General features: G+C 49.0%; 5 protein-coding genes and 1 non-coding gene across 7 annotated transcripts in view; all 6 read left to right on the forward strand.

The window, feature by feature from the left end:
• The first annotated feature begins 3,906 nt into the window (after nucleotides 1–3,906).
• Nucleotides 3,907–146,950, forward strand: LGR6 (leucine rich repeat containing G protein-coupled receptor 6). The gene is made up of 18 exons (XM_033079937.1): nucleotides 3,907–4,191; nucleotides 56,165–56,236; nucleotides 67,371–67,442; nucleotides 79,012–79,083; nucleotides 98,237–98,452; nucleotides 106,978–107,049; nucleotides 120,612–120,680; nucleotides 122,104–122,175; nucleotides 123,283–123,354; nucleotides 124,365–124,433; nucleotides 125,315–125,386; nucleotides 128,433–128,498; nucleotides 130,477–130,548; nucleotides 132,615–132,686; nucleotides 133,383–133,508; nucleotides 137,162–137,322; nucleotides 142,800–142,880; nucleotides 144,426–146,950. Exons 1-18 carry the CDS (start codon nucleotides 3,995–3,997, stop codon nucleotides 145,661–145,663), a joined length of 2,871 nt encoding a protein of 956 aa, XP_032935828.1. The 5' UTR covers nucleotides 3,907–3,994; the 3' UTR covers nucleotides 145,664–146,950.
• Nucleotides 136,798–136,901, forward strand: LOC117007368. The gene has a single exon (XR_004420117.1). It is a non-coding gene; the product is annotated as a U6 spliceosomal RNA (small nuclear RNA).
• Nucleotides 146,951–172,501: 25,551 nt separating the features above from the next.
• On the forward strand, nucleotides 172,502–196,593 carry KLHL12 (kelch like family member 12). The gene is made up of 12 exons (XM_033080205.1): nucleotides 172,502–172,600; nucleotides 172,836–173,033; nucleotides 179,794–179,947; nucleotides 180,724–180,941; nucleotides 183,937–184,086; nucleotides 185,751–185,865; nucleotides 188,424–188,530; nucleotides 189,403–189,598; nucleotides 190,282–190,440; nucleotides 191,639–191,737; nucleotides 194,552–194,738; nucleotides 195,042–196,593. The coding sequence occupies exons 1-12, from the start codon at nucleotides 172,517–172,519 to the stop codon at nucleotides 195,166–195,168; spliced, it is 1,794 nt and encodes a 597-aa protein (XP_032936096.1). The 5' UTR covers nucleotides 172,502–172,516; the 3' UTR covers nucleotides 195,169–196,593.
• A 3,868-nt stretch (nucleotides 196,594–200,461) lies between these two features.
• Nucleotides 200,462–204,224, forward strand: RABIF (RAB interacting factor). Of its 2 annotated transcripts, XM_033080278.2 has the most exons (3): nucleotides 200,462–200,716; nucleotides 200,784–201,063; nucleotides 201,100–204,224. In XM_033080278.2, the coding sequence occupies exons 1-2, from the start codon at nucleotides 200,477–200,479 to the stop codon at nucleotides 201,024–201,026; spliced, it is 483 nt and encodes a 160-aa protein (XP_032936169.1). In that variant the 5' UTR covers nucleotides 200,462–200,476; the 3' UTR covers nucleotides 201,027–201,063; nucleotides 201,100–204,224. The 2 variants fall into 2 exon arrangements, with proteins under 2 accessions (XP_032936169.1, XP_032936168.1); XM_033080277.2 differs by having other exon boundaries at nucleotides 200,784–204,224.
• Nucleotides 204,225–218,149: 13,925 nt separating this feature from the next.
• Nucleotides 218,150–228,838, forward strand: LOC117007231 (tubulin alpha-8 chain). The gene is made up of 5 exons (XM_033080229.2): nucleotides 218,150–218,242; nucleotides 222,888–223,110; nucleotides 226,060–226,208; nucleotides 227,527–228,207; nucleotides 228,451–228,838. The coding sequence occupies exons 1-5, from the start codon at nucleotides 218,240–218,242 to the stop codon at nucleotides 228,739–228,741; spliced, it is 1,347 nt and encodes a 448-aa protein (XP_032936120.1). The 5' UTR covers nucleotides 218,150–218,239; the 3' UTR covers nucleotides 228,742–228,838.
• Nucleotides 228,839–243,234: 14,396 nt separating this feature from the next.
• The window catches only part of KDM5B (lysine demethylase 5B), a 54,891-nt gene continuing 13,843 nt past the window's right edge, over nucleotides 243,235–284,282 (forward strand). Inside the window, exons 1-18 of the mRNA XM_033080074.2 lie at nucleotides 243,235–243,459; nucleotides 256,017–256,094; nucleotides 257,384–257,506; nucleotides 258,365–258,535; nucleotides 263,808–263,942; nucleotides 267,100–267,193; nucleotides 268,338–268,441; nucleotides 269,854–270,012; nucleotides 270,559–270,678; nucleotides 271,125–271,283; nucleotides 271,723–271,904; nucleotides 274,661–274,823; nucleotides 275,806–275,925; nucleotides 277,558–277,752; nucleotides 278,289–278,470; nucleotides 279,211–279,335; nucleotides 279,658–279,808; nucleotides 283,727–283,841. Coding sequence (XP_032935965.1) covers nucleotides 243,322–243,459; nucleotides 256,017–256,094; nucleotides 257,384–257,506; nucleotides 258,365–258,535; nucleotides 263,808–263,942; nucleotides 267,100–267,193; nucleotides 268,338–268,441; nucleotides 269,854–270,012; nucleotides 270,559–270,678; nucleotides 271,125–271,283; nucleotides 271,723–271,904; nucleotides 274,661–274,823; nucleotides 275,806–275,925; nucleotides 277,558–277,752; nucleotides 278,289–278,470; nucleotides 279,211–279,335; nucleotides 279,658–279,808; nucleotides 283,727–283,841 — 2,514 coding nt within the window. The 5' untranslated portion in view covers nucleotides 243,235–243,321. The remainder of the gene's footprint in view (nucleotides 243,460–256,016; nucleotides 256,095–257,383; nucleotides 257,507–258,364; nucleotides 258,536–263,807; nucleotides 263,943–267,099; nucleotides 267,194–268,337; nucleotides 268,442–269,853; nucleotides 270,013–270,558; nucleotides 270,679–271,124; nucleotides 271,284–271,722; nucleotides 271,905–274,660; nucleotides 274,824–275,805; nucleotides 275,926–277,557; nucleotides 277,753–278,288; nucleotides 278,471–279,210; nucleotides 279,336–279,657; nucleotides 279,809–283,726; nucleotides 283,842–284,282) is intronic.

Here is a 284,282-nt window from a genome sequence, read left to right on the forward strand (position 1 = left end):
CCAGGCACAATCCTCAGGCCAAAGCCTGTTTGGAATCTCATTTCTGGCCCACAGAGAGGACCTGGCCTGGTGCACAAGTCCTGGCTCTCCTCAGGTGCAAGGCTGCAGCCCAGTCAGACCCCCTGGAGCATGTGCTGGTGTGAGGGACACTGCCCACTCCCACCACCCCGGGCTCCCCTGGGCCCCTGGCCAGCTGAGGCCATGGCTGTGCAAGAACTGGACCTTGCTCTCCACTCAGGTTGTATTCTGAATTTCCCCAAGGTTTTTCTTTCAATTCCTGCTTTTAAGCAAACTGTAGGAAGACCTATTAGTGTGGAGACAACAGGAGAAACATCAGCTGGGACGGCATCTGCCACTGAGAGGTGGCAGGTGACCAAAAAAAAACCCCCAAATAAATATTTTGAAACTTTGCATGGATTAATCCATTAACAGATTCACAATAACTACCCAGGAATTCCAGTGATACTATACATACTATACACTGTATAGTGTATAGTGCAGAATTTTAAAATTTATGTTACTTTCTTGTAAGCTAGCAATAAAAATGAGGGTGCCTTAGAACTGTACTGAAGAGTATGCTTTCAATCTTTTCTAAAATCAAATTGCAGTTGAATTATAAGGCCTCAGGATTGTGATTGTTAAAGATGCATTGGTTCTCTGAAGGTATTTTAGCAGTTCCTGCCTGTCTTTGATGAAAGTTTCCCCTCCTCTAATGCTGTCTCAGTGTATTGTAGGCAGACAAATTTTCTCAGGCAAGTAGAAAGAAGACTACATGAAAGCAAAATAGAAACATCTTCTATCTAAATCTTCGAATTATAGGATAATTCGATAGTTAGCGAAATGCTGCTAACTTTGAAAAATTCGGGAAGAAAGCCCCAGCTCCATCCTTTAAGGGGCGGGGGCCGTGCGGGGGTGGCTGCGGAGCAGCGCTCTCCTCTCGCACAGCGCGTTCTGCCGCTAGAGGACAACACACAAACACGGCTGAGCTGCAGGAAAACACGAAAATATCACTGCCCTCCCGCTAGAGGACAACACACAAACACGGCTGAGCTGCAGGAAAACATGAAAATATCACTGCCCTCCCGCTAGAGGACATCACACAAACACGGCTGAGCTGCAGGAAAACATGAAAATATCACTGCCCTCCCGCTAGAGGACAACACACAAACACGGCTGAGCTGCAGGAAAACATCGCTGCCCTCCCAGCGCTGAGCTGAGCGATGGCACAGCCCCCCCTGCTCCCACTGAGCTGCAGGTTCAGCGAGACACGGCTGGAAAGGACACTTCCACCCCGAGGGACTTACTCAGAAATTCCATGCTTACCATGGAAGCATCAAAGCTCTCTGCTCCTCCAAGCAGCTTGGTGTCCAGACTCTTAGTTTTTCCAGGAGTCGGGTGGCACGCTGGAATAAGTGACACTTTGAATGCTGGCAGCTGTTATAAGATCTCAAAGAAATAAGACATGGATACGAACCACCATAGCTGGCCTGGAAAAAAAGGAGAGAAGTCCAAGTGTCATGCACATGGAGAAAAGCTCTCCAATGTCAGGACATGCTGCTCCAAAAAAAAGTGAAAATTTCAGTCAGTACCTTCCTAAGGAAACATCCCTCCTTCAGCTGAATGATGGTTTTCAATAGAAACTCTTCAGTGTGATTTTTTGTATGAATAATGTGATCAGCCAGAGCTCTGGGCTCCTGAGGACAATTCACTGAGAGAGGAATTGTCAGGAGGTGGTAATGTGGTTGGCATTGGCTGGAGGGAGAGGAGCAGGAATCCCAGATAAGAGCTGCTGCTGCTGCAGACAGGAGTGACAGGCCTGACACTGTCTCCAAACTGACTTTGAATTCATGGCTGCTGTCAGAGCATGTCCAGCCATTCCAGGCCCTGCCAATGTCCCATGCCAGAGCTGGAGGGGAAGCATGTGAGGAGCCCCAGGGATTCATCCCTCTGAGGAGGGCTCCCCTCTCCCCACCAAGCTGTGTTTTACATTTGTAGATGTCAAAAGACATTGCAAATGTTGAATTAATGACATCCCCAGCACTGGTCATGATGGAAGCAGCTTAATTCCAATTAAATCAGTTCCTACTCCCAGACCAAAATCCTCTGCACTCAGTGATGGTTTTTCCAATGACTGCAGCAGTTGCAGAGAGTCCTGAAACGGCAGGATCTGAGTGCACTTTGCAATGAAATAGTTTCAGGTCCAGCATCATCCCAGCCAGGAGCCCCCAGCCAGGGTCTGTGCCTCAGCCCCAAACCCTGAACTCCATCTGGAGCACTTTTTTGGGGGGGAAACACCCCCTCTGATTCACAGGTCTCAAGGCACCCCAACCTGGAACTGTTTAAGTCTCCCACTGTGCCGGTTCACCTTCCTGACCCCAGATAACTCTTCCACCTCTTTTATCCTGTGATAATGGGGATATCAATCAGGAAACTCTTATGCCAGAAGGAATGGCCCATTCAGAGGAAGCAGGGCTGTGAAAGCATCTCTCAGTCTGTGCCTTGGCCACATGGCACTTTGTCATAATTGTAGTGGGAGGGATGACTTTTTGGGTGCTCTTTGCCCAATCCTGGGCCCTTCTTTCTCTGCTTCTTCACCTCCATTCATGGGTGTGAGGGAGGAAGAGGGAGGAACAAACCAGGAGTCCAGATCCACCTAAAGCCCCATGGACAGCTGTCTGTCTTCAGTGTGAGCCCCATGTTCAGCTGCTGTCCTCTTACAGATGAGGTGCTTGGCTCTGTACAGACTCTGTGTGGTTCAAGCTGTGGGGCCAGGCTCAGCCCTATCCCTCAAACACTGCCATGGGATGGCAGCAGTCACTGAGGGCATCACAGTGGCACTGAGCAGCCAGTGGCTGTCATGAGAGGAATGGAGCTGTCCTTTGCAGCCCTCTCCTTTTGCAGGTCCAGCACTCTTTGCTAAGCAGGTGTTTCTGCTGCCCCAGACTTCAGCACCTCGTGGATACAGAATCCTGTTCTGATGCACAGCCCACATGTTCCAGGACACCATGGGGCCCTGGCCTAGGCAGTACCCCCTGCTAAGCCAGGCCATGACACAGGTCCAGGTGACAGCTTCAAGCTCCCACTCCGTGGACAATTCCTCTACTTTGGCCACTTTACCCAGGGCTAGAAAGAGCTCTTGAAGCAACCCAGCTCCCTGCTCCTGGAATCAGTGCTGGGCAGCTCCTGCAGAGGCAGCTCCTGCTCCCTTGATCTGGACAAAACTGAGAGGAGCAGCATGTCCCACCATGGAGCTGTGACACTGCTGCTCCATCCCCCTGCACGTCCCCCCAGCCCCTGCCTGCTGCAAGGAGAGAGAAAACAGGGCTGCTGGAGGGTGAGGGCTGGAGCTCAGGACAGACAGACAGACAGAGAGACAGCCTTGGGCATGGTCACTCGCAGCAAAGAGCTTGTCCTGAGCTCCTCAGTCCCTTCTCCCCAGCTGCACCCTGACTCTCCAGTCCCAGCTGAGTTTAGCAGCCAGCACAGACACAGAGTCCTTTATCTGGGGTTGTATTTCAGCGTCCCGAAGTCTGGAGCCCTTGAAGTACCGGTTGGGTACTTCAGCCTCACTACTTACACTCCTCTGCCCTGCTAGAGCCAGCTCTGCCTTCCCCTGCCTTGCTATCTCACAAAAACCCGGTTACAAAACAAGTCTGGGTCCTGGAGCTATGAACAGGTCTTTATTTTTTTTTTTTTTTGAGGTTTCTTTTGGTTGTTTTTTGGTTTTTTTTCTTTTCTTCCCTTTGAATGAAATTCCTGCCAGCTCTAAGAGAGAGAGAGAGAGAGAGAGAGGGAGAGAGAGAGGGAAAGAGTAGAAAGTTTAACTCCTCCCATTGGAGTGTCTCACGCCCCTGCCCAGCCCTTGAAACCCAATAACCAAGATCATTCAGCAATGCCTCCCCTTGCCTGGCTGCATCCTCCCCACACCGGGACCTGCCGGAGATCCCGTGCCCGCTGCGTGCCCGGCGCCGGGAGCCGCAGCCGAGGGGCGAGGATGGGCACGCTGCTCTTCTGGGGCATTGTCCTGGCGTGCTGTGCCCGCTGCCAGGCGGTGCCTGTGGAGCCAGGTGCTGCGCCCTCCTGCCCGCCCCAGTGCCACTGCGAGCAGGATGGCATCATGCTCTCGGTGGATTGCTCCGAGCTGGGGCTTTCGGAGGTCCCAGCGAACCTGAGCCCTCTCACCGCTTACCTGTAAGTACAGCCCTGGCTGCTTCTTTTGCAATGCTTCCCCCGGACCCCTTCGACAGCTGCGGCTTTCCTCCGGCTTGGAAGTTTGTGCCACATATTCCCCAAATTAAATTTCCTGTGGAAATTAGAAACCAAGCAAAATAACAACAAAAAAGAGGCAGCTCTTTGGGCAGGACCTGCCAAGCTCCCCTCCTCCCGCGCCCCTCTGCCAGCGCTGTTTATACTACGATGTTCTGCTCTGCTCCGTGATTGCAGCGGACCAGGGGAACTGACTTGCTGGGTCGATTTTGATTGTCTGAGCACATAATGGAGTATTTTTGCACAGCAATTAGCGCAAACTGCTCTGGAATCCTTCTGTCAAGCATTTCAATAGCTGCAATAACTCAGAGCTTTGCGGGGTTTGGGTTGTGCTGGCCACCAGCAGTGTCCGAGCAGCCTTTTTAGAATGAGTATTAAAGCCTTGTAAGAGGTTTGGGGGGGGGGGGGGGGGGGGGGGGTGGTAAGTGTTGTGATTATTTATGTATTATTTTTATTTTAAAATTCTTGATTATCTGAACATTTCATAGCCCTTCTGATGTTAATACCCCAAGGGGTTAATTGACAGAGACTGCTGCGTTCGTTTCTAGCCCCAGAGGTGGTCTCGGTGCCATCACACTGGTGACGACTGAGGATCCTGATAAACGACTGTGGAAAAATCTCAGGGTTTAATCGGGGGAGGAAACATCCCTCTCAGGGAGACAAGTCATCCCTGAGGAAGATGCTTTCTGGGTTTATAGGCAGCGCTGCAGCCACGAGCCACAGCTGTTTGGCAGGCAGGCTGGGAAGCACCGTGGCATTGGCAGCTCGGAACGCAGCCAGGGCACTGCCGAGGGCAGCCGTGTGTGCCCCAGCCAGGGCTGGGGATGTTCATGCTGTGCTCCTGCCGAGCGGGGACTTGTGGCTGGGGGTGCCATGCAGACCATGGGATTGGTTTTCCCAAGCCCTGGATTTTGCTGGGACACAGGTGCTCAGCTGTCGGAGCAAAGCACCCAAACCCGTCCAGGAAGGGCTTGGCACAGCCAGGTGGAAGCTGCCACAGCTGGATGAGAGCTCCTCTGCTCCTCCCGCTCGCCTGAGGAGCTCAGTCTTGTGCCAGCCACTGGATGTCCAGAGCTGTGTTGGGCTAGCTGGGAGAGAAATAAGACAGGAAAGGACGATGCTCACTGGAGACCATGAAAGATGAGAGAAATGTGTAATGCAGGCTGTATTTCTTCTGGGAGAGGGAACCACTTGTTCCATGAGGTGTGACCGCACAGAACTGTCCCCGGGGCTTGGTTTGGAACCGGCTGTGCAATGTCACAGGACCATGTGGGAGAATGCAGAACTTTGCAGCGCTGATGCTTCTGTTGGGACAGGGGGCAGCCCCATCGGGACCCGCCTCACCCTGGGGTATCACGGCACGGGGCACCCGCTGCTGCCACTCCGCAGAGAAGGTGCTGCAGGTCATCCCCACAGGGCTGTCCCTTGAGCTGGGAGCTGCAGAGCTGCCCGCACGAACCCAGGCACATTTCGGTGTTCCCGGAGCTCAGTGCCGCATTTACCCTGGCCACGGTGGCTGGAGCAGGGACACAGAGCGCTGGGACAGGGATCCCTGTGCACGGACCCCAGCGGGTGCTGCCGGCCCGGGGGGGCTGGCGGGGAGCGATGACTGCCCCGACTACTGGCTGAGCCTTGGATTTCACCGGGACTGGATCCTCGGGACAGCCCTGGAGCACCCAGCACTTCGGGATGGTGCTGGTGAAGTCCCTTGGCAGCGGCTCCGTTCCCCGTGGGTTGTACCGGCCCCGTTCCCCCGTGTCTGCACCGGCCTCATTCCCCCGTGTCTGTACCAGTCCCACTCTCCCGTGTCTGTACCAGTCCCACACTCCCGTGTCTGTACCAGTCCCACTCTCCCGTGTCTGTACCGGCCCCGCTGTCCCGTGTCTGTACCGGCCCCGTTCCCTCGTGTCTGCACCGGTCCCGTTCCCCCGTGTCTGTACCAGTCCCACTCTCCCGTGTCTGCACCGGCCCCGCTGTCCCGTGTCTGCACTGGCCCCGTTCCCTCGTGTCTGCACTGGCCCCGTTCCCCCGTGTCTGTACCAGTCCCGTTCCCCCGCGTCCGTACCAGTCCCACTCTCCCGTGTCTGTACCGGCCTCATTCCCCCGTGTCTGCACCGGCCCCGTTCCCTCGTGTCTGCACCGGTCCCGTTCCCCCGTGTCTGCACCGGCCCCGTTCCCCTGGGCTCACACGGTGGCTCCAGTGACAGCGGTGTCCTTTTGCAGGGGCAGAGTCCCCTCCCCAGCCCCCATCGCAGAGGGGACGCCCGGCTGGTGGGACCCTCGGGGTGCGCTGTGAGCCCGGGGGTCTCGGAGGGAGCCTCAGTTTTCCTCCCTCCCTCCCTCTTTGCGGAAAACCGAGCCGCTCGGTGCTTCTCCATTAAAGCCTGCCGGTGAGAGGACCAGACAGATATGATGGAGGTAGAAAGGACGAACTGGGAATGACTGGAGGAGGACTGGAGAGCTGGGTGTTCTCCCTGCTCCTGTCACTGCTCTTAGCAAGTTATGTGACATGAGATTCCCAGGTACAAGTGTGCAGCCAGGGCTGATTTGTCAAAGCAAATCAGCACAAATTTTGTAGGAAGTATGGATATTGGAGTGAGTTCTTCATGGAAATACAAGCTTAAACTCCACATTCCAATATGTAAAGAAATGCTGGATTGCTTTGGAGAGCTACCAAGGCTGAAGAGAGAGCCCTGCAATGGCAGCAGGAGCACGGAGCCTGCGCGCAGAACTTCCCAATTTCTTTGCTCCGTGCCCTGTCTTCTGGCACTGTGGAGAGCAGGACTTCCTCTGGAGCAAAATAAGGGATCCTCGTAATCACCCCTGATTAGGCACTGCCTCACCACTAATGAGCTGCTGTCCACGCCCCATCCTGACGGTGCTGCGCCCCACTGTGCCTGTTTCTCTGAAGTATCCTCTCCTCGTTCACTCCTGCACCTTTCTGAATTTGACCCCGGTCCCACCCATCCAAAGCCAAGTGTTTTCAGTGGTGACATCGCTGGTGAAATTGCAGCCGTGGTCAAGAAGATGGGAACTATTTCCCTTTCGCTGAGGTGCCAGTGCAGTCCTGTGTCACATCTCTGTCTCTCAGTGTGTGTCACAGAGTTGATCTGGGGCTGCACAGAAGTGGCTGGAGCTGCTGGGGAAGGGACAGCTGGGGGTGCAGGGGAGTGGAGCTGCAAAGGGAAGATTCCTCTGCAGCAGAGAGGTGACTGTGCAAAGGGGCTCAGAGAAGGATGGGAAAGTGGAAAAAGCTTCTTGGTGCTTAAAATATAATTTTAGCTGTGATCCCTGGCACCACTGCACACCCTGCATGGTACCTGGTGGAGCAGTCCCACTCCAGAGTCCCCAGGGTAAATGCTGCATCCCCTGGGCTGGTGCAGTTCAGTCCCCAGCTGTACCCACAGCTGTCACCAGGAAGATGTCCACAGCTGGGTGCAGGTGCTCAGTGCAGCCCCCTGTCCTAGGATGGCATCCTGACCCCCCTCAGCCCATGTATCTGGCTACCAGCTCCTGCAAGGGGGGCAGGTGGCAATGCTGGAGGTGAAGGAATGCTCTCAATTTGCAAAGGCTGCTCCTCTTTCACAAAAAAAAAGAAAAGAAAAAAAGAAAAAAGAAATACACCATGTTGCTTGTGACTGCCAGGTCTCTCCCAGAGATATGCTGGCCTGTCCAACTGGCACTTGCAGGAAAGAAATGGAGAGTCTGTCTTAGCAGAGGACACCTTGGGATGGAAAGGCAACAGCAGCAGTGGCCATGTGTGGACATCAGCTGGCCAGGGAGCACCCACACCCCACACCCCACACCCCACACCCCACACAGGTCTAGAGGGATGTGACACTTCTTGCAGTGTCTTATCCCCAGCCTGGAATGCAGGTACATGCGGAGGGACTGGACAGATATCCTAAGCTGGAAGACACTTCTGAAGATCTTTATCCACATTCAAACAGGTCCATCTTGTGAGGCTGGTCAGGATCTTGTCCTGTAGGTATCTACTGGATAATCTTAGGAGTATCTCTAAGACTCCCTCACCTTTTTGCCTTTCTTTACTATCCCGTTTTTCCTAATATCAAATTGCAAATTCCTATGGTTCATCTTGTGCCTGTTCATCACCTCTCATCCTTCCCCTGCACAGCTCCTAGGAGACATTGGCTCCAGCTTCTCTACACCTTTGTAGTCAATAGTTAAAGACAGCAATAACACTCCTCCATTCCTCCTGTTTTTTGTGATCAAACCTGCTGGTGTGAGCAGTGTGTGGGACACAGGCAGAGCAGGGAGCACTGCCCTGTGCCAGAGGGGGAATGGAGACACTACAGGGAAAGAGATGAAGATGGAGGACACAAACCTGGAGGGTGCCAGACACAAGAAGCAGCTGGAGTAGCCATCCCCCACTTCCCAAGGGCCTCAGGTCTCCCCAGCCTCATGGAGGGGTCAGGCAGTTCTGCTGCTCTGTGCCCATCCCCAGAAACACCAGTGCCTGCTGTGCTCTTGTCCCAGGCCCCTGCACACCTCACCGTGGAACCTGGCACTGCCTGCAGTGCTGTTCTCTGACCTGGGACACCAGCAGAGACCTGGGGCAGGACACAGCTGATGAGGCTGTCAGGCTGCTCCTGTCACAGCAGGGTCTGGGGCAGGGAAAAGCAGCAGGTCCTGGCTGCTCCCAGATGTCACCAAGCATCTCGTGAGGCTTCCAAGACAGGAAGTTTCTCATTCCCCACACTGCCTCCTTTAAGGAGAATGGTACCAGGAGCCTCCAGGGCTGTTCTCACCTTGCAGAGACATTTTGAGAAACTGCCTGGAATTTAGTATCCCACTGGGAATCTGGGGCCCTGCATCACCCACTCCTCTCTGAGCTACTCTGGAATTAAGTGCCACACAGACCCCTGACAGGGATGTGCAGGAGACAGGGATGCTTTGAAGCTGAGCAGACCCTTCACTGTGACACAGTGCTGGATCCAGCATAGGGCAGAGTGAGGGAAAGATGCCTTTTTCTTGATATTTGCATTTTCTTTTGTTTCACAGAACTGCAGGTAGGTGAGGCAGCAGGTTTGGAGGCTCAGTACTGCTGCTGCCTGGAGCAATTTGAGCAGCAGTGCTGAGGGCAGCTCCCCTCAGCCCAAATCTCTCCCCACGTGCAACATCTGCCCCTTGTAGCCCCCACTGTGGTAAGGACAACCACCACAACCCCAATGGGGAGCACCCCAAGAGCAGCCACAGGAGCTGAGATGCCAGTGGGGGCCCAGGAGGGGCAGGCAGGACAGCTCTGGGGAGGGTGTTGGGGCTGAAGGGGTGATTAAAGCTTCCAAGGAGTTGGGTTTTCCTGCAGGTGTGACAAGGACCCCCATGTGCCTTTGGGACAGTCACACACCCTAGGGAGAAGGAGGGAGCAGCAAAAATGCAGAGAGCACAAAGTCCCACTGCAGAGTGTAAATTAAGTCCTTCCTGGGGCCAGTGCTGTCCCCCTGCCCCAGGGGATTTTGCACAGACCATGAGTCACCATCCTGTGCCTGATGCATGCCTGGTGCCAGGGCCCATCCACACCTTCATCCTCATGCCATGGTCACAACAGCAGCCCCAGTGTTGCACCAGGACCCATCCAAACACACCACAAAGGTGCAGACCCTTCCAGACCCTTCCCCTTCTCAGGCCACAGTGGAGCCCAGGACCATCAAAAGCTATCAGCTGGCCAGCACACTAGGGGCTGCTCTCTGCTTGACCTTTCCTGCTGGCAGATTGATTGGAAGTGCCATTCCTGCCCTGTACAGTCTGAAGTCCACAGTCTCATCCTTGGGAATGCCCAGAATGCCTGGGAGAAGGGCAACCAAAGCAGGAGCAATGGGAAATGTTTATGGGCTTGGGGTGGTGGATGAGGGAGATAAAGCTGCTGAGGGGCACTTGAAGAGCTGGGCACACTGCAGTGGATTCACAGGTTTATATTCACCATTTATCAGCTTTGACAAACTGTTTTTTTCCATTCCTGAAATATCAGGGCTAACAAGGGTTTCCCATTTTCAGGGATTTGGGTTCCTTCAAAGGGCCTTTGTAAAGGCCATCTGCTGACTCCACGCAGGGACACAGGTGTGCTCTGCATCCTCACTGCATCTGTGCCAGCAGGATCTCAGAGATTTTAAGGGTAGGGCACCTAGATTCAACTCCAGCTGCCCAGCACCTCAGTTACAACCTCAGGGTCTCCCGTGGGTGACAGTGGCTTTTTTCCTGGCATGTTGCTATGAAGGCCCCAGGGGGGAACATCACCCAGCACTCCTGCATGATGGCATTTTGGGATACCCAAAAAGGCTGCTCCAAAGACCTGTCTGAGCCCCAGATTTCAGGCAGGGCTGTTGGCACTGAATCCAAGGCTCTGGCTGCTGTTTCCCTCTGGAGCAGGCAGGTGAGCACTAACCAGAATCAGTAATTCCTGTCCTGTGCTCCCTGGCCTGCAAGGGGGAGAAAACCAGAGAAAATCTGGGATCAGACACAGCTTGTGAGAGAAACTGAACAGCAACAGGGAAACAGCACAGCTCCTGAGCAAGTGTTTCCAAATGGCCTTTTGTGTCCTCTGGACAAGGTGGAACTCCCAACCCAGCAAGAGCTAAAATTCCCCAGTCCCTTGGCTCCCAGCAGTGCTCAGTGTGCCTTCATCCCTGCATCGAAGATGATGAGAATAATTCTGCAAATGCTTCATGGCTGTGTGTCTGGACTCGAGGCTCAGGGCAGAGCAGTGGAAAGACACCAAACTCCACAGCAGGCAGACAAAATAGAGGTGAGGGAGCTCAGATCAGGGGGATGGACGGAGTGAGGGGTGGGTGGGAGTGCTCAGACCAAAGCCACAAAATGGTTTGGGTTGGAAGGACCTTAAAGATCATTTCATTCCATTTTCCACCATCTCAGGTTGCTCCAAGCCCCATCCAACCTGACCCCAAACACTTCCAGGGATGGGGCAGCCACAGCTCTGGGCAACCTGTGCCAGGGCCTCAGCACCTTCACAGGGAAAAATTTCTTATGAACATATAATCTAAATCTAAATTTCTATATAATCTAAATCTGCCCTCTATCTGTGGGAAGCCATTCTCCCTGTCACTATCTGCCCATGAAAAAAGTTGCTCTCTCTCTTTTCTTTAAGCCCCTTTAGGTATTAGAAGGACTCCAGGGTCTCCTCAGAGTCTTCTCTTCCCCAGGCTGAGTCCCAGAGCTCTCAGCATGCCTTAATAGTGAAGTCAGTCCTAGAGCTGCCTGAAGAGCATGTTTGATGGGAGGATTTTCCAAGCAATATCTCATTTAGCTGAAAAGAAAATGCTTAATGAAAATGGACAGTATACATGGGACAGTAAATGGTAGAAATGTAGTAACAGGTGAAATCAGGAGAGATTATTTTAATGTTTTCATTTCATGGTGAAGTGAAAGTTTCCATTTGCATATTTCACCTGCTGAAGTTACATTTACACATAGGGCATTCAATATTCACATTGCAGGACTTCAAGACTATCAAACCAAAGCCTTTTGCTGTTTTTAAAACAGAGTTTATTTTTTTTTCATTGTTGTTGTTCTCTGTGAAATATTGACATGCTGGCTCCTTGTTCTAGGTTCAAGGGAAAGGAAGTTCAGAAGTCTCTGAACTTCCAATGAGTTTCATGACATCTCTTCCCATTTCCTCCTGCTGCTTCATCTCCCAGGCCCCTTTTCTGCCGTAGGCTCTGCTCCCTTTCTGCTCTTGATGTCAGGAGGTAGAAGTACCTTGAAACCAGCAGTGCTCACTTTACTTGGCTGCTGTTTTCCCAGTGTGGGTACTGTTGGGATTCATGGGATGCTGTGCTCTCTGGAGTAAACTGGTCCCTGAATGATCCCCCAAGTCCTTCCAGCCACGAGAGGCAGCGCTGCAGGTGACAATGCAGAGGGCTGTGCCCTCTGGCCAAGTCAGCTCAAAAGGAAAGAGGCATCTCTTGCAGGGCTGCTGGGAAGTGCTAGCAGGTATCTGGGTGTGAGCAGATGTCTGATTCTTGGTGGGGCACTTTCAGAGTACCACGGAACCATGGAATCTTCTGAGCTGGAAGGGACCCGTGAGAATGGTTGAATCCAACTCCTGCATGAGGGGAGATGCAGGACGGGAGATGCAGGATCTGCCCCATCCCCAAGCCACCAGCTGGTGCCCAGGTCACTCTGCAGCAGAGGCAGCACCCAACCTTTGCTGCACTTGCTGCACTCCTGGCAGGAGCGGAGCAGGTGTGCGGACGGCAGCGCGGAGGGAAGGCAGGAGGGGGTGGTTGGAGCCAAGGTGCACAGAGCTGGGGCTGTGCTGGGCTGGACAGCCGTGTGCGACTGCCAGCACACCTCCTCCCTGCTCCTTCCCTCTGCAAACTGCTCCCAAGGCAGCGGCAGGAGCGGAGGGGAGCGCTCGCACGGTGAGGGATGCTCCAGCCCCGCAGCGGGCAGCGCAGCCGGCCGGGCATGGAGGGAGCTGCTGCTCGCCAAACACATCCCTGGGCTCCACCTCGTCCAGCCCCATCCCGCTTTTCCTCTCCTCCGTTCCCCATTCCCGCGGCCGAGCCCGGCTCTCTGAGCGTCCTTGCCCCGCAGATCCTCGCTCCCCCTCCGCTCCCTGCCCGCCCCCCAGGCTAAGCAATATGCCACAGCCTCCCCTCGCTCCCGCCCCGTCTTGAAGAATAAGCTCATAAATCTGCCCGGGGCAACGAAAACACTGAGCTCATGGCCCTTAGATGTGTGTGGGAGGAGCTCTCGCTGGCGATTAAAGGAGTTTAAGGTTTGCTTTGAAAAGCTCTTTGATTCTGGTAGGGGCTCTGGTGCCAAAAGGCAGCGATGGGGCTGCGAATGCCTCTCCCCCTCTGCACCTGCCTGGGTCAGGGAGCAGCAGCAGGCTGGGGGAGGGAAGGGGAAGCTCAGCGCTTCCCAGCTGGGCAGGGGAAGCTGAGGGACCCCTGTCACCCCTCTCGGGAGCGTGGGGAGCACCCTCTGCACACAGCCGGGCAGTGGCTGCTGCTGCCTGGGGCACCAGACACAGCCGGGATGCCAAAATGCCTCCTGCCCCTGGAACACGCTGCTGCCCAGACCCCTCCTCTGACGGGCTGGGTTGGGTCTCAGGCACGGGCTCCTGCCTGTGGAACAAGGACCAGAGAGGAGCGCAGGTCAGGACAGGGAACACCAAGCAGCGCTCTGATAAGTGGTGGGAAGGGATAGGGCAAGGCTGTCAGGGCTGGGAGGGGTCTGGGGTCTTGGAGAATGATTTGAGTTTAGTAGGAGCACAAAAGAGATCAGAGATGGTCTTTGTGAGGAGCACAGAACCAAGCACACTCATCTTGTTGCAGCCCAGTCGAAAGAGAGCCAGGCTCCAGCCCGTGTGGAGGCAGGAGCTGAGCCAGAATGGAGAGCAGGGGCAGCACTCAGGGAAGCTCAGGTGATGCCTCCAGTCCTGCAGGGATGCATCGAGGACCCAAAAAGGGCTCATGTAAAACCGTACTGAGATGCAGCAGCCCAGGCTTTGCTGGTAGTGATGAAGGAGGGCAGCTCCCAGTGTCCTCCCCTGCATGGATGGACAGGTCTCTCAAGCTACCCACAGCTCTCTGTGTCCCTTTGCCTTGTCTGAAGGCCTTCAATCCCTTTGACAGATTTGCAAGTGAAAAGCAGTCCCCATGGGAGTGGAGTGAGCAGAACACACCTGTAAGGGCAGACATGCTCAAGGGACATGCTGTCTCTTCTTGTGAGCAGCCACAGGTCCTACTACAAAGAGAGCCCAGGAGACAGGATGGTTCCCAGTACTGAACATCCCCGTGGGGCACCAATTAGGAACATTCCCTTTGTTCAAAGGGAAGGTGAAGCCCAAGCACCACGTGTCATCCCATCCCATGTGCCGCGGTGGGAATGGCTGGGGTGGAAGGGGAGCAGAAATGTGGTGTCCTCTGTGGGGAGAGCGGGGCATGCAGGCTTGGGGGCTGCCTTACACACAGGCTAAAAGGCTTTGTAATGTGACACTGAGCCTGAAGGCCACCAGCCCCTGGGACATTCCCCCTGCCCGTGCCACCACCTCCCAGCGCTGGCGATGCCGCGGGCACGGAGCAATGGTGATGCTGGCAGTGTGGTGTGTGGCCAGCATCAGGGATCTCAGGGACCTGCAGGGTCACAAGTCACCTTCCCAAGGATGTTATCTGATGTGGAGGTGGCTCTGGGTATAATTGCATCTTGAAACTTCAAGAGAATTCACAATTGTGGGCATTTCTCAAAGTTCATCTTTGCGTGAAGCCTTCAGGAAAGACATAGATAGAACCTTTAGATAGAAATTCATCTTCTGTCTTTCCCAGAGAAAAAATTCTGCTTTCAGGAAACAAACTCTGTGGTTCTGCTTTATTCCTGGTTTTGCATCCCTAAAAGTATCCCCTCAGTGCCTGGGGTCTCAGAAAGGAAACAGCCATGTGAGCATTTCATCTTAGAATCCCAGAATCCCAGAATGGTTTGGGTTGCAAAGGACCTGAAATCTCATCCTGTTTCACCCCCTGCCATGGCAGGGACACCTTCCACTGTCCCAGGTTGCTCCAAACCCCATCCAGCCTGGCCTTGGACACTTCCAGGGATTCAGGAGCAGCCACAGCTGCTCTGGGCACCCTGTGCCAGGGCCTGCCCACCCTCACAGGGAACAATTCCTTCCTAATATCCCAATACCCCTGGCAGTGCAAAGTCATTTCCCCTTGTCCTGTCACTCCAGGCCATTGTCCTAAAGTCCCTCTCCAGATCTCCTGGAGCCCCTTTGGATACTGAAAGGACTCTGAGCTCTCCCTGGAGCCTTCTCCAGGGCAGCACCCCCAGGTGTCCCAGCCTGGCTGCAGAGCAGAGGGGCTCCAGCCCTGTGCCCAGCTCAGAGGGCTCCTCTGGGCTCGTTCCACCCCTCAGGCAGCACTGAGTCATCCTGGCTAAGGACACAGAGCAGGACTTCTGTGCTGCTGCTCCCAAGGGAAGAATGAGATGCAGATCCATAGAGCTGCACTCTCTGGCTCTTCTTTCCTGGACACAGGAGCATGGGAGTGGTCAGATATTGTCCCAAGTTGTTATCCCAGATGTTGTCCCAAAACTGGAAGGTTGCCTCATATACCAAAGGACAGAGATGTACCTTTAGGGTCAGGTGTGTGGCACTGGCAGAACCAAAGGCACCACAGCCAGGACAGACCTTGATTATAGGTGCAGGTGAGGTTTGTATGCTGCACTAATTTCCTGTGGTAATGAGTTCCATGGACTAATGAGGTCCTGCTGCACAGAGTGGTTTTACATGTGCCCTGGAAACCCCATGTGGGGCTTTCTAGAGCATGGAGCAGCCTTCCTGTACACACTGTCTGTAACTTCTCTCCAGCTCAGGGCCAAGCAGCAGGTTCCTGTGCTGCAGGTTGTGTTTGCAGCTGCGTCCTGTGCAGGGAAGTGCCTGCCAGTTTAGGTATTGTTGTGCTTTCATGTGGTGTAAGACAGCAGAAGATTTATTAGTGACAAAAGCATGAATGCTGGAAGCCTTGATTTATTGAAGAAGGGGGAGAGGAAATGTGTTGCAGCCCATGCTGGTTAGTGTGGTGTGTCTGAGGTGAGCTCACACACGCTGTGAAAACCGCCCTGCTCCTCCACTGAGCGCTCTGGCTCACCTGGTGAGACCCTGGGCTGACCAAGTCCTCTTCCAGGGCTGACCTCACACTGATCATCCCACAGATGCTCTGAAGAAAGTGTTTCTCCTGGGTGAAGGGGCACAAGGACTCCAACTTTTGGGAACAGACAGGTGTCCCACAAGCTTTGGCTCCCTTGTGTGGTGCAGGTGGGACACACAAAGGACAGTGCAGCACAAGGCACTGGTTTCTAGCACTGGAGGACTCCACAGAGGAAGTGAAGCCAGCTTGGCCAAAGATGCTCTAAATCCCAGTTCTGTTTTCTGTAGGACACTCTGTTACTCTTAGCACAATTCTTCCTGAATGGATGGGGGTAAATAACAGCTAGTTCAGCTCTTTGCTAAACTGCTTTCTAGCTCTGTCCCACCCTTATGGTTGACCCCAAGGCACTTTTCTTTTCCTGTGCCTCAGTGTCCCTATCTTTAAAGCACTACTAACAAACCCTTCCCAACGTGCTTTGAGATCAATTGATCAAACCGGTGCTCCGGAAGAGCTGAAGACTCTTTGCACTTCCCAGCCACATGTCTGAACCTCTCAAGCTAAAATACCTTCTGGAAGTTTATTAAAAATTCTTGAGCTTTGCATTTGTTCAGCCACCACATGAAGAAAAGCACCACAGCACTCTGAGATTTAGTGCCTGCCTTTCATGTCCTCTGACCTCATCACTGCTCACTCAGGAGCAGCCACAAGTCAGAGCAGCTACCCAAACACTCCTCACAGGCACAGGCAGCAGCTGCTCAAAGCTCGTGGGCAGCACTGGAGGACTCCACGGAGGAAGTGAACCCAGCTGGGAAATTCAGCTTGGCCAGAGATGCTGTAAACCCCAGTTCTGTTTTCTGTAGGAAGCTCTGTTACCTTCAGCACAATTCTTCCTGAATGGATAACAGCTAGTTCAACTCTGTGCTAAACCTGAAAAGGAGGGAAAAGCCTGGCTTGGGTTAAACAAATAGGGATGTTTTCTTCAGGTTTCCCAGTCAATTAAAATTAAACCAAACCAAAACACAACATGTTTTCTCTGACTATCCCCAAAACATTTTGCATTGACTCAAAACAGAGTACTTTCTTTTTTGAGTCAACTGAAAATCTTTAAAACTTTTTTTTTAAAGAAAAAAGGTCTCACAATGAAAAATTCTACCATTTCCCCCAGCCCTACTGTTTTTTTTAGTGGAACATAATTTTTCTGTGAACTTACTTTTGTACAAAACGCTGTGGGTTCTACCTTGCCTGGAAGTCACTTGTGCTGTCACTTGCTTTTCCTTTCAACACTGTTTCTGTCTTTTCACCTCCCACTGCACAGACACAAAAGTTTCATGGGAGCATCACCCTCATCCCAGGGCTTTGCTGAGTTCCCAGGGAGACTAAAGAGGGGCTGGGAGAGGGAAGGAAAGAATCCATGAAGGCTCTTTTCAGCTTCAGAGAGCTCCTCTGGCTCTTCTGGCTACTGCCAAGGCACCTTTGAAACACCTTTGAAACATCTCCAGCATGTTGGGCACCATGACTGGGCTGGAGGGGAAATCCACATTCCCTTTGAAGTCTGGATACTTGAACAGTCTTAGAATTATAGGGCTGTAATGTACAGGAATGTGTGGGGCTGTAATTGTGACTTAGATCCTTGGATGAAAGGTGCTATGTACATACAAAAGGTATTATCATTATTGCTACTATTATTACTATTATTATTACTATTATTATTGCTATTATTATTATTATAGGCCTGCAATATGTGGATTGGAGATGAAAGTAGCACCAAAAGATCCTGAAATACAAGATGTGTCTTAAGGAAATTTCAGCTTGGAATTGGGTTTTGTCTACACAGGAAAAGCGAAGCCGACTGGCTCTGCTGCACTGACAGCTCTGGGGTTTGATGGAAGAACTCCTGTATGCAGGCATGATTCCCAAATCCAAGTTTCTCTAGCCTTTGGAAGGGTGTCTGCAGTAGGAGCAATTCCAGTGAAAGCAGATATTTTCACCACTCTTTATGAGACACCCTGATTTCTCTGCAGACATAACAAAATAAGTCCCTGGTGTTTGAGAAACTGGTGTCCTTGCAGGGGTCAAGGCTGGAGTGGAACCTGGAGCAAGCTCCTGGTGTCGCTGGGCACAGAGAGAGCTCCTGTGAGCTGCTCCTCCTGCAGTGCAGCAGGGACAGACCCAGACCCAGCATCCCGGGCCAGACCCAGCATCCTGCCCTCTCCAGCCCCCTTCCAGCACCAGCCACCTCTCTCCCAGGGCGGCCTGGATGCAGCACATGGAGAAATCCGGGATCAGCCTCGGTCCTCACACGCGCTGTGGATCTGCACAGCCTTTGCCACCAGCTGTGGATCTGCACAGCCTTTGCCACCAGCTGTGGATCTGCACAGCCTTTGCCATTTGCTGTGGATCTGCACAGCCTTTGCCACCAGCTGTGGATCTGCACAGCCTTTGCCACCAGCTGTGGATCAGCACAGCCTTTGCCATCAGCTGTGGATCTGCACAGCCTTTGCCATTTGCTGTGGATCTGCACAGCCTTTGCCATTTGCTGTGGATCTGCACAGCCTTTGCCACCGGCTGTGGATCTGCACAGCCTTTGCCTTCAGCCTCTCCCGTTGGTCCTGCCCCTGTTCTCCCCCCTGTCTCTTTGACGGGGGGGCCATAAGTGAAGGCAGGCACTGCAGTGGGATTCCCCAGGACAATCCCGTGTGGATTTTCTCCGCTGTCACAGGCTCCGCAGAGCATCAGGTTTCACTTTCCACCTGACCTGGGGATGAGTCAGGTCAGGTCCATCCGCAGCAGTTTTTCCATTGCCGAACTCCCACAGGAGCGATGTGGCTCTCGCAGGAGGGCTCAGCTCCGCAGCCTCCCCAGCTCTTTCCGATGACGAGCGGGGCTTTTCCCCCCACCCGCACCGCGAACCGGAGCAGGAGCTCCGGCGACACGGGACACGCTCGCCAGCAGAGAAAAGGCTGCTCCCGGTGCGTGGGGACCACCCACCGGAGAATAAGACAAAGCAAGAGCTCTGATGCCTTGTGGCTTCCTGGTGACACCGTAGAGTTTGCCAGCGCTAATGGAAGCCGCTCGTTCCTCGGGGTAGCAGACATCAGCGAGAGGAGCCAGCTCTGAGCATCTCTGAAACACAGCCTGTCCCTCCCGAGGAGCTCCCAGCGCTGCCAGCCAATCGCCGGGCTTGGCCGGAGAGCACCTCAGCCCAAATCCCTGCAGACATCTCTTTGTCCTTAGAAGGCAGCGAGCATGGCGAGGAATGCAGCTGGGATTCATCTCCTACCTTGGGCTCCGAGCTCCAGCCAAGCAGCCGAGGATCAAACAGCACGGAGCTGCTCTCCTCTGCTGTCGCAAATGCTCGGAGACTCTGTGTCTATAAATCATGGCCTGTTTTGGGAGGCAGGGCTGCGATGCTGGCTGGCCACAGAGACCCAGACTGTTCTGGTTTAGGTGCTGGCAGGATCAGCAGCTCCCCGGGGAAGTGTTCAGCAATGCCTGGATTGTCAGCACTGGTACCGCAAGGGAAGGCTGCCCGCGTGGGCTGCGTCAGAAGGGAGGAATGACAGGATCCTGTCTGCCATGTGTCCCCATAACCAGGATACATCCTTGGGCTTGGATCCTCAGTTTCTTCTGGCTGAATTTCACAGCTGCTGTTTTTGAAATGTCCTCTTGAGAAGGCCAGAAGTCCAAAAGGCATTTTTCAAAAGCTTTCAGCCATAATGTTTCTTTTTGGGAAGTCTTTGGTCTGAACACAGATAATTATCGGCCAAAAATTACTGAAAACCACCAGCAATTTTCAGTTCTGATAAAAATGCTATTCTCTGTTTTACAGTGTCAACAACTGTTTTTTGCTCCCTGTTCATTACAGTTTCCTTCAAGTGGAGTCAAATATCTCCAGGCAGCTATCCCCTGGCATCCCAGCAGTTTATCCATCTCTGTCACCCAGCACAGCCCCTTCTCCTAGGACTGTTTCTGTTGCCTCCAAAGAGATGCAGAATGCTGCTCTGGCCCAGGGTCTGAGCTGTGTGTGGATAGCAACAATTTTTATGGAACTGGCTGGACTGTGCTTTGCTCCACACTAAGGTTCAGAGAGGAAGGATAAGCTGTAGCTCAGACTGGTGCTGGCCGATAAAGTCACGGCAGCAGAGGGCAAGAGATCAGATGGGAAAATCAAGTAATAAAGCCCATGAGTATGTGTGAAACTGTAGGAGCAGGAGATCTTGCCTGATGAAGCAGATGGGGGAGCAGAGTCTCTCTCTCTGTGTCCTGTGCTTTCCTTTGCAGGCAGCCCAAGATTAGGGACTGGACTGCTGATGGGGCTACCCCAGAAGGAAGGCAGGCTGGGATGGCTGAGTGGCTCCTCAAGGGTCACTGTGCTACAGTCCAAGCAAAAGAAGAGATGGTGTGGGTTGGGGCTTCTCAGAAGAGGTGATCAACAAACAGGACAGCTCTCACTCTGGCTGCAGGGCTGCCATCCAGGAAAAAGCACAAGACACTTGATGAACTGCAGCAAATCCAAGGCTGCACTGGCCCAGAGCGCTTCCCTGCAAGGCAGCTTGAGGCTTGAGAACTGAGAGCTGAGAACTCTCATGAGTCAAGACAAAGAGAGTTTAGGAGGTTTAGGGACAGTTTAGAGCAAAACTGGGTGTGCAAGAACAAAACAAGGGAATCATGCACTGCTTCCCTCCCCAGTCAGGTGTTTCCAGGGAAGCAAGGCTTTGTCACACCTCATGGTTCCTTGGGAAGACAAATGTCACAACCACAAACCTGCCCCCTTGCTGCCCTTTTCCCCAGAGCTTTCAGTGTTGAGCCTGATGTCATAGGATGTGGGATCTGCTTTTGATCAGCTCAGATCACAGCTGTCCAAGCTGTGCTCTGTCCCTACTTCTCACATGTGCTCAGACTGGTGGGGACAGGGGGAGGGAGAGCTGCTGTGCAAGCCCTCTCAGCAGTAGCCAGGACACTGGTGTGTATCAGCACAGACCCAAACTGCAGCACCCCACAGGCTGCTGGAGGAAAATTTTCACCATTCCATCCAGTTCATACCTCCATCGACTTGCCCAGCTGCAGCTGCTTGCACTTCTCCCTAGCAGGTTTTTGCAGGCTGGTGTGGAGATCAAGGCTCTCTTCCCAGATCCTGTTATCACCATGTTAATTCATGGCCACATCAGATTAGAATCATGCTTTAGTGAATCTGGTTGTTGGCCTTGATCTTCCAGAGCATGGTGTAGATGTTTGTTGCTGTTGTAGGCAGGATTCTGCTTGATCTTGATAAATCAATCCAATTCTGATAAATCAATCAATTATATCTGCCTCTTTCTGTAATGATTTTCATCAGTTATGTGACATCCTCCCTGACCATGTTTCTCATGGTTTGGGGGTAGAGAGGTGATATTGATGCCCTCCAGTCTCACAGTTTTTCCCAGAGTCCCATACAACTGGGACTGGCCCTCTGAGACAGAGCCCAGCCACACCATGATTTTTCTAAAGGTCCAAATAAAAATTCAGATTTAGTTATGACATTCTTCTGCTTGGCAGATATGAGGAAGATTTGGATCAGTGAAGTTTTGTGTCTGAGGTGTGACTGGGTGACATCAGAAATTTTCCATGGTCCCTTGGCCTGTCCCTGCTATTCCTGATAGAGATTGAACTTTCACCAGACCCACTAGGTTCAGGATTGGACGTAAAAGGGCTTTTTGTTACCTGAGACATTGAGGTATCTTGGCTGGGGGGTGACCTATCCCACCTGCACAACTGCAGTTCTTAGCTCATGAGGGAGTCCTGGAGTTGTACTGGAGGAGCTTTGTTACCCTTTTGTCACCCATTATTTGTCTCACAATGCTTCTTGTTCTAAAATTCCATCTTGGCTAGCCCAGGTCTTGGATATGTGACAGACCTCCAGGGCTGGGAGTGGTGAGCAGAGCACAAGCAGAGAGGTTGCTGTACACCCAACACTGCACCATCGAGGTGAAGGGTCTAGAGCAGCAGTCTGGTGAGGAGTGCCTGAGGGATCTGGGGGGACTCTGAAGGATCTGGAGAAAAGGAGGTTCAGGGGGGACCTTGTGTCTCTCACAGTTCCCTGACAGGAGGGGTCAGCCAGGGGAATTTGGGCTCTGCTCTCAGGTAACAAAGGACAGGAAAAGAGGAAACAGCCTCGAGTTGTGCCCAGGGTGGTTTTGGCTGAATATTAGGGAAAACCCCTCCCTGAAGGGGTTGTCAAGCCCTAGCACAAGGTGTCCAGGGCAGTGCTGGAGTTTCCATCCCTAGAATCCTTCAGAAGTCGTGTGGATGTGGCACCTGGAGACATGGTTTAGTGGTACCTTGGCAGGGCTGGGTTAATGGACAGATCTTAGAGGCCTTTCCCAGCCTCAATGATTCCATGATTCTGTGACCAAGCAGACATTAGAGGACACCTAGTTTGCCCTGGCACAGCACTGAGATTCCTGTGAGGCACTGGAGGTGCCCAGATCTCAAGCAGACATAGGCTGTACATGTTCACAGCAGCTGGGGGGATGGAGGACCAGACTATGACAGTCACACCTGACAGGTCACCTTGAGAACTACAAGCTGTGCCAGAAGCCCTTCCCCAGAGCTGGCAGAGAAGCTGGAAGCAAACACTGCCTGCTCAGAAAGGAGGGGCCAGGGAAGCCACCTGCCCAGCATCCTCCAATGCAGATCCCAAGCTGTTGGGAAAGGAGCCTCTGTGGAGCCAGGGCTGAGCCACAGAAATCTTTGCCCTGTGGCCAGTGCAGCAGGAGCTCATGGGGACAGGAGGGGACAGGGAGCAGCAGAGTGCCCTCCTTCCCCATCTCAGCCTGTTGGGTGGGATCTGCAGTGCTGGAGGTGCTATGGGGCTCCCAACCCAGCATTCAGCAGGCATGAACAGAGCTGTTTGCCCTGTGGATTTTGGAGTGGTGAGGCTGGAGAATGTAACCTTCATCAGCCAGGAGCCTGCCATGGTTTTTGATGGCTTTCTCTGTGCCAGGAAAGATGTTTCACTGTTCACATTCCTTTAGCAGTGCCCACCAGATGTTCCCTGAAAACACCTGTGGGCTGTTTCCCACAGGTGGATCCTGTCAGCTCCAGGCTCTCAGATATTGTCATTTTAGAATATTGCTGGCTTTTGCTGTTGCTCATGCTGGTGAAACTTGTCTGGACAGGACAGATGATCTTTTGGTGTATGAGCACAGGGAATGCCAATGAATCACCCACAGGGCATCTGATTTCCAGACATGACCCACATGCTTCATTGCCTTTCTCCCAGGAGACCAGGCCACAGGTTCTGGGCTCATTGCACCATCAATCTGTGTCGAAGGGAGGGAGCAGAGCTGGAACTCAGGGCTTTCCACCAGAGCAGCATCCACTGCCAGCAGGCAAAGGTTCCCACATTCTGCAGCTGCCATGGAGCTGGGAGCAAGAGGGACTGCTGGGATGTCCTCTCTCATTCATGAGGAACATCTGGGTCAGCTCCCTACCTGGAGCTGTGGGAGGAATGGACAGCAGGAGCAGCCTGATGCTGCAGTAGGGAGGGTCCTTGGCAGCTCTTTCCACCCTGCAGCTCATCTCTTGTGTCTTAGTTTGGAGGGCAGGTGTCTGCTAAGAAAGGCAGGAGCCTCTCTTTGAAATAGAGAATGTAAACCCCTTCCCTCCAAATTATTATAAATTTGAAATCAAGGGGCTCTCAGGCAAAGATATGGGAATTAGGAATAACAGTTCTTTACTAGGGAAATTAAAATAGAAATACAGCACTACAAAGAAACAAACTCCAAACACTGACAGAGTCAGAGTACAACCTGACACCCGTCAGGCAGGGTGTTGGCAGCAGTCCCATTCCATGGTGGCTGCATCCTCCTGCAGTGACAGATGTGGCTCAGCTGGAGCAGTGCTCCTGTACAAGGTGCAGTTTCCCTCCGGAGCTCCAGTGGTGATGTGGAGAAATCCGGTTTTCCTCTGGAGTCCAGTGGAGAAAGGGGCTCCCTCAGTGTCCCAAAACCTCTGTTTTTATCTTGGTAAGAAATGTTGGGCTCTTCCCCCTGGCTGGAGCAACTCCCAATGGGATGCAGTAATTTTATCAGTGCCACAGTGGGACTCAATGGCCATGAGCAGAAAATGACTGGCTGGAGGAAAGATGGGTTGTGAAAAGATAAAGAACACTGCCCCACCTGGTTTATAAAATATGGCCATTAACAGGAGATATCCCATGGAGATAAAGAACACTGCCCTGCCTGGTTTCAATGGATGCCCATTAGCAGAATATCTCCCACAGAGATCAGGATCACTGCCCCACCCTCAACAGATGGTGATAGAACAGATACCTTTTATCACATCCTGTATTGTAACCCAAGACATCTTGGGGGCTGTGTGTGGTGGCAGTGCCCCTCAGGCACTGTGGGGATGGCCAGGGTTCTGGAGACCCAGAGCAGCTGCTGGTGGCGTTGGGCACATTGGGACACAGCCCCAGCAAGGAGGTGGCATTGTGGAGGAACGAAGGACTTCCAAACAGCAAATCCATGTGATTATGCAGAATCTGATTTATTGTTTACTTTTAACCCTACTTATATATTCTAAAACTACTGTTCGTGCAATCCCTCATTTCTTGATTAGTGCCTCTGTCTTGTCCATGGGCCTTGTACGAGCTTTGCAGGTCAAATGATTGGTTGCAGTCCAGAGCTTCACTGCCCACCTTTATCTTGGCTCTTCTAATCTTGCTATTCTGTTTTTCGCCTTCTTCTCTCCCAATTTAGCACAATTTATGTTTCAGTAACCTTGAGGAATTCCAGAGTGTTTGATAAAACTGCAGAAAACCAGCTAAAAATGGTTCAGCTGGTGCACCTGGTATTAACTATGGCCTAAGCTATTCAAATATATTACTACACCATTCCCCTGTCTGGGTCAGAGCATGGGTTAGGCATGGACTGCCTCACTCCAAGCCCTGCCTCCCATCCCTGCTCTGCCCCCCTTTCTGTCCCACACGGTTTGCCCCAGCTGCTGCCCACACCACCAGCACCAGAAGGAGCTGGGTAAAAGCACTGCTGAGCACTCAGGCATTGGTCCAGCACATGGCAGCCAGAGGTGAGTTTGCACAAATTCTACTCACCATTTCCCAATCCAGGAGAGCACCAGGGACCATTGGGCCTGCCCAAAGATCTTGGCCATTGCCAGGATAACCCCCTGCAGTTTATAAACTCCTTCTAATTAGTGAACGTTCCCATTACAAGTCACAGTGGAACAATTAATTCATTATTAGTGATGTGTGAGGCTCTGCATTCCTCTGGCTCTGCTTCTGCAAGAATGTGGGGACTGATCTAAATACATGAACCCATCTCATCTGCGTTGTCTTTGGTGATTTACTAGTTCTGCTCTCTAAGTCTTTGGCAATCACCTGCTTCTTAATCCTCCCCACCCACCAGCTTCCAGGTAATGCAGCCAAGTGGATTTGCACTGAATCACATCTGTCAAAAAAAAGGAATTAGAAACACTCTGCTTGAGGGTCCCTTCACTGTTGACACCACAGCAGCCAGCAGGGATGTCAAAATATGAGCTTCCAAACTTCCTGCAAGTGTGAGCACTCAAACCGAGTCCTGCTGTCAAAAGTTCCTGTTTCCCCCTAGAATTCTCATTATTTAATGCTGCCTGTGAATTTCCTCTGTTGAAATGAATTGTGTTTTGCACCTGTGAGTGGGTTCCTGCATGGGTGGGATGGAGAGGAGCACTGTCCCAGTGCCAGAGCTGGCAGACAGGGATGGGTGGCTCTGGGTGGGCTGGTGGATGCCCAGCCCTGTGGGGCTGCAGCTTGGTTTTCCAGAGGGAAGGCAGAACAACATCCTCTGGTCATAGCAGGGAGCTGTGTCCCAGGAATAACTTTCTTTTCTCTACGTGAGGGCACCGTGCCTAGCACAGAGCAAGGTGATTTATTCACAGTGTTAAAGGCAGTTCTGTTCTCATGGCATTTGCACTCCTCCCATCAGGGAATTGCCTGTCTGGCTTCTCTGCTGAGGGAGGTGCAAGCACTCCAGCATGGACACTTGGAACCTGTTGGCCACAAGGTCCTTTGGCAGCCTGAGACTGATTGGGTGCATCTACTTTAGCCCTGTGTTCCATCTCATCCAGCATTATCCTGGAGACAGCAGAGTGAGTCACTGCCATGATTTCCTCAGCCAGCTGTGATTGTGTCAGGGTTATTTCTCAGGTGGGTTTCTCTCTGTAGGACAGGTTGGTTATGCTGCACACAGAGCCTGGCTGCCTGAGCAGGTGTCCATCCTGCTTTATTCCATCTGTCAGTGTGCAGGAGCTCATGGCCCTCTCAAGGCAGCCAGTGCCTGCCCTCAGAAAGGCAGAGCCAAGGACTGGCTTTGCTACAGGCTGCTTGTGTAGGCAGCTGGCTCTTCATATTCCTCCTTTCCAAGCATTTTAGGTGTTTCTAGTCTGTTTTCCTGACAGGAATCTAGAAAGGGAAGAAAGCCTTCAAGAACCCATCTGACACATGCTGTGCTGTGGATCTCCACTGGAGCAGCTCCTGAAACCAGAACAAAACAGAAACAGATGTTTTTCCAAACAGAAATAAGGTCTATGGGATAGGAAAAGGCTGGATAGAGCTCAAAGCAGGGTTTTATTATTAAGAGATGCATAGGCAGAGTTTTGAGCAACCATTGATAGCTGAGTGTAGGAAACTTCTGGGATTATTGGCCCATTATTTATCATGTAGGTACAACATTGTTGGGCAGGGGTTTCCCTGGACATGGAGCCCCTGTAGAGACTCATCTACCACGGTGTGTCCTGGACTTCCCAGTGTCTGATGGATGGCAAATTTTCATGAGGTTTTCAGTGGCTTTCCAGGAGTTCTCAAATGTGCATGACTCTCAAAGCAAAGAAATGCTGCCCTGTGAGTTCCCTCATAATCAGTATTTATTTTGGATTTGACACTCTGGAGGGTCATCAATGTAGATGAAAGGAAGGAGAGTGTTTATTTCAAATGTGTCTTCATGAGGATTCATGAAACAGGAAGAGCTCAAAGCAGCAAAGATGTAATTTATTGGGTGGATCTGGGCAGAAATTGTGAAAGGTTCCCCACAAAAACAACAGTTACATTTTCAGATGAGAGTGAAGTTTGTAGGTGTTTTGTCTAGACTGTCTCTTCTTTTGATGAAGTTGGAGACTCCCAACAATGAAAATCTGGCTGGGCTTTAAAGACTTGCTTTGATATTTTCAGAAGGGACTGTAAACCCTTCTGAAGAGAGAAGGGTACAGAAGGCAGTCTGGCCTAGGTGAGAAATCTGGCCTTTTGTAATTTAGTGTGACAGAGAGTGAAGTAATTGATAGACCTCAACCTGTCAGTCCAGACAATTGTACAGATAAATGAAAGGAGGAATGCTATGGGAAGCAGGATAAAATACAACCAGTCAATCAAACAGTACAAGCCAAACCATCATCCCAGAGTTTAGTTTAATTTCTATATTTACCCATTACCTTAACATATAGCAGTGAATTTTATTCCCAATACAGTAAGAAGTTCTTTCCAAAACATGGATTAAATCTGAGGCTTGCAGTGAGAAATCCCAGTAGGCAATAAGTTTACAAGTAAGGAAAAGCTGAGCTGCTCCTTAAGAGTAGAAGGGTAGGTACACAGCAGAAGGTGTATTGTCTTAATTAAGCTGATTAATAAGGACAGAAAAAGCCATTCTGATTCCCTGGAGGTAGGAAGTGTAAGCTTACATCAAAACATGAGCTAAAGAGAGCTGGTGTGATTACAGCTGCAGAGGCATCTCCAGTTCTTCAGCCTTGATCTATTTGCAGGGTTTGGCTGTAAAACACACTCCTGGCTGTCCCCAGGCATGTTGGGCTGGTCAAAAAGAATATGGTGAGAAGCTTCTAATGTCTGAACAATCTCCTGGGTTAGAAATGTGGCTTGCTCATACCTTGAACCAAGCATTCCATTATGGGCTCACAGCTCTCCCAGCCAGGGTGAGCAGACTGATGTGTGCATGCTACAGAATCATGGAATCTCCTGAACTGGGAAAGACCCACAGAGATCATCCAGTCCAACCCCTGCCCTGCAGAGACACCCCCAATTCCCACCCTGTGCATCCCTGGAGCAGTGTCCAAACACCCCTGGAGCTCTGACAGCCTCGGGGCTGTGCCCATTCCCTGGGGAGCCGGGGCAGTGCCCAGCACCCTCTGGGGGAAGAACCTTTCCCTTATCCAGTTTAGACACCCCTGGCACAGCTCCAGCCCTTCCCTGGGGTCCTGGCCCTGCTCACAGCAAGCAGAGATGGGAGCAGCCTCTCACTGCCCCTTGGAAGAAGCTGCAGACCGAGATGAGCTCTCCCTTCAGTCTCCTCTCCTCCAGCTGAACAAGCTGAGTGACCTCAGCTGCTCTCTGTGTGACCCCTTCCAGACCCTTCACCATCCCAGCATCCCTCCTGTAGAAGCTGTTTAACAGATTGAGATTTATTTCATCTTGTGGTGCTCGAAACTGCCCCCAGCACTTGAGGTGAGGCTGCCCCAGAGCAGAACAGAGCAGGACAGAGCAGAGCAGAGCAGAGCAGTGCAGAACAGAGCAGGACAGAGCAGAGCAGAGCAGGACAGAGCAGGACAGAGCAGAGCAGTGCAGAGCAGAGCAGAACAGAGCAGAACAGAATAGAGCAGAACAGAGCAGAACAGAGCAGAGCAGAGCAGAACAGAACAGAGCAGAGCAGAGCAGAGCAGAGCAGAACAGAGCAGAGCAGAACAGAGCAATGCAGAACAGAGCAGTGCAGAACAGAGTAGAACAGAGCAGAACAGGGCAGAACAGAGCAGATCAATGCAGAGCAGAACAGAATAGAGCAGGACAGAGCAGAGCAATGCAGAGCAGAACAGAGCAGGACAGAGCAGAGCAATGCAGAGCAGAGCAGAACAGAGCAGAACAGAGCAAAGCAGAAAAAAACAGAGCAGGACAGAGCAAAGCAGAAAAGAACAGAGCAGGACAGAGCAGAGCAGAGCAGAACAGGACAGAGCAGAGCAGAGCAGAACAGGACAGAGCAGAGCAGAGCAGGACAATGGCAATGTCCCCTCCCTGGCAATGCTGGGCCTTGTGCCCACCATGACCTGGTTGGCCCTTCTGGCTCCAGGGCGCTGCTGGCTCTTTCACCCTGCCATGGAGCAGGACCTCAAAGTCCCTTCCTGTGGGGCTGCTCTCCAGCCTCTCGTTCCCCAGCATACCCACACACCCAAAGTACTCCACCCTAGGTGCACAATCCAGCACTGCCCTGGTTACACTGCATTGTTCAGCCTGGAGAAGGAAGGCCTGGGGGATATCATAATTGGGGTCTTCCAGTACCTTAGGGGAGCCTGCAAGGAAGAGGGAAAGAGGCTGTTTATGAGTGACAGGAGGAGGGGAAACGGATTCCAACTGACAGAGATTAGATTTAGATATTAGGAAGAATTTCTTCCCTGTGAGGGTGGGCAGGGCTGGCACAGGGTGCCCAGAGCAGCTGTGGCTGCCCCTGGATCCCTGGCAGTGTCCAAGGCCAGGCTGGACAGGGCTTGGAGCAGCCTGGGACAGTGGAAGGTGTCCCTGCCCATGGCAGGGGTGGAATGAGATGATCTTTAAGGTCCCTTCCAACCCAAACCATTCTCTGATTCTATGACTGTTCTGCTCTTTCATTTGTTGAGGTCTCTCTGCAGGCCCTCTGTGCTCTCCCAATTTAGTGTCACCAACAAACTTACTTATTATACTTTCAATTGCTGCATCCAAAAGTCCTGTATGAAGACATTGAAGGGTGTCTTGCATGGGTAATTGGCTTTGGTTGAAGACTGAGCCATGAATCAGCAAAATCTTCTTTTGGCTAAATAGTTTACACTGACAAACTTCAGGCAGGTTTAAATCTGACCTCCAGGACTGCAGACCAGAGTTGGTTTTAATCCAAGCTGACTTTCTGCATCTTTCTAATAGGAAAAAGGCAAAATGGTGAAAAGAAAGATGATAATCAGGAGACAGAGTGGGTTAATAGTGGTTGAGATTTTTGATCATGGTGCTTTATCCTCCTCAGTGTTCCCACCCTGGCTGGGCAGGAGTGGCTCTGCTGCAGTAGCTCATCAATTACAGCTAATTCTCTTGAATTCAGCTCCTGCCATCACTAAAAATAGCTCATGCAGGGAGGAAGCTGTGGTTGAAAGGTCTTTACCTGACTACAACTACTCCTCCAGCACAGTGAGAAAGATCTGCTTTCACAATGATCTGATGGGAAGGGTCTGTAGGATTATGAATGGGACAATTATAAAAACCTGTTCAAAATTATCCCATATTTCCTCAGCAACCAGGGCGTGATTTATCTCTGCCTAAAATGCACATCTAAAGCAGGCAGCATGAATCACACAGTAAAAGGACTGGTTTCTCCTCATGCAAAGGAAAGGAAATCCAAAGCCTAGCTCAGATGTAGGCATATACATTGTAGGCTTCTAAACTGAGGTGGTGAGATTCAAACATCCCCCTCTTTAATAAGTCCAGAAATGGGAAGATTATTTGGTGAAGTCTTTAATTAATTGGTGATAAAAGCTAATGAAGCTAAGAAAGCACCGAAACCTAGCAACTGTCTTTGGCGTGGCCACGTCTGTGATTTCTCAGAGTTCATTTCCATTGCCTTTGGGGAGCTGAAGCAGCCCGGGAATTCAATGGAAGACCTTGCAGAATTTTACCTCTCTAATTTGGCATATGAGTTTGTGACAACTCAAACACTCTGGGACTGATTTTACAAGATGCTCAGGTTGGTTCTTGTTCTGTAAAAAGAATAATGCTGTTGTCCAAGAACATTACTATAAAGGAATCTAGTAAATCTCTAAAAAACATAATTAAAAATTTTGCAAGGTAACTGCAGCATTACATAGGCCAAAGGGCATCACCAAATACTCAAGTTTGTTTCTGGTCCAAAAGATAATCTTTGTTTTATCTTCTGAGGATTCTCTTGCCAAACTTCAGATGTCTCTGAGTTGCAGTTTTGTAAAGACATACCCCACAATCTAATTTTCAAGATCAAGAGTAATGCTCTCTTTTCTCATCACTCTTACCTGATTTCCCAAACCTTGATGTACAATGGAAATAAGCCATCCTACTTGCACACAAGGAGAATGTGGCACATGAGGGACCCACAACCCCTCTGGCTTTCAGAGCTGCTCTCCAGGTGCTTTCATGCTGGTCTGACAATGGATGAAGGAAGCCAAATCTGGCTCCCAGGGGCAGTGGGGTCACCTGCCCAGAGGTGGGAGGAGCAGCCCTGTGTCTCCACAGCCAAGTCTTGTGTTGGTATAACCAGGACTTGTCTGACTCACACAGGCTGGGCCAATGCCAGAGCCCTTCCTCCCAAGATCCTGACTGGGATGACATCACTTCTGATGGCAAACTGATGGAGACAAACACCAAACATGAATGTTATCCCCTACTCCAAATGGCTTTAGGAATTCTGGATTGTGCAAAGGGAGTCAGTCCCCTGTGCCCCTTCACATGATGGGGAAATGGGACACATGAACCAGACAACTCTTAATAGCTAATTACTTTTTCTATGTAATTGCAGCCACTAATAATATTTCTGACAGGAGATACAGGCAATCCAACAGGCGAAAAGGTGGCAGGGATGGGAAGAGTTGCTCAAACACATGGCCACCACCATTAAGTTATTTAAATTTTCTTTGTTGTTCCCTGAGAACAGGCTGTGGGTGCTTCCTTCAAAGTCATTCTTAATGTGGACAAATCTGGAAACAAATGGGTAGGATGAATAACAAAAAATATCAGGTGGTATTTGCACAGCTCCTAAAGACATCCAAATTTGAGACTATTGACCTACTAACCATTGTGCTTAGACCACGGATTAAACCAGTTCTGCTGCCTGAAAAATGCAAGGGGACAAATGCAACATCAGCTTTCAAAAAGCCTTCAGGGACAACCCAAGGAATCACAGACCCTTAAGCCCATTAGATCAAGTGAAGGTAGAAGTAAAGAACAGAATTAGTAGACTAAATTATAAAGGCTAAATGTGGTAGGAGATAAAAAGAGGAGGGTCTGAGAAAAGGAAACCATTCATTGAAGGTGCCAAAAGGCATCTGGTCCAACTGAAATTAGTGGTTGAATTTACAGTCTCCAAAATGAGCCCACATCAAACTCTCTTAAAGGGATTCAGTTGGTGTGGGCTGATACCTGGTCAAGAGAAAGGAAATGAAAAAAGAATGAGTGGGGATTTTGAGAGCAGAAGGCAGGAGGAACCAAGAACTGGGAGAGCATCACAGAAATCTGTGCCTCTGCCAGATGCCAGAGCTTTGCCAGGAGAACAGATGAGGGAAAAATCAGTTTTGGGAAACCCAGAGATGAAGTGGCACCTGTGTGCACACAGCAGTGGGCTGCAGAGGTGCTATGACCAGCTGAGAACAGATCGTGGAGGGAGTGGAGGCAGATTGAGAAATGTGTCAGCCTGGTCCTCAGGGTGATCAAAGAGGTGTTGAGGGATGGGAGGAAGCCACACCAGTCCCAGTCTATAGAAGTCTAGTCTATAGTCTATAAAACTATGTGGTAGGTCTGCTGAAGTCAGAAACAATGAACAGTGGTGCCTGCCCTCATTCAATCTGCAATTAAATACATATCTCAGAGGCTCAGGGTCCAGAGCTCACAAAGGGCATGGAAAAAGAAAGAGAGAGAAGATGTGGTTCTGTGTCATCCCCATGAATCAGTTCCTTGCTCTGGTCTCCAATCCCTGCTTCCCTTGCTGACTCCAGCAGGTCCTGCTTTACTGCCCCAGCCAGTTTCACATGCTTTTGACTCAGGAGCTTAGGAAAATGTTCATTTTGCCAGGCTTTTCCTCCCTTGCTGCTCAGAGCAAGTTCCCACGCTGTGAAGCACTTTTGTTGAAAAATTCAACTTCAGAAGTTTTCAAGCCTGTTGTGGGTGCAGAGTTCTCTCACTATGTGTGAACTGACAGTGAAATTATTATAAAAGTGAATATAACAGAAATACAGAATATGTAGAAATGAAATTATAAAAGCATGGGTTACTGATCCCATCATGATAATGATGCAGACTAGTTCTGGTAACTTATACTACCACTTCTCTGAGTCTTCTGCCTTTCCAAAATATTGTTAACTTCACAGGAACCATGTCTTCTGCTTCCTTTCTCCCGTTCCATCCTGGGTCAGATAGACCCAGGTGCCTCTGTCTGGGTTGGGGTACTGGTTTTGCATGGCCTGGTTTTTGGTAGCAGGGGGGTTACAGGGATGCCTTCTGGGAGAAGCTGCTGGAAGTTTTCCCCATGTCTGGCAGAGCCAATCCCTGATAGCTCTGAAGGAGGATATGCTGCTGGCCAAAGCTGGGCCAGGTAGAGACCTTGGTAGCACTTTTGTGACAACAGATTTTAAAAGAAAGATAAACAAAAAGGTTGGTTGCACAGTTTTAATTTCAGCCAGAAAACCAAGTGAGAAGATGTGAGAGGAGCGAGCAACTCTGCAGACACCAGGGTCAGTGGAGGAGGAGGGGCAGGAGGTGCTCCAAGCACCAGAGCCGAGATTCCTCTGCAGGCTGTGCTGATGGCCATGGTGAAGTAGCTGTGCCCCTGCAGCCTGTGGGGATCCATGGGGATGCAGAAATCCACAGGCATGCAGAGATTCACCCACTGCCCACGGGGATCCATGGGGATCCATGGGGATGCAGAGATCTATGGGGATGCAGAGATCCACCCACAGCCCCTGGGGATCCATGAAGGATGCAGAGATCCACAGGGATGCAGAGATCCACCTGCAGCCCGTGAGGGAGGTGCCCACACTGGAGAGGGTGGATGGCTGGAGGAGGCTGTGATCCCCTGGGAGACCTGGTGGAGAGGCCCTGGTTCCAGGCTGGAGCAGCCTGTCCTTGGAGGACTGACCCCATGGAAAGGCAGAGCCATGCTGAAGCATTCTGGGGAGAATAGCTGCCCGTGGGATGGTTATGCTGTAACAGCTCACAGGAAGCTGTTGCTCATGAGATGGACTCACTGCAGTTCATGGAGAACTGTCTCCCTTGGGAGGGACCCCAGGGTGCAGCAGGGGGGTCACTCCTCTCCCTGAGCAGAGGAGAAGCCACAGGGCATGAACTGACCCCATTCCCTGTCTCCCTGCACTGCTGGGGCAGGAGGTAGAGCTGGGAAGGAAGAGGAGTGGGACAAAAGTGTTTTTAAGGGCTTATTTACTTCTCGTTATCCTGCTCTGATTTTGTTTGTAATAAAATAATTTCATATCCCTAATTAGAGCCTATTTTGCCCATGACAGTCTCTGATGCGTGACCTCTCCTGGTCCTTACTTCAATCCATGAACCCATCATTAAATTTTTCCTCCCTGTCCAGCTGCAAAGGGGAGTGACTGAGCAGCTCCAGTGGGTGCCTGGCATCCACCCAGGGTCAACCCACGGCAGCTGGGTTTTAAGTCCTCAGTATATTTGGTGCTGGAGTGCTCAAAAATGGAGTCATTATGTCAACAGATACTGCTGGTGCTACTTCTTTATGAAATCCAGACTGAGTTGCCTTCAGGGAAGCTGAACTCTTCTGAAAATCTGGCTCCAAAACAAGCAGCTCCTGGTGTTTCTCCAGGCAAATTCTGCACAGGAGCTGCTCAATGGGAGAGGGAATTTTCTGGCTGAGTGATTTTTAAGCGGCAAATGCACTTTTGTCCTCAAATTGAATATTTCCTTCAGAACATACTGGTGTTTGCCAGAAAGTCTCAAGTTTCCATTGGGAAAGTTGAATCATGAGAATTGACTGGCATCCTCCAATGCCCAGTCAAAGCACCTGGCTGGGTCAAACAAAACCATGTTTGACTTCACAAAGACACTGAAGTGTATAATGGGAGGCACCTGCTCGGACCTGTAGCTCAGATAATCCTGCTAACATGTTTCCTAATTGGATCCCCAGAGTGTATGTGATGTGATAAAGACATCACTGCTGGAGAACTGTTCTCTATGTAGAAAACATTAAGCAAATATTGTATTTCAAGCTTTGCTGATGTTCTGAAAAATACACTGGGAATATTTCAATCAGCCTTGATCAGATTATCTAGCCTTTTACCGGGTCCTTTCTGATTCCTGGCTGGTGGTCTTTGTAAATGGAGATGGACAAACTGTAGGAAATAGGAAAAAAAATCCTATAACAATATCCTAGAACAATATATTCCAATTGTTCTCACTAGTTGAAAAGCAGGAGCCTTTGTTCTCAGTTGAAGACAGTGTTTTGTCTGAACTGATTTCAAGCAATCCAATCTATTTAACTATGTGAGTTTGCATGAAGAATAATGGATTCCAAGAGTCTTTATAAAAACACAGCATTTTAGTATTTTCAGAATTTTGCAGTCTTTGCCTCAACAAATTTGAAAACCTGATGCTGACTTGCCAAGTCTTCAATTGTCATTCTACAAGCACATTCGGCAAAGAAAATATCAGTCAAAAACCTTTGTCTGTCTCTGTAACCAGTTCATTGCTTTGTTCCATCTTCTACTGAGCTGTGTCCCAGCACAGCTCAGAGGGAGGCAATGACTGCCCAGCACAGCCAACACCCAAATATTCTCTGGTGAATACTGGTGTGGACACATGGAGGTCCTGAACAGGGACTCTTCATCAGGAACTGTAGTAATAGGACAAGGAGAAATGGGTTTGAGCTGAAAATGGGGAAATGTGGGTTAAATACACCAAAGAAATTCTCCCTGTGAGGTGGGGAGGCCCTGGCACAGGGTGCCCAGAGCAGCTGTGGCTGCCCCGGATCCCTGGAAGTGTCCAAGGCCAGGCTGGGCAGAGCTTGGAGCAGCCTGGGACAGTGGAAGGTGTCCCTGCCCGTGGCAGGAGGCTGGAATGGGATGGTATTTACGGTTGCTAGCAGCCCAAGCCATTCTGTGATTCTCATTCTAGAACAGAGCCAGTCTGGGTAAAACTTGACACACCAAAGATACCTGTCCAGATCTTTACACAGATCTCTTCAGCAGCAAGCCAAGGGTGACATTTTCATTTTACTCCTCCTTTGACATTTTTTGTCTATACCTAAAGCTGGCTGTGCAATCCAACATCAGCAGCAGCTGTCTCTGGTGAGCAGTGATGGATATCCAGGAGGGCTCTGGGCTGACAATGGCACATTTGCAGGCCCTGCATGGGTGGGCATGGACAGAGCTGGATGGTCAGCAACAAATGTGGGAAAAGCTGCAGAAATTTTGTTTAGTGAGTGTGGTAGAAAAGACAATGAAGGTTTTGTGTGTGGGGATGCAGTCTGTGAGCTGCCCAGCAGATGTTCCTCTCCAGCCATGGAGAGAAGGGCATCCAGCTGCACAGATGGGGACATGGGGACAGTTTGGAAGAGGGAGATAAGGAGATCTGAGACCCACTGGCTGGCAGCAGAGCAGAAATTGGGAACAGGACAGTGTGGGCTGAGAGCAGAAGCAGCATGGGTGGTGGTGCAGTGCCAGCTGTGGGTGTGTGGCTCTGTCCTGTGGGCTGCTCTGTGCCTCTGCCCCACGGAGCCTCTCTCCTCAGAGCATCCCCAGGGAGCATCGATGGCTCTCATGTGACAGAGCTGGGCTTGGGGATTTCTCCTCCCCTGCTGCCAGGAGGATTTAGCTTGTGCTAGGAAGGCAGCAGCAATATTAGCAGTGGAGCAGAAGCTTTTGAATACAAAAGGATGGTCTGACATGGCTGGGCCTTGCACCCTGCAGGCAAATCCTCAGAGTCTTCCTCCAGCTGAGCTGGGACCCCAGTCTCACCCCCTGCAGCACCAGGGGCTGCTGCTTCCAGGGAGAAGGCAGTTTCTGCTGAAACTCCTGCACTGACTGCCCTGGCTAGAGGCCAGAGAACCTGTGGTCAGAGTGGAGAGTCTTCCCAGGTGATGTAAACGTGCTGGAGGCTCTCACTCATTGTTTTGCTACTTCCAGGGGTTTGCAATCCAGGTTTCAGGTCTTGGCAAGAGATAAAGCTGTTTTTCCTTGTTTATCAGGGATCTTAAGGGCCCAGAGAAGGAAAGGGACTATTTGAGTCCCATGAAGAGACAGTGGCACAGCTGGAATCAGGGAGGTCACCCACTTGCAAACCTCCCTCCCCAGTGCCAGCTCTCCCCAGCACACCTGCCTGTGAAGCACATGTTGTCACATGTTGTCACATGTTGTCACATGTGTCACAGGAGGTGTGGGCACACCCTGCCCATGGCAGGACATGGTCACTGGGCCATGCATCATCCCCAAGAGCTGCCTGACTCCCAGCTGTGCTGCAGGCAAGGCAGAGGCGCTGCTTTAAGGGCCCTTCATCTAACAGGGAAAAGCAGAGCGCAGATCCTGAGCAGCAAGCACAGACTGTTCACATTTCTCTTGGTCCCAGGGAGCTCACTGGCTTTGGGACACACTGCTCAAAGCATGGCTGAGGGAGGGCAGGCTGCAGAAAGAGCAGGTGAGGTGTGCTGCATCTCATACACTGGCCTCTGTTTCTTTGGTCTGGGGGTACCACAGGAACAGCCCTGGGTGTTCATTTCCTATCTCCCACTCTCACCAGGGGTTAGGGACAGTGATTGTCTCCTGGAAGCCAAATATCCACAGCCAGGTCATTTTTTGGAGGATGGGTTGGCAAGGAGCTGGGCAGGTGTTGGTCACACAAGACTGGTGGTGATGTCAAACCTTCACACTTAGAGCTTGCAGCAAACATCATCTCCTAGAGTCATGTGAAATTAGTGTCTTTTTTCTTTGAAAAAGATATTTCCCAGACCTCCAAAGGTTCAAAATTCAAAGAAGGCAATTAATAGAAACCAGGTATTCTTCATTGTTAACCCTTTTCACCAAGCAAGTTGGCAATACCAGAGTCATGAAGGCCTGGTTTGGTTGGGATGAAAATTAAATTATAGGAGTTGGGTGCTTGATGTAATCTATTTATTTAGCAAGAACACATGCTGGGGCCTGTTCCCCTGTTCACTGCAGAACAAACACCAGCACCCTACTCCAAAATCCTACACCTGCCCCTCTGTGCCCAAAAAACCTTGGGCCATGTCCTGTCTTCTGTCACCAGGCAGTGTCTCCCAGCCCAAGCTCCACCTCTTGCAGCCTGACTCCAGGACTTGATTTTTCAAATCCTGCACTCCATAGCTTTCAGTCTGAGGTTCCCCTGTGGGATTGGGCAGCAATTATCAGAATGGTGCTTCTTACAGCTGGTTCTTAAAAGGGGCTTGACGTCTGGAGACTGGATGTGTTTGGAACCATTGCTGGAAGGGAACTGGAGTACACTGAGATGGTTACCTTGAAAATCTGATGTCTTTTTAAGATAATTTAATATATGCATCACTCCACACACATATGGGGCATTTGAAGGCTGGGGATGGACATCTCTGGTGTCAAAACAAGACTGGAATTGCCTGCAGTATTGTGACAGAGATGCACTGATGCAGGTGGATATAGCAAGGAGGTAGGAATACACTATCTGATGGAGCACTGCCTGGAGTCCAAGTATTACTGAGCTATTAAGTTAGCAGACCTATTCCAGACTTTTTCAGAGGCTGAGCAGGCAGATCTGCCCCAGAATACTCATTCCTGTAGTCTCAGGGTGGTTCAGGGCTCCTAACAACTCCTATCTCATGGTTTTCCTTTGCATTTCCAAGCAGAAGTCCACTTAAAAATGGTATTGGGGCACCAGGACCCCTAGCAGCTGTGAGCAAAGGTTGTCACTCCTGGCAGCAGCCTGGCTCCAGAGCCATCTTACAGCCTTGTGTCCCCTCCCAGCCCAAGCTGTGAGCACAGCATGTCACCCTGTGCTTCCTCCCGCCTGCCTTCCATGTGCTGGGCACCATTCCCTGTGCTCCACTTGGAGTTTGGAGATACCTGTAGCAGCCAGTGCAGAGGAACAGTGTTCAAGATGTTCTTCATTCCTTCGTCCATGCTTTACCGTTTCTGTTTGAGATATGAATAATGGCATTAACTTTGTAAAAGTGCTTTGCAGCAACATTCATCCATGGTGGGACCTGCATCTCCCACCAGCCCCTGCAGTGTTTTGTGCCTTTTCCCTGGTGCCCACCTCAGCTCCAGGACCATCAGATGTGTCCCATGGTGACACAGCTCAGTTCCCAGGGGCAGGGCTTGGACTACAAGAGGTGACCAGAGCAAGCTGCAGCTGTCCCAGTTTCTGCTGACAGTGACAGTCCCTGTCTGTGCCATCCTCTGGGCATTCAGTCACTGCTCAGGGGTCCTGGCAGTGTCTGACTGCTGCCAGAACCCACCTCCAGCTCAGACTTCTCATTACAAGCACTGAGAAGTTGCAGAGACACTCCTGGTGCTGTGAGCAGTGCAGCTGGGCTCCCACCTCCTCTGCTAAGCTCAGGAGGGACAGGAACCTGCTGGAGCAAGTCCCAAGGCGGTCACCAAGTGGATTAGGGAGATGGAGCACAGCTCCTACAAGGAAAGGCTGAGGGAATTGGGGTTGTTCAACCTGGAGAAAAGAAGCTCCACGGTGACCCAACTGCAACCTTCCAGTGCCTGAACAGAGCTGACAAGGAGGATGGAGGGAGGCTGTTTAAAAGGGCCTGGAGTGACAGAACAAGAAGAAATGGATTCACACTGACAGAGAGTAGGTTCAGACTGAACATTAAGAAAAAATTCTTCCCTCTGAGGGTGGTGAGTGTGTCCCTCTGGCACAGGTTGCCCAGAGAAGCTCTGCCTGCCCCATCCCTGGAAGTGTTCCAGGCCAGGCTGGATGGAGCTCTGAGCTAGTGGAAAGTGTCCCTGCCCACAGCAGACAGGTGAAACAAGATGAGATTTAAGGTCCTTTCCAAACCAGTCTGGGATTCTGAAATTCTGGGATTCTGCTGGGGCACTGACAGATGGAGAGGCTGTGGCACACTCCCACCCCCATTTCACAAAACATCCATGGAAAGCAGTTTGATCCAGCCCTGCCAACTGCCAGGAACAGTGTGGGGACCACTCCAAGGGCCCTTCAGGACACTGACCTTAGGTTTGTGGCTGTGAGAAACAGCTCAAGATGATGTGTGGGCACAGCTGGCTTACAAGTGGGCACCTGTGCAGCCTGCTAAGGAGATCATCAGCCAGCCATCATCCATCACTCACTAGAGCAGACCGAGTCCAAACATCACTTTGGGGCTGTGATGGTGGTTTCAAATTCCCCCCATAATGTTCAGCAGTTGGGTGGGTCATGGTAGATGTGTCAGCTCTAAGCACAACGTAGAAGATGTTGTCTTTTCTGTGCCTGAGTCTGTTGGGGCAATGAAATGCCTCTGATCCCAAAGCCGAGTCCAAAATATGGGGAAGAAATAACACAATCACTGTTTTCCCCCCAGAAAGATTTTTCACAATTGAACTGGATGAGATAAAAAACAGCAAATTGGAATTGGATGAGAGTGCTGGACCAGCCTAGGGTGATGCTACTAATCTGACTGTCATCCAGAATTGCCTCCTTCCATCCTAAAGAACCTCAGGGACCTGAATCAAGTCAAGCCATGGCTCTAAAGATGGTTTATACATGATCAGTCTGCCAGCAACTGTTTCAACCATGATAAGGTGTCTGCCCATATCCCAGGGTGCGTGGCCACATCCTGAGTGGGAAGGCAGTCAAACCCCAAAGTATCCCCTGGATTACCCACACAAATGCCTCAGTCTCTGTGTCCAAAGTCAACTCCACTCAAATGGGGAAGAGGAGTCATCTGAGTTGAGCATGCAGCCAGAGCCTTGCTGTGCCTCTACACTGCAGGATCCAACTCCTGTCTGCTGCCCCTTTCTCTGCTGCCTACAGAGAACCCCCTCCCAGCCTAGGTTGTACAGAAAGAACCTGCCAGCATCACTGGGTATTATTCTGTTCCTGGAGAAAACAGAGAAAAAAATGTGGCACAATGCTGCACTGGGGCTGCAGAGGACAAGAGGTGCCCACTACAGCCAATGCCTGTCAAAGCACCGAGCAGAGGAGAGTGCAGCAATGCTGGAAGACAAATGAGGAAAGCATCCTGTGCTGTCGTATACCTGCCTCTTCAGTCCTGTGTCCAGCCTCCACCTCCTGCTCACAGTGAGGCACTCCAGGGCACAGCACATGGGATGTGTCCTGTCAAACATGTATGAAGGATGTGCCCTTCATACCCATCCAGGAGCTGCTCCTCTCCTGCACTCAGCCATCAAACCTGGTGCAGATCTGGGGATCAGCAGAACACGTCTGGTGGTGTGGTAGGGGCAGGAAGAGGTGGTGGTCAGGCATCACCCAGATGTCCAGGGATTCAACAAGCCTGATGTCTGCTCCTCACTTGGTTATCCTCAGTCTCTCATGGTCTGCACAACTCTGGACTCACTCTGTTATCTCATCAGAAGTTTGCTTTAAAGGAAATTCTTTGCTTTCATTAGGGCTTCTATCTCCTGTTCTCAGTAATCTTGTCTAGCAAGACTGGGATATGGAGGCTGGCCATAACTTGGCTTGAGAGAGAGGACTGCAGATGGAAGGACTCAAATGTGGAGCAGTCCAGCTCCATCAGCTCACAGGTGCAGCTCTTGGCTCTTCCAGACTACAGAAAATGCCTCAGAACTCAGACACTGCTGCAGCTGCTTCTCATCCCTCCACAGACACAGTGCAGGACACAGCAGGCACATGGTGAAACATGGATTGGACAGATATTTAATTCCCCAAGAACCTTGGTCTTTCCTGGGAAGAGCCATGCCTTGAACTTTCAAAGGAAAGGTGAGGTGCTCATATCTGGCTCCAGCAAGCTTCAAGGCTGGAGAGTGCACCTCCATTGACATCCATTGACCCATAATCAACCAAGGAACATGCAGGACCATCAGGTCTGATGGCCATAACAAAGAGATGTTGCTCTGAGAAAGTCTGGATCTTGTTAGCACAAAATACTTTCTTCTTTCCATTTCTTTTCTGATGCAGATCAGTGCCTGGCAGTGCAGTGGGGCACCACAGAAGGAACAAGATGTCCACCCATGATGATCTACCAGCCCCCAGGGGCTCTTTGCCTCTTAGCTGCCTGAAGACCCGGCAGCTTGGCCTCAGGGGAGACAGCTTTAGGATGCATGGATAGGGTTTGGAAAACACTATGGGCAGCAGTCCCGTTCCAGGCCAGCAGAAACCCTGCTCTGAAACCCCTGAGGGATTCCCAGTCCTCCCCAGCACATCCCTGACCAGCGCCCAGCCTGAATGACACCTGCACCAACAGGCTGGAAGCCTCTGTGAACCAGACACCCCAACATCAGAGCAGCCTCTTGGAGATCTCTTCCCCACCCAGCTTTCCTTGGCCCTTTCCCTGCTTTATTCTTCTGCATTTAAATACGTCGGATGTTACACAAACCCACAGATTGTTCTCCCTTTTGTGCTGGGGCAGACAGACAGGCTCCCCAGACAATAGACAGGCTTCACCGTGACTGGGAAGAAGAGGTGGAAGATTTACTGCCATGAGGTAATTGGCTGGAGAAATTTGAACTTTCTTTGCTTCCGGAACTGCCTCCATTGTCCTGCTCTGTCAGCAAAGCAGAGACTGGAGGGTCCTGAGCACGGGGTGCTTGCAGCAGGCAAGATTTGCCTTTTGAGTACCAGCTCCCTTCACAGATGGCAGCCAGAACCTGAATCCTTGGGCTGGGAAGGTTTTCTCCCTCTGGGTGCAGCTTACCCCACCTGCTTTGACACTTTTTTTGCCAGATTTCTCAACCATGACTGGTTGGTGAGCCCCCTCTCCCTTATTCAGAACATAAAAATGTCCCAACCCTATTTCATTTACCTCATCAGTAAGAATTAAACTTCTCCCTGATGCCTTTGATAGTGCACCAGGACATGACAGGCAGCATCACACGCCAGATCACACAAGTGTGTGGGTGCACGGTGAGAAAGTCAATGCAAGAGGTGAGGTCTTGTGGGCTGTGTGGGGTGAGATCTGTTTCCAGCTAGAAAAAAACACTTTTGCAACTTGCAACTGCCCGCATGGTGCTTTTGAAATCCCTTCCCTTTGTGGTGTGGGTGCAGCAGGCACAAACCAGGAAATGCTACAGCAGCAGCACCAACACTTCACCATCCTCTCAGGTGCAAAAGGCCATTTTGTTGGGATCCAAAACTTCAGGCTGCCACATTGGTTAGATTCTTGACTGCTCCACACAGGTGCTATGACTTTCCTGAATGTCTGCTTTAACCCAGTATGGGTTGCAGCTGCACAGCTTTGTCACAGCCTGTCCTGATGGCAATGGCTCTCTGAGTTTTCCAAGTGCTGGAGGCTGTGGCCCTGGACACAGCTGAGCTGTGAGAATGCTGACAGGAAGATGTGTTAGGGGCCCTTTGGCACAGCTCTGCACAGACATTGCCAACAGGTTATCAGGTGCAGACAGACTGACAGACAGTCTGGGCAAAGGCTGGGAGCATCAGCTGGGGATATGCTGGGGATAACCCCAGCCTTAGACTATGCACCCCAAAAGTTCTGGTGCCTGGATGGTGGGGGAAGGTAAATAGATGAAATCCATGTCCAGACTCATGCCATGGCTTCTGATAGCCCATCCAGATAGCGGTGGGAGATGCCCAGTGATATCTCATCTCTGCATGTAACATCAGTCTTGTGGTTTTCCTCCCCAGTACCAGCAGGAATGCAAGTGCTGCTCATTTTTTGTAAAGCTCTAGATGCAGAACTTCAATAATACTAAAAAAGCTATTTTAAATTTTATTTAAGCTTCTGAATTGTGTTTTCTGGTGTTTTCTTTCCTTTTCCTGACTCCATCCCCGTATGCAAGCTCAGCCTTTGGAATTCAGGCAGGGATTGCCTGTGGATCCCCCAGAGCCTGTTCTTCCCTGAGTTAAGGTGATACTTCCCTTCTCATTCTGTGCAAATTTATTCTCCTACACAAAATAAAGGGAAGGAGAAACATTTGCAGGAGTCTTTTTTTTTTTTTTTGAGTTTTCATTTATTCAGAGTTTCATGATGAAGGCAAACATTTAATGCTAGCCTGGCCACCAGCAGGGGCTTGTCCATCCCCACAGCAAAGCCTTGTCTAATGGAGCCCAAAGCAGGGATCCAGACTCTTCCTGGCCCCCAGGTTCCTGCCAGTCCACCCAGATATTTGGCACAGGATGTTGAAGGGCTCTGACCTCTGATCAATGTGTGATTGCCTCTGACAGCACCCAGCACTGCCCAGCTCCCAGGAAACAGAAGAGGGCAGTTTTTCTGCACTTCTTTCCCAACTGACCTAGTTAATAGTTGGCCATGCCACAAAGTGGAATGGTTTGAGCTACTTTTGGGACAGGTTGAATACAATTGAAAACCAAACTTCTGTTCTGTAAAAGCACCTGCCAAGCCCAACTCTAAATAAATCATCTGCTGTGCCAGACCATCCCAAGGCAGTCCTGTTCCAGAGTGAATTATTGCCTTCTCTTCCTGCTTGAATGCATTAAATGTATTCAGCTCTGTCATGACATGATTGTTCCTTCTCTGCCTTGTTTTGGCACAGAGAACACCACCTCCAAGACAAGCGAGCTGAAAGGCAAGCCCTGGACATTGCCTTGCTGCTCAGCAGCTGTTGGGTCATGACAGGTTTTCTCCTCTCAAGGCAGTCATTCTGCAGATGTGCTGTTGCTGCTCTTTGCAATTTTCGGGGCCTTACCTGAGTGTCTTTGAAAATCCCAGCCTGCACAGGCAGTCATTTGTCTGAACAACTGCTCCTCACAGTCGTGACTAAAGTAGTGGCACAAACCAGACTAAAAATCAAAGTGCAAACCCTGTGAGAGTTCTGCTGCCCCATCATTGCAATGGGCAGGTGCTCTCAGGGCACGGCAGGAGATTAGAGCCATAGGATCATAGAATTACAGACTGATTTGGGTTGGGAGGGACCTTAAATCACATCTGACTCCAGCTCCCCTGATGAGGGAGGGGACAGGGTTAGGGTTCCAGCAGACCCAGCTGCTGAGAGCTGCATCCAGCCTGATCCATCCTGTATCCTTGTGATGCACCTCTCTGCTGGTGGAGAGCATAACCTGAATTCAGGGCACCTGAATCCATGAGCAAATGCACAGGCACAGGGCTCTTATTCCCCCACAAGCTCTTCCCCACCTCTCCTGTGTCTCTCTGCTCAGAGGAGGACCCTGCTGACCTGGCTGCTGTGGTTCAAAGCACACAAAGGACAAGGGACACAAGTGGGAGGTGTCTGTGCCAGCTCTGGGCTGGACACAACCATTGCTCTTTGTTTGCCCAAAGTTTTGGCCAAGTCTTTTGGTACTGGCTGCAGTTTCCCACCCACGGGCTTTACTGCTGTCTGGGATAGCCTGTGGTGTCACAGACATCCCTGTGGACACAGTGCAGGACTGAGCTCCTGTGTCTGAACACAGCTCACAGTCAAGACCGGGGTTCCTCAGGGCCTTTCCTGCAGGGGCAATGCCTGGCACCCACAGGGTCTCAGGATGACACTTGCTTGTGAGCAGCAAAAGGATCCCCCTACAGTGCCCAGGGAGACCAGGCTTTTCTCAGAGTAACTACCTAGAGCAAAAACTGCTCTTCATCAAATGCAGAACTTTCCAGGCAACACAGAGATACGGTAGAATTTTTTGAATGAAAACATATTGGAGGTGTTTGAGCCTGAAGTGAAGGATTCTGTTTCAATTGGGGTTTCATTTTACTTTTGATTTTTCCAAATTCAGCCTCGGGTTAGTTTGTGCAGGTGCTGCCTTGTCGTTAAATATTGCATTGTCATGGCTTGGCTTTTAGTGAATGAAATGTTTTGATGTGAGCATATAGCATTTCAGTCAGCCATTCAGACATTTTCAACTACAAAATTTATCAGATTTGGTCCCCTTTAAGATGTTTCCAAATGTTGCTGCTTCCAAGTAGAGACAGACACAAACTGCACTAAGATTCAGCAGTGCATCTACCCCAATCCTCCAGCTCACCTTTACTACTTTACTTGCCAGTCTCAGGATTTTGGGGTCAGCTTGTCCCCAGGACAGTGGTGGAGATGTGGTACTTTGGCACACGGTTTAGCAGATATGGTGGCATTTGGTCAAAGGTTGGACTCGATGACCTTGGAGGACCTTGATGGTCTATGGTTCTGTACATGATTTGGTGTTACCCCCACAGAAATGTGGCTTCCAAAGGGAGAGGCAGCCTGGCCCAGTGGTTCCCCAGTAGTGCCTTGTCCCAGTTCTTCCCCATCTCAGCAGCTTTTGCCCCCACTCCTGCAGCACTTGCACACAGTGACTATACAGCCTGTCAGAGCTTTCCTGTGATTTCCTGCCAGCCAGAGAATTTCAGGAGCAGTTGTATGCTGCCAGACCCTCTCAGTGTGATAGAACCCAGTGTGCTGACCTGCACTTCTGGCCAATCCAAGGCTATGGAGCTCCTGCCTGCCAGCCACGGGCTTGGCAGTGGCTTTCTGTGCTCTGGAGGTCAGTGGAACAGGGCTGGACACAACGGGATCAGCTGCAGGGATCCCTGCACAGCCCTGGCTGGACAGAGCTGGCACTAGAGGGGGGATGTGTGCAGTGAAAAGAAACTGGACAGAGGTGGCTGCTCTGGGCCAGATGTGCAAGGAGCTCTTGCACAAATTAATGGTGGGCAGCACAGAAAGAGTGTCTGAGGGCTTTCAGCTCTCCAGTGGAGGTGGAACTCCCCCATCCAAATACTGCCTTTCCTTAGACTTTCAACTGATATTTTTCCACAATATATGGGGCCAAGTCTCCTTTGTGCAGACCTCATGCAATCAAAGGAAGGATGTGGGTGACAGTGGCTACAGGAGACCTCAGTCAGCAACTGGAAGCATGTCTATAGCAGGTGTGTGCAACCCACACCATCTTCCCCTCAGCCTGCTCCTGGAAGGAGAGACAGAGCTCTCAGCAGATTCTCTGAGCTGGGCACAGGTACCAAGCTGGTGGTCTGAAAGCCAGTCCCAGCCAAGCACACACTCAGGAAGCACTTGGGTCACACGAGGTATCCAGCACAGCCAGCCTGGCACCCTCAGATGTTTGCTCATGGAAGTTCACCAAGAGCCTCTGGGAGCCACAAGAAGACAACTTTGCATAAGCTCTGCTGCTGTGCTGCCCTCAGCCTGTCTGGACCCACTGGCTGGTCCTGGGAATCAGTGATTTAGGCACCCTTGAGCCAGATATAGCACTGAGCAATCACCCTGAATAGTCACAGAGAGATTTATTCTATGTTAATTTGTCTTGTACCTTAGTCTTGTGTCTGTATAGAGAAACTCTATAAAATTCTTTGCCAGCAATTTGTACATAAAAAGTACATCCTCCTACTGCCTCCAATTAGCATCATGCTCTCTGTCACACCCCTGCTTACTCATCTCCTGTGAGCAGAGGAGTCCTGCTATCTGCATATGTGCATTGACCCAGCCCCTTACACCCTGTTTTGTCTCCTGTGGTCTGTCTGCTTCATCAGTGTCTGCTTTTATGGTCCCCTTCAACAAGCTTTGCTCCCCAGGTGGATCAGTTACTCTCCCAGGAAAATTTCCATAGAAATTCATTGCTGTTCCCACCACATGGACTCCAATATTGGTTTGACCATCATGCAGGTGGCACAGGTGGGCTGTAAATAACTTTTCTCTGCACATTGCACAGAGGACTGGGAGCTGTGGGCAGGACATGGAGCAGCAGGGCAGGCTGTAGTGGATAAGCTGCTTTCTGAGGTGCTGTGGGTACCAAAACAGCTCCAGACTGTTGGTGGAGACTCTGCCAGGGAGTTTCTGGCTGCCTAGAACAGCCCTGGGGCTTACAGCCATCTGTGGCTGATCTTTACGTGCTGTCCTGGTTCCATCCAGAACTGGGTGAATTTTGGCAGTATTTAGGAGGGGGCACATTTCCAATACTCATTTGTTTTCAAGGACACTTGCATGTGTGTACCAGTTGTATTGGTTTTCTGTTTACTGCTCATTATCTTGTTCAAAAGGCTTTGGCTGGGAGGCAAAGAGGGAGATGCTCCTGGTAGCTGTTCCAGGTTAAGAGAATAACTCCTCTCACAGGAGGAATTTTGTCCCCAAAAAGCCTGGTGAGTGGGGGGCTGAAACACTGCAGAGACCTGGAGGAGGACAGGGAACACTCAGACACAAGGGGATGTGAGGTTCTTTTCAGGGATCTAGTGAGACCACTTAGTTGCCAAAAGTCAGGATGTTGCTGGGCTGTGCTGCTCCAAAGGACATGGTGAGAAGAAAGGATGTGTACTTGCAATCTCATTTCTCTTGCTTTAAACACCTTGGAACCAAGGGTTCACCAAGGAGCACCTCGCTCTCATTCATGCCCTAATATTTCTTTTTAGTTTAGAGGCTCTTTTAGATTTGATGTGCTCACACTAACGAAAATGTTGAGGTTGACCCAACTCATCCACTTGCTAACTCTGAATCCTATTAACTTAGGTAACATGCAAAAAGAGTTCTAAAGAGGCCAAGAAATCTTGCTTTGGCATTTTCTGGACAGAAAGTATTTTTCTTTTCAAATGACTTCTGGTTTAGAATGTCCTTTCTGGGGAAAAAAACAACATGGTTTTTATTATTTTGATCAATCCAAACCAATTCCTTCTGGACTTCTCTTTCATGGAATCACCAAAAATATGAACTTGCAGAATGGGAACAGAAAAGAAAAATTCTGATTCTTGCCCAACATCCAACTCAAAGCAGGCTGCTCTATCTGGAAGGTGAAAGAGGGAATGGCAGGAGGATCTGTCAGCCTCCCCCTCAGTTTGGTGGGTGATTCCCCGTCTCCAACTCGGTGTGATGGGCACAGAAACCACCACAGCACTCGTGCACCTGCAGGCCAGAAGATGTCAGTGCCTGTCGTGCTCCTCAGAGCTGTATCCAGCCAGACAAGCCATCTGCTCCCTGCCTCCTCACAGCACCAGTGCTTTCCCCTGGGACTGTCCTGTTCCTTGGGAGCCAGGACAGCTGAAAACAGGAGACAGAACCCAGGGAAAAAGTCTCCATGAGTTCAAGGAGCTTTTGGACACCCGTGTCAGGCACAATGAAATCGCTGGGGCTGTCCTGTGCAGGGCCAGGAGTTGACTCAATCTTTGCCCCTTCCAGCTGAGGATATTTCATGATTCTGTGATTCCATGGCACACTATGCAAAAGCCACAATTTTGCCTGTTTGGAAAGAGTGTCCTTATGTTGTGATCCAAGTCTTTTTCCTGCCCCCTGGCACAGGGGTTGCTGTCCCTCAGCCCTATCTCCTTCCTCTGGCTGCAGCCTGTTCTGCCAAGTGCCCTGATTCTACCTGCCCTGGGCTGGCACCCCACACCTTCCTGCCTCCTCTGCCTTCCCCTGGCAGTCCCTGTGGGCCCTGGGCTGGGATGGGATGTGCTGACAGACCTGACCTGCCAGAGGGTTTCTGGAAGTGATTTCTTCTGGTTCTCACACCAGCCATTCCCAGGGGCAGAAAAGCATCACTGCCCTGCTCAGTCCCTTCCTGCTCCTGCTCTGGAGGACACCTGGCATGGGGCAAAGCCAGGGACAAGATGCAGGAGCAGGAGCCAGAATGTCATCAGAGCTTTACTTGACAAGGGTCACTGCTCTCACTGCACAGACCCAGCTTCTAAAGACCTTCTGGGGAACCAATGGGTTTAATCTCACCCTGGCAAACTGGCCTTGGCTGAGACTTTATTATTGAAATATTGTGGAGATCTGGGATAGGGCCTACACATGGGGGATGATCTAAGATGACTGATCTATTTTCAAACGTGGAGAGGTGGGAGTAGAAACACGTTCTGCTCTTGCCCATTGCAGTGATATGGGATTGAAGCAGTGCTGGTGCCTCCAGATATAGTGTGATGCAAATGAACTCTTACTGCTTTGATCTCTTTATCTTCCCCTTTCTCCCTCCCTTTATGGAGACTACCTTTAGTGTAGTTTTCAACCTGCAGGCTTTTAGAAGAATTTCAGCTGGTTCTATGGCTCCAGGTACCACTCTATCCTCAGCCCCAGCTCTGCCCCAGGCAATTCAGGCATTTTGTGGTGACCTTGGAGATTTCAAGATAAAGAGGAAAAGAGAGAGTGAGAACCTTTATGAATCACTCTAGTATAATCTGAAGTATTTCAGAAACCATCATTTATTGCCTTTGGGCTTCTTTTCTGATGGTGTAACTGTGCATTTTTACTGGATGGTAATGAGAGTGGCCAGGGGAGAGGCACAGACAGTGCTCAGTGCCCAGAGATTTCAGGGTGTTTCAGCATTACAAGAACAGGCCTAGTGAGTGCTGGGCCTTTCCAGGATGAGGATGGGAATTTTGGTCTGGTTTGTTCCGTTCCCCTAGAAATCAGACTGCTAGACTGGGAGGCTTTAATGCTGTAATTGTGCAATGAATTAATCTAAAGGATACCAGATCATTAGTTTCTCCTCACAATCACAGAAATTTCTGCTCACCTGCCTGAGTGTAAGGAAGGAGTTTTTTAAGGTCCAGGAAGCCACATGTTCAGCACCAAAAGTGAGAGAAGCCAGGTTGAACCTGGGTTGGGAAGAGAGCACATAATATCCTGAACATCTTGAAATGTTAATATCCTGAACATCTTGAAAAATATGAACCTATTCATATAGCAGAGCGATTTAGGGGCTGAGAAGAAAGTCACCATCCAGGATTCTTAGCAGCTTCCTGTAAGCACAAACCAGGATCTCAGTCAGATCTGTTCTTTGGGGTGATTTTGCCTCCTTACAAACAGGGAGTAAGAGGTCCATTTCCCAAAATACTGAAAGTCTTGTCCAGTGACCAGGGCCATGTCTGTCATCATTTCCAGCTGTAGCCACATGCATTGGCTTTTGCTGAGGTACCAGGGAACCCAGAAGCCCAATGAGTGCCCCACTGTGGGCTCTGTGAAGGTCCGGCAACAGCAACCTGAGCTGCAGAAACCTTGCAGAACAAAATTCTCAAAGGCAGCTGCAAGAGCAGGAGGACACAGGGCTTCTTGGTCTGCTGAGTGACAGAGGGAGCCATGGAGAGCACCTCTAGGGACTGAAGCTAAGAATTTCTGCCCCTTTGGAGTAGACAGAGGTGGCTGGGGATGTCTTCTCCAAGCCACAGGTAGGAGTTGCTTTTTCTGTAGGACATCTGTCCTGTAAGCCTCCCAGGAGAGCATCTCTCTCAGCTGTGTGCAATTTTCTATGCCCAGATGCACATCTGACTCTGAGGTCTCTCTGCTTGGCCTCAGCCAAGCCCTACCCCTGCTGTTTCCCCTTCAAATCCTCCTGTCTGAGCAGCCCTGGTCCTGTTGTGTTACTCTAGGGGGGCTTCAACCTGTGTTGCTTCTGCCTGCATTAATTTCCTTTGCAGCACATCTCTGGGGAAACACTTTGCTTTGTGCCCAGGACACACATCAGGAGCTCTGGGGCTCATGGGCAGGCTCATCTTCCCCCAGTTTTGTGGGCAGCTTTTAGATGCCCTGAGTTTGTGAGAGAGGCATCAATCCTGCTGTCCACAGAGGAGCATCCTGGGGATGTTGCTTAGCCTTGTCTCAGGCAGGGCTTGCAGGATGTCCTTCGTGCAGCCCCCTTACAGCAGCACAAAGTCCTGCCCTTTTGGCCCAGAGCATGCACATCCACCAAGCCCTGCAGGTGCCTTCTCTGCCTTCTCCCAGTGGGGCTGCACACTGCCCATGGTGACAGCCAGGGTTCAGAGCACAGCACCACAGCCTGCCCCAGCAGTGATGCCAAGGATAAACCCCTTTGATCTTTAAAGATCATATCATCCCTGAGCTAAAACTCTGTGCTCACCATCTCAGAGCACGGTGCAGAGCGGGGCAGGCAGTCCCAGCAGGGAACCCAGAACAGTGTGTGTGTCACCTCATTTTTTGGTAAGGAAGATCAGCTAATCAGTGAATAATCAAAGGTTGTTCATGAAAGAAGGTGACATCAAAGCAAACAATTTAAGGAACCCCTCGAGGGCCAGAGGAGTTGTAAGGTCTGAGGCTGAATCACATGAGCTCAGTTTCCATGAACTGTGTCTCAGTTTTCCTGCAGGTACAAGTTAGAAATGCTTGCGATAAATGTTTAGAATTAGTTGGGGAAGGGGGGAAGTTAAATCACACTAATTATAGCCATGATGGCTTTGGTGCAGTGCCATTTGAAAGCATAGGTATTTTCTACACCTAATACTAGAGGCATTAAAAGGCATTGCTTCTTGGGTAAGCAGGGTGATACGATAGCAGAGTTTCAGTTTTGGGAGTAGTAGAGCAGTTCACTCTACTGGCAGCATTCCAGACCACAGCCATGAAGGATGATTTGACAGCAAAAGAATTCCTGCTTTTATTTGATATTTTGTAGAGAGGACAGTCAGGCCAGGCCCTGGAGAAGGAGGAACAGGGGAGCTTTAGGACAGGAGAGGGATGGCTTGTCCCAGAGCACCACTGCTGAGTGGTATCATGAGCTCCAAGGCACAAATCCAGACAATTCCTCTGCAGGTCCTACACTGCAAGCCTGAGTGAAGCTGCAACACCTCATTTCTTCTCCTAGCTTTCTAATTTCTTTTAGAGTTTAGGGGACTTTGGGATTTGAATCATAATCTTTGTACACTTCTCTACTGCCTGCTCTGGACCGACCTTGCCTTTGGAATGGTTTCTCCAGGGCAAATTACAAGAGCCATGCATAGACATGAGTGACCCAGCACCTGTTTGGCTTCCCTGGATGTTCAGTCAGAAGAGAGCCCTAGCTTGGAAAGTCAAAGTCACTGACACAGCTGAGAAAGGTCAGAGGAGCCCCTAACCCATTTAGTCCATGGATCCCTATTTCTTCTGAATGTTGCAGAAAAAATAATCCAACAAGGTTCAAATACCATGGGTTCCTTTTAAATTAACTACATGTGGCTGACTGAAGTAACCACCCCCAAACACTTGAGGTGATAAACAGCTTCTCTGATTGCTCTGACAGGAAGCATTTCCACCCTTGCATGTGTTGGGGATGTATATAACATAAGAAACCTTACTAAGAGGAAAAGCATGAGCTTGGGAAAACACAGCAACAAGTCAACAACATCTTTAAATGAGTAATAAGTCAAATATTTACTCCCACAACACTTCAGGCAAGAATCCTGTGCCTCAGCTTTCATACAAGCATGGACAGCCTGTGGAGAAACATCTCGTACTTTTGTGGCTAGAAAAATCACTGAGTCCAGGGCTGTGCTTGGGAAGTTTATTTCCAGCCCTTGGAGGAATTTGTTCTTCCTTCACACCATTTGTCCTTGCACATTCCCTGCTGTCCTCACACCACAGCCAGGCCAGGAGTTCCACCAGGCCAAGTCGGGTGTGATGTCCCCTGCTCTGGAGGAGCTGGTGGGGTGCTCCCTGCAGGATGTCACCCTGGAAAGTTCATGGCAAAAATGAGTCCCTGGAACCTTTGCCTTGCTGTTCATTAGCTGGCACACCACTGCTAGGATTTGCACTTCAGGGGTGCCTTTTCAGGGCTGTCAGTGTAGATGTATTACACTTGAGTCCTGCAGGACTGCAAACCAGCAGTGCTCAACAGCCAAAACATCAGCGACTTTAAAATAAAATTACTCAAAATATTTCCTGTGTAACAACCTTGAAAACACAGGTTGTGCTTTTCTTTACTGCGCAAAGAGATGGTGGGAGAGAGCTCCTTGTCTCAGACCTGCCTGTGGCCAGGAGCCCCAGGGCTGCAGGAGGGAGGGGAGGGGGCTTTTGAAGAAAAGCCACATGCCATGGAGCTGTGAGGCTGCCAGAGAGATGGGATAATGGTATCTCTCCTCTGCCTTTTGGAAGATTTTTTTGAAACCAGTGTATTTTGTTCCTTTTAGGTATGGATCAGGGCAGGAGTGTCCAAGGCCAGGCTGGACAGGGCTTGGAGAAACCTGGGACAGTGGAAGGTGTCCCTGCCATGGCAGGGGGGAACGAGATCAGCTTTGAGGTCCTTTCCAACCCACAGCATTCTGTGATTCTGTGATTCTCAAAGACATTTGATCTCCCAAATCCTCAGCCACCTACAGCCCTGCTGCTGTCTGGGACTGATGCTGGGGTCTGCACATCTGCAGCCACCACCCACCCAGGTGTCCAAGTGTCCCCATCAGACCTGGAGAGCACCTGGGCACACAGAAGGCAGTTCCATGGGGCTTGGAAAGTGGCTCCTGCAGCAAGCAAGGAGTATTCTCTACACTGCCAGCAGAAGGCAACTTAAGGAACATGCCTCACAGTTTTAAGGAGATCTTGAATGTTTCAGATCTGTGTTTTCTTTCACAGTCTTTCATTTTACATTATTTTTCGTTATTTTCACATTGTTCCACAACATGTCAAAACATCAGACAGATTCATTACAACACAAACAGGAGACACTTTGATGTAGGAAAAAAAGATGTTTTAATGGGTGCTAAGTAGCAACTGCCCTTGGGGGTTTAAAAATAAAAATAGAAGCAGCACAAAATAATATTTTAACCCTTGTATCCCAGGATCACCAAAATATAGAATGCAGCACTGCACACAGAACAGTGCAGGCAATAATTTTCTTTTTGCACTCATTCTGAAAACAGAGTTTAGAATTTTCACAGATATTTGGCAAGTTTTCTACTACTTCTTTGGAGAACAGAAAGTTATAAAGAAAAAGTAAACTTCTCCAGGAATATTTTCAAAAGGGCTCACAGAAGTGTGTGGTTTTGTCACAGGACACGTCTCCAGAGAATATGCAAAGGCAGCTTCCAACCTTCCTGATGTGTCACCTGCCTCAATCAATGTCAAACAGAGCTGGTTAGAACATGGTAGTTTCGGTTTTTTTGTGGAAATTGTAAAAATGTAGAAGCCTATGCCCCCCATCGTGTTCTGCTCTTCACCAGCAAAACTCAGGCATTCTTTTATTGAGGAATACAAAGCCATCTCAGTGAATTTTTCAATGAACTCATCTTTCAGTGAAGCAATTTCCTATCCAGAGCCCAAATCCAGCTGAGATGCTCCAGATCATTTGAAATGTGTCCTGTGGTATCTCAGGTGCTCTGAGCAGAGAGGTCCCTCTTGTATTGCTGGGTTCTCCTGAGGGTCTTTTCTCCTCCCTGCTTCTGTCCTTGTCCTTGGCACAAGCCTCCTCCCGGTGCCAAGGCATTCCCAGTGGCACTGGGAGGACAGGAAACATCCTTCCTTAGGCTCACAAGTCTGTGAGGTTTACAGAAGGAAAGAGTAAATAAATTGCCTTTATTTTGTTGTTGCTTCTCCTCATTTTCCCATCACACCCATCAGCCTCTGCTGTTTAGTGCAAGCTCCCAGGAGCTGCCCTGTCTGTGCACAGTGACAAAGAGCAGCCCCTTGTGCCTCACATAAGGCTCTCCAGAACCCCAGATGACACTGCCCAGGGTTGCTGTGCTCAGTAGGAGATATGCCCCATTGGTTTTAATCACACCAGCTTTTAATTCAGCCTCATTTTACCTCTTAGTTTTAAAGGCCAATGCTCCCCTGCTCACTGGGACACAGCGTGGTCTAGGTTGGGGTAAGCAGTGTGGGTTTCTTCATATGCAGCTGCTCATGAGGGCAGGGTAGAAGCTATCAGGTGCCCAAGAACAGCCTTGGAGCCCAGAAACACCCTTGTATTTTCCAAATACCAGCTTGTGCATTGGATCTCTCAGGACACTCAGCTACTCTCATGCCCTGAGAGGAGAGCTCTGCACAGGCAGCTCACAGTGACTCTGTAACATGCACAGGGCTTCAGACTCAGCACCACCCTGGACCCTTGGGGTACCAGCACAGCCTCCTCCAGAGGCTCTACTGGAGCCTAAGCAGAGGAGATCAGCCTTTAGCTGGAGATGGCAGAGTGAGACAAGCACAATCAGCCAGTTTCCTTCCACCTCCTAACCTCAGTTTGTCACCCACAGAGCCAATCCCTGTCCCTAAGTCCTGGTGTGCTTCTCTAGTTTGTACAGTGTAGAGAAAGTCAGTCCAGTGGGATGGACCCCTTTTCTCATGTCTCCTCAAAAGCAGATGTCTGTCCACACACTGGAAAAGCTCCCTGTGGGGGCTGGCATGACCACGGTGACAGAGAGATGCTCTTGGGCCCAAGGACATACTGTCCCGTTCCAGTGTCACAGGGCTTCCTGTTCACTCTCCAATCATTGTGAGACAGGAGTACTGCTTGTGCTGTTGGGAAATGTCCTAACTTGCTTCATAACTTTCAGAAGCTCAGGCAGACCACCCTGAAGGAGCCAGCTCTCTCTGGCTACTCCTCTCCACCCCTCTGCAGGCAGAGCCTGGGCTGGGATCAGATGTTCATGCTGAAATGCTGTTTGCAGAGGCTGCTCACCCTCCCACTTAGCAGAGAGGGGACACAGAGCCTGGCACTGAGCTTTATTCTATGCAAACCACTGTGTGACTGATCAGAGACCTCTGTCTTTCCTCCCTTCCAGAGACCTGAGCATGAACAACATCAGCCAGCTGCAGCCCAGCGCACTCCGGCACCTGCGCTTCCTGGAGGAGCTGTGAGTACGGGGCAGCCACACGGGCAGGGGGTGGTTGGGCTGCTGGGGGGACATTCAGAGGGTCCTGTAGCACTGGGCACAGCCTCCAGTGCTGTCACTGCAGCTGCAGGCTGAGATGGAAGCAGACTGCGTGCTGGGACAGGATTTATTTGCTGCTCCAGCTTAGGGGTTTCACTGACGTCGTCACCTTCAGGCTGAGGTGATGCATGTGCCAAAAGCCAAAATAAAAGAGGACCTAATCTCCCATTCAAAAATCAACACTGCCTGGAGCAGAGCCAGCAAACAGAGAGCTTCATTCACCCTTCAGCAGACAGGGTGCCCCTGATAGCCTCCTGCAGCATTAAACCCTGGACCCTTTGCAGGTCAGATGGAGCCCACCCTGGAAAACTGAAGCCCAGAGTTTTTCCCAGAGGCTGAGGTGTCCCACCATGCAGCAGAGTGCACTGAGGTCTGAGCAGACACACTCAGACACAGCAGCAATCTCAGTCCTGGGGATCAGCATGTGGCTGTGTGTCAGTGAAGGAGTGGCCCCACTTCTGAAAGTGTGAAAATTAACCATCAGCACAAGAAACCACTGGAATCCTTTGTGAGCCCCAAAAATGGGAGCCCAGGGGGCAGAATGTTGAGGTTGACCATTTCTGCATGAGTAAATTGCACCTGTATGGTCTTACTCCACTTGACCATGAGAAATACCTCCAGGTGTTATTCTCATGCTGTTGGTACTTTCAACACAACAGCTTCTGTTGGAAAACACAATTTCTTCAAAACACTGTTATTGCATTCATGAAATACTAATATTAATGCTGCATTTGATGTGTGTTGTAAACTTACTGTGTATGTAACAGTTACTGCAACCTAATCTGCCTAAATGAAACACTTTCACTTCTCTGAATCAGATCTTGCCGCCACCACAAGGCACAATGCTGGCACTTCATAAGTGGTATTTTCCAAAATGTCAGAATTACAGACATCCCCATAACAGCCTGTGAGGGTGGGGAGGCCCTGGCGCAGGTTGCTCAGAGAAGTTGTGGCTGCCCCACCCCTGGAAGTGTCCAAGGCCAGGTTGGATGAGGCTTGGAGCAACCTGGGCTAGTGGAAGGCTCATGGCAGGAGGTGGAATGGAATGATCTTTAAGGTCCCTCCAAATCCAAATCATTGCAGGATTCTGTGATTTGATAGCATAGGTTTTTTATTTCAAATGATCTTGTAACTGATCATCATCTCTCTGTATTTTAAATTCATTAGAGTTGTAAGGACCCCAGTTACCCAAGCCCCCCTCCCCAAAAGGCATTTACAGGCTGACAAGGAGGCATTTTTGACCCTGTTTTGGCTTTGGAGCCAGAGCTGCCCACAGAAGGTGGGTTCTTCACTACTTTGCACCCATGTTGCAGCCTTTCTCTTTTCATTTTATCAACATCCATGTTGAAGTGTGGACACCCAGCATCTTCACTGGGGGTACTGAGGCTTTTCATACACACAGCCCAGGCCCTGCTGTGTACAATTAGCAGTGTCTTGCTGCAAGCAGCCGTGTCCTGGTTACGTCATGTACAAACAGAGCAGTCTCGACCAGCAACCAATAAATATTCACAGGTTCCAAAAGAGCCAGCTTCCCACAGCCAAAAATAATTATGAATGAAACAGTAAAAAGGGAAAAATTTAAAGAGGAAAATCTGAAAAAATAATTGGAAGTTGTTAGATAACATTTTACTGTGGTTCAATGTGTCACAAGTCCCCCTTTGGAAAGGCTTTACATCACAGTTAGGGGAAGAAATGCAAACTGCAGCATCATATATCTGTGCATAGCAAAGTGCCTGCTAGAATTTTATAGCAGTAAGATAGTAATCCTATTTATGGAAATCAAGTCATTTATATGAAATCAAGCAATGAAGGATTTTACATATTATGGCAAATTAAAAGTGATTCTTTCAACAACAGCTAGACAGAGACAGTTTGTACAGCATTCATAGGGCTGTCATTGACCAATAATGAAACTTGCCTGGCATTTCCCCTGCTCTTTTCATTTATATCTTCACCAAATTTTCATCCCACAACATTACATCAGGACCATGACATTCAGGCTGGGATCACCCTCTGTGCCAGGACACGCATGAGAATCAAGCAAACAAATCCTGCTTGTTTAGGCATCCTCAAGGGAAGTTTGTTCAGGTTTCACAGCTCAGATCTCTGCTGATTTCATCTACCTGGGACACATTCCCAGTGTCTGCCAGGGTGACACGCAGCACAGGAGACCAAGCCCTTTCTCTTCATCCCCATGCAGAACTGCCTGTGCTGGGACATGCCAAGTGAGTGAAGAAACCTCTGCTGAGCAGTGAGGGACAGCCCAGCTATCCCAAATCCAGGTATCCCAGGGTTAGTTTCTCCTGGAGAGGAGGAAGACCTGCCTGCCTGCCCTGCTGCCTGTCCCCCTCCAGGCAGGGAAGTGTTGACAATGAAGAGGACTCTTCTGCAGCTCATCCTTGCTGCAAGTGCCTGTCTTCAGTTAGATGGAAAGTGTTCAGCAGGTTTCTCATCCCCAGGGATTTTGAGTGGCATTACGGCCCCTGTCTGGCTTCTACACAGAGTCACAAAGTCACAGAAGAGTCTGAGCTGGAAGGGAGCCACAAACATTATCAGGTCCAACTCCCAGTTCTGTACAGCACTGTCCCCAGGAGTCGCACCTCGGTCCCCCGTTGTCCAAATGTTTTTGAACTGTCAGGCCTGGGGCCTGACCAATTCACTCCCCTGAGACCATATCAGGCCAGTCCCTTGGGTCCTGTCACTGGCCATGGAGATCAGTGTCTGCCACTCACCTTCCTCTCTGGGGGCTGAATAGAACAAGGGCCTTCAGCTGCTCCTCACATGGTATCCCCTCAAGGCGCTTCACCATCTTCAGTGCCCACCTTTGGATGCTCTCTAATAGTTTAATATCTACAATCTTATGTTCCCTATTACATGCTGGATAAACCAGATGAGTAACCGGCTGGAGCAACCAAAGTCAAAATGTACAAAATTCAGTTCAAGGTGAACCAAAACTGATGTGCTGGGGCTTTGGTCAACCCCAAACATTTCTTCTAACCTGAGAGTAAAAAGTAGTTTAATCTTCAGGTTACTTCTTAACAATTACTCTTTTATTTCAGGAAAACCCTAAAAGAAAATGGTATTTCAAATTATTGCTGAAGATTTATTGCCGAAGATGCCTTAGGTGATTGAACCTTATGAAAAAAATCAGAGGTTCCTCAGCAAAAAATTTGCCAATTTCAATGCAGATTTCAAAATTTCCTTTTCAAGATTCTGTGAAATGAGTTAATGCTCAGAAACATCCCAGGAACTCTTGACACTCCTTGTCCTTGATCTATAACCCTTATCTTCTTCAACAGTGAAGCCCAGGTTCCTCTGGCTCTTCACGGTTCTCCTCTCCTGCTCTTGCCCGTGATTCTCTGATTTTATCTTCTCTCTCATTACATTTAGCCCCATTAGCCAGGCTCCCGTGGAGGTGAGCTGTTGTTTCACACCTTTCACGATACCTCCTCTTTCTGTTCTTCTATTTTAGCATCACACCAGGCTCCTCATGAAAGTGAAGTTTCACAGAAGTCAGAGATCAGCTGGACTCATGGCTGAGTTTGTGCATGGAGCTAGGATTGAGTCAAGGAAACGGGATAAAGGGAAAGGAGAAGACAGCTGCACAAATGGGTGGATGAAGCAAATGTGTCCCATGGCCAACAAGGACAAATGTGCCTGGTTTCACTGCTGTGGAGCCCTGCGAATCCAGATCCTGGGCCCACCTGAGCCCTGAGTACATTAGTCCTCTGCACACACCCACACTGGGTGGAGGCCTGTGAGGAAAAATCGAGAGCAGGGTGGCACGTGAGGGTCCCGAGAACAGCAGAGCCATCAGCCAAGGCACCCATGACACCAGGGTGTGTCACCATGGCACAGCCAGGCTGGGCCCCACAGGGCATTTCTGCACTGGCTCCGCTCTGGACACTGAACGTGTCCCCAGGGGATCAGAGGGGATGCTGTGCCTGGAGCACAGGTGAGGGCACAGGGACTGCTCCAGCTCCCTGTGTGGTCTGAGTGAAGTTATTTTCACTGTGTGTCCAGCAATGTGTGTCCAGCAATGAGAGCAGGCCTCAGGTGTGCCCTGTTAGTTTGTATTTACTGAGAGCTGCTCAGGAAGGTGTGAGTGCAATTAGTTCTCATGCTCAGGGGATGCCCAGAGATTCTCCAGCCTCAGCTGCCTTCCAGGGGCAATGGGAGAGGGGCTCTGGGTGGCCTTGCAGACAGGACAGGCTGTGTGAGCAGGCACCAGCCCACTCACCAGACTCCCCTCCAAAGAAAACCTGCACAGAGAGAGGTGTTCAGAGCTGGGCCTCACACAGGCAGGGAGCAGCCCGGAGTTTAGTATGTCTCCTCTTTGTTTCTTTCCTTTTCTTCCCCTTCTTTTCTTTCTCTCTTTTTGGCAGCGGGAAGATTGTTTAAAGTTGCTAATAAATTCCAGTTAATGAAGCCTGAAAAGCCAGAGCTGGGAGCCAAGAGAAACAAGAGCAATCAGTACAGAAGGAATAGAAAGAGATCTTGAAAGCCGGCCTGGGAATAATAACATGTTGAAATGTGTTCGCCGGCAAGGGCTTTGTTACCGCGCTTTGAATCCAAGCACGAGCGCTCGGTGCCAAGAAGAGAAATTGCAGCCAAGGGCAGGTGTTCATTGCCATTCACCTCTTGCTTCAGGGCACAGCGGCAAGATCAGACCCCTTCCCAGCCACTGGCTCTTTCACCTGCCTCTTCTCGGGCCCTGCGGGCAGAGGGACTCACCTTCACGGGAGTGCCGCGGAGGCAGCGCAGCAGCCTCAGCACCACGCGCTCAGCACCCGCTGTGGCCTTCTCTGCCACAGCACAGAAGCTCTTTTCAGGCAGGATAAAAAAGCATCAAACCAGAATTTCCTACCATAAATTCCCAAAGCCTGATCCAGCACCGTGCCTGGAATTGGGGTGAAGAGCTGCAGGGAAAACCAAATTATGGGGCTCCCACAGTTCTCCTGGATCCAGGACACCAGCACAGGGCAGGTCCCTGCTCTGGGACCTCCAAGGAATTCCCAACCCCTTGCTCACAGTCCAATGCAGCAAAGACTCAGATAAAACATCTTAAGAAAATTCCTTTTTGGGTTTTTATGCCATCCCATGGATTTAGAAAAGAGTTTCAATGGTGTGGAAATTATTCCAGTGGAACAACTCAAAAAAAACACTCGGCACATTCCTGGCACTCCATCCACAAAAATGGGGGTATTCCTCTTCCACATCTCCTTCCAGCTTGCCCCCTGCCAGGTTGGGGGACCAAGAAACAGTACAAAAGCAAAATGAAATAAAGTGCAGGCATGCGTGCTGGGAATGGGAAAGCAGCAGCTCCCTTCTCCTCCCTTACACCTGTGGGGAATCCCCTCCTCACTCCTCTTCCCACATGGGTCCAGAGACCAACAGAGCCATCACAGCTTAGGGGTCACCAGTGCTGTTCTTGGGTACCCTTACCTGCTGTCAGAGCACCCCCACCCCCTCATCAGCTCCCAGGCATCTGGAACATCCACTCTGGAGAGGTTGTCCAGCACAGAGTTTCACTCCAAGGCAATGTCACTCTTGTAGGAGGCAGCACTGCAGTGATGCTGGCAGTGGGGCACAACTCCTTCGGGAGCGACAGCTCTGCCACAGAAGGGGGGCTGGCATTTCTGGGCAATGCTCACATGGGCTGGCATTTCTGGGCAATGCTCACATGGGCTGGCACTGTGGTGAGAAGCTGTTTCTGGAGCAGTGCAGCAATGTCTGAAGTAGGGGACCCCTGAGACAGCAGCTTTGTTGAGTTTCCATGACATATCAGGCTGAAGAGGTCTCTTACAGAGATGTAAACACTTCTGGGACCATGACCTTGCTTTGCCATGCGGAATCACTGCTCCCTTGATAGACACCTTGCCTGGCACAGCCCCCTGTTTCCAGGTGACCACAGCTAAAGAGCTGCAGCTCTGAATTCTTGGCCTCTGTTCCCCCAGGGTTCTGCACAGCTCCTGTGCAGAGAAGGCACCAGGGTACAACTCATTGGCAACACGAAGACCAACTCTGGTTCATGCGGGATTTTCTGTCCCCCTGGCTGGCACCAGTTCTTGGCAGAGGATGGTGCTGCTCACCAATTCAGTGGGTGAGCAAAAGAGAGTTAAAGGATAATTCCTCTGATGAAGCTTTCCAAAGGTCGCATGGTATGAGGACTTAGCACTGGCTAAGATGCAGGTGAGGACAGGAGAGAAGGGCTTCTAAGGGGTTGTCTATGATGAACATTGACCAGTGAGACCAAGATATTGCAGCTGCCCAAGTCAAATTCAAAATGTTTTGAAAATTTAGATATTTCCATTCTATTTCTACTCTGTTTAGACCAGGACAGTGTTTAGCAACTAAAAAATCCTTGTTAGTTTGGATAGCTGGTCTCAGCTTTCCTGAAAACTGCTTTTCATATGACTAGTTCTGTTCTGGGGTACCCCAAGTGGGGCACCAAAAGTGGAGTCAAAAGTGAAAACTGCTTTGAAGGTAACAAATTGAAAAAACCTTTGCAGTTTATAATGTAAAGAGATGGAGTGAAGGCGTTCAGCATCCTGTTCATTAAGGTGCTGTGTCTTACTAATATTACTTGGCAAATGAATCCAAACTGGCTTGCATATGAACATTCATGTGGGTTGAAAACTGGCTTGAGGACCATAAACAAAAGAACAAATGCGATCAATCTATCGAGTTGGAACAGGCATTTGAGGGGGTACAGCGAGCAGAGCCACAAACAGGCACAGTCTTCTCCTCAGGGATGGAGTGAGACACCTAAGACCACATTAGAGGCATCTTCAGGAGATATCAGACTAGGACCAGCTGCAGATTCCTGTGTGAGAAGGAAGAGTCCAGGCCTGGCCCCTTTCTCAAATGCACCATGTTTTCACTTGTTGACTTAATTGGCTTCATTCCTGCTTTGCACCAGCACAAGAACAAACTCAGGCATGACAGGGGGCCTGTGGTCCCCTGTGTGCCCAGGGGAAGGCCCAGGCTTGGCATGATGACACTGTTTAGGCAAGAGCTTGGAGTGCCTGGGCACACTGCCTCGAGAGTGTGAGTGCTTGAGAAACCAACCCGAGCAGGAGATCAAAGGGGCGGCCGACACGCTCAATAAAAGTTTGGCAAGGGGAGAATTTCACTGGGATATGGACACACATGTTTGTCCTGTCCTGCCAATGGGCAACGTTCCTGCCTCCTAATGTGAGTGATAAGAGCATCACTGAGCTGCCTGAGCACCTGACATGAGCGATCTTGCCCAGCACAGCCTTCGGGCATGCCATGAAGTTGTAGCATGACCAAGAAGCCCAAGATACAGGAGGGCTGAGCCTGTGGTAACTGAACAGCAGCAACCATATGGTGGTAAACCATGAGTTTGTTCCAACTTGGAGTGTATTGGGAATGCAGATCAAAGCCTGGAGGAATGTTCCCAGAAATCGCGGGAGTGGTGGAAGAGGGGGGGCAGGGGGTGTGCAGAATCTAAAATCCACCACGAGCTTTCTGAAGCAAGCCAGACATATCCAGCTGTCACCCTCCTCTTCTTACCTGCCCCTTCTCTCCTTCAGTCACTTTAAATCCAGAACTTTCTCTTTCTCCCACCCCTATGTCATGGTGTAAACTTCAGGACATCAGGACATACCACTGAATCAAGTCTATCCTAAAAAGAGCCCTGAGCAGGCCTAGAGCTGAGCTCAAGTGCTGTTGACCAGAAATTCAGCCTGGCAAGAACAGCTCCTCTTCTCTGTGCTTAGGGCAAAGGCAGTGCCTCCCTGTCCTTCTTGGTGGGGTTATTTGCTCATGTCTCCTCCCCAGAAGGAGTAAATTAAGAGCTGTCCCAGGGGATGTCACACTGGCAGCATCACTTTAAATGTTATTGTTCCATTTTAAATGGAAAGGAAGGAACCATTTCACTGCATTTCCTGTGGATTCTGAATTCTGCAGATATATTCAATGGGTGCCTGTCTGCCAAGCAGGAGAATTTCTGGAGAGTTTGAGTGAGAGGGACAGAGGGAACCAAGCACTTGGAAGACTACCAAGTGACCATGGACAGAGGAAGGGTCACGCACAGGAAGATTTGTATGCCTTGGGTCTGTTACATGAACTGGCACAGGTGTTAATGGTGTGAAAGCAAAAGACAGTCAGGAAGATGCTCCAAGAGCTGGAACCTCTCTGCTCTGGAGCCAGGCTGGGAGAGCTGTGGATGTTCACCTGGAGAAGAGAAGGCTCCAGGGAGACCTTAGAGCCCCTTCCAGTGCCTAAAGGGGCTCCAAGGGAGCTGGAGAAGGACTTTGGACAAGGGCCTGGAGGGACAGAACAAGGGAGAATGGCTTCCATTGCCAGAAGGCAGGGTTAGATGGGATATTGGGAAAGAATTCTTCCCTGTGAGAGTGGTGAGGCCCTAGCACAAGGTGCCCAGAGAAGCTGTGCTGCCCCTGGATCCCTGGAAGTGTCCAAGGCCAGGCTGGGCAGAGCTTGGAGCAACCTGGGATAATGGAACGTGTCCCTGCCCATGGCAGGGGTAGAGCGAGATGAGCTTTAAGGTCCCTTCCAGCTTAAACTGTTCTGTGGTTCTATGCCATGTTTCCAGTGGTCACCCTTCCTGCTTGACCCCAAAAGGCTCACCCATTGCTGATCTGCTCTCAGACGGGGGGGACAGCCGTGCTCCTCTGCCTGGAACACCTGGCTACCACTCCTAGCATCAGGCAGCACCTGTCGTGGGAGGTCCAGCAAACCTCCAAACCCCACAGCTCCAGACCCTGTGTGCATGTCCCAGCCATGCATCCCTCTAGGAAAGGGAAAACTCAGACATGTCCCACCTCCCAGTCCCTGCACAGAAGTGAGCAGACACCATCTGGGACCCCGATGACACTGTCAATTGCCTTGGGAGGTGAGTTCAGAGAAGTGAGTTCAGGGGTTGTGCTTGGTGCCTCCCTCTGTGCCTGCTCCTGGCTTGGCATGCACCTCTAACCTTGGGGAGAGGAGGTGGGCTGCCTCGGTGGCAGCGATGAGGTGAAGGTATGGAGAGAAGAGCCAGAGGTGAGCCGGGGACAAGGCACAGCCTGGGTGGAACATGGCCAAGGACAGCAACATCTGCAGCAACAGCGAGGCACGGGGCCTTATCTGGGCTGGGGATTGCTTTGGACCTCTAAATTCACCCGAGCCAGGACCCAGTGAAACCAGGGCACCAACTACAGAGTTATTTTCCCTCTTGTGTTCTGTGTTACCCGCAGTGCTGAGCTGCCCCAAGCTGGCTCTGCTTGTGTCCCACCTGCAGCTGGGGTTCCTTGCCACCCTTCTGAGGCCAGCAGCCCCCAGCCTGGGCTCCATTCAAGCTTCACCCTCCTCTCCTGCTAATCCTGGAGTTCCCAGATCCATTCAGAGACCTGGCAAACACTCAGACACACCCAGGAAAGTGAACAGGGAGGCACAGAGCTGCCAGGAAAGGAGTCCATAGGCACATTTAGCCCGGAGGAGGTGTAAGCTGCCAGGGGAGGCTGGGGCAGCCCGGAGCTCAGGGGAGGTGAGGACAGACAGACCCAGGTAGAAGGGATGCAGGGAGCAGGCTGAGGATGCCGTGCAGAAACACCTCCCCTCCAGGCAAGCACTCCAGCCTCCCGGACAACACTCCCTCCCATGTGGAAATCAGCAATCAAAAGGAGCAATTACCCCAAATCACAGCCCCCAAGTGACAAATAGCCCAGGCTGCCAGGCAGATCATGTGCTGCAAGAGGCAGGTTACAACCTGCTCACACACATTAAAGAGACGACCCTGTGCTGTTTATGCTGTCAGAGGCCTAATTATGGGAGCAATTTTCTCCAGATTCCAGGGGAGAGACAGAGAGGGAGAGCTCTGGGGCACCCACACACTCCTGCCCTGCCACAGGTGAGCCCAGCACCTTGGTCCCCTTGGTGACCTTTGCAGAGCCCTGGTTCCAGCCAGGATTGCATTGCACACCTCCACACCTGTCTGCTTCCTGGACAAAATGCCTGAAAAGAAACAAACCTTGTCAAAGTTTAATGAATACCTTTGCCAGCGTCTATGCCCAACCTCTTGGCCCTGGTTTAGACTTTCTGTGAGAGTGAAGGTGAGCCTGGTCACAAATTATGTTCACTCTCTCTGTTTTGGAGATGCAACTTTCCACTTCAAGTCAAGTAGACAAGTTTCTTCACAAATTTAGCAGTAATTTAGGGTCTTTATCAGGTTATTGAACCTGTCTTTATGATTTCTGGGCAATTTCATCCATGTTTGTCCTCATGGGTGAAACAGGAGGAGAAAGATAAAAGTCACCTCTTCTCTAGGTCAAGCCTAGATTCAGGAGTCCTGGGCTTCACTCCTGGCTCCACCACATGCCCTCACCATAGTCCTGATGGTTACAGTGATGCAGTTTCTAATGTCAGTGAAAAACACAAATACCTTTCAATTCCCTAGCCTGCTCTGGGCCTTGTTAAAATTTGAGTTCTAAGATCAGGTGATGCTGTAGAATGGCAAATCCCATGGGTTTCCTTCAATAAATTCTTTCAGTAAGTTCTGAATGTTCTCCCCTGCTCTTTGTTCTGTGTCCCAGGTATGTCACATTTTCCGTTGTGATGCTGCTCTTTGCTTTGCCTTCCTCTCCCATCTCTTGGCCCTCATTCATCAGCCAGGATTTAGGGACAGTCCTCCCAGGGCCACACATGAGCAGAAAAAGCTCTGCCCTGCTCCACTCTCTCTGCCAAGGCCTGGCATAGAGCAGGGTCTGTCACTACCTATGCTGTAATTTCTGTGCACTGGGGACTTCTGTGTCTATCCAGGAAATGGCTTTAAGCCATGAGCTGTCTCTGGATGCTGAAAATGCTGGATTCAGGTCTGGCAGGAGTTGTGATTTTCTTTGCCTGTTCCTCAGGCTGGGTGAGAGGATGATGTGCAGAGGCTGCCCAAGATCAGGACTGTGGCTCAGCTTGCAGGTGCTGCAGCCTTCTCTCAGGGGACAGTGGCAGGATGCATGAGTTGTTAAGCCTCTGCAGACAAGGGACTGTCATCACAAGGATGTTGACACATGACTGGCTCTTCTTTTCACTGCAGACGCCTCTCTGGAAACCACATCTCCAGGATCCCAGGGGAAGCTTTCTCTGGCCTCTACAGCCTGAAGATCCTGTAAGTAACTTGCTCCTCTCTGCAGAGCAATCCCTGTCCCTGCCTCTCCCCAGCCCCTGGCCATGAGCAGGGACGTGCATCCATCCTGAGGGGATGCAAAGCTACAAGGAGGTGTGGGGTCAGATGTTAAACCCACACTGGCAAACATGCCCTGTGATGGCTGGGGAGCTGTGCCCCACCCCACAGACTGTGAGAAGGTCCCTCCAGGGCACATGTGCCCCTGGAGAATCTGCAGAGGTTCACATTTTGTAAAAAACTCACCAACCCCCCCTAAAGTGGTGTCCCCCTGTTGTGGAGTCCAGACCCCAGATTGGCCCCATCTGCTCTGCTGCCATGTCGGGGCTGGGTCGGAGCAAGGTACTGCGTGCTGGCAGGTGCTGGGGAAAGGGCTGTGCTCTGTTCAGCTCAGCTGTCCTCACCACAAACCTCTTCATGGCCCAGGAGACCTCTGCAAGGCTCTGGAGTGACCTGGGAAAGGCGGGATCCTTGGACAGTCTGACTTCAGGGATCCCAGCCTGCCCCCAGGGGTGATGGAGGCAGCGGGACCAGGACACTGCAGCCATCAGGCCATGCCTGATCTGCTAATCCTCTGCTTGATAAAGGTCACTGCAGGCAGGCCATCCACCCCTGCTGTCCAGTGGGGAAGGCCTAAGGGATAAAGCTCCTCTGGGAACTTTGGCAGCCACACACATCTGAGATGATTCTACTGCGGCCCCTAAACTCACACCTTCCTATGGGCCATGGTCTCACTGCTGATGGAGTCACTCTGCTTTTTGTATCCATGTGACAGTCCTCAGGGTCTGTGCAGGATGTTGAGGTGGGAGTCCCTTTCTCCCTAAGGAACCATCTTAAAAATCTTCTGCAATAAACATTTCATCCCCAAGGGGATGTTTTGAACTCAGCCACAATGTGAAATTGTTGTAGCTGGTCCAGTTTATGCAGAGAGAGCAGGTACGAACCTGCTCCCAGGATTAGAGAGTGTAAGGCTGTTTACTACGTCTTCTGAAGATGTAAAGTATGAATCCTGCCCTAAATCTCAGGGCTTAGAGATTTATCCATCCCCTGCATTAGGCAACAAATCAAAGGAACTGAAGAAAAACCGCAGCTCTCCCACCCGATTTCAACAAGAGGAGCCTTCTGCTCTGGGGACGCGGGAGCTTTTAAAGGCGCTTTTGATAAATTCTATTTGTGTCAGGCCCAGGTAAGGACGAATGCAGCGTTACCAGAGCGATGCCTCCCTTCCAGAGCCCACAGCTCAGCAGGAAGGAGAGGGTGTGCTCTGCCCTCCTGCCCCAGGACACGCTCACTCACCAGTGACCCCAGGGCAAGGAGAAGCTTGAGGGATCAGGGCATTTCCATCTGGGAAACGGTTGTATAGGGAAGCGTGCTCCAGGCTGCCTGGTGGGAGCCAGAGCTGGTGTCCTCAGGCTGCAGGATGAGCTGCTTTGCTCTCAGCCAGGCTGTGCCCAGTGGCACAGGGTGCCATGTGGGCTGTTATGTCCCTCTGGCTGCAGCCCTACCTGAAACTAAACTATGTGCCTGCTTAGGGATGTGGTTTAATGGTGGAGCTGGCAGTGTTAGGTTAATGATGGGACTCAATGATATCAGAAGGCTTGTCCAATCTTAGTGATCCTGTTTTCTCTGGCACTTACCCTGACCCCAAACCTTTCCCACAAGGTCAGGGATGCTCACAGTGACTGGTCCATCCAGGCCCTGCCATGAACCTCTTATTTAATAAAATTCCTGCTTCCCAAAAGCAGGGATGTTACCAGACCCCATTGGTCACTGGGAGCATTTCACTTTCCAAAGACCCTGATGGTTTTTCTGGCCTGTCTGCAGTGGTATGCTGTGCTGCCATGTGCTCTCACTATAGGAAATGCTATGATTCCTTTCTGCAGTGTTTCTGTGGACTCCACTGGAGTGAGGTCTTTGGGGCAGTGCAGTGGCTGATCCCTGCACCCTCCAGGAAAACCAGTCATTGACCCCCACCTATTCCTCTGTCACTGTAAGAGTGAGGAGACTGGTCCCTAGGAATTGCTGGAACAGATCTAGAAATGCTGCCAGGACAGATCTTTGGAGCACTGAGCTTAATCACACTGGAAGGGCTCTTGGCAAGGGTGGGGACTCTCATTCATTTCTCTACTAAGAAAAGACTGAGGAGAACCACAAGGTACTGAAGAAGGCAGGTGAAGGCCACCATGTATTTCCTTCAGGTTGTGATTAAGTTCCCACAGATCACTGCAGTGACCTGGTTGGGGCTGGTGGCTCTGCAACTTCTCAGCAGGATCTGCTCCATCTCTCCCGGAATCAGAGGGAACAAGTGTATTCCCTCAGAGTCTGGTTGCAGCCAGGAGTGGTGAGCAGAGCCTGGAGAGAGACATGGGGCTGGATCACCCTGCTCCTTGTGCCCTGGGAGTGACCAGAACCCCTCACCCTCTTCCCAAGCCACAGCTTAGTTCCCTCTTCCCTTTGCTGCACTTCTCTGTACCCTATCCAAGCCTGCTGAGGGCCAAAACTCATTGCTGAGCTCGCTCCACCAAGATCTCCCTGTGTCCTGCAACTCTGAGACTGAGAATAGAAATTTCAGCCTAAAAGACTGAGAGGAATTTGAGGCTGCTGGGGAAGTGCAGTGATTTATAGGATGCTGTTCTTTTGGACACTGTGGGTACTACAGAGATAAGGGTGCAACCAGCTGTGCATGGGTGTAAACTGGTGTGCCTTGTGCAGGACACAGAAGTGTGCAGGGAACTGGGGAGCACCAGACTGGCCCCAGTTACGCCCATGTCCTGTGGGCTGCTGTGCAACTGCACTGGGAGAGGACAGCATTTCAAGGGAAATGAGGTACTCACTGCATTGCTCCCCTTCCAGACCAAATCCTTGCTCCCTTAGGGCCAGTGTAACCATTCCTGCAGTCATGCCCTTTTCTTTGCACTTTAATCTCCACCAAAAACACAAAGATATTCCCCTCAAGAGAGGGTATCTGGAGAGGTGAATCTGAATACACCATGAGACAGGAAACACCAGAGAGATGCTGGGATGTCAGGTATTGAAAGACAGGAGCATGGAGGAAAGTCCTGTTTCCTCACTTTAGGCAGAGGCAAAGCATTGAGTTTATACTTAACTATTGGGACTCTGTTGAAAATAAAGACAGAAGAGGACTCAGAGAGGGCAAATCACCCTTCAGGCTTTACCCTGAACTTCCCTATGGGTGTTGGCCAGTGAAGGGCTGCTGCTGGGCTGGGACCCACCTGCACTGAGACACCAGCTGTGATGCTTTTGCTCCTCGTGATGCTGGGCAAGCTTTGGCCACACTGTCCCGCCTGGGACCTGCCCTGCTGGACATCTAGCAGCAGCAGAGCAGCCAGATGACAACAGGCAGAAGGATGAGGAAATGCCAAATCCTCACCTGTGGGGAACTTAGAATAGAAATTGCAGGGGTGGTAGAAGAGTGGGATTGATGTAGCTCCCCTGCTCCTGTGCACAGATGGGCCCTGGGCAGCACAAGGGGCACTCCAAGGCTCTGGCACTCTGACAATCACAGATGCCTGTGGCTCAGCTCCTCTGTTTTACCCCACTCACACCACCCTGCTACTGTAATTTCCCTCTTCCCCTGCCTGGGGATCTTCTCCCCTCCTGCTGCCCATGGTCACAGGTCAGGAGCAGGGAGCACCAGGAGCTGCCTCTCTGCTGCACCCAGAGCCTGTTCCCGTGGAGTCACAGTGCCTGAGACCCTCTGAGATGAGTGTCACCCACACAGTGTTGGATCCCAGAAACCTGGGAGTTTTAAACTTTCTGTGCTTTCTGACACTGACCCCCAGGATAGCACTGCTTTTGACCTGAGGCCTTGAAGGAGGCTTCCAAATTTGAGTGATGGAGTTAGAGTCACAGGTGTGTAGTTAGAATAGAAACCTTCACATGGTAAAGGGTTTTTAAATGGGGGTTTTTAGAATATAGTAATATGTATGGGACAAGATGGAGGATTTTGGATGTTGTTTCTTTCTGTTTTCTTCCTTCTTCTTCATGATTGCAAGTTGTAGTTTCTGGTTGAACAGTTAGTGCTGCACTGTGGGTCACACAGGAACACAGGGTGTGTGTCTGGTGTGAATGTGCCCTGGCAGTCCATAATCATGGACTGTGCTTCTCCTTCCATGCTGTGCCAGGGGCATGAAAGCCCCAGTGATGGATCCCATGGGTGTTCTCTGCAGCCCACTGGGATGGGAAACCTCAACCAGGTGGCAACTGTCCCACAACCTCTGGGGCTCCTGGTCCTGCACATGGACTTGTTTCTGCAGCCAGGCTGTGCTGGGGAGATAAAACCCTGGGTCCAGCCCAGTGAGAAGGATCAGCAGGCTGGTGATGAGCAATGAGTCAACAGAGGTCGCTTAACCTGGAGGAGAGAGGAATGAGGATGGACACAAACAGGACAGGTCGCTGCTGCAATAAGTAAGGAAATACATTTTTTCCACAGATGAAGACAAAGGAATAGCAGGTTTTGGAGTAGATGGCAACAGGGATATTGAGGACATTGTGTTTGTAGATACGGATGCTGTGTCACAGGTTGGCTGAGGTTTGACAGGTGACAGGTGTGGCTCTAATTGGGAAGGGCTGCCCCAAACATGACCAGCTGAAACCTGGGGATATTCAGGAGCTGACTCACAGCTGGGTCAAAGATCTTACCTCTGGTGACAGGGGTGTCCCCTGAGGAGACAGGCTGATATCTGAGGATGGAAACAATTTTCCTAGTGTAATTTTAGTGTACTAGAGCCCTAGGGCTAATTGCAATCATGTGCAGGTCCACAAGTAAACTCTCACATGCTTCTTGGGCTGTCAAGAGGCCTGGTGCTTTCCCAGTCTTTCCAGAGAATTAGTTTATGTTTAAAAAAGGATGGGAAACACCCTGGGAATTCCTCCACAAACCCGCCTGTGCAGATGGTCCTCTCCCTGCCCTCGGAGTGAATCCCAGAGGTACTGGAACCTGGACCAGATTCTTGGCTCTGCCTCCTCTGGCTGCTTCTCTGCAAAAACCACCTGGAAAGCGGCCATGAAGATAGGCCTGTGCAGAAACCATGCAGGGGTACACCCAGGGAAGCAGGTGTGTGGAGACTTGGAAGAGAGCAGGGGAAGAGCCAAGCTGCCCCACTATAACGAAACATTGTGCCACAGATAACGCTGGGATATGCTGAGATCTTCATGGAGCCTGGAGGCAGCCAGGGCAAGGTGAGATGTGGCCTCCTCAGCCCCCTTCAGACACGACTGACAAGGGGGGATGCTCAGCAGCAGTAGCTGGTGCTCAGAGGTTTTCTCCACTGGCAGGTCTATCCCTTAGCAGAGACTTTGGGAGTGCCCCTCTCCCAGGGGGCTGCTCTGCAGCACAGTGCAGCCACATCCTCTACACGCAGGCTCAGTGCAAGCTCCATTGCCAGGATCATTGCAAGCCACTCCACAGGCTGTTTTGACCCCTCTGCAAGCTCCTTCCCTTGCAAAATTAACTCTTTGGTCTATGTTCTCCCAGCCTTGGGGCTTTCCAGGGTGGCAGAACATGCTGCTTAATGAGAGTATCTGGAAACCTTTCCATCCTTCCAGACCTCCTCATGAGCTGCCTGGATGCCTCTCACCTCCAAGTGTCCTGGCCAGAGCTCCATGAGTTAGGAAGCTTCCATCCCAGCTAGCCATGGGGCTGACTTGTGCTGCCACAGCTTCCCAGGCATCCTACCCTTGCACAGGAGTTCTCCACCAAACGCTGCCCTGCACAGCCAGCATTGCCCCCGCTCTGACTCCTGGCTGAACATGCTGCAGCAGCAGCACTGCTTACTAGCCAAGAAGGAATCCCACACCAAACTCCACAGGGAAAGACTCCAAGTGTAACCACAACCTCACCCCAAAATGTGGAGGGCAAAATGCCTGGGTGCATCCTCTTGGCTGCAGACCCTGCACCCACAGCAGGCCCACCCTGCCACTCCATTCCTCAGCAAGCCCCAACCAGCCTGTGTGAGTGTGCAGACCCTGTGCTGCCCAAGCTGCCTGCACAGCCTGGGTGTGCACAGGCCAGCACTGCCCAGGGTGTGAGCACTGCTCAGCACTGCCCTGCACAAGCCCAGCACAGCCCAACTCTGCCCAGGGTGTGAGCATAGCCCAGCAATGCCCAGCGCAGCCCTGCACTGCCCAGCACTGCCCAGTACTGCCCAGCACTGCCCAGTACTGCCCAGTACTGCCTGAACCCTCTCCCACCACACACTGCCCAGCTCTGCCCTGCACTGCCCAGCACTGCCCAGCAATGCCCTGCACTGCCCTGCACTGCCCTGCACTGCCCAGTACTGCCCAGCACTGCCCAGTACTGCCTGAACCCTCTCCCACCACACACTGCCCAGCTCTGCCCTGCACTGCCCAGCACTGCCCAGCAATGCCCTGCACTGCCCTGCACTGCCCTGCACTGCCCAGCAATGCCCTGCACTGCCCAGCTCTGCCCAGCACTGCCCTGCACTGCCCAGCACCGCCCGAACCCTCTCCCACCACACACTGCCCAGCTCTGCCCAGCTCTGCCCTGCACTGCCCTGCACTGCCCAGCAATGCCCAGCAATGCCCTGCACTGCCCAGCACTGCCCGAACCCTCTCCCACCACACACTGCCCAGCTCTGCCCTGCACTGCCCAGCTCTGCACTGCCCAGCACTGCCCAGCTCTGCCCTGCACTGCCCTGCACTGCCCTGCACTGCCCTGCACTGCCCAGCAATGCCCTGCACTGCCCTGCACTGCCCAGCACTGCCCAGCAATGCCCAGCACTGCTCTGCACTGCCCAGCACTGCCCAGCAATGCCCAGCATTGCTCTGCACTGCCCAGCAAGGCCCTGCACTGCCCAGCAATGCCCAGCAATGCCCTGCACTGCCCATGGTTCATCCTCATCAACAGGAGGGTTGGACAGAGCCTGACAAGAGTGGCCTTGTTGAGCACATGCCACATCCCCTGGATGGGCCCTACCCAATGGCCACTTCACCAGTCCCTCCTCCTCCGGACAGTGACCACAGAATCTGCTGTGGCCCAGGACAGGTGCGGACTCGCCTGGTGTGTGAACACACATCCAAAAACATCACCAAAAAAGTCACATTGCCCCAGGATGGCAGGTTTGGAGGTGGCTTGGGATACTTCAGAAATCCCTAGACAGACCTTACGTCTTGGCCAGCCCTGAGCCTGTGCAGAACAGAATGGCTTTGAGACAAAGGGAACGGTGTGGCACATCCAAGAGACGCTCCCATTGGGAGGGAAGAGGAACGTGCAGAGGTTGGAATGCCTTTAATCCCCATTCATGTGCTCCAGGCACAGTTGCCTCCAGCAGTAACAGCCCTTTGTGCTGGCTGAGTCACTTCAGCCTCCCAAGATGGGGACATTTTATCATGCACAGGCCTGTACCTCTGAGGGCTGTGTGTCTGCTGAGACTCTCTTGTGCAAGGATCCTGGTGTGATGGGACCTGATCCCAACATTTTTCTGGTCGTTCAGGCGTGGTCTCTGCCAAAAACCAATCCTCCTACTTCTGAAAATGAAACCCAACCTCTGAGAAGCTGTGATTTATTCTGGTTCCAGTCAGACTGCTGTGGGTAGCAGGTGGTGTGTCCATGTCTGCCAGCATCTGCAAGCCCTGGTATCACCTGAACAGTGCCAAGCAAGGTGACAGTGCTCCATCCACACTTGAGTTTGAATCCTTGCTGGTCTGAACAGTCTTTGCTTGTCATGTTCATCAGTGTCCTCAGCTTGTCCAGAAGTTGGCTCATCAACCAGCAAGGTCACAGAATCACAAAATGGTTTGTATTTGATGTGAGCTTAAGGCCCATCTCGTTCTACCCCCTGCCATGGGCAGGGACACCTTCCACTGTCCCAGGTTGCTCTAAGCCCCAAACCTGGCCTTGGACACTGCCAGGGATCCAGGGGCAGCCACAGATGCTCTGGGCACCCGGTGCCAGGGCCTCACCACCCTGAATAAATCCTAAGAAAATTAGACTCAGCCACTGAGAAGTCACATCAGCTAGAGCAGGATCGTTCCACGGGCACAAGAATTTGAGCTCTAAGGTTGTCTCCAAGCTGCTGTGAAGCAGCACCTTGCTGTAGGAAAGTGAATGAAATCCTGGGATTTTGTTTGAAGGTGGGTGCTGATGGAGAGGCAGGAATAGACAGATGCTGACAGACACAGGCTGAGGCCAGTGTGATCTGGGGTCTCAGGGTTGCTGTTATCTTGTGGACTGAGGTCCTCCCCACAGACCATCTGTGTCTCAGTCACCCTGCAGCAGGCCTGGGCTCCACACAGATCCCTGCAGCACCATCCCTGCTCACACCCTGGAAAGCAGCTTCCTGTCCTGGGGGAGCATGAATGCAGGGAGTGTCTGCCCCAGGCTTTTAGAACCATGAAGTCAGGAGATGACAGATGAGTGGTTTGCTGAGTTGTTCCATCTTTTCAATGCTGTTGACATAAATGGTGCAGTGACCTCTTGAAGCAGAATGTGTCCAAGGATATAAGGATATCTGCATCCTTGGAGATGGCCTGGGACCCCAGGCCTCCCCCTTGTCTTGGTTTAAAAGACAGGTGTCTGCTAAGGAAGGCAAGAGCCTCTTTTGAAATGGAAAATGGCTCTCAGACAAAGATATGGGAATATTAATAACAGTTCTTTACTTGGAAAAATTAAAATAGAACTAGAGTATTACAAAAAAAAAAAAAAAAAAGCCATCCCCAAAACACTGACAGAGTCAGAATCCAACCTGACACCCTGTCAGTCAGGGTTTTGGTGGCAGTCCCATTCAATGGTGGCTGCATCCTCCTGCAGTGACAGATGTGGTTCACTTGAAGCAGTGCTCCTGTAGAAGGTGCTGTTTTCTTCTGAAGGTCCAGTGATGATGTAGAAGGGTCTGGTTTTCCTCTGGAATCCAGTGGAAAAGGCTGCTCTGATGTTCCAAAATCTCAGCTTTTATCTGGGTAGGAAATGCTTGGCTCCTCCCCCTGGGTGGAGCATCTCCCAATGGGATGATGGAATTTTATCAGTCATGCAGTGGGACTCAGGGGCCATGAACAGGTGATATCTCCTGGAGGGATATGGGTGTGGAAAAGATGAAGATCACTGCCCCACCTGGTTTAACAGATGGTGATAGAATCCATACTTTTGGTCACATCCCGAATTGCAACCCTAAGACACCCCTTCTTATACAACAGCAGCTCTCCAAAGGGCAAAATGCCACAACTTAGACAGAGAGGGGCCCAGTAGCCCTGCCCCAGCTTTTCAGATGCCCTGCTGTGCTCTGAACCCTTTTGCCATCCTCCTGTTATAGCACTGCCCAGGCACCACAGTATGGAGCAGCCCCAGGAACCAGGTGCCACAGAGAGGAGGTGTGACCCCACAAGTGTGCAGGGCTTTCCCTGGCATCATCCCCCAGGTTGTGGTGCAATTTTGTGAGCTTTTCCCAAAATAATGTTGTATGTTGTTTATGAAAAACAAAATGAAGTAATATGTGAGGGTGGTTTAATGTGATGTGTAAGGATTGACTGCAGTGAGTAGGGGCTGATGGGGGGTGTCCTTGATACCAGACTATAAGAGAAGCCATCCTGGGACATCCAGGGAAAAATACATTATATCTTCTGCTAAAACCTGAGCTCCCTGTAAGAAAACCTGGAGCTTTCCTGAGCTTGAGGCTGAATGAAGAATTTCTTGTTTAATACCAGGATGGCCCTGTCCCTAAAATATTATCAAACTCTGTTTAGAATTGGGTTTTGGCTTCTCTGTGTCATGCTCTGATGATGAGTTACAGGATTCATTATGTGCAATGTGAAGAAGCACTGGTTCTTGTCCCAGTCCCAACGTCTGAAAACTTCTCTAGCTGCCCTGCTGCTGTGAAAAACAGCATTGTCCACCACTCCAGTGGTTTTCGAGGTCTCTGAAGCATCTTCCTTAAATATTGTTTGTCTGCACCAACATGGCCTCATTTTGGAACCAGTCCATGCTGATGGTGGTCTGGAAAGTCTCTCAGTCTGTTTTACTGGTTGGAGAAGGGACTTGTAATAAATGCTAGGCAGCAGGACCCAGCAGAAGTGTGACAATGGGCTTTGCTTTAGTACTGACTTCAGATACTTCCAATGATCAACACTAAACACCAGGCTCAGATTTCAGAGAGCCACTGAGATTCAATGTTTGCCCCACCAAAACCCTGAAAGCACTTTCAGAAGCCCCACTCTGTACCTCTCTGTGTTCTGCTCTTCATTGTCTTGATTTTTTACAGACAAGAATTATTATTCCACTTCACTGGGCTTCAGGACCCAGGGTTTTATCTCCCCAGCACACCTTGGCTGCAGAAACAAATCCATGTGCAGGACCAGGAGCCCCAGAGGTTGTGCTGGTCCTTGTGGGACAGTTGCCCACCTGGATGTCCGTGCTCTTTGGACTGCCCCTCACCACTAAGGCCATGCCCTGCTTCTCTTATACTGGTAGTAAATTATGATAGGACCCTAAGTACCATTTTCTTTCTCATGCCATCTCAAATCATTCTTAGAAGGTTTTGTAAAAAGTAACCTCAGATATGTAAAACTTTCCTTTTTTAGGCACTTCCCCTGGCCCAGCTACCTTGCTGGGATGTGTCTGTTATCCAGGGAAGCATGTATGAGTGATGTCCCACTTCTGGAAGGAACAAGGTTCAAGATATGTCCAGAGTCAAAAACAGCATTTGCAGAGATGCTGAGATGCTGACACCAGTAAAGTCAGATGTGTGGTGCTCCAGTAGGTCAGTGAAAGAGGATTGTGTCTGACCAGGTCTGAAACACCCCTTGGAGTGTGGTTCTCAATCAGTCTCCATCCCTAGAGCTGTTCAGACACCCACTCCTGGGTGCACTGTCACCTTCGTCTCCTCCTTTCCCTTCACTTGTGTAGCTATCTCCAGGTCCACAGCCCTTCTCCATGCCCTACACTCCCTTCCATCTCTGAGGGGTCCTCCTGGGTCCTGCCTGTTCAGCCCAACAGCCCCAGGCACCTGCTCTCTCTGGAGTCTGATTTGGTTTTTTCCACAGCAGTTCCAGTTCCTGCTGCCAGCAGTGCCAAGGCTGCAAGGTCCTGAGCAAAGAGCTGAGAGCAGCTCCTCACCCACTGTGCCAGCAGCTGCTCCACAGTGGGATAGGAAAGCTGCCCAGGGGCTGGTTTCCATCCCCTCTGGAGGGAACCACTGCCACACACGGGTAAAGCATGCCTGACTCCAGGATCAGTGTGGGACAGCCTGGCTCAGAGCACTGGTGTCACTCTGGGGTAACAGATTCATGTTTGCAGGGCAGAGGCCCCTTGGGGTGACATCCTCCCAGTGCACCCCCTCTGCAGCACCAAACTCACCCTTGGCCCTTCTGCTGCACATCCTGGGCCAGACTGGGCTGCAGCTCACCTGCTGCCCACCTTAAGCTTGCTTAGAGCCCTGGCTGCCAGCATGGTGCTTTCCAGCCACTCCAGCTTTCCAGCAAGAGCCCAGAACACCTTCAGAAACAAGCAGCAACATCCTCCATTTCGTGTCAGGCTGTTGTTGTTGGGTTTTTAACAAAGTTTTCTTTTTTCTAATTATAGGATGTTGCAGAACAATCAGCTGAGCCGCATCCCTGCAGAGGCACTGAGAGATCTTCCAAATCTCCAATCTCTGTAAGTCATTAAAAATCAATGCTGCAAGCTGCTCAGTCCCTTGGGGACCCCAGGCTTCCCAGCATTTGAGTCATTAGCTCCTTTGTCAAGGATGTTCTGTTCCTTCTTCCTTTTCTTTTCCAATTTATGCAAAGATGACTGTCACTTAGAGTGGAAGGGAGGGGAGGGCAGTTTTCAAGGAAGAAACACTGTCTTAGTAGAGGATGTTGAAATTACAGCTCCCCATGTGTGCATTGTGATGAAAAGGCCACCAGAGCCAATGCATATTTCAAGGAACATTGGAAAATGTCCACCCAAAGAGTCTCTATCCTCTGCACTGTGGACCACAGTGGGAAGGGACCTGCCAGTGAGCACAGAAGGACACTGTGGCTGTCAAAGTGCAAGCTGGGCTGTTTTACCCAAATGGAGGATAATTGTGTCAGGGTAGAACTGCTTTAAAGGCTTTTAGCAATTCAGAATGGGAAGAAGCTGTGGCTGTGATTGTGCTTTTCCTTTAAAGGAGCTATATCCACAGCAGGTCTGTGCTCCTGTGTTCCCTCAAAATCACACGACTGGAATTTTACTGTTTTGCTGAGTATGGGCACAGTTGAGACCAGATCTTGGGAGTGCCAGTGAATTTAGGGAAGGTGTGCTTGGTGCAGGGAGCACAGCTGAAGCTTGTAAGAGCGTTCTGAGTCGGGCTGAACCATTGAAAATCTAACTTTATCCCTTAATGCTTAACTTCAGTCCTAGTCTTACACAGTCCTTTTATCATAGAAATGTTATCTGGGAGCAGTTTCTGGGAGTCTGCTGCTTGGAGCAGGACTATCCCAAATACTCAGGGGGGCAGTTGCAGCTTTTTCTACCCAAGCACAGAGATTCCCCTCGCACTGGTAGCCTGGGGCTGCTCTTCCTGGGGAAGAAGCTTTTTCTCAAGTCCAACCTAAAACTCCTGGAAGGGAATTTGTGGCCATTACTCTTTGTTTGATCACCTGGAACCACCCTGAAGGGCTTGGCTCCATCATCTTTGGTTGTGGTTCTCTGGTAGTTCTCCTCTCAGCCCCTTCTGTGCTAAGTGAAACCAACTCTGCTCCTTCCACCTCTACTCATGAGGCAAATGCCCTGGGACCCTGACTCAGCCACCAGCCCTCCACTGGACCTGTCTCATTCCTCTTCATCCTTCTTACACTGGGCACCCCAAAACTGGGCACAGTTCTCCATGTGTGGCCCTCCCAGTACCCAGTAGGAGTTTCTGTAAATATTAATTTAAATATTAATTTGCAATGGGAGTGTTAGTTGTGCAGGATATGAATGTTCTTTCTGCCAGGAGAGATTTGAAACTTTGGTTGTTGAAACATCATTGGCACATGGTTGTGGTTATTATTCAATTGTGTTGACATCACCACCAGTGCCAGAGTCAAGACCTCCCAACTCCCACTCCAGGGATTTTGAGATTAGGTGACTTCTCTTTCAAGGGTGCCATGACATGGAAGGTCACTGCCCCAGGATCACCCCTTTCCCCCTCAGCCTGTCCTATGCCACCTCTCTGGGCAGCCCCTTTCAGTGCCTAACAACCCTCTCAGTGAAGAAATTCTTGATGTCCAACCTGAACCTCCTCTGGCACAGTCTGAGGCCATTTCCTCTTGTCCTGTCAGATTTACACATGACTGATTAACATCCTTTCTGGGAGGCCCATTTGAGTACTGGCAGAGTGTATAAAAAAACAGAGAGATGTGTATTGGGAACAGCACAATCCCCTGTAGCAGATCTGTTGGGACCTTAAAAAGGGCATCTCATTCCAGCCCCTGCCATGGGCACTTTGCACCAGGCACCATTGCTCCAGGTCCTGTCCAGCCTGGCCTTGAACACTTCCAGGGACAGGGCAGCCACAGCTTCTCTGGGCAACCTGTGCCAGTGAGACAAAGAGCTCCAGGAGCTCCAGGAGAAGATTTCTGTAACAAAAAGGAGCAAAACATGAGTCACTTTTGTAGGTCTCACATCAGTGAACCCACCCCACTCATCCCGGTCTGTCTGTGCTTACTAGAGCTCAGGCTAAAGCTGTAGGAGATCAGTCACATCCCCAGCTGTCATTTTTCCATGTGTGCCCCTGAAGCTGAGCTCTACAGCCAGCTGGGGGTAGTCTCTTCTGGAGGCAAAAGTTTCAGAAGTGTTCCATGCAATGGAGAACTCTTCCCTGTCAGAGATGGTTAAAGGAAGGCAAAAATTGCTTCTCAGAAGGATCCTGAGCACAGATGACCCCCAGTCTGCAGTGAAACCTGCCCTCAGCACAGAGAGGACAGCAGGGAGCTGCTCTCCAGGATGTGTATTCCACAGGATGGCTGTTCTCACAAGCCAGCTCTGCCTCACATTAGGAACCACACCAGACTCTTTTTGTGTCTTGAGCCTGACTTCTTTAAAGTGTAGAGGCCACATGCAGACAAAGGTGATTATTTGCACTTCCATATCATCACAGAATCATCAGGGTTGGAAGAGACCTTCAAGGTCACCTAATCCAGCACTTCCATGTTGACCCCTACACCACATCCCTGAGTGCCACATCCAGACACCTCTTGAACACCTCCAGAGACAATGACTCCACCACCTCCCTGGGCAACTTATCCCAATGTCTGACCACTCTTTCAAAGAAAAAATAATTTCTAATGTCTAATCTGAATCTTCCCTGGAGTGTCTTAGGGCCATTTCCTCTTGTCCTATCACTTGAGACATGGAAAATAGCCTGACCCCCACCTCACTATAACCTCCTTTCAGGCAGCTGTAGAGAGCAACTTCCTCCTCTTCCCACAGAAGCTGCACAGCAGAGACCCTTGGGCTGGGTGAAGTCCCAAGAACCAGGTCTGGTGACACAGCCCTGCTCGGGATGCATGGGAACAGTTCTGAGCACACACAGTGGTTACAAGGTGGTACCACTGCTGGGCCTACACTGGGACAAGCATGACCTGGAGAGTGTCCTGGGGCTCATCCTGTGCTGGCAGAGTCCTGCAGTTCTCCTTCTCACTCAAGTTCAGAGATGCTCTCCACCCAACAGGATGGCACAGCATGGACAGCTCAGTGTCTGAAGGGGAATACAGGGCTGAGATGCTCTGCTTGGTTTCTTCTGGTGCTGCCATGGCTTCTGCAAGTATGGCTACTCACCTCAGACCAAGAGACTCCATTCAGGTCTGCATTAGAGTGATTCTTTCCCCTCTTTTTCAAATATCTGAGTCATTTTCCACAAGTTTATGAGACTCCTGTGTATCCACTGCCAAAAATTTTACCAGCCTGGAACACCTATAGGTCACCCACAGCATGGTTTTGAAGAATTACCAGTCAGGCCATCTGAGTCCCAGTGTATTTGTGCTGCTCAGAAACTCTTTTTTCCATTCAGAAGGGGAAGTGGCTTTATGGCACATCATGAGAGTCCATGAGTTGCCAGACTTGTATGGCACTTGGTGAAATATTAACTCTCTGTTTGCATGCTGGCAACACATCCTAAGCAAGCAGGACAGCTGGGAAGGGGGTGAAAATGGGAGCCAACAGGAGTAGGGTGGAACCAGTACCAGACAGAAAAGGATTGTGTGTTGATTATTTTCTTGCTCTTTCAGGTGTTTACATTTGGTGTCCCTGTTTGTCGTTCTGGGATTCAGGCAGGATTTGAAGGGAAAGTGTGTATCCCTTAGGGACAAACTGACCCAGGAGAGGAAAGGCAGACTTCACAATGCACAAGTCTTTTCTCAGGATTACAACAGAAGCAGCAAAACTAAGTGAAGACTGAGAACAATTGCTTTCAGCTATGTTCTAGCAGAAAAAACTTGCCAATCAGTTCAAGAGATGAGGTGACCAGGGAAACGAGACAGAAAGGGATGTTCTAGCCACTGTGGAATAGAGAGAGGCTGGCATTCACTGCCTGCACAGCACAAAGTTAGATTTGAAATGTAGCAAAAAACTGTAAATGAACTCCAGTTGTCTCCAAATGTGGCAGCTGTCTTGGCTTCTGGGCATTTGGAGAGGATGAGATAGAACACATCACCCAAGCTTTGGTGGCACTTGGGATTGAACTGCAGGGTCCCTTTGCAGCACTGCTGGGGTCCAAGCTTGGCTCCCAGGCAGGAGCCTGGGATATCCAGAGCTGTACTGAGGTCCCTCTGCTTTCTGCCTGAGAGTGCTGGGCAGTGCAGGCAGCAGGCACTCCTCAGGCTCTGCAGGATGCACTGAGACAGGGAGCTTGAGAGTCCCTGATCAGCTTTACAAACATGCTTGAGGAGAGGGAAGCCCAGGCAGGAAGACGCTTCAATAAATGCTGTCACTCAGAGGGCAGGAGGAAAGCCATTCCTCCTTTTTATCAGGTGCTGATGCATGTTGAAGTAGGAGTGCCCTGTCCACAATGATCAGAGTCAGGGGCACAGTCAGAGCTGAACTCACCACTTCAGAGTGCCAGGAAAGCCTGGGGCCCTTTTGCATTGCACATGCACCCCCCCATGCCTTTCACCCTCTGCCTTTGTGGCACATGAACACAGGGCTCCAGTTTGCTCGCTGTACCTGGGTCCTGCTCACATCTGTCTCTAAAGGACCAGCTAAAAAAGGAGAAAAGCAGGTGTCACAAAGACCACGCTTGCACTGCACTGCTTCCATGGGTCTCCTCTTCTTGCCTTCTGATGAGGACCTGTCTTCAGGTAAGGAGCTTTCCCAAAGCTGCTAACCCATGAACTTCATGTGTACAGAATTTTTCATGGCAGGTGTGGTGTCCCCCACAAAAAATATGCTGTGGAACCAGCACTGGGAGAACACTAATTTTAACTACTTCAGATGAGGCACACTGGCTCCTTGAGAGCCCAAGTTACCGGAGATCCTTTACTGGACACACAGCAAGCCAGAAAAAATGGTTCAGGCAAGTTTCAGTGAGATGGGAGAGGCAGTGCTCCCCTTTGGATCCTTTCTCTTGGATATTCCCATTGCCCTGTGTGATCCACCCTGTATCTTTCCTAACCAAGGACAATGCAGTCCTGAGTTCTGGCAGATAACATTTCAAACACAGTAAAAGGGCTTCCTCCTACAAACTCTCACACAGGTGCTGTGAATACTGGCCAGCCAGGAGGAGGTTTTCATTCATCTACATAACTCTGTGCCAAAGGGCATTTGTAGCTCTAGGATGCCCATTGCCCATCACCCCACATGCTGACCCAAAGCTTGGCTGCTCCAGCTTGGATCACTGGGTATCATCAACCACTGGTGACCAGGGACCTCCTGTGGTCTGCACCATCCCTCCTCAAAGGGTTTAGCTTTCCCTAGCCAGAGGTGTCCATGGTTTACTCTGCCCATGGGTGCAAACATCAAACCCACACAGATAGCCCCATCCACATCAGATGCCCCTGTGGTTACAAAAACCCCTCACCAGGTCCTCCAAAGCTGCAGCCATGCCCAGACCAGAACCAGACCTGCCCTGCTCCCTGTCAGCTACAGGATGTGGAGGCATCACTGTCTGGAGCCCCAGCTGTCATGAAGAAGACCTTGGCAGGTTTATCTAGATTAATACAAAGATGAATTTGGATTTCAAAGGAAAAGTCCAAGTCCTGGAGACTGAGCCTCCTACCAAGAATGAGGGAGCTGCTTCCCAGCAGGCTTGATTTATCTGGGCAGCATGTTGGGAAGGCTGGTGGGAGGATTAGAAAGAACACGCACACCTGATGGCAATGCTCTGAGCCCTGCGAGGGATGCCAAGGCCTTACGTAATGCTCGGATCCAGTTGTGATCCCCTGGCAGAGGCTCTGCCTGCCGGTGGTTTCTAGGTGCACTAACAACATACCGTGTGCATTCTGGAAGAGTCGTGTGTCAGTCTAATTAACGACTTTGTGGTTTGTGAGCACTTACCTAAAGCAGATGGGCACTGTGTCTGTTCCTCTGCCAGGCAGAAAGAGTCCAAGGTATTTCAAAGTGAGCAGGTGCTATAAATTATAATTACCAAGCTTGTCGAGGTAGAGAAAGCAGAGAGAAAAGAAACCTGGTGGATTAAGAGATCAAGAGAAACTCCTGGTTTTTCTTTTTCAAATGCCTATGGAAAGCTTTTTTGAGGAGTTTCTTGCAGATCAGCATTTTGGGAAGGTGCTCAGCATGTGTCTGGCTCTTCAAGGTGAGTGTTGTCTATATCAGCCTGGTGGGGGAAGGGAGGATTTAGTGCCAAGCAGAAGAGTTAAAGCCTCAGGATCCTGCACCATAAGATCAGGCTCCTCTTGTCCCCTTTCCATGCTGCACTTTGGGTTTTCTCTTGTGTTCCTGGCATAATGCTCCATTCTGCTGGCAAATACTTGGGTACAAGCCTCTGCTATCACGGAGGTGTCTCACAAGGACTGACTCTCTTGCTGTTGGGCTTGATGGCATCCAGGAAAACAAACTGTGGCTGTGTCCCCATCCATCTTCTGTCTCTTGGCAACTCCTCCTGTGTGCAGGAAAGTAACTGCTTCTCTCTGTACCAGCATGTGTCAGTCCCCTACAGCCAACCACACTCTGCTACCTTGTGGCTAATGCCCCCAGCGCAGAGGTAGCCCTGCCATCCTGTCCTTGCTCTCATTTTAGTTCCCCTTTCTCCATCACAGTCTTGCATCCCTCTGGAATATTTGCAGAATTCTCCTGCCACTCTGCCACAAACCTGCTGTTCCCAGCTGAAATCAGCCACAGTCTCCCTGAGGAACACTCTGGTCCCATCAGCACCATCCTCACCAATGGCACCTTCTCATTTCTGACCCTTGTATGACAGCAGTGCTTTCCTCTGCTCATCTGGCCTTCACAATCTGAGGGGATGCAATCTGGAGGAGAAACTGTGCCATAGACCCTGTTCTTAAAAATACTGAAATCATTTTCCTGTTTGCTAACGGTGTAATTTCCCATTATAGTCTGATTTCACTCCAGCTGTACTTGACCCATAATCAAGGGCTCAATCAGCCTGACACGTAACTCCCTGCATACAGGTTAATTGTACCTCTAACTAAAACAATCCACTTTCTCCATCCCATCAGTTTGCCACCATTTGGACTCCTGTGGAAATGCAATAAACACTGTTTCATACCCTGTCCCTTAAGGCAGGTAATTATTTTCATACAAATGGATAGAGATTAAAATCCAAAAAATGACTTATAGCAATTTGAGAACATGTGGACTTTGATGTAGACAAAGGAGGAAGGCTCTTCCCACCAGATCAGATTCTCACAAGCATATAAATTCCTATGGCAGAAGGAGAAAAAAAGTTTCTTTGGAATCAACACGGCCTGAAGAGCTCAGTCAGTTCATTCCTCATTTCACTTCTTTGATCTGTTTGAGATTTGACAGTTTGCTGTTCACAGCAATATTCTTCTCTGTAACTCACACGTGATGCTGTGAGGTTTTGGGAAGGTGTTGTTCCCACTGGTTGTTTAGAGGATAAAAGCTATCAGAACCAGATACCTATAAAGTCAATACAACAGAGCAGTGACTTACAGGCTGTTGGCATAGGAGCTGTCTTGTGGCAAGACCACCTCAGCTCTGATTTACTGGCTACAGAGTCTTTCTGGAGCACAAGGAAAAGGAGGCCACAGAAGAGCAGTGAGGTAGCTCTGATGGGGTAGATGAAGATGGACTGAAGCAAAGTGGCTGCAGGTGTTTCCCTGGTGATTGCTGCTGCTGAGCACCTTGGATTTCCTCTTATGGACAGGTCTGTAGCAGAAAGCATTCCTGCAGCAGGAAAAGGAGCCCAGGATGTGTGTCACAGCGTGCTGTCCTTCCACTTGAGAGGACACAGGCTGCTCAAAACCTTCCTGTCCCATCTCTGAAATCCCCTTTTCCTTGAGGCCTCTCTTCCCAGCAGCCAGCTCTGGACAGCAGCACAACCGAGTCAGTGGAGTTTTGTCCCCACTCCTGTTTTCAGAAGTCTGATTTCCATTTTGGCACTTCAGGCTTTAACAGTATTTCTACAAAGGAGATAGTCTGGGACAGTCCAAGAGCAAACATTTACCACATTCAAGTGAACACTGCAGGCAGATGTAGCCATTATGTGGTGAGTCTGCTGAAGTTTGGCTGCTGCTAGTGTTCCTTGTAACTGTATGGAAGCAGGAGCTGCCCTGGCTGCACTGCCATGTCCTTCCTCCCAGGTATGGCTTGCACAGTCTGGGAGTCACCTGAAAATGGCACAGTGGCCCCTGTGGCTTGTGCTGTTGATCCAGTGCACAGACAAGGAGGAGATGATACGATTTTGATTCAGGTGGGACTGATGTCTTCTCCTGAGGCCACTTCTCATAGCTTGGTTCATCAATAATAAAGCAAATTCAGAGGAGTTACTGTTTTTTGGCACAGACTTTGAACAGATAGGATTTTTCTGGCCCTGTGTACCATGTGCTGTCATCCAGCCTGCCATGCCCTAACTCCTCTTTCCACCCAGTCTGAGCTGCCACTGGAGACCTGTGTTTGTCACCAAGACTTGCAACAATAGCTTAGTAAGATCAGACCAGATCTGAGGAGAAAAAGGTGCATTGGAATACAAATGCAGTTCAACATTCCAACTTTGGACTCGTTCCTCTCTGGTTTATATATGGGCCTGATCCAAATCCCAGGTCTGGGTTCAAGAGTATCCCTGACTGGGAAACAAGGTGCATGGCTGGACCCCATTTCCTATTCCAGCATCTTTCTTTGCCATTCAGCTCATGTCCCCCTGCTGTTTCGAGTGTGATCCCCAGTACCTCTGAGAACCATTTTTGCTGCAATGAAGAGTAACAATATATTCCCAAAAGCCATCAGTAAATCCACTTGGCAGAACATGCATCACTGCCTTTTACTGGGGCAAAACCTGTATCTTGGTCACTGTGTTCCTGCTAGGACCCAAGAAGCAGCTTCCCTGCAGCCCACAGGTAACAGGGGGACCAGCCACGCTGGTGCTTGGCACAGCTACAGAGAAGCCTGGGTTTGTAGTTGGGATGTTGAGTGCCTGGGCCCTGGGGACTGGTGTCCTTTGTGCCTCTGCTGTGACTGGGCTGCTGGATCCTTCCCTCGTGGAGGATCCTAAAATACTGCCAGGAAGGAGATCAAGTTCTGAGTCACCACCATGGCCTCACTACACAACAATCTTCCTTCACCCTGCATAAGTTTCTGCTGTGCCCACGTCTCCCTCAGGCAGACCAGGTGGATTTGTCTCCTCTGACCGTGGCTGTCTAGATATTACCTCACCCCAGCAGCAGTGGAAAATGATCAGCATCTGTAGAGGGTGAATCATCTCTGTTATCTCAAAGCCCTCTCTGGGGAATGAAACACTCTCTGGAGCAATCTGGCTTTCTCTTCTGGCTATAGAAAGACCCTATAACTGCTTTCAAGTTTTGTGTGAATAAGGCTGGGTGAGATGTGCTTTTTCTACATTTGGAAGGCAAAAGTAAAATGTCCCTGTCCCCACCTCTCACTTTTATCCAGCAAAATCAGCCCCCCAAGCTGACACATCTCATCAGAGCAGGGGTACCAAAGTAGAGCTGAGCATCTCTGCTCCCCACAGCCCCAGCACACATTTGTGTAGCCCTCAGGGAAATCTATCGGAGGAGATCATCTTGCCCAAAAATACAAATGCCAGGAGCAGCTTACCCTGTAAGCAGGGAGGAATTTCTCTACACTCCAGAGCCGGAGGGATTTGAAATTGCAACCACTGTTCTGGGAGCAAGTCAGAAAGGAGGAATGGCTAGTGGGTACATCATAGACATGGATTTTTTCCTGTCAGTAGCAGGAACTCAGCTGGTCAGATTAGAGTCTTTTCTGCTTAGCAGTAAAAAACCATGAAATGCAATGTGGTTACCCCAGTACAATGGTCTCAATGGCATTTTTGAGAGGAAGATTTAATGACCACACACAAGCTGTTGAATGTATCATCCTCAAGGAGCAGTTCACTTAAGCAGTGCCACAACAAATCCTTGCTGCATTTGTTTTTCATTTCTTGCTGTTTTTTCAGCAATGAGTTGCTGTGAAGTTTATGTGAAGGCAATATCCATGTATCTCATGCTTGTAAGTGTCAATGTTGTGAAGGATCCCAGGGTTCATCTCCCAGGAAGACAAGAGTGTTGTGTGGTTTACCAAGCTAACAGCTAAAAGTTCAGCAAACTTCAGTCAAGAACTGGAAAATAATACAGAAAAATAGGTGTCTGCATGAATTAACATCTCCTCCAAGGATGGTTTATGTAGATACAAGACAGAGAAACTGCCCCAGCTGCATCAGATGCCTCATATGTGCTCATAATGTGTAAAAAGCAGCAGCTTCCTCTCTTTTGAAATCCTTTCCTAGAATGTGCAGAGAGCAGGTCACCTTGCGCTGGGCCAGCATGTCCATGATGTCAAGTTCTCTCTTGAGACTTCACTTTTCCAATTTTCCCATCCATTGAGCTGGTAGTTGGCAGCACTTGGAAGGGGGTGATGGTGAGGGACTCCCTTGCCACGCCCCAGCACCTCCAGAATTCCCCCTTGTGCTGCCAATGAAGAGGTCACAGCACAGGTGGGTGTCTGGAGCTGTGCTTGTCCAGCAGCTTGGCAGTGGCTGTACCTGCCTGGCTATGCCCACCAGGTACTGCAGTCACCTCCAGACTTCTCTGCATCGACCGTGGCAATCCAGCAGGGCCACTGGTGGTCACATATCTCTGCAGACTGTTTCCACCTTTTTCTCCCCACACTGCAGTGAGTGTAGAACCCACCTTTCAATAAGCAGAGGTCCCTCAGAAGAGACTCTGATAAACACTCAAACTTGACTCCAACTTCATACCCCTCTCAAACACACTCACTTCCCACCTCAGGCTGTAAGAGCTTTCAGGAAGAGGCACATGCTGCCTTAGCTGCCCTCAGTGTGTGTCCTGTGAGCACTGAGGAAATAATAATCACAGCTCACATCCACACTCCTGCCTCATAAAGTCACAAAGTAAGTTCCAATATGTTTCCATTGACCTTTGTCAAAACATAATCCATGAAATGTCATGAACCTTAACTCACCCACGAGCACCCAGGGCACACTGTGTATTCCTGGTGAAGACTCAATAGAAATTACAACCAAGAGTTCTTCCATACAACAGACATGTCAGTGCCATAGAAAGATGAGTCCCAGGTGTTCAAGCATTGGTGTTTAAGCTGACTCCTGATGAACCACAGAGAAGCTTCAGGTAAACTGCAGACAGGGAAATGAGCCAGGAGTGGACATCTATCATAGAATCATGGAATCAGAGAATGGTTTGTGTATAAAGAAACCATAAGGCTTAACTTGTTCCACCCTCTGCCATGGGCAGGGACACCTTCCAGCCTGGCCTTGGACACTTCCAGGGATCCAGGGGCAGCCACAGCTTCTCTGGGCACCCTGTGCCAGGGCCTGCCCACCCTCACAGCCAAAAATTCTTTCCCCATATCCCATCCAACCCTTCCCTCTGGGAAGCCATTCCCCCTGGCCCAAAGTCCCTCTCCAGCTCTCCTGGAGCCCCTTCAGGTCCTGGAAAGGGCTCTGAGGCCTTCTCCTCTCCAGCTCTCCCAGCCTGGCTCCAGAGCAGAGGGGCTCCAGCCCTCAGAGCATCTCCATGGGCTCCTCTGTACCCACACAAACATCCCCATGTGTTTCTTTGCTGAGGGCCCCAGAGCTGGACCCTGCACTCCAGTGTGGCTCTGTCCAGAGCCCCTCTCCCCACAATACAGCACGTCCTGTTCCTTCTGTCCCAAGGGCTGCTCTCCCTCTCTTTTCCAGCTGCCTTATGCTTGACAAGCACCATGTTTCCCAGCAAATATGCAGCCCCACTGCCTGGTGAGCCTTTGAGCCCCTCAGCTCAGCCTCCAGCTGCTTCCTGCGCCTTCTCCATTTCCCTGAGCCTGGCACCATGGCCAAGGGGGCAATGCCAGGGCCCAGGGAGAGGCTGGTTGGGGAGCTGGCACAGCTGCCCAGCTTTCAGTAGTTTCTATAGCTGCACAGGGATTTTGGCAATCCTTCTTGTACCGTTCTGACCTGAGGGGTTTTGGAGGTGTTTGCAACTGGGGATAACAAAGCCCTCTTGTCTACACCAAAAGCACTTTGTGTGGAGTCTAGGTATTGCTCTGATTTCATTTCCTGAGCATCCCTCATGGAGAGCTTCCCACAGAAACATGCCCCATTGAGTCAGGAGTGAAGACTCACAGCAGTCCAAACAGAGCCCTGCAAACTTTCTCACCAGGTCCTGTTCCACAGCCAACTGCAAACATGTTTGTGTCTTGAACCTTCATTCACTGCCGGGATGGTTTCCACAAGTTTCCAGCTGGAAATGGAGCCAGGCAGCACTTGTGAGTCTTGCTTGAGGGCTGAGAGCCTTTCTGTGGCACGGCAGAGATCCCAGGTGTAGGAGCTGGCCTACCAGGCAATAATGTGTCATTCACAGAATCACAGAATGCTTTGGGTTGAAAGCGACCTTTAAAGGTCATCTGATCTGATCCTCTGCAATGAGCAGGGACATCTTCGACTACACCAGGCTGCTCAGAGCCCCATCCAGCTCTGAATGTTTCCAGGGAAGGGACATCCACCACTTCTCTGAGCAGCCTGTGTTAGTGTTTCACCATCTCACCATAAAAAATTTCTTCTTTATACCTAGTCTGAACCTCTCCTCTTTTAGTTTAAAACCACCACCCCTTGTCCTATTGTTACAGACCCTACCAAAAAGTCTGTCTCCATCTTTCTTATAGTCCCCCTTTAGGCACAAGAAGGAGCTCTGAGGTTTCCCCAGAGCCTTCTCCAGGCTGAGCAGCCCCAGCTCTCTCAGCCTGTCTCCAGAGCACAAGGGCTCCAGCCCTCAGCACGGCCTCCTCTGGGACCACTCCAACAGCTCCATTCTCCCACCGAATCTACAATGCATTATGGCAGCAAAGACATAACAGGCAGGCAGAAACTCAACTCAGTTTTCCCCTTTCCAGGTGAGTACTGCGGTTCCTGGCTGCCTTTGTCCTATCCCAGTGGGTTGACAGAAGAGCCCTGCTCCTCCCCTGGGCTCTTTGGGCAGGCTCAGAGACCCAGACCCTCCTCAGCAAGGCACAGAGAGCAGCACGTGTGCAGCTGGCTTGCAGGGCAGTGTGGCAGGGGGGGACAGAGCGGCCTCGAGCAGGGTGACCCTGAGCCATCCTCCCTGGCCATGCCCTCAGCTCCTTGCACAGCAATTCCCCGGGAGCTCACCAGCCAGGTACTGACTCAGTCTGGGAGCTTTGCCTGAGAAAGAAGCTGAGGTGTTGGCCCCAGTCGTTAGTAAGTTATTGGAGGAGTTGAGCTGCAGTGACATCATCTCCTTCTTATGTTACTACAAGGAACTTAGATCCTATTATGGGAGAGGAGGTAACTCAATCGAGCCTTTCAAGATAAACTCAGACAGGAAGAGAGACACGATTGCCTGAAGGCACCAATTAGACATTTCTGGTGAGCTCAGCTCTGTTCAGCTGACACACGTGTACGCTGGGGCCAGGGAGACAGGAGCTCCTCTCTTGTGTCTCAGGGGTGGGGTGGCAGGGGTGGGCAACCAGCACTTCCTCCCTGTGCTGCTGGCTCAGCCCTCACACCTTCAGTGGCCACAGCTCTCCCTCCAGAATGTCCTTTCTTTATGTCCCGTGTTCTGCTGTGGACAGAGAGGCACAGAGGAGCTCCCCGATCTGGAGAGAGATCAGCCCAGCCCTGCACCACCCAGTGCTGCAAATGATCTTCAGTGGCAAGTCATGTCCAGCTTTATCAAGGGAGATAACAGCCCAATATGTTGCAAAAATACTGTGAGGATGGACTGCAGCTGGAGGTGCCAGTGCCCTGAGGTGACTGTGCTGTAGGGAACACCCCAGTGTTTGCTGCAGGCCAGTACTGACATGAGTGGCTGAGGCATGCAGACAGAAAGCTCTTACTGGCCTTGATGTGTGTGAGGAAGGAAGAACAACAGCAAAATTTGGGATATCTCCTGACAGCATGGTACTGAGCATTTCTGTTGGTCCGGGGCTGTAGCTCCCCCTGCAAATGCTTCACAACCAGAAGGAAATGGTAATATGGGTAAATTTGTTTCTGTCAGTCAGGCTGAGATTTGCACATCTGTGAGGGAACAGAGAGACTGGTTCTAGTTATCCCCTGGTTATTTTGGTTATTCTGCCAGTTATGTTACCAACAGCTTGGAAACACACTTGGACATCCTCTGAAAGCATTTCTTGGGAAAAGACAGTTCTTAGAAACTGCCGGGTCTGTGACACAGAAAACGCATGATCTCAGATCGTAGCTCAGGATTAACACAAACCTCACTGCACTGAGGACTGCACACACCCCAGCCCTGGCCAGACCTCCCCAGTGGCTGCACTGGTGGCCTTCCCTTGTCTTCTGCTCATTGGAAAGGAGGAATCTCCCACTCTTGACCTTTTCTCCTTAGAAAAGCACTTCCCTATTTGCCTGGTTCCTTCTAGAAGTGTTCCTGACCCCACCATTCTCTCTGGACTGCTCCTGGCAAGAAGGCAGTTGATTTCTCCCCATGCATTTATCAAACACAGACAACATTAAAAGCAACGAAGGGGCTCTTCCAAAACACATTCCCTTCAGTATGAAGCCGACCTGAAAATGTCCTGCCCAAGGAAACACTTCCCTTTGCCATTCCACACAGGTTCTTCTGCCTCCCCAGAGCTGTCACCCCACAGCAGCAGCAAAGGAAGCAACGGGCAGGCTCAGGCACACTCACATTTGGTGCTGAGCTGCTCCTCTCACCATGGCTCTGCACAAATGTGACCATCTGCTGAGGGAAAAAGAACCAGTGGACTTTGGATGTTCTTCCAGGCAGCTCCATCTCTCACTACACCTGTAGCCCCTAAAAGAGGAAACGGAGTTGTTGGGGAGTAAAGTCTGAGGTGACTGCAGGCACTTTTAGGACTTTTGAGTCAGTGTCATGTTGAAGTCATATAAACACTCTGTAACTCTCAGCAGCAGATGCAGCTCTAAAGCCAGAAGCGGAGACTTTCAGCAGCTGCTGGTTTTCATAAGCTGTTGTTCTTGAATGTCCCACTTAAAATCACCTCCTTCTGCATGCAACAGACAGGCCAAGGCTCTGCAGGGCCTTGCTTGAGCCCGTGAAGTCACTTGGAAATCCTGTCCATGCTGACATCTGGAGTCACTGTGTGTGATCCTCTCTCCAGAGTCACAGCACTGCTTGGCAGCAGGCGTGGGATGAGTCCCTCTCCTAAGGCATCCAGCAGCTCCATGAAAGAGGCGTCTTCCTCTGCAAGCCAGCAAAGGGTTAAAGCTTACAAGGAAAACCAACTGAGTGATTTGGTGAAATAAAGATTAAAACATCTCCATGGAAGGTGAGGAGCCAGCCCCGGCCTGTGCTGTCTCATTTACCCACTAATCAGCCCAATTACCTCAGGTATAAATCATAACACAAAACACTTACGGAGCCAGAGTCACACACTGAAGAAAGGAGAGAACTGTTGGGTTGGTTTTTGTTTAGTATAATTGATATAATTACTAACAACTCTGTGCCAAGAACTTCAGCTTTTCTGCTTCCAGAAGAGAGTAGAGAGCTGTCTGAAAGCCATAGCAATTAGCAATCCCCACATGCACAGCTTTTATTAGAAAGAATGCACATCTCTTCCAGAAAGAGCCAGCAGCTCCCTGAGGAGCAATTAACCATCTCTTGGTGCCAGGAATGCAGCTGTTACTGAGCCCATGTTCCCCATCCCCTCTTCAGTGCTGCAAAGGCACACAAGGAGTCCTGCTCATCGTGCTGCATGTGAAATGCCTTCACCTGGGCACTTCCCTGCTCCTAATTTTAATTTGCCTGGCTCCAGATAGGTGTATCTTGCTGTGCTCTGGTCCAAGCAGGTTGCTGATTCTGAGACTTCTCAGGTCCAGCTCATTGTAACCAGGAGAAGGTCTCACTTTTGCTCCACTGAGGAATCTGACTGAGCTCTGATCTCCACACTCTGGAGCAGACTGACAGTAATTACATGGCTGGAGCTTCCCAACACCTCCCCAGAACACAACCCCAGAGCTCCTCACGGGCAGCTGCCACACATTCACACCTTGCCAGGAGGTCAGCAGGCAGAGGTGAGGAGCAGGAGGGTTGGGGTTCATGTGAGTCCTGCACAGGTGACCCCTTCACTGCTGTGGAGATACAGAGCTGTGGACACACGAGCATGCCCACAGCCAGAAGCCATCCAGGAGTGGTAACAAATTCCTTGGCTGGATCCACGTTCCTGCTGATGTCCTCTCCACAGGGATCCACAAAGACACAAAGGGTGTCCAAGTACCCCTAAAACCTCCCTCAAGGACCTGTGCTGCACTTCCCACACCTATGGACATCCCTAGGGGAAAAAGGGCCTTTCCTGGGTGCTGCTAAACAGCCACAGAGCAAATCCATCAGCATTAATGAAGAATTAATAAGAAATTAAACTCCTGGGGCACCACCTCACTGAAAACTTGTGGGTCACGTCTGAGGCTTCACCCTCAGTTCATGAGCAAAGTGAGATGAAAAGCTGGACAGCCATGGGCTCCACCTCGCTCCCCTGTCCCTGTCCCTGTCCCTGTCCCTGTCCCAGCTCAGCTTGGCATACCAGCCCTCAGCTCTGGTTTAGCATCTCCACTTCTGAAAGCTTTGTTTGGGTTTGAGAAATTATAACTATTCTCATGTGTATTTTCATTGTCTGTTCTTTAATTAATTAAACTTAATACCAAGTGCTCACTTTAAAACATATTTCAGTGAACTTACAGGGATTTGGATTAAATAATATCTCTAGGAAAAGGAAGGATTGCTGCTTTTTTTTTTTTAAACTGTTAATGATGCCAAAACCTAACAGAAATCTTGTGCCAAGGATGGAATGGAAAAAAATAAGCAAAGATTAACATTTTGTGCAGAAGTTTTAATTTTGCTCTAAAAGGTTCTTGTTTGTCCCAAAACATTTTGATAAAATTTTCAAATAGAATCCTTAGCCTTATTCTGAGCTGCTGCAGCATTTGCTTTTCTGATCTTTATTCTTTGGAGTTGTTGTCTCGAGAAGATGAATGATGTTTTTCTTTGATTTGTTTGTAGTTTGGGAATCAGTAAATAAATTGGGGCAGAACTTGCAATGCCCACTCTCTCAACAGGAAAAATCAAAATCCATTGTCTTATGTTGGCCCTCTGAGCAAAGACACAAAACCTGTGGGAATGGAGCTTTGGGTGTGATGTGCATTTGTAATCCTCTCAACTGAACAGCCTTGCACCAGAAAATGCACCTTTGCAGCAATGCAAGAGTATTGAAATTTGGGAAAATTGAATCACAGAATCATAGAATGGTTTGGGCTGGAAGGGACCTCAAAACCCACATTCCAGCCCCTGTCATGGACAGAGACACCTTCCACTATCACAAGTAGAAATCCCATCCAGCGGCCTGGGACACTTCCATGGATCCAGGAGCTACCACAGCTTCTCTGGGCACCCTGTGCCAGGCCCTCAGCACCCTCTGAGGTGCTAGCAAAATGGGAGTAATGGAACAGGAATTTAGCCCACCCTGGGTTATCATTCTAGTCTAAGATAATGCTGTGCCAGAGCTGGTACTCTGCATTTCAAGGACATTTTCCTGAGCATCTCAGGAAGGTTTGACTGCACTTCTTAACCAGGTACAAATCTCCAGATTTGTCCATCCAGGTGAGGCCAGGCAAGGCAGGAAATGCTTCTTTCTGTGATGTAGGGAAGGTCTGTTTCCCAGGAATATCTGAGAATTTGACCCAGGAAACACCTCCCACACCCCCTTACACAGAGCAAGGCTTGCACCCAGCCCCTTCCCTGCTCCCATTTGTGATGGTCTCCTCCTCCTGCAGTTCCTTGCAGTGTTTTGTGAATTAAGAAATGTTGGTACTCCTTGAAGAAGGGTCGTGCCTGGGGGTGAGAGTGTCTGTTTACTCTAGTGTTCAACTTTTATCAAAAATAATACTTTATATAGTCAAGAATACTAATTTCTTTACCACATTCCTTTCTGGAAGATCATTGATTTGAGGGCTTGGCCATGACAGCTCTGTTAACTTCCTTCTCTCATGCTTTGATAAGAAACAAAGTGCTTCCTCTTTCCAATTTGAATTCAGAGATCTCTGCCTTAGATAGCTTGGAAAAATAAAATAAGCTCTGTTGGCTGTGGATGGAAATTAAAATTTTATATAATTGGTTCCTGGTATTTCGTCCAAATCTGAAGTATTTTCTTCTTGTAATTTGGTTTCAAAATCTGCAGATAAGACATTGTATCCTGCTCACCATCACTGCAATAAAAGGTCTTTAGAGAGATGATTCCCCAACCTAAGTTTTAAACTTTTTTCCATAATAACCTTTATATTTTTGGCTTGTCATTCTGTTTTGAAACAAAAAACAAGTGTACAAAATTAAAGTTTCTCACCAAATTAAAATCAAACCCAACCGCCTTAAGCTTTCCATGATGATTTAAAAAAAAGCAATTGGCAAATGGAGGGGGAGGAAAGGTGCAAAGCGTGATAGCAGAGCAGGAACATGGGACATGGGGTGTGACTCCAGGACCCCGAGCAGGGCTGTGACACATTTCCCATTTCCAGACAGATCCTTTCCTTCTGGAACGGAGCGTGGCTCCGTGCCGGGTCCCGCACACCGCAGGTGTGAGCGGCTTGGGCAGGGATTGCTCGGGCACTTCCACGGCCAGCCCAGCCCAGCTCTGATGCTCCGAGTGCCGGAGGGCTCAGGAGCTGCCCCCAAATGAGATGGAGGAGGGATGGTCCTTGGGGGTGGGCAGGGATCGCCCAGCACGGCGGGAGCGGCACCGACACCTCCTTGTGTTCATCACTATTTACAGCCCAGTTCAATCTCCGCAAACATCGATCGCTCCCTGCGGGCAGGGCTCTCACCGATCCCCACACTGTGATCCCCCCGCTGTGTCCCCGGGCACGGCTGTCACTGATCCCCCCGCTGTTTCTGTCCCCGGGCACGGCTGTCACTGATCCCCACACTGGTTTTGTCCCCTCTCACTGATCCCCCCGCTGTTTTTGTGTCCCCGGGCAGGGCTCTCACTGATCCCCACGCTGTGTCCCCGGGCACGGCTGTCACTGATCCCCCCGCTGTTTCTGTCCCCGGGCAGGGCTGTCACTGATCCCCACGCTGTTTCTGTGTCCCCTCTCACTGATCCCCACGCTGTTTTTGTGTCCCCGGGCACGGCTGTCACTGATCCCCACGCTCTTTCTCTCCCCCAGCCGCCTGGATGCCAACCTCATCTCCGTGGTGCCCGACCGGAGCTTTGAGGGGCTGCTGTCCCTGCGTCACTTGTGGCTGGACGATAACGCCCTGACCGAGATCCCTGTGCGAGCCCTGAACCACCTGCCAGCGCTCCAAGCCATCACCCTGGCCCTCAACCAGATCTGGCACATCCCCGATTTCGCCTTCCAGAACCTCAGCAGCCTCGTGGTGCTGTAAGCCTTCTCCGCTTCTAATTCCCTCGGCCGGGACAAGTGCTGCCCACGGGCTCCTCCTCCTGCGGGAATCCCGTCTTGCTGCTGGGGCGAGGGGCAGAGGTTTTGTTCAGAGGCGGGGAATCCCCTTAGTTTGATATGAAATGCTAAAAATGTCTCTTCTGATTTTTTTTGCCATATTTTCCTCACTTTTCAATGAAGAGGTACAAAGCTCCCTGATATAATTCGAGAAATGTTTTGGATCTAAAAAAAAAATCAGTAACTGGGAACAAAAACCAGATTGTTTTCCTTGAAGACTCAAGCCAAACCTTTTAATTTCTTTTCCTCTCTTCAATTCTTGTGTTAAAACTACAGGAATTTCTAGCAACATGAAAAAAATTATATTGCAACAATTTGCAGTCAGGTCACAAAAGTAATATTTTAATTTCTCAGAAAACCTACCAACTAACTCCTTCTCCTCCCCCCTCACTCCCTTTTATTACCAAGTACGATTTTAAACCAAAGGTCAAATGCCAATACCTTGTCCAAGCTTATTTGCATGGCTGTGGTACATCTGCAGCTCAGGTGTGCTGTCCAAGTTGTGTTGTAAGCTTTTCATGGCCAGCCTTGGAGAGCAGTGCTGCTCCAGGACAGAAACGCTCACTCCATGGGCAGTGAGACACCAAACCACCGACAGCTGCCATCAGAAAGGGAACTGATCCCTCTGGCAGCTGCTCAGGAGGGGCATCCTTCTATCAACAGAGGCTTGCAGATTATCTTCCCTTTAAAAGGAACTTGGCATGTGCAAATCAAATATTTTTTACTTCTTTGGTGTTGATTAGCAAGTTCGGGTGTGATTGCCAACTGCTTTAGAGCTCCTCTATCCACATGAAATGCCACCTCTAGTTTTGTAATTTATACTGATACCAGGGTGTTAAGTAACCTCAGCATGTAGTGCCTTAGTGAAAGTTCAGCAATTATTTCCTTTTCAAAATTTAAAGTGTTTACTGAGACCATCCAGCATAGAAAGTGCTTGGACAAAGCACAGTTCAGAGTTTTATTAAGCATCAAATTCATCTGTTTAGACAAAGCATAAAGGCTTATTTAGGAGAAAAAGCAAAAAGCAACTTGAGAAAAATCAAAAAAGTAGTTTTCACCCACAATAATGCTCATTCTGCAAGGCAACCCCTGGCCACCATAATGCAACCACTTCAGTCAGCTTTAATAGCTCACTCAGCGGGTGAGCTGACATTTGGGGTTTCATTTCAGCCTCCAAAGCATGCTGCTTTCATTCCGGCTCATCCCATACTGTGGGCAAGAAGCAACTCCTTAATTAAACAGGCAAGCTTCAGAAATAAAAGTCATTGACCATTAGGTCACAAGGGAGAGAATAATGTCCCACCACATACAATTGGAAGGGAACACATGTGTGATCCTGCCAGGCTCTGTGGGACACGATGCTGCATTTTTGTGGGATCACAAGTGTTTGGCAGAACTAGCCCCATAAATCTCTCCCATGCTTCCATGCAAGCCCTTGTCAACACATCACCAGTGGAAAGTCACCCAGTGTCCCTCTTGTGTCCCAGCCAGGGATATGTCCCTGCTCCAGACTCACCCACCGAGCTGACAAGCAATGCTCCCAGAAGACAGCCAAGCTGAGAGAAGACATTCCCTGGCAAGGTGCAGATGACACGTGTGCCTTCCTCTGCAAATGTCTGCATTTGCAGGTATCTGCTGCTATAAACACTGGAAACTGCCAGCTACAGGAGTGAGCCCCTGAGGGAGGAAAGGCAAGGGCAGACATGGCTGAGCACAGGGGAATCCCTCCTGTACAGCCTGGTCATTACTGAGGGACATGGCTGAGCACAGGGGAATCCCTCCTGTACAGCCTGGTCATTATTGAGGGACATGGCTGAGCACAGGGGAATCCCTCCTGTACAGCCTGGTCATTATTGAGAGACGTGGCTGAGCACAGGGGAATCCCTCCTGTACAGCCTGGTCATTATTGAGGGACACAGCTGAGCACAGGGGAATCCCTCCTGTACAGCCTGGTCATTATTGAGAGACGTGGCTGAGCACAGGGGAATCCCTCCTGTTCAGCCTGGTCATTATTGAGGGACGTGGCTGAGCACAGGGGAATCCCTCCTGTTCAGCCTGGTCATTATTGAGGGACGTGGCTGAGCACAGGGGAATCCCTCCTGTACAGCCTGGTCATTATTGAGGGACATGGCTGAGCACAGGGGAATCCCTCCTGTACAGCCTGGTCATTATTGAGGGACATGGCTGAGCACAGATGAGGCAGGAGCCTGCCAGGTGCAGAGCTGTGCTGTTCTCCTCCACACACCTTGGGCCCTAGGCAGAACCATTTCACCATCCTGCCACAAGCACTGACATCAGAGTATCCCAGCCTCAATCTGGAATACTTTAAAGGTTCAGTGTCTGCTAATAAATTACACCTTTGTTGAGGAATTCCCTGATCTTATTCCCATCTATTGCTGCTTCAGGCTTCGCACTAGGGCTGCAGGCTGTTCAGAACAGAGCCTCGTGTACATCACTCATCAGGAAATCCATGAATCTCTGTAATTGGCACCATCCTTTCCCAGCTTTAATAACAAGGGCTCCATGTGCTGGGATGCTGGCACTGTGCTTTGATGGGAGAAGAGAGGTGGATATTTGATCAGGATAGCTCATGGGAATAGGTGGTTACCTTCCAGTCTGATCTATTCAGGACCAAATGTATCTTAGTATCTGTACACAGAAACAATCCTGAATACTTTTCAGCTCATGGTTTGTAAAGGTTGTTTTACAAAAATCATCATCTTTCTGAAGCATAAGAGATTTTTCATTCAGCAGTCAGCATCTGAAACCCTCATGCTGCTGTGCTGACAGTCCAATAAAGTGCATGACAGCAGTTCTCAGTAGTGTCCCTCATTTCCTCTGCCAGCTGAATTCAGCAAGAAGTCACAAGCCAGGAATCACAGCACCTCTTTCAGTCCCACTCCCCAGAGGGGTCCTCAAGTATAATCTTCCATTGCCAAGAGATCCCCCATGCTGCAGGTGTGTCCTTGCTGCCCCATCTTTGCAGTGGGTTGCAGTTCCCTTCTTTCCTGATGTCACCAAAGGAGCCCTCAGCAGAGGTGCTGGGATGTGTGTGGGACACAGAGTTGGAGTGAACTTTCCAAAACAGGCCAAGCAGCAGAGAGGTTTGCCCTGTAATGAGGGACTTGGATAGAGAAAATCTTCAAGTAGTTTTACTTTCATCACATAGCAGAGAGCCCCTTAAGTCAGAGCAAACGGGGACAAAACCCGGATCCTTCCTTGTCTGGGTCCACCTTAGCTCTTGGAAACCTCCAGGAGTCAATTTGGCCCCGTAATGGGAGCAAAAGAGAAGCTCCACTCCTCTAACCTGGCCCTCCCCCTTGCACACCTGGTTGAAAAAATGGACTCTGGGAAAAGTTGTTCTCATGCCATTACCAGTTGGTTTTGCTTAACACCCTCTAATTCTTGAGCTCTGTGTCCATCTCCTCTGTGCATTGCTGTATTTCTTACTGCCTGTTGTGCCCTTCCCTCAGCTCAGCCCTTCCAGACCCCACCCAGTTACCTGGTTTGCAGCATGGAATCCCCAGTTGGTTTGGGTGGGAAGGGACCTCAAAGCCCATCCCTGGCCATGGCCAGGGACACCTTCCACTAGCCCAGGGGTTCTCCCTTCTGCTGCACGTGACATTCACACAATCTGAATATCAGCTGATAATTTATTGTCAAGGTCACTCAGCAGCACCTTCCAGCTGAAAGTGTGAAGACAGTAAATGAAGGATTTTAATAGAATTCCTCCTTCTTACAGTTTTTTTGTCATTAAAGGACATGATGCAACTCTCTCTCTAACAGAATGGTTTAGTGACTGGAAGATAAAACTTGTTTGAAAGACTCCTGTGTTCCCATTCCCATTTTGTCCTTGTTCTGGTGTAACTGGCTGAGACTTTCAGAAGGGATCACTGCTTTTCAGTGTCTGCCTTGCCTAGGAGCAAATATCAGCACGTCCCTGCTTTTCAGGGAAGCTGCTCACCAGTCATTTCAGCTGACATCTGTGGGGCTTGGGGCTGCCACAAAGCCCAGTCTGGTACAGGGTGAGCCTGTGAATCCCTGCCCTCACCTATGCAAGGGAGTTACCAGTGCCTCTCTGAGAAGCTGTTGGGAACCTTGGTGTTGGCAGGGAGTGCCAGGCATGTGCAATTCATTATCACTAAGAACAATATTGCCTGGAACATCTGGGTCCCATTCATGAGCCTTTTAATTGGCAAAAGTGCCTTTTCTCTCAGAGGACCGAGCTCGCTGCCTTGGCAAAAGTGGATTTCCTTCTCCAGCACTTGAGGAAGAAGCAAATCGTGCTCCAATTCATCCTGAGAATGTCACTTCTGATTGAGCTTTATTCTTCACCAGACAAGTTTCATGTTGGTCCTCCATTAATGGAAACAATCCATGGAATTTGCACCATTTATTATTTAGATTTCTCTACTTATCCATGGCCAAGTTGAGGAAAAGGACAATTTTGCCACAATAAAGATGGGAGCTCATCATGGCAGTGGCTGGTCAGGGGAGAATTCATATGATGTCAGATTTGAGCTTGGTTCAAATCATCTAATGCAAATAATTGATGGAAAATGTTTGCATTTGTCCTTTTTGAGAAGAAAAAAATGAAGTCATTAGAAATGAAAGCAATGGCAATCCATCACTTTTCTTTGTAGTCTGTTCCAGTGGTTAATCACTCTTAGTGTTAAAAAAAAAAAGCTCATCTTTCCCATTTGAATTTTCTTTGGCTTTGACTTCAGACATTTGTTCTTATTATTCTTTCCTCTGCTAAATCACAGAACCATTTTAGTACCCAGTTTCTAACCAGGAAGAATCCTATACATTACACTGCACTCATCCCCTTGATCTTATTTAATAAGCTAAACAGATTGAATTCTCTATGTCTCCATCCTATTTTTTCCCAGCCCTTGGATCATTTTTATTGCTCTTCTCTGCACCCATTTCAGTTCATCAACATCCAGTTATCAGTATGGGTATCAGCACCTTTGTCCTGCCAGATCTGCTTTCACCAGTGTTCAGTGCAGATGTTGATACAATTTCCCTTCCCTTGCCCATACAGACAAGCATCATCATTAAATCAGGATTTAAACACTAGCTCAACCTTCTTCCCTTCTGTGTGAGACAAATGTTCAGTCCCCTTGGAGGCGGCATTGCCAGAGCTGAAGCTACTGCCTGTGCTGGACTGTTTCTCAGAGTGTTCTCCAGGACCTTTTAGTTCACTGAAAAACTAAATGGAAAAGGAAGGCAAATGAAAACTGAACAAATTTGGCTGAGGGTGCTGCATGAATGATGAGGGGAAATCATATTTATTCCAAATTTCTGATAAGAAATCATTGGCATGGAGAGAAAATTTTCTTTTTAGAATCTGTTGCATGTTTCTCATTGTGGGTCAGAATGAATCTTGTGGGATTTGATATTTTTTCTGCTTTTGTTTCTAAATTCTCACCACCTGAGGCAGCAGCCAGGCTGCAGCCTCTCTCCCCAGCCTGTGTGGGATTCTGCTGCCACTGTGATTTATGTTATTTTTTTCAGTAGAACACAGCAAGGGCTCACCTGGCAGCAGAGGAGCTCCCTGCTCCCATGACAAGTGGGAGTCCTTGTGCTGCTGCAGGAGATCCTGGGCAGTGCCACCCTGCCAGGGCTCAGTGGGACACTTGCTGCTGCTGTTTTCTGGTGGAAGTGCATGGCTGAGAGCAGCCTGCAGGCCAGCCCACAAAACAGCCATACCTGTCCTCATCTGGGCACAGCTTCTTCCATGGAGATTGCCCAAACCCATCCTCACTCCATGGCACTGGCCTGAAAAGGAAGAGGCCTAGATCCAAAAGCCCGTTGCCCTTACCAAGGAGATTGGGGATTCTAGCTCCAACAGCAAAGGCTTAAAGAATTCCCATGTTTTTGCATCGTAGGGGTTGTTTATAGCCCAGAATCAAGTACCTTGAGCTGCTATCAAACCAGCTGAGCTGTAATTTACAGGGCAGAATATAACATTGTGTGGGCTGAGCTCAAATTGACAAGCACTGGAGATGTTGCAATTCCACTTGTTAAAAATTGTTTACCATGGGAATAAAAAAAGGCAGGATGGAAGACAGGAACGGCTTTTCAAGTGTTTACCTTTCCAGCTCTCCTGTTTCTATTATTGCCATGTGGTTGGGTAACTCTGGAGTTCAGCTTGGACAGCAAATTATTTTATAACTCCCTTTTTTGGTCGTTCATAATTTTCTCACCAACAAAGAACTTCCTTCGGATGATTTTCATTACGCTGCCTCCAAACAAAGCACTCTAGAGCCAAATATAAACACAGCAGGTGATTGCTTTTCTCTGCTGTCTCCTTGCCTGACGGCAGTGATAGCAGTCAGCTGGTCAGCAGGTCCCAGCTTGGACAAGGTGTCCAGTCACACTTGACAAACTCCAGGGAGTTCACACCTTCCCTGGCGTTCAGCACTGCCTTGTCCCCACACTGTCCCCTCACAGCAGACAGGGGTTTGGGCCATGAGGCTCTTGTGGTACCCCTTCATGTGATCCCACAGCAGTGCAGACCCCAACCCTGTCTTTGCCAAATGCAGTATCCAGTGCCAAAGGAGCTCAAAGTGGTTGGCACCACCAGCTGTAGATAAGGCAGCATGACCAGAAACTGTTAACATCTGATGGAGAAAACCATCTGGGCACAAACTTCTTTTCATGTTACAAAGAGAAATTTCTCCCATAAGATTCTCATTTTGATCTCAGGCTTCTTTTCTGCTCTAAAAGTCATAACCAAGTTTTCTTGCAGGCAACATCATTTTCTTTTTTCCCATTTGTTTAAAGGAACAAACATATTTTATCAGATCTCTCTCCCTTCCCCTTCCTCTGAAATGTTTGTGTGTTCTCATCCCAATGACAAACATTCTCAGGCTGGTTTCTGTTTTGCAGGCCCCTACCAAACTGCCCTGGAGCCTGGCTGTTCCTTCAGCCTCAGCTTCCTCCTGTTTTACCCTAGAATATTTGGCAGTAGGAGCTGCCTGGGCTCAGCCAAACAGCTCACACTTGAATCCAGGTGGAGTGAGAGATTTTTCAAGCTGAGACACATTTAGATCAAGTAGCAAATAATGAAAAACTCATTGATCCACCTGCCAGGATGGAGGCTCGCCCAGGCTCTTGGAAGTAGGCAGCAGCATTGGACAAAGGCTGGTGCATCCCTTGCTGGTGCTATCATGGGCATGGGACAAAAGGACTCCCAAGGGGGGTGGTATGGCAGCAATTCACCACATGGATTTGGCATTAAAAGAGCATCTGAACTGATGGGAAACCTGCCCTGAGAGACCTGCCCCTCCTTGGTGGGCATTTGTCACACAGACTGTGGCAGTGCAAGCATGGGCATCACTTCGGGGGTGAAGTGCAGCTGGTAGAAGTGCACACTGGGCAGCAGTGGGTTGTCTTCTCCTGGTTTTCAGCAGACGTTTCTCAGACTGCTCCCAAGAACTCTCTCCATGGACTCAGAGGTGCCTTTGAGTGGGATTTCAGAGGGAGGCACAGTTAGCCACAAGCTCACAGCTGTAAAGGAGGTGACATGGAAGAAGCACTGACATGTGCACACATACACGAGAGTCTCTGATAATCCAAGATGAGGAATCCAGGGATTAAGGCCTTGGGTTTGCCAAAAGACTGAGACAGGGGAGTGAGGGATCCATGGAAACACAGAACCCAGAACAGCAAAAACTCATCACCTACAGAGCTTCCAAGGCAAAATTACCCCAGGTGGCTTTGCAGGGGGTCCCAGCATGTGGCTCCCCAATGCCAACGTTAAGGCTGGGAGCTCCCAAGCCTGTAAGCACTAGATGATTGTGGCATGTAGCAGCAAGATGAAGGGGAACAGGAAAAAACTGTTCCTATGGTGCAGAGAATGTGTATCAGCCTGTGGCATGGCCCCAGCACTTCAGCCAGGCACTCTGAAGCATTGAACTGAAGACAACTCTTATTGCAATCAAACTGGAGCTGGTCCAGTTTTTTTTTTTTTAATAAACTGTGACTAACAGAATGATTTTGCGCTCAACATCTTCTTGCTGCAACTAAGGCTCCAAGGAATCCAAACGTGATTGTGTCCTTAGATAGCACCCAGTGCCCATGACCAGCTGGTGAAGCCACACAGTGGGCTGAGCCCAGGGTAAGGTGAGCTCTAGGGTGTTTCTTGAAGCTTCTTGCTTAAGCATGTTCATCCACAGCCACCTGGCAGCTGTGAAGGTGGAGATCTCAGGGAAACTCCTACATTAGCCTGGAATTCCTGAGAGGAGTGGGAGCTCTGTGGCTCTCTGCAAGCATTACTGCACCCAACACATCTCCTGGGGTAAGAGAGAGAGCCCCATAAGCGCCTTTGGCATCCCAGCCCAGACTGGGCTCAGCTTACAGGAGGTTCTGGACCATGGCTCAGACCAAAGGGAAAGCTCAGCTTGCAGCCCCACTGACCAGCTCTGTTTTGTCCACAGGCACCTGCACAACAACCGGATCCAGAGCCTGGGAGCCAACGGCTTTGATGGGCTGCACAGCCTGGAAACCCTGTGAGTGCCCTGTTTCCTTCTCTAAAGCCATGGGGTGTGTTCATGCCCCAGCACAGCGTGCAGGACAGGAGGTCAGCCCCACACGTGTCCCTGGTCACCAGGGGCACTGAGGGCAGCAGCAGGGCTGGCTCCAGGCACCAGCATGAGTAGATGCCCAGGGCATGATGCTCACTGGGGAGTGAGAGCCTGGCCTTTCCTGCTGTGGCTGTGCAAGCTGCTCAGGCTGTGCTGCTGCTGCAGGGGGACCTGTGCATGTGGGCAGTGTTGATGGCAAGGGGTTCTGAGGCCCTGGACACCATTCCAGATGCAATCCCAAGAGCTTGGATGCATTCCCTACTCAGGGAGTGTGTCTCCTTTTTCTCAGCTCCCTAACACCTGACCCCCAAAGCAAGGAGCTGGTGTGAGTTTGGGGCCTGTAAAGTCCTCAGGGGTCTGTGAGACATCTCAGAGATGATCTCATGTCTGCTAGCATCACCCACAGCCAGCTGACTTCACTGTGCACCATGTGCTTGGCGTGGCTAGGAAACAATCAGTCAGAAGACTGCAGGGAGAACGGGAAGCGGGAATGAACCCACCTCCAGGTCACATCTTCAGGAAGGTAGATGGAGATTGGATAATAGGAAGAAATTCTTGTTAGGGTGATGAAGCCCTGGCACAGAGTCCACAGAGAAGCTGTGGCTGCCCCATCCCTGGAAATGTTCAAGGTCAAGTTGGACAGGGCTTGAAGCAACCAGGGGGTGGAATGAGATGGGCCTCGAGGCCCCTTCCAAGCCAAACCCTTCTGTGATTGTGTGATTAGCAGCAAGGGGCTCACCCTGAACTCAGGGAGAGTTTCATCCCACAGCCTGGCCACACATTCCCTGTGCTGTGCCAGCTGCATGAATGGCCTGTGTCTCGTGTGCTCTGCATTGGCCCAGGAGGAAACATAAACAAGCAAACAAATAAATTGAGGCTCTGAAAGACTGGAAGAGGTGCTTGATGCCTTCAATTGTGCAGAAATATGTCCCTTCATGCAGGCTTGGGGTCAGAGTCAGGCCCTTGCTTCCTGCCAGGAGAACCAGGGGGTCCAGGTCATGGCAGAAGGAGATGCTGCTTCCCAGCATTCAAGTGCCACTCAAGGAGACAGGGCCCCTCTGTGCCCAGCATGGTGCCAACAGCAGCTATCAGGCAAGAGTGGCAGCAGCAGGCAAACCCTTGGTCCCCAGACACACTCCTCAGGGCAGGACCATGACACACATTGTCTCTGCCTTGCAGACTGGCAGATCCTGGGACCACCCAGAAGGGCTCAGCTGGGGAGAGGTTGAACTGTGCCAGGGGTGGGAGGCTGATGGATAGTCTCCTCTGGTGACCCACGGGTCCCAGCTTGGCTTTCTCCCCAGTCATTTCTGGTGGTCACAGGCAATTATGTGAGGGCAGAGCTGTGGCACCAGGCAGCACAAAGGCAGGGAGCTGCAGGAGGAAGCAGAGGACTTGCTGATGGAAGAAAACCTTGCTTGGGCTGCAGCTGTAGCAGACATGCAGCAACATCCCAGCCTGCATCTGGGCAACCCTTCTCTGCAGCCAGGGTGATGAGAGATGCTGATGCCCATCCCAAGCAAGATGGAACTGCAGAGGAAAAAGATGGCCCCTTGTTTGCTGTGGGAAAGACTAAAGGATTTCATAGCCCTGGGAGATAATTCTGTTTCCACAGCCATTTGTGCTGAATGCTTATTTTCCCTCTCTTCCACTCTGCTCCTGCTCTCACACTTTCTTTGCCTTTTGCTGCTCATCCGAGATGCCACCCAGCACTTGGGGAGTTTCATGTCCCCTGCTCTTGCTCCCAGTGCCTGCAGGGACAGGGCTGTGCAGCACTGTGGGACTCTGGAGCAGCTCTGCTGTCCTGTCTCTGCTGATGCTGATCAGTCAGCCCTGCTAGAATCCAACCTCCAAGGGTTGCAGCAGGGCTCTGTCTGTGTCCAGGCTTTGCCTGTGTCCAGGTGCTGCAGGATGGATTGGTGTGAGCATCTCACAGCCCCACCCTGCACAGCTGCCTGCAGCGAGGATGGTGCTGTGGCAGAGAGCTCCAGACTCCCCAGATTCTCCTCCACATCTGATTGTTCTGAAGAAGTGTCCTCCAGAGCAGTGAGAGGCCTTCTTGACCTGAGTATCCAGTTCTCTCCTTTGGGCCAGCAACCATTCCAGCTCAGTGATCCCTGAGGAACACGTGGACCCGCCCTCCCATGCTCATCCTTAGCACCCACCTGTCTGCTGACCAAGGCTGGGCAAGCTCTGGGGCAAAAAACTGCCAAGCTTTTGTTGCACCATCCGAGCCAAGCTGCTAGACTTGCATCTACCTATCACCTCTCAGCTCCTGTGCATGTGGAGACGATTACAGTCTCCACATTTACCCTTTTACTCAAATTATGATTACATTCTGTTGACAGCACTTAGCACATTTTCTTGGCTTGTGGAGGCCAAACCATGCTCTCAGTTACCCCGTGGGCGTTACCTCCTGGAAGGCAGCAGGATGGTAAGGGTTGGTGAAGACAGAAATTTCTCCAGGGTTCCTAAAATGAGTATTTGTGGCCAGATGCTGATTATAAACCAGGCACAATAGTTGAAGAACTGTAAAATTTGAGAGGAAAACATTGTTTCAGGTTTTTCAGAAGAGCCTGGGAAGTTTGAGGTTCAAAAACCTCCTCTTCCTGAGGGGAACATTTATTCTCATATTCAGCTAGACAGGAAAACTTATATTTTTATTAAATGCCAAAACACTAAGAGAAGCAGTAGGCACTGCCTCGTGCAGATCTCAGCAATGTGTGAGCTGCATAAGTAAAACCACACTGCTCCCCTGCCCCAAGTCCCAGCCTTTCTGCAAAAGCAGATCCCAGCAGAGCACCTTTGTTCTTGGAGAGGGCTTGGCCCCAATATTTCAGGAGGGCAACAAATCTAGAAAGAGGTGAAACCTTCACATTTCCCTTGCACTGACCTGCAGCTCCTATGCACAAGTCAGCTCTGCCAAGTGCACAGCAAGAGCAGTTCTGTGTTCTCCACACTGATGGGGGAGCAGGCAGATGTGCAGCACCCACCCAGTCTTAATGAGTCAAACACCAGCATGAAACTGGAGAAAGCATCTCCAAGGAAATTTTCTGTCAGGACAAGACCTGGCTGCTCCCCAGCCACCCCCCCAGCCTTCTCTTCCGGGGAAGGAAAGCTGGCAGGTAGGCTGGGAGCAAGCCACAGCAGCCTGGGCCAGATTCCCAAAGGGGTTTCAAAACAGCCCTGTAAACCAGTGAGGTTCCCTCTCCAGTTCCCATCAGCCTGAGAGATGACACAACCCTGCAGGGCTGTGGGAAGAAGCCCCAAGCTGAGCCATGAAACCAGGGATTAGATGGTCAGAGTGGGAGAAGATTGGCATTTTTTAGCCCTTTCCCAAAGACATGGAGTAAATAAGAGTATAAATATTCTGATGTGACACATTCCTCCTTTGGGGTAATGGCCTCAATCCTCTACACAAGGTGTGAGGTCAGGGGATGCCCATAGGAAATGCAGGGAGGAGCCAGCACTGCCCTGCTGGGCATGGAGACCATAAATACCAAGGGAAGGACATCCATCCCCATTGGCATGGCCAGAGGGAAAGGCCTGTGGCCAGGGTGAATGTCTGGCAGGTGTCCTGACACTCCAGGGTGAGGGTATCCCAGAGGGTGAGGAATGGGGAGGTGAAATGAAACAGAGTCAAGAGAAGCACCATCTTTTGCAAGAAGTATGTACAGGGCATGCCAAGGGCTGAGACTGCAGACACACTGCTCTTTGCATTGCTTCCCTGGTCCAGATTGACCTTGTCAGTCCTGGTCTATCATCCTTTGGGATGTTTGACACCCACTGAAAAAGCCTGCTTCTGCCATTTGGATGGAAATATCTTGACTTCTACATTTCCTGACTATCTTAGACTCCATTTCTGTGTCTTGAACAAAACAGCAAGAAGGGCAAGGGGTTTGCCCACCTTCTAGTGGGAGGTGTCCCTGCCCATGGCAGGGGCTTGAAATTAAATTATATTTAAGGTCCCTTCCAATACAAACCATCCCATGATTCTGTGATAAGAATTGCTGTGTATATAAGCCTGGTAAGCAGAAGTGCTTCTGGAAAAGCTGATGGAAAGAGCAGCTCAGCTGCAGCCAGGAGCATCACTGCAATGACAGAGACTGATTCTTGGCAACACTCAGAGCTTGTGCTGAGGGCTGGGGAGAGCGTGGCTGTGGTTTCAGAGGAACAGCAAGGGAAAACTGCCATCCAAAGGCCTGCATGCTGCTAACACAGGGGCAGGTTCCCCACTGCTGTATGAGGAGAGGATTTCTCATAAGAGGATCCCTGTGACATCAGTTTCCAGGGAGGCTGGTCTCATGCCCAGGTTTCTTCCTTACCACCTTATCTGGAAAGCTGAGCTTTGCTATCAGTGTAAAGGCTGATGAACAATTGCCTCATATCTCACACTGCTCAACTTCAGCTTCATTAGGTAGATTGTGATAGCACTGAATTTACCCCTCTGTGTCCCTGAAATATGAATATTTCATGGATCACAGCTGAAGGGGAGTAAGTGAAGCCCCCCCACATGACCAAGCTCCAGGTCCCTGCTCTGTGCAGAGGGATGGAAGGGGAAGCTGACCTGAAGCTGTGCAGCCATAGGTGTTTGAGTGTGTGTGCTTCAGAGGTAGCCATAGGGAGGGCATGTGATTATGACAGCTGAATCTCAGAGCTGGCCCCAAATTCTATAGCCAAACACCAGCACACACAGACCATCATTTAGCATTCCCACCTTCCCTGATATTAAGCAGCCCTTGGCATCTCCATGGCAGAGCAGAGCAGAGCAGACCCAGAGAGCAAGTGCAGAGAGCAGCTGAAAGGGGCCAGAGGCTCCTCGTGAATCTTCCCAAATCTTCCACCAAAGCAGTTGTGGAAGTGACTCATTGAAAATGCCCTGGGATCCTGCTTTGAAGAAAAGGGGAAAGCATGTTTTCTCCCATCAGAGTGTTTTGTCCAAGCAGGGAGAGGTGTGGTGGCCCTGGGGGCTGGCTGTCACACACACAGAACAGGAAGCCTGATGTGAGACCCTGGGGCAATGCAGGTGGGCAGCAGCAGTGGCTCTGGCAGGTCTGTGCTCTCAGCTGTGCTTCAGGTGGGCTGGCAGTGCCACGCAGCACCATGGCAGGGGATGTGGAATGTCCCCCACCACAAAAGCCACCTCACATTCCCCAGCACCAGCTCAGAGCTGTGTCTGGAGGTGCTGAGGCAAAGGGAAAAATGCAAAAGAAGGAGCTGTGACCCTGCCAGTGGGCCCTGTCATGGACACAGACAGACCCTGGCACTGGCAGGGAGCAGAAACGTGTCCTGGCAGTGTCCTGCCTTCCCAGCCCCAGCGGGGCCAAGGTGGCTCCTGAGGCACAGGCAGGGCTGGGAAATGAATGGCTGCTCCCCAGGACAGGCTCAGAATGCTGGAGGCCTCCAGGCTGCAGCCAAAATAGCAACAATCTGTCCCAAAGTGCTGCTCCTTTGGGATGTCTCCAGCCTGTCTCTGACACGGCTGTGTTCAGAGAGGCCGTGCAGCCCTCGCCCATCCCCTCCACCTGAGATGACCCCACTGTTTCCTATCTCCCTGGGTTCTCCCTCCCCATCCACATCCCTGCCAGCTCCTCCGCCCATCAGACAAAGGAGATAAATCACTTGGAAAGAGCAAATCTCCATTCATTTAAAAACTTTTTAATTTCTTTTTAAAAAATAGCACTAATAAATTAGAAACGTCTCCCAGAACAGCTGAATCCAAAACCCTCTGGCTCCAGGCATTTTATCTGCCTAACCTTGTCTCACAGGAAATGCCCTTACCACAGCACCCATCCCATTATCTGGGTAATTAGTCGAGTCTGTAAATGCAGAGCAGAGCTGGAACCTACCAACTCCTCTGGAGAGTTGGATTCTCTATGGCAGAGAAAAAAAAAAAAAGTAAGAAAATTAATATAAAGTGCACCTTGGGCAATGAAGGCAGGAAGAAGAACATGAAAAATATCTCCAGTACAGCTCATACAAGGGTTGTTTAACACTTCAAGGGCCAGGCAAGCTTTGCTGTTCTCCCAGAAAACTGTCTGCCAAATGCTACCTTCCTCCTCAACCTATCAGCATGTTTAATTTGAAGCCTTTTGTGCAGTCTTTTGATGTTAATGTGAAATGTGTGCAATTCCCAAAGCAGCTGATGGATTTGATCCCTCAAGGACACCCTGTTTGCTGCACTGAGCTGCTCTGGTACTTGCTCAGCATCCTGATGCTGCAGCCCTGCAGGGTCAGCATGGGTCCCCAGGCAGCTCATCAGAACTTGGCTGTGTGATCCCAACCTGCCCTGCCAGAGGATGGAAGGGACTTGGAGAGAGGCTCAGGTACCCAGATTGAGGGCATGGAGAAAGGAAGGGGACATGTGGCTTTTTGGAAAGGAGGCCACAGCTGAGGGCCCTGCTTGCATGGCCCATATTCTTGGACCTGTGCCTGCTCCAAGAACAGAGCTATAAAGTTCACTGTCTGATCACTGTGTAAGTGGAAAGTGACTTTCCAAACAGAAAAAGTCACCTGTAAAACTGAACTGGCAAACACACCTAATACTGACTACGTGTCTCCTTGGGCCCTGCTCCCAATTTGCTGCAGCTTCTCCCCCTAGGGCAGGAGCCTGGACTACCAGGAATGTGCCCTCCCTGATACAGCCCAGCTCTGAACCATTCTGTACCTGGGAACCAGGCTGAGCTTTGGCAGAGCACAAGCCCAGTCTGACACAATATTTTGCAGGTTTATAATGAAAAAAGGGAGAAAGTGAAGGTAGTTCAGGTGAAAAGGTATCTCTGGAGACACTGCACTTTTCCATGGTTTCACTCTAAGGCTCATCTCCATGGCACAATCTGCCTGGTTTCCCTTTGCCCACCAAATCCTCACACCCCCTCTTGCACCTGGCCAGCTCTCCAGCCTGGCTCCCCCTGCCACTGATCCTGCAGCCTTGGAGCCACTGATCTGGCAATGAACAGCAGCACCGTGGCTCTCCAAACTCCAACCTCAGAGTCTGCAGACATGCTGTGACCCATCAGAGGTCCTCAGCTCCTCTGGCTCTTTGGGCTTCCTTTTGCCCAAAGCCTTTCCCTGTTCCCAGAGCCTTTCCTGGAGCAGCTCCTGAGGTGTGTGTGTGTGAAGTGATGCCTGTGTAAAGGAGGAGCAGCCCTTGAAGGCAGCAGAATTGCAGCAGAGGCAGCTGGGGGCACATTTTCACCATGGATATGCTGATGCAGAGAAGCTCTGCCTCCATCCCACTCTGCCTCCTGCCAGTAGCTGAGCTCCAGGGGCTGATTCCCAGCAATTTGTGTATTTTGGGGAGCAGGTAGAAATCCCCAGCTTCTTTCCTGCAGCTGGGGAATGCTGTGCTGTATACAAGGCTTCCCTGAGCTTTGCCTTCCTCTGCAGCCTGGCAAAGAGCAGCCCCCTCTGTGCCTGCCTCCTGAGCCATCAGCTCCGTGGATGTTTCTGTGTGTCCCAGCACCGAGGGCTCAGCCTTTGTGTCTGAATGTGCATGGCAGAGTTAAATACATCAAACATTTATCCATTACCTCTATCAGAGGGCAGACAGGAGTCCTGGGTGGAACAGCCACACTCTGGACACTGCTGGGATTTTCAGTGGAGATCAGAGCTGCACTGGGAGGGATTGGTGGCTGCAGGGGCTCCAGAATCAACCACAGACAGTCCCCCTGACTCAGCAATGGACCATCAGTGCCACTGAAACCCTGTAAAGTGCTGCAGCACCGTATCAGTGAGAGGCTGAGATGTTTCCAGGCTGTCAGAATGAATCCTCATTCAGGGACTGCTGCTTGCTCCTGGTAGGAATCATGTACCCTAAGAGTACCTGACAACCTTCCCACAGTGGGCAGCCCACCTCTGCTCCTTTGGGAGCAGGCACTCCCTCAAGTTCCATCATAGCCTGGCTTATCCTTATAGCTCACAAAAACAAAGGGGTTTTCTAGGACATGTTTAATTTCCCAATGAAAACACTGACCCTAGCAGATGAATCCCATGGTGGGTCTTGCTCTCGGCAGTGCATGTGAACATCCCCCTCTTGTCTTCCTTTAGGGGATGGGCACATTGCCTGGAGCCAGACAAGTGCTCTGGGTCCTTCCACAGACCCCTTCCCTCCTGTCACTTATTGCAGGCACTGGCAGCATCTCATCCCCCAGGCTGAGCTGGGCAAGGCACAGCCCCACTGCCTGCCCCCCGGAGAGGGGGTTTGGGCTGATGCTGCACAACATAAAGTGTTGCAAGCATTCAAAAGAACACCTAGGGTGCTTAAGGACATGGGGTTAATGGTTGGACTTAATGATTTTGGCTTTTCCAACCTTAATGAATCCCTGATCCCATAAAATACGGCACACGTTGCACCATTATTTTTCATATTTGAACTAATCTGACAGCTCAGCCACAAGTCATGACTGGGTGGATGGAGTCTGGGTAAAGCTGCCTGGCCAGTGCTGGGCAAGAGGTCAAACTACAGGGTCACCATGGCCCCCTTGGGCTTCCAGACTACCAATTAAATCATTTCCAGTGCTTGATTTGCCCACAGTAACCAGCACAATTAGCAGAGGCAGTAATTACATTTACTGGCAGCTTGAGGAGGTGCCAGCACAGGACAGGTGGAAATGCAGGTCCTCAGAGGAGGCTGCACAAAGTCCCCTCCAGGCACCACAGTAACATCCCCAACTCTACTGGGACTGAAATAGTCAGCAAATGTCCCATCTACAACTTCTAATCTCACTTCATCTTCAGGTTTATTAGCTGCAAATTTGTGGTGTTTTGTGGCTTATGGAAGAATTTATAGTACTATATAATTTTATTTTTTTTGGCTTCCTGTGTGAAACCACTAATAGTCCCTAACAGGCAGAAAATTGACCTGAGACTCTTTCTCCTCCTTCTCTCCTTTTGGCATAACTGAAGATATTAATAGTTCCAGGCTGCTTGCTGTCAGCTTCAAATCACCCTGGCAGTTAAAGCCCAAAATAACTGGGCCTTTGATGTCAACTTACTTTTATTTCTAAATAAACAACAGGGTTGGTTAAGATCATCCAAATATGAAGCTATAGGCTCCCTCTAGCAATAAAAACAATGGAAAGCCAGCCAGTTCACTGAGTCTTGGGCAGACTGGGTGACCTTTCATGGGCTTTCATTTCAAGTAGAATAGACAAGGCTCCTCTTACCATCCCACTGCCATGCTAGAGCTGGTAACTTTGAGCTGAGGAAAGGGATTATTCATAGTCATTGCTCTTGCACATCAGTTCTGAGCCTCTTGCCTGACTGATTTCGCTTTCAAAAGCCCTTGATAATGGGGGAAACTTCCTTATGCCATGCTCATTATTTTTAATATTTTTGTTGTTGTTGTGAGACTTCCCTATTGTTTGGCATAGCCATGGCCATGGTGTGTTGCCATCCTTCCACCAAGTAACACTGCCATTGATCTCTTTGTGCCAAACAGGACAGCACTCCTCAGCCAGGGAACCCCACACATCGCACACAGAGCCTTGGGCCAGACCCCAGAACTGCCAGGTCCAGCTCCCTTGGGCCAAGAGGCCTCCTGGGCCATCCCAGCCCATGCCACAGCTGTGCATGGGAACAGTGAAGTGGCTTTTTGCAGCTTTCCCTGCATCATCTCAAATCTGGAAGCAGTGGAAAAGAGACTGTGGAGCTAGGGAAGCAAAGCATTGCCCAAGTACCTGAGGTAAGGCAGGGAAAGGAAGGGGACCCTTCAAGGTGTTTGCTACAGCACCTCCATTTCCTACATCCACCAGAGGGTTTGTGATTGATGGGCAGTTCACTGACATGCTCAGGAGAGGAAATTGTGTTGCCACTGGAGTAAAAAAGCAAAGTTAATGAGTCATGAGTTCTTCCAATCTGCCTTGAGCCTATGCTGGGGAAAAGGTTCCACCAGCAGGATGGGCCAAATTCTCCATGGGACAGCAGGCAGAGAGGAGAGGTCTGGGACAGATGGAGCCTGATAGCAGCTGTGGAAAGACCAGAGGACTGAATTTCACCGAATGAACAGAAACTTCCCCACTGACAGGAACACCGTGGTGGAGGTTGAATGTGATTTCTGGGTCATTTCTTGGACCAGAGCCCGACTCCAGCTCTGTGAAAGAAGAAGAAGGGACACGGAATTTTTTTTCTCGTCATGGTTTGGGTCTGGGCTTTGGGAAGAGTGGCCCAACTGCAGAGAAGAGATGACACCTGAGGACCATCCTGAGTGCTGGATTTCTTCCAAACCCCTCCAACCAGCTGAAACCCATGAACTGGGCAGAGCTTGGCCAGGAGCTGCACTGCAGACAAGTCAGGACGGTGAGAGCAGCAGAGATGCAGAGCAGCCACTTGTGAGCAGCACCCAGGGACCTGTTCCCCAGAGCAGCTGGGTTGTTTTCCAGGAAGGAGGCTCACCTCCCCAAAACCCAGGAAGCACGGGCAGGAGCGAGCACAGGCACATTGTCTGCTCTGAACAGAACGGGGTGGCTGGCAGCATGACTACACCTGGTTGCGTTTCCACTTTCCAACAAGCCCAGTGTCTGCCAGCATTCCAAGATGGGCTTTTACCCAGAAGGAGCTGCTGAACACAATGAATGCTCTTTGTATCTGTCAAGTGCAAGGGGAGGGAGGCCCCAGGATGCTGCCAGGGCTGGGAACGGTGTGTGTTCGCTCAGGAAGAACTGGTCCTGTACATACTTGCACACGTGCAGAGGTACAAACAGAACCTTCATCTGCTGATGAAAGACCGGCCTGCCTGGAAGAGGTGCAGGCCGGAAAGGAAACACATTTTTAAAGACAGGAGCAAATATTACAGCACAATGAATTTTTCCTTGTAAATAATACTGGTTGCAGATCTAAGATCCCTTGTTGTGTTAGTGAATCACAGGTGAGCCAAGCCTCCTCTCTGTTGGGCAATATTTTCCATTTGTTGGCAGCTCACAGAAACAGCCCTGTGCCATCATAGGAAGCCTCCACAGTGGCAGTGTGGGTTAGATGTCACCCTGGGCTGGGGATCACAGGGCCTCTTCTCCAGGGACTGTCCCTTGGCATCATACAGGCATCATCCCAGCCCCAGTTTGTGGTGCAGGGGAGGGAAGTGGCACAGGTAGGCACCCAGCCCTGAATGAACTCTGCAGGTTCCTGCTCCCTGTGGAATCTCCCTCTAAGTTCAGGGAGTCACTGCAGAGTGAAATTTTTAAAGGTATTATGCACTTTATGTGCATCATTTGGGGCTGTCAGTTGACTCTGATTTCAACCAGTGCAGTGATCTGGAGGTTAATCAGATTTGACTGATGCTTTGAAAATGCCCAGTGGGGTCCTGCCTGCACTTCCCATTGCTTGTTCCCTTGGGAAATCCACTCTTGTATCTTCCTGAGCAGCAAAGAGATGTGACATTACCAGTCCTGCCCCTGGTAACCAAGCCTGTACAATGAGAGCCCTCAGCCAGGCCCTGATGGAACCTGGCAGGTGCCATCTACAGACACTGGCCAAGAGCAACCAAGCAGCTGATAGGGAGCTACAGGCAAAGAGTGAGGCTATGAGCAGTCATGTGTTAGGCTATTTATCCTTGAACAGATCAATTTGAGCTCAGGCAGAGAAGATGGAGGAAAAGCACTGATCTGCTTGGAGCCAGATGAGAGCAGAGTGTGTCAGAGCGAGTTTGGGGAGAGGCAGAGCTCTCCTGTCTAACAGATGTGAGGAGGTGTGAGGAGGGCACACATCACTCGTGTTCCACTCCTGGCCCTGGGACAGGCACAGCAGCTTCAGGTGTGCTGGGACCCTGCCACTACACTGCAGGGTGGGCTCACTGCCAGCCCTGTGCTTCTTCCCTGCTGATTGCCAGCACTGCCAGCTATTGAACCCTTTCTGGGTCCTACAGGAGCAGGATTCATTTGTTCAAATCCCTCCATGAAGTACCAGCATCCAGATCCCTGTGTAACTGGAGGAGGGAAAACTGCCCTTAGTGGCAGGAGACAAACTCTGCCAAACCAGGACATGCCACAGTTTCTGGGCTTCTCAGGGAATCCAGCAACAAGGTCTGGTGTGGACCTAGTCAGAGTTACATGAGACAAAATCCACAACAACTTCATTCCATATTTTTCTCTTGGGTTTGTGCACTCTCTTGTAATTCCATGATAAGCATTCTCTAAGACATAAATCCTATAAGCCAGAAGTCCTGGAAGGGCCGATTTGAAGAGACTCTCTGGGTTGATTTCCCATGTAAACACCTTCAGGGCAAAGCTGAGGCGGTGCCATGGAGTTCTTCCCAAGCAGGGGCACTGGTAGTGAGAGAAGATGTAAGAGACAAGGGTGCCAAGAGAGATCATAATGACCATGCCTGGGCCCAGAGGATGAGAATTACAGGGTAATTGGGCAGCAGCCATTGCTGTGTAAATGCTCAGTTATTTCTGTTCCATAAACCACAATCCAGGTTACATGATAATTACTTTGAGGTTCATTAAATGTAATTATACAGTAATCTCCAGGAGCCAGTAATCATGTTCCAAAGTATCTACCACTTAAAACTTGGTGAGTGTCATGCAGGTAGGAAGCAGTTGCATGGTTCTCAGACTTCAGTGAATTGCAAAGTGGAATTGCCAGGATAGGATCAAACGTTACTGTGACAGCTGAAATTGCCTTCCAAGAAGAAAGCTGGGCATGCTAGAGAAGGGCTGCACACCCAAAGCTCAACCAGTCTCCATGGGCACCCTCCAGCCAACAGCAGGATTGGTCCCTTTGCAGGGCTGCTCCTCCCAGGTTGCCAGCAGTGCCCTAAATCCTTTTCCAGAGGTTAAGCCCATCCTTGTAAAACAAGCACAACTCTTGAGATTTCACTCACATGTCTCTTTTAGTTGCCAAGTTGGGGTGAGTAAATTCTACACTTATTACAACCAACACAGTATATTTTATTTATTTTACTACACAGCAAATTAAACTTAATGCTCAACCATGTCAGTACATCACTTCCAGCTTTGACTCAGATTCCAATGTGGGGTTGACTCCAATCATCAGAAGAAGACCTAAGTCTTCCCCCAGCTTCCTCTTCCCATTGTTCCCAGTCACAGCACATCCCAGTGGCCGGGAGACCCGATGTCCCCAGGACAAACAGTGAGGGAATGGTCCCCAATGCCCTCTGCACCACAGGGCGAGGGGTCCAGAGCAGTCCTTCATGGGCCCACATAACTGATGCTGTTCATGTTTATTGTCCTTCAAAGAACCCCATTTTCACCTGGAAAGGCAAGAAAAAATCCTCAGAGCCACAGCCCCAGGGCTGAGCTCCTGGGAGAAGGGGCCAGGACCCCCAGGAGATGGGGAGCAGCAGCTCTGGACAGTGCTAGGAGCAGGGAATATTCCTGCTGCAGGAACTGGGATTCCATGCAGTGGCTGGAACAGCACGTAGGAAAACCTGTCTCCCTTGTTAACAACCGTGGCTTCAAAGCACAGATAAATAGGGTTGAGTTCCTACAGAAATGTTAATGAATGTTTTTCCCTTCTCTGTCTTTCAGGGATCTGAACTACAACGAGCTGCTGGAATTCCCTGGGGCTATCAGGACACTGGGCCGACTGCAGGAGCTGTGAGATTTTCTATTTATTCCTTTTCAAAACCAGTCCTTGTGGAAGAGGGACCAATAAAGCATTGTGTGTGCTCTGACTAGAGGAGAGCACTCAATCCAAGCCTTTCTTTTCCTTCCCAGCCCCATCCACTGCATCAAAGCCGTTTATCTCCTCAATTTCCATCAGCTCTGACCACCTCCCCATCAGCCTCCACACCACGGAGGGGAGTGGGAGTCTGCCAGCCTTAGAGCAGGTTCCTCCTACTGTTCCTCACTCTCCTGTGGCATCTCAGGGGCTCAAATTCCATCTGTTCTCTGGCTGCTTCTGATGTCCATTCCCCAGCTTGGGGCCACAACCTGGACCTACCTATGTTGTTGTGAGCCCATCATTTCTGCAGGCCCTGTGCTACCTCCTCTAATGTGAAGAAACTGTTTTATCTCCCTTAGGATAAATTTGTAATAGAGAATTACCAAAGTTTATGACCATTTTAGTGGCTAGCTCTCCTTCCTCTAACTGGTCAGCCTGGGAGATAGTAAAAATAAGAAACCATCCCACTTGTCACCCACAAAGGTAGAAGGCCCAAGGTGGGGTGAGTGGATCCACAGTTCCTATGTCACATTGGTGCCAGGCTGGGGTGGACAAAAGCAGCTGCTCTCATGTTTCTTGGAGTAAAAATCTGGCACTACTTTTTTCTTTACTGGAACAATCGTCATGAGATTTCTCTGTTCAGGCCAGATATCATCATTATTCTCACCTTCAAAATGAGAATAAGATCCTCAATCCCCTTTGAGATGGCTTTTGAAATGCCTTCCACTAAAGAAGAGGCAAATTCCAAATAGTCACCAGCTAATTACCTGCTCAGACTCCTCTGGGATAAACAACCTGGGCATCACCCAGAGCTTGGTCTTAGTCCTGTACACAGGAAGCTGTGGCTGCCTTTGCTGTACCAGAGGTCAGACTGTGACCACAGAGTTCTCTTCTGCTGCAAAAGTTTGCTGATAGAAATTTTCTTTAAGCTTAACAAAAAATGTCACAGCTAGAGCTACAAATCCTTTTAAGTCATGTGGGGCAATAATTCCTGGCACACTCTGTTTGGCAGCTGTGGAGCTGTAACAGAAACCATCCATAAAAATTGTAGTTCCTAGAGGATAGAAAATTTTGTATTTGGCTTGTTTCTGTTTCCTGACCTGTAAAGTGTTAAACCTTAAGTCCTTGTATCCTCGGTGGGGTTGGTGGAGTCACATATGGAAAACCCACAGAGTAAATGAAATAGATTTTGTCCTGCCAAACCTCAGACCTTGTTCACCTGCTGGGATGCTGCTGCAGCTGAGAAGGAGCCTATGTCTCCTATTTGATATATATCTTGAAGGCTCTCTGGCTTTAAAAGAGTTAAAGAAAGAAGGTTAATTTCACTAATATTAAGATATTTGTTTCTCCCAACAGCGGTTTTCATAACAACAACATCAAAGCTATTCCAGAGAATGCATTCATTGGGAATCCCCTCCTCCAAACAATGTAAGAAAATTAAATAATGTTTCCTATATCTTTATATTGCCCAGAAAGGGGCATTTCCTGATGTCTTTAGTTGGGATTTCTGACAGCGGTCAAATGACAATCTGATATTTGCTATCCATGTGCCAAAGCAGACTGAAATTGCTTCTTCTCAGCTCCTTCTCAGAACTGCTGTGGGTTTTCCTTTCCCTGCAGCTGACAGCACAGGCTGATAGCAGGGAAAGCACAAAATACAGGTGGTCTGCATGAAAACCATCTAAGCCCTAGCTGACATCTGCTGGTGTTTGTTCCTTGTGTTCAGAAAAGCTGCTGGCCAGCCACAGCAGCAGCAGCACGTCTCAGAGAGCTGGGATACCAAACCCCTGTGTGTCTGCCCAGACCTGGGGACACAGAGCTCTGCAGATATACACACCCAGCTGTCAGCTTATTTCTGCTCTGACCTAGGCAGAGTTTGTGACTTTTGGATACTTCTCTGAACCACACAGATATTGAAAACTGTGGCGAGTGACAAAAGCTCTGCTTGTCCAAACTGGAGTTAAATTATAGAAATACCAATAACTGGACACCATTCACTGCTGCAGCCAGAGCAACCAGCCTCATCCCCACCTCCCTTGGCCAGCATCACTGAGTGATGATGGGGGCCTGTACACCCAGAATGTTTATCTCTTCGTTGCATCTGCCCATCCAAAGTCTTTCACAGTTACTAGAGGGAAGTGTTTCTCGTAGGAGATGACTCCATATCTCCCTGGGTCCTAAAAGAGCTCAGTTGTCTCCACTGACTGTGACAAGGGAGAAAGGTGCTGGTGCTGTGTGCGAGACCACAGGAGGTGTCCTCCAGTGCAAGGTGTTTCTCAGTAGGACTGGAGAGGGCTTTACACCTTTCTAGCCCATCTGGTTCAGCAGGACCCCAAAGGGCCCATTCAGAGCACCAGGAGACCTCAATTGTACCAATGTCCAGCAGAAACCTGACAGTGGGAGAGCAAGAATTCCTCACATTGCAGCAGCACCTCCTGCATGGCTTGTAGCTGTAGCTCTTGACACTCTTGACCTGTAACAGCATCTTCTCTTTATGTGCAGCAGAATCTGAGCCCTTCCTCTTTCCCATTGCAGCCATTTTTATGACAATCCCATCCAGTTTGTTGGACAGTCTGCTTTCCAGTACTTGCCAAAGCTCCACACTCTGTAAGTTCACCAAGCACACCCCCAGAGAGTTCCAAAGCCTGTGTGGCCACCTTTGTGGCCTCCTCTCTCCCTCCCTTTTTTCAAGACCCTCTGTGCCAATAAAGGACCATGAAACAACTCCCCAAAGGCTACTCCAACGAGTAGACACTGCAGATGTTTTCTTCCGAGGAAGGATCATTTTGAAAAGGGCATTTTGGAGGCAGCCACTATAATTCCTCCTCCCCACAGAGCTGACTGAGGCCTTGCAGAGTCTCCACAGCTGTGCTGGGAGCAGCAAAGACCTCACACACAAGTGCCACAGCTTTTGCTGCTGTTGCGTAACTGCCCAAACAGAAGGATACTGAAGGCATCTGCCTTCCTCCACAAGATGGAGAAGTGGAGGAACACGTCCCAGCACCATGGCACAAATGATATTACTGGGCCGGCAGTGGCAGTGCTTCCTTCCCGTGTTTGGCCCTAGGCCTGCTCCAGGGCCACCAACACAGGCTGGGCACCACCTGAACCACAACAGCTTCCCCACGTTGGCTTTTCAGCCAACCTGTTGTGGCACAGCACTAAAAATACTGAGGCAGAGGCAACCTCATAAATCTCTATTTATAAGCCTCCCCCAGGCACGTAAAATAAATCATTCAAATAGCCCTGCATTCTTTAGATCCAAATGCATAGACCCAGGGAGGCTTGGGTGGGATGCCCTGCTTACATTCCCCATGGTAATTGTTTGGGTTTTTTTTTTTTTAATTTAATTTGGGTAGAGATCATGCCAAGAATGTCAGTGGATGGGAGAGGCTTTGAGCTTGCCAAGTCTCCTTGCACAGAAGTGCCCAGCTCCATCTCACTGTACCCACACAGCACGAGGCATCTGCTCCAGCCACAGGGACACGCTGGATCTGGGCCTTGAGCACATCTGGGTGTGAGGAAGCAGATTTGCCACCATGGCTGATGCCTCTGGAACCTCGGGCAGTTACACTTGCCTTTCCTGCCCACCTCACTTCCCCCTTGTTTCTCTGCAGCTCACTCAATGGAGCAACAGACATCAGGGAATTCCCGGACCTCAAAGGCACCACCAGCCTAGAAGTTTTGTGAGTGGCACCTCTCTCCCTTTTACCCTGCTAGCTGTGCTCTTCCTCCTCCAAGGTGGTCCAGGCTGTTTCAGTGAGGACAACTTTCCCAGTGCTGTGCAGCATGCAGCTCTACCTCTCCCTGGTCACTCACCCTTCTGCTTCGTTTCACCCCTGTGGCTCCTGAACTCAGCTTTCCTCCCTGTGAGTGGCTCTCTCGGTACTCTTGAGTGTGCTCCAGTCTTTGTTTGGTTTGTTTGGTTTTTATTCTTCCTTCCCCCCTGCATCTGTGAAGGAGTGAGCCTCTCAGTGCAGTGCTTCTGCTGTGCCCACACTGGGTCTGTGCCCATACTGGAACCAGCACCATGGTGCAGTTAAGGGGACATTTGCCACCCAGGCTGGGGCTCCTGCAGCTGCTTTGGCCCCCTCCTCACCCCCTCAGGCCCTGGAGAGCAGGTCTTGGAGGACACTGGTCCCCATGCTGAGCCCAAACTGGGAGCACCCCTGGCCAGGATGTGGCCTGGCCATGCCATGTCTTGGGGACACAGGGACACAGGGACATGGGGACACAAGGACACAAGGACACAGGGACACACCATTCATTCCTCATACACAAGCTTCTGAGGCAGTCCTGGCTCAGCCACTGCCACCTGCTCCCAACAAGGCCAAGGACAGCTGTGAATTCAGTACTCAGCAGTTGCCCAGAACTCTTTGTAGGCACATTCACCTTAGCCAGCTCCAGCAGCAGTGCCTGGCAGTTTTTTATCCTCTCCAGGTATTTTATTGTCCTACTGATATTGTGTCCTGCCACTATCTGGGACTGGCAGCTGGGCTTCTGGGCCACAGAGTCTGGGTGCTGGCTGTCAGCAACACCATTTCTTCTCTCTTCTTCGTCCCTCTAGGACCTTGACCCGGGCAGGCATCCATTTCCTCCCCAGAAGGATGTGCCAGCAGCTGCCCAGCCTCCGAGTCCTGTGAGTAACCTGTGTCTCTGTCCTGCCTGCTCCTTAAAAAATGCCCTTGGGAACAGGGCTTTCCTTTATCTGGCTCAGGGAAAGGACCAGCTGTGGGAGACCATTCTGTGGTTCTTGCTCCCATCATCTTTTCCATGCAGAAATCACCACTTTCTTAATCACTACTTTGAGCTCTTGCTTGTTCTTCAACTTGCTGCTTCATCCCAGCATGATGCTCTGGTCCCAGGGCTGTATCAGGCACTCCTTGCTCTGCACCAGTGGGAACTGTCCCTGCAAGGGGCATAGAGAGGGTACAAAAGGAGATGGGTAAGAATGGCCACAGCATTTCACAGCTCCCAGCTATGCTGAAGCTCTTAGCCCAAAAACAAGGGGAAAATCACCTTCACCCTCTGCCCCAGCCTTGGCTTATTGCAGCTGGAGCTCCAGCAAGTGCCTTCATCTGGAGGAAGGATCCTGTTCATATCCCAGGAGGAATCAGGTGTGACCTGATGGAGACCTGTGAGGCCACAAGGCTGCATTTCCTCACGTGGGGCAGCACAGGCAGATCAGGGTTTTGTTGCTCTGTTTCTTTGGCTCTGCCCGCTTAGCCAGGCACTGAATGATGCTGTGGGGGGGTCATGCTTTCTCCTTTAGCTTGGTACATGATGAAATCAACATTTCAGAAAGGTTCTGCATCGTCTCAGGAATCACATCCCTGGTTCCTGAGATCCCCAACTATGTTTGCAGTCAAAGACATCCTCAGGAAATGAGTCATGAGCCAGATTTATACAAGTTTGCAGCCTTAGGGCAGCAACAGGCTTGCCTCTCATCAGTCTTTATACAAGCAAGCTGAAAAAGAAAACAAGTTTGTTCCAGGAAAGCAACAGGAGTGAATTCTTGATCACGGAAATTGGAAACAAGAGTAAAACATAAAAATAAAAGAAGTCAATTTTTAACTTAGGAGATTACAGGCTTTTGGTTCCAGATGTCCCTGTAGGGATCAGCTCTCATCTTTAGACATCTGGACCAATTCAATGGATGACTTGCTGGGAAAGTGCAGCCTTTGGACTGGCCCAGGCTGTTGGGTCCCAAACCTCTGTTTATGTTCTCAAGTTATCAGACTGCAAACCCTCACAGCAGAACCTGTTCTTTTGTGCCTACCCCCCATGTGGGAGAATTTTATTGGGACACACCACCTTGTTCCTTGTTCCTTGTTCCTCTTCCCTAGTGAGCTTTGCTGACATTAATTGCATTGCTTTCAGGGTTTGGAGAGAGAGAGAATGTGGGCCAATGTTTGTGCATATTTACATCTCTCCTGCCTTTGAAATGCCTTGGTCTCCCATCCCCACAGACTCAGTGGTTGTTCTCTGCCTGTCATAGGCAGCCATAGGAGCTGGACTGTGACACATCTGACCACAGCTAACATAGTTAAAGCTGCATTTCTGGCCTCACAGCACGGTGTGGATTCTCTGCAAGGATCCTGAACAGGGGCTGTAGAGCCACTGCAGGGGCAGAGGGTCACGACCGTCTTGGGATGCCACCCATCTAAACCCAGCATACACAGGCAGGGCAGCCTTTGGCATCAACCTGGCATCATCCTGCTGCTTTCATCCAGAGCTCCTGGTCAAGGCACAGATTCCATGTGACCATGGTACATCCTGAGCTGGAAGGGACCCACAATCATCACTGAGTCCAGCTCCTGGCTCTGCATAGAACACCCCAACAATCCCACCCTGTCCCTGAGAGAGTTGTCCAAATGCTCCTTGAGTTCGGAAAGATTTGTCCTTCTTCTCAAGCAGAAACAGGTGAAACTCCCCTGAGCAGAGCTGAAGTCCCTTGATGTCATCAGCACCTTCATCCTGGTGTGTTCCTGACAGAGTATGTGTCTGAGGCTGCTCTGTTTGTAGATTCTGGGCTGCACCTCACTCTGGGGGAACCAGAAATAACTCCTGGGGCTGGTTCCCCCCACCACTGTTAGCTAAGCTACAGCCCTGTCAAGCCAAATGAATTCATACAGGGATCAGGGAAAAGTCACTGATGCTAAGACTCTTCCTCCATCATGGGTGACAGCTTCCAGAGCCAAGCACAAACCTTTTGCTTGTTTTTCCCTCCCTCCTCTCTGCCATGGAAAACTGGTGGTGAGTGGGTTGGCAAAAAAAATAATAATAATTGAAATATTTTAGGAGCAATCTATTGGCAGAAAGATGGAAACCGAGTTTGGAAAGTCGGCAGAGAAACCACATACAAAACTTTACCCTGGGGCAAATTTCCCTTGAACAACCACAAATCCAGTCTCTGCTGGTGGGGAAAAGAGCTAGGTTTAAACATTGCTCCTTACCCAGCCTGTTTCAGATTCAATAAATTCTCATTAAGCTGTGCCAGGGTGGGTTTTCCTCTGACTATTAAGCCACTCTACTCTAGATGCTGACAGGACACTGGGCTATGAATCAGTGCTGCAAACTGTTTTTGAGTGACAGCACTTGAAAGAACAAGGACCAGAGGTTTTCAAAGTCTGTAATGTCCTGAACCAAATCCCTGCCAATGCCACAACCCCTTCTGTAACCTTGGGAGAAAGCCAGGGAAGGCTGAATGGGGAGCAGGCAATGGGCAGTGGAGTTGCTGTGCCAGGAGGGAGGAGAGAAGCCGGCTGGTCAAAACCTCCCCAGGCTCTTCAGGCACATCTGCAGCTTCTGCAAGCTCTGGCAGAAATATCTCTGTGCCCACAGAAGGCAGGGCTATGCATGGCAAAAGTGGCACGGGAGGGTTTCAGAGCTGCCTTGAGGCTGGGGAGGACAAGCCCACGCCAGCTGTACGAGCAGCTCCATCAGCCCAAAGGGAGCTGGGCTGGGTGAGTGGGTAAATCCTGGAGCAGCCCTTGCCTGGCATAGAGACATCCAGAGCCAGCATCAGGTGCAGGCTGGAGATGTCACTCACTGGGGTTACCAAAAGTGGAACTGCAGAATGAGGGGAGGTCACCTCACTCTCCAGCAGTACCTGCCTTGCAAGGGAGGGCTCAGGGCACTGGTTTGTGATGTCCCAACATTCCTGGACTCTCCTTTCCCTGCAGAGAGCTGTCACACAACCAAATCGAAGAGCTGCCCAGTTTCCATCGGTGCCAGCAGCTGGAGGAGCTGTGAGTATGGAGATGTCCTTGCTTGTGCCATGCTCTGGGGGAAAGGGCTGCTTTGTGTGGAGGGGCAGTTCCCACACAGAGAACTCCCTAAGCACTGGGAAAGTTGGGCATTATAACTCACTGACTGGAGAGCAAATGGACCAGAGCTCCACTCCTTGCCCCTGTGCACACAGAGAATAGAAATACATTCCCTGTGCATAGGAACTTAATTCAGTCAGAATTAATTTCAGAGGTCCCAGACTCTTCAAACAGAAGTAGGATATGACAGCACTGAATTCACTTCTTTAACTCCAGTCCCACTATGAGCTAATCAAGAATGGGGTTTATGTCCATCATAAATCTCTTCTGCTTCAAGGAGGGGCCCCATGCCATGGGCACAAGCCAGCTCCTATCCATCCTGCCCAGGGCCAGCCCCTCTTGAGAGAAGGGGGATTCTCTACTCAGGTGTAGCTCTTGAACTGGGTTTTCTCCAGGCCCTGGGAGGCACTGCTGCTGCTCTGAGACAAAGTTATTCACCTTCAGCTCCAAGTGTCTGGAGATCTGGCCCTACACTTCAAATAGAACAGAAGTTTTTGGTCTTTTTGAGGAAAACTGGTAAAAAAAATCAGGATAGACTCCATATTTTTGTATAGAATTCTGCTACCTGGAAGAACAGATGTATGGGAGCAGCATCCCCAATACAAAACCCACAGGAGAGGTTATCCCTGCTCTCTGTAGCACCCCAGCCTGCACAGTCAGACCAGCTTATCCCGCCTTAGCACTGTGAAACTACATGGGAATGAGAGTACACAGCCTCTGCTGCCTTTTATGGCAGCTGTGAGAGTACTCCCAGGAAAATATCTGAAAAAATAGAAAGTACACCAAAAAAACCCAAATGCTCAGAATTTCAAACCTGTAGTTTCACGCATTCTGCCTAAGTTCCTTCTTACAAAATTTTATAATATGCCCAATTTAGACTTAATATAAAATCACAATAAATCCCATTTTCTGGCCAATGAAGTGAAGTAGATGATACCTATATACCTTAAATTAATATTTTTATTATTTATTATTTATTTATTATTTTTTAAATAAGAGACTAAAATGAGAATTTGGTCCCTCAACCCCAAAGTTATTGTCCTGTAAGCCCCACCCCCACCAAGCAACAACATTCCTGATGGTTTGGAACAAGTCTGGTGGTGCCTGGTAGTAGAACCTGGCACACAAACAGCTCAGGTGTGCCCTCGCTCTCACCCCAAATTATTTTTGTCAGCCTTGCTCCAATACCCCACTGCCCAAACTCCACCTCCTCCAATCAGTGAGACCCCCAGATTTATGCCCAGATCTTCCAGTGGCCCCCACATGAAATCTTGGCTAGAGGTGGGAGCAATGCCAGCCTGGCTACGTGGGGCACCAAGAGAGCAGCTCAAGTGCTCTCTTTGAAGAGGAACATCTGGCCAAACACCAGCTGGAAGATTACAGCCAGAACATGAGGGTCCTTGTGTGAGATGAGGCAATACCATTTCTGAGTCTAAAGGCAGGTTAATGTAGGTGGAGCACCAGGCAGAGGCTGTCTCCCCTTGCAGAAGGTCATAGATGGGGGCAGGTCTGGGAATTCATGGTGGGCATTCTGCAGGAATCTTAGTTAGTATTTACCACTGTTTCACACTAGAGAAAACAACACTAAGGAACTGAACCTTTCCCACATGGTTCATGTCTGGAGCATCCAGGATGTCTCATGAGAATGTAGGGAGTGTGTAGGTCAGACAGCAGAGGCTGTGTGAACTCTCACCCTGCTCTTTCCCTTTCCCCAGGGGATGAAGGAGCTGGAAAGGAGATGTGGCTTTGACATGTTTTGCTGCTCGTGCTGTTTAACTCTTGAAATAAGAGCAGATCTCCCAAGCACAGCAACTTCCATTGTGCCAGTCTACTGCACTGGGACAAAGATCATAGAACGCTGCCTTCAGCTCTCTTCTCAAACCAGGTTCTGTTTTTCCAGAGGTCTCCAGCACAACAAAATCCACGAGATTCGAGCAGACACCTTTGTGCAGCTGATGGCCCTGCGCTCCATGCAAGTATTGTCTGCCAGGAAACCAGTGGGGTCATGCTGGGGAGGGGGAACTGTGAACTCACATGGGCTGGGGGAAGTTCCCAGCCTGCCTCTGTCTCTGCTGGGAGGCTTTTCTGTTCTCCCTTAGAGCAGAATACGGCACAAGACATCCTTTTGGCTTCTCCTGTGCCTGCAGACCCCCTCTTTACCTGCCCCCTCGTGCCCACACCCCACATGCTCTCACCATGCAGCTCTGCCAAGTGTCTTGGTTTGAAAGACAGGTGTGTGCTAAGAAAGGCAAGAGCCTCTCTTGAAATGGAAAATGTAAACCCCCCTCCCTCCAAATTTTTATAATTTTGAAATTAAGGGGCTCTCAGACAAAGATATGGGAATAGAAATAATAGTTTTTTACTAGGAAGAATTAAAATAGAAATACAGTGTTACACAAAACAAACCCAAAACACTGACAGAGTCAGAATACAACCTGACACCCTGTCAGGCAGGGTGTTGGCAGCAGTCCCATTAAATGGTGGCTGCATCCTCCTGCAGTGACAGATGTGGTTCAGTTGAAGCAGTGCTCCTGTAGAAGGTGCAGTTTTCCTCCGAAGGTCCAGTGATGATGTAGAAGGGTCTGGTTTTCCTCTGGAATCCAGTGGAAAAGGCTGCTCTGATGTTCCAAATCTCAGATTTTATCTGGGTAGGAAATGCTTGGCTCCTCCCCCTGGGTGGGGCATCTCCCAATGGGATGATGGAATTTTATCAGTCATGCACTGGGACTCAATGGCCCATTAACAGAAGATATCTCCCTGGAGGGAGGATGGGTTGTGGAAAAGATAAAGAGCACTGCCCCACCTGGTTTTAACAGATGGTGATAGAATCCATACTTTTGGTTACATCCTGCATTGCAACCTTAGACACCAAGGCAGAGCCCGCATCACTGACAGGCCTCCTGAATGCCAGAAGGGACTCAGGGCAGGGATTTACCCCAGTGTACCTCAGCCCTAGCACCCCCTGTCCTACACAAGCCAGTCCTGGGCCATGTGGAACACCCATGCAGAGCATCCTGTTTGGTTTGAAAGCTCCTCCCCACAACTCAAAAGCTCATGTTCACATACCAAGTGCACCCAAGCATGCACTTCCCACAACACAGAGCGACCTCCGAGTGCTTGGCACCTTGGAGAGCTGGCAGGGCCCTGAAGGGCACAATTGGCTCAGATATCTGGGAAGAGCCCTGACAGTCTTTCTGTGCTGTTCTGTTCTGTTAGGAAGTGAACTCAATCACACAAAATCTTTTCCCATTTAACAGCCCAGCATTCTTGGGATCCCATGAGTGTCACTACACCATGGTTAAACTGCCCAGGAACACTAAGGGGTGACAGGGGACACTGCAGACACTCAGGGAAACATGAGCATGCTGCCCCAGCCCAGTCACACACACACAGCTGACACGACCTTTGGGTATGTTCTGGAAAGGATTCATCCCATCCAATGTCACACTCATCTGAGCAGGTATCTTGGCTCCTTTGGAGGTGAAGGTTGTCCTGTAGTCAGCCTTAGGGCAAGAAATGTGTCCCAGTTTGCTGGTTTCCTCTACACTGGTGGCAGAGGGAGTGGAGCCCTCTCACTTGGATGGAGGCAGAGCTTATTGAGGGGACTCAGTGAATCCAGAGCACCTGTACATGGCAAGAGACATTCTAAAATCACCTTCCCCAGACCCCTGGCCCTATCTGGCCTTGCTGCACCCAGCACTGTGACTGCACTGGGGATGCTCTGGTATTAAGGCATGTTGGCAAATAAATTCCCAAATTTACAGGAATTAAACCAGAGAAGAACCTTTTCCATTGATCCTTTCCCATTGGTCTCAGCAGACGAGCTCCTGCAAAGCAAACTCTTGTGCCCTCTGTTAGAAACCACCTATATACAGACCCAGACTTGTCTGTGGGGAGCTGCAATGGGACAGAAATTGCTGCTGACCAAGGGGCTACAGATCCCACATGTGCTCCCACCAGGGCCCTTGACCAGGTCAGTGTCAGCAGCTTCAGTGCCCTGCTCTGCTCTCTTCTTACTGCTGTGTCCTTGCCTTGCAGAGACCTGAGTTGGAATTACATCCAGTTTATCCATCCAGAGGCTTTTGTGACCCTGCACTCCCTCACCAAGCTGTAAGTTGCAGGAATATTTCTTTCACAGCGGACTATGGATAGGAGGTATCTGAGGACCTCAGACTGACTCCCTGGGCTACCAGAACACCTGGGATATAGATGCTGGAAGAGTGATGTGTTGAGGTGCATGTCTCAGCACTGATGTGGACAGAACAAATCCCAAGGTTTCCTATTAATACTATTAATAAAGGGATGATGAAGTGCAGAAGGGGCCATCTTCAAGATGCTCTCACCCTAGACACTGAAATCTCCATTTCCTGATGCCTTCATGGTGGCTGAGATGCCTCTAAGGAAGATCAGCACGATGGCTGTTTCTGCAAGGGTCACTGCAGACCAGCTCTGCTGGCTCTGGAGGGTCCCCAGTTCTCAGGCCCCTCTCTAAGACTCTTTGGTATTTTATGGGCTGAGATCTGCAGTCATTCCTGCCCTACAATGGAAGAAGAGATGTGTGGGGCACATATGTGCACCGTGAGGGAGACACCAGCCAGGGCTTTCAGCATGACCACTAACCCCAGTCCCTCATTTTCCCAAGGACTGCAGTGTTTATCTCCAGAGGCTCCTTGCCCCAGTGCAGCATCCAGTCCCATTTCAACATCACATCAAGGGAGCAATTGAGGCAGTGCCCTCTGCTTGGCTGAGGTACTGCTGTCAGCAGAGCCCTGACCTCAGTGTCCCTCTCTGCTTCCCCCTCACCAGGGACTTGACTGATAACCAGCTGGTCACGCTGCCCCTGGATGGTTTGGCTGGACTGACCCATCTGAAGCTCCAAGGCAACCCAGCTCTCTCCGAGCCCTTCACCAAGGAGAGCTTTCCCAAAATGAGGTACTTGGAGCAATGGCTCTTTTACTTCTGGTGTTCAGCACAGCTTGTATTTGCTAACAGCACTCAGCCTCCTGCTCTCCTCGTCCATCTCGTGCTTTCTCCATGCTTCCAGCCCCATGGGTAGAGTAAGATCCATCTGCTGCTAAGACATCTCAATATGTTCCACAGGAGAGCAGTGATGTGCTCCCAGGCCACCACCCCCACTCCAAACACACACACACACACACACAAGTGGAAAGCGTGGAACAGGCCCAGCTCAGGGCTCCTCTCAATGGAAAACATTCCCAGAAGCAGTTCTACCTAATGACATCCAGGTTTTCTTCCATAAACTCTGCTTGTGTGGCCGTGTCTTGTCTGTTATGGATTAATGAGGAGCTTGAAGGGATCAAACTGATCAAGAAGAGGCTGCAAAAGGCTCTCAAAAGAGCAGAGTGCTGTGCTGCAGGCTCAGACTTTCCTGACACTCCTTGGTTCCTAGGTCTCAGTGTGGCACCTGCCCTCTCAGATACCCATGGTCCAGAGAACACAAATTCCTCTCAGACAAAGTCATCTCTTGCTTGGGTGTTCCAGGGAGTTCCCTTCTGGCCAAGAATGCATGAGCTGATGCTCCCACTCATCCAGAATGGGTTCCCAAAGCTGGATCTTCTCCAGTTTACAAACAGGGCTGGGGTCACAGGTCACTGCACCAACACGGAGCTTAATAGCTCAGGCCTGAGGAATAGTGTGGAGCTCTCCCTCCAAGCTGCCTCAGCAGTGGTGCCTGCAGGGCTCTCTCTTCTGACTTTTTTAACTCATAGCTGGGATCTGCTACATTACTGTTTTCCAAATGCCAGGGGATTCCAGAAGCTTTTGAAGAGTTTTCTACACCCAAGGTCACATAACAATAGATTGGTTTCTTTAAAAGAAATATCAAAGCTCATCCCATTCCACCTCCTGCCATGGGCAGGGACACCTGCCACTAGCCCAGGTTGCTCCAAGCCTTGTCCAGCTTGGCCTTGGACACTTCCAGGGATGGGGCAGCAGCCACAGCTTCTCTGGGCACCCTGTGCCAGGGCCTCACCACCCTCACAGGGAAGAATTTTTTCCCAATATCCCATCAAAGCCTACCCTGTCTAGTAGGAAATGAGGATTCCTTGTCCTGTTCCTCCAGACTCTTGTCCAAAGTTCCTCTCCAGCTTTTTTCACAGAACCACAGAATCAGAGAATCATTACTGTTGAAAGAGCCCTCTGAGACCATAGAGTCCACCCTGTGCCCAATCCCCACCTTGTCACCCAGCCCAGAGCACTCAGTGCCATATCCAGTTGTTCCCTGAACACCTCCCAGGATGGGGACTCCACCACCTCCCTGGGTAGCCCCTTCCAATGTCTAACAAGCCCTTCCTTGAAGAAATTCCTCCTGATTCCAACACGAGTCTCCCCTGGTGTAGTTTGAAGCCATTTCCTCTCTCCCTGTCACTTAGTGCCTGGGAGAAGATTCCAACCCTCACCTTGTTAAATCAGTTGTGGGGAGTGAGAAGGTCCCTGCTGATGAGGGGGAGCTTCCTCTTCCCCAGGCTGAGGCCCCTCAGTCACTCACCATATGATTTACTCTCCAGATCCTTCCCCAGCTCCATTTCCCTTTTCTGGACTGACTTCAGCCCCTCAATGTCTTCCTTGAAGTGAGGGGTCCAGAACTGGACACAGGACTCAAGCTTTACCCTCACAAGTGCCAAGCCCCTTTAGGCAATCCAAGGGGCTCTAAGATTTCCCTGGAACCTTCTCTTCTCCAAGTGAACACCCCCAGCTCTCTCAGCCTGGCTTCAGAGCAAAGGAGCCCCAGCCCCCAGAGCATCTCCATGGGCTCCTCCAGACCCGCTCCCTTGTGCAGGGTGGGTCAAGTTCAGCACTTCCAGGGTGTTTCTCCTCTAAATTAGTTCCATTAGCATCTCTTGAGCTGGTTTGGATTTGTACCAGAGGAACTGAGCCTGCAGCAGTGCTTGAGTGAACCATGCCAGGCAATGGACCCATTAACATTCCCCAGATTTGGGGGTACTGCCATTAAATAGCCTTACTCTCGAGGCATATGTCTGGAGAAGTCATCTGAGAGCAGTTCTTAGCCTTGCTGGGAGGATCTGCACCTCCCTACCACCTTTCAATAATAGGATCTTATTTGGAGCTTATAACAGGAAATGAGCTTGTATACAGAGTTTCCAGACCCTCCCGGGGCTCAGCCAGAAATATTTGAGAACATAAAACAAAAGCATATTTTTAGAATATAGAGTTTTACCATATTTACTAATCTTGTCAGAGGACCTTAATTGTCTGGAAAACCTGGGATTCCTTTGCCTTCATCAGCAGTCTCCCTGACTTCCAGCAAAGCCAAAATGCAGCTGCTGACAGACAGCTTGGTATTGCATCCAGATGATGCTCAGCTGCTGTTGAATTAACCTTGTAATACATGCTTATAATTAGCAACTAACAATTCAACTTTCAATTGGAAATCAGACATATTTAAATAACTTGTTTCATTTGGGAGACCTGAGAATTCCCTGCCTGAGATGTGACTCCTGGAACTGGAGTTTGAAGGTGCCCTCAACAACAAGCAAGGGGAGCTTTGCTCTGCAGAGGCTTTTCCCCTTGAAGGATAAAAAGGATGCCTGGAAAAACATGGCCTTGGAGTAAAAATTGAAGACCATACATTGCATATTGGAGAGAGGGGCTGGTTTATTCTGAGGAGAACAGCAGAAGGGTTTTTAGGAGTGTGGTGGTTTAGGAATGGTATTTTCCAATTTAGTATTCCTGCTAAAACCAGGCACCACTCACTCTTCCCCAACTAGAGGCACAAAAGGCCAAGATCATGGGTTGAGATAAGAACAATTTACTGGAAACAGCAATGAGATAAGACACAAACAGTAACAGCAGCAATATTAAAAAGTAAAAGAAAAAAAGGTTATTTACATGGAAAGCCCCCAAAAACAAACAAATACCAAATGGCTCCCCCATCACAATTTCTCCTTTTCCCCCAGCAATAAGTAAGATGGTGCAGAATAACCTCTGGGTCCTGGTCATGTTCCCTCACACCTACTGCAAAAATTAACCCTGTTCTGGCTGGAACCAGGACAAGGAACTATCTGGGAGCTTTAGAGCAGTTTCCAAAGTTGGTGTTTGACAACATTCTATTGACTGACAGGGCCATAAGCACCACAAGTGCGTGGGTACAGATACACCATGGGCTGCCCTGGGTCTACATGGAGTCATTCCAAAGCAAAGTTCCTCTCCACTGTACCCATCACCACACAGACCAGCTTTTGTCATGGCAGCAGCACAGGTACCAAAACTGGAACGATACAGAGAAGATCAGCATGGCTCCTGCACAGGGACATCACAGAAATTCATGGAGTGTTCCATATTTTTTTGACTCTAAGGCTAGCTCAGCTGGTTTGAGTACAGTGCTAGCAGCACCAACATTGTGGGTGTGATCCCTGTGGGGGCCATTCACTTCAGAGCTGGACATGATGATCCGTGTGGGTCCCTTCCAACTCAGAATATTTTGTGACTCCATATAGGTGAGTTTCATCTTTGAACAACTGAAGGAACTAAGCAAAAAGTGCAAAGTAATGGAGAGTCAGGTCATGGAGGGGAAACACCCTAAAGTTCTGCTTTCCTCTGTGCAGAGTCCTGGAGGTGCCGTACGCCTACCAGTGCTGTGCCTACGGGAGCTGCAGCAGCTTCTTCAGGGTGTCCAGCCAGTGGGAGGCAGAAGACATGAGCCCTGAGGAGGAGGATCCCCACAAGAGGACCTTGGAACCGTTCCCAGGTCACATTGATAACCACTGTGAGTAAACAGGGCTGAATGGTGATGGCTCCCGGGGCAGGGCTGTGAACCTGGGTGCAATCCTGCATTTGCAGGAGTGGTGCCACTGTCAGAGGTGACACCTGCCTAGGGAGGGCAGGCTGAGCCTGCTTCAACACAGGCTTTGAACAGGCTTCGTTTGGTGGTCCTGCATGGAAGAAAGAGTAGATCTGGCACATCCAAACCTTCACAATGCACCCAAAGGACCTGGCAGCCCTCCACAGCATGGACATGTTTGTCAATGTGGCCTTGCTGGCTATGGAGGGAGAGTTCCCAAGGCACTGGAGGGTGGCTGAGGCTACCTGGGACAACTGGGCTTGGTCATTAGACTTCTGGACAATGTGGAGCCTTTGGTAGGACATCAGTCTTTTTTCTTACATCATCTAGAGGAAGGATCCTGGGATTAATCTGAGTAAGAGAATGAACTCAAAGATGTGGAATATCCCACTGACTGGAGGTACACTGACTGTGTGTGTGCTACTTTTGTGCACACACCTGGTGTTACAGCAAAAGTCAGGGTTAGGTGTGACAACAGGACATGTTTGGGGAGCACAGCACAGGGACTGGCCAAGGCAGGGAAGAAGGAGCTCCATGGTCAAACAGAACTTTCTGTGCAAGAGTCAGTATATTCTGTACTCCAAAGTGCAGCTCTGCACAGACTGCATATGGCCAGTTCCAGCAGAGAGTGCAAGGCATCCCTGCACTCCCAACCCCACAGCACAGCAGCAGCTCCAGCACAAGGCTGTGATCCCTCTGCAAAAGATTCTCAGAATAACAAAGAAAAACATGGACCTTTGCTTCCTCTGTAACTGCTGGAGAGTGCAAACAGCATTTCAGGACACAGTCTGGATACTGCTTCTATTTATATATTTGTGTAAATACAGTGCACTGGCAAAGTCTGAGACATCCTGTAGACAATTCCACATGGTAGATGGAGAGAGGGCTGTGCCCCTGAGAGCCCCTGACCCACCTGTTCTCAGGAGCACTGAGCATCCAGCCACAGCCAGTGGCTCTGCTGTGTCCTCCCACACCCTGAGCAGGCAGGACTGGACCTGGAGGCAGACACAGATAGAGCTGTTGCACGCTGTGTTATGGGCAGGATGACCAAGACACTTTGTGACACAGCCAGCAAGTGACCCACAAGCCCTGTGCTCCTGCTCCTGCACTGATCCTCCACAGCCTTAGATCAAGCTTTAGACATGCAAAGAGTCCAGCCAGAGGGCAGCAAATGTGGTTCGTGCTGGCATGATGTGGCTCCAGGAAGCATGGTAGACTTGGTGGTAACACTGGCCAGACACTACAGAGGAGTCATGTTACAGTCATTGCTGCAGGATTTTATTCTGAGCCAGGTCACTTTTTCCATCATTAATGCAGGCCATACTGCAGCAGTCCTGGTGCAGATGGTTGTAGGGTTTGCCCAGCAAATTATAGCATTTGTGGAAAGATCTAGTTTGTGACAAGGGGCCACAGACCTGCTTTTGCTCGGTGCCAAAGTCCTTGATGTCCCAAAGGATGCTCTCACCTGGCCAGGTCAGCAAACAAAAACCTACCACGGGGTCCCAGGCCTCCAGGCCAGTGTCAGCCTCGTGGATGGTGTGTTCATGGTGGGACTAAGGGGAATGCTGACTGATTCTAAGACATGAGACTACTTGCAGCTTGGAAAGGCTCCCGTTTTCATGTGTTAAAGCATTGGATCTGTTTTGAAATATCAAAGCACAGAGGTGCAAATGTAAAATGCTCAGGAACATCATTCTTTTGATGTGCAACTTTTGCAGATGACTTTCCAGACCTCCAGCAACAGGGTCTGCTCTTGATCATAAGGGATTTGTGATATTGCTGTTTTACTTAATTAATCATTGCTTTATTTCTGTTCCCTGTGCTTCCTTTCTGACGCCCACTGGTGGTATTCAGCTGGGTTATATGAACCTTGTAACACTTTCTCATTAAAGAAGAAAAAAGCTCCCAAACATTCCTTTCATGCAAGAGGGAAAGTGGCCTGCTGAAGAGAAGATGCCTCAGGGCTGTGTTGCAGCAGGGTCCAGCCAGGCTTGTCAGGGCACTCGGATACTGTGGGAGAACTTGTGAGAGGGACAGGGAGCACTTCCAGACAGCTCTGTCCTCTCAGCCTTGTGCTTCCAGTCCTTCCCAAATGAGTCCACAGAGCCCCAGGCTGGGTAGTGAAAGGCAGCTTGTCCCAGGACAAGAAATGGCTCACAATGCCCAGCCCTGCCCTGCCTGGCAGTGCCTCCTGCTGCCCCTCCTGCCCCCAAATCCAGAACTCATCCTGCAGACAAGCCCAGCACCCAAGGGACCACCTGCAGACACAGAGCACATATGGTGCCACGACCCCAAGGCCAGAGCAGCTCTTCCCCATCTTTCTAGGGCCCTGGGTGCCTGGGAACACCTCCTACACCTAAGTATGTCCATTCACATCTGAGTAACCTGAGCCAACTGAGACCCAGAGTAGTATGGTCAGTGCACATCTCATCATTCAGTCACCTTGTCAAAATGGATATTTAAGGTCTCACATCCAGCACTTTCCACATTTGGGATATCATAGAATTCTAGAATTGTTTGGGTTTGGGAAGTACCTTGAAGCTCTTTTTGTTGCCCCCCTGCCATGGGCAGGTACACCTTCCACTACCCAAGGTTGCTCCAAGCCCCATCCAGCCTGGCCTTGAGCACTTCCAGCAGCCACAGCTTCCCTCCAGCTCTCTTGGAACCCCTTTAGACACTGAAAGCGTCTCTAAATCCTGGGGCCTTCTCTTCTTCAGGCTGGGCAACCCCAATTGTCTCAGCCTCTTTCATCACAACTGGCAGTGTTTAGCAGACACCCCCTGCCCCAAGTCTGTCCCCTGTGGCTGGGCAGGAACACAAATATGGCTTGGGGGCCTGTCACCAGGACAGCCCCCAGCAGCCCCCAGCAGCTCCCAACAGTGGCTGCAGAGGAGGGCAGGAAAAGTGCCCTGGGGCACTTCCATCACCATCCCAGCACCTCCCTTTGGGACCTCTGGTTTGAGGATAGAAAGGGATGTATTCACTTAAGAGCATGTGTTTGCAATGATGGAACAAAGCAATGAGAAGTGAGAAGGAAGCACATGTGTAGGGTTATCCTGGGCACTGGGACACTGCTTCCCCCAGCCCAGCACCTCCAGCAGCTCGTGAAGTTATTAATGAACTTCTGCAACCCTCTGGCAAACCCTGCAGGGTCCTTACAGATACACTTCTGTCATTCAAGAAAGCTACTCAAGACCCAAAACAGGACCTGCCCAGGCCCCTTGCAGCCACCCACCCTGAGGAGAGGACAGGTCCCTGCAAAGCCCAGGGACTGCCCTGGCTGAGAAGGACAGGACAGAGGGAACAAGCAGACAGTACTAAGGGGGAAAAGCATTCAGCCCAGTGTTTTCTGTTCTACCCCTTCCCCAGCAATTCTGCTCCTCTACTCTCACTTGGCTTTGGTACAGGGCTCCTTTCTCATGGAAAGGGCACTATTGGCAAAGTGTATTTTTCCCATAAGACCCCAGAAAGTGAAGGCACCTCAGCAAAATTCAAATAAATAACAGTTTCTTCAAAATCAATGCAGCCTGCCTTGCTAGGACACAACAGCCATTTTCCTTTCTCCGCAGTTTCCAGGCTGGAGGGGTTGGGTTCCAGCAGAGAGAGGTGCATTTTTCACTTTGAATCCCACTGTGCTGACTAAGGACTGCTTTGTAATTCCCAGCAGGCTCAGTAGTCCAGGCAAAACAAAAGATCTCTCTTCATTACATGAAAATGTTCAACCTGGGCTTAAAACCAGGCTTTGAGGAGAAAATGGATGGCACAGGTTACTCTTTCCCAAGGGCTGTGTCTCAGCAGAGCACAGAGGAGCAAGCCTGTGTCTGTTTAATTCGGGTACCATGACTGCACATCACAGCCTCCGCACTGTGGCTGGAAAAGACACTGGAGATTTATAAGACTATAAAATACAAGGATGAAATATTTTTCCATCCCACTGTGAGTGTTTCCTTGCCAGGCTCCAAAGCAGCAGTAATATTTCAATTCTTATACAGACAGATTTTTAAAATGACCTTTTTTTCCAACGCTCCCTGAAGCTGAGAAAGCATGAAGCTTGTCAGGAGGCACTAAAGATAGCACGTTATTTGTCATCATCCTTTAATCAAATAGTCCCAGTCACATTTTCAAACACAGGCAGGGAGCACAGCTCAGAGAGGCACCACTTGTAAACAGATTAGACATGTAAATCCCACTCAGATCAGCCTTATCTTCAGTGCTGTGGAAATCTGCCTTCCTAGCCAGTGTCTAAGCTGCCAGGTGCACACCTGGGCTCCAGCATCAGTCCATTCATCCAAGGGAGAGTTCATCCCACAGCCACAGATCCAGCTCTCTGGCTGTAGCAAGAACAAAACCACATCCTTTCCCTTTCCTCCCACTGGCAGAAAACCCTCCCAAGATCTCCACTGGGAGCTGAAGGCTGTGCTGGTGCCATGGGATGGAACAGGGCAGCAGGACAGCAGCTGTCCTCACTGTGTCCCAATGCTGTCAGCCAGCAGGACTTTGGGAACAGGAACAAGGAACAAAGCAGAAAAGCAGAAAAGCACATCATGCATTAGACTGAGAGAATGCCATTCACCCTGGTAACAACCTACACTGAAAACACAGCTGAGGGCTTGGTCCCATTCCCTCCCAGCAGCTTCTTCTTCTGCCTGACCTTCAGCTAGCCCCAGCCTGGCTTGGGGTACAGCTGCCAGCATGACAGAGATGCTGGTGCAAGGCTGGGCCAAAACCCCATGGATGCAGAATCTGCAGCCACAACAAGCAACCAGTCTGCCCTCAGCAAATCCTGGGAACATCCACAATTAAAAAGAAGGTGCCATAGCCCCAAGACTTTACAGGGCATAAAACAGAGCAATAAACGTTGTGTTCCCTTGTCTCTTTGCTGCTGAACTGTTTGGTGGTAGTGGCTGGTGACGAAAAATTTGTGCTGCCAGAAGAGGCTGATGGCTCCCTCTGAACAAAGCCCCAAAATCCCTGTTGATGAACAAACATAGGACAAGGCCTGCCCAGAAAGCTCCCATGGAGAAGATGCATTTGAAGGCTTTGTGTTCTGCAACCACACAGGCTGGAGTCTTTCTTTACTTTTTATTTAATAAAGAGTGCTGGGAGGAGAGAACCACAGTCACACAGCTCTGGGATCTGGGGCTCTTATACTTCAAATATTGGGAGTAACCTAAAAACAGAGGGGTTGGCTACACTGCAACCCACCAACATTTACAAGCTCTCCCTCTACAGCAGTGACTGCAGGGGACAAACTGTACACCAGCAGCTACTTTGAACTTGCAGGCTGGGAACTGGCTGGGAAGGTTGGTGTGGAGGACAGGCAGCAGCAAAAGCTCCTGGCCCAGTTAGCTCTGATGGTTTTGTTCTTATCTGAGCACCATTTCTTGTTCTCTCCTCCCCAGATGATCTAGATGCAGATGATCTTCAGTTGGACCTTGAGGAATCGAAGCTGTACCCCACTATTCAGTGCACACCAAGCCCCGGTGAGCAGCCAGGGAAACCCTTTGAACAGAGTTGGGATCCTCTGAGCTTCTCTAAATCTCCAGGGTCCCCCAAGACCTTTCAGATCAGAAGCCTGATGGGTTGGGCTTAGGCCAAATGGGGGACAGGTAAGGAGTTTGCTTCTCTCCTCCTAGGAGAGGAGGCCCAGGTCAGGATAAGCTGATCAGGAACCCTGGGTATCACCAGCTCCTCCACCCACCAACCTGCTGCACTTAGACCTGGCTCTCCTGGTCCCTTGCATGACTTACACTTGGCTTTGTCTCAGCCAGCCTGGAATATTGCAAGGCAGGGCCTTGTCCTGATGTCCTGATCATACCTATGGCACTGCAAAATGCAGGGATACTTTACTGTTTCCTGAGGAAGGGAGAGCAGGGAGGCACTGGACTGCACATGCTGGTTGGGACTCAAGGAGTTTCCTTTCTGATTTTGTCCCTGTTCATAGCTCAGTGGGGTCCTACACAAGGACACCTGGAAGCTGGAGAGGTCTGTCCAGTGCTGTGGGACACTGGCAGGGACAGAGTTTTTACCAGTTGTTACACCGAATTTGTTGCAAAAGGAACAAGATTTCAGCTGAGGGCATGTCCTGCTGGCACTCTGAGCTTCACCTCCTTTGAGGTGAAAAAGATTTCTCCATTTCCTCTAATTTTGTTTGCTCTCTACCACCTAAAATTTCTACTACCCTGGTTTTGTTTTTGCTGAGCTACTCACTGAAACATCCCAATCCTTCCCAGAGGAAATTTTATGCCATTGTCCACTCTCTCTTTCCCCACTTTCCTCTTTTTTTCTTTGGAAAACAACTTCTAGACCAGTCCTCTTTTTACCCCTCCATGACCTTCCCTTACTCACTCCTCCATGCATCCACTTCTATTCTTTCTTTCTTTCTTCTGATATCCTTCCATGTTCTGCCTGCCCAGACCCCTCTGTCCCTTCTGGGCCACACCAGCTCCATCCCTTTCTCCCTCGTGCTCAGACACTTCACCTCATGGTGCTCATCCCCTCTGTGCAGGGGCCATTCATGCAGAAACAGACACCTCTTAGCCAGGGTCTTGAGTGTACAGAGAGAGGTTGGCAGTGCCAGAGTAGGATGCAGCATCCTGGCAGATCTCCACACCACCAGCTCCCAGGGGGAACATGAGAAGGAGCAGGCAATGGTAGAGGGACCCAAATGCCAGGCTGACACCAGGAGTGTTGGTCGGTCTGCAGTCATGACATTTTTACGTTTTAGGAGCACTGATCAGTTTGTTGTTTCTTATGTTTTATTTTGACCTCTCCCTGCACCTTTTTTCTGCCCTAGACAAGACCTGAGACGATGCCAGAGGCACTCCAGGGTGGGGTCAGGAGCACAGGGGAGAGCCAAGAGGCAGCTGCAGAAGAGGGTGGACAATGTCATATTTTCCTTGCCAGCCCTCAGCACTCATGTGGCTGAGGGGGCCAAGAGGGCTGGGACACGGCCACCACTCTGGGCAAGCAGCACCACTGGAGAGAAGCAGTTTCTGCTGGGTGTAACTTTGGGGTTTGTCTTCCAGGTCCCTTCAAGCCCTGTGATCACCTGTTTGAGAGCTGGATCATCCGCCTGGGAGTCTGGCTCATCGTTCTGGTCTCGGTGCTCTGCAATGGGCTGGTCATCCTGGCTGTCTTTGCTTCTCCCAGCTACCTCTCCCCGGTGAAGTTCCTTGTGGGCTCCATCGCTGGGGCCAACATGCTGACAGGCATCTCCTGCAGCATGCTGGCCCTGGTGGACACCCTCACCTACGGCCACTTTGCCCGCTACGGCGCCAGATGGGAGACGGGTGCAGGCTGCAGGGTGACAGGGTTCCTGTCCGTGCTGGCCTCCCAGGCTGCCATCTTCCTGCTCACCCTGGCTGCTGTGCAGTGCAGCCTCTCAGCCTCCTGCGTGCGGGGCTACGGAAAATCCCCATCCCTAGGCAAGGTCAAGGCTGCTGCCTGTTGCTGCCTGTTGCTGTCCTCTGTGGCTGCCGTTCTGCCTCTCTTCTCCATTGGGGAATATGGAGCATCCCCTCTCTGCCTCCCATACCCCATTCCAGAGGGGAAACCCACCGCCCTGGGCTTCAGTGTGGCCTTGGTGATGACAAACATGCTCTGCTTCCTGACTATCACCGGCACCTACATCCGACTCTACTGCAACCTGCTGAAGGGGGAGTTCAGCGCTGTTTGGGACTGTGCTATGGTCAAGCATGTGGCCTGGCTGATCTTCACCAACTGCCTCCTCTACTGCCCAGTGGCCTTCCTCACCTTCTCCTCTACCCTTAATCTCTTCCTTATCACCCCAGAGGTCATCAAATCCGTCTTCCTTGTGGTCCTGCCCCTGCCTGCCTGCCTCAACCCCTTGCTCTACCTGCTCTTCAACCCCCACTTCAGAGATGACTTCCGCCTGCTGAGGCAGAAAGGACAGGACAAGAGCAGCTTCCCCCAGTCCTGCAGGGCTGATGACATGGAGAAAAGCTCCTATGACTCCACCCAGGCTCTGGTGAACTTCTCTGACATTGACCACACGTGTGAGACACCTGATTCCCTGGGAGTGCGCCCCATCCTTGACAGCTACAGCTTCCCCTCCATGACGCTCATCCCCTGCCAGCAAAGGGTGGGCACCAGGGGGAAGGAGAGGGGCTGCTCTGAGCATTGTCCCTGCCTCAATGACAGTGAGGTGCTGATAACTTCAGAGAGCCGAGATCTGTCTGGCAGCAGCCTCCGGATAACCTTCTTCCCCTCCCCGCCCACGCCGCCCTACACATCTCACTTATAAACCTCCTGGGAGCAGCCGTGGGAACGGCCCCGCAGCACACGCCGAGGGCCAACACCAGTGCCGAGGGGCCAGCAAGGTGGCACAAATTGCTCCCTGAAAAGCACCAGTACAACCTGTCTACCCTCATCCCCATCATACCTGCCTGGGCAACAGGCACCGCTCTGCCAGCTGCCCCTGGCCCAGAAGGGCTCTAACTGAGCTCCAGACACTCAGGGCTGGCCATGGGAGGAGACAATCCCTGTGTGAGTCTCACTTCTGCTAGGAACTGCCTGGGAGAGAGTACCACTGGCTCAGGAAGAGGGTCAGGGAAACCCTCCTCCTGCTCACCCTGCAGCATCACAGCCAGGAGGAGCCTGCAGTGAAGCCAAGCTTGTCTTCGCAAGGCAGAGACCTCTTGCCATCGATCTGTGGCAACCCCTGGAAATGGCCAACAGCAATGACATGGACATCCACAGGAACCCCAGGCCTTGTCCTCTAGGGCCCTCTGTAGGTCCCACGCAGCCAGGAAATGGGCTAGTGTCTGTTTCACACCACCAAAAGCAGCATGTTCGTGTGTACACCTGAGTTTTGGACTGCCTCTACTCTGGGAATCCCCACTCATTCACTGGGAGCCACGTGGGTTGGACACAACTCTCACTTCCAGCCAAGGCCAGGAGCTGAGGATGCTCAGTCTTTCAGTCTGACCCACAGTGTCTCACAAGGGCTCTCTGAAACCCACAGCAGCCAAACCCAAACAGTTCCCAGAAAAACCCATGTGCTCTGCCTGAGGTCACTCAGCAGCACAGAGCCAAGGCACCCAAGGGCACACCAGGCTCCCTCCAACTTTGCCCTACCCCCCTCCAAACAGCACAGCACACCTGGGGCACTCCTGTCTGTAGCCACCTGGTTCCTGGTCAGATATGGTGAAAATGGGGTCTGGCTGCTGCCTCATTGCCCCCAAACCTCACTCCTGGAAGAGGTTCTTGGTTCTGGGTACATGTCCCACACACAGTGTAGCCATTTTGGGGACTGCATATGCCTTCTCCTATTTTAAGTGTAGGCAGCTGGTGTAGAAGGAGGAAACAGAAAGCAGCATTGTGGGATGGTGGCATTAGGAGGACACAGGCCACTGCAAACAGCCTCAAATCCACTCCCTGCAGCTCAGGGATCTCCCAAATCCATTGACTCCATCACAAACCCTCCCAGTGCCACCCAGTGCAGCAGGGAGCCCTGTGCTCAGAGCTCAGGCCCTGGGCAAAGCTTTGGTTCTGCTGACGTTACTGCAGCTGTTTGTCACTCATAAGATAATAAATGAGCGCCGTTGCTGACCAGTGGTTGGTTTCTCTCCTCTTTCATGTGAGGAGCACCTTGGTGCTTCTCTTGGCATCTGCTGCACCTTGGGTGTCATCTGTTATTACCCAGGTGAGAACTGGGAAATTGTGCTGTGCCCAAGTGAGCTGACACCACCTTCTCACCCCTGTTCTCAGGAGGGACGAGCCAAATCACACCTTTATGCAGCAGAATTGCAGCACCAGGTGCCTCTCCAGTCCCATGGAGACACTCCTATGAGCTGTACCTGTGATCTGCTGCTCAGGGCTTTGAGTCCATGAACAGGACAGAGGCTGGAGCATAGAAGTGTAAGGACATCACATAACAGGGTCTCCCATGCAAGGCCAGAATCACCAGCCAGAACCTGGCTCTGCTTCCCTCCTCTGCAGGCCTGTGGTCTTACCTCAAGATTAAAAACTTGAGAGACAGCAAGAGATCAGAGGAACAAGATCCTAGGATTAGAGAAGAGGGTGGGAACCCCAGGTTTAGTGACAAAATCCAAAGCTCTGCTACAATTTTCAGGTGGGAACTGTGAGAAACATGGCCTGTTGCGAGACTCGAATCCTGATCCAGACTTCTGATATCCTACACCTGCTCAAAATATGTTTTCATATTTGGCTCATTAAAAACACAGAGCCAATTTCTTCCATGTCCTTAGGGCTGCTCACATGCACAGGACTGGGAAAAACTCATCCTAGGTCGTTTTTCAGGACCAAAATGCTCATTTTGGAAGTGGGATCAACATCCTAGAGTAGGCCAGAGGAGGGCTACAAAGTTGATCATAGAGATGAAGCACGGGGAAAGGTTGAGAGAATTTAGATTGTTCAGTCTGGAGAAAAGAAGCTGCAGGGTGACCTAACTGGGGCCTTCCAGTACCTGAAGGGAGCCTGCAAGAAAAATGGAGAGAGACTGTTTACAAGAGCCTGGAGTGATAGGACAAAGGGGAATGGCTTCAAACTGACAGGGAGTAGGTTTGGTGAGATATTGGGAAGAAATTCTCAGCTGTCACAGGGTGCCCAGAGAAGTTGTGGCTGCCTCATTCCTGGAAGTGTTCAAGGCCAGGTTGGATGGGGCTTGGAACAAATTAATCTAGTGGATGGTGTCCCTGCCCATGGCCCATGGGGCTGGATGAGCTTTAAGGTCATTTCCCACCCAGTGGGACAATTCTGTGATCCCCAGCATAAACTCAAATTTCCCAGCACATATCCTTCCTTTGTAAGGAAAACTCTGATTGGAAGATACCCTAAAATAAACCCCACTGTCACTGACACAAGGAGCATCATTACAAGTCACAGACTAACTGCAACACTCTCTTGCCTGAAATCCCCTGCCCTGCACTGCTGCTGGGAGTATCTTCAAGCAGTCACTGAGGTACCCAAATGCACACAGTGCAGAAGATGTCCCCAACAGAGGGACATGTGAGTTCTCCAAAGGCGCTGGGCCATCAGGGGACAGCCCTTCATCATGATGGCAGCAGGAGCTGAACAGTGCTGTGGACAAGAGCAGCATGACTCTGTATGGCCAGTGTAGCAGAAATGGAGTCCCCAGCAGGCACAGAGGGTTCCCAAATTGTCAGAATCTGTGCACAGCTCCTGTACACGTCAGGCTGCCATGACTGCAGAGGCTGTGGGGTAAAGGCAACAGCTTCCTTTTGGGATCAAACAAGTTAGAGCCCTCATCCAAAGGGTCTTTATACAGTTTCAGCCTAGTAAGTGTCTCAGGTGCTGGTCACTGTGGGGTAGAGCAACGGCAGTTACAGACACCTTTGATGGCACTGAATGCAGAGGAACAGGGAGTCTGAGCTCAAGGCTGGCAGGAGTCTGGCACAGGCGGCTTTCCAGGGCTCATGCTCACCACCTCAGGAGGTGGCTGAAGAGAGAGCCAGCCCAGGAAGAGCCTGGGATAATGACAGGGTTGATACAGGTGAAAGTACTGCCCTTCCCATGCATAATTTCTCCAGGAAGCTGTGGAAAAGCCCACTGTGGGTCTGTGGAAAAGCCCTCTGGGTTGTGTGGGCTCCTTGATCAATGGGGGACTTCCCAACCCTCCTCTCCCAGATGAAGTGATGGCCAGCAGCCCTGCAGGTCCTGTCTGTGTCAGAGCCCAGACCAGGCCAGCCAAACTGAGACCCACAGCACCTCCCTCCATCTCCCAGGGCCTCCACAGCAGACACTGTCCATGGATGTGCTGACCACTACTTCCAGCTCACCCAGAATTCCCACTGCGCTCTGTCTTCTGCTTCACTGATGTCTCCAGGCACATGCCTGGAGGGTGTCCCCAAGGACAGGCTGCAGGACACATCTGGGGAAGGAGGGACAGAGAGCACCAGATCACCCCAAAAGCAGACATGCTATAAAGCATAGGAGCTTTTCCTCATTGCTCAGTGGGGAACCTTTTCCCATCAAGAGTCCCTTGGCTCCATGCAGGGAAGCTCAGTTGCCTCTGAAAGCCAGTGCCCATCTCCTGGCAACTCAAGTGTTGTCAGCCTCAGAGAGAACAAAGCTACTTGGAGCACTGCACAATGCACCAGCCAGGATGCTCCTCTCCAGCTCCCATGGGGCACAGAGCCCTTCCACATATTGTTGCTTCACAGGCAAATCAGGTCGTGGAGCAGAGATCTGTTCCCTCTGCTCCCCAGGCCACAACAGCCCCTCAGAGCCCATTGGCAGCAAACACAGCCTGAAGCCCTCTCTGAGCTGTGCTCCTTGCAGGGCTGCTAAGGGGAAAGGAGGGAGCATAAACACAGAGCACATTCTGTACTAACCCAAGAGTTGTCTGAGAAACAGTGGAAGTTTATGGATCTGCAGACATGCAGGAAACAGAAACCAGTACCTTTCTATTGCTGCTGCAAGCCATAAATCCAGATTATGAGTTCTCTGTAAAATGATCATTGAAGTGCCTTTCACCACATCTCTAACAGTGTACACATTTTCCACCCTACCAAGCCATAAGTTCAGTAATTATTTCTTAAAAATTAAAAAGTAAAAGCAATCCTACACCACTCCATCTCCCATCTCCCTTCTTAGCTGCTGGTTTGGCACTTACTGGTCCCTCTCTGCTCACCTTTGGGCAGCTCAGCCCTCAGCCAGCTGGGGGTACCCAGGGTGACCCTGCTGCTTCTGCAGGCAGCACATCCTGCCTGCATTAGCCAGTTCCACACACAAGCAGGAGTCAGCTTAGACTGTGTCACCCACTTCTGGTCACCAACACAGGTGTGAAATTACCTCAGCGAGGTCAGAACTGAGGGAAGTTCTTGCTCCCCATCGTCCACCAGCAGGAGCTCATGAGGCTGCTCTTCTGCCTCCTCTCTGCTCCAGTCAGGTGAGACCCCACCTGCAGCTGCATCCACTTCTTGAGCCACCAACACAAGGAAGAGGTGGATCTGTTCAGAGGAGGCCACTTCAGATCTGAAGGCTAGAGCTCCTCTGCTCAGGAGCCAGGCTGGAGGAGCTGGGTGTGTTCAGCCTGGGGATGAGAAGGCTCCAGGGACACCTCAGGGCTCCTTCCAGGACCTAAAGGGGCTCTAGGAAAGCTGGAGAGGGACAAGGATCTGGAGTAGAAGGACAAGAGAGAATGGCTTCCCACTGCCAGAGGGCAGGGTTAGACGGGATATTGTGAAGGAATTCTTCCCTGTGAGGGTGAGGAGGCCCTGGCAGAGGTTGCTCAGAGAAGCCCAAGGCCGGGCTGGATGGAGGGCTTGGAGCAACCTGGACTAGTGGAAGGTGTCCCTGCCCATGGGAGGGGTGGAGTGAGTTGAGCTTCAAGGTCTCTTCTGCCCCAAATCATTCAGATTCCATGATTTTAAGTGGAGCTGGCCTGGGAGTCCTGAAGTGATAAGGCCACAGCTGTGAGCTGATGGGGACGCACTGCAACAGCCCGAGCAGGCAGGAGGGCACCGAGGTGACAAGTTGCAAGGGAAGAGGTTGAGGCCATTGTGGGCTACATGTTGGCTGAGGAGCAGCGTTGGAGGCAGAGGCCTGGGGGCGGGGGGGTGACAGGCACAGCTGCTCTGGAAGCCATTGTCAGGGCTGGGCACCTTTGAGGTTTCCCCTGCACGTCAGCAAGGCACTGCCAGGACACCCTGAAGGGCAGACATGGCATGTTTGAGGAGATTTGGGCCCTGAGGGACCCGGAAACATTGTCTAGCAGGACAATGTGGTGGCAGTTTGTAGGCACGCTCAGATGTCAGTTTTCCCCTCGTCCAGCCCTCCTGGCTGGAGATGCGCAGCTCCTCAGAAACAAAGCCAGCGGAGCAAGCACCCTACGGTATTGTTTTTTCAGTCTCATTGTTTTCTCCACCAACATTGTGATTTCTGTAAGACTGGGCCATGATTGGGAACACTTGGGATAGCAGCACGGCCGTGGCCACGGGAATGCAAGTGATGAGGAACAAACTGTGCATGGGATAGTACTGGCCTCCTTGGAGGCCAAAGGAAAACAGATGTTTTGGAGAATGCAAGCCCATCTTCAAGAGTGGGATGGACCACCCATCAGGTCTGGCAGGTGACCTCATACCTGAGCTGCTAAGGGGTGGCTCAATTCCAGGTCGTACCTGAGCTACCAAGGGGTTAACATCTTGTGCCTGCTCTCCAGTGACACAAAAACCACATTCACTTTTTCAGGCAATCTCTTCCATTACTGTCCCAGACCTGACTGGCAATTTCCAGACTCTCATTCACACCTTTGCTGGTTTGAACTCCTAGAAGCAAAATTGAGGCACTTCATCTCAGCTTTTCATCTGTAAATATTTTGTTAGCTGCATATCCTGATGGGATCTTTTCCCTGCAATCCAGACCCAACTTTTCTCCATATGGACACTGTGCTCCCAGCCCTGCATCCCCACACACCTCTTCCTTCCACCAAAGACCCAGGAAAGGGTTGGTGGTTGGTGTAGTACAGAGCAAGAGCATCACAAGGACCAAATATATCAACTTTTATTCTCCAAGTGAAAGACACTGTGACCTTCAATTTGTACTGCCCATGTTGGAGGTTTCCCTTGTATCTGCTCCATTCCATGGTCTCTGTCAGAGTTTCAAGGTGGAACAGTCAAAGATGGGCAGACTAGCACAGGAAGAGGTGAGATCTGATGGATGTTGTCACAGAGGACTCAGCTACAAAAGACATGGGGTTGGACCCCAAAAAGAGCTGTGAGCATGGAGCAAGAACCTCCTGGCCTCCTGTGCTGGGTAAAGGCCATGTTGCCTTCATGCAGCCAAGAGCTGGATCTCCTCAGAGCCTTCAGCTACAAGCACAGTAAGTGGGGACCCCAGGGCTAAAGCCATACATCCATCTGAAATCTGCCTTGCTTCAGCTGGATGTTTCCCATAGGCAGAGGAGGTACAGGCACCATTTTGAAAGGTGATAGCAGGAATATGGTGCAGAGAAAGCAGAAGAGTTAACAGTCTCCTCTGATTCCTCTGGCCAGTACACTCTCCTGTTCTGGAAAGTATTCTGCTGGGAAGCACAAGTATTCTTGGAAATATTCTGCTCAGAGATTCTTAAACCTCAGATGAAAGCAAAGTGTGTGCAAACCCTGTGCATCTATAATTGCAGGTATACAGCAAACTCCAGCCCTTGCATCTTCTCTTCAGCTGTATTGAGCTGTACATACAACTGTCAGCATGGGAAAAATCACAGGAAAAGCTGAATTCCCAGTGTGAAAAGCCAACCTGGAAAAAAATAAAAAAGCTCCAGCTTTCTGAAAGCCTCAAAACTGGAGTAACTTTCCTGCTACTGTGAGGAAGAAGAATCCCACCCAAAATACTGCTCAGTCACAAACTAAGTCAAACACCTCAACCTCTTTTGTGGCTCCTTTTGTGGCTCCCACCACCCCCAAGACATACAGGGCTGAAAGAATTAAGGTGTGTCTGGGGCAGGGTAATGGGTAATGGCCACAATGGTGACAATTCCTTGTCCTAAAGGGCTCCCAGGGCACAGGTGTCAGCAATGCACAGGTGCTTAAGGATGCAGAGAGATGTTTTCTGAAGCATTTTGGTAGCTACTTGTGAATGGAAACAAATGCCCAGGATCATCTGACTGTTTGTAAAGCCTCAGTGTGCAGTGAGGGATGGGGGGAGCTGGGGAATGCTGCAGCTGGCTCTTCTCTTTCCCAGATATTCACTGCAATATGCCCTTTCTGCAGCTCCACAAGGAACCAAGCAGCAGTGCTCACTGGGGGTGAGGTTCCTTTGCACCCCCCAGGACCATGGTTATGTATAAAAGCACAGACAGCAACCCAGGAACAGTGAGGAAGCACTGTCCTTTGGATATTGGCTGCAGGTAGGTGCAGCAGGAACTGCACATGTAGGACATGGGTCACATCCATCTCCCCATGCCACTGTCACAGAGTTCTTGAGATGCTCTTGTATTGCCAGCCTTTTGATGGCACTCAGGTGTAAGGGCATCTCTGAGAGTTCCCACCTCACCTGGTCAGAGGATGCAGAGGGCCCTGCATTACCCACCTGGGGCAGGTATTGCTCAGAAGCAGCAGGTGATATCCCATTCCCTCCAGAAGTGAGGAGCAGCAGGTCAGTGCTTCCTTGAGTAGCCTGAATGGAAGGAGCAGAGCACCAAACTATTGGCTGGCAAGAGCCAAGGCTGTCTGGACTGAACTGAAGCTTGGAAGAAGCAGCTTGGAGAAGGGACATTTATATTGTCCCTTCCCTATATTTATATTGATATTTATATTGTCCCTTCTCTCATCTTCCAATACCTCTTGATGAGTACTTCCAAGCCATCATCTCCTCTCCCTCTTTATACTCCAGATAATCTTCTGCCTGCTCAAAGGCTACCTGGCATTTGTCTTTTAAATTGTAATAATATCACTATTAATTATCAGACTTTTTTATGTCAATGATTCCAGTGGGAAGAAGCCATTGGGCATAGTCTGCTTTTAAAAATAAAGTATGTATGCAATTATTATCCTTTATTCTTAAGAGTAATCCACACAATAATTCCTAATCTGCATCAAGAATAATCACAAAACCATAGAATTGGAATCACTGAAGCTGGAAGATTACCTAGTCCAACCTGCCCACTGAAGCAGGGTCAGCTATTGCACCTTGCCAACAACTATTTCCAGTCAGATTTTCAATAACTTCATTAAAGGAGAGACTCAACAATCCGCTGAACAATCTCTCCCTGGTTTTGACCACCCTCACAGTAAAAAAGTGGGGGTTTATGTTCAGACAGAATTTTCTGTGCTTTACATTGTGGCCATCACCTCTTGTCCTGTCACACTCTGGGCAACACTGAGAAGAGTCTGACTCATCTTCTTCAATCTCCCTGCCAGGTATTCAGACATATTGCCAAGATCCTCCTCAGCTTTCTCTCCACCAGGTAACACATCCCAGCTCTCTGAGTTCATGTTCACATCAGAGATGGCTTGTGGCCCTTCACTGGACTCTCCCCAGGAAGTTCATGCATTTCTTGCTCTGGGGAGTAAATGGTCTTGAGGGCATATTTGATTTCAGGCACATGCAAAGACACACACACATATCCACTGACTTCAATATGTGCATATTATTCACTTATTTCTATGTAAAAACACCTCACCTCACCACAAAGTTCTGCAGCTCCCATCCTAAACTGCCTTTTGCATCATCCTAACAAAGGAAGAAAATTGCTCTCTGCTGCAGGGTGGGGAGCTGGGTTTATTCCCAGCTCAGGGAGAGCAGTAACCAAGGCTTCCCAGCATGGAATGAAAGGGATTAGGGATTTTTCCACAGTATCCAACACCATCAATTAGACAGAGAACACAGAACTGGATCAGCATGGCAATCTCATCTCTCTTGCCTTTTCAGAGCTGTGGCTCTCCACAGACTGATCCAAAATGTTGGACATCCACAGAATCTCTACAAGCCCAGCTCCACTTGCCATGACTGATATATCACAGCACTGTGAAAGTTCCCAATCCAGTTATGGCACTCTCATTAATAATTATTAATTAATATGCAAAGGACTAATACTGGTGGAACATCAGTGTTAGGGAACCAAAAGAAGCAGGACTGGAACAGCTTACTGTCAATGCCAGCATCACCTGTCCTGACTCACCTGGCAGCATATTTCCCATAACCTTCATCCCTTTTTTCTCCCTTGATACCTAAAAGAGCCACAGATGCTCTTGCCTTAAGCATTCAAAGTCAGACCAACAAAGTGTGGATGAGCAGGTGACAAGGGAAGAACATGGAAAGCTTCCATTTACAGCTGAGAGATGCCAGTTCTGCTACAAGAACACTAAAAAGAATCTAGTGTATGGCAAGAAATATCCTCTCTGGGACTTACCAGTAACCAGTGAGGTCATTTGCTCAACATGCTGAAATAATCTGCTTTGAATTTAAAGCTTTGTTGTTGAAGGCACAGTGTGACGATGGCTGGGTGAAAGCTGGGACCCACCAATGCTCCTCATGGGTATGGTGCAGTGAATGCCACCTACTCTGAACCACTGATAGTATTGTGTTGTTAATTATAATGTTTGAACTCTGAGAAGGAAAGCAGGCATGCTGTAGCCAGGCCTATTACTCTCCAAAATATGGAGAGTAATGGGACATCTTTTCACCATTAAAAAATCAAACCTGCTCTTTCATTACAGTGTGGTTTCCATCACCCAACAATAACAGAGCAGAATGCTGCCAAAGTACTCCAACAGTGCTAAGGAACTGTTCCTTCATTTATGACATCATCAGCACAAGGACTGTGACCATCAGGACTGTCAGAATCCATTTTTTATTTATTCCTTTTCAAAGTGTTCTGAAATAAAATGCAAAATAAAGAGCAGGACCCACCAGGGCACATGGGAGATGCTGTCATCATAAGATATACAGTGGTGGGTTTGAAGGCAGTGACTGACACACATCAACAACAACAAAACAAAAAACTAAACCAAAGGAGGCTGGCCAACCACTCACATCACAGAAATATTGTAAGATCTACTTCTTTCCACCATTTAGGTGATTTTCCTGAAGTCTAAATCAAGTTGACAGCAAAGCCATCTACAAACTAATCTCACATTTTCCCCTGCTCCTGATAACAGCATTTTCTTTGCTTGGGGAGTTGAGATTCTTTGGAATATTGTCTCCCTTCCTTATCCAGCAACCTGTGGTAACCTTAGAGACCAAGAAATCTTCCAACCTGCAGTACATGACCCATGGTCCTGATTCTCCTGTTGTCCAGCAAACTCCCAGCCTGATGTCCAGGGCTCCCCACCACATTGCAGAGGCCCAGGATGGAAGCAGAGGGAGATGCACAGTTGATCTCATCCAAGCATAGTACTTGACCCCAAATATTGGGGCATATTAATAACAACAATAATTTTAACACTTTAACTGAAGCGTACATTTCAGAAGTTGTAGGAGACAGCAAAGGGGCAGGAACTTGGTGAGCAGAGGCAAAAACTGTCTGCTCCTCTCAAAAAACATCATTCTACATCCATTTTACACCACAGTGTGTAGGAAGAGCTGATCCTGAATTGCTGCCAATCCAGGTATAAAATCCAGCAGCTGTTCCACACCACCTAGGAAAAGTTTGAGGTTAATTCTTGACAACAAAAACAACAATGGCCATTTTCATTATGGGTGTTTTCCTGAACCAGGCAAAGTGAGGAGGATGGAAGCAGATGAGTTGTTTTGGTGACAATGATAACTTTCCCCAAAATCAGCTCAGTTCAGGAAACTACAGCCTTCAGCAACACAGCTAAAGCAAGCCTAATACTGAAGAAAAAAGCAGATGGTAAATTGAGTCTAAGTTTACCATCGAGGTTCAAGTTGTGCCCAGAAGAAGTTCTGGCTCCTACACAGCAGGGCTCTTCCTCCCCTTTGCTATACTGCCCCATGGAGCCAGTCAACAAACAGAAAAACAATTGCACCAAAAACTCTGCAGTTGTTTTACTTCAAGCCCTCAGGGGGAAAAAAGCCTTTTATGCTTTTAATTTTCTGGTTTTCTCTTGCAATTTTGCCAATTGAGTTAATCAATTAAAATAACTGGATTATTTTCCTTGCCTAATCCCTCTAACCCACCTCTCCTCTTCCTTCTCCCACTCTCACATTTAGAGCTTTATTTTCCCCTTTCCTCCTCACTTTTTTTTTTTTTTTTTTTTTTTTTTTTTTTTTTTTTTTTTAACTCCTGGTTTGGAAAATTCCACAGCTGGAATTTTGTCACCACATTTGAGACATTTGAGAAAGACACTGAGGGCAATATCACTACAGGCACAGTTCCATTAGGGGCAAAGGGAAAAGACACATTAAGGCAAAGCAGGTCCCAGTCCAGTTTCCTGAGCCTGGCTGACCTTACCCTACCTTGCTGTGACTGCCTGGCTCTTAAAATCCTCTATTGATCCCCATCTCTCTGTCTTTACTACATCACTTCTTCCTCTTGCATATCAATCTTGTTTCTGGGAATTCATTCCTGCTACGTACACCCCTCATCAACCCACACAGAATAAAATCACTTATAACAGAAATAAAACTGCCCTGCACATCTGAAGGTGTTTGGTGTGATGTCAGTGAGCAAAGCTTTGAAGAGTCCAATTCTCTCTTTTGACAAATACTGGGCCCTTCACTTGAAGAAAGACATTGAAGTGCTGGATCACCAGGAGAGTTTCAGGTTGGACATCAGGAGGCATTTCTTTCCTGAAAGATTTTTTAAGCACTGGAAAGAGAGGTTTGGAGTACCCATCCCTGGAGGTGTCCAAAAAACAAGTGGATGTGGCACTCAGTGCTCTGGTCTGGGTAACAAGGTGGGGGTTGGGCACAGGTTGGGCTCAATGACTTTGAGGTCTTTTCCAACATTAATGATTCTGTGATTCTGTGATTCTGTGAATAAGGAACATCCCAGAGCCCTGGAGGCTTGCAGGGAATGAGGGGTTTGACCTGACTGTGAGGCCTGTTCTGCCAGAGCCTCTCCAAGACTTGGAGCATTACTGGAGCAGGCTGAAGAGATCTGTCCCATGAGAACAGCCAGGCTGGGGCCCTGTGAACTCTGCAGAGAGCACAAGCAGGGATGGGGATGCACTGACAAGGCTGCACCTTGGCCAGTGTGAAGGGAATGGTGATTCCCAAGGGAGCACATGCCCATCACACAGAGGCTGGGCCTGGTCAGGGAACTCTGCTGTGTGACCATCCAGGAGCCACTCTGGCTGTCACTGTCCCAACACCTGAGCTGGGACCCCCACACTCACTGAGTCACTCCAGATTTTCTCACCAGCTCCATCCTGGGTTTCCTATCACAGGACTCCATGAGAGTCTCAAATATCCAGATCCTTAAAATAATTTAATCATAGTGCAATAGCTAAAAAACAAAACAACAGCTTGAGCTGGGGCCTGTGAGGAGGCACCCCAAACAAAGAAAACCCTGGGCTTTTATCCCATCACAGTCTAAGAACAGGAAAGTCTGGGGGTCCTTGGCTCCCACATGTCTCTGAATGTCCAAGTCCTTGGCCTGGCCACAGGAGCCTGGGCCCTTTGTTGTGCAAAGGGTCAGCAGTTCACAGCTTCTTGCCTTGGGCTCTGGCTCCCAGAGCTCAGCCTGCAGCCTCAGTGCAGCTGCCCCCAGGCCCCAAGCACTGGATGGATTCTCTACCAGGCCAGTCCTGTCACGGCAGTGGTGGCTGTTCCTGAGGCTGAACTGGAGCACTGGTCCTTTGGATTCTACTCCCATCCCACAGTGGACAGCAGAAGCCCTCACCTGTCCTTCAGATCTCCATGGAATGAGTGCACCAAGGTTAGGATTTTTGGAAAGCCCTTTGTCTTGCAGGTTTATTTGAAAACTCCAGTCTTCAAACAACAGCAGAACACAAAGTTGGGAAGCCACAGCTAGACACCACATATGCTACACCACCACCCTCCTCATCCTCCCACGTGAGCAAGAAACAGCAAAAAGATTTTGCATCAGAGAAGTTGTACTGCACAGGCCATTCCATATCTCCTCATCTCCTTCATCCACAGGCAGATAACAGATATCTTTAGCAGTCAGTATAAGGGGAGAGGGCAGAGAGAAAATCATAGAATCACAGAATGGTTTGGGTTGGAAGATATTTTAAAGATCATCTGCACAGAAGTCTGGAGAGGCATATCATAAGAAGAAGTGTTGGTGAAGGAAAGCCCTGTGTTCCAAATCCCAAGGAACAGATGCTAAATCCCCCGGCCCAGATCACACACAGAACAACCTTACCCCGGCTTCTGACATTTCACATCCTCAGGGATCCCTTTGCCAACTTTAGCAGCAGCTTCCTCCACCTGAATACCTCAACAGTGATCAGGAGGGCAGACACATCCTCAAAGCCCTTTTTCCTCCTTCCTAGCAGTGTTTAATGACTGCTGGTAACAAAGTCTTGGGAAGCTTATAATGAATTTATCAACCAAGTGAAAAAGAGAAAAAAATCAGTATATAAAGTTCTTCATCCTTAACTGAGGGTCTGTGTTGCAAACACCATGCCCAAGGATCCAACCCTCACCTCTAAATGCCTTCCACATGCTTAAAATGATGGCAGAAATTGGAGCTGCCTCATCATGTGCACACCATGGGGTGAGATGCAGTTCACCATCCAGAAACAAGTCCTTCCAAGCTGAAAGTGGTTTTTTATATGACATTTTTGCTCCAGAGAAAGTTTTTGAAAAGAGAAAAAAAACTCCAACAGAATTTAGAGCTCAGTCAGACACAAGGAACAAAGAGCATTAGTTAAAGGCTGCTGAGCCTTAGATTCCAGCCTTAGTGAGTCCAAGCCATTCCAATGCAGGATGAAGAGTTTCCAGATTTGAAAGGGAAAGAAGAAAAGAAATTGGACCTTGGCTAACTCAGGGCACCCAGGTAGCTCAGGCTGGGCACACACACTGTTCCCAGAAACCTGGGGGCAGTGACTCTCTGTTCTCTCCAATGCAGTTCTGCCTCTCCCCAGACAGAAAACACTGAACTGCCTTGAGGCCAAGGATGTTCAGTCCTGTGCCCCAGATTGCCATCCCAGCAGAAATGCCTCCTGTGTCCAGCACAGAGGGTGTGACTGCAGAACATACTGCACAGCCCTTCCCAGATTATGCTGCCATCTCATATAGATCACTGGGAATTTCAGGGCCACAGTGATACTCATGAGTGCAAGGGCCTTGCCAGGTGATAACAGCCTCCTGCAGCTTTTCTCACTCCCTTGGATCAGACAGAAGAGGCTCAGACTTGCAGACCAACCTTACAAGAAAGACAGCCATCAAGGACAGGCATGTTCAACCTTCTGGCAAAGCTCTGTGGGGACTCTGGGTGCACACCTGCATGGGATGGACCTTGAGAAGTCAAAATAAAGAGGGAAAAAATCAAAGAAACTCCATTACATTTCTGACAATCCATAGTATCAGGGAACTTCATTTTCTGGTGAGTTCATTTTTCCTATTTTCTTAGGTTATAATACAGGATGTGATCAAAAGTATCTGTTCTATCACCATCTGTTGTGACCAGGTGGGGCAGTGATCGTTTTCTCTGTGGGAGATATTCTGCTAATGTGCCATCCATTGAAACCAGGCGGGGCATTGTTCCTCATCTCCATGGGATATCTCCTGTTAATGGCCGTGTTTTATAAACCAGGTGGGGCATTGTTCTTTATCTTTTCACAACCCATCCTTTCTCCAGTGAGCCATTTTCTGCTAATGGCCATTGAGTCCCACTGTGGGACTGATAAAATTACTGCATCCCATTGGGAGTTGCTCCAGCCAGGGGGAAGAGCCAAGCCTTTCTGACCAAGACAAGTACTGAGATTTTGGGACACTAAGAGAGCCCTTTTTCCACTGGACTTCAGAGGAAAGCTGGACTTCTCCACATTATCACTGGACCTTCAGAGGGAAACTGCACCTTGTACAGGAGCACTGCTCCAACTGAGCCACATCTGTCACTGCAGGAGGATGCAGCCACCATGGGATGGGACTGCTGCCAACACCCTGCCTGACGGGTGTCAGGTTGTACTCTGACTTTGTCAGGGTTTGGGGTTTGTTCTTTGCAGTACTGTATTTCTATTTTAATTTTCCTAGGAAAGAACTGATATTCCTAATTCCCATATCTTTGCCTGAGAGCCCCTTGATTTCAAAATTATAATAATTTGGAGGGAGGGGATTTACATTCTCCATTTCAAAGAGAGGCTCCTCCCTTTCTCAGCAGACACCTGTCCTCCAAACCAGGACATCGATTCAGTGTGATCTCTCATTTCCCAGAATTTCAGGGACAGGAGGTATTGCTTATAGAAGAATTATGACTTTTACTGCCTATGGCCCTATAAAACTTTAAAGCACATGATGGCAGCAATCCTTCCTGCATAAAAGGCTCCTGTCCATTTCTCACCCCTATAACCCCATCACTCAAAGCACAGTAACAAGTCCATTGCACTGCTACAGGTAAAAGAAAAACCCTTATAGCTTTCTTAAGCCTATACAAGGTGGGCATTACCATTTTAGTCTAGAGGAAGCAGGTGTCAAGAATCCAATAGCAACAGAGAAGTCTACAGAAAAAATTTTCAGATATCAGGATCTTCAAAGCATCAGCTTTTTCAACAGCAGTGTATAGGCAGAGAAACATTTGCCTTTGCAGTTTTATATTTCACTTCCATCCAACCTTTTTGTTAATGAACAAATAAAATGTGAACTGACCTAGTTCTATATTTCCTGTACCTTGTTATCTGACACTAAAACAGAGACTGGTATAGAAAAAACCTTGTAAAGCATTCAGGGCTGCAAAACACAGCTAAAGAAAATTTCACCTGGCTCTGGTGAACTACACAGGGATTTTGGAGCACTGTCCCTATGCAAAGAAGGCATGTAACCAAAACATGTTAGTAAACACAACAGTACCAGACAGAAAATCTCTTAATGGCAATTTATGATTTTGAAATAATTTAGACTATCCCAGATGTGCTCTAACAGCAACCAGCCAGTCCAAAGGATCTTATAGAGCTTCTGTCCAGGGATAAATTAAATATTAAAAAACCTAATATAATATAATACAATAAAATATACAAAACCTATATGCAAAATAAATACTGGGACGTTTATGGTCCTCAATACAATGTTTAGATTAAACTCAAATACAGCCCTTTATGCAGAGAGATAAAAAAAATCTAAAACTATTTTGTTCAGATTAGCCCTCTGGGCAACTCCACTCTAATCCCCTCCCCATAGCTGGACTAACTCCAAGGCCAGAATAGGCTGCTCAGCACCTTCTCCTGGTAAGTTCTGAGCCTATCAGGGGTAAAGATTCTCCCAGCTCCCCTGAATCTGTATGAGAACTACACCACTCAAATGGGAAAACTTCTGGCACAGAACTTTCCTTGCTGAAATTGCCTCTTGCCTTTCCAACATGCCCCTCTGACATAGCCACACACTAAGCAGCAGCAGACACCAAGATGTTCCCTTTGTCCTTCCTCCTCCAACTGAAACCAACTCTGTCACCCTGTCATTTTCCTGTGCTTCAGTCCCAGCCACCTGAGTTGACCCAACAAAACGTCCCATCCATGGGGAAGCCCAAAATGGACATAGCACATCAGGTGTAACCTCCTAAGTACCACACAGGGACAAACACACACCACTCCACACACCAGCTGCACTGGTACTAACACAGCCCAGTATGGGGCTGACCTTCACTGCAGCAACATCACACAGGAAACTGGAAAGGAGCCCTGCCAGGGCCAGAAGAAGCAGCACCTACTGACTCTCCATCCACACAGGCAACTGGAAAGGCCCACCTTTAGTAAAGCCACACAGACTGTTCTCAGTTCCCTTCCTGTCCTTTGAGTGCCCTCACATCCTTGGACGTGCTTTCAAGGCGGATCTGTTTACTACAAAACCTTCTCAGGCACCGAGGTGAGGCTGAACAACCAGCCATTCCTGAACCTTCTTTTTGAGCTTTTTGTAGAAGGGTGTGACACTGACCTTCATAGAAATCATCAGGATCCTTGCACAGCTGCCAAGTTTTCAAAGGTGCTGCAGAATGACCCTGCAATGACATCAGCCAGCTCCCTCTGGGCCCTTGGTACAGCTTGTATGGTCTTACAGCATTGTCTACATCCACTTTCCTTGCATGACCTGTAATTCTCTCTTTCTTTAATCCTTCTCTCCTGACTCTCTCTCTAGGCATGGATACCAGGGAGGTTGTGCAAGGAAAGCTTGGAACTCCATACCCATTCTGCAGAAGGATATTTCCTAACTCCAGCCCTGCACACTCAAGCAATATCTCCATGTTCCTCCTGGGCAGCCCATCCTGGCTTTCACTTTCTGTACAATTAATGTGGTGGGTTTTTCAGTTTAGTTTAGCTGTGAGCTCCCTGTTCAATCACACTGGCCTCCTACCATGCTGGCTTGGCTGCCTGCAGACAGTCTGGGCCTTTCTGCTGTTTTGGGAGGTCATCCTTGAAGATTGAGCACCTTTTTTCTGAGAGGCCCTCTGAGGATAAATTAACCCCTAAATACACCAAATTCTGATTTCCTGGTGTCAGAATTGTTATTCTGATGCTCGCCTTCCTAACTTCTCTCAAATCCACCAAGCTGAGCCTAGTAGCCAAAGCTGTTATCAGCCATCACATCCCCAGCCAGCTCTTCCTTACTCCTAACTCACAGACCCATCACCTCTCCTAGCTGAGCTGCCAGCACTTCCATCAGAAATGAAATCACCATTAGACCTGATGGTGAGGCTCTTTCAGCTTTTTTCTCAGCATCTTCCAACCTATGAAATCCCTGTCTGAAACCTCACAAAATCATGAGTTCTCTGCATTAAATGCACTGGGGTCCTTATCATGCTAACCTTATCATGCTGGCTAACCCCAACACCAGAAGAATGAAACTCAGTTGCAGGGGAAGAAGGAGCAAAAAAGTTCCTCTGAACTACAGGATCTAATTTTCCTTCATTTTAAAATAATTATATAATTATTTTCTGTGTGTCCTCCCATCTGGGCAGGATGTACCAGACCCATCCTAGGCGTGTGGGGAAAGCTGGGGATGCTCCTGTCCATTACCCCCACTCTGGTCCTCTTGTTTTAGCCTTTTAAGTGCACTGTCATCCTTCTCTCTTTACTACTCGTCCCATACGGTCACTTGGACTCCTAAGTCTGGCCCTCCAACCCTCCCTACCAGCAAGGGGCATGGAAGGGAAAGAATACACATCACACGTCACAGTATTGTAGGAAAGAGACACAGACTGAAAGTTATTTGTGAAACAAAGGTCTCAATTTAGATGAAAACCCATTCCAGAAAGGCGAAGGCAAGAGGCAGAGACATGTTGGGTCCCACAGTCACTTCCTCACAAGCCATCAGGGACATGCTTCCCCTGGGTGCCCAATCACAAGAGGTGAGTAGATGTCCCTAAGGTACAACATATGGCCATTGGGAGCAAAGTCAGGTAAAACAGGTTATGAAACAGAAACAGGGGTTTGGCAGAAGGTGAAAAGAGACTGGGCCCAGTGGCACCAGCTCCAGTACCTGCTATGGCAGCAAGCAGGTGGGCTCTGCAGGGAGTGGCACAGCCCCACACCAAGCCCTAGGGACAGGAACAATTGCCAGATCCCACAGCCAGCACTGCTTGGTGCTGCTGGGAGATCACCCTTTCTATGTGGTGTGCAGCCCTTCCAGTGCTGATGTCTGGGAATTCAGCCTCAGGAAACAGGTCAAGGACACAGGACCCAGGAGCCTCACAGCACACCTGCCCCACAGCAGGAAGGACATACAGCCATCCCACCAAGAGGGTGGGATCACAGGTGGGCTGTATCTGCTCCCATGTCAAAACAAGGACACGGCCTTAGACACTGCAACCCAGATGGACAAAGAGCTGAGCAACCTGGACAAACAGCAATATTCACATTTCAGCCCAGAAACCCCTCTGTGTCCTGGGCTGCATCAAAAGACATGTGGGCAGCAAATGAGGGGATCCTGCCCCTCTGCTCCACTCAGGGCCTCAGTACAGGAAGGACATGGAACTTCTGGACAGGGTACAGAGGAGGCCATGCAGATGCTCCAAGGACTGGAGCTCCTTTGCTCTGAAGATAGGCTGGGAAAGCTGGGCATGTTTAGCCTGGAGAGGAGAAAACTCTTCTTAGAGCCTCTTCCAGTACCTAAAGGAGATCTAAGAGAGTTGGAGAGGGACTTTGGACAACAATCTGGAGTAGGACAAGGGGGAATGGCTTCCCACTGCCAGAGGGCAGGGTTAGATGGGATATTGGGAAGGAATTCTTGGCTATGAGGATGATGAGGTCCTGGCACAGGTTGCCCAGAGAAGCTGCGGCTGCCCCATCCCTGGAAGTGCCCAAGACCAGGTTGGATAAGGCTTGAAACAAACTCATCTAGTAGAAGGTGCCCCTGCTCATGGCAGGGGCTGGATCAAGATGAGCTTTAAGGTCCATCCCAACTCAAAGCATTCTGTGCTTCTGTTGCACTCAAATATTGCTCTGGTAAGCTTAAAGGAACCCTTATCTCCTGCTTGGGGGTGTCAGAAGAAATCCCAGGGTCTTCCAGCCACTGTCACACACACACACACACACACACACACATACAAAAACACACACACACGTGCAGAGCCCCTGGAGCTCTCCCAGCGCTGGCGCCGGCAGGAGCTGTTCCCGGGCGGGCTCGGAGCTCCCCTGCCCTCGTGCGGTGTGCGGGCACTGCTGCAGCTCCGGCAGACACAGCCACAGCCAGAGACACAGGGACAGACACAGCTAGAGACACAGCCAGGACTACAGACACAGCCACAGCTGCAGCTAACACCTACAGAGCCACAGCTACAGACACAGCCAGGGGTACAGCTACAGAGCCACAGCTACAGACACAGCCAGGGGTACAGCTACAGAGCCACAGCTACAGACACAGCCAGGGGTACAGCTACAGAGCCACAGCTACAGACACAGCCAGGACCACAGACACAGACACAGCTACAGAGCCACAGCTACAGACACAGCCAGGGGTACAGCTACAGAGCCACAGCTACAGACACAGCCAGGGGTACAGCTACAGAGCCACAGCTACAGACACAGCCAGGACCACAGACACAGACACAGCTACAGAGCCACAGCTACAGACACAGCCAGGGGTACAGCTACAGAGCCACAGCTACAGCCACAGACAGAGACACAGACACAGCTACAGCTACAGAGCCACAGCTACAGACACAGCCAGACACAGAGACAGACACAGCCAGGGGCTACAGCCACAGACAGAGACACAGACACAGCTACAGCCTCAGCCACAGACACAGCTACAGCCTCAGCCACAGACACAGACACAGCTACAGCCTCAGCCACAGACAGCCAAAGACACACACACAGCCAGACACAGCAACAGCTACAGACACAGACACAGCCAAAGTCACAGCCACAAACACAGACAGCCAGACACTGCCAGCCACAGCCAAAGCCACAAACACAAACACAGACACAGCCAGACACAGACACAGCCACAAACACAGCCAGACACAGCCAAAGCTACAGCCACAGCCCCACAGGTCCCCGCAGGTCCCCACAGCCAGGCATGGGGCTCTGCTGTTGGCACACGGGCTCACAAACCGTGCCTGACAGATCCCATCCAGGTGACAGAACCTCCGCACAGACGCGTCCCTTGGAAGCCAAGTTTATCACAGGAGGTTTTTAAAGCACTTCTCAGACCACCCTTGTGAGACTTCTCATAGAGTATCCCTGAAGACATGCCCCAATTCCAGAACCTTGATATCCCAAAAAAATTGACTCAAAGCTCTCACCTAAAGGACAGAACAATTTGAAAAATTATCCAAAGTCCCAGCCCAAGAACCAACCATTCTGTGACTCCTCTGAAAGCTGGAAAAAAAATCTGAACTACAGACACAGCACACCAGAAACCACAGCCAAAGGCAGTTATGAAAATACATAGATCTACAGTCCCAGCAAAGAAATTTATCAAAAAAGTCTCAGAGATCCCATTGAAGTGACATTTAGAAAATGCCCTCAGGGTATCACTGATGAAACAATTGTGAAAATCATCAAGGCAATTGTAAAACTGCCCTACAGTCAAAACCATATGGATTTACTGGGAACATCTTGATGATTCTAAAATTGCCCCAATAACATCACATAGAAGCCATTTTGGAAGTGATCTGTAATGTCAAAGCATAGCAATAAACACCTCATTAAAAGGACCATAAAAATAAAAAACAACTAAAAAATCCCACAAAGCATCCAGTATTAAAAATCTTTTGTGTGATATTTGGAAGTATTCTCGTGGGGGCCTTTTGAAGGGATTTGTACAATGCTCCCTCCATTTTTTATGGTTATGTTTACAATGGCTCCTCTGTGGGAATTTGGGCTTACTCTTGATAGCTCCTTGGCAGTATTTTTGGTCTCCTCAGTGTGTTTTCACAATAGCTCCATGATGGAGGTGGGGTATTTTTACAAGAGGCATTTCTTAGATTTTTGAGAGGCAGTTTACATAATGGTTATGTAACGGTGTCTTTGGGAAGGAGCAGAAATGTGATTTAAAGGTCTGAGTGATGTATTTGTGAGTGTTCTCCCTGTTAAATCACATTCACTGGATCCACTACATGCCATGAAGAGCAAAGTGAAGACAACCACAGTCACTCTGACCTCAGGGAAAAGCAGAACAGCCATACTGTGGACAGCTGAAGATGTCCCTACCCTGCAGTTCATGGGAGGAGCAAACTGAAACTGCCACAAATATTTCCCTCCATGACTGCAATAATTCCAAACAGATCACCTGAGCTCACCAGCCCAGTCTGGTTCTCTCTTTCACCACTCCCCTGACAGTGAGCATGAGTTTCTCACACAGGGATGCAGCTGACTTGCTCCACAGTCCAGCTAGATTGAAAACCACTGTGTAAGAAGTAAGGGATCAAAGAGTTTGGCTTTTTCCATGATCATAGCCACAATAGTCTTGCCCATCCCAAACTGGTAAACCACTGCTGAAGAAGAATCTGGAGCTCCCTGCTGCTGCTCAGCCTTGGAGAGCCTGAGTGCACACTGGCCTGTTTTTCCAGGAATATCAGTTTCTCTGATATAAGAAATCACCTCTTCCTACTTTTCAGCTGAAGAACATCCATTGGGTAGCTGGACTGGAAGAGAATAAAAACATTTCTTAACCCGAGGCTTGCAACAGGAGCTGAAATGCAGTAACTGAATTTTTCTCCTGGAAACTGCAGCACAGAAATTGAGAACAGACTCAGGTTCCTCAGATGAGGAGCTTCATGCAGGAGCTGAAGCCAGGAGGCATTTTGCAGTAGCTTTGAGAGCCTCTGGCTGGTAAAGGATTATCCTCCAGGGGATTAATGTTCTTGAGAGGATATTCCCAAATCCAGTGGTGGCTTTTGTTAGTTTTGACATAAGAGACTTACAGTCAACCCAGTTCCAACATTTCTTCCTCTGCCTTCCCCAAACCATCCATCTCCCACAGCACCACAATTTTGCAAGCCCTACAAGCACCGAGAATGTGCCTAGTGTGGGACCAAGGAGATGAAAGTCCTGGCAAAAAAGGAAATTTCTAATAACAGAAACTTCAACAGAAAACATTTTGTCTATGAATGAACAATGAAACACATCAGTCTTGTGTCTAGAAGAACATGAGCCTCCAAATTACTTTTTCAACTAAAGTATTTCAAATAAATCTTCTTTTATTTTTTCATCAATAAAAATTGTTTGTAATGGTCCTGCCTGTACTCAGGGTAAAGCTCTTCTTGCTATCTCATGGGCACATCTGGTTTGTGTCTCCAGAGTTCTTGCACACCTCCACTCCTTGATTACCACAGTGCAGTGCCTGAGTCACATAGACTCTGAGTTCCTGAAACTGTGAAGGCAAACAGGGCTGGCCTGGCTTTGTCTTCTCTGGCTTGGATGCACCCTCAGTTATTCTAAAAGCCATCTATCTGTTCCCTGAAATCCTGTTCCTCCCTATGGCAGACTTAGGCTTATCTAAGCCACATCAACCACTTTCCCAAGCACAAAGTTGTGAAGAACAACTCTTCCCAGGCTACTCTGCTGGGCAATGACAGCTCTGAGAAATGTTACTCCTGTGAGCTACAGACAAGGGAGCAAGCAAGGGGTGGGAGGGATTCCAACCATGATCCACAGAAACAGTAAATGCAAAACATCTCAAACTGGGGATCTGGGCTCTATACTGCTGTTCCCAAGTAAAAGGGTCTGACTTGTCTTTCTAAGGGAAAGAGTGAGTACATCTGGGAGAAGGAGGGCTGGAGCACAGCCAGAGCAGCTGCATTTCTTGGGGATCTCATCTCAGTGTTCTTAACCCATAGTACCTGCAGGCACAGAGTCTGTGTATTTACTCAGATTTGCAGAAAACCAGGTTTGCTTGGCAGTGTGACAGGAGCTTCCCCACCATGGCTTGTGCAGGAGACACTGAGCCAGGACACACTCCAGCCTTGGAGAGCCAAGCCAGCACAACTGCTGGGAACTGTGTCCCTGATGTCCCAGCACAAGGCTGGCAGAACACCTGAGTCACCAGGAGTGCCATGTTTGGGTCAGGTCACTCTGCAGGAAGTCCTGGGGGCACAAGAGCTGGCCTGACCAGCTCTGCTGCTGGTGAGATTCAGTACCATCCACCCCAAAAGTCATGGAACACAGATGTCAAAAGCCATTCCACCTCATCCCAACTGCCTCTTCAAATAAGCACAGCACAGGTGGCTCCTCCGCTCACTGGGCTGGCCCTGTTCCAGTGGCAGGAGGTCTCTACATGCAAGCCAGTCTGAGGATGAAACCCAAAAAGAAGCTAAAGTTCTCCCAAGTTTCCCTCTTGCACTATACCAGCTGAGACCTTTTTATGCAATCCCAGAGGACACTCCAAGGACTAGACAAGTTCTATCAAGACAAGCCAAGGAACTTGGCTATGTGGACATTAACCTAGACCCAAAGCACAACTTAAATCAGAGGCCTAGAGAGCTGGTCCCAGCCCACCCAGAGCAGAGCCAACACCAACATCACATCAGGTTGCTCAAGGCCTTGTCCAGGTACATATAAGTGTCTTTAGAACATGGTGTGTTTGTGTAGGTTGTTCTAGACAGCATCACCCCTGTGGGATTGAAACACATTCCCACACGTGGGAATGTTCATATTCAAAGCCTCTGTTTTACTTATCTGCTTATTCTGAAATATTTGCTTACTTGGAATATTTGCTTATTCTGAAAGAATATTGCTGCAGTGAATTTATTTGTACATTATTTCTGAGCCCTATAATGCCCCTTGCTCTTGTTTATACAAATTTGATAGTTTTAATTTCTGTATTTTAATTCCTTTTCCCTATTTTAAAAATACTTATTTAAAAGGAAAAAATATATGAAGAACACTAATGTAAAGAACACTGCAATATATGTCATCATTCAAATAAGAACATGTACCTGATTCACAAACAATAAATTGTGTTGTGCTTTTCATCCTTTGAGATATAAAGTTTAATTTCAATATGCACTTTTTACTGTGGCTGCCTTTATTTTCCCCAGATTTTTTTCTTGAAAAAAAATCATAGAATTATAGATGGAATACCTAAGCTGGAAAGGACCCATAAGGATCATCAAGTCCAACCCCTGGCCCTGCACAGACACCCCAACAATCCCACCCTGTGCACCCCTGGCAGCATTTTTCAAACTCTCCTGGAGCTCTGGCAGCCTCGGGGCTGTGCCCATTCCCTGGGGTGCCTGGGCAGTGCCCAGCACCCTCTGGGGAAAGAACCTTCCCCCAGTACCCAGCCTGACCCTCCCCTGGCACAGCTCCAGCCCTTCCCTCAGCTCCTGTCCCTGTCACAGAGAGCAGAGATCAGAGCTGCCCTCAGGAGGAGCTGCAGCCCCCAGTGGGGTCTGACCTCAGGCTCCAGGGTGAACAGACCACAGACACTCAGACACTCCTTGTGTGGCCCCTCCAGACTGTTCCCCATTTCCATGTCTCTCCTTTGGACACTCTCCAATGGCTTCAGATCCTTCTTATATTCAAAACTGCCCCCCTGACTTGAGCTGAGGCTGCACCCATGCAGGTGGTGGGGAAGCCACCGATTGCTCCAACCAGGCCTTTGATACTCCCAGGGATTTCATCTGTAGCCTTGGAAAGCCAGCACCAGGTGGATACAGAGGCTGACTGTTGGGAAATGAGGAGCACAGAGAGCACTAAGCAGGCATATGCTGCCTCTTTCCTCCATTCTTCCAGGCTATCTCTCATGCACTGAGTCTGCTTTGACACTCTGGTCACACATCCCTCCTGACTTTAGGCTCCCAGACGATGATGCAGTCTGACACACATACTGGTACCTGCCTCCAGCACAATAATTTCTGCTTGAGTTGGATCTAGAGAACGAGGTGTTGCTGACTTAAAAATCCCCTATGGCAGAGCATCTGCCAGCTCTGAAGGCAGTAGTAAACTGCCCTCCTTGCTAAACACTGAATTCTCATCTCCAGCTGCTGGATCTTGCCAATCATTTGGTTCTTTAGCATGGCTGGGGTCAAAAAAATCCTCAAAATTCTCATTCCACGTACAGCCTCCAAACAGACTGATCCTGGTTCTTGGAGGAAGAAGCTTATGAATTAATGATCAACCTCCAGGCCAGGGTAATATCTCAACTTCGACATACAGATTCTTCAGGTCATAGTGTTCTACATTTAGCTGGGAATTTATCTCAGGTTGCTGACAATGACTTTATACCTGACTGTATGTATGGATTCAGGTTTTAAAATTCATCCCCAGGCAGGATTGGAAGCAAGCTCGAGGGCAGCGGGGGAGCAGAAGTGGCTCAGGGCTGTCAGCTGGAGGCGATCTGCCAGAGATGTTGAGTTGTGTGTGTGGGAAGAACTCAAAAATAGTATTCATTTAAAAATCCTGGGATTCTAAAGCAGGCTTCTGTTTCCTGGCTCACAGCTTGGCTCCCCCAGCCCTGGCAGAGCCAGTTCCAGGGGTTCAGCCGGCGGGAGCCGCACCAGGGGAGAGGAGGCAGCTCATGGCCATGCCCCACACTCCGTGAGGGCTCTGCTTCCAGAGCACTGCAGCAGGGGACCGAGAACCATGGAGTCACAGGATCATTAAGGTCGAAAAAGCCCTCTAAGATCACAACCACTCCCCCAGTATTGCTGTATTCACCATGAAGCCATATTCACCATTCACGTCCCCAGGTACCACATCCACACATATTTTGAACACTTTCAGGAATGGTGACTCCACCATTCCATGCCCACTGCTCTGGGCAGTCTGTGCCAGGGCCTGACCAGCCCTTCAGGGAAGAAATTTTTCCAATATCCAATGTGAACCTCCCCTGGCCCAGCTTGAGGCGGTTTCTTCTTGTCCTGTCCCTGTACCCTGGGAGCAGAGCCCGACGCTCCCTGGCTGCCCCCTCCTTTCAGAGGAGAGACAGAAGGTTCCCCTGAGCCTCCTTTTCTCCAGGCTAAGCCCCTTTCCCAGCTCCCTCAGCCCCTTTCCCAGCTCCCTCAGCCCCTCCCCGGCCCCTCAGGGGCTCTGTCCTGCAGATCCCGCGCGGGCCGCTTGGGGGCGCTGTGGGGCCCGCCCGGGGTTCGTTGCTCGGCAACCGCCCGGCACCCAGGGGCGGGGCGCTGCGCTCGCGGCGCGGTGAGATGATGCCATCAGAGCGCGCGGCGCGGGAAGAGGGAAGGGCGGGGGGAGGCGAGGTGTGCTGGCCGGGCTCTCTCCCCGCGGTGGTGAGTGCGGCCGGGCCGGGATGGACAAGGCAGGGCAGGGCAGTTCCGACGGGGACCGGGCTGGCGGCCCCGGGCTGCACCGGCCGGGTGTCACCGGGGCGGCCGCGCCGCGGGGTCGCGGTGGGCGGGGGCGCCGGGCGGGGCAGGCGCTGAGGGCGGGCGGGGCGGCGCGGCGGCAGCGCCCCCTGTCGGCGGCGGGCGCCGTGCCATGTGGCCGTGCTGGCTGTGCCCGCAGGTGCCGCGCGCCATGGCCCCCCCCAAGGACATCATGACCAACTCCCACGCCAAGTCCATCCTCAACGCCATGAACGCCCTGCGTAAAAGCAACACGCTCTGCGACGTCACCCTCCGCGTGGAGCACAAGGACTTCCCGGCCCACCGCATCGTCCTGGCCGCCTGCAGCGACTACTTCTGCGCCATGTTCACCAGCGAGGTCGGTGCTGCCGACGGCCCTGGGTGCTCCGTGGGTGGAGGAGGCAGGGTCGCCTGGTGCTTGGGCTGTTCTCTGTTGAGCTGCTCAGCAGCTGGGCCAGGATCCCTCCGTAGGGGCCCAGGATCCCCTTGCGGTGATCTTGGAGTCCACTGAATACTCCCCATGGTTGCTCAGGGTGTCCCCGTTGTGGTTCTTGATCCCTTCTGGGTGTCTCTGGGTGTCTCAGAACCCCCCATGGTGGCCCTGGATTTGTCCATAGTGGCCCTTGGGCTCTCTGGGTTTCCCCACGGTGGCCCTGGATTTCTCTGTGGGCTCCAAGTCCCGCCATGGTGGCCATGGGTCTCTGTGAATCCCCCCATGCTGGCTCAGGAACTCACTGGATTCTGTCGTGGTGGCCCTGGAGCCCTTCGAAGTGATTCTCTGTCTTATGGTGACCCCAGAGCCCTTTATTGTGACCAGGTGGGGAGTTAAGAGGTTGTGGCAGGGACCTTGGCCTTGATTGATGGTCTGCTGCAACCACCCTGTGCCCAGTGAGCTGCCAGGATGGCCTGCCAAACCAGAGAGCTCTGATACATTTACTTATTTTTCTAGTGGTGATTTGTGGTTTCCATGGTTCCGGGCATCTTTCCTGCTCTGGTGCCGAGCTGTGGGAGCCGTGCTGGGGAGTCTGGGCAACACTTTCTGTGCAAGGGGGGGTGTTTGATGCGTGCCCTGGGCTCCCGTTGGCGCTGGCTGTGCTGGTCTCTTGCCATGGGGATGTCACTGGGGCTGGGGTGGCTCTGAGCCCCAGGGGCTACACTCAGCACATCTCACCTGTGAGCACCTCGGCTCTCAGCCCTTCCTGGGAGTCTTGCACTATCTGTGTGCAGTTTCCCTGAGTCACTGACAGGCACTGCTTCAGCTAGAACGAGCACTCATTGTTAAACGTCAGATGCTTTGCCTGGCTTTGTGTTTATAATTGGAGTCAATCTTTGCAGCTTTTTTTTACGGAAGATGCTTTCCTTATGCTACCACCTTGCCCACTAGCTGGGAGAAACATTATTAAGTAGCTCACAGGTCCTAAAGACCTCCCTGCTCGCACAGGAGTCATTGCAGCAGAGAATGATTTTTTTCTTTGTTTTAACCAGGCAAGAAGGCTGTGGCAGAGCTCTCTGTGTGCCCACTTCTCTCAGTGCTGCCAGGGCAGCAGGTGTCTCAGTTTTTACAGTCCTGTGCAAAGAAACCAAAGTGATGCATGTGTGGCCTGACCATAGACCAATCTCTATTTTTGTCTGCATCTTTATGAAATTTGTAAATTCATCAGGTTTGTGCTCTTTCTCTGAATAAAGGAAATGTAACTAAATGAAGAAAACACACAAAGCAAATTCAGTCCCTGGAGGCTGAAGTTCTCTGTTCTCCAGTAGCCTGAGGTGCTCAGCAGTACAGTAGAGTATCTCTGCTTCTCTGGGTTTGTCTCCATGTTCCTGTCAGTGCTTTTGACTTCTGGACTTTATCTAGGCAGTGTGCAGAGATCCAGTCACTCTGTGTGCTCCAGAATGTTCTTTGTCGTTGCTATCAAAGCCTGGTGGCTGGTGTGCTTTGGGTCTGAGCTGAAATGTCTCTCCTTGCTTTGTTACACTCACGTTAATGTAACATCCTAGTGACCTTCATTCAGACATGTAAATCTTCCTAGGAAATTTAATTCTTTCTGGGAAAACACCTGTGCTCCGTAGGTAGAATTGCTTGCTCTCTCATGCTCCCACAATGCCTCTGCTTTAAGGGGTTGTTTTCTTTTGCTTAGTTTGTGTTTCTTTCAAACTTACTTCTTTGTTATGGAAACCTTGAAGTGACCAACCTGCCAAGGGGCACACAATTACAGAGTGTTTGTGGGAGAGCTTCCTTCCAGGAACAGGCAGCTTGGTAAGCCTCAGAGTAGACATGTTTCCTGTGTGTGTCGGGGCCTGTGATGGGACAGGGCTTGGACATTCTCCAGGCACTTGTGGGTGCGGGGTTTGGCTAGGCTGGGACTCCAGGGAGCTCGGAGTGTGTGTGGACTGGCAGGCCCTGCCAGGGCTTCCTCAGCACTCACATTGCTTGCCTCCTGAAGGTCTGGGGACTGTCTGATGTGCCAGCTGGGCAGCATGAAGCGTTGTTCAGAATTGATCTTGGGATTATGCCATGGCATTCCTGACATTTTATCCTGGGGTTATGCCACAGTATTCCTGGTGTCACATCTGTGCATGGCCAGTACAGCACTGAGACTGTCAGCAGATACTGTTGTCATAAAGAACTGCCTTTGCCTCTCCATGTCTCAAGTTTCCTTCTCTCACTTCTGACTTTCAACATTTTTAAAAGTTCTCAGTCTAGCTTAGTATTAATTTCTTCCCCTTTTCTGTTCCCATTTTACAGAATGAGGAGAAGCCACTGATCACCTGATGAATCCTAGGCTTTTTACAACACTTTCCTTTGCCCCCGTGCTGAGCAGTGTGGGTGAACTGGAACACCATCAGTTTTACCTGTTCCTTGTAGTGAAAATTGCAGTGCAGTTTTATCTCCCCTGGATCTTGGTTGTACACTGGTATTTGTCTTTTTTTGGCCAAGTTAACAAAACTTGGGATCTTCTAAGAGCTGATCACTGGCTCCACCTCAAAATGAAACTATTCTGTCTTCTCTTGGAGGCTATGTTCTAGAAATTGAAAGGTTCTTTCCCCCAGAACAGAGAAATATTATTCTGAAAATAAACAACTGGTCTTTCCAGGTTCTTACATGGTCAACTTCCCTGTGCTGTGATCAGTCTCCAGGGTACAGTGAGCCACACATTAGCACTGTCATGCCATGCCAGCATTTCTCTTCCCCTGTGAGCAGAAATTGGGGTTTATTCCAATATACTTTTGTGTATCTGCATTAGTAAAAGCAAAAACAAGAAGTAGCCTTAGGTAAGAAAGGAGTTGCAAAATTTTAGACCCATTCTCATGCATGATTGTTGTGGTTTAGCCCCAGGCAGCAGCCAAGCCCCCTTAGAGCCCTCTGCTTGTTCCCTGACTAGCAGGATCAGGGAGGGAGTCAGAAGGGTAAAAGCTGGAAAATTCATAGGTTGGGATAAAGACAGTTTAACATGGAAAGCAAAAGCCACATGTGCAAACAAAGCAAAACCAGGAATTCACTCTCTGTTTCCCATGGGCAGGCAGGTGTTCAGCCATCCCACGGAGAGCAGGGTTCCATGACACCTAACAGTGACTTGGGAAGATGAGCACCATCACTCCAAACATCCCTGCCCCTCCTTCCTCTGCTCCCCACTTTCCATACCTAGTGTGATGTCACATGGTGCTGAGCGTGCCTTTGATCACTTTGGGTCATCTCCTCCCAGTTTCCTGCACCCCCAGCCCCCTCACCAGCCTGGCAGTATGAAAAGCAGAAAAGGCCTTGGCTCTGTGTGATCTCTGCTCAGCAATGATAAAAACATCTCCATTATTGGCCCTACATTCAGCACAAATCCAAAATACAGCCCCATGCCAGCCACTGGGAAGGAAATTAACTCTACCCCAGCCAAACCCAGCATAATGATTTATGGATGGAATGGAAGAAGCACAAAAGAGCTTCACAAGAGTTTCACAAGAGAGCTGTAACCTCCAGCCCCTGCCTTAAGGCTTTCAGCAGCTTGGGCATCTTGAGGTAAAACTCCCAAGGCCTTGAAGTGACTCTTCTTAGTTGTTTTCCTGGATGCTGCAGTTGATTTTGGGATCTGTACTGCTGCACACTTCCCATGATGTTAGAAATGTGCTTGTAAGAGGGAGTATCAATCCGTGGCTACTTTGCTCCCTTCGGGGGGGGTGAGCAGGGCTCTGATACTAAACAACAAAGTGGGAAACCAATCTGGAATTCTGACTGCAGAGATGTCTGGTGCCACTGAACAACCTCAAAAGTAAACAGTGAACACCTTGGAGAGGAAAGCTGCCTGGCCTGTGTGTTGGTTAGCATTGTATGACCATCATTTTGCATTCTGAGCCCAAGTTTGGGGCTACATGGATGAATAGGGACTGTTTGTGTCCCAGCACTGAGCACTGCAGGCAGTTCTCTATTGCTGCACACACAGGCTGGAGCTCAGCTCTGAGTCTTCATGAGTCTGAAAGGCTGAGAGGATTTGAATTGTTGAGTCTGGAGAAGGGTCTTGCCAGGGTGGGGGGGGCCTTCCAGTACCTGAAGGGAACCAACAAGAAAGATGGAGAGAGACTTTTCACTGGGGTTACAGGAGAAAGGGGAATGACTTCAAACTGCCAGTGACAGTCCATGGAAGGTCCCTTCCAACCAAGACCATTCCATAATTCTGTGTTCAGAACCAAATTGTCTCCACAGCGAGATCCTTCTTTAACATATGATGTTAGGATCCAATTTCTGTGTCACACACATTAGGTGAAGTTACATTAAATACTTCCTTCCTTCTAGGCATTCTTAGCATGTGAATAAACAAAGCAAAATAGCAACCAAGTAGTGGAGTGTAGCAGAAATACAAGGGAAGTAGGAAGTGATCATCTGTAGAGTATTAGTGTTGTCCTCGTGGTTTGTGTTGTGGTGAGCAGGATAAAGAGAGTATTTGCATGGCTGATTGATTGTAGGTCAGGAGCTTCTTTATCAGCTCTAGGCTGATGTGTGAAGAACTGATGCTTACAGGTATCAGGCCAATGGAAGTTGGTAACATCTTTGATGCTAAATGTATGTGGTCTGTGTCTCCATTTGCTCATTGGAATCATCCATCTTGTCTGATCATTTTTGAACTTTGGTGGCATCTGTGTCCTCTGTGTACAAACAGCTTAGTCTTGGTTGAGGAATGTTTTTTCCAGCCCAAGGCAGGAACTGGTTTTAGCTTCTGAATGCAATGCCTGGCCTGTCACACAGCAGGTCAGACAAGGTAATTTGCTGTTCCTTCCCAACTTTGGAAGCCATAAAGTTTGTTCACTGAGTCAACAGATTTGGAAGGCCTCTTCCCTAAAATTCCTTGGAGGGTCACCATTACCTCCTGTACTTCTCTACTCTAAGTGAATCTCTGCGTCACAGACAGGGCTCAGTCACAGCAAACACCTCTGTAGGAGCAGCTTCCACTGCTCTTCTTTTCTGTATTCTGTATCACCTCCTCTTTCCCAGCTGTGGCAGATTTGAAGCTCAGTGATGGTGCTTTGGCCATGCTTTCTGCTCTCTGAGCCTCAGCCCAACTGGCTGTATCAACTTCAGGCTCATTCTTGGCAAGAGAAGCCACGGGCTTTCCCCTGCGTTGTGCTTGCGCTGGTGCTGACTGCTCCAGAAGTCAGGGGCTGGTTTTGCAGCGTGCCCCAGGAAGATCATTATCTGTTGAGGTGCAGCCATGCTGCTGAGCTGGCAGCAATGTGCAGGGTGTGATCAGTGAGCCCACTAGCCAGTCCATTAGTCAGGAATCATCGAGTGCTCTGCCAGCAGCTCTCTGCTGGAGGCACTGAACCACGAAACTGATGCTTTGTAATGTTTGTAATGCTTTGAAATGTAATGTTTTGTGCAAATTTGATGGATTCACAGAATTTGCTGTTCACAAAGATTGACCATTGAGAGGATAATGTTCTTTGGAAAAAATAATTATTCTAAAATTAATCACAGGGATGATAAAATAGTCAGGGGACAAAGTCTGGATTGTGTAAGTGCCATCACTGCCCAAACTGTCATTTTACCTCATTTTGTTTTAGTTCACCATAAGCTTCAAGAATGAATTGGGAAACTGAAGAGTTGAGAAAGCTTTTTCTTTGGCTTGGTTTTAGAGTGGAGTGGTAAAGATCTCCAGGTGTTGGAAAGGAAAATCACTTGTTCAAGTTTAGGGCTGGACATGCCCAGGGGGAGGTTACCAAAGCTCAGGCAGAAGGATGTCCTAGTTATGGGGGGCACAGAGATGCCGAATTTCTAGGCCACAGAGACACTTGACAAAAATCCCAAAATAAGGAAGAAATTGATAAAGCCAGCTCAGCAGCTGTGCTGAATTCAGCTCTGAATGGGTGGAAGGTAATTCTGGCAGGGTCATGTCATCACCACTGATTCACAGCCACCAACTTCAGAGGTCCCCTGACCCAGAGGAAGAGAAAGACTGAGTATGGGACTAATTAACATAAGAAGAAAGGAAATCGTTAACCAATTGAAGATAGAAGGCTAATCAATAAGAGAACTAGGTAACTTGTAGCCAATGAGAATTAATGCCTTTATCTGCCAAGATGTATAAATAGTAAACAGTTTTGCCAGTCATGTGCTGGCTTTGCAGATTGACCCCCAGCCCCGTTTCTGTGCTGAACTGAAATGAATCGAATACCTGGGCTCTGGGTGTGGATTGGCCTCTTTCACAGGGTGAAAGAACCTGGTTTGGGCCGACACTTGGGTGGGGACTCCATGTGAATTGCATTGTGTCACACACATCTGGCTCAGAGAAGAATTGCCTTGGAGCAAAGCTTGGAGTATTACATGGAAGAGAGAGTTCAGTTGTTTTACACAGGTGACACATGTAATCTCCACCGACTCAGATCTCAGCTCAGGTTTTGCTGTGCAGTGTGACTGTCCTTTTGATCCATGAAGAACTTTGTCTCATACTCATTCTGTAAGGGAATTCTGTAAGGGAATTCCCTCCTTCCCTATATCCTTTCAGTGAGCACCAGAACAGAAAGGACAAATCTGTATTGAAACCTCTGATAGATTTTATTTTCAAACCTGCTGAGTGTTATGGGCTTTCTGATCATATTAATGAAAAATAAAGCTATGTCTCCCTTTTAATTTGCAGCTCTCTGAGAAAGATAAACCCTGTGTGGATATCCAGGGCCTGACAGCCTCCACCATGGAAATCCTGCTGGACTTTGTATATACAGAAACTGTGCATGTGACAGTAGAAAATGTCCAAGAATTGCTACCAGCAGCATGTCTGCTTCAGCTGAAAGGTAATTCAAAGATTAGCACAAATTGCATCATTGTTGCTGTTTAGAGATTTGGTTTGTTTGGCCTTCTGTGCATGGAAAAGAGATTGGGGGGGGAATGATATCTCTAAATAGTTATGTCAAACTTCTCTTCTTGTGTGCTGTGGTCTCATTGGTAGAGGAAGGGATTTGGGTACAAAACAAAATGGTAAAGCAGGTTCCATTCTTTGGGCTATTCTTGGGACTATTCCCAAGAGGGATTGTGAGCTGTATAACACATAAATGTTACAGCTCAGTTTCATTATTATGATAAGCAATCCTGGATGTCATTTGACCTGCCATCACAGCATGTCTGTGTCAGTAACAGACTGCTTGTTGTCATTGCACATGCATCTATGGAGCTATCCCAGACAATTATCCTGAATCCCAGACAACTTACCCAAAAGATATCATAGACCTAGAAATCTGGTGCCATATCCACTAGCAGACACATTAGTGGTTTACAATCCATGAAACTGAGTACAGCTCATGGTGGAGTCTTCCTCGTATCAGATTGACGTCATTTTTTCATTGGAGTGGAACAGCCAGAACTCAAACCAGCCAAACACGTGGTGTGGCTGCTCCAAGTGTCTTCACAACCTCCAAAGCAATACATGCATGTGTGTGTTTCTGTAGTACTTTTACTTGTTTTTTGAATTGGATTTTCATTATTGCTTGGAACATTCTTTTTTGAACCCTTGCCAAAGCAGTGGATTGGTAGTAAGCGTGCAGTGCTCATTCACCCCTCCAATTTTCCGTAGGTGTGAAACAAGCTTGCTGTGAGTTTCTAGAAAGCCAACTGGATCCATCAAATTGTTTGGGCATTCGGGATTTTGCTGAGACACACAATTGTGTGGATCTAATGCAAGCTGCAGAGGTCTTCAGCCAGAAACATTTTCCAGAGGTGGTTCAGCATGAAGAGTTTATCCTCTTAAATCAAGAAGAGGTTGAAAAGCTCATCAAGTGTGATGAAATTCAGGTAAAACCTGAAAAGTACCATTGCTGTGCAAAGCATTGAAATAAAGCATTGAAACCAGTCAATGATTAGTCCATACTCCTGGGGTGGACTCCTCACACAGTTCCTGAATTTGGAGTTTAATTTTCAAGAGGCGTCTATTTTTATTTTTGCTAGTTTGTAATTTTATCAATACTTTGTAGCTTTGTTGTCACACAAGTGTTTCTTACAAGTCAAGCACAGTGAGTTAGTTCCCTTTGCAGGGTTATTGACCCTTCATTCCCTCCTTTCCCTTCAGAAGATAAGTTATCTCAATCCCTACATTTCAGAAATGGCCCCAGGCTTTAACTTCTGTTTGCCTTTGTGCGAATCAGCAGCCCAAGGAATCCTGGGATGGTGCAGAGTGGTCTGACTCTGCAGGGGGTTACAGGGAGACTTGGTTCCCTGAAGGTGAGTTTCTGGAGGATGTGCTATGTGACTGGAACACTTCAAATACACTTTTCCAACTTTTCTATTAATAAGTTGAACATTACCTGGTAATGAGGACAGAGCTTGATTACTTATTGAGGTGGATTTTATTGAGGGCTGATGTTCACTGCAGTTGTAAAACTTGAAGCAATCACTGCTCAGAGTTCAGGGAACAGGAATGCTTGGAAACAATCCAGTGTATGGGATAATTTTGGTGGGATAGCCAGTACAGGGCTAGCCAGAGGAGAATTGTTGATGCATTTCTTGAAAGTGGCCTTCAGCCATGCTAACATCCTCTTGTTAATGAGGCTGCCTGAGAAGGAGCATGTGAGACAGTGGTGAAGGACCAGCTCCAGCTAGGCTCTGCAGTGGAGAAGGCTGAGTGTGATGTTTGATGAGCTGCAGTTTTGTGCTATAATGGGCTGACCTGTGGGTTGTGATGATAATGAGAGCAGCTTCTGGGCTGGAAGCAGAAAATAATGAGGAACTTGAGAATGACCCAGCCAAGCTTCTTGGATGATTTGCTCAGGAGAAGTGACATTCCTTGTGAATTGGAAGGGCTGGTTCAGACCTTGCAGCAGGAAGTGTGTTGGGCATGCACTGTCATGTGAATATGTGACAAGTAGGGCAAGAGAGGGGATTCTCCTCCTCTTCTCTGTCCTTGTGAGACCTCACCTGGAGTGCTGTGTCCAGGTCAGGGGTTCTTAGCACGAGAAATATGTGGACCTGTTAGAGAGGGTCCGGAGGAGGCCACAGAGATGCTCTGAGGGCTGGAGCCCCTCTGCTCTGGAACCAGAAAAAGAACTGGGGCTGTTCACCTGGAGAAGACAGCTCCAGGGAGACCTTATAAAGGGGCTTATAATAATGAGGAAGAGTGACTTTTTACATGGGCAGAGAGAGATAGGGCAAGGGGTAACAGTTTTAAAGAGGAGAGATTTAGATTTGATGTTGGGAAGGAATTCTTCTTTCCTGTGAGGGTGGTGAAGCCCTGGCACAGGTTGCCCAGAGCAGCTGTGGCTGCCCCATCCCTGGAAGTGTCCAAGGCCCGGCTGGATGGGGCTTGGAGCAACCTGGGCTAGTGGAAGGTGTCCCTGCCCATGGCAGGGAGTGGAATGGGATGGGTCATAAAGTGCCTTCCAACCCAAACCAGTCTGGGATAAGGACCAAATCTCTCTCCTTCTGCTCCAGCACAGAGGTGCTGTGTGGAATCAAGAGCGTGGTGAGGGAACAGCTCAGAAAATATCTGGGCTGCTCAAGAAATGCAATGACAGGTCCTCACTGTGATCCTGCATTTAGTATTACTCATCATTTATCAGAAAACATAAATGATTTAATGAACAGTAAAACTGTTATATATATCTGAGGACATTCAGTTCAAGAGGGAATAAATCAACGCAGGATTATTGCATTTAAAGAGAAGGTGGGGGAATTGGAAACAATACAGTAGTCTGCTCTCCTTTTGTGAGCTCTAATTGTCCTTTCCTTGTAATTCCAAGAGAAAGAGGCCATTCCAAATTACACTGTAGCAAATATAAAACAATGGCGTAGAAGAATGCCTTACATAATTAACCTCTGTGGCTCCCTGCTTCAAAACAATCTGCTTCAAACTGGACTTCAAAGGGGACCAGTCATTGGCTGGTGGGAATGAAGGCTCAGTCCTTTCATCACAGGCTCTTCTTTTATCTTCATATTTAGTCTCACTTAACAGAGTTTGTGATAATTCATGTCTGATTTCCTTTTACTTTGGGTGACCTGATAGATGTACAAAAAGAAAACTAAGTAATATATAATTGAGATTTTTACCATTCTTTTGCTTTTGGTAATCATAGGTGTCCAAAGCACCTGTGGTTCTCTAACAGTATCAAATTTGGATGGTTTAGTCAATGTAATCTCCAGAAGTGATGTAAGCACCAGCATGTGCCAGTCCTGAATGGAGACAGAAACAAACTTATGATAAAATAAAATAAACAGTGGAAATAAACAGTAACATTCATGCCCTGGGATTCTCCACTCTGAAATCTTATGTGGTTTTTAAAAGGTGGATTGAAATAAAAAGATACCTTAAATGTACCTGCTCTGGCTGGAGTGTCCAAGGGGCAGTGTGTAGGCACAGGGCTGCAAGGGCCTAAGCCAGACACTTCCCTGTGCGAAGGAAACCTCATTCTAATCATCTTTTTGATAGGACTTTGGATTTTGCAGGATCACAGCTCCTGCTCCAGAGAATTGGAGGAGCTGTCCCATGAGTTCCCCCTGGTCAGTGGATGGAGCTCTTAGCTCCAGGTTCTGCTCCACACCGTAGCACTCACTGCTCTGGGACTTGGGCTGCCCATTGTTGATCTCAGCTGCAGAGGAAAAAGCAAACACAGGTTTAAGGAAAAGGAAGTGAGAGAATTCACTGTGCTTGTGGGGATTTCCCTGAGGGACTCACAGCTGAAGGGTCCTGCTCCCTTGCTCACTGTGAAGCAGTGCAACAGCCTGGACGTTGTGTGCTCCCTGGCAGTAGCTGCAGTGTTATGCTGCCAGCTGATCAGGATGTGCCTCCTGTTTGCAGGTGGACTCGGAGGAGCCGGTGTTCGAGGCAGTGATAAACTGGGTGAAGCACTCCAAGAAGGAGCGAGAGGCGTCGCTGCCGGAGCTGCTGCAGTACGTGCGGATGCCGCTGCTCACGCCGCGCTACATCACTGATGTCATTGACACTGAGGTACGGCGGTCCCTGCTGCTCCTGCCTGCTCTGCTGAGCACTGAATGTGTTCAAAGCTCTTCCTGTGCTGCTGCTGTTTGTTTTGACACTGTGGAGCTGTCCCTGCTCAGCCGCAGTGCCGCTGTCACACTGAGCAGTGTTTGCTGTGCCAGCAGTCACAGCCGCAGGGTGCCCTCTCCAGAGCCGTTGGCCAGCTGTCTCTGCAGATATCCACAGCACCTTTCTGTTGTCATCTGATACAGTTTCCAACAAGTGCTTTCTGCCTTCATTCCTGAGCGCTGGCAGGTCCCCTTCCCCAGGCTGAAGAAGGCTGGCGTTGATCTCAGGGAGGTCGTGGCTCCTCAGAAGGTATCTGAGGTGCAGATGGCCAGCAGGTACCTCTGAGTGAGAAAGACAGCAGCAGTGTGGGTCCAGGATCAACACAGAGCCAAGAGCAGTGGCTAATGCTGCTACTTTGTGTTCTGGGATGCTGCAGAGGCAACTCAAAATGGGGATGATGCAAATAGACAATTAAGCTTTTTAGTGCAAGTTTAATTCCAGACAGGAAGTGATGCTGATCCCAGGCAAGATTTCAAAGGAAGGCCCACAGAAAATCAAACCAGCCTCCAGGTTAGATGGTGATAGGGTGTGCTCAAGGGTTACCTGACAGGTGCTGAATGGTAAATGACAGACATTTCTCTATGTCAGCAAAAGGCTGGTTTAGCAACAATCATCTCAGATGTGATAGACCATGGATGTTACTAAATCAGGACAACCTAATGGGCTGTTGTGTTAGGTTGTGCCAGAGCTAATGGGTGTTCAGTCAGATCATCATGGTCCACTTCAAACTGAAATTGAAGATAACAGAAAAGGGACTGGTACCAAAACAAATAGATTTGTTCCAAATCCAGCCTGAGACAGAGTGTGTACAGCCCTCAGTTTTCAGAGTGAATGTTCAGGGTGACCTTTCCAGTCTGGCAGTGCCACACACTGGTGGCACATCCTCAGCTTGGGGCACTGTGGAGAGTGAAGCGTTGACCCCGTGTGGCTGTCTCACACAGACACCAGGAACCTGTAGAGGTAAATCTGAACTTAAATCTGAAACACCATGTACACTCAACACCCAAGGGAAAGCGAGTGCTGAGCTGAAGGGAGTTTGGTTTAGGCCCTGAGCTAGGGGAGGGAATTACACAGCATTGTGCAAGATGAGGCTGTCCTTGGGTGCCTCTCACTCTTCAAGAAGACCTCAGTGCTCCTGTTGCCTCTTCACAACTGCATGTCTCATGTGCACAGTGATCAGGGCAGTAAATCAGCTGAACAGTTTCATTGTGCTGTGCTCCCTGTCTCTTCTCCAATGGCAGGTGCAGGACAAGTTATGTGGGACAGATCAAGTGTGGTTTCACTGCCAGTTCCCCTTCCCAGTCATACTTCTGCTGGCTTAAATGGAGCAGAAGTGGCTTTTCCTTAGTGTTCCAATGCAGCCATTTTCCTTAAGGAGCCTTCAGTGCCAGACTGTAAGGATGGAGCCATATCTTCTCTGTTGCAGTCTGAGTTGCCTTTGCATTTCCCGCACACAAGTCCTTTTCATGCTGTCTGAGCTGATGAGAGTTGGCTTTAGGACAGTTCTTCTGAGGTTTCTTAAAATACATTGCATGTACCAGTGACTCATGTTTCTTTCTCCCCAGCCTTTTATACGCTGCAGCCTGCAGTGCAGAGACCTTGTAGATGAAGCCAAGAAATTCCACCTCCGGCCCGAGCTGCGGAGCCAGATGCAAGGACCCAGGACACGAGCACGTCTGGGTGAGCAGCAGGGGAAAGGATCCTGACAGGGGCAAGGGCACTGGCAGTTGTGTCAGACACCTTGTCCAGTGTATTAATTGTATTAATGTTCTTCACAGCAGTAACTTACCATCCCATGGTCCCCAGTGGGACAGAGAGCAAAGGACAGAAGTGCCTCTTTTAACAGAGCACGATTGCTTCGTGCCAGTGTGGGGACTAGCTGATTGCCTTTAATCCCATGCCCCTGCTGTGGCCTTAAAACCAGTTTTCTGAATTGCTGGTGCCTGCAGATACATTTGTCCCAGCATGCAGCTGTCCAAGAACTGTGGGAAGGGTTTCTTCCTCTCTGAAGAACAGGTATCAGAGTCCAAAATAGAGCTGAGGTGAGTGACAGCTGCCTTACAGTGACAGCAGGTTTCCACAGCGAATTGAATAGGGGAAGGTGCAAGGAGGGACATGGAGATGTCCCTCTTCCCCTTCACAGATGTGTTACTTTTCCCCCTTGCCTTGTTAAGGCAAATAAATGATGCTATATTCCTTTGTTTCAGTAACTCCTACCAAGTGCAGTCACTGGATCATTTAGAAAATGCTTGTCTTAGGGCTGTGAGCATTCAAGAGCAATATAAATGTAGGAATGACCTACAAAGAAGGAAAAGTATTTTACAGGCTTCTTCTGTGCCATGCCTGTGTCCTGGTGCACTCCCAGGGCACTGCCATTAGTCCCAGCATGGACCACTCTCCCTGCAACAATCTTCCCTATGTGTTCTCCAGTGCTGCTCCAAGTGTGGTGGAGACCCCAAAATCCATTTGTGGCCTCTTAGGGGACAGAAAGCAGTTTAACCACAAAAGGAGGAGGGCAGATTAGGTTTGTCAGAGACACACTGATCAGACTTCTCTGGCCTGAAGGGGAATATTGTTGTGCTGGTCCTGCACAGTCCAGGCCTCTGCACATTTTGTGGGAATTCCTATGCCAGTTTCAAAGACCTGCACTTGAATTTGTCCTGTCGCTGCCATCAGCCTTCCAGAATCTAAAGGTAACTACAGCAAAGCCAGAAAGGGACTCTTCATCAGAAGCTGCAGCAATGGGACAATGGGAAATGGTTTCACACTGAAAGAGGGGAAATCTAGGGAAGAAATTCTCCCCTGAGAGGGTGGTGAAGCCCTGGCACAGGGTGCCCAGAGAAGCTGTGGGTGCCCCATCCCTGGAAGTGTCCAGAGCCAGGCTGGACAGGGCTTGGAGCAGCCTGGGATAGTGGAAGGTGTCCCTGCCCATGACAGGGGATGGAATGGCATGAGCTTTAAAGGCCTTTCCAACACAAACCATTTTGTGATTCTATAATTTTAGAAAAGCACATTTCATTTTATTCTTAGTTAAAATACTTCGCCTGATTAAAAAAGACATTTAAAAACTGTTTTATTTCTAATTGTACAGGTTTAAACTGCACATTATTGCTGAGGTTCATCCTTTTAATTCAGCCCTAGCTGTTTTAATTGATTCCATACCATTTGATATCAGCAATGTGTCACTTATAAATTGTGATCAAGGCATGTATTAGCTTTGCATGGAAGGAACTGAAGCGATTGTACTTTTTGCTAGCTTACTGGAAAGGAGGCTTTCCAAGATATTGGAGCTCTTGTGAATCCTTCCCAAGTTTTTTTTTTATATTATTCTTCATCTGAGGTGGCAGCTTTTCTGCTTTGTGACAAAGTCTTGTTAAATGTTTTTTTGTTGCTTGGTGTTCAGTCCTTGGGCAATGAAAGACTGGACAGTTGTAAATTCTAGTGATAAACTCCCTGTTCCAGAAAGAGCCCAAGGAGTCAAGGGGATACTGAGCTGCTCTAAACCTGACAGAAGCCTACTTCCAGGCAGTGATTAGAGGGGAAGTTAAAACTCTCCAGGTCACACTTGTTATTAGCAGTCATGGAGGAAATTTTAAAAATTCAGAGAAAAGAAAGTAGAGGAAAGGCAGTTTTGAAATAAAATACACAAGGTTTAAGAGACAATTCCTAGGAAAATATTCAATTAGTTTTCCAAGCTTCAGACAGCCTGACTTGTTTCTCAGTTACTCTCAGTTTCTCTTTGTTCAGTGGTGAACAAAGTCCCCCAAATCAGCTCTGGATGTCACTTGTGACCAAGAGGAGACTTTTGTTGTGAGGAGGCTACAGAGAAGCAGCTGTTTTCCTACAGGTTCCATGAGGTGGTGGGAGATTTGGGAAAAACAGTGGAAAGGATACGAAAGGAGATATAAAGGAGTGAGCTTCAGCACCTGTCTGAGGCAGCTTGTCTTCTCAAAGTACCTCTGATGTTAGGAGAAGCAGCGCTCCAGCAGCCAGCTCCTAGCACTTCAGTCAGTCAGTCTGCCACATGCAGAGTTTCTCCCTTCTCTTCCTTGATGAGCACAGAGGGAGTGTGAGTGCCTGAGCCAGGTTAGGTCCCTTCTCCACAGCCGAGACAAAAACAGGGATTTAGAAGCAGCTTTGTGCCAAGGAAGGCTCAGAGGTTTTTCAGGTTGTTTCCCTGAGGTGACCCTTTGGTTGTGAAGGGATTGACTTGGCTTTGCTGTCCCTCTGTGCCTCAGGAGCTAACGAAGTGCTGCTCGTGATCGGCGGCTTTGGCAGCCAGCAGTCTCCCATTGATGTGGTGGAGAAATACGACCCCAAGACCCAGGAGTGGAGTTTCCTGCCGGTAAGGGACTGCTTCTGACCAGGCTGTGAGCAAACACTGATCCTGCAGCACCATCTGGATAAAGTCTCCTTGGGCTGTCCTGTGCAATCTGCTGAGGATTTCTGACAGAAATTCTTTAGAGATTTACATGGTGAATGCTGAAACCACTTCAGCTTACAGAGTGACTGTGGGAGACGGGGGTTGTTGTCATAGACCTGATCAGCTGAGCCTGCAGAGACCCACATCTTGGTTGTGGGAGTGAGAACTATCATGTTTCTTAGTGAAGGGGTGTTAAGCTTTAAGGTTAGTGATGATAATTGGAATGTCAATAGGAACAGTGCAGTCTTCAGGCTGCTGCGTGATCCCACTGCTTGCAGTGTTTTGGAGCATAATGGGAAGAGAGAATTCCTGCACTGAGGAGTATTTCTACCCAAATTAAAATCACCTTATTGTGCAAAATGGTGGAGAACTGCCTCTTCTTTAATATCAACAGTCAGGGCAGACTCAGTATCAGCTGATGTTCCAAAATTCTGGTCTTTTTTGTAGGCTAAAAGCTTCATCAAATATTCAGAGTCCCCACTTTTTCCCATTACCAGTGTCTGCAGGAGCCAGTGGGAGGCTAACAAAACGTCCCAGATGCACCAAAGATTATGCAGCAGCACAGGGTAAATGACATTTAGCATGAAATATTTGAGTGCAGAGAGACATGGTCCTGAGAAGAGAGCATGGCAGGGGGAGGCAGGCAGAGTCACTCAGACTGTGTCCTTTAAATCCATAGTGCTGCCTGCTCTGAGGCAGTGGCCATTTCCCAAAGCAGCAGCAGAAGAGCAGTGGGTGGTCTTGATGCCCAGTGTTGTTCTGTCTGTGACCTTGGTGTTGCTGTGCTGTCCCAGAGCATCACCCGCAAGCGGCGATACGTGGCCACGGTGTCCCTGCACGACCGCATCTACGTCATCGGGGGCTACGACGGGCGCTCGCGCCTCAGCTCCGTGGAGTGCCTGGATTACACATCGGACGAGGATGGCATCTGGTACTCCGTGGCTCCCATGAACGTGCGGCGAGGGCTGGCAGGAGCCACAACGCTTGGAGGTATGTCCTGGTCACTGCCGGGGCAGAGCAGCCTGTTCAGCTCTGGCCTGAGATGCCCTGAGCTGGTATGTGAAGGCTGAGCTGGTTCTGGGGGAGGAGGGGAGCCTGAAATTTTGCCTTCTCATCACTGGGATGCTAAAATGGAAAACTTGCCCACATATCCTGAGAGCAGCTCTGCCTCTACTGCATTTGTGCAGCACGTATCTGTAACCTGGGGGAAAGGGGCTCTGTGAGAGATTGTGAAGTGGGAAGCTTTGATGGTGGTGACAGTGTTGGGCAACACTGAACAGGACACCAAGTGCAGCTCTGACCATCCAGTGCTGGAGTGACTGAAACATCTGCAGGGAAGGAGTGAGGACTTTGGGGAGGTACTGACATGAGGCTCACCACAGGCAGAGTTTGGGCATGGCAGTGTTTCAGTGGTTCTGCAGCATGAAGAAAAGTAGCTGGATTGTGTGTGCTCTCTTTCATCCATCAACAAGAAGCAGATTTAAAGGCCAGATGGGAGTTGTGTTTGTTTGTTGGGCCTGTGAGCCAGGCTGAGGAGCCTGGGTTCATCTTGGCTCCCAGTGTGCCACGGTCTGTTTGCTGTGGTTTGCAGTTCACGTCAGGGCTCTGTGTGTGAGGGCCCTGCTGCTCCATGCACATGACTGACTGATTGGGTGCTTCCCCTGTCCCTGCAGACATGATCTACGTTTCGGGTGGGTTCGATGGGAGCCGCCGTCACACCAGTATGGAGCGCTATGACCCCAACATCGATCAGTGGAGCATGCTGGGAGACATGCAGACAGCACGCGAGGGAGCGGGGCTCGTGGTGGCCAATGGAGTCATCTACTGCCTGGGTAGGTACCCTCAGCCCCTCTGGGAGCTGTGCAGAGCCTGCCTTTTTACCCAAGTGATCATTCAAGTGCTGCCTGAGCAGCACCAGCTTGTAACATCCGTGCTAGAAGAGGTTTAACCTCACTGGGCACTCACAGCTGTGTCAGTGAGTGCTGCCTGACCTCTCTGTTCCCATCACTAAGGCTTGGACTGCAGCTGCCACATCACTGCAGGGAATGCTGAGCACTGCCAAGGACACACAATTTGCACACACTGCATTTGAGGGATGGTGGAAGTGTAGAGGAGAAGCAATGCCAGCTGAGGCTTTTGTGTAGCCTGGGCAGTGTCTAAATGCTCAGAGATGAAGCAGCTAGCCATGGGAAGAGGGTGCACCTGCATCACACAAAGCAATGGTGTCTGTAGTGTTCCACAAATGTATCCTGAGCTGTCTGTTCTCCAGCTTCTTCTGTAGCACTCATTTCAGTTTCAGAGCACCACACCAGCTGTGAATACAGTGAGATTGCCAGAGGACAAAGCACTCTGAAGCTTGTTCTGTGGGTCACCTTCTAGGCCCCAGAAAAGGCTGGCCCAGCATTGTACCCACATCTGTTGCAGTCCTGTTCCTGGGGAGTCACAGATCTTAGGCACTGGTTTCATAGAACCACTGAATGGTTTGGGTTGGAAGGGATTTATTCTCATTCCACCCCCTACCATGGGCAGAGACACCTTCCACTAGACCAGGTTGCTCCAAGCTCTGCCTAACCTGGCCTTGAATCTAGCCATAAACCAATCACATTTATTCCTCTTCCTCATGCTGTCCCCCTGGGTAGATGGCAGCTCCTTTGTTGGGGCTGCAGACAGATTTTAGTGTCCACTTGTGAAACAGTTCTTGAGAGATCCCAGCCTACACCATGCAGCTGCAGCACAGACCTGGGAGCTGCACATCTGCAGGGCTGCAGCAGCAGTGGCCTCAGTGTGCTCAGAGGCAGTTCCATGGGGCTGGCCTGGTTTGGGGAGGTGATGCTCTCCCACATGGCCCAGTGCAGTGGAGGGGCAGAGGTGGCTCTGGGCTGGCTGCAGCATCCTCTGCCCCACCAGGGTGGGCTGTGCTGATGGCACTGCCACGCTGTGCTTGGGGCCCACCAGACACAGTACTGCTGTCTGCTCAGAAAACATTCTCCACAGGTCAGCCCCATGGTTTGCTCCTGTGTTTTGTTTCAGGAGGCTATGATGGGCTGAACATCCTGAATTCTGTCGAGAGGTATGACCCCCACACTGGACACTGGACAAATGTCACTCCAATGGCCACCAAGCGCTCAGGTACGAGCCCACGGTGCCTTGAGGTACAGTATATGTAATGTAGAGTGTTTGCTGCTGCACTGAGGGAGCAGTCATTCCTGATGTGTTCTGCTGCTCTGGAGGATGCCCTGGCCTCAGTGAGTGGGTTGACTTTGAGAAAGGATGATTTTACTGGCTTGAATTCCCAAGAGAAATACTCATTTTCACATGCCTCCATCCCATGCCAAGGAGTGTCCAGAGGAATGTAGTGGCAGGGTTATAGGTTACAGGGAGGGAGAGGAAATGCTGTGTGACTTGCACAGCTAGGAGCAATGCCTGACATGGGGAAGAGCTCAGAAAACACAAACTGACCACAGTACTGGGTCAGTGCTCATCAGCTGCACGGGACATGGCGAAGGCAGGTGTGCCCTGCCAGGCTGCTCCTTCACCTGAGCCCTGCTCCAGGGCAGCACTGCCAGAGCAGTGCCACCCAGCTGTGGGGTTACACACATGGTGCAGTCACACAGTAATTATCCCCCACCAGCTATTCACTTATCTCTTTGCCTGGTGTTCTATCCAAGCTTTAAGTTATCAGTTGTATCTAGGACAAAAATACAGTTTAAATCCTACTTTTGGAGTGTCTTTCTGTTTAAGCTCTCCTTCATTTCTCAGATCAGTTGTGGGGCTCCTGTAACTCCTGTGTGCCCAGGTGTGTTGACCTCCTGCTCTTGCTGTGTGCCTCAGGCCTCCTGCCCTGCCCTCCAGGCCGTGCTGATGTCTGGCCCTGCCTGTGTGTGCACAGGAAGGTTGCTCTGTGCCTCCACATTTGTGTGGCTGCCAGTGCTTACAGTTATGTGCTTAGACTATTTTCCAAATCCCTTTTGAAGTTGCTTTTTCTTTGCTTCTTTGAATAACTGGCCCTCACAGTCAGCCTGGGCAGCACTGCTGCACATGATCCCTAGGCAGTGTTCCTGCTTAGGGACAAGTACTGGGTACTCAATAAAACTGGGCTCTGTTCCAAAAACATTTCAGTTTTCTTGTGCCTGCAGTGGCATTCACCAAAACCCCAATCTTTAAATATTTAATCCTGTGACAGGGATATTCCTGTTAAGTGTTGGTTTATCTGCCAAGGATGAATTTAAATTAGGGGAGTTATGCACTTTGCACATTCAGGAAGGCCGTACATATAAAACACAGGATAAAATCTGCAGGTTTTTCCAGGTCAGAGGCACTGTGTCAGACCAACCCACGAATCTCTAGAAAACTTGAGGATCAGATGGCTTTCCTCAAGCGGTCTGCTTTGGGCACCATGGAAGGCTGACTTTGGACAAGACCAAAAGCAGAATTCAAGGGAAAGCTTTCTACAGCAGGCATTTCCCAGGTCTGTGCACCCCACAGGAGCTGGAGGCTTTAGTAGCTGTGCCTTGGCTGCAGCCTGAGCCTCTTGGTGCCACAAGCCAGCAGGAACTTGGTGAGGGTCTTGACCCCAGCACTGGCTCACCTGGTTCCTTCCTTGGCCTGTGACCTGGAGCACCAAGATCTGAAACGTGGGTGTGCCCAAGGGGCTTTATTTGCCCAAGTTTTTGTGCTACCACTCTGGTATTAGCACCCCTAACTACTCACTCCTTAGATACTTGCAGCCTTCATCCTGGTGTCAGTTAACTCTGTCCTGATGACCTTGGACCCTGTAGGACTTCTTTTGTCCCACAAAAAACCCTCTAAGAGTTATCCACGTGCAGGTCTTTGAATTCCAAGGGCAGGACTAAGAATAATTTTGGCTTTATTCACAGAGATCATTTCCTCCTTGTTTCTATTCACCTTTTAGGACAGATTCTGGAGGGAGGCTACCTCTCAGAGACCTTGGCCATATTGTGTTGCTGGACTTGATTTCCCTGATTAGGCCTTGGTTTAGTCTCTTCAGCCAAAGCTCCTGGAGAACCCACTGGGCCAGCCTGGCCACTCCCAGCTCTTCTGGTGCTCTCAGCAAGGGCAGCCAGGGAAAGCCAGGATGCCTTTAGTGGAACAGAAAGTCTCTTAGACCCTGTTTGTAAAGAAACAGATCTATGCCCTGGAACTGCAGAGTAGTTGACTCATTTCCTTCAGGATATTCATTAGTGCAAGAGTTCCACGTTAATGGTGACAGCCTGACAGGGCTGACTGTGTTCCCAGGTGCAGGAGCCCCTGAGACCACGGGTGCATGGTAATGTCACAGTGTCCTCCAGTGCTGTACCTGAGGGGGCTGCCAAGAAGGAACCAAGACTGGTGGGGGTTATTTGCTGCTGGTTTCATAAATTCCCAGTAGGACCAGCATATTATTGTCTGCTTTCACTGTGAGAACACCTGTTCAGGCAGCTGCTCCAGCCACTTGTACCTCTGCAACAGTGTAGAAACCAGTTTTCATTTTGTCTTCCAGAGAGTAATGTCAGGGAAATCCCTCCTCCAGCTTTGCATGGAGCTGTGTGCAGCTACTCTCCAGGCCACAGCCAGGAGCTGGGTGTCACCAGGGAGTCAGAAACACCAGAGGAACCTGTCTGTGCTGCCTGCCAGCAGAGCAGGCCTGGTGCTGCTCTGTTCAAACACCTGTGGTCAGGTGTCAGCCCAGGTAAACCTCTTGTGCTGTGGTGCTGCCTAGGCCCCCATGCCACAGAGTCAGCAGTGTTTAATGGAGTGAGATGTTTTCATGTATCATATTGGAGACAGCAACAGCAGAAGACAGTTATAAGCTCTTTTGGGAGAGGTACAAGCATAAGAAATGTCATGTGTAAAGGGAGGAATTGACCTGTTCAGCCTTGTGACAGAGAGCCCGATGCTGCCGGTGTCACCTGTGGGTGTGACTATGCCGCCTTCTCTCTGCAGGGGCAGGCGTGGCTCTGCTCAATGACCACATTTATGTGGTGGGTGGGTTCGATGGCACAGCTCACCTCTCCTCGGTGGAAGCCTACAACATCCGCACGGACTCCTGGACCACGGTGACCAGCATGACCACGCCCCGCTGCTACGTGGGGGCCACGGTGCTGCGGGGCCGGCTCTACGCCATCGCCGGGTAAGGCCAGGGCTCCTGCAGCTCTGGGTGCTCAGCAAGTCACCTGAGGGGACACAGCTGCTGCCCCTTCCATAGGGCCTCTCTTCTCTGAGAGGAGACACCCATGCCCAACCAAAACAGGCAGCACAAAGGTGCAGGGCCTAGGTGGGTGAGCAGCAGCAGACTCTAATGGCAGCCTGATGCAGGGTTATAATTTGGGCTGTGCCTGCAGTGTGCAACTGTCCAGCCTTCCGGGAAGAGCTCTGAATGTCTCAGCCTCTTCCTCCAGCACCATCCTTCATTTGTAACTTTCTGTCCCGGCAGATACGATGGCAACTCACTGCTGAGCAGCATCGAGTGCTACGATCCCATCATTGACAGCTGGGAAGTGGTCACCTCCCTGGGCATGCAGCGCTGCGACGCCGGAGTCTGCGTCCTCCGGGAGAAGTGATCAGGAGGGAGCTCACAAAGAAAAACATTCTAAAAAGTCTCGGCTGGAGGAAGAGTCCCAAATGATTTGCAGTGACTGTTCTTGAGAGTTGTGGATGCTGTGGGAATAGGCACCAGAACAGCAGCTTTCTGTGCTGCTTGTGACTAGAGCATGTGCATAACTGTGTGAATCTCAGCAGTCATTTGAAAATCAGGGGCTCTGTGGGAAGCTGGAGGAAGGGGATGAATGGGTCAGGAGAAGCTGTACTCTGCTGTTCCTGTGGCTCAGTCTGTGGGCAGAGCAGAGTTGCCCCAGCCTGGTCTCAGGCAGCCTGGTGACCCCTCCCAAGGACATGTACATACCCTTGGGTCACCTCTTCAGCCACCACAAGGTGTGCCCTCGGGTCGCTCTCAGCCATGTGGGTGTGTGAGGGTGAGTCCAGCTGCTCTGTGTTCCAGCTTCAAATCATTGTGTACGTACTGAATGTTCCAGCGTGGGTGCAGAGCCAGGCTGGGTGATGTGTGTGAGGGGGCCTGCACTGTCACTGTGTCTGCAGGGCCTCAGAGGGCTGCACAAAGGAGTCGCAGGTTAAAGCTGTCAACTGCTGTGACACATGGCCTGAGGCCACTGGGGCAGAGGGCAGGAAGGGAGCTCGTTTCCTGCCACAGAAACATCTGCAGTGTTTGTGCTCATGATCAGGTGCTCAGCAAGGTTCATCACATTGTGTTTCCTCGAAAAGCTTGACAGCTCCAGCTGCAAACAATGTGTGGCACTGGGAGCCTGGCTGTGCCTGTGCCCCACCCTGTGAGGAGGTCACCTGAGCTGAGGCCAGGAGTAGGGACACAGTGGCTGCTGCCCACCGTGGTCCTGCTGGGTGAGTCACTGGGGTTTGTTCCCAGACAGACCTGAGTTCCAGCACACCCGAGGCAGCCTTTCACTCGAGTTCATTGTGTTGGTTTTCCTTTTATCTAGGATTTTTCTGCTTCCAGGGCTGTTCCAGAGTGACATCCAGGATTCTGTTTCACCCGCTGTTCTCAGCTGTTTATTCCCTTGTCTCATAACTCCACATCCTGTGACACTTGCTATCCCTGGCCTGCCCCACGAGCCCAGGTGAGGCTCTATCAGTGGCTCACACCAGCTCATGGAGCACTCCCTGCTCAGCATGTCCTGCCTCACTGCGTTCCTGGGAGCACGGGCTCCCCTCTGCCATCAGCTTGGCCCCACGGTGCCTGGGCTCCATGTAGTGCTGCTCGTTGAGCTTCCTGCTGACTCCTTGCTTGGGGACAGGGTGGGATCAGGGACATGGTAGCATGACCTTATTATGCACTTTCAGCCAATGCTCTGACCTTCTGCGTTTGTTTCTATCACACAAGTGTTCTGTGGTTTTGTTTCCTATGTTTATTTTTTAATGAAAGTATAAAGAATAAAATATTTCCTGAGCCAGTAGGAGTTTAGCTTCTGTTCTCTACCTTCCAGACATGTCTCACTACTGTGTGAAGGGTTTGTGCAAACCTTGTATTAGACAGGCAGCTACCCTCAGGTGTGTCTCTGCTCTACAGCTTCAGCTCAGTAGTGAAAAACAGCTGCTCCAGGTGAGTGATCTGTGGCACAGAGACCAGCCAGGCCTGGAGGACTCCCTAATGGGAGAATTTCAGCAGCAGAGAGGAGGAAAAGACTGCAATTACAGTCGACAGCAATAACTAATCATCAGGAGCTGAACATAAGCCCAGTTGTGCCCAGGTGGCCCAGAAGGCCAATGACCCCTGGCTTGTACCAGCCATGGTGTGACCAGCAGGACCAGTGACCATCCTGTGCTGGGCCCTGCTGAGGTCACACCTCCGATTCTGGGGGCTGCCGTGGGACCCTCACAAGAAGAAAGACACTGGGAGGCTGGAGCATGTCCAGGGAAGGGAACAGAGCTGGGGAAGGTCTGGAGCACCAGGAGCAGCTGAGGGAGCCTGGGGGGCTCAGCCTGGAGAAAAAGAAAGCTCAGTGGGAACCTGGCTCTGCAACTCCTTGGCCAGAGGCAGCAGGGGGGTGGTATCAGGCTCTGCTCCCAGGGAACAGGAACAGGACAAGGGGGAATGGCCTCAAGCTGGGCCAGGGGAGGTTCAGGTGGGATATTGGGGAAAATTTCTTCCCTGAAGGGCTGATCAGGCCCTGGCACAGACTGCCCAGGGCAGTGGTGGAGTCACCACCCCTGGAGGTGTTCAGAAGATGTGAGGATGTGGCCCCTGGGGCCATGGTTTAGTAGTGAACCTGGCAGTGCTGGGGGAGTGGTTGGGCTCAATGACACCTGCAGGGAGACAGGCAGTGCAGGGGGAGTTTCCAGGCTCTGATGCTGACCCTAGAGCTGTCAGTAGCTCCTCTCCCTTCCCTAACGAGCCTTGCTCTCCTGCAAAGGGCTTAGGAGGATGCAGCTCCAGAAGCAACATGTCCAGTGTGCAACTGGGCAGAAACACAGCAGTTGGGCAGATTGAAGCAGCAGCATCAGAACTGGGTCACAGCAGGGTGTGACCACATGAGAGTGGCCAGCAGACCCATCCCTGCCTTCCCAGAACAGGATGTACTGAAGGGTTTGAAGAGAACTGGTGTTTCCAGGGAGGTAATGCACAATATAAATCATCAAAATGCTCCATGTTGGTGTTGGAGATGAGAAAATGTACAGGCTTCTGCTGAAAGCAAAACAAAGGGACAAAATGTTCTGCTTGGGAGGAAGCTGGTATCAATTCTCCCAGAATCTCTTCCCGCAGAAAATGCTAAAAAGCAGAATTAAGAGTCAGTTTTTAACAGAGAAAGCTCACACCCAAGACATAAGAATTGGCCAAAGATCCTATTAGTGGATTTTTATTTACCTCTTGAATTGTTCACAAGGACTGTAACAATGAGAGACACCACTCCAGCCACCAGCCCTGACCAACAAGCCCAGCCCAGCAGCAGCCTTGGGCCACAAGCTGGAGACACCAGTGTGGTGTTGCACCACTCAGGGTTTATGGGCTGGGGACCTCGTCAGAAGTGCCCCATCCCACATTAGTGTGATGAGGTGAGAGTGGATGCAGCACTGGCAGCTGTGGATTTGCATCCTGCACCAGCCTCCCCAGGGCAGGCAGAGCACTCACCTTCCTCCCCCCGCATCTGGCTGGGATCTCACCCCTCACAGGCTGTGCTACACCCAAAATAAGGATGTGCACATGTGGTATAACCAGGCAGAAGCCTCACAAATGTGTCACCCTTGTCCTGCTACAGTCAGATTGGGAGGGAAAGGTCTCCCCCACTGACCATCATGCAAAGCAGATGTGTGGGCAGAAGCAGAGCTTTCCTGGCTGGTCTGAGGGCAGGAGTGACCCATGGGGAGGCTCTGAAGCTCTGGAGAGAGAGGTGACACTCAAGTGAACTGTCCCTGTTCGGGTGCCTCTGGGGCAGCCAGATTCAGCTCCCAGGGCAGGGATGGATTTGGACTCCCAGGAATGTTCTGGGGTGTTCTTCTCAAAACGCTGTTGACACCTACATGAGCAGGAAAGAACTCACAGAATCCAAGGATAGTTGTATTTGGGAAAGGCAATGTGGTGATCTGTAACCCTGCCTGAAGGAGATCTAGTTTGGACCAGGTTCTGTTGAGTCCAGAGTATCTCCAGGCACGGGAGTTCTGTGACTTCTGTGTGGCTCTGGGAGCTCAGGTGGCTCCAGCTCTGTGACAGGACTGAACTGTGTCACCTTCCATGGCTGTGGGACAGGACTGAACTGTGTCACCTTCCATGGCTGTGGGACAGGACTGAGCCATGTCACCTTCCATGGCTGTGGGACAGGACTGAACTGTGTCACCTTCCATGGCTGTGGGACAGGACTGAGCCATGTCACCTTGCATGGCTGTGGGACAGGATAGGACTGAACTGTGTCACCTTCCCACAGCTGGTTTGTGCCTGGCTCAGGGCACATGTCCTCATGTCCCACTCCCCACTCGAGCCTTGCTCTGACTCCCCCCACACACCCAGACAGGGCTTAGGAGCTTAAATGCCCCAAACATTGCCCCTGCCTTAGAAACACCTGCACAGGTCACAGGGGAGTGGGGGGATGTCTCCCAGCTACATTCACACCCCAGCTCATGTCAGCATTGCCCAGGGCTGGAGTCTGAAGTGAGCAGCTGGATTGCTGCTGAAATCCTTTACATCCTTTATTTATTACCTCAAATATCAGTTCCCATTTCTGGCTTCTCCTGAGGGTTCTTGTCTCAGGAGTGAGACAGCAGGAGGATGTGGCATATTTACACTTAATCAGGACTCTTCTGGGATCTGGCCTAGCCTTTAAAGAAGCAGCAGCTCAATCAGAAGGCCTCTATCAATTTTTTCAACACTAACAGAGAGGTGTTAGCAGCAATCCAGGCCAGCACACAGCCAGAGTGGCTCAAAGGTGCTCAGTGAGGGGCAGCAGAGTCACCTGCGCCCCAGGGCCTTTTCCTCAGCACTGCTGCCTGTGAGTCCTGGCACTGCCCCCTGCTTTGCCCAGGCTCTGTGGGGTCAGGCTGATCTCTGCATTCCTCTCCAGGAAAACACATTGCTGCCAACGTCAGCCCCTTTCAGGGCACTCTATCCTCCCCATCAAGGGGGTCCTATCTGTACCAAGCAGCCGGGAACTGCTGTGTCACAGCAGCCCAGGCACTCCCAAATGTTGATGCAATCACTACATGCAAAGATGTGCTGCAGCTTCACAGCAGCCCAGATGGATCAGGTGGGAAGGGACCCCAGTGGTTCCTCTGGTCCCATCTCCCTGCTCAGGCAGGGCCATCCCAGAGCACAGGGTACAGGACTGCATCCAGACAGTTCTGGAATATCTCCATTGACAGAGACTCTTAAGGGAGAAAATTTCCCTTTGTCCAGCATCAACTGCGCTCCTTCTCCAACCATGAATTCAAGCATCTCCAGACTCCCATGCCTGGGAAGTGCCTGATGGCTTCTGTGGGCAGGCCCATGACAGACAGACTGCACTGCCAACTCCTGACAGTCCAGGATCACTGGGGGACACAAATCCCAGACTGATTTGGGTGGGAAGGACCTTACAACTCATTTCCCCTTCCATGGGCAGGGACACCTTCCACCATCACGGGGTGCTCCAAGCGCTGTCCACCTTGGCCTGGAACATTTGCAAGGGTGCAGGGGCAGCCCATGCCAGGGTTCCAGCCCATGCCAGGGTCCCAGCCCGTGCCAGGGTCCCAGCCCGTGCCAGGCCAGCATTCCCAGCCCATGTCAGGCCAGCATTCCCGGCCCGTGTCAGGCCCGCATTCCCAGCCCGCATCTCCCCGACACTCCCGGGGATGCGGGGCGGGCCCACAGCGATGACGTCACCGTACGACCCGCCTGACGTCATGCCGCAGGCCACGCCCATGGCCATGGCGGCGCCCTGCACGGAGATGGAGCCGGCGGCGCCTCCGCCTTCCCCCCCTGCTCCTCCTGCGGCCGCGCCGGGCTCGGCCGGGCTCGTGTGTGCGCAGGGCCGCAACCTGCGGGCCGTGCTGTGCCAGCGCTGCGGCTCCCGGGTGCTGCTGCCCGGCGCCGCCACCTTCGCCCGCCGTGAGGTACCGGGGGGTTCGGGGGTGGGGCGGGCGGTGCCGGCCGGGCGGTGACGGCCCCGTGTCTCCGCAGCTCCTCCTGCCCGCCATGAGGAAGAAGGCGGCGGCGGCGGCGGCGGGAGGCGGCGGGGACGTGCTGCGGGAGCACTGGCTGGTGCGCGACATGTTCTCCTTCGAGAACGTGGGATTCACCCGCGACGTGGGCAACGTCAAGTTCCTGGTGTGCGCCGACTGCGAGGCGGGGCCCATCGGCTGGCACTGCCTGGACGACAAGGACAGCTTCTACGTGGCGCTGGAGCGCGTGGCCCACGAGTGACGCCGGCCCCGGGCCCGGGCTGGGAGCTGGGCCCGGGCTGGGAGCTGGGCCCGGGCTGGGAGCTGGGCCCGGGAGCCCCGCGGCCCTGCGGACTGAGCGCTGCCGGTCACCCCAGAGCCGGACTGAGCGCGGCCTGCCCGCCCCGTGGCCTGCGTGGCCACAGCTTGCCTGTTCCCCGGGGTGACTGAGCCGCAGCCCCGCTGGTCACCCCATTTCCCACATACACAGGCTGAGCAGCGTCAGGAATCACAGCCCTGGCACAGCCAACTCCTCACCTGCACCCCCATAGGAAGGCTTTTGGTGTTGGGAGGGTTCCTGTACCCTGCAGGGACAGCTCACCCTTTTTTTTTTTTTGCCACATAGCCTGATCTGCCCCAGTGTGGCTGCTCTACCACTTCTCTGGTAGCTGCTCCAGGGGCCGAGGTGTCTGGCATGCTGGTGGCCCTGTGGCACCATGTAAATTGGGAGGACAGGACAGGACTGCTGCACTGAGTCGTGGCAGCTGAAACTGTCTGACCTGCAGCCAGAGCACTTCCAAGGTTTAAGGCTGAATCTTCTGTTGATTTTCAGAAGGAATGTTTGCTGCCCCGAGCTCTAACATTTATGTTCTCCAAAACCTCATCCCATGTGACAGCTATACCCGGTGAGAGTTGTGGCACCTGAAGTGAGTGTAAGGCATTCCAACTAATCTGTGCAGTTTTATTAACTGGGTACTTGGGAACAAAACACTGGTAGAATGTGCAGGCAGCATAGGTTGATAGAGCAGCAAACAAAGAAAATGTGCCAGACCATGGAGCTTCCAGGCAGCAAGAGTGAAGAGATTCCAGCCTGAAAAGGATCTGAATCATTGGACAGGCAGTGCTGAGGCATGTCAGAATATATGCGTGTATGTTAAACAGTGATGTCAGGCAGGAATTTCTCTTCTGTAAAAGCTGGCAGTAAGAGTAATCTGGGATATTGTGACCAGTTTTGGTTTCTGCTTTTTAAAAGCTGGGCACAAAGCTAATTAAAAATGGAAGGAGGCTGCAGCAGCTGTGGTTCTCCCTCCACTTATCACTGCTGGTAATTGTGGCCCAGTTCTTCATTCTCCATTGCTAACCCCTGCATGAGTGACAGAACAGCTCTCCAGGGATGCTCTGGGGTCCCTGGTGCTGTGCCTCACTGTGGGACATGTCACTGTCCTCTGCTCATAAGCACTTGGGTACTAACCCAGCTGTGAGGGCATAGCTGTCACCATGCTGGGATGATGGACTTGTGCCACCAAACTCACAGTGGGGTGTAGGTGTGCTGCCCCAAGGCGTGGGAAGAACCTTTCCCTTACCCCTCTAATGAAACAATTTGCTGTCAGGGCTCTCTAAGGCAGGCACAGCCTCAGATGAGTCTTCCAGGAGAGGCATCCTGACAGCAGGAGGGGCAGAAACAAGTCCCTTCTTCCTGCAGTGCTTGAGCACCTGCACTTCTAAGAATTGGAAACTCTGCCTTAATGTGTGGCCTGTTCTGGGGGCTGCCCTGTCAGGACCCTCTGCTGTGGGCACTCAGGGTTTATCAGGGGAAGGAGAGAGGCAGAGCTGTGCTCTGGGGACTGAGCTCAGCTGTCCTTGCTGGAAGAGGAGGCAAATCCTGTGCTGTGTCCTTGCTAAATGTGTGAGATGGACATTTGTCATGGAAACTGCTTCTTCTATCCTGCCATTCCTGTCTCTTAGCCCTAAGCCCAAGGACTACACAGTTTCATCAAGGAGATGTGCCTCAAAGGACAAGAGAGCTTTGCTTCGGTCCTGCACAGGCATGGCAAAATGGTGGGATCACATCACTAATTTCACACTTTCATTTGGATTGTTATCTCTTAGGGTATGTGTTCTGCCCTGTAATACCCCACTTATAGTCCCTGTTACTTAAATATGCTGTGCTGAACAAGCTTCATTTTGAAGGTGCCACTGTGCAGAACAGATGGTGGAAATCAGCTTGGCTAATGCTGAGTAAATGACCTCCAAAAAATGGTACATGTGGATTCCTGAGTAGTGGGTGGCACTGGGATGGAGCTGGGGGTTGGTGGCAGCTTTCAGTCAGTAGAGCACCCCTGGAGAGATGGAAGAGCTCAGGTCAAAAGCCTTCACGTTGGAATGGCAGCAACTGAAATCCACTCAGCACAATGCTCAGAGTGCTGTGAGCTTCTGCTCCTCTTCAGTGGGAGAGGGGAGGTGAATCCTCCTGGATCCAGGTGTGCTTTCTGCTACTCTTAAATATTAAATAGGATCACATGGACTTGAAATGCTAAGAAGAAATTAACAGTCTGATGGGAATTCTTGAAGAAACTTTTGTACCACAAGATCTAGAGGGCCATTCTGCCTCAGGCAGGGTCTTGGGTTCCTGCAAATTGGAGAGGCCATGAGAAAACCCTGCAGTGCAGGTGGCATGGGCAGAGACCTGGGGCAGGGGATGGGACAGTGTGCAGGCCAGCTCTCAGCACCTGGGTTAATTTGTGTTCCCAGAGGTGACTGAGAATTTCAGAGGGGTGGGCAGGAAGTGGGGAAAAGGCAGCATCACCCTGGAATCTGACCTCAGGCAGCTCCTCTGTGCTGTTAATGGAGCTTTGGGGGAGGAGTGTCCCAGTCAGCAGAAGTGGCCTGGGGGAAGAGCAATTGCTGCTCCACCAGACACATCACCAGGTTTGGGATCTGCTGAAGCTGTGAATTCCTGTGTCAATGAGAGCTAATAAAAATTCACGTAGACTCACAAATATTTTCACTGCTTTTTATCCAGCATGTTGAAAAACTGTTTTCCAGTTGCCTGCAGTAACTCCTAAGAAATTAGAATAGACAACCCTCAGGGATGGGAAGCACTTACATAGGACCTGGGAAAGCTCATCTTGCAGCCCATCTTTCTCTATCAATACCAAGACAGTGCAGAAACCCTTATTTCCATGTGTAGGTCACTTTAAATTAATTTGAAAATGTATTCTTCTATTTAATGTCTGCATAGATTGGACTCCTGAGACCATCCTGTGTTAAGATGTAGCATTGCCTTGAGATGAAACAATAACAAACCTGCATCCCTTGCTCCAGCCAATCCCTCCAGCGAGGTCACGGGGGAAATAACAACAGTTTTGTCTAATTGTTCCCGGTGTGGATTTAAGGCATGCCTGGTTTGTATGGGTCAGGTGTTTATATGCCATAAATGTGCTTAGGATGGTTAAAAGCAGACCTTGCTCCACTCTTGTTCTGGTATTGGGATGGGTTCACAGCCCAGAGCCATGGTCTGGGCTTGGCTTACATTGGCACCTCCTGTAGCTTCAGGTCTCTGCTCCCATTCCCACCCAAACCCCCCACTCGAGCAACTGCTGAACCCTTTGCTTGTTCAATTTGATAACTTAGACTAAAGCTGCTTTTCTTGGCTGCTGAGTTTACACGTGGGAGTTTGGGTGCTGCAGCCTGTGAGATGCTCCAGAGGCAATGGCAGGATAAAGGCTTTCCCTCCTTTTTGGCAGCTGCAGGCTGTGAGATCAGCTCAGCTGTCCTGGGGAGCTGCCACAAGGCATGCCTTGCATGGAGGTCACAAGCACGCTATTCCTTACCTAAATTAATTACATTTCATTGGATCAGGTAAGTGGTGCATGGAACAGGGGCTGGGATTTAAGGCTCCCTCTTTCCCAAGCTCTACAAGTCAGCAAAAGGCCTTGGTGCCTGGGCCTGCCAAGACCTGAGGTCTCTCCTTGATTCCTCACCTCTTACTGAGGGAATCTTCAGCAGAGCAGTGATGACAATGTGGACTATGAAGCAGTAGCTTGGAGGACTTTGCTGTTTGCTTCCCTGCTGTGTCCTAGGGCTCTCCCATCCAGCTAACTCCTCACAGAGGAACCCAGCAGGGATGAAGTGAGATCACTGCAACACCTGCACAGTGTGTCTGTGGAGGGCAACGGCTCAGCAGAGTTCAGAGAAGGGCTGTGGTTGATGAAAACAGGGCCAGCTTTGCCTGGGAGGTGGTTGTGGTGCTCCCTGTCCTGCACAGCTCACCTTGCTGCATTCCCTAAATCTCTGTGTGAGCAGGGACTGCCCCATCAGCACAGGCAGTTCTGCAGGGAGGTGTTTGGAGGAACATGGATTTCTGAAATGTGTTACAAATTTCCCTGAAGGTCATTTTACATATCTGATATTACACTCCCTGGCAGGAACGTAAGTAGGAGGAAAGGAAACAATTGAAATTAAATAGCTTTAGGGTCCTTGGACAGCTGGTGCAGGGAAAGCATCCCTGCCTCCCACAGAGTCAGGTTAATACAGGCCAAACTCCAAAATCAAAGAAACACTAAACCACCACGTATTTTGCCAAAAACACACCAAGTATTTTGAAGCTGCTTGGGGACACAAAAGGAAACCACAGCAAATGAGTGGAACTGGCCATTAAAATGCAGAGAGAGCATGAGGGCTTTTATCAAAGCATGCTTTGTTCTCTTTCAACCAACACTTTTATGCATTTCAGCATAAATACTTGAGTGCTGAGTTGTGAGGCAGCCAGGTCCCTCCATGCAGCTTTGGTATAAGCACAGCTGGGCCCCTCAGCGGTGGTGAGGGGAGAAAAGGGGGAGAAGGCAGCTCAGCAATCCAGGTGTGAGTTAGTGACCTGTGGGGCTGGGTGGGGGAGAAAAGCCAGTTTTCACAGGAGTGTGCTTTGGAGAGAGTGCCCCAGCACTTGAAAATGACCCAGCCTTACACAAAATGAAAATCGAGTGCTTGGCTCCCTTCCTGCAGTCCCTGAGGAAGAGTGAGCAGGTTCTGGGGTTGCTGAGATAACACTTCCATCCTCTGAGAGGGGAAAGCAGCTCTGGAAAAAGTGTTTCTTGCGTCATTCCTAAAACTGAATGGAGTGTGGCACAGTCCATCCCAGTGGTTGCTGCAGTTTGGCTTTTGAAGTGTTGCACGTTGTACTCTGGGAGAGCTGCAGGAGTGGGAGCACCTGGGGGGGAGGATCTGCCCTTGAGCATCCCAGGGCCATTTCCTGGGGGCCTAAGACATGAACTAGTCGGACACAGCTTCTCTCTGGAGAAAAGCACTTGCTCTTCCCTCCATGGCACGGTTCTCAGCCGTGTGGGCTGAGCTGGACGGACACAAGGCGTGGGCAGGTTTGGAGCCCAGAAATGCAGCTGGACCTGGCAGTGGGGCATGTGCTGCCCACTGTGCTTTGGCACAGGAGCCGAAGCAGAGAGCAAGAGCCATGTGATTCCTGCAGCCCCGACTGTGTGTGGCAGGACAGGGTGAGCTGCCGGCGGGGTCTGTCCTTCACAAGCCTTTCAGGGTCATTTGTGTGTTGATGGGATCCGAGGGTCCCTGGGGCGAGAGGCTGCGCTGGGAGGATTCCCTCGTGGATGTGTTTGTCCCCGCCTCTCCTCGCTGGGGAAGCAGCAGGGAGTGTGTGTATGCTCAGCTGGGCTTCTACTCCCCCTTTAATGTTCCTTATCTTCCAGGAGGCTCTGAATTCCCTGGGGGAAGGCAGACAGTTGCTGTAATCGCTGTGCGTGCAGGGGCAGAGCGCTCCCGTCTGCTTGCTGCCGGGAGTTCCCTGTGCCATTGTTCCAACCCAGCTGGAAGAGATGCCCTGAGAGCAGGGAAAATGAGCAAAGCCGTGTCAGCACAGGTATCCTTCCCCTTCTCAAGCAGCTGGCTCTGCACACTGCCTGCAATGCTGTGAACAGCAGGCTCTTTCCATGGCAAACATCCAGGCCACAGCTCGTTTCAAAATCACTAGTTAATTTGGAATATCTGCCAGTGGAACATGAGACTTTGGCTTCAAGAGCTTGTTGTCTTCTGCTTTCCTGTTCCCTTGGAGGACTTGGTTCTCTCTGCCAGGCCATGGCAGGTCCAAGGGGCTGGCACCAAAAAAGGCCAGGATGCAGAAAATAGAGCCCAAGTGCTGAAGAGGAAGGGTGCTTGGAGCAAGGAGCAGCTTCAGGCTCTGGAGGGAGGGATCAGGAACAGCCAAGTGTGAGGCTGTAGCCATACATCAGCAGCAAGCTGGGGGCTCTGTGCCCTTGTCAGCTCAATCCCTGCTGCAGCCACAGGTGTCCCAGCCTGGCTCTGCTGCCAGTGCTCCACAGGCCCTCATGATGCCAGCACTGCTCCGGAGGACGCGGTTCCATCCCTTTCCTCAAGGCCCTTGCTAGGATATGGGTTTCTGTTGGAAACCCAGTATGCTGGCACCAAAAGGGAATGGCTTGTGTGTAGCTGGATGGTACCTGAGACACAGCTCCCAATTTTGGGAGAGGTGATGCCACAGTGCTCTGTGCTGCACATACTCAGGGCAGCACAATATAAAGTGCTGCTTACTGGGACCCTCCAGCTCAGTCTTCAGCACCCCTCCCTACCTTCACAGACACTTTGTGCTGCTGGTCCAGCTATACTGATATGGAATTGGTCTTGACACAGAGGTCAGTGAAAAGAGCCTGTTGCCATGTGCAGCTGCACCACAAGGCTAGAGCAGTGCAGAACTGGGTGCACTGGTTGTCGTGCAGTGCACCTGCAAAGCACCTCTGCCTTATCCATGCATCCTTCTGCAGGTCACTGGAGCACCTGGAGCTCTCCAGCCAGGTCAGTGCCTACAGTGCTTCAGCTGCTCAGGGCTAATGGGGACATGAATTCTCAGTTCTGTCCTGGTGCCCTGCTCTAATCCATCAGTGTCCCCATGAATTCCAAGAGGGTTTCAAATCTGAGACAGTGCACTAAGGAATTTCTATACCTACCTGCTTTACTAGTCCACGGGATTCTCAGTACAGCCATCCTGTGTGCACTTTGGGTAGCAAGAACCAGCTTAGATCTGTGACACTTCCCCCAGCCTCTGCTGCCTGACCATCACAGATGGATACAGCCCTGCCAGTGGATTATGGACTGTGGATGTGTCATGGTTTAACCCCAGCTGGCAGCTAAGCACCAGCACAGCCCCTCATTTCTCCCTTACACTGTGGTGGTGGGAGAAGTGGAAAGTGAACATGAGAAAACTGGTGGGTTGACATGAAGACAGCTAAATAATGAAAAAGAATTTTTTTTAAATGTAAGGGGGAAAAAAAACAAAGAGAAGAAAATAGAAACGAAGAGAAACAAGTGATAAAAGAAAGCAATTGCTCATCACCAACTGCCCTAAGCCTGGCCAGACCCCACCATCCCCCCACCCTCTGTTTCAGGGCTGAGAATGGCATTACATGGTCTGGGATATCCCTGTAGTCAGTGAGAGACAGCTGTCCTGGCTGTGTCCTCCCAGCTCCCTGTGCACCCCCAGCCCAACACTGGTGGGTCAGGGTGAGGGGCAGAACAGCTCCTGACTCAGCAGGAGTTAAATCTTCCCTGTGGGATCAGTGCTGTTTTCAGCATAGATCCCAAACAGCACCACAAGGTGCTGTGGAAAGCTGTAACTCTGCCCCAGCCCAAACCCAAACAGGATGTGCACTGTTTACCACACTCACTCACTGCACCACCTCTGACAGGTTCCATGGTCAGAAGGACAGAGTTGGTACAGATGGGAATGTCCAGACTCTGGGAATAGGAATGAGTGCTGGTGCTGCTGCCTGACCAGCAGGGAGGGGAAGCTGTACAGCAAGAGAGATCTGGCTTAATGAGTGATTTTGGTTATCCACACTAAAATAATCACAAAATGGTTTGAGTTGGGAAGGACCTTAAAGCTCATCTTGTTTCCACTCCAGTCATGGGCAGGGACATCTTCCACTACCCAGGCTGCTCCGAGCCCCATCCAGCCTGGCCTTGGACACTTCCAGGGATCCAGGAGGAGCCACAGCTTCTCTGGGCACCCTGTGCCAGGGCCTGCCCACCCTCACAGGGAGGAATTTCTCCACAGTGTCCCACCCATCCCTGCCCTCTATCCATGGAAAGCTATTCCCCCTATCCTGGCACTCCATGCCCTTGTCCAAAGTCCCTCTCCACATCTCCTGGAGCCCCTTTAGGCACTGGGAGGAATTCTAAGGTCTCCCTGGAGCCTTCTCTTCTCCAGGTGAACACATCCCAAAAAAGCCAATTAGTTGCCCTAAAAGACAGGCAGGGCAAGGGCAAGACAGGATACGTTTTCAGTATCTAAACCAAAAGTTTATGTGGAGAAGGCAAAATTTGTAGGCTAGGGACAGTTTACTCCCAGGTAACTAACTGAACCTAGTACAGGTTCAGATACCAAAGTCTGGCATTATTTGAGACAGGAGCACTGTCCAGCACACACACAGAACCCCAGTACAGAGAGGTCACAGCCCAATTGGTGAGTTATTCAAGAGGGCTTTGAATTCTAAATTAAAAGCAACTGTACTTGCTAGAGAAGCTGTTTCAGCTTTGACAGATGGAGGTTTGGTACCACAGAGCAGCAGGGAGGCAGCACTCAAAGAGTCTGGGCTGAAGCAATATTTAAAGTGAGCAGGGATGGGAGCAGCCCCTGCAATGTGGGCTTGCAGAGAACAAAAAAATAGGGCAGGTAATGAAGTCCATGCTTGCAGGAGCAGGAATAAAACAGTTGGATGAATAAATAATCCAAGATTTAAAAGCAGAGAATGTATTTAAGGTCATTAAACCAGGCTCTTATTTAAGGATTACCTCCAAGAAGCCAGGCTAATAGCATGGTGAGGTTACAAAGTCAAGTGATCAAGGGAGAGAATGCTGATGTTAAACTTGCTTATGAAATGTTAATCTGTGTGCAGACACTGCTGCAAGTGCTCTATCACGGAAGGAACCTCACAAAACAAAAACAGAGCCCAGCCCTTTGGGGTTCCACTCTGGCAGCTCAGGCACATCCTGCCACTTAATTGGACACTCCCTGCAGAGGCAGGATCAGGTATAAACAGGATTTAATCATTTAACTAGAGAAATGCCTACTGCACATGTTCAAGGTTCTGGAGGCCTTTCCTTCCCTTCCCACTCTGACTATGCCTTCTGCACTTGTAACTCCTGTATTTAAGGATTCCCAGCCTGATTAGAACAGGAATTAATTCAGTGCTGTCTAGTTGAGTAGTTTTCAGTTCTAAATGAAAGATTTATCTTGGCACCCAGAAACCTTCCCAGAACCCTCATGGAGAATCCATGTCCTCCCATCAAGGTGTGGCCTGAGGTCAGTGCATTAAGCATTCTCCCCAAATTGTTGCTCCATTTGTTGCCATGCAGCACTTGAGATAAAATGTGCAGGTCTGTGTGATGGGATAGAAGGTTGTTGTGGTTTAGAAATTCCCCAATTCAGCATCTCCACCAAGACTCCCCCAAACCAGATGCCTCTCACTGCCCCCCTTCCTCTCCACCTTCCTACTCTGGAGATAGGATTGAGAATTGGAAGCACAAAAGGTGCAAATCCTGTGTTGAGATAAGAACAATTTGCTGGAAACAGCAATGAGATAAGAAAAGGACCAGTAATAGCAACAATATTAATAACAAAAGGTATAAGGCATTATTTATTTACACGGAAAACCACAATATCCAACAACTCTTCCTCATCACACCACCCAAAGGGAAGTCATTCTCCTCCAGGAAGGGAGAGTCCCTCACTTCCACCTCCCAACCCTGGCAGTGAAGTGCATGGTATGGAATAACCTGGACCACCCACGTGGCTCCAGGCTCTGCCCCTCATGACTGCTATGAAAAAAATTCACCCTGTCCTGGCTGAAACCAGGGCAAATGTGCAGGTCCATGTGAGGAGATGAACATCCTGCTCTGCAGCCAAAGCCCAGTGATGTGTACTGGGCTGTGCTGCTCTCTGGTACATCCCAGGAGCACCTCCACCTGCACATCCCTCTCCTTCCCAGGGCCCTGCCCACACCACCCTGAGGCACACCAGGGTTTGCCTCCTTTTCTGGGCAGGGCTTGTGGATCTTCAGCTTGCCCAGGAAATAGAAATGGGCTGAATAGCCTGTCCTGCTCCAGGGTGATCCTTTGTTCCTTGGATGTGGGGCAGGAAGAGGGCTACAGGTAGAGCTGCAGTGGTTTCTGATTTTAACCCAGTGTATTGAAAAAAGTGTTCCATTCTGGGTGTCTTCCATTATTTCCATGATGTATTTAGATTACATCAATACATTCCAGCAAGAAAGGACAGGGTGCTGGCTGTTCCTGCAATTGCAGACTAGTGACAATGCAGCCCATGGCAGCCAGACCTGAATGGCCAGATGAGCCTGTCTGGATAGAACATGATCACAGTTGGGGCTAAACCAACACAAATCTCAGTATATGGCACAAAATGTATTGGTTTTCCTCATTCTTGCTGGCTCAGCTTTATGCAACAGTTTTCTTTACCTGACATACCCTTCCCAGGCTACAAAGGAAAAAAAAAAAGAAACAGAACAACATCTCTGCTTCTTTTCTTCTTTTCCCCTTCCACGTCTCCAAAAGACTAATGACAGTTCTGATGTCAGGAACTTTGTCCCTTTCCAGCCCCTGCAGAGCTGACAGTACATTTTGCAACAGCCAAAGGTCAGGGCTTTGCAGTGGGAGCCCCTGGAAAAGTCCACAGCCCTGGGCTGGAGGTCAGACCTGTGAGCTGGAGGAGAAGGGTTAGGCCAGATCTGATAAACCCAAGTGAAGTGCACCCAGTGCCCCAAAGGAAGATCAAACCAAAACCAAAATACATGATGGTTCCTGTCAAGACAAAATGGAAGTAACTCCTTGACAATGCTAAAAACCACCTGTTCCTGCAGGAATACAGGATCCCAGATCCAAAAGAAGATTCTGGTATCTTCCTGGCCACTGGTGAGGCATTGAGCTACCTGTGGGGAATGGAGCAAACAGACATGGAAAAACCCATCCCCAGAGCATAGGTCAGGAAAGAAAGTTCAGAAAATACAGGTTAGTAGTTCAGGAATCCTCTATTATATGGATCACTGTAAGTGGGGAAGAATATCCTGGGGTAGTGGTGATGTTACACAACTGCTTCAACACTTCCCAAGGTATTTGCTGTGGCTCACCACAAGTGAGCTCAGTGGTGAAAGGCTGAGCCAGGGTGACTCTTCTTGTGTAATGTGTTCTGTCCTTGGTAATTTCCTCATGTCTACAGTCACCTCAGGGGTAAAACACAGAGATCTAAACCCAACCTCACCCTCTGCCACAGTACCAAAGGGGCCAGGAATGCAAAGGGGAATCCAAACAGCACAAAGGCACCAACACTCAGCCCAGTACTCTGCTGCCACAGCAGCACGTGGTGGGTGTCCCTGGGATCTGTCCCTGGGATCTGTCCCCGGGATCAGCACGAACCTGAGCCCTCATTTGCCACAGCCTCATGTTGTGCACAGGTCAGGGCATCAGCCCCTGTTTGGGAGGCTCCTTCTCACCTCTCCCTCAGCAGAGCCCTGAGCTGCCAAAACAATCCCATTCCCCTACACTGGGAAGGGAGAGAAGGGACTGTTTGTGAATGTCCAACTGTGTCACACCATCCCTCCCTCTGACACTCAGCCCTGGCAGTTTCTGGCGCTGTTTCATCTGACCTGACCAAGAGGAAGCTGGAAAAGGGATGAGGAAAGAATGGAGCAAAGGATGGAGTACCTGTCTGTACCTGTGTCTGTAGCTAAGGAAGATTTTTTATGGCAAACGACCCAGGGAGCTATGAACAGGTGGCCATATGTTGGGAAGGATAAAGATTTGACAGGAAGGTCTCACAGATACGTGTGTATAACAGCAAGATCTTTGAGTGTAGAATCTGAAGGAGTGGAAATGATACCAAGTTATAATATAGAAGAAAAGAATTGCTGAGTCAGTCTTACTGGGTAACTAGAAGGCAAAGAGCAAGAGAGTTGGAAGGGGCTTTTATGACTCTGAGCAAAGGATAAATCCACTTCAAAAAAAAGATATTTTTACCAAGCAAAAAGATTTTCACAGACAAACAAGAAAGCAAATGTTGCAAGCAGAGAAAAGATCTCAGAATTGTCCACTGCAAGAAAACTGAAATACAATTTCTAGCTTAAACTGTAACACACTTACATTTTGTGATTGGAAAATAGTAACATGAATATGGTAATGTTAGCAGTTGTGATAGGCTATAGGTAATAGTAAAGGTATTGATTGGTTGTCATGTTTTAAGATGCTCTGCAATGAAAAGTAAATCATGCATTGGAACCAGAACTAGAGTTGGCTTCAGACGAACCCACAGCTCAGGCTGTCAAGCTGCGGGCTGGGCTCTGTCACCCACGAGCTGTGAATTGCTGCATCATTTGGATACAATAAACAGCATTTTAAAGAGCCAGTCTGGAGTCCCACATCCCTCATTTCGGCTCTTACAGCCATAAAGGTTGCAGCTGGCACAGCCCTGTCCTGCTGCCATGGCACAGAGGATCCATCCCCACTCACCTGGGTTATGCATTCTTATGAAATCCATGTTAAGCAACTGGCTGCTGGAGTGTGCTCCTTACTGCTGCTGGAGCTCGACACATCCCTTCACCAGCTCCCAGCTCATGTCCAGGACCAGCTCCAGGTCCTGCAATCTAAAATTTAAAATAATTAATAAAATCAAATATGTTAGAGACAGGAAGGGCCTTTCAGAGCCAAAGAATAAAACCTGTCACTGAGGAGCAGGGCCCCCACACTGCTGAGGTACCCCTTGATCCAGCCTGCAAAGGGCTCATGGGCTGTGGCCATGGGATACAGCTCAAACCAGAGCAGGAAAACTCACAAACTCACTGCCAGCCCCGTCTTCCCCGTCTGCAGTGCTCCTGTGTAGGAATTGTCCAGACAGCATCTGGGCTGGGTTCTTTGGCCTCCACAAAGGGAGTGTATCCCTGCTGATACAGTCAGAGGGGCCCTACACTTCTGAAAGGAGCCAGATCTAAAAGCAGAGTGAGTACACAGGCCTGAGGATGGATGTGTGAAACAGAATGGATTTTCACTTGGGGAGGAGGAGATGAACCTGAGCTCTGAAACAATGGAGCTGTGGTGAAGTGTTGTCCCCTGAGTGGTGCAATTGGATGGTTTCACTCTCACCATGCACATGCCCTCAGCAATCCCCACAGCCAGATGGGTGTGCTGTGAGCTGGGGATGAGGAGGAGCTAGTACCTCAGTCAGTAGCTGGCTGAAATGCAGGCAGTAAGCTGCCCTTGTCCATCTGAGTGCCGGGAAATGTGCATGGAAATCCCATGTCACTCTTTGAGCAGGCAGGCACAGGGTTAAGGCTGTTGTGGTTTTGGGTATTTAATGATAGAAATGAATGTGCACACATTTTTTTATCTAATTCTTCTGAGAAAGAACAGAAAGCAAGAGCTGCAGAATTGTACATTCAAAGAAGTTTCATCCAAACTTCTGCAGAAACCCCAGGCCCACAGTGCAGCCACAGAGACTGTATCACAGATACACAGCTAGTCCAGAATTTTTGGAAGGTTTCATATTCACTGAATGTAAGGGTTGCAGCCAAAGTCTGTGCCTGGGGCTATGATAGCATTACCAGGCAAGGGAAATCTTGGGGAAACAAAAAAACTGCTGCTGCTCACAGTACTGGTCTCCAGTAGGAAAAAAGAATGTGTTCAAGAAACCCCTGACAGCCCCTTGGACTTGGCATGACTGTTTAGTCAAACTAAATCAAAAGCATTTCAGGCCCCAGGAAATGGTTTTTGGATGTGCAGCAGCAACAACTTCTGTAGGACTGAGGGACTTCTTGCTAGTGCAGCAGCTCTGGGAGAGCACACTGAGGGGAACTAGGCACACTCAGCTCCAAGTGCCAAAGGTGGTATCACTGCCTTGATGTCCTTTTCACAGAATCACAGAATCATTGAGGTTGGAAAAGACCTCAAAGACCATCAAGTCCAAGGTGTGACCAACCCCCACCTTGTCAACTAGCCCAGAACACTGAGTTCCAGGTCTACAAACACTTCCAGAGATCAGGACTCCAAACCTCCCTGGGAAGCCCCTTCCAGTGTTTAATCACCCTTTCAGAGAGGAAAATTCTTCCTGATGTCCAACCTGAACCTGCCTTTGATGCCACATGAGACACCCAACACAGCCTGGGGAGTGGGGCTGAGGCAATGCCAGCATAGGTTGCAGGTGCCCAAGTCAGAGCAGGTGCTGAATAAGAGTGTGAAAACCTCAGCTGATGCTGGACCAGGGCACCCTTTAACACCACAGCCCAACCTAATCTCTGATTTCATCAGCTAATCCAAAAAGAATACTCACTGCACTCCGAGCAATACCATCTGAATTTTCTGCTTTGGTAAGGGGTCTGAACCATCTCATTTTGTGGTGCTACAACATTTCTAACAGACAATAAAACCCCCTGAGTGTGTGAGTCTGTACCACTGGCAGTCCAGGCTCTGCCCCACTGTTCAACTGCACTGGCAGAGTTAAGGACAGTTGGAGCAGTGTGTTATTTCAGGTCAGAGCATTTGACAAGCATAAAACAAATCTTATAACTAGTTTAAAAATAATTATTGAAAAAAAAAAAAAAGACCAGTGGGGGCACTTATTTTCCATACATTGTACAGTTTAGATTAAACTTTGCTCATAAGTTGAAGATTTCCTTAGTAATTTGGAACAACAGAACCAAATGTATTGCTTTGAATGAGCAGATGAAATTCTCACAGATATACCTGGTGTCTAAAATGGAAAGCTTTGAGAAGGGAAAAAAGAGAACACTGAAATATTTGTAATACAAAAGCAACTTGTGGAAGAATTATATCGAATTTGATTTAGATTTTCTATTTTCTCTTTTAACCTACAGGAAAAGTATTCCCAAATCTGGGTTTACAAAGATCCCAGTAGCCATGTAGTGCTGGTATTTTGTTTCCAATTGAGGAAAGCACAACAGATGATTAAAAAAAAAAAAAAGAACACCTAACTGGGGGTTTTTCTTAAAGAAAAAAGAACAAAAGAAACTAAAACATTTTTCCCTTTCATTTTCCAATAGCTCATGACCACTACAGGTGGGATGCCTCATGAACATCTTCAGTTGCAAAGGTTTTCAAGGGCAGAGAGCGACAGGACTAGGCAGGGGATGGTTTTAAACTAAAAGAGGAGATTTAGACCAGGTGTTGGGAAGAAATTTTGCCCTGTGAGGGTGGTGGGGCCCTGGCACAGGGTGCCCAGAGAAGCTGTGGCTGCCCCATCCCTGGCAGTGTCCAAGGCCAGGTTGGACGGGACTGGAACAGCCTGGGATAGTGGAAGGTGTCCTTGCCCAGGGCATGGGGTGGAATGAGATGAGCTTTCAGGTCCCTTCCAACCCAAGCCATTCCATGGTCCTCTCATTTCAATTCTTCCTGTCTCAGACAACCAGGACTATCATGGTCTTCTTTACCAAAAAAAACTTCACTAAGGAGATGGTCACAGCTAAAGGCACTTTGCAGCCAAGGTCATGCCTCATTGAAATTAGGCCAAACAATTAGGATTAAATAAATGAGAGAAAAGAAGTCTCTCAGATCTCTTGGAACACAGGTTGAGGGTTATTAGAAGTATAATATTGACTGGATCCGTCAAATATATACCAGCTTGAAAGCACTAAGCAAAGAATTTGGGCTTGCTGAGGATCAAAACATGAAAGAGAAGACTTACCTTTTAAAAAAAACATTGCACACCTGTATGCTTTCCCTTGGTGTCCATCACCCAGCTCACAGGTATAATCACTCCCCACTCTGGTATGGGGATGGCCAAATTCCCTATGCCCATCGGTTTTTCAGTGACACACCACACTTGGCATCATTCATAGGAAAAACAATTGTATCAATGTTATTTGTGGATTTTTCTCCTTCTTCACCTCTGAGCTCCTCTCTTGATTCTCTGATCCTTGATTTCCAGAGTGCTTTTGTCTTTCTGTTCTTTCAGGGTACACCTACACAGGTTTCATTCCACACCTTGGGCTCAAATGATCACAATGGGATTGATAAAGCAGGAGCAGCATCCTCAGCAGGTGTCAGTTCCCTGCCTTGGGGATCAGTGGGAGTGAGGGGGTTCATCCCTTCCCTCCATGTACAGATCCAGCCTGGCACAATTCTATGACACTGCTGTTAAAAGCACCATCTTTATCCAGGCTGCTTGCAGGGCTGAAACTCTACACAGGAAGAAGAAAAATCACCTACTGCGTTATTGTTTAAGATTGTTTTACATCCCTCTCCTGCTGCAAAAGCTCAGCTCAGTGCAGGAAGAAGGAATTTCCTGAAACTGAAGCTGCTGCTGAGGCCCTGAAGGATGGATGAAACTCCAGGTATCAAACATCAGACTCTCACACACAGCAGCTGCTTTTACCCAGGGAGCGAATTTGGCAATCTCAGGAATATTTCTGTTAATACAACACTTAGGACATACCATAGGGTTTTTATGCTTCCCACTTAATATCCAACATAAACTGGGGCATTTAAACACCACATCTACTGATTCCAGTAGAATCTGCGTGGCTTTCCAGATGTGGCCCTTTAGCTTTGAGTCCTTTCCATTTTGTGACTCTTCATCCCAGTAGTGGCACTTGGCACAGGCACTGCTGTCCCCAGTGACTGCAGTGGAGCTGCCTCCAGCCTCCTGGGAGAGGGATTTGTCCGCCCCCGACTCGTTCAGCCCAGAGACAGCGCCCAGAGCCCGCCGGGGGGAGCGGCGCCTCGGGTCCCACCAGGCAGGTGTGGGGCTCTGTGTCCAGCAGATCCCGGGGCGCCCCTGCCTTGGTCCCAGCTTTGCCCGGGTGATGCACTGGTGGCTTTCCCCGGGCTCAGTGTGCATAGCCGGGACAGGGAGAGCTGACACCCAGGGCTGCGAGGCCACGAGCGGCCCTCAGGTCTCCTTCTCTGGGAAGCAGCCGCTGGCTCTGGGCTCCCCAGGATGAGCTCGGAGCCCTTGGCCAACACCGGGGGGTGCACAGTGCTGAGCCCCATCCCCTTCAGCCGCTGGCTCCGGACAAAGCGATCCCCAGCTTGCAACAGCGATCCCAGGCCCGGGATAGCGATCCCCGGCCCGGCCTAAGAACGGCGATCCCAGGCCCGGGATAGTGATGCCCGGCCCAGCCGCAGCGATCCCGACCTGAAGCGAAACCTGAGGAGGGAGGTGCTGGCCTTCGTTGGCGGGAAGAATAAACCCCGCCCCCTCCCCGCCCCTTGTTACGAATCAGCCAATAGTTCGCGCAGGGCAGTGACAGACATTTTTATCATCCAATAGCGCACAGCTGAGCACATACCACGCCAATGAGCACAGCGGAGAGAGCCGAGCGCCCCGCCCCTCACCTTATATAAGGTGAGCCCGGTGAGGGCTGCTGCTGTTGCGGTGCTGCCCAGACACGTTGCCCGTCTGTCCCGGCGCTCCAAACCATGGTGAGTAGGGTGAGGGCCCAGTGGTGAGGGGCAGCCTGGCGCTGCTCCGCGCGCTGCAGCGGGAAGTGTGGAGATGGGATTGGCGGTGGGACGGCCCCGCTGGGCCGTGGTGGACGGTGGGTCTCGCTTCCCCGAGTCGTGTCTCGTCCCGCGCCCTGTCGTTCCCGCCGTCTCGTCCCAAAATGGTGGCGGGCTCCTCGAGAACATGGCGGCCTACGGGACCTTCAGCCCCGGCCGGCTCTGGGGCTGCAGCTCCGTCCTGGGCACCGTCAGCCCCTGAGGCCGCCTGTCCCTGCACAGCGCGGGAGAGTGGCCGGGTTCCCGCTGCGTTTAAACCCGGGGCAGCTCCGCGCGGTGTGCGCGACCCGCAGGGCCGGGGGAGGAGCGCTGCCCACCGCCCTGGGTGTTGCCGCTCCCCCGGTCCTGCCCCGGGGCTGGGGCTGTCCGTGGTGTGAGCGGATGGGGGCGCCGGGGTTGGGCTGATGGGGAGAGTTCCTGAAGGATTTTGTGAGACTGGCTGGCAAGAATGACTTGGTAAATTGAGTCACCTTGAAGGGTAATCTGAAAGGCGTGACGAGGGTGGGATGTCTCGCAGGGCAGGGTTCAGGTGCTGAGCTGGGCAGCACAGCTGGAGGCTGGGATCGGCATGCGGTTCTTCCACGTTCGGGTGCTGGCTTCCTACATCTCTGAAAAGATATTGTCAGAAGGTTACATGGATTTACAAATTAGCAAGACTACTGCTGTAGGTTTATGAATGTGTGGGAAATACTTGTTGAGCTGAAAATGAATGTAAGTTAGAGTATTGGTGGGATGAGGTCCTTGAGGGTTGTTTATTATCACAGTTTTTAAATAAAGTCAGAACAAGAGTATGAATACAGCCCCTGGTCTCTGCAAAGGATACAGGTTCCCTGAAGTCTCATCCCAGGGAAACAACATTCCTCCATATGGTGTGCTTGGTCTGAGCTGGCACAGCCAGTCTCAGGAAGCTTGGCTTTCCATCAGTCTCACACAAGTGCAGCTGGACCTTGAGCACCATACTGAGGAGTGCAGAGGACCTAGAGCCTGCTCCAGCAGTGCCATGGAGGAGCTGCAGGGCTGTAGCCCAGCCGTGAGTGCAGCAAGGGGCTGAGTCTGCAACTACTGGAAGGGCAGTGACAGGACAGGCCAACGCCCTTCAGGTGGAGCACATCCTCTAGGGAAAGGAGACAGAGACTGGGCTGGAGAAATTCTGCCTGAAAGTTTGTGTGCTTGCAAATAAGATCTGTAAGTGTGGGGAAAACATTTAGTGTTAGTTAAGTAAATAAGAGGCTTCTGTAGTGGCTTGAATACAACATTTACAAGCCCTGTCTGTATGCATTTAATCCTTATTATGAAGCTCTCATCAGTTATGTGGGAAGGGCCCATATTATAGTGAGTGTGACAGTTCTCTTGCCTGTCATTCCAACTTGGAGCTGATGCTTTTGGAATAAAATCTGGGTCTTGTTCTTTAGTGTTCTTGGTGCTGTGAAAAGGCCATGCAGTGCAAAATGGGCAGAGAATCTGTTACTGTCTGACAAAGGTTTGTGTTTCATTGAATAACCACATGCTACTTAAAAGTCCTTAGTAAAGTTGTAGGAAAGCAGTTGAAGGAACTCTCAAAGTAGAACTCACGGTAGCACCAGGCCAGGCTTTGTGACTGACCTTGTCCAGCCAAGTTTTGGAAACCTCCAAGGGTAGAGATCCCCTCCCACTTCTCTAGGGACCTGTTCCAGGGCCACACCGTTCCACTGGGGAAACTTTTCCTAACACCCAAACCTTGCATCAGCCTCTGAGAATCTGACCTGGTGCCACTTCCAGAGCAGAGGGAGGCCTTCTGTGCTGGCCATGTGTCTCCTTTTGTTCCCTGGTTTGCCCTACTGAGGGTGAGAACACCCTCTGGGACGTTCAGACAGGTTTCTGTGGGAGCTCCAGGATCTTTGCTGCAGGGCTACCTCTCAGTTACTGCTGTTTGTGCAGGGAGTCATTGCCCAATATGTTGAACTTTGTATTTTGGCCAAGTAAACATGCCATGGTTTAATGTGGCACCTGTATTGCCTGGTTTGTGGCTGTGTTGCCAAGCTGTGTCTTCACAGTTGGAAGTGACCCACAAGGGCTGTTGAGTCCAGCTCAGGACACCCCTGAGAATCCCACTCTACCTGAGAGTGTTGAGTTCTGCCAGCTTTGGGATTGTGACCACTGCACTGAGAAACCTGTTCCATTGTCTGATCACCCTCTGAGGGAAGGATGTTTTCCTCATATCCAGGCAAACCTTATAGCTTCCCTTGAGTCCTGTCATTGGTCACCAAAGAACTCCCTGCCTCCTCTCATGCTCAACTCTCCCATCTTCTCCTGGCTAAACAAGTCAATGGCCTCAACTGTTCTACATACTTTTCTTCTTTACACCCTCTATCTCTGTGGTGAGGTGTAGTCCTGACACACTCAGTGACCTTTCCCAGCTGCTTAGGAGTTTCTCTAGCAAGGCTTAGGTCACTGGTGAGAATCCAGGCTGATGTAGGGATCTGTGTTGTTCTCCTCTCCCTGCAGAAAAGTTTCAGGCTGTCCTGCTCTCCTAAAGGGATGCTCCCTGAGTTGTTGCCATGGTCTGGTCTCTGTGACACTGCAGCCAGTTTTCCTGTCACCTCTTTCACGCTGTGCAGCTTGGCTGTGTGTGTTCTCTGCCATGGCAGCACTGAATGAGCTCAGTGCTCAGTCTGGAGAGCAGTGACTATGTCATGACTTTGGAGAGAAAAGTGTGGCAGCAGCTCTGAGTAAGGCTGCTTGCAGAGAGGATGTGGGCTGGACACCTGAATATACAGCTTGGATGGATGGAAGATTAAAAACAGTTCAGCTGTACAGTATTGTGCTTGAAAACAGGCAAAGTTTGGTTTTTTTACAAATACAGATTTTAATTATGTGGGGTTCCCAATGGGTTTGAAAGGACTACGCTCCTGCTTTTCTACATTGACTGTGGATGTGGACTAGGCAGTTCTAGGTCATAAAATCACAGAATGGTTTGTGTTGGAAAAGACCTTAAAGACTATCCAGTTTCGTCTCTTCCATTATCCAGGTTACTTCAAGCCCCATCCAACCTGGTCTTGGACACTTCCAGGGATGGGGCAGCCACTGCTTCTCTAGGCAGCCTGTGCCGGGGCCTCACCACCCTCACGGGGAAGAATTTCATCCTAACATCTAATCTAAGCCTATCCTCCTTCATTTTAAGGCCATTTCTATTTGTCCGAAGTCCCTCTCCAACTCTCTTGGAGCTGCTTTAGGCACTGGAAGGGGCTCTAAGGCCTCCCTGTAACCTTCTCTTCCCCAGGCTGAACACCCCCAGCTCTCCCAGCCTGGCTCCAGAGCAGAGAGGGCTCCAGGCCTGGGAGCAGCTCCGTGGCCTCCTCTGGGCTCACTCCAGCAGCTCCACGTCCTTCCTGTGCTGGAAGCCCAGGGCTGGAGGCAGCTCTGCAGGTGGGGTCTCACCTGAGTGGGGCACAGGGGCAGAATCTCCCCCTGCCCTGCTGCCCACACTGGGGGATCAGCCCAGCACATGGGGGGCTCTGAGCTGCCAGAGCTCGTGGTCAGGGCACGTTGAGCTTCTCATCCACCAACACTGCCATGTCCTTCTCCCCAGGGCTGCTCTCTGTCCATTCTCTGCCTGGCCTGTACTCCTGCTTATCCTGGAATTCCAGGAGACCAAATTGTCCCATCCAGTCATAGGGTCTGAACATAGTTTTGGCTAACAGTCCCATTAAACTGAAGTCTATATAGCTTCTTCTAGAATGTGCTTTGCTGACATTCAAAACTAAATGTTGAATATAAAATTGCCAGTGATGGACCAAGAGTTTGGAGATGTTTCTGTTATGGCTTGACTTTTACCATTTGAAGTCCTATGCTGCAATATTGAAGAAATGGAGTTTATGCTCTAGACATCAGAGGTAGGTTGGGAATTCATGAATGGGTAGGAACAGATAATTTTGCTGCTATGAGCTATTTTCTGCATGGCTTTCATTAGGTAGTTTTATCTGGTGTTGAGGAGTTGAGTACCTTGTGTACAGCAGTGTGGTTTGAGGCCTGATAGGTCTGTATTTATGGAAGGATATGGAGTGGTTTGTTAGACCAGGCCTTTCCTACGGAATGTCAAAGTTTCCTCAGGAGATCGGGAGAATATTTTTTTGACTTTGTTTATATTAAATGAAGTGCTCCCAGGTCCTGGGAGGATTTTTCTACCTCTGGTGGCTGTGGTCTGCGTAATGCTGTTCTGGACACTTAGGCCAGTGAGAGGTGTGATCATCAACTTTTCCAAATATTCGGTTTGGTATGAAGAGAGGAATTGGCTGAAGAACTTGAAAGAGTTGATCAGACTCTTCCTGTCTGATGGAAGAATAACAAAGAGAAATGAGCTTGTAAAAATGATAATGTCCAAAAGGGTTTTTCTGGGTGGAGCTGATGATGTCTCAAAGGGGCTTTTGTGTTCTGTTGTGTTTTGTGCCAAATGCCCCCAACACCAAGACAATAAGGCCAATGTTTTAATGGCTCTGCGGGCTGGGGCTGGCAGTCCCCCGGGTGTGCTGAGCCTTTGCTGAACAAGGGCAGTGCTGTTTGTGCTGAGCGATGCGTTTCTGTCCCGCAGCGCGAGTGCATCTCTGTCCACGTGGGGCAGGCTGGCGTGCAGATCGGCAATGCGTGCTGGGAGCTCTACTGCCTGGAGCACGGCATCCAGCCCGACGGCAACATGCCCAGCGACAAGAGCGTGGGCGGCGGGGACGACTCCTTCAACACCTTCTTCAGTGAGACGGGCGCGGGGAAGCACGTCCCACGGGCCGTGTTTGTGGACCTGGAACCCGCAGTCATAGGTAACACTGACTTGTGCAAGGCTCTGTTCTACAGTGCCATGGTTTTTGGCTGAGGGATCCATCCCTCTGGTCCTGAAAAACACTTTGGGGTTTTAAACTGTTAGTGCATAAAGGTTGCCTACACCTTCCTAGGGATGGAAAATACTTGGCTTTATGTTTAATGAGACTGGCAAATGTGCACTGTGGAGCTATCAAGAATTTCAGCATTACCTTCTGCCAGACTGTGCAGTTAAATGGGTTTCATGAACACACTTCATACTTTTGCTATGCAAGGAGCAGTTACAGCCCCTTGGAACAGTAGGGCATGATGTGTTCTGCAGTCAGTAGAACCTCCTTAAGAGACACAATATATCATTAGGAAGATTCCTTATTGTACACAGGAATGATTCCTGTGGTTTCCCAAAGCAATCTGTGTAAGTTGAACAGTGCTTGCAAAAATGAGTCCCCATAGCTGGCTTAAATTCAGGGACTTCTGAACATGTGCTTCAACTTCCCGTTGCCTCATCTTTGAGAAACAATCTACTCCTGAAAATGAGTTCTGTTTGAAGCTCTGGCAGCACTGGCTCTTGGTGTTCAGATGTGATCCCATGCATCAGCCACTGACCAATCCTCCATCCTGGGACAGTAGATGCACTGTCAGCTCAGTGTGAGCCCCTGGTTTCACAAGACCTTCATCCCTTGTGTCAGGAATCCTGGTTTTCCCCTCACCAGTGTGTGTCAGAAGTAATTCTTCTGGAACTGTTTTTTTGTTATCTTGTCTCAAGTAGTGATTTGGGACTTTTATAGCAGAGGTCTGTGTTGCCTGTGCTTATGCAGTTGCTGTATTTTATCCTTCTGCAATACAGAGTTGGGGAAATGTGTGAATGTGCTCCAGGCTTCTCCTCTGTACTAAACCATGGCTCTCCTGTAACTATTGAGTGTAACACACCAGGCCCCTTCTTGTTACAAACACAGCAGAATGAACCTCCCAGGGGAACAGAAGGATATCAGCCTACCTAAGTGGGAGTGCTGGGCTATGACTTTTAAATGAATTCGGGTACCCTTGGCCATACACCAATATTCCCAGGAGCCATTGCTGGTCTGGCTTTGAGCTTTTTTCAAGCCTGTGGCTGTTGTCTCCTCTGCTGCTGGCCAGGTGGTGGCTCTGAGCACCCAGGAATGGCTGAGAAGTGAGATGAAGAAGAGGTGGCAAAACAGGGCAGAGGAGCTGGTGAGTCTTGGAACAAATGCCAAAAAGTAGTGAGTGTTCCAGTGCTTGTTGGTGATGCAGGTGTGGTGTGGGGAGATGGGCAAGGTTGGTAATACTCAAAGTTAGGGGCTTTTGTTAAAGGTTACATCATGTGCTTTTCTGGGAGTTAGCTTCATTATTCCTCCTTGGCTAATGTGAAAATTACTGCTCCAGTTTCCTGGACAGGGCTCATGAGTCTCCCCCTTCATGCAGCAAGTCCCTATGCACTGAATTTATGGAAAACCCATCTTTGTGCATGCAGCAGCTGTGCAGCTGCCACATGTGTGCACAGGGATTTCTGTCCTTCCAGATTAGTGCTGGTCTTGCAGAAAGCAGCAGGATGGAGGATATGCGCCATCACTGTGGATATGGTTGTAAAATGCTATCAAACATTCCACCACAGAATAGGACAGTGACATCTGAGAATTCAATATAAAGTGTCCTTACCAGTCTACCCCAGCTAGACTTGAAAACATGGAGGACAGTATGTCTGGGGCAAGCTGGTTTAGCTGCCCCCTCCCCTAAGCCCTTTGTTCCAGGCACACTTTTGTAGTCCAGTGATTGATCCTCTGAGCTCTAAAAGTTTTGTTGCTTCCTGAGGGCTGTCCTGACTCATGCTACCCTTGTCTGCATAGGATAAAGACCCGTTTTATTTTGTTTCTGTATTTTTCCCTTATTACCTGTATTTGTCCCTTGTAATGTGGAGTGGTGTTGTAGGAAGTCTTAGACACAGGGGTATTTGAGGTGGTAAACTTTTTCAAATTGTTTATATTTTAATGCAGTCTTAGAAATACTTTAGAATATCAGATTGCAGACTGCAGTGGAAACTGCTCAGCCTAAACTGGTTTGAATGCTAACTATATTTTTTTGTCTTAAACTTTGCTTATCTTTGTCCTGCTTGTTCCATTTCAGATTAATGAATGCATGCAAACAGGCAACTTCAGCTGTAGTGAATAAAACTCTCTGCTGTCCACCTAAATTTAAATTAAAGGATGCAATACTGCAATAGCACACAACTTGAGTGGCTTGAGCTAAACCAGAGACAAAGCTCTGCTGAGTGTCTTTGTACCTTTCTGATAGGACAGAACTTTAACCTGCTGGTGTAAGTGGATGTTTCTGGGAACCTAGTGGCTCTAAACCAACCTCCAAATGTGTAACTGCTGAGGGATGCTGTGTGCATCTGCACAGTGGTTTTAACACAGCTGTATGTGCTGCAGCTTACAGCTCTGGGTTTAGATAATTGCAGAACTCTCCAGGAGCACCTCCTGTTCCTTTTGAACCCTTCTCTACCTTTGGCAGAAAGTACAGTGAAGAGAAAGAACAGGCAAGCAGTGTTGGCTCTGCCTGCCCACACAAGCATCCTGGAGGGTTTGGGAAGTGAAGGGAGAAAATGGGATTTCAGCTGCTGAGCTGCAAAACGGGACTTAAGTTGTCTTAAACTGAAAGAATGGTTCTGCTGTTATAGACCAGTTTTAAATTGCTCTGACAGGTCAAAATTCTAAGCTTTGGTGTAAAATAGGACAGTTTTCTAGGCAGCAACTTAATTTTTTAGTTATTCAGCATTTAGGATGTAGGAAGTCACCTACTGATAGGTAGTTGCATTTTTTCCCTAAAGGTTTAAGTACATTGTTCTGGACACCCTCAGAAGTTTGAAAAAGCTGGTCTATATAGAAAACTGACTTACAAATCTTTATATAATAATATGTCTTGTTTCTCTGCAGATGAAGTTAGGAATGGGACATACCGGCAGCTCTTTCATCCTGAGCAACTGATATCTGGTAAAGAAGATGCTGCAAATAACTATGCTCGAGGTCACTACACGGTTGGGAAAGAGATAATTGATCTAGTTCTAGAGCGTATCAGGAAGCTGGTAAGCCTTCTCTTCACTGAAGGCTCTGAAACATCTGTTTTACAGGATTTGGAAATGAGGTTATCAAATACATAGCCTTATAAAATGTGCTTTAATTTCTTTGTGATATGAGAATCTATGGACTTAAGTCTGCATCTGGTTTTATTCTTAGCCAACTGAGAATGGCTGGATTGTTCCTGTCAGATATGGCTTTCAAGTGGCCTAAAATGCTGTTGAGGCACCTAAAACTTTATATATAGTTTCATGTTCAGAAAGCCAGAACCAAAAATTATGATTTTCACAGTTCCTGCTGGAGAAGGATTGGTCTCTGGCTGTGGCTCTTTCAAGGAATTTTAAATAAGAGTGCTTGCTTCTGTGGTTTAGACTGCTGTTTGCATTTCCTGCTGTTATGATTTCTGCACTAGTTTTATGGTAATAACAGTAGAAAAGGAATAAATCTCAGTAAGTTGGGATGTTTCAGCCTCCCCAGTACTTTAGTCATGTGGCAAACTTAAAAAGGTGACTGTTTAGAAGGTTCAGGTTCTCTGTTGAGGGCTACTAAGCCACATCCGTTGCCCAGTCTGTGGCACAAAGGTAGGAATTTTCATTGCACAAATCCCATTTGCTCTGATATGGAATGCCATGTGAGTCTTAGTGTAAAGTTCACCTTTTGCAAATCACAACTGGAATTATTCTCTGCATTTTACTGCTGCAATCTCTAATTAAAGCAATGATAAGTTTGCAGCAGGCTGTACTTTGACCTGAAAAACCATGATAATTTATTTGTACAAGCTGTTGGCAGTCCCTGTTAATGCTGGGAGCTGAGCATCATGTGGCACCTTTTTGTGAAGACAAGCCTGTCTAGTTTTGTCTTCTGAGTAGATTGAATGGGACTGGCACTGTAATAGCCCGTGACAGCTTACTTCCCTGAGCAGGATACACACTTGGCACTCATACAGCATTAGAACAGTAGCTCTGGGATTGGGGGATTGTTCCATTTTTGTGCAGATAGAGGATACCAAGTAACTAAGGGATAGTGTGTAGGTCTTTGAATATTCCTGCTTTTCAAACTTGTTGTTAATGGCCTCAGCTGAGAATCAGGGGTAGAAGGAATTTTAAGGTAGAAGTTTGAAGTGGTCACCATCCAGTATGTTGGGGATTTAAACCAGGCAAGAATACTATTTTTCATGGGGTACCTCCTTGATGCTTGGTGGATAAATTCCATATTTCTGAAGCTTGAACAGCTGGTATGTGTCAGAATTCAGAGCTGTCTTTCTTGAGCTTGACTGGGGATTCTTAATGCACACAATGTCTTGAACACCTGTATTTTCTCTTTCAGTCAGATCAGTGCACTGGCTTGCAGGGCTTCCTGATTTTCCACAGCTTTGGGGGAGGGACTGGATCTGGTTTCACCTCTCTGCTGATGGAGCGCCTCTCGGTTGACTATGGGAAAAAATCCAAGCTGGAATTCGCCATCTACCCTGCGCCTCAGGTCTCAACAGCTGTTGTGGAGCCCTACAACTCCATCCTGACCACCCACACCACGCTGGAGCACTCTGACTGTGCCTTCATGGTTGACAATGAGGCCATTTATGACATTTGCCGTAGGAACCTGGACATTGAACGCCCAACCTACACCAACCTCAATCGCCTCATTGGCCAGATAGTGTCTTCCATTACTGCTTCCCTTAGGTTCGATGGTGCCTTAAATGTGGATCTTACCGAGTTCCAGACTAACCTGGTGCCTTACCCTCGTATCCACTTCCCGCTGGTGACGTACTCCCCGATTATTTCAGCGGAGAAGGCGTACCACGAGCAGCTCTCTGTGTCGGAGATCACCAACGCCTGCTTCGAGCCCTCCAACCAGATGGTGAAGTGCGACCCGCGGCACGGCAAGTACATGGCGTGCTGCATGCTGTACCGCGGGGACGTGGTGCCCAAGGACGTCAACGCCGCCATCGCTGCCATCAAGACCAAGCGCACCATCCAGTTCGTGGACTGGTGTCCTACTGGATTTAAGGCAAGTCTCAGTTGCAGCATGGTTTCTTACTTAAACTTCTCCTTCGCTGTCCTGGGTGTATGGAGTGTATTTGGTCTGAGCTGTCCTGTTAGGTATCTAGTTTGTGTTCTGGGATGTGGAGATTTAGTCTCTCATGCAGAGCTGTTTTGTGACACGTTTTAATCAACTGCTGTTGTCTGACTTTGATTATTGTCATTGTCAAACATCACAAAGAAACTCATGGTCTCTTCCTATCTCCTGTAGGTTGGCATCAATTACCAGCCCCCCACAGTGGTTCCTGGGGGTGACCTGGCCAAAGTCCAGCGGGCAGTCTGCATGCTGAGCAATACCACGGCCATTGCCGAGGCCTGGGCTCGCCTGGACCACAAGTTTGACCTGATGTATGCCAAACGTGCCTTTGTTCACTGGTATGTTGGAGAAGGGATGGAGGAGGGGGAGTTCTCAGAGGCTCGGGAAGATTTGGCTGCACTTGAGAAAGATTATGAAGAAGTGGGCACAGACTCGATGGATGGAGAAGATGGTGAAGAATATTAAATCCAACAGTGAATTGCAAGTCTTTGCCATTTTACTGCCTCTTTAGTAGCAATGTAAATCATGTCAAGTGATTGGAATAAACTTCTTTAATCAAGAACTTTGGTAGTGTCCAAACACTATGTACACTCATCAACTACATGCAGTCAGCAACCCAAGAGATGGAGTTCCTTTCTGAAGAAGGTAGCAGAATAAAATAACCATGCTGTAGTTCAATCAGTTCTTGTCCTTAAGGCACTGCTATTTGAAGAGCTATTAGTTCCCAGAACATGAGACTAGAATGAGCTGGAGCTTTGTCTGGATGGTGTTAGGTATACTTTTTCCAAGGCTCTAGAGCTGGTGTCACAAGAGCCAAAAGGAGCTGTGTTACACATAAAAGATGCAATTCCTTCAAAACTAAAGGCTGTTTGGGTTAGTTGTTTCCTATTAGATTTAGCAGGGGCCAGTAACTCGGGGTTGCAGTAAACCTGGATGGGAGGAGATGCCCAGGAAGGTTGTGCCGTAGCATGAGGAACGTGCCACTGTAGCCAGAATCTGAGCAGTGGTTGCTCTTGTGTTGCTGTACCCTCCCACAGAAGGAACTGGAGTCCTTGTCTGCAGCTCTCTAGAGTTAGACTTTGCCTGATGCTGTTTGGAGAAAAAGCTCTGGGTTAACTGGCCACAGTTAAACACATTCATTTTCCCTAAAATGGAATCTTTTGCAGAATTAATTATCACATGGGTTCAGATATGAATGCTACCATCCTTCTGTGTAAGCTGATGGAACAGGGGAGGATTTGGCTAATCAGGTTTATCTTCAGATGTGAACAGCCTCTGTCTGAAACCTTCTGCATGGACTAAGTGGGGGCCTGGGCACACAGTGAACCACAAACCAAGTAACTTCACTGTTGTAGAGCTGGATGACTGAGGAGTCTCTCCCACAGCAAATGCCAAAGGTGGAATAGTTAAATCTTAAGATGTTTGAATACAGGATGTGATTACAGGATATCAAAGTCTAACTCCAAGATGAGATTTGGGCTGCAGAATTTTCCCCATCTGACTTCAAACTTATTCATATGCCTTCTGATTTAATAGCAGAATGTGATGCAGGCCAAGCCTTGAAACCTGTTAGTTAGTGATGTGCACACCTGCGAGGCAGGGGTCTCAGCTGGAATATGTGAGAGTCCTGAACTCCCTTCTGCATGGAAGCTTCAGTGCTCAGGTGATGCTGCAGTATCTGAAATCCCCTCACAAAGTGGGGCCCTTTCCCAATCTCTGTTGGTAGGACTTGTTCTAGGTGGGGGTGTCACCTGTAATACAGAGTAGCAGGCTGCTGCTGTTGATGGAAGGTCCCAGAACAGCCTTGTCTGTGAGAGCTGACCAGGAATTGCTTTGGCTCCTCTTGTCCAGGATCACTCTGTGGTTTTTTCAGCCATTGTGTTGAGTCAATGTAATTTAAGATTTTTGGATCTAGAAGTTACCAATTTTACAAAGACGAGGAGAGAACAGTTAATGCTTTATCACCTCTGTGGTTCTTTCCAGCCCTGCTGTTGTGCAGGATGTGTGGCAATCACACCTCCTGCCATTCAGCACAGCTAAGTGTGGCCAGTGTTTCAGTGAATTTCTCATTTGTTTTTCCTTGTGATTTTATGTTTCAGGGCAGACATAACTCATGAATTTCAAGTCCTGTAGATTAGCATATTTTCCTGCTTACTGGTTGATTAAGCAAATGTGTTTGGGGCCGAGGGACAGACACATTTATTCCAGTCAGAACAACTCCATGTCAGCAAGCATTCAGGTTTTAATGGGATGGCAGTGCCCAGAGAGAAATGTGCACAGGGCTGTTTGATGCCATGCTGGTGTCAGTTTTTTACCCTGAAGATCCTGTATTGCCAGCAGATCATGGGGAATGCTCTGTGCCACAAGTGCAGCACCATAATTTCCTTTGGAAATTGATTATGTTGGAGCTGTGGGTTTCTGAACTGGCCTTCAATGGTATCTTTCAGCAGTGATTTGGCTTTCCTGTGAGGAATTTGGTTTCATTGAAGCCTGACCTACTCCCTCCTGCAAATAATGTCTGGTTTTTACTGCATTGGTGGATTACTTGTATTGAGGCCACTTCCTCTGCGGTGGGAATTGGCTCATGGTGTGTCTGTTTTATCCAGGCATGTACAGTGATGAGGCTGTGCAGGGCACTCAGCACTCATGTAAAATCCTTGTGCATATGGAATGCTGAGCTCTGAAAACCTGGGAATCTCATTCTGTGCAGGCATTAGATGAGAAGCATTATACTTTTAATTTTTAAAGTAACATGTAACAATGTTACTTAGGGAAGATGTAATCTGCAGCGTGCTGGGTGGAAGGTTTCACAAGAGACACTCTGTCACCTGGTAGCCATGGGACCCATGCTGAAAACACATTATATATTTTCAGCCTACATACTGGAAACTTCATCATATTAGTATTAAGAAACCCTGTTGCTTTAGCTAGTGGGCAGCTGCTCTCTGTGTAGGCATGTGCATGCTGAGCTAAGATAAGATAGGGTTTTTCTCAGATATGAAGCCAAGATAATTACAGCAGGAAAATCCTGCTAAAACTGCTCTTGCTTCAGTGAGCTGCAGAAATCCTTAAACATGTTCTAATTACTGCCTCTATGGCTGAATTAACAAATGTGGTTCATCCGCTTCCTGAAATGCAGAGGAGATCTTGCACTGAATTAGAATTTGAGTGTACGAGTGTGAGCTTCTGAAACTTGCAGAGGTTGATGTTAGCTGTCACTTTATGGAAATTACTTGCTTTGCACTCTGAAAAAAGCCTTTCTCTAAATCTATACTTTAAGTGTTGTTTTTTGTGATAAGAAATGCCCATACTTGTGCCTTGCACAGTCATGTTCCTGTTTGCACTGGCAGAAGTGTGCAGGCATTATCTAGTGGTAACTAAATATATCTTTACCTGTGTGGTGACACAGCTTTCTTCAGAATTGAGATTGGCAATTAATAGCTCTCACCTGACAGAATAACTTGTGTGAGTCATGAGGTGGAGGAGGAAGTGAGTTGGAGCCGTGGCGGTCAGCGTGAACTTTGTTGTAAATTCTGGTGTTATCTCTAAGATCTGTTCTAGGGTTCTGGTGCTGTTCCAGGAGAATGCAATGCAGCAGAATTTGATTTCACCCACTGTGAAAAAAGCAGTCAGAATCCCCTTTAATTTTCTAATAACTGTATTATAAGTATAATTATGTACACTTTAAATTTCTGTAGTAAGCATGCTGCAGTGTAATTGAATGATAAAAATCTCGTTTAGGCAGCAGAGGTAACATAAGCTCACAGCTATACATGCCTCTGCCTCCTTCCTACAGATAAACTGATCTCAAGTAGTATCAGAAAGAAATTTGGTGCCTCAGAAACTTAAAATTCTGTCAAATAGGTCACATTCACCCATTCACTCATTTGATTACTTTATGCCCACTTACAGGAGCATGTAAAACTTACATGTTTGCACAGTTTTTGGTTTTGTCCCGGGCCTTCAGCCTTGCTAGGCCTGCTGGCTCTCCACTGCTGCTCCACTCTGGCAAATTCCCCAAGACAAGCCAGGCTGGCATCGTTCTGTACTGACTCTGCTTTGCAGTCCAGTCCCTGTGAGCACTGTAACAGCAGGGAGCTGGAGAGCTGCAGCCCATGCTGCCCTGTGCCCATTGCCTCTGGGCTCCAGTGCCTCTGCTGCCCACCTTTGCAACAGGCCATGGTTTCCTGTGTGTAGGAGATCATGCACAGAAACAAAGCTGCTGTGGTCACTATTTATAGTGCAGAGCTATTTCAGTGCACTGGGGTGGGTTTTTCACTGGCCTTGCTGAAGTTTTGTAGCAACTGTAGATTCCAATTATTTTGCAGGGGTTTTTTTTTTCAATCACAGAATGGGTTGGGTTGGAAGGGACCTTAAAGTTCATGGGCAGGAACACCTTCCACTATCTGGGTCGCTCCCCTGTCCAGCCTGGCCTTGAACACTTCAGGGATGGGGCAACCACAGCTTCTCTGGGCATCCTGTGCCAGGGCCTCAGCACCCTCACAGTGGTATATTTGACGTCATATTTCTTTTATAATTCTTAAAAGTTTAGGAAGAAAGAGTCTGGTACTAAATGTGGAGATGCCATATCCTGGATAGGAGCTGTGAGCTGTTATGGCTGGGAAAACACAGAGTCTTCTGTCAGGAAAAAGATATTGAATTAGGTGACTCCTGATCTTGCATGTTTTGTCACGTTTATAAGGAATTACTTCAAATAAAAGAGCATTTTCTTTTGAACTCTACAAACAAGGACTGGGCTTATAAGTAAATTCAGCAGTAAAGAGCTGTTTAACAATTTTCCATTATATTGCAGGACTCCCTGGAAGGGGCTGTAGGGTCTCTCTGTGTGTTGGGGAGGTGATAATGATTAATCCCTTTGCTCTATCTGGGTTTGAACTAGAAGGAATACTAACAGTGTAACTTCCAGGCTGTGCAGAGACTTTGATCTACAGATTTCTCCTAAAAGTCAGGCAAGTAGATTAAAGATGTGGCATCTCAACTGGCTGTTAATGGGGAGAGGAATGGGAGCATGATGAAGTGGCAAAAATTACATCACTCTAAAGGTTTTGTAGGTGTTGACTGACAAGATGCTGAGAATACCAGGATGCTAAACTAAAAGAAAAAAAAAAAAGGAGGGGGGGCAAGAACCATGTGAGGAGTGGTGCTGTCTGTGGAACTTTTTAGCTAATTGAGTCAGTTAAACCCTGGTCTCCATCCTTCTGCTGCCATGTCCCTGTTCCTTGACTTCCTGCAGACCCTCCTTTGCATGGCCAGCTTCATGTGATACAAAACATGTTGAGTTGTTTAAAGATAGGGTGGTATCTTGAGATCTAAGAATGTTTTCTTAACCTTGTAGCCATCTTTCAGGAGCAGGTTTCCTACTTTTTCTGCAGCATTGTTTTGTTTTCCCTGGTCTGTGTTAGGAGCTTGAAGTACTTGGGCACAAAAAGTTAAATTTTTCTTTTCAAATGTTTGTTACAAAACAATAGCTGTAAATATTAAGTTTAAAGATCCAAAAAGCATTCCAGAAATATTGAGAAATTACTTTTTTCTAGTACTGAACAGTTAACTAGAAATTCAGAGAGACTTGGGGAGTCTTAAGTGAATTACTCTTTATGAGGAAAAAAAGGAGGTGGATCTGAGTCCCTTTAAAATGAAACATTGCAGCACACTGGATGTGCTCATCTTGGCTTTAAGAACTACTCCAGGCTTCTGTGTGACACGAGTAAGTGTGTGAATGGTCTCTTAATTTTGACTCAATACGTGTAGCTGTGATTTTGATACATCAGCTGCAAAGCTGAGGGAGGAACAAGGGTTTAAGCCTTTCTTTGGGAGTTGCAAGAAGTGGGAAGCAAGTCCTGCTCACAGGCAGGAATATCGAAATTCATTTTATAAGATTGGGACTGGAGATCAGATGTTGAGAGAAGTTGGAAAAAATGTTCCAGATGGCTTTGAAGTTTGTGTCCATGTGGATCCAATCAGGGCTGCCCCAAACATGTTGCATTAGACATCACTGCCCCTTGAGCTCTGCTTCCCTCGGGAGGTGTTGGGTGATGTTGAACTGCCACCATGCTGTGGTGAGGGCCTGTTTGTGGCTTCCTCCTAAGCTGCAGTTCTTTTATCTCTAAATAGTTCTGGGTTGAAATGGTGAAATGCTATGGCTGGGCTCTATCTGCAGCCCTTTGTCTGCTCCTTACACAGCAGTCAGCTCTGCTACTGGGACACTGCATCCACCAGGTCAGGGACAGAGCTCCTTGGGCAGTCTGTGACTCTCCCAAACTGTGCCTTTTGTTTGGTGGGTAAGATTGACTTTTCCAAGCACTGCATCTGTTAGAGTTACCCGTAGCCTGAACTGTGTGTACTGGGATCTTTTTGCAATATCAAGGGGATTAGGAGAAAGAAGGTAAGGGCAGAAGTGGACCTTTTCAGTCTGTTTTGAAGTTAGAAAACTTAGAAAATTGCTTAATTCTAAGTCCCTGTTGTCAAGTCCAGAACTTACGTTTGACTTCAGAAGGCTTAAATTGGGACAAATTCTTCTGTCTAAAATGGCTCAAACTTAATGAGACTTGGCTCAGAAGCAGCTGAGGGAACTGGGGGGACTCAACCTGGAGAAAAGGAGGGTCCTTCTGGCTTTGCACAACCCCCTGACAGGAGAGGGCAACCAGGGTGGGGTCAGGCTCTGCTCTCAGGGGACAAGGCACAGGACAAGAGGAAATGACCTCGAATTGTACTGGGGTGATTTAGATTAAATGTTAGGGGGAAAATGTCTTCCCAAAAGAGTGGTTAAGCACTGGCACAGGCTGCCCAGGGCAGTGGTGGTGTCACCATCCCTGGAAGTGTTCAAGAAACTAGTGCATTTGGCACTTGGGGACATGGTTTAATGTTAAACATGGGAGTGCTGGGTGAATAGTTGGACACTGATTTTTCCAGTAATGTTTCTGTGATTTTTAGCCTGCAGTTTTCATCTGCCCTTTCTCCAAGACAAGAACCTCTGAGGTCTTGTCTTGAGGCTGTCAGTGTTCCAGTTCCTGTTTCAGAGGTGGCTGCTGTGAGGGACTTAGGGAGGAATTCCAAGCAATGTTCTTCAAGAAGGCTGCAAAGACTTCAGCATCTTTGTGTTGCTTTTCCTTTTGTTAGAGCTCTGTGGCTGCAACTGTCAAATGCATTTCATGCTCTTACCTCACCACCACTTGCAAAAGCTGCACTTCAGTGGTTCTGCTGAGAGTGGGGATGTTTGTGGCTTTTCAGTTATTTCCAAATCCTGTTGTGGAACCTGTCTTGGGTGGCTGCTGCTGGTCTGCAGCATTCTCAAGAGATTGTGATGTCCCACACTGAGCCTGGTGCTGTCTTCCAGCAATTCTGGAGTTGAGTCTGTGCAATTCTGTTTTCCCTTGGCACGGAGCTTTGTGTTAAACTGGGGAAAAAAATCCCCTCCTGCAAGAAGGGCCCAGTTTTCTTTTGCTTCCCCCAAACTCAGTGTAGGATCAGCTGGGTGCTGGAGCAGGGAACTGTGGAGTACCAGGGCTCATCTACAGCTGCTGCAGAACCACAGACTCCACTGTGTCCCTGCTGAGTGGGACAGAATGGTTTCTGCCTTTTTTCTTCACAATTTCTGTGGTGTGTTTATGTGGAAGGCAGAGCCCATGCATGTATGGAAGTGTCCCAGTCACGTCTCAGTATGTTATAGAACAGCTTCTGCCATTGTCCACAAATGCTTTTGAATCTGGTGTTAATGCCTTGCAGTGAACATATGGCACCCAGAGATGGGGGTTCCTATTCCCTAACTTCCCTCATCATTCCAGCAAGTTACTGGCACTTCCATGCATGGTGCTCATGTTTCTTGTTTTACTTGTTGCTGTGTTTAGTGTTTTTCTCTCTGTGTTTTCAAATTCTGTGCCTGTTTCTTTGCTTGTTCACTGCTGTTGCAGATCCTAGCAGAGTGTTTTGGCTCCAGCTTTGTCTATTAGAGCATATGTGCACTGGCTTCGTTGCTGTCACTGCCTGCAAGTACTTAATGTCTGATAAGTGTCTGCATGTGTTGGATCTGCCTGATGAGGCTGAGGGGGACAGCTTGACCCCATACTGGTTTAGAGTGTTTACTTTAGACTGGTTGTATTACAAACCCATACATGATCTGTGCAGGCACTTCTCTGAAGCACCTGTGTGCTGATACATCCTTTTTTTTAAATTTTTTTTTGCCAATTGTAGGTGCTGGCAGGTCGAGTAATTCTTACTGTTGCATTTGTGGTCACTAAAGGCTTTTCTTGTTTAATCTTGTACATCCTTGTGAAAGATGCTCTAATGTCTGTTGGAGACTTTGAATTTTTACATCATCTTCCTCAGATATGTGTGGTTCCAGGTAAGGACAGTAAGCCAAAATTCCTTTGTGAAACTCCCTCAGAACTCTGTATTTGGAGGCCTAATTTTTTGACTGTAAAGCTCCTAAATTCTTTCCACTGCCAGCTTATTTAATGCCACCCTTTCCCCTCTGACTACCTGCTGGCTCCTCAGCTGCTTTTAACCAGTGTGCCACCTCCCATCAGTCTGCCTTGGTACGATTCATGTGGATTCACTTTTGCTTTGCTGACATTGTCACCTTTGTCATCAGCATTGACTGAAATGTCTTGTCTGCCTTAATTCATGTAGCTCTTGCACATTCTCCATTGCACTCAAGTGATCTGCAACTATTTCTGCACTTTTAAACGCCTTTTAGGAGCAGTTTTTCCATGGCTCTTTATCAGTGAGTGAGTGGTTCAAAACCTAGGTTTTAACTTGGGTTTTAACAGACAACTTTCTTGTCTGTTCAGCCCTGGACTGTAAATTTTTAGTGTATTTTAAGTGCTTAGATGGCTTTGTGTGTACTTGCTGATTGATACCTGGCTAGTAGCTTGGTGGGAGAGTTTAAGTCCCTCTGGAATGCAGGTGCAGGTACCTGGGTACAGGGATCCCTGAATCCTGTGCCATTGCCCAGGCTAATGAGGTGTACTTGCTGCCTTGGTAATGTCACCCCTGGTGTGTCTGGAAGCGAGTCCTGGAGCATGTCTGGGTAACCCAGGGGGATTTCAGCTGTAGCAGGGGCAGGAAACCTGACTAGGAACAAGATTTGCTAATTAAACATTTTCTGCAGAACCAGCTTCTCTCCTTGCCTAGTCCCGAGGGTGTCAGGGCATTGTGGGAGAGGCAGGGGTTTATTTGAGGTGGCACACACAGTGCAGTGGCACACCATGACAGAGAGCTGTGCAGTGCTTGGGCACAGGACACAGTCTGCTGAGTTGGGGGTCGGGTTTTGTGCTGCTTCTGCTTGCCCTGGCAGAAACCACAGCTGAGTTCAGATCCCCCTTGTGATGGTACTTTGTTTCACTGCAGCCAAGGGGCTGGGGCAGAGAAGCTTCATTTTCAGGTCTCAGTGTTTTTTCTAAGAAAAAAGATAGGCTTTGTGGTTTTATACATTGTGGCAAATTGTGTTTCCCAAGTTGCTCTGTTGTTGCCAGGGCTTCACTTTCTCAAGCATTGAGGCCTGGGGCTGAGAGAGTCACCCCATGTTCCCTGTACACTCGGTGCAGAGCAGCAAGAGGGGGTGGGTGAGGTTACTCTGACCTATTTTAGGCACCTGCCTTAAGATAATGAACTTCAAAGCCTCACCCTCACTGCTTGTCAGTGCTTCACTGGTGACAGGTCCCTTGTCACCCTCCACACCAGGAGAATCCTCCCTGCTGCATGTCCTGCCTGGAAGCAGGCTGTGTCCCTCACTGCTGTTGGTTACATGCAGAAGCACACAAAGATACAGCCCAAATTTCCTGAGTGAGTCAGCGACTGCCCAAAAGCAAGGTGAGGCATGTGAAACAGCACCTCAGATCTGCCTTTCCAGCACTCCCAACAGCTGTGGTTTGCTTATCCTTGTTATTAGGGTAGTCTCGGCAAGGATTTGGAGTAAGGCTTTATTCAGCTTTAATAGCAGCTAATGATAGGGTAAGGGACTTACAGAATTTTATTAATAAAAGTAATGCTGAAGGCAGTTGCACAACTGCAGGGGAGCTTCCATATTGGCTCCACATGCTCACCAGCTGTTCTAACCTGGCTGTTGACAGTCCCCACTGGACCTGTGTGCAGCTGGGGGACTTCTGTCCTCAGCCACTCGGTTCCAGCCCACAGGCAAGGCTCAGGTTTCCTGCCTGCCCCCTCTGCAGGCCCCTCAGCAGGGTTTCCTGTGCTGACATCTCCAACCTGAGCAGTTCAGAGCTGCTGGGGCTCTTTGGCTCCCCTGGAGTGTAGAAGGGATCACAGGGGGGTAGTGCAGAAAGGGACAGGGGCATGGAGGGGCAGCTTCTGGAGGAAAGGCAGAGACATACCTGGGCATCTCTAGATTAAAACCAAGGGTTCTGTTGTAGCAAAAATTGCCAGCAAAGTACCCAATTCCCCATCTGAGTGCTGCTGCTGAGCCTCACCCAGGGCACACTATGGCAGGCAGTCTGGCCTGGCATCAGAGCAAGATCCAGTGTGATGTCTGAGCTGGGAGCTATGCTGTAAGTGTCCAGAGCCTGGTGTATTCAGAATACTCTGTAATTTTGACCAAGATCTCAAGATCACAGTGCCTTGTCACTAATAACCCTGTTTCTCAAGGACTGATGTGCATCACCGTCTCTGGGAGCAGCTGGAAAAGTAAACTCCTTCTCTAGCCTTGATGATGACACTTGGGCTGTGTTGCAGGTTTGTACAGGCTGTTGGTTTGCCCAGGAAAACTGGTTTGGTTTGATCCGTCAGAGATTCTGCTTACCAAATCTGTTTGTTCCCAGGAACCTATTTTATTAAAGAGCAGAGAAACTCAGCGCATCTCTTCCTACCCTGTGCTCCTCTAAACATGTAGAGCTTTAATTAGACCAGACTGCTGTGAAATTAGGGTTTTGGCTTCATTGGAATTTCAACACTCTATGTGGTGCTGATGGTCCCTGGACATGGCAGTGCACCTCCTGGGCAGGATCTCCTCCAGCTTGGTTCTGGCTTGTTCTGGAGTGGAGCTTGTGGAATGTTACCATATTTCCCTGACTATTGTCCATTGCAGAGCCTCTGGGAGCTGTTTGCTTGGCTTTTCCAGTGTCCCAAGAGCAGGTATCTTCTGTCTGCTCAGAAGTCCAGGGTCTGGTGTTTCCTAAAGCTGCTCTTCTCAGTGTTCCTGTTATGCCAGGCCAATGGCACCAGCACTTGGTGGGTGCTGGAGCAAGTGGCTGCAGTGGAAGTTCTTGCTGCAACACAGAATTGAACCAAACAGACCCAGACTGGGATGGAAGGTGTTGGGTCAAGGGACTGGTAGCTAACCTTTGTCTGAAGAGAAGGCTGGTCTAGAATGGCAAGGGCAGGTGCACAGAAGGGGGAAAGACTAACCTGCTTTCATGAGACACCAACTGCAGTGTTGCATCTATTTCTGGGGCTCCCAGCACAGAGAAGGGGGTGTGATGCTGCTGGAGCGAGTCCAGAGGAGGCCATGAAGTTGACCAAAGGGATATGGAGCACTTCTTCTGAGAGGAAAGGCTGAGAAAATTGGGATTTCTCAGCATGGGGAAGAGAAGCTTTGGAGTGATCTAATTGTAACCTTCCAGTACCTGAAGGGAGCCTACAGAAAAGATGAAGAGAGACTATTTACAAGGGAATGGCTTCACACTGCCAGAGGGCAGAGTTGTATGGAATATTGGGAAGGAATTCCTCCCTGTGAGGGTGCTGAGGCCCTGGGCCAGAGCAGCTGCGGCTGTCCCATCCCTGAAGTGTCCCTGAAGGTTGGACAGGGCTTGGAGCAACCTGAAAATAGTGGAACATGTCCTGCCTGTGGCAGAGTGTGGAACAAGATGAGCTTTGAAGTCTCTCCCAACTCAAACCAGTTTGTGATTCTGTGATCTTCCTTGCAGAGTGTCTGAGTCAGATAGATAAATGCAAACAAGTCAATATAGGCCATGTGAACGAGGTGCCCCAGGCAGGTGATGGCTGGTGCAGGAGAATGAAGGGAAGGTGTGCCCTAGTAGGAAAGTTCACAGTATGATGCCCAGCCAAGAAAACACAAAAGATTTGCTAAATATTCCTCCAGGCTGATGGAACTCCTACAGTCAAGTGGTATATGAGGAGACCTGTGCTGCAGCAGCATGTAAAGGGACACTGGGATGTGAGTGGTTCTGACCAGATACTCTATTTGGAGCTCACAGCTGGGCAAGGATGGAGGAGTTGCCAAGAATAAATCCCTGATGTATAGAAGAAAACTTGGCTTCAGTTGGAATCCTTGGCACTCCTCACCTTGGGCCAACCCTTTTGGATGTCCTTTGCACTGTGTGTTGGAGTCCTGGTCCCTTATTTCTCCCTACCAGCCCTGAAGCTGCTCCTGGGTTAACACTGAGCTGCAGCAAATGGGGGAATTCTGTTCACAGGGCACCAGTGGAACAGGTTTGGAGAAAGCCCATCTAATAAAAGGTGTCTATTAATGGCACTCAACCATGAAGAAAGAATGTCTGCACTCTCATTCCAGCTGGGGGAAATCAGCTTTCCTTCCTGCAGCTTCTGCCTCTAACACTTGGGGAATTGGGTTTCTAAGGCAGACACTGCTGTGCCACACTAATCCCCTGAACAGAACAAACACTGCAGATGTCACAGCAGAGGGAAGACAGAGAAGGCAACTTGCAGAAGTACACATTTGTGGTGATGAAGTGTTTTTGTTAGCAGGTAGCAAGGTTAGCAGGAAAGACAAGTAAGATGCCTGATGGGATACACAGAACCTCCAAGGCTTCCTGCTTTCCTTAAATCTCCATCTTATCCACCCCAAACCACTTTGCTCTCCCTTCAAGGTACCTGTTTTTTATCTCTGGGTCATCTCTTGATCTCCCTGCTCTGCTCATCTTCAGATCTTTGTAGCAAGTGCTTTTTCTCCTCCGTCAGAACTACCTAAGTAAAAAAACCTATGTCTGAGTGCTTTTTCATCACAGCCCCATGGGAGGCCTTTAGATGTGACTGAAGAGAGAAACAGTCCTGCTGAATGTGGTCCTTCAGCTCTGATGAAAGGAGTCCTCAGGGAATCATTGCAGAAATGGATTTATTTGTGAAACACCATAATCTGCTGTTGTTCAAACATCCCTGCCCCTCAGAGGCAGTCAGACACAAAGTTTTAAAGGTAGTGTTCTCCCTGCCAGAGCCCCTCAAGTTTGGGATGTGCTGCAGACCAGCTGAGGAAGGTGATGTACCAGCTTTAGTATTCTCTCCAGAAGGTGATGGTCCAGCACAGCCCCTGAGCCCAGGTTGGGATGGAGAGCAGCCTGTGCTGCCAGGTTTAGAGCTGGTGCCTTGTGCTGTGGCAGCCTTCTCTGAGCCATGGCCAACAACCCCTGGGGTGTGGGTCCTGCTCCTCTGCATCCCCCCCGGAGGCTCCAGCAGGGACAGCTCAGAGAGGGATCGCTCCCTTTGGCACTGCTTACACAAATGCTTTACAAAAGCTGTGTCTGCTTTCTTTTTTTCTTCCGTTTTAAAGTGAGGAGAAGAATTAGGTTTGTCCTAAACTGGCCCCGAGGAGTTTTATAAATTTTTGATTTACTGTAAGTGTGAACAGTAGTGTGGAGAGCTGACAGCGACAGCTTCCTCCTCATCCCATCTCCTGGGGAAGGTGTTCCTCTGCAGTGGGAGCAGCTGATGCCATGAGCACTGGGGCAGTGTGCAGTGGGGTAAACTGAGGGCCTTGGTGCCCGAATTCCTGCCTGCGGTGTTACTGCTTTAGCCACGGCAGTTAACAGTGGACCCTTTTCTGGGTTTTAGTGGAAATTTAAAGCCAGTAAGTGAAGTTTTACAGAAAATGACACCCTGAGCATTGTGTGTGCACGTCTCAAAAGTTGCAATTGTTTGATTGTCGGAAGTGACAGCACCCGGGATGGCTGCGCTGCGGACCGGTGGCTTGAAGTGCTGAGGGTGACTTTGTGGCTTCAGGGCCGCGGAAGGCCCGGCTCTGGCGGGGTGGGGGCTCTCGGGGGTCCCTCGGGCCCGGGGGCGGTGCCGGCCGGGGGGGCCGGGCCGGGGCGGGAGCGGGGCCGCCCCCCCGCGCACGTGCGCTACGTGCAGCGCCTGCTGCGGCGGGGCCGCCCCTCCCCCGCCCGGCACCGCCCCCCAGCCCCGCTGCTGGGGCCGGGACCGCCCCGTGTGGGACCCCCTGCGGGGGGAGCCCCGCTCACGGCCGGGGCGTGGGAGGAGCGGGAGGGGGGCAGCTCTCTGCGCTCCCTCGGGACCAGGAGCGCTCCTTGCCCCCGGGCTGCCCGGGGCCGGCGGGCAGGACAATAGCGCGGCTCCCCCCGAACAAAGGGGCCGGGCCGGGGCCGCGGGGGCTCCGCGGCCGGGGCAGACAATGCGGCCGCGCGGAGGCGAACGGCCCCGCCCCGCGCGTGACGTGAGCCGTGCGCAGCCAATGGCGGCGCGCGGAGAGGCTCTTTAAAAAAAGAAGCGCCGGCCGTGGTCCGCTGTCAGCTGTGCGGATCCCTCCGCGCATGTAAACACAGCGCCGGCGGCTCCGCGCGGGGGGGCGGGACGGACCGGCCCGGGTCGCGGGGCACGGCGGGCGGGGACCGCGGCCCCGGGGCCTCCCCGAACCAGCGGTGCTGGGGGGAGCGGCCGCAGCGCGCCTGGGGCGGGGGGCCGCGCACAAAGGCGGCGGGATTAGGGGGCGTGGAGCTTCGGCCCGGCGGGGCGGGGGGCACCGGGAGGGACCCCCAGCGGCCACGGTGAGCGGCGCTCTCGGGGCCTCGCTCTCTGCCGGCGTCCGGGTAGCGGGCGTGGGATCGGCGCCGCGCGGGCCAGGCCGCGCTCCGGAGGAGCCGCCGCTGCCTCTTCCCCCCGCCCCCAACGGGCCCTCCCCAGTCCAGCCCCGGCGCCCCCTCACAAAGGCGCGGGCGGGGCGGGACAGCCGCGCCCCCTCCCCTGCCCGGGCCGGGCGGACTCTTTTCCCAGCCCCGGCCCCCCCGCGGACGTGCACGGAGCGCGGCGGCTCCGGAGATTGTTCGGAGCGCGGAGCGGAGCGGCCGCCCCGGCCGGGCCATGGCCGAGTTCCTGCCCCCGCCCGAGTGTCCCGTCTTCGAGCCCAGCTGGGAGGAGTTCGCCGACCCCTTCGCCTTCATCCACAAGATCCGGCCCATCGCCGAGCAGACCGGCATCTGCAAGGTGCGGCCGCCGCCGGTGAGTTCCCGCATGGCGCCGCCGGGAGCGGCCTTTGTGTGGGGCCCGGCCCGGCTCCCCCCGGCCCGCGGCCGCGCAGGTGACCCCGGGCAGGCGGGGCCGCCCCGCCGCCCCTCGGAAGTTTCACCGGCCGGGGCTGAGGGGACCGGAGGTGCCGACCGCTCCCTCCGCGAAGTGGCTCCCAAGTGTCGGAGCTCCCACTGGGGAGTCGCCAGAGCGGCCGTGGAGGGAGCGGGGGCGGGGGGACAGCTGCCCCAGCCTCTGCCCGGCTCCCCAGCTTGGCCGGGGCCTCGCGGCCGCAGCGGCCCCGCCGAGCCCCGGAGGAGGTGCCGGGGTGCTGCCCTCCATGTTGGCATTGTGGCGATGTGGGGCCGGGGGCGGCGGGGAGCGAATCCCCCCGGCCCCGCCGCGGCCTCCCCTGCCTCGGCGCACTTTTAGCACAGAGAACTGTTTCTCAAGTTGGACAAGACCAAACTCCGCAGCCGGGAGTTTGGCTAGTGGCTCTGCGAGCTGAAGCCTAGACAGACATGGCCACCATTTTAGAATGCAATCCACAGTGGGAAGAAGTAGTAAGCCTTCATCTTCATCGTCATCGTCTCGACCGATGGTGTAGTAAGCTCAAAACTAGAGTATGAATTCTGATTTCCCCTTGTTGGTCGACTCAATTTACTAAGAAATGCTTGACGATCTTAGAACCATAGTTTTGTGCAGTCAAAATTGTTAGTTTGTTTAAAGGTATGAACACCCACAGTGGTGAGAAGAGGAGCTTCTCGAAGTAAAAAAATCTAATTAAACAACGTGTGAATCATCTTTATTTTGAGTGAAATGCTCTTTCCCTAAGTGGAGAGTGGTGCAAGTCTTGGGGTGGTGCAGCCGGGTAAGGCAGTTAACATGAGGGCAACAACTAGCATAGAATGTTAAACAGGCCCTGAGCTTGCATCTTCTCCAGCAAGGGGAGAAGCTGACAGAACAGTTCTATAGACTGAAGTTTTGCGAGGGAGACTTTGACTTCAAAGAAATAATGTTCAGAAACACACACTCCTCGCTTTCATGTCTTGGTTGTTGCTGGGACTCCTGTTGTGTCCATCCTTTTCCTTCTGAATAAAAATACTGGCAACTTGCTGAGTTAATGTCTGAGGTGGCAGAAATGTTTGTAGCAGAGTGAATAATGTGAATTTTGCTGGAGAGGAAGGAAGGTGTTTCAGCTCTCTGGAGGAAGAATCCGCGACTGCTGTGTGAAGACTGCTCTTGACTCTGTGTCCTGGTAGAATGTGCCAGGGCTTCTTTTAATGCAGGGCAGCCAGATACTCAGAGTTAAGGGGGTAAGATGGTTTTTGCTACAGAGTCACCACTGAAGTTGTGTAGGGTTTTTCAGTAGATGTTTTGGGGTTTTAAGTTGCCAACGGTGTTTCAGCAACAGATCAGAACTGCTGGTTTTTTTGGTCGGGTTTCTTGGGGGAGTTTTTTGTTAGTGTGTTGGGATGTTTTTGTTTGAGGGGAGTGTCTTTTGTTTTAGAAACATCTCGTCTAAAAAAAATCCCATCTTTCTTGGCTGCGTGTGTAAAAAGTCAAAACTGTATCAGAAAGCTACTTGTAGGATGTTATCTGTTGGAGATCATAAATCAACAGCCCTCCAAAGGACTGAATTACTTATTGCAACTGCATTTTCAGCCGCTCTCATCTTCTCTTCCTGCAGGGGCAGATATTGCTCCAGATATTATACCAGGTATCGTGCCTGCCTGGCCATGTGATCAGCTCTTGGAGTGTATTTAGAAGCAGGATGAAAATAGTTGGAGCTGCTGAGAGCTGAGCACGGGTAGTTCCGTGGAGCCTGGCTTTGGGAGAGCTGAGCTCCCATGGCTTTATCTGCCCTGGATAATGCCTGGGATGACTTGTGAAGTGCGTGGTTGGTTCAGCGGCCTGGAGCATAGAGGGAGCTCTTCCAAAGCGACCAGAAAAGCCTTTAGTTGACGTAGTTCCTGGCCTTCCCCCTGCGATCAGAAGCCGCAGTGAATATTCAGTTATTGTTCTTCTTGGTATAGTCGAGGGGTCTGTAATACTGTGAGCTAAAGACTGTACTACCCTTTGCACAGCAGTGTGTGTGTTCTGGATGCATGCCTTGTTTGGTGATGGCTGAGGTTTGGGATCTCCTGCATCCCAGGGAATCTCTCCCGGTGCACACAGTCTGGTTACGTGCCGGGAAGCAGGTAGGCAGCACCATGAGCTGTCAGGATCTGTGCTGAGAGAGGAATTGAAAATTTGATGGTTGAGCTGGCGTTGTTTTAGCTTAAACTCTGCTGTGTAGTTATTAGCAGATGAATTTGTGTTTCTGTATATGAGCAACAGTATGGAATAATGTGTGAGTCTGGTGATGCCCAGATGTAGCTTCCCCATTTGCTCACAGACAAGTCCTTCTCCAGAACTGGCTTTCATACTTCAACACTGGAGCATGCATAGGAGAGCTCCCTGGGCTCTGAAGGATCAACAGCAGGGCTTTTTATGGTCTCTTTCTGCTGGTATTAGCTGGGAACCAGGTGGGCCCAGAGAAAATCACGGCTGTGGTGGCTTCTTGTGGGGCAGCTTTGGAGGACTGCCCTGTTCCGTGAGGGGTATGGAGGTAGCTGATGTGCAGAAGACATCTGGGTGGAAGACAGAGGATTCTGGGTGATCACTGCATGTTCACAAGATGAAAGAACATCCAGGAATATAACAGGAGGTGTGATTTCTGCATGGCAGTTTCCAGTTGAGCACTCAAAAGGAGTTTTCTTCCGCTTCATTCCAGTTCAGTTTGTTGCAGCCATCACCAATGACTGAGCTTTGCTCTTATTTGGGGATTCTGAGATGCTGCAGTGACTGGTGGAGGGTGCAGCAATAACCAGCTCACTGGCACTGTTCTCTGTGGCTTTTTGTCAGCAGTGTGGAGCATGAGTAGAGAGTCCCATTGGCAGCAAAGTGCTCAGATGTTGGTTGTTCCTGGTAGTTAATGAGCTGCATAGAGATTTAGATTTGAGTCTGTTGTGCGTCTGTGGGGGAAGGGGCAGCTGGATGCAGGAAAGTGGGTGGGGTACTTGCTTGTAGTCCATCATGTGCCATTTTGTAGTTAAAATTTTTTTCTATGAACTAGAAACATTTTTTATTAGAATTTCTTCATTTAAACAGTGTCTGGTAGTTTGAAATAAAACAAGTTTACTCCAAAATTTGGCATGTCAAGTGGTGGCCTTATATTCTAGAAACTTCTGATAGGTCTGCAAATCAGTGGGACCATTTAGGGGGTCAAATGAAGAATTGCTTGAGAATGGAGTTGTTCTTCAAAGTAAGTAGTTAATAGTAATTAATGGAAGCAAAGAGTCAAAAAAATGTGAAGCTTAACTTCGAGAGTTAATGGTAACATGTGAGCAGGAGTGGTATCAAATGCTCCAAGCCTTTCTTGAAGATGGACTCTTCCTTCACTTTGTTGCATCGTTGCTTTGCTGCTGTGAAGAAACAATAAATAATGATTATTTAAACCTTCCTTACCGTACAAATGCATTTCAAAATGCACAGTATTGTACAATGTACTAGAAACATCATAACTTTCCCAAGGCCAAGCATGAAAATTGAGAACATCTAGGCTAAATTTCATTGCTCTAAATAACGTGGATATGGAGAAGTGTCCCATTAGCCTGTTAAGGCCTCCAGAGAAATTAAATCAAGCACTTAAATATTAGAAAGTCTGTATTAGCAAAGCTGGAATTTTGAAGAAATTGACACTGGAATTATCAAAATGATTGACTGTCAGTTTTCAGTAAATCCTGGAATACTGGTGAGCTTGAGAACACGGAGAAAGAATTTCCTTAATGGTTTAAGTTCTTTGTGGGTGCAAGACTAGCTCCAGAGTGGAGGAATGTCTGGAACAGTCCCAGATAAGAACTTGGAAGGTGATAGTATGGAATACAATTGTATGAATGCTACTGTGGTCAAATTAGTTTTATTTTTTTCCATGAGACCAGGTATTTGTTTAATTCAGTTGTGCTGTCATTGTCTGATATCTAGACATTAATTGTGTTCAATATTCTAATTATGAAAATTACTACTGTGCAAAATTAATACACCAAATCACAAATTATTTCAACTACTAATGAGTGTTTGTAATGAAGGATCTCTTTCTAATGGTGTCTCACAACCTCAAGCCAAGGATATGTAATTTTCATTACAAGTCTAGAAGAGCAAAAGCTGTGATTTTGAATGGAGTTATGGTGGTGGCTCATTGCTTTAGAGGGATCCCAGTTGCCCAATAGACAATGGATATTATGAAACAGTAATCACTTAAGTAGGACTCAATAAGAAGGTTTACCTTTGGAACAAAGGAGCATAGAGCATCTCAGAGGAGGAAGGAGTGCAGAAAAATAACTGTAGATCTCTGTGGAAAGCAGTGTAATGGTGGGATGGGATAAGCCAGTGCATGCAGCTCTGGAGTTTCTCACTGATAAATGGGAGATTTTACCTCTGGGAAAATTAGTAGAAAAATCTGTGTTCAGGATCTCACATTCATTGGAGGATTTTAAAAAGATTTGACAACTGGAGAGGGCACGAAGAAGCATCAGAAAAGTTTGGCACATGACATCATGAATTTTGAAATATTTAACCTTAGCAGAGCCTCAGTGGTGAAACCTAAAAACTCAGGGCTTGGGAGAACTAGACCTGCTCCTCCAGGGACATATTTTGAGCAGCAATGTTGATTTAAATGTTGTTTAAACCTCTTAAGGTCTGTTTAGGCTTCTCATTCAGCTGGTTGCTTGACTTATTTAATTTTCATGGAGAAAACAAAAACACAAAACGAAAAACTGGTTCAGTTTTGGAGCAGCTTGACTGAAGGTTCGGGCAATCTGGTCCTGGAGCCATAAAATAAACCACCACTAAAACAGGAAATAATGCAGAGAATTGCAATACTTTGTCTGAAACAGGAAGCTGATGGTGATGATCCTTCAGATTTGATAATACACAGAAGCTCAGTCAGTTGATTTTATCAAAAAGAAAACACAGAAATAACTCAATTACAACACGTGAGTGAACTTTAGTGGGAGAAACCAGACGTGCTGCCACGTCTGTCAGTCCTGGCAAGCTGAGCCTGAGTTGCTGGTCCTGCTGAGCAGGGCACAGGCTCAGGTGAGTCAGGAAACAGCATTTCTGACTGAGAGAGGGTCAGCTGGAAGGGGAAAGTGAAGGATGGAAAGTGGTAGCTCTACCACTTTCGGGAATTTTGGGAACAAGAAGATTTTGGGAGGGGAAGAGAGATTTTAGTGCTGAGGTTCCTGTTCCCCTGCTGTCAATTCACGTGAAGAAAAATAGATCAGCTGCCAAAGGTCATTAGGAAATGGTGGCTTTAAGTGAAGAACTTGTCATATTCATCACAGGGCTGATGTTGTCAAATTAGGTAAATTCAGAGTAGGTTATTTACTGATCTCTAATTAGCAAGAAACTATGCAAAAGAATAATTATTTTTTAGTTTATTATTTATTTTACTAATGGCAGTGGCCATGCACAGGGCTGCTGTGGTCACCATGGGTGGTTTCTTCTCTTCAGAAACACTGAAACATTGGAATGGGCTTAAATGACAATGAGAATTTCCTCTCTTTGCCTCAGTTTTTTTCAGTGAGGTATTTTCAACACACACTATTCAGCTCATTGAAAATTTATGATGAAACAATTTAGTCCAGAACTTTCCATATGGAGCAAGAATAACATAGACAGAATTTCTGTAGTTTTTTGTTTAACTTAAGATAGTCAGGTAGCTAATAGCTGGAAATGCAGTTTAAAACTAAACATGGCTCCCTTGCCCAGCACTAAAACCAAAGCTGCCAGTGGGTGAAGCAAACCATACCATGCATCCATTAGGACATGCTTCCTCTCAATCCCAGTTGCCGGGGTTATGTCTGAGATGTGCTGGGGGAAATGCTGTGTCCATGTCCACAAGACCAGGTTGAGTGTTTTTAGAAGTCAGGAAGAACTTGTGGGATCATCCATCCTGCTGCCTTTGGGAGTGTGTGAGTGAAAAGTCTTCCTTGGGAACAGATCTTTGGCTGGGATGGTGAACCTGAGCAGCTGGAAAGGGAGGATGTTGTGGAGAGCCAGGGCAGTGGATGGTGGGAGCTGCAGGGAATCCCTGGGCAGCTGAGGCTGGTGGAGTTGTCCACAGCTATTCTGGATGGCTGTGAAATCAGGTCTTTTCCTAATCTGAGTTACGCTGGGAGTGAAACTGAGGTTTGAAAGCTGCCAGTTACAGCTCTGGAGAGGATATGGACTCACTCCAGGGGCTGTGATGGGACAGCCTGAGGAACAGAGTGTGCTGTCTGTGCAGGTCACACACGCTCTGGCAGCGTGCTGGGGATCAGAGCAAAGGTCTGCCCACGGGTCCTGTGCCTTGTGAGGGGAGGTGGCAGCAGCTCTTGAGGTCTGGTGCACTCTGACACTCACAGCTGGGTCTGGCCCCAGCCCTGATGGATGCTCTCTTTCAGGGTCTTGGTCAGTGCTCTGAAGTGAATCAGGGATCTGGGATTTGCTGATCCCAACAGCCCCTCCATCCCCAGCTGTACGTTCAGTGCTGCTGGTACAGTGGTGGTTTATCTGTTCCTTGAGTGCAGGAGAGAGTTCCTTGAGTGCATGGAGAAGAGCCTGGTATCTCCAGGTATCTCCTGTGTGTGAGCCCTGCTGCTGGTTACGTTTAGAGGTTCAAACCCTGTGTGTAGTTTCTGTCCTTCCTCTCTGCCTTTGGATCCCAAGGAGCAGCTGGCCCTGATGCTTGAGAATCATCTCCAGCTTACCTGAGCCTTTATTTCTCTCCAGGTGTGGAGGTGGTACAGAAGCACTGGGGTCTAGAGAGGTGTTTCCCAGTCTACACCCATCCTTGGCTGTGGTTCTCAGATCAGAAGGATCTGTGGTTGTGTCTGTTCTCCTTTGCTAGTCTGCAATACAGAACAGAGCCAATTTTGTCTCAAATAAGAAATACTCCACCAGGCTTCTGTTTGGAGAGTTCTGCACATAAGGTGGGTTAGTGCACCCAAGGTCCTTTATTGGCAAGGGGGAATTCAGGGGGTTTGATGGAAAAATCTCCTCCATTCAAAATGACCAAGGAAGGAGTATTCATCACAAACTGGGTTAGCTGATGGTTGGAGTTCCCAGCTAATGTTAGCCTTTAACAGGGTCACAGAGGGATTAGTTCCCGTTAGACGAGAGCTTTGTGGCTGACCCACTGCCGGCTGCTAATGGCTTTCTGTGGATTCTGCCATCTGAGCTCCAAGTGTGTTTTTAATGTAGTCATAAAACCAGGAGATGCAAAGGACCTCCTGAGTCACCGAGTGGTGCTCCCTTCCTCTCAGAGGCAGCAATCATGGAACACCTTTGCCAAGGCAAGATCATAGATGTGGGAACAAAGAATGTAGGTCAGACTCTCAGGGTGGGCATCCCAGGAAGGGGGGAATTTGCTGCAGTTCGCTGAATGAATGTGTTTCTCTGGCAAGAATTGCTAAGATATTCCTTTGGATCTTACTATGAACTGCTGTCTAGCAAAGGAATGAAAGGGCTGTCTTTTTTTTTTGTGTCAGACACAGGAGAGACTGCAAGTAAAATGCTGCTTGCAGTTTTCAAAAGACGTTGAAAAAATATGAGACTTCAGAAAAAAACCCAAGGAAAAAACCCTTTTATTTGCAAGACTGGAAAGCTTGTTCTGTAAAGAGGAAAAAAAAAGTGTTTGTTTATTGAAAAATGTCTTGAAACATTTCTTCCGGGAAGGATTCAGGAATAGCTGCTTTGGCAGCCAGCAGACAAGGGATTTGGTTATAAAGGACATGAGGATAAGGGAAGAAGAAAAGCTGAAGCCAACCAACTTGTAGAACGGCTTACCAGGGACAGTGGTAATTTCTTGTTCACTTGAATTCATAGAGGTAGGGGTGGTTCAATTTTAATTAGTGAGTTTGGGTGAGGTGCAGGTTTGCCAGCTGAAATGCAGTGCTCTGAAGCCTGACATCCCTGGAACAGCTCAGTTGGGAGCTGGAATATGGAAATCACAGAAATAATTCTGCTGACCATTTGTAGTTCACATTACTGCTTGAAATATTAATGTAATCCTTAAAGTGTGCCTTCTGCATGGCTGGATTTGTCCCTCAAGTTTATAGAAGGGTTTGGAATTTTGAAGTCATTCTCATTTTTGCCTGGATTTGATGACAGGTTTCTCACAATCGCAGGCTAAGGTGGGCACAGGGTTTTGTTTGTCCCTTGCAGGCTTGTAACAGTCAGGGATGGACAACAGAATATGATAGAGTCATTTCAGATGAAGAGTCCTGGTGGAGTAAGAACTGATTTTTTTAGGAAATTAATGTTTTCTTGCTTTCTGTGTATACTTAATGCTCAGCATGGTTGTGGGAAGACGCTTGAAACTTCTTAAGCTTTTAAAATTCATTTTTTAAAACAGGAAAATCCAAACCGGTTCCTTTGAGGAGCTGGATGGAGAGGGCAAGTCTTACTGATTCCCAGGCATGAGCTTTAGGGAAGACTGCCTGGAGCATTGTGGGTGGGGGCTGGTCTCTTCCCCAGCAAAGCTGCTCATGGAGCTCAGCAGCTTGGCAAATGAATCCTGCACAATAAAGCTCCCTCTCGTGGTGCTGCTGCCTTTCCAAGTGCATAAAGGCATTTCTGTCACACAGAAATGTCTTTTCATGGGCCTGCAAGTGAGCATCGCATTTGGCTTGGTAACTTGTGCTTCAAAATGTGTCCAAGATTTCTGTTGAGTAAATAATACACTTATTAAAGAAGGGCTGAAAGTATCTTGTTTAGGACTTGAGCAACTTGCCATACTGTGGAATAGAGAAAGATAAATATTATCCTTATTGGTTATATCAACTTTGAGTAGTTTGGATGCTCCAAAATAAACTTGTTGTGTCTTTAAAATGACTCTCTGACAGTCAGGATGGACTGTCTGCTATACCTGCTGTCATTTCTCCAGATGGTGAATGGCTGTGGGTCTGTAACAGTGTCATCTGACACAGTTTGTGTTCAGTGGGATGTGCTGTAGTGTGGTTGTAAAGCCAGGAGTGGTTTTATAATAATCTAATGTAATATATTATATATGGCATTACTATTATTATTATTATTATTATTATTATTATTATTATTATTATTATTATTATTATTGTTATTATTGTTATTATTATTATTATGGCATATTATTTCCCTCAGCTCTACCTGTGCTACTGCAGCCTCACCTCAAGTCCTGGGTGCAGTTTTGAGCACTACAATATAAAAAAGACATGAAGTCATAGGAGAGCAACCTAGGGAGTGCCATGAGAATGGTGGAGGGTCTGGAGGGGAAGCCTCATGAGGAGCAGCTGAGGTCACTTGGTTTGTTCAGCCCAGAAGAGACTGAGGGCAGACCTCACTGACATCTTCAATGTCCTCATGAGGGACAGCAGAGGGTCAGGTACTGATCTGTTCCCTGTCATGACAAGTGACAGGACTCATGGGGATGGCTGGAGCTGAGCTGGGGGATATTCAGGTTGGATATCAGGAAAAGGTTCTTTCCCAGACGGTGCTGGGGCACTGAACAGGCTCTCCAGGGAATGGGCACAGCTCTGAGCCTGTATGAGTTCCAGAAGTGTCTGGACAGTGCTCCCAGACACTGGGTGAAATTGTTGAGGTGTCTGTGCAGGGCCAGGAGTTGGATGTGATGATCCTGATGGACTCCCAACTCAGCATCTTCTAAGGTACCTGTTTGAAAACCTCAGAAGCTGGAGTCAATCCAGTGTTCCTCTCATTAAGCCAATTTACCATCACCCAGCAGAAGCTCTTGCAATGACTTTCTCCTTGCTAAAAGTGAAACACTTTTAAGGCTGTTGAATGTTTGATTCTGACTGATGAACTCATCTGCCTGATAGGCTGAAAAGTCACTTTCTGGAAAGTGCTGTTGAATAAATGGAGTTTCCAGAGCTTATCTTTGAGAAACAGCTGACGTGCCAGGAGGGTGTCTTGGTGTGTGTGTGTGTTGTCATTTAGTCATTGGTAAACTTCAAAACTGCAGGTGTAGGAAATGCCTGTTGTGTTGTCTGGAGTCATGTTACTTCTCCAACACAGTAGGTGACTGGTGCTTTGCCAGAGCCAGTGTCTTTGGCCAAACAGGAAAGACTGTCCCCAAACATGCACCAGTCAGTAATAAATAGACACATGGAGATCATGGAGATAATCAGCTAATTCTGGAGCAGGATGTCTAGGGTGCCATGCTGTGAACGAGGTGTTTCTGGAAGATCATGCACATAAACTTCCTTATTTGCTTCCATAAGTAGAGGGGACTAGCCTGCTCTGTACTGTCTGACATGGATCAGGTCTGTGTCTGCCCTAGGCACCCTTGGAGCTGGATTTCTTTGGTCTGAGCATGAGCTAGAGCCTGTAGGAGCATGTAGGGATGGATCCTGTTCCTCCTGTTGCGCCCAGTGGCATGCAGTCTTTCCTCTGGGCTCTGCCCAGAGCAGCAGCCTATGCCAGCAGACATGTGGTCTGACCAGAAGAGTCTCCTGTGCTGGCCCCTCCCTTCCTTGGCTTCCTTGACAGGTTGCCAGTGCAGTAACTGCAGGTGGTGGCCATGAAGGACAGCCTAGACTGGTGACAGTTTCAGGGGTGGTGTCATTGCCTGCGTGAGCTGAATTCTTGCTCGTGTTCATCTTATTCCTGGTTCTTATCCCCTGCAGAGCCTTATTAGAGTATCTGGTCTGGGGTAATGCACAGTCTACCTGGGGACAGCCTTGGCTTACTGCTTAGCAAAGCCAGAGGCAGCTCAGCCCTCAAGGTTTCATTTACTCTCAGCCTAAGCAAAGCTCCCTACAGTTCTCCCTTGGGCAGTTTAATTCTATCCCCAGTGTCTCAAGGGTCCTGCGTGTCATCACCACTGGTCTCAGTGCCTGTCTCCTGTCTCCCTGTCTTTGGTGCAGAGCAGACTCTGGAGTTGTGACTCATGATGTAACCAGTTAGTTCAGCCTGAGAGTCAGATTTGTCCTGTTGAAGTACAATACTTCAGATCCTGCCCAACTGTTCCCAGTTGTGCTTCTCATCTTACGGCTTGAGGGCCCTAAATGATTCATCAGACTATGGGATATTAGAAAAGAATGTCAGTTCTCTTCCTCAGACTTGATGGTTTCATTGCATTTGGTTTTCTGGCATAGATAATAGGCAGTAAAAGAAGGGTTAGTGTTATCGAGTTTCTCAAGAACATGTCTTTGGGCACCAGGCAGTCTTGTGGTTTAAAGCAGGAAAATAATCGAGAAATGTGTCCCACTGCTCAAGGAATGAGTATTCTCTGGATAATACGTCATCCTGACTCCCCACCATTGTCAAATTTCCAATTCAAATGTTAATTTCCACTGGCATTATCAAGTTGTGATGTGCTGCAAGTGCCTTGCAGGATCAAAAAACTTCAACTACCAATTTTGAGGTCTGGATTAGTCAATGCAAGCTTGGTAAAATGTACAGATGGATTGGTGGCCGTCTTTGCTCTTCAGCTTCTCCACACTCTTGGTGAATCTTGCTCCTTGTTTGTAAGACAATCGTTTTGGAAACCATGTATGATTGGTTTTAACTCCAGTTTTCATATTCTCTGTGAATCTAAAATTGCTTATGATGCTGATCTTACTCCAGTTGTCTCAGCCACCCAATACTGAATAAAGGTTTTCTTTTTCCTGAAGCAAAGCTCTGTCTTACTCCACTGTCAGTAGCTCACTTGTTCATTATCTTCATTCTGTAATTAGTGGTAATAAGATAACTTTATAAATTCCTGTCAAGTTTAAATCAAATCTAATTTGGTTTTGTGAAGTTGAGTATTGCCAAACCAAGTGTGTGTAGTAAATGTCAGAGATCTAAAAGATAGATCAGCTTTATAGTTGTGTTTATAAATAACACTTCAGTTGCAGGTATTTTATCAAAGCAATAATAATCTTTTTTAAAATTGGTCATATTCCAGCTCTTCCTGAATGTTTGCAGCCAAGGAAATTGTTAAGCATTGGCACAGGTTGCCCAGGGCATTGGTGGAGTTACCATCCCTGGAAGTGTTTGAAGATGTGTGGATGTGGCACCTGGGGACATGGGTTAGTGGTGAACGTGGTGGTGATGGGTTAAAAGTTGGACTCAATGATCATAAAGGGCTTTTCCAGCCTTGGTGATTCCATGATTCTGTGGAGCCTTACAATGCAGGACAGGTCATCAGTTCCAAAATGCAATTGGTTTTGTGGTTCCATTATCTATTTCTGAGGCATGGTGAAGTGTTCTAAGGAGTAGACAGTGGCACTCACTCATGTTTCTCATGGTTCCTGCTCTCTGCACTTGTTCCAGGTGAGAGGATTTGAGTATCAGCACAGCCCTGGCTCCCTCACAAGTCAGGGTGCAGCCACCGAGTGCCCTCTGTGCCAAGTTCAGTGTTCTGGTGGGGCTGAGGATGCTCTGGAGACTACAGGAGCCTTTTCACGCTTTGGGCTCCCTTGGCTTTTGAGTGTTGCAGAAACTTCCTTTTCCTGATCTTTTGATGGAGCCCTTGTGTTTTCCAGGACTGGCAGCCTCCATTTGCATGCGATGTTGACAAGCTTCACTTCACACCAAGGATCCAGAGGCTCAATGAACTGGAGGTAAACTGGAAAGCTGAGCAGTACTTCTGCTCCCAAATGTGTCTGTGTGTTTTTGGGAGATGATATTTTCCAGACTTGGCCATGAGCTGACAGCACTCTGGACCACGAACAGCAATTTTTAATTAGCACGGAAATTCATCTGTTTCAAAACCTAGTTAGAAACATTCCAGGCATAAAAGTAATGTTAATGCTCATTAAAAGGACATAATTTAGGCCTTTTCCACAAAGGCACTTCTAAGTAGTTAAACTGTCCAGAGCCACAGATCTGTGTTTGTGTTTTGCACTCATACAGCATCTTTCAAAAGGAAAAGAGATGAAAATGAAACACTTGGAGTGCTTTAAAAATAGCCAACCTTTTGGAAGAAACAATTGCAAAATCTGGATTCAGTTTGGAAATTTGCTGTTCACAAGCACTTTCATTCACAGCTTCAATGAATTGACACTGAAGGGGAGTGTGAGGAGTCCTGCTTGGCTCTGTGCTGGTACCATTTGGGATGATGATGACTCTGTGCCTGATTATTCTCCTGATTCTTGGTTTTTAAAGCCCACATGGTTGTGTGAAGTGCTGGGGAAGGACTCAGATGCTGGCTTAGAATGCTAAGAGAGAGATTTGTGTGACCACAAGCTGTTCAGAACTCCTTGGAGTTTGCAGACAAGCTAATCTATACAGACATGGCCATTTTTTATCTTGAGATAAGAAAATGTGCTGAAAATAAGATATGTCAAAATTTAAGTTGTTGCTCTTACGTAGCAGCAGTGCAGTGATCTTCCTGTGGTAATTGCTGTGCAACCAGCCAGGCTTTCCCTGCCCTGACCCATTTGTATTCTTAAAAGTGAAACAAATACACCTGGGAGTGAGAAGTGATAACAGAAGAAAAAACTTTAAAGTTTTTTTTTTAAAAAAATATTGATTTATTTTTGGTTTATTGCAAATAAACCAAATAGTAATAAACTACTGCAATAATTAATGTAGTAAATGCAATAAATCCTGACAATGCAGCTGGTTTAGGGAGCTTTTAGCAATAATCACTTACTGTTTGGTTGTTCTCTGAAAGTACTTCTCTCAGTGCAGTAAAAGGTAACAAAAAGTGGCTAAAGGAAAAATACAGATACCATCAATGGTATCTGCATGGAATTTATTGTTCTTCAAATGATGAGAGGGGAAAAATGCAAAATGACTCTTGCAGAGGGCAGATCTGGGCAGTTTACAGCTGCAGTGCTGTAAACCTTATACAAAACCTACATCTGCTTTTAGCATGCACTTCACTTGTTTGGTTGCTTGGTTTCAGGCCCAAACTCGTGTAAAGCTGAATTTTCTGGACCAGATTGCAAAGTTTTGGGAGCTTCAAGGATGCACACTGAAAATTCCACATGTGGAGAGGAAGATCTTGGATTTATTTCAGCTTAACAGGGTAAGACCATTATGGAAAATCTGTCTTGAAAAGCTGCTGTGTTCCCTCAATTCTTGGGATGGTATCACAGCTGGTCAGGTTTTGGGGTATATCTAAGCTAGAAAAAGTATTCCTTTGTTTAAGCTAATATAGCTGAGACAGTAAGACTAAGAATACATTATCAGGGAAGTATAGTAAGTAATACATTATCACGGACGTTTTCCTGTGACCTAGGAAATCACCTTAAATTTACAGCTGTTCTTTAAAGTTGAACTTGGGTATACTCATCAAGAATAAATTTAGGCTTAATTGGAGAAAGTTCCTGAACAGTGAAAAAAGGGAGAAAAAAAATTTCCATTAGAAATATGGAAGAAAAAAAATCCAATTAGTTTTAGGATGAAACCTGTTAAACTTGTGGAGAAGTTCATGTATACTGATAATAAAAGATGGGATTCTTTGAAAGAATGGTTCTTTCTCTTGTCTTTGTGTCTAGGGCAGTTTTTACTGGGAATTTTTGAGCTGGTTTTATAGCACTTGTTCCAGAGAAAAGAGAACCGAGTGTCCTGTACTAGATAGTTGTGTTGGGATACAAAGTGACAAATTGCAACCAAGTAAGTTCTCGGAGTAGGCTGAGTGATGGCATGTGGGGACACAGGTGCTGACTTCTTTGTGAAGTAATTCAGCAGGTTTGTAATTCATGAATAGGTTATGTATTACATATTCCAGTTATTGCCTTAAAACAACTTAGATGTTGTGTGAGGGTTTTTAAATCTATTTTTTTGTGGTTTAAAATGTCAGTTGGGATGTTGTCCTGCCTTTTTCCTCAAACACTGCCAATTTTGCCATTAAATATGTGACCATTTTATTTTCACTTTTTAGCTAGTTGCAGAACAAGGAGGATTTGATGTTGTTTGCAAGGAGAGGAAATGGACCAAAATAGCCACGAGGATGGGCTTTGCTCCTGGCAAAGCCGTGGGCTCGCACATCCGCGCGCATTACGAGCGAATTCTCTACCCCTACAACTTGTTCCAGTCAGGAGCGAGTCTCTTGGTAAGCTGTGCTGAAACCACCTGCTCAGTTCACATAACAGCCAGTCTGGGAGGGTTCGTTTGATTTCTGGAATGTTTGTGAAGCTACATTTCGTGTTTGATGTCATGCAGGTGACCAGATGCCGTGGTCAGCAGTTCAGAAAACCATGGGCAAACTTTTCATTAGAAGTGAATTTTTTAGCATTAGTCCTCCAGGTGACCTCTGACTCCTGCTTTGAACAGTATCTGTTGGGATTTTCTCTCTGCAGTTCACAGAAGCCTCATGATGAGTTCTGCAAGGCCAAATACTGCCATATTCATGGAACGTCCATCTCTCTGCCACAAGTGCTGGGGGCCTGTGTTACATGCCTGGAGTGACTGAGGGACTGTGCCAAGCCATGGCAGTGTTGTGGCATGTTCACTAAGGGGGACAAGTTGCAGAAAACTTCCTGGCTGCTCTAGTGATGTTAACAGTATGACTTGGGATTTTTTCCAAGCTTAAATCTTTATCCTTCCTAGTCATCAATCTTTGATTTGGCCATTAAACCAAAATTCAGGGTTGATTGAGAGTGGAGGCCATATAATCTCTAATGAGGAATAGGTCTGTTCTTTTAGAGCAGCAGTCATTTATTTGGACAACCAAAATTTCTTGCAGTTGCCAACATCCATTTTTATTTCTTTGAAATGCTCTTTCCGTGATGATCTTTCAGAGACAGGAGTGCTGACCTTTTTTAAACAATAAATGCCCTAATCCTGTTACAAGCAAGACCACGTACAGAAATCAACACAGGTATTTACACAAAGCTACCAAAATGAGGATGGGATTTGATGTAAGTCCAGGGAAGTTAGAATTAAACTTTTTATTTAGGCAGTGACAATCACTTCTCGGTGAAGAATAGCTGGGTTCTGCTGGCCATTCAGAAGAAGGGGTCCTTTGCAAAAAGGATAAGAACAAAATATGGTTGAAGATAAAAATCTTCATGCTAAGGAAACTGCTGGATAAAAAATATTTTGGCTTCCCTCAAACATTCATATTAAGTAATGGAAAGCTTCACCATTTTCTAAAGGCATTTAATTGCAAACTTGGCATTTGTATTAGGTCTGAATACTGTGATTTCTCTTTGGGGTTTTTATTGAGCTGGTGTGTTTGTTACAGGTGTCTTTGCTGCCATATTTTTGAGCTGCCATTGCACAGGGAAAGGTCTAATTAAAAGTTGTAAAATAGTGAATATAGTACTGTAGTATCCTGGGAATGGGAATTTCCTGAGAGCGTCTGTCACACAGTTAATACTCACTTCATGGTTTGCTCAGTATTAAACCCTTTCAGAAGAAGAAAAACCTCCTTAGATGAGGACATGCTTCTTTTTAAATGACTTTTCAAGCTCTGTCTTGCAATGGGCACTTGACATCTGTCCAAACCGATGTGGAGGCAGTTCTAGACAAGTGATGCATGTAAGGTTAACTTATTTTTTTTTAGCTCCTTCCCTCCCCAGGCAGTTACAATATTCCCCTCCTATAAGTGGCAGTTGCAGATTTTTTTAATAACCTGAGAGAATTCACTGAAATAAGTTTGGTTTACCCCACCTTTCACTCTAATAGGAGTTTTTTCCTGACACTGTTGTCTTTCAAGTGAGTTTGGTTTACAATACTTTTTTTTGAGTATCATCTCAAATTAGTTTCTTTATGGCTTCCTTTCACATGTTCTTATTAAGTGGTACTTACCCAGATGCCTCTTGTGTAGGTGTCTGTTCCTGTGTGTCTGTTCAGTGTTTTCCTGGGAATCTAAGCACCTGAGCTGTGTTTTTGAGAAGGTGTGGCTGTTAAATGTGACAGCTGTCAGTTGGAGATGTGCCTCCTCTCTCAACAGCCTGTTGAGAGAAGCTGTTCACGGAGCTCTGGTCATCATCCAGACAAGATCAGTTCTTGTATCACTGAGTCTTTTGATTTTTTTTTTCTTTAATTGTTAACACTTGAAATATTGGTTGCCTTCTTTCTTGCAAAAAGCCAAAAAATGAAAATATGTTGTTTCCACTAATGACTGTGTTATAAATTTTATCACATCTGGATCTAGTGTTAACTGTGTAGCTTCAATCCATGTTAAAATGGCTTCAGGAGTTATTTTGACAGATATTCCAGCTGGAGATATTTCTATGTACGTGCTGAAATAGTGGAACTCTCTGGAGTTGTTCAGAATGGAATAGCATGTTTTCATTAAAGTTCATGTTCAGTCCAACAGCAAAAAAATCCTTAAACCGGCCAGTTTCTAATACCCAAAGCAGCTCTCTGCAGGGGGTATTTATTTTCCTCTTATTTTGAAATTGGACTACACAGGCCTCGGGTGTCTCCAGAGTAGTTGCAGTTGGTACTGGTTCCTGCCACCTGTACCTCTCATTCCCAGCTGTATTAACTGTGTGTCAGCCCAGAGAGTCACACTGAATTCCCAGAGGGAAAAGTGTTCCCTGCATGAACTGAGTATCCAGAATCTTCAGTCCATCTTCAGTGGTGCATTGGCCAGATGTTTCATGATTTAAAGTGCAGCTACATTTTGGGGGCCTCGAGGTGGTCTGTCTTCTGTTTTACAGTGAATCCAGCTGACTCAGTAATTGTGCATCTGGTCTCTTTTCCTAACTAAGGCTTTAGTGGCCTTAGTGGGATTCGTATTTCCAAAGATTTGTATATGTGTGCCTCTGATAAAGATGTTTCAGTGTAAGACTGTTCTCTGGCACCTTCATTGTTCCTGGAGAAAAATGAACACTGGAGTTTGATGGGTTTTACCCTCCATGGATGTGTAGTAGGGGTAAACCAGTTGTGTTCTGCAAGTACAGGGAGCCTGACTGATTGGCTTTTGTGTAAATTACTACCAATTTAATTACTACTAATAAATGTCTAAACCTGGAGGAGATGAATTGTATCCCTTTCCCCCCTCCCATCATTTGACTTCCTGAAGGCTTTGTGACCATTTCTGCTTTATCCTTTGTGGCTTCAGCTGATGGGTTTTAACTTGCTCTCTACCGCTGCTGAGGGTTCAAGGATCATGTGTGCAACCAGCTTGGAATATAACGAGGTTATGGTCAGTGTGTGTGAGATGAGCTCTGGGGAATGGTTGATAGAAGCTCAACCTCACCAAAGCCTGGTTGAGAAGAGGGAAGGACTGAAGAGATGGCAGCTGTGGCCTTGGTTGGAGACAGGTGATCATCAGTGTAGGAGTGAAAAAGGTCCAGAGGAATTCTCATCCTTAGCACTTAACAATTCTAGGTGTTCTCTTGGTACAGCTGAGGTGTGAATTAACAGCCATTCCTCACCACTGCCTTTGCCTCAGGTTAGAGAGACACTGGGAAATGTTTGTGCTTAAACAGGTGGTAAAATATCTTTATTTAGGAAATGTCTTCTGGTGTTTTTCAAGGAAGAACGAGTGCTCTTTTTTATGGGGTTTGGGGTTTTTTTGTCTGTTTTTATGCTTGTTTAGATGTTTGGGTTTTTTGGGCTTTTTTTTCTTGTTTTGTCTGTTTTTGTTTTGGGTTTGGGCACTGCGCTGAAGTAAGGCACAATCTGTTGATTTTCAAGGTTTTCTTATATTCTTACATTTTTGTTTAGGCAAAGCCTTCTAGATATTTGTTTTCAAGGATCGTATGTTCCCTATTATCAGAAGCAGTAGAAACTTTTTTTTTCCCCTGATAATTTTGGTTTTCACATGAGGAAATTATTCAAGAACCCAGATTTTATAGAAGTTCTTTTCTGTTCTCTTATTTTCAACCTTTTCCTACTTACTTGCTCTTTCTGCTTGTCCATTTTCTGTTTTGAGAAATTGTTATTTTTTGCTTTCTTCCACTGATGTCACATCATTTTCCTTTACCTGTAGTAGATGCCTCATCCATGGAAACACTTAAGGCCAGGTTGGATGGGTCTCAAGCTCATCTAGTGGCTGGTGCTTAGAACAAGGTGATCTCTAAGGTCCCTTCCAGCCCAAACCCTCCTGTGACCCTGGAATTCTGGTTCCAGTGGGAGCTTTAAGGTACTAGGCTCTTGTGAAGAGGCAGCTGCAGTGGGGCTCCAGACCCAACCATTGAACATCAGTCAGGACTCACTGCTCACGTGGATGAGTTGCAAAGTTGAGTGGTACTGTGTATTTAATGCTGAAATTAAGTCAGCCATTTGCTTTCAGAATAGAAATCTAGAGTTTAAAAAGTCTGAGACTGGAGGCAGTCTGAAAGCAGACAGCAGTTCTGGAAGTTTCTTTGGTCAGTGTCACAGGCTGTCAGTGGGTGATGTTAATGTCATTCTGCTGCCCTTGACTGATGCTGCTTTTTTGTTAAATACATCATTTTTCAGCATAGACCTCTCTTCTAAACACTGTTTCCTCCTTTTCCCTCCCCTCTTCTGGCTGTCATTTGTTTCTGAAAGTCTGTTTTCTGTGCTGTCTGTAGAGCATCATCATCCTCACACCATTGCAGTGTTTGTCCTTTACTACTCTCTCTTGCTGAGTAAATGCTTGTGATGGGAACAGACTAACAAAACTGGGGAAATGTGGATCCAGCAATTTCATGAATTACTTCCTGGCAACATGAGATTTTTTCTTTCTGTAGGATTTGTTTACTCATTAAAAACTGTTACATTTTGTCTGCAGTTACTGAGTGTTGTGTGGCTTGACAAACGGGGAATTGTCATTAATTATTCAGTTTCTTGCCAGAGGTATGCACAGTTTTCAGCAATTAAATGTGTTCATTCAGCAGATTGAAAGAACTAAAACACTTCTTGCATCTTTTCCCTTCTGCCCTTAATTCAAGCAGCAATTGTCCCCTCCAGAACATGGAAAGAAGGGAGGTCCTGCAATGTGGGTAGAACAGAGCTGTATTTCACTTAGGACAGGGATATTTGATAGGTTGTAATTTACTTTTATATTGCTCATTATGTTAGCATCACAGCCACTCAACCTGAGGACACTTCAGCAGTTCCAGAGTGCTGGTCACCCAGCCTGCAAAGACCCCATCTGTGAAGAGTTGGGCTTGGTATTCCACACAGAGAAATGTTTGGTGCTCATTAATACTTAAAGGATGACTTTGGCTCTGTTTAGGATCCATTACTATGGCTATTGCAGCCACTAAACTGAGAAGAAAAAGTGATGTTGTGTCTTGTTTGGGTAGGCAATGTTACCATTGTCATACATACTGTTTATTAACTCAGCACAGGAATTATTAGGGCCCCTGTCTGTGTTCTTTCCATGAGCCAGGAAATTGTTCTACATGGTTTGTATTGCAAGGGGAGGTAGAAATGAAGTAATCCAATTGTCTCTTTAGTGCTTGCAGAAGCCAGATCTGAGCAGTGACACGAAGGACAAGGAGTACAAGCCCCACGACATCCCGCAGCGGCAGTCAGTGCCACCGTCCGAGAGCTGCCCGCCCGCCCGCCGCGCCAAGCGCCTGACACCCGAGGTGAGCCTCAGCAGGGCACCCTGAGCACCTCACTGTGTGTGTGTGTGTGTGTGTAGGAACAGCTGTTTCACTCTGTCAGGGGGACCTAAACGTTTACAAATGAATAAATCGTAAATAATGGGTAAGAATTGGCTGATCCTTTACCAAGTGTTGCTACTGTGGTTTGGAGTTCTGGGAGGCTCTGCTGTGCAAGCTGTTGGTAAGTGTGTACAATAGAGTTATGTTTTCAGCATGATGGACATACTGTGGGGCTCTTAGGTTAAAATACAGGTGACAGATCCTGAAAGTGAAGCAGCTTTGATCTGTTGTTCCTCAGTCAGTGAGCAGCACTCACTCTCTAAATGTACTGGTGGCTTCTGTACATCTCTCAGGAGTTGAAGTCAGCTGTTAGAGTGGGGAAGATTTTAGTTATAATGTTAGTGTTGTTGTGATTAATTTTTCACTATTGAGTTCTATCAATTTGTGTTAATTTACCCATGCAATATAAGGAAAAAATGTTTACCATCAAGTCAGTGTAGTTTTGTAAAATCTTACATGTCCTTTAAGCAACAATAATTATTTGGGTAAGCATGAAATGTATTGGTTATATCTCAGTATCTTCTGTGAAGACATATTGTAGGAGATCATGTGTCTGCTTTGTTGCTGGAAAACAGTAACACTTTGGCTTCAGCCGTTTCAGCCTGATGATCCAATCTCCAGAGAGTTCCTATTTCTTTTGTTTGAGCAGATGAAGAGTAGGGGAGGATATTCCCAGGAGAGGGTCTGATTAGTGGTGACATCATGAGTTAGGAAGGTCACAGTTTGTTTCAGACTCTTATTAACTCCCATTGTTCTGGTTTTGGTCTTTATTAGTACCAATAATACAGCTTAGCTGTTGCAAATTCTGCCTGTAATTATGCTTGGTTAATGAGTTACAATTAAGGGTTTCTAAAGCTTTTCCACTTGAATACCTGGTAACAAGTAGATTTATAATTCTGAGCAAACTTGAATAGTTTGAGCTGAAATTTTCCATTTGAAGTATCTTTCTGTGATTGAAGGATACATATTTTCATGGATCCATTGAGAATTGACAACAGGACAAATATACACTAAAATTCCAACTGTTTCTCTGGCAGTGGTGTCAGATGGCCCTGACAGAGAGAGCACATTTTTATCATTTTGGAGGAAACCAACTGCTCATCCTAAGCCAAAAGACAAGGTTGCCCTCTCAGCTCTTGCCCCAAGCACCACTGATGTTGTATACCTCATTTTTGTGGAAAGAAAACCCATAATTAAGAACACAATTGGAACACACAGCACTAAAGCTGCATTGAGCAACAAGGACTGGCTGACTTAGCCAGGAGCTGTAGTGTTTTAAGACAGTAATTTACCAAAGTTAAGATTTGTTAATGTGAATTTTGCTGTTCCATGTCAGTGCAGTCAGAGAAGGTGATTACATCCATTTTATTCAACATTGAAACTCCAAGCAGTTGGCATTTTCACTGACCTGGTTGCAAAAGAGTAATGTTTAGTCTCAATTTTTTGCTCTAATGAGATACACAACAATTTGTCAGGGTCTTAAACTGTGAGTCCTAAATTCATTCTCGTGCTTGCCAGTTTGATGTTTCCTGCTTTTCAAAGGCTGACCATAGATATTCAGCTGAAGTGAACCACAGGAAGTACTGTAAGTTATTGTGGCCTGTAGGATAAGCATTAGTTTGTAGTTGTGAGACACACACACAGTCTTATCTTGCCCTTTCCTACCTGGTGAGTAAACAGAAGAAAATGTTCATCATGAGAAAGGAAAAAGGCAATGACTGTCTAGGCTGGTTTTGAAATGCAAAGGCTTTAGGTGCTTGGTGTAGAACAGTTCAGTGTGAAAGACCACAGACAATGCAGGGGAGGTAAAAGTGAGATGACTTGGTGTGATAAAAGGCTCAGGCCAAACCAAGGGCTGCTCTTGTGAAGATCAGTATCAGCTGAAGTACAAAAGGCACAGCTCAGAGGAGCTGAAGATGCAGAAGTTGGGGGTCTGTCCCTGCCCTTGAGGTTCAGGGCACACTGGCCCTGAGGTAGATCTGCTGCACACAATGAAAAACTTCTGTTGGTGCATATCTTAAGTAATAGGACCTTTCCCTGGTCTGATGTAGACATTTGAGCAATGAGAACATGGAAGGTGGTTAGGAATTAATGTCAAAACCAGCTCTGTAAAAATCAAAATCAAACAACCAATGCCTACAAACAACTGTAGACTGAACAGCAGTTCCCACCCCTTGGAGTACCTGGGGATGTTCCAGTCCTGAATTAGACCTGGGCCACACATCCCATCTTCTGGGCTTCAGAGAGTGGCTGAGAGTGACTGACTTGTTGCATGACCTCATTTCCTTGAAAAATAGTGTTTGAGAAACCTCTTGTAACACTGAGGGGTGTGAGAATTGTTCTCCCACCATCTCAAAACTTCAGGGAAGAAATATAAGTATTAAATGGAAGAGCATTATTCTGTGTTGAAAGTTCCAAGATGTACCAACAACCCTGCTTTGGAGACTGCTGAGGAGCAATGTTCTGCTCCTCAGGAGCACAAGAAAATCTGTGGAAGCACCGAGTTCCTTGTTCTTTGCTTCTTAATGGGTCCCACTGAAAGTAAACCCAAATCCTGGTATCATTATTGGCATGTATATTTTGGAGGATTTGCTTTCAAATCTTCCATGTTGTTCCCTGGATTATTTCCCTCTGAACTCACTGTAAATAATTGAAGACAAGCATTTCAGAACTCCAGGTGTCTGTTCAGATTTAGTGGTTTATAAGTATCAAATGGTTCTGAGTTTAATTGAAATCCTCAGAGTTTCTCTCTGGCTCTCACCTGTCTGCCTTTTTTCTGGACCAAGGAAGGTTTTAAGTCTCAAGCCCTCATAGTACCTCAGTAAGTGTTTGTGTCTCACACCAAGGAATCATGAAATAGTTTTGGAAGGGACCTTAGAAAATGTTTAGCTGGGACTCACAGAGCCAGCCTTTCCCACAGCCAGCTGGAGATTCCAAATTCATGTCTCTGTGCTTGGGTGAGTGGCCAGATCAGCTGGCTGTGAGCATCTTCCCAAACACAAGTGGCAAACCAGAGTCTTCCAGCTAAGGACATTTCTGAGGGGTTTTTCCTTGTTTTGTTTTGTTTTTTTCTCTAAAGGCAACCAATGTTAAAAGTGAGACTGACCCTCCAGAAGCCAGAACTCACAATCTGAGACGCAGAATGGGCTGTGCCCCTCCAAAGAGTGAAGGTGGTGAGTGAAACACAGTGTGAATACAGTTTCTGTTACTTTGCGCAAATGTGTTTTAAGACCAGAGCTAAAATGAGCAATTGGACCTATTCAAAGTATTTTATTTTAAAAAAACAACTTCCAGTTGATTTTAAAATTGGATTTTTTAATAAAAAGTTATTTTATTGGTTTGAAGTATTTTTGGTTTTTATTTTCTTGTAAGTGGTTGAGCTTTCTTGAAGATAATATTTTCATTTCAAAAAGACTTAGACTTCTTCAAACTTGGGTGTCTCATCTGGAACAATTGGAAATGAGATTGGAGCCATGTTTTTGTTTTGTATTTTAATAACATCAGTCCATGAGCTTTAAATAAGAGGAAACTCTTTTAAGAATGTATCAGATATCAGACACCTTTAGGAAAGAATTTGGACTTTAAATCAGGAAATTAAACTCATGAAAGCAAAAGATAGTATGATTTGAGCTTAATGATAAAGTTCCCGTAATATGATTAAATTGGTGCTATCAGCGGTCCTGAGTCTGTTCACTCCTTAAGAAATAATTATTTGAGACTGAGAAACAATATTTAATGCCATCAAACAGGAGAATAAGCTTGTTGATAAATATTTAGCCAAATAGATACAGGAACCATTTACAACTGCTCAGTAATTGAAATTACCTCAGCAATCTGTCAGTCTCATTTGTTCATTCAAAATCCTTTTTTTCCAGTAATTTGTTTAGATTATGGTGTTTTGTAATTTGATTATTTTTCTTCAAGGAGTCTCTAAGCACTAGCCTCCCTCCCCCAAAAGCAGAAGGAAAAAGCTCTTGACAACATTCTTTAACACCACATGGAAAGAAAACCTTAGCTTATAAACCTGCTCATAATTCAATTAAAATTAATTGAAAGGGCATATAAAGTACTGGAGACCTGTGGGCTGTGATAACCAGTGCTGGTGTGGTGTGCTGGGCTTTTTGGATAACGCTGCCTTCTGGAGGCATTGCAGGAGTTCAAGTCTTGCCCTACGCTGACTGAAACAGGTGTAGGGGAGATAACAATTCAGCAAATACCTCAGTATGATGCAGTCTAACAAGCAACAAATAAAACAAATAATAACAAAGAATGCTAAGCATTGAAACATTTTGTAATCTCTTTATTTTCTTTGCCCAGACAAGGAAATGCGCAGTGTGGTGAAACTCCCTGAGAAGAAAGAACTTTCTGGGGAGCCAGAGAAGGACAAATCCAAAGTCAGATCTAAAAAACCTACCAATGCTGTGAGTACCCCCTGTCTTCCTGAACTGCATGTTTTGAAGGCATTTCTGGATTTCTATGGGTGTGTAGCAAAACCTGCTGTCACTTTGTCACACAGATGACTCTTGTCTTTTTCCTGGCGCCCCACGCTGAAGCACAGCAGTGTTTGTGCCTGCTGGAATATCAACACTGCCAAAGCTTCCTGCTTCACAAAGCTAGAAGTGACAGGATGGTTAAGTTTCCTTATCTATAACTACAGTAACTTGTTTTCTGTTTCCAAAGTACAGAGTCAAAATAAGCATTTTGGTAGCATAGTCCAGTAGAAGTGGTTCTTGTGTCACCTGATCCCTCCCCACTTCTCTGTTATCTCAGGGGAGCTCTGTGCAGGCTGTGGCACATGGCACTTCACAGACCTGCCCCTAATTCCACAATTTAAGCGCTAAATTGGCAGCTTTGTTGTTCAAATGCCTCCTAAAAAACCAAACCTGTTCCTGCTCCAGCTCTCCACACACCACCAACTATCCCCCAAACCCCCACCTGAAGGCAGTGGTAGTTGTCTTACTTTTGAGAAGATAATGCTAAGATTCTTTCTGCCCATGCCACATCCCTCCTAAAACCAAACATGTTCTCATTCAATCCACACCTGTAGCTGGTACCTGAGAATGAGGAGTGCAAATACCAGAAGCCTGACACCCTCACCCCCAAATGAAAATACCTTGTGGGGAGAAGCAGGAGATGCTGCTGCTTTTTTTAACAACATAAGGCAAGAGGTTCTGCCTCTGCTCATGACTCTGTGCTGTATTTGGGAAGAGCCTTCCAGTCTGTTGCTGGTGAAAGCTGAGTGTAGGACAGGCAGCATAGACTCTATCCCAGGTTGGAATGCCTGTTCCTTGGTGCTTGACAGCTGCTCTGTCAGAATTAAGAGCTGCACCCCCTACCCAATGCTCTACTGGGAGATGGGTGCCTTTTCTGAGGATAATAAGGAACACCCCCAGCAACAGGAACCCCTTTCTCTCCAGATTTGTCTTCCCATACAATTGGTCTCAGAGGGGGATGAAACACCCGAGGCTCCATGTGGGAAAAGGGTTTGTGAGCCCCCATCAAGTGTTGGGTTATTCCTGCCCAGCCCCAGGTGTTGGGTTGTACCTGCCAAGGACACAGTGCTGCTGATGTGAACTATCCTGGCACTTGGTCAAGTCTTCTGGCATTTGGGGAAAAAAAGTGTGGAAGGGCTTGCAGCTCTTGTGGTCTTTTCTTAAATTACAGAGGGAGGAATTTAAACTTTGAAAAGAATATTCAGGGTGTGGTTTGTCTCATTTCCATTTCAGAGATATAGAATAAGCTTTGAGAAGTGTCACAGATGGAAGCTACCAAACTGCTTTCACCCTGATTACCTTCAGTGCTCCCATTCCTACTGTGGAATTTTGTGTTGCAGGTGGATTTGTATGTGTGTCTCCTGTGTGGCAGTGGCAATGATGAGGACCGACTCCTGCTCTGTGACGGCTGTGATGACAGTTACCACACCTTCTGTTTAATTCCACCCCTCCATGATGTTCCCAAAGGGGACTGGAGGTGTCCTCAGTGTCTGGCTCAGGTAATCTGAGAAATCACTGCAGTTAGGCCAAAGGCTAATTTGTATTTTTGTGGGTTTTTTAAATTGATCACAGGAATAGAAAATACAATTTGTTGTTGTTTAAGGTTGTGCAAACAAGGTGATAGAGGTAAAGCTAAAATAAAGACTGGGAATGCTCCATATTGCAAAGCTGACACTTATTGTTTTGAGCCAAAAATTGATGTGCCTTTGAAGAACATTTTGGATTTTAACTGACACCTTAAAGTTGGAGTCTCACTGGATGCTTCAGTGTGGTGGTTTATGGATCAGGTCTTGCTTAGCTCTACTAGAGTAAGGAGAAATTAGGCATATTAATTCATTAATGTTTATGCAGATTTATAAATAAATATTGTGATTTGGTGAATCAAGCAGAGTTTCTTCTTCTAACTCTGCCCTTTGAGAGTGTTTTCATTTCAGTGGTGTCCTTTTTCTTACTCCTGGGAAACTGTTCCAGGAACCCATTTGTGTGTAAATCTGAGCGCAGGGTTGTGTTACTGTGTTACAGAAACAATTACCTTTCACTTGCAGGAGTGTAACAAGCCTCAAGAAGCTTTTGGGTTTGAACAAGCAGCTCGAGACTACACCCTCCGCACGTTTGGGGAAATGGCTGATGCCTTCAAGTCCGACTATTTTAACATGCCAGTACACGTATGTTCCTGCTTTATCCTCATGTTGTGCAGAGTTCATTTGGTGTGGTTAGATAAAATAGGTAACTCTGGGGAGGGAGGAAGGGAGGGATTCTGGTTTTGAATGGGATGAAATCCCAAATCAGAGGTTCTCATTTACATCCTGGTTCTTGCTGGTGTCGTGGTTTCTTGTTCCACCAGCTGCTTGTGTTTTTATTTGTTTTTTTCCCACTTCAGAAGAAGTGTCTGTAGGGAATGGAATGGTAACTGTCAACCACTCCTTAGAGATCAGGGCAGCAACATCTCCTGGAACCACATCTCTGCTGCAGTGGTTTTTCTCTTGTTGAAACAATTTTAAAATGGGGAAAAGCATCAAGCTAATGGAGGTTTCTCCCTGAGACGGCTTTGATACACATGCTTCTTATCTACTAATTCCTCAGTTCGTACTCCTTTTCTTCTTGTACCTAGATGGTCCCCACTGAGCTGGTTGAAAAGGAATTTTGGAGACTTGTCAGTACCATTGAAGAGGATGTGACAGTGGAATATGGAGCTGACATTGCTTCGAAGGAGTTTGGCAGTGGCTTCCCAGTTAGAGGTGGGAAGTTTAAAGTTAGACCAGAAGAAGAGGTAGGTCTTTGAGTTCACTGTGAATGTTTTTATTGCAGTTTTTCATTAAATAACTCTCTTTGGTTTAATACACAATAATTGAACTGGGTTGCAAAGTGTTTGTTCTGTGTATCTAGCAGAGTATTTGAAGAGGAGAACTGCACTGGGGGTTTTGAATAAATAAAATTTGTTGCGATCAGCCATTCCAAGCCATAGGTTTATTCTTGTGGTTAATAAATAATTTCCAAACCAAATAAAAAAGGTGTCATTTTAACAAAGCAGGTCAGGGTTGTGAAAGAGGCAAAGACAATGGAGAGTTTAGTCTTTGAGTCATTGACCTGTTTCTTGTATTCCTCAGTTGGGAAAAGTGCTTTTCTTCTATTGCTCTTGAGCAGTTTTATCTTCTTAGATTTTTCACTTCCTGTTGTATAAACCTGAGACTGTTCTGTTCAATTTTCAGGAATACCTTGATAGTGGCTGGAATTTAAACAACATGCCTGTGATGGAGCAGTCTGTGCTTGCTCACATCACTGCGGACATCTGTGGGATGAAATTGCCCTGGCTGTATGTAGGAATGTGCTTTTCCTCATTTTGTTGGCATATAGAAGACCATTGGAGCTATTCCATTAACTATCTTCATTGGTGAGTTTGAGGAATAAACCCAGTCTAGGAAGCAATCTCCCTTTCCTTCCCTGTTCTCCTTAATTAGTGGACTAAAAGCAGATTCACAGAGCTCAGCCAGAGTAACCATTGCAGCAGGGTCAAATCTGACAGTGTAATTCCTACATTGATTTACTTTTGGACAAGAGGTCATATTTTGGAAAGAGACATCCATTCCCAGTTTTAAAAAATCCATGAGAGATGCAGCAGATACTCCATCAAATGTTTTATTATACTCAATGTAAACTAAAAACCATGTGAGTTTTCTTTTAAAAATCATCCAACTTCAGCTAGCACCTCAGTTCTGGCACGTTTTGTCTGTTAGATGGATCATGCTGTCATAAATCCTCTCATCAAGCCAACACTTGTCAGCTGTAATCAGGATAGATCTTTGCCATCTCTTTGATATTCTAAATAGACTGAACTCCTTGAACTTCTCACCTTACAACAGCTTTTCTAGAGTCTGGATTATGGTTGTCACTCTTCCTGAAACCTGTCAAGCTCTTTCTCTTTCCTAGTTCATATGAGTATTCAAGCAGAATGGTAAAACCACATCCCAGCTGCTGTTCAGTGAATCTTTTTTCAGCTGCTGCTCCTTGAAATAGCAACTTCTTCAGTGCAGCACAGAGCCAATGACTTAAATCACTTGATTTCGTGGTGCTTACTGTTACAAAAACAAACGTTCGAGTGAGAGTGAGTGAAGGAGCATCTGTATTACAGGATGAAAACAATCTTTCTTGTCATGTGTTACTGCTTTTTTTTCTCTCTTTGTCTAAACCTTCAGTCAGACTGAAAACTGTGGGTGGGAGAGGAGATTGCAGCACAAATTTCATTTCTTCTAGGAGAGTTTCCCTTGCTGTTCTTACAATGGCTTTCTGTCCTCCATAGTGTGCCCCCAATTGCATTATTGTCTACAGAAGGCCAGAAAGGTGTGTCAGTGCATAGGTGTACTTGTGCATGCATGACATACACCCAGACACCTACTTTCAATTTATTTATCCTCCAGTGGGAAAGTCTTTAATGTCCTTTCATTTGCAGTTATTCTTCTTTATTTCCCTTCAATGCAGAGATTTAAGTCTGCATTGGAGGGTAATGTGCAGTTGAGGTTAAAGCTGTTCTTGGCCAGAGCAGCCTGAACAACCTGCTTCTGCAGAGACAGTGGTCCAAACTCTAAATCAAGAACTCTACGAAGCAGGACTGGTTCTTGGGAGAGCCCTACAGGATGGTGTGTCCACCTTCAGCATTCCTGTGTGCCTTGGAGGAGCCTGTGTCCTGCCTGATGCACTGTTGTGAGCAGCTAGTCCCAGGTGACCCAGGCTGCAGCAGCAGAGCTTTCCCAGGGTTGAAGACAATAGTCCTCCTGCAGAGCTCTGAGTCCTGTATTAGTTCTAGAAATGGTAAAAGGGGAAAAAAAACCCAAACCTTTGTTTCTAAAGATACTTAGAAATAAATAAGATGTCAGTCCTGTACAAAGGAAGAATTGCCATCATTGCTGTTAGTATTTGTACAGGCAGGGATGTGGAGCAGTCAGGAAGCAGAGCAAAAAGACCTGTACCCTCCACTGCTGCTCCCTCAGGCTGCTGGCACCTCAACACCTGCCTTACAACTGTCTGGTACTTGTTCCCCTGAGATCCAGAGACCCCCCAGTTCCAGTATCCTGCTCCAAGTTTAGCACAGCTTATATCTGTCACCCATTCCTCAGTGCTGGCATCTATCAGGGAGCAGAACTCTTGACTAGCCCAGTCCAGACACAGGATGGATGATTTTTAGTTGCGTCTGTGGCTGGTCTTCCTAGATTCCTAGAGTTGTCCCAGGATGATGGCCAGGTCCAAGGCTGCAGAGTCATTTAATACTCTCTAACAACTCCTTGTACTTTGTAAGTACCTGCCCCTCCACAGTCCCTCCTGTTGGCTGTCCTCTTCCCCTGACACCGGGGCTGTGTGAGTACAGGAATGAGCTCCTAGGGATGAGAGATAGGACATCTGGATTCACACTTCACTCTCTTTTTTTGGAATTCTCCTGATTGCTTCATGACTGATGGAAGAAAAAACACTGTTGGGTCAGTTTTAGTCTGCCAACTCTTCAGAAGTCTTGGAATAAGGTGATTTGTCTGTTTTCCTTTCTAAATACCTTTTCTAATTGATTCTAAGGTCCTGGAGGCATGCTGTAGTGAGCCAGTGTCAGTGTAAGCTTGAAACACTGTCTGCTGGAACACATCTGCCTCCCCTCAATTCTCTCAGCTGGCTTGAATTGGGTAAAGGTGGTGCTGAAAGTTCTTTGTTCCTACTCCGGATATGGATTTTTTTTCCCCCCTTGAAGTCTTGCACAATTTGGAAGTTTAATTTCTACTTCCTATGTGTTGCTTTTATGGCAGCTATTCATAAGACAGAAAGAACTGGCTTTGGTTGTTGGACCCAAGAGGGAGTTTACCTTCACAGGAAAAGACAAGCAGCTTATGTTTTGAAGTTGTGCTGGAATCAGCAGAACTTCATTGAGGGCTTCTTCAGACTTTTTCTCCCTCCCCCACAATATTTGAAGTACCTGCGCAGAAGTGTAGGCAGTTAAAAACAGGTCTGGAGAAGAGGGACCTGTGTAAAATGAAGATTCAGGAAGGTACAGAACCTTTGCATTCCTTCCTGGTGATATGCCCTTCCTTTGACATGGTGTATTTTAAAGCAGAAGACTAAAAATGTAACTTAAAGTTTGCTTATATTTAACTTTTTTTAATAATCTTGCAGGGGGGAGCCTAAAACGTGGTATGGAGCCCCAGGGTACGCAGCTGAGCAGCTGGAGGATGTAATGAAGAAACTTGCTCCAGAGCTATTTGAGTCCCAGCCAGATCTCTTGCACCAACTTGTCACCATAATGAACCCGAACACTTTGATGGCCCACGGGGTGCCTGTATGTGTCGGACTCCTGTGCTACTCCCCCAACCCAACCCTCTTTGATTGGAACGCTACTTAAAGCTGATAATTGAAGCCACTTTTATTACAGAGGTGGTGTGGTGGTTTCCTTGTGTGTGGCATCTTCCTTAGCCACTATGATGTGCCAGTGTGAACAGATGGCAATGGAATTGTTGCTGTTGGAATGGGCTGGTAGACTCTTCTCTGGAGATCCATCTTGGATATTTCTATTTCTGTGTCTCAGCTGGAAGGTTTAGGCTTTACCGTTGGAACAATGGCAGGAGCTCTTGTATGTCTGTGCAATCAGACACTGGTTTTTTGGCATAGAGTTTCTGTCAAGGGCCCAAATCCCATTCTTCCTTTATTTGTCATCCACATTCTCTTATTTTTCCTGGATAAGTCCTTAGGTATTTAAAAAACATTTTTTCATCAGATTTCATCTTATTCCATACTAGATTATTCATGGGAATTATGTCCCTTTACAACTTAATTGGCTTTTGATGAGCTGACCTTGGGACTTAAAAGGAAAATCTGGAAAAAGTAGCTAAATTGTGGTGTCTCCTGATAGCCTCCAAAATGGAAAGTTGCAGGCAGACCTGCCTGCTTTCGTGCTGACTGTGTGGCCCCAACAGTATTAGATGAACAATAATATGAATGTTAAGGTTCCAAATTTCTCTTTCCCTTCAGCTGCACATTGGAGAGAGCTGGATCTGTGTTGACTCTAACCCTGAGGTATGAGGAGCACAAGGCTCAGGCAGCCAACCTAGAACTGTTCAGAGTGGGGTGTGGCTGAGTGGAACCCTTGGCTGTCAGGGGTTTTACATGACAATTTATCAACTGCCAGTTGTAATTCTTGGGCATATGGTTTAAAACTCTCGGAAATCCTCACAGAAGTTACTGTGAGTTGGAAATCCATATTCTCCTTGCAGCCCTCAGCTGTGTTTGGGTGTGATCTGACACTGGCCTATCTGTCCCCCCAGGTGTACAGAACCAACCAGTGTGCTGGGGAGTTTGTGATCACCTTTCCCAGAGCTTACCACAGCGGCTTCAACCAGGGCTTCAACTTTGCTGAAGCTGTGAACTTCTGCACCGTGGACTGGGTATGTTCCAAACCAGTTTTTCCCTAAGTGAGCAGTTCCAAAACTGTTCCTAGCTGGTGCACAGCTCTGATTTATTGCTGATGCACAAATCTAGGCCACAGATCAGAAGGAGCCTGTTTCTGGCAGCATGGTGTTTGCTGGGGTGGTTGCTGATGCACTGAACTGTGGGCTTCCTCTGGTTCTGAAGATTTGGTTTGGAATTATGTATCAGGACTGATGAAGCTTTTGCAGCAGGAGGGACCAGTGCTACTAGAGTTTGCTCATTTTTGTGTCCCCAAACTCCATATCAAAACAAAAGCTGCAATGAAATTTCTCAGTTTATTGCACTGGGAATTCTCTAAGAGGTGCTTTCAGGAGCTGGAAACCAAATTCAACTTGGATATCTTTTCTGGTTTAGCTTCTGTGATAAAGTCAGATGATACATATAGCACATTAGTAATAGTTAAAGACATTGGTAGTCCTTTTGTGGGGAAAAAAATAAGAATTGCATCTCATGTGAGAGCATCATCTTAGGTAGCAGTGGTGCTCTTAAGTTTTTAGGGAAGAAACCTTAATGAGAAGAGAGCAGAAAGTTCTCAAGTTCAAATGGAAGCTTACGAGGCAGTGGGTCATTCCCAGTAAGCTTCAATCAGCTCACTGAACCAGCAGAGATGGGCACACATTACAGTTATTAGGTTAGGGTTATTGAATAGGATCTTTGTATTTTTAAAAATAAACACAAATGGAGGACAGATTGCTCCCAAGTAATTTTACCTTCACAGCAAGTGACTCAGACACACATGCTGTCTGATCTCACAAAGGCTCCTCGAAGCTTCTGATATTTCAAATTACTTCTCTTGTGATTTTTTTACCCCAAAAAGGTCTTGGCCATTTGGAAGTGTAGCCCAACTAAAACATTGCTAGATGTAAAAAACATTCCTTAGAAGAGAGAGATGACTAATAATGCAAGAAAACTTTCTGCACTTGATGATGCTCATGTGTCAATTGATTTGGTTTGGTTTTTCTTCTGTCCTTCCATGAGTTTCACACTGGACCCAGCACATAACCTTGCTGTACTCTGAACGTCCCTGTCTGCCTGGCCTTAAAATAGTGCTGAGTGACCTGGCCAGCTCAGGATGTGCTGTGTGCTCTGCCTGCAGCCAGAGACATCAGTGCCCCCTGAGCCAGCAGTTTGTCATGCTGCAGTGCAGTTCATTTCAGCAGGGAGAAGGCCCAGGGTGACCTGTGCCAGCCTGGGATGGGACATCCCTTGAGTGGTGAAAACAGACCAGGCTCATGTTCTTGTCCTTTGGATACTTCCTCAGCCTCAGGGCGTTTTTATCTTGGATCTTCCTGAGCCCACTTGGTTTAGTGATTTAGTAGCCCTTAATTACAACCTCTACAAGAGAGGGCACCTCCTTTAGCTACACAGCTCACACCCATAGAGTCCACTGGGAAAGAGCCATAAGCATTCCTGCTATGCACAACTTGGGCCTTTGATTTCTCTAGTTCTCGACTCTGAAGTGTGAATATTGTTGCTGGCAGTATTTGTCTTGGCCTTTCCTTGGGGCAGTTTGTGGTTGCTAGCATACAGAGTGAGTACCCTGCTGTCATTTGCCACGTGCACTCCCTGATGCCGTGTCTGCCCTGCAGCTGCCCCTGGGCCGGCAGTGCGTGGAGCATTACCGCCTGCTCAACCGCTACTGCGTCTTCTCCCACGACGAGATGATCTGTAAAATGGCTTCCAAAGCAGATGTCCTGGATGTTGTGGTGGCATCTACAGTCCAAAAAGACATGGCTATTATGATTGAAGAGGAGAAGAGGTTGCGTGAGAAGGCTGATAAACTGGTGAGTTGTAGGAAATAATGATTTGAGTGGGAAGGAACTTTAAAGGTCATCTCATTCCATCCCCTGCCTTGGGCAGGGACACTTTCCACTAGACCAGATTGTTCCTAGCCCTATCCAGCCTGGCCTTGAACACTTGGAGGGATGGAATTAATTATAATGAATGAAGTAACACCTAAAACAGTGATGTGAGAACATGCTGGTTCTTGTACTGGGGTGTCAGAGGCTTAGAGCTACCTCGTCCCTTTCTACATTGTGGATTTCAGAGGACCCCATGGGTAAAGAATCAATGATCATGCACCTTAGTTTAGTACTTGCCCTTTAATGTTGTTCAGAATGTCACTTTTAAGGTAATATTTGTACTTCTAGTCATTTGATCAGAAGAGCTTTTTTTAATCAAGATTTCTGTTGACCTGGGTTGAATATCTTATATTTAAACTTCATTATTCTTTTGATAAATTTACTTTCTGATGTTTTAGCTTGGAATAGCCTCCTCTTTGTAAGTCACTTCTTCATTAGACTTTGTGATACTCTTGCAGGGAGTGACTGACTCGGAGAGGGTGACGTTTGAACTGTTCCCTGATGATGAGCGACAGTGCCTGAAGTGTAAAACCACCTGCTTCATGTCAGCCGTTTCTTGTCCCTGCAAACCTGGGCTGTTGGTGTGCTTGTACCACGTCGAGGACCTCTGCTCTTGTCCCACCTACAAATACAAGCTGGGGTAAGCTTGAGGTAGTAACTAACAGCATGATCTAGAGATAGTATTGTCTGTGTAGATACTGTGGTTTGGTAGTTTCTGCTGTCAGTGGGGCTGGTCTCTGTTTCTGTTTCAGTCCTTTGCAAATCCAGTGCCCCCACAACAATGGGACTGTTTTGTGCTCGCACACAAAGCCTCTTCAGCATTCAGCTCTTCTTGCTCTATAATGGCAAAAATTGCTGGCTAAGTTGGTTTGCATTTTTATTTATAGCAACCAGGTCATTGTCCCTTAGATCCAGTCCTTGCCAAGGAGTATTATTTTGCTTTTTGGAGCTTTCCTTCCGTTGTTAACTTCCCTGTGCTGTTTAGTACATCTTCTGTCCTACATGAATGTTGCTTGCTCTAAGGCAGTGTTACAATTCATTAATTGTCCTGTAGAAATTGCTTTTTGAAACAATTGCAAGATTGAAATTATCTCAAAAGGACCATGGTATCGTTGTAAGGTCTTCACTGTGTAACCCTGAATGCACAGAAACTTATTTCTCTCTTATGTGGACCAACGTATCTTAGAATTACCAAATGGTTTGGTCTGGAAGGGACCTTAAAGCTCATCTCATTCCATCTGTACCATGGGCAGGGACACCTTCCAGCAGTCCAGGTTGCTCCAAGTCCCATCCAACCTGGGTCCTCATCTTGGTGCCCCTCCTTCCACCCTCCTGCTGCCTGCAGTGTTTCTGGAGGTTTGAGTCATGTGCTGCCCGCAGGTACCGCTACACCTTGGAGGAGCTGTACCCGATGATGAACGCGCTCAAGATGCGCGCGGAGTCCTACAACGAGTGGGCTTCCAATGTCAACGAGGCTCTGGAGGCAAAGATCAACAACAAAAAAAGTGAGGATTTTACCTACTGCCTGTAGCACATCATTTAAAAGGACTATTTTTTTCCATTTTTAGTTTCTGAATTGTAGTAACATTTTCCTTACATGACAATCAAAAGAAATCATTTATCACTTCATGTTTTTAAGTAAATATTTTAGCTGTTACAGTCCCAGAAATGATGCTAAGCTTTCTCTGTGTGACAAGACTGTAAATCACTTTGACACAAAGTGTATCTGAAGTAGAAATAGAGATACATTTAATCTGTTGTGTTTCTTAGCACCATGTAAAATCCATCACAAAGGGAGACTTCCTAACTTAATGTCTTTCCCAACAGGTCTCATCAGTTTTAAGGCTTTGATAGAAGAATCAGAAATGAAAAAGTTCCCAGACAATGACCTGCTGAGACACCTCCGGCTGGTGACGCAGGACGCCGACAAATGTGCCTCAGTGGCCCAGCAGCTGCTGAATGGCAAGAGACAGACCAGGTAAGTGCCACTCCATGTCTGCAGCAAAATTGGGGCACCAGAGATGGATGTCAGTGGCCAGTGATGGATGCCAGTGCTCTGCAAGACTTAAAAGAATCTTTGTCTCCTCAGCAGAACCATCTTTGACAGGGAGATTCAGCTTTACTATATGTAATAAGTTAAACATCCTGAGTTTTCAAATCTCTTCTTTCTAAGTGTTTGACAGTTAGTCTGTAAATTCATTCCAGTGTTCCCTGGAAGGAAAAAATGGTGTGGTGTGTCCAGACAAAGTAACACTCAGCAAGATACAGTCCCCTTGTCTTTGTGCTGTGGGCACTGTGAATCTGTCCATAGTGCAGGTGTGCTTTTATTCATCACCTGTGTTGTGGAAAAACAAAGTGCCTTAACTCCCTGAGCAGCTGCTGGTGGGAATGTTGTACAACAGCTTTGAAAATTACCTACTCTTTACATTGAATCTTTTAGACAGGTTATGTGCTCAAGAGGTTTGAAGTAGGGCAGTGTTCTTTGTGAACTGCCTGCCTGGTCCTGCTGGCACTTCGTGTCTGAAATTAGCTGAAAAGAGCCAGAACAGAAGGCTAAGGCCAGCTCTTCTCATTGCACAGGTCTAGTTGTGCCTGTATTGATGTAAGAGCCTTTCTCTCAGGATTCACAGATCACCATCTTCTGTTGTATCATTTTTCACCCACAGATCCCAGACTGTTGTGGGTTGGAAGGAACCTTAAAGTCAATCCATTTCTATTCCCCTACCATGGGTAGGGATTCCTTCCGCTATCCAGGCTGCTCCAAGCCCTGTCCAGCCTGGCCTTGAACACTTCCAGGGATGGGGCAGCTACAGTTTCTCTGGGCACCCTGTGCCAGGGCCTCCCCACCCTCACAGGGAACAATTTCCTCCCAATATCCTGTCTAATCCTGCCCTCCTTCAGCTTAAAGCCATTGATCAGGGCACCCAGACTCACCATGGGCACACTGAGCCTCACAGGATGGTGGTTTCTAAGAAAATGTTGGGTTTATGTATGTCAACAACAGTGTGGCTCATGTCCACCAATCTTAAGTGTGAAGTACTTCAGAAAAAATTGATTGTCATTTGTCCCATTTGGAGAATTTTCACCAATTTCTCCTGCTTTGAACAATGTGGTGTCTATTAGAGCAGTTGCCTTTTTGCTGGTAGAATTGCAGGTGTGGTTCCTGCATGTCACTGCCTAAGCAGGGATTGGGGAGCTCATCACTCCTGCACTCTCTTTGAAGACTGCCTTGGAAGGACTTTGGGGGTAGACTGTTTGGCTGTCACACTTAGACATGATTCCTCTCTTCCTTCTTGATGTTCCTTCTGTAAGTATTTGTAGTAGGAACTTGATAAAAATTCACTTTTGCTGTCTTGCACGCATAGGAGGATGAAGCCTCTGTCACAGCAACATAAAAATACTGCAGTGGGGAATGAGAAATTCAGCACTTCCACTGGCATGACTTCTGCCAGATAGGGAACTTCCAACCTAGAGACTTGAGGCACCATCATCAAAGGACTTGTCCACTTCTGGTCTCCTCCTTCATTTGATGTTGAACCATTTCTTCTGGCACCCCAGTCTGTGTTCTCCCATCACTGCCGCTTGTTCAGGTCTCCCAGTACTGAACTGGAGCAGCAGCCAGGCCCTTCCCAGCTTCTGTGTGCCACATAGGTCCTTCCTGCACGGCATATGTCCCTGACTTTGGCCTGGGAAGAGCTGGCAGGAATTTTTGTCTTCATCTCCTTGACTAAATCTGCTCTTCTGTCATCATGAGAGGCTCTCAGCCTTCCTCACAGCTGGGCCTGGCAGCTCCTGCAGCATCCCAGACTGTGATGAGTAATTAACCCTCTGCTGCTGCTGTACACAGTGTCAAGGCACTGCTTGCATTGAGATTCTTATTTGCTCCAGAAGAAGTTTTAGTCCTTCTCTAACAATTTCTTCTTCAATCTTTTTTGGCGTGTGTCTGGGAAAAGTCCAGTTTCGTGTATTTATCATTTTTAGGAGTTTTAAAACCTGTGTTACTTGATTTTTGTTTCCTTACAAGGTTGAAGTGGGGAATGCTCACAACTTTGGAAGGAAGATATAAAGAAGAGAATGATCTGCTTAAAATCTTAATACATGTTACATCCCATGCAGATTCATGTGCTGAAGCTTTTATCTGCAGGATGCTTGACAAAGTTCATCATGCCCAGTGCTAGGTGTTGGTTAGAAAGAATTGTGGATTCTGCCTAAAATTTGCTTTGTTCTTTTGGCAAACTTTCTATTGTGGACTGAGAATTTTGGTCTTATCCCAAGTTTGGAAGAACCATGCAGGAGATTCATCTCCCGTAGGAAGGTCATCCCTGTCAGTCACAGCAGTCAGTGACTCTGGGGGATCTCCTCCAATACAGTAAACACAGCAGTTCATGGGGAGAAGACCAGGACAGAAGGTAATAAATCATAGTAAATCCTGTGACTCCCACTCACCAGCTCCTCTGCAGTACCTGAGGAGATGCAGATGGGCTGCACATCTCTGTTTCCTCTGGTGTTCTTGGGGCTGGGGGTTTAAACCCTCCAGATGCTGGCTCTTTGAACGTCTGAATGGGGCCAGAGCACAGTGTGGCCCTTGTTCTACTGGCACTGGAAGGCAACAGTGTTCCTGCCCTGCTGCTATGTTTTTCCTGTCTATCCCCTTCCTTCCCTAGGTCTCCTGAAACCTCTTCTGTTCCTTAGAGTCTCTGAGAATTTGTGCTTGGAGATCTTTGTGATTAATAACCCTGGATGGACATGGGTTTGGCTTCTGTCGATGGTTTTTCTTAGGCTCATGTAATTTCTGGTTTTCAAAAACATATTGCAACAGCTTTGCCATTTAGATATGTCTATCTATATGTATACAAATATCTATGTATTTAAAAACTTGTGCTTTTCCTTGGAAGACACTGTGGAGCTTACTCAACCAGTAGAACAAAGCAGCCTGTAAAGAAATCTGTGTTGCACCTGAGGCTTTGAATTCATTTTATTGTTCAGCTGACTGTGAGGTTTGGAACTTCCAATGTGGTCCTGTGTATCTATTAAAAATACCTATTTTTAACACAGAGTGGTAAATTAAAATTTATTTTATAGTGTTCACATTCCAGTCATGCTGGCATATCCTGCTGGGCTGTTCTCCTCTTTTGTATAAATAACACACTGTGGATTCAATTGAAGCCAGCATTGTAAGGGATCTCTTTCCTTTTCTGTTTAGGGTTCTCAAACCTCATTAATACTGGCTTGAGTTTAGACAGGCTTTTAATATTGGGCAATTTGTTAACACTTATAAGCCACTCATTTGATGCAAAGCTTTTAGATAAAAATAAAAATGCTGATTTCAGTGCAGAGAGGATTTTTCAGAAATGCCTACACAACCTGTCAATATAAAACCCATTCAGAACTGGGATTTGTTCTCTTTTGGTGTGGGCATGGGCAGAGCTGACTACAACAGCTACTGCAACATAACTGAATAGTTTATCCACAGTTGCTTTGTGTTCTGGAAAAAAAAGCTTAATTTTATTCCATAATAACCAGTGCCCTTCCAAGGCTGAGTAGTTGTTCCAGAATCCTGTTTAATATGAATGTTTCAACAATAGCTCGTTCTGCAATGGCAGACTGAGGTTTCCCACGTGTGTGAGCCCTGGGCTGCTTGGATGCTTGTGAATATTCTGCTATTCCTGAAGAAGGCCTAACTGACATGAAATCATAAGCAGATGTCAGGGAATCAAAAAATCACAGAATGGTTTGGTTGGAAAGGGGCCTTAAAGCTTATCTTGTTCCACTCCCTGCAGGGATACCTTCCACTAGACCAGGTTGCTCCAAGCCCAGTCCAACCTGACCTTGAAGTTGAGTGTTTTGGTGTTTATTTTCGTCAGTGCTAACCAGGAAGGCTGAATGGTTGTTGCAGGTACCGCTCTGGAGGAGGGAAGTGCCAGAACCAGCTGACGGTGAACGAGCTGCGGCTGTTTGTGAGACAGCTCTATGCCCTGCCCTGCGTCCTCAGTCAGACACCACTGCTGAAGGTAACCTGGGGAAACCTTGGAAGGGTGCAGGAGCAGTTACAGAGATGGGTTTGCACTGCCTTCATCTCCTATGTCACTACTTGCTCCAAGAATTACACCTGGGTACTGGCAGGCTGGGCTGCACATGGGATGCTTTAAGAAGGGGGCTCTGACTGGCTACTGTTCATGATCAGCAGAGTTTTATACTGCACAGGCAAATCAAACCAGTCATGTTCTATGAAGGATTGTAGGAGAAGGAGCAGGATGACTTGGGTAACTACAGGTTGAAAGTTTGGGGTCAGTTATCTGCTCTGCTCTTACAAGTAAAGCCAGGTTAATCTGAGAACATTCAAACTTCCCAATGCTCTGAGGGACAGCTGTCTTGTTCTTACTGCTTTCCTTCTTTGTTAATCCAGAATCAGCTTTCTCAGTCTTATAATTAGATCCCTCTTTGTGCTTTCA

The sequence above is a fragment of the Catharus ustulatus genome, chromosome 25 (genome assembly GCF_009819885.2).
Source record: "Catharus ustulatus isolate bCatUst1 chromosome 25, bCatUst1.pri.v2, whole genome shotgun sequence".
NCBI lineage: Eukaryota > Metazoa > Chordata > Aves > Passeriformes > Turdidae > Catharus > Catharus ustulatus.

Coding starts and splice junctions, on each gene's coding strand:
- LGR6 (XM_033079937.1), top strand. CDS start 3,995: ATGGGCACGCTGCTCTTCTGGGGCATTGTCCTGGCGTGCTGTGCCCGC. Junction 56,237..67,370: donor CTGCGCTTCCTGGAGGAGCT/GTGAGTACGGGG, acceptor TTTTCACTGCAG/ACGCCTCTCTGGAAACCACA. Junction 133,509..137,161: donor GAGAGCTTTCCCAAAATGAG/GTACTTGGAGCA, acceptor TCCTCTGTGCAG/AGTCCTGGAGGTGCCGTACG.
- KLHL12 (XM_033080205.1), top strand. CDS start 172,517: ATGATGCCATCAGAGCGCGCGGCGCGGGAAGAGGGAAGGGCGGGGGGA. Junction 185,866..188,423: donor CAGGACACGAGCACGTCTGG/GTGAGCAGCAGG, acceptor TCTGTGCCTCAG/GAGCTAACGAAGTGCTGCTC. Junction 189,599..190,281: donor AGGAGCCACAACGCTTGGAG/GTATGTCCTGGT, acceptor CTGTCCCTGCAG/ACATGATCTACGTTTCGGGT.
- RABIF (XM_033080277.2), top strand. CDS start 200,477: ATGACGTCACCGTACGACCCGCCTGACGTCATGCCGCAGGCCACGCCC. Junction 200,717..200,783: donor CCACCTTCGCCCGCCGTGAG/GTACCGGGGGGT, acceptor GTGTCTCCGCAG/CTCCTCCTGCCCGCCATGAG.
- LOC117007231 (XM_033080229.2), top strand. Junction 223,111..226,059: donor CCTGGAACCCGCAGTCATAG/GTAACACTGACT, acceptor GTTTCTCTGCAG/ATGAAGTTAGGAATGGGACA. Junction 226,209..227,526: donor TAGAGCGTATCAGGAAGCTG/GTAAGCCTTCTC, acceptor TTTCTCTTTCAG/TCAGATCAGTGCACTGGCTT.